The following is a 288,358-nucleotide window of genomic DNA, read 5'->3' as shown; positions in this document are numbered from 1 at the left end:
AGGGTGCCAACCTACCACAGTGCACTATCCCTTGTTTATTCACACATAAAGGCTATTAACAGAGCCAGTCTACTTTATTGGCATGTTCTTGCGAGCTGGGAGGAGACCAGAGAAACTGGAAGAAAGCAACATGAACATCTGGAGAACATGCAAAACTCCATACACTGGACATCTAGATTCATCTAGTCTATTTGAACACTGCATATATTTTCTGTTGTAATAAATTAATTCCATTTATATGGGTCTGTGTAACAAGGACTTCCTATCAAACTGATTTCTGAACAGCTTAATAATAATTAAAAAAAAATGTTCTTTCAGATTCAAAGAGCCTACAGGGTATTTATAGCTGTGGGACCTCAAGCAGATAGCTGATACCCCCCCCCCCCTCCATCATGTCACTCTAAAAGAGAGAGTGAGAGAGAAAGAGAGCATTTAACACAAATCGGTATCTCATGAGCAAGCTGAATGGACCTGACACTTCATTAGCATGCTGAATGAAGATCTCCCTGTTTGCAGTTTTCCACCCAAGGGTCACTTTGTGAAAGCTACGTCTCCTCCCCTAGAGCAAAGAAAATGTCAGCGCTGTTTAGTTTCATTCCTGCATATACATGTAGCATAGCTACTAAAATGATTGTAATAGCAAAACATAATCATAGGATCTGGAAATTTAATACCACGCACCCGGGAAATTGACGGGTGAACCACATGGCCCAATCTGCAGCACAATTGACGTCATGCATCCCAATCACTTGGCATTAATATTCCAGGCATTTCTTGATCCCAGAGCCGGTTCTTGAATCCATGGCTCACAGGCAATAAATGTAATGATCCCTTGGGTTTTCTGAGGTGGACGTGACAAATCGGACATAGTGTGCATTGACCAACGTCGATACGAGGCATAGATTTTAATTTCAGACCTCAGTACAGAGAATCCATTGACGAAGCAATACACACGTCTAGGAAGAAACCCCAATCTACTCCGCAGCTTAGATTGAGCCTTTTTTATTTTTTTGGAATTACTTTCCACTGTCTGTTTTACAAATGTTCTGTGTACTCTAGCGGCATCATTTCCACTCAGAGTCAATAGAACCTGGATCCATCTGTACAGGCTTCTGTGTACTCGAGGAGTTGACAGTCCCAGCTGGTGTCTTTTAGATGGAATTTGGATTTTTGTCTGCTTTAGTCTCAATTATACTGGTAATTGTTAGGTTCTGATAATTACAGAATTGAAAAAAAAAATAGTTTGGAAACACCTGCTCTGCATGGAACTGGTGTGATGGTTTTTAATGGAAAAATCTACCCTGATCCACTGGTGTAGCAAAATTTCTAAGTAACATGTGATGTTTAGTGACATGAAATGTTTCACACTTGCATGTTTTGCTGTTGGATGTTGGTCCATTTGGTAATGGTTTGAAAGCTCTTGAATTGGGCTCGTTTCCAAAAACCACGGTGCGATCCACATCACATGTGGAAGCTATCCACTATATCCCCAGCTATCAGCATGGCTTTCAGAGTAATGCTATTTTCAAACATACAGTAGGTCCCAGCGACAAAGCCACTGGAGATCAGTAATTACTAGCAACATGACTAACACTGACTCGATGTGGGCATGTCCAGGGACATGACAAAGTTGAGAAACATTCATTTTATGCAAATATGAAGTGACTTGGTGCAGCAACTACCAATGAGAGTGAAGACAATAGAGCACACACTGCTTCTGCTTCATCTCATATGATGATGTTGTAGTAGTTGTTCTTTCGGCTGCTCTCTCTTTGGGATCACCACAGGAGATCATTTGGTCCGCATGTTGCAATGTGGCACAGGTTTTTACACTGACACAACCCTCCCCTTTTATCCCGGCTTGGGGCCGACACTGAGAGTTAACTATTCAGTGGCTGGGTTAGCTCCCTGCCCAGGAATCAGACAATATGATGCAGATATACACTGGTGAATTTTCTACACAAACACCAAATCTCTCTATTTGCTAGAATGCTAGTTTAGAATAGTATAGAATGCTATTTGCTTAACCTACTGATAAACATCATTACTATGGCAACCAGTACAAGAAACTTCATAGTACAGAGATTGAAGAATTGTGTGAATGTAGCTTAAGGTGATTATCTGTCATGTTACTTCCTGTTTCAAGTTATGATGAAGGGAAAGGGTTGGTAAGACCAGTGGATGGGATTGAATGCTTAGTGATATGTAAAACCAGACTATCCTAGGACTGGAGCACTGTAATTATTTATTTATTTTATTTTTTAAAAAGTCATTTGAGGTACAAGTGCTTGTACTGAGAGGATTTACCTGCATGATTAAAAATCTTCTATGAAAATGGCTCCTTAGAAAATAAATCAAACTAAGCTCTTTTGTTGCTAAATTGGGTCTTTAAAGCAAAAAAGAAGAAGAAAAGAAAAAGCAATCAATTACTTTTTATGTTTGCATACTCAAATTGAAATTGGCCAGAATGTCCACCATTATTCTAGGTTATTAGCTAAGCTGTTTTGCCTTTTCCATCATGTCACATTGCATGATATGAAAGACAAGAGTTCCTTTATCCACGAACTAAAGCCATGGAATGTTCTGGTTTGTCATACACAACATGTGTAAAAATAACACAGTGAATTAAATCGAAGCCGAAATGAGATCTAACTAATTCACTGGATGGCTACTCAAGCTAGAAAAAAACAATTTAACTAGCAAAAATAATTTAAAATTCATTCTTTATTTAATACTGTATTAAATGTATTATAAAAAATACTGTATTATACTGTTTAAAAACGTTTCAAAATAATAATAAATGACCATGAAATACTTACAACAGTTGCATTTTTGATTCTAGAAATATACATTGTAAATGGTCTGTACATTATACATTGTAAATTGTGTATCCTCCTTTGTAGATATACAGCAACATACATCTCATGCTGTTCAGTACTCGGAATTGGGGGGAAAAAATAAAGCATCGTACAAACTTCCCAAAACTCCCAATGTTACCAATAAAAGAGAGATTCTGTTATGAAATCCTGCAACAGCCTTTTATCTAATCCGCTGCACCCATCCATTTCTATTGCGGTTGCGAGTGCACACATCATCTGTTCTTGCCCTGGCAAGCCATACATCACTGCTCTCAGCAAGCGAGGAGATCTTTAAGCTGCATAAACACTGTCGCTGAGGTGCCCGTGGCTCCAGGTGATGAATGACAGACCCCACAGTGCTCCTACACACCATGATGAAGTGCTTCATGTCAAATAAAGCCCAAAATCCTGAGGTGTGCATTGGGCAGAGTCACCATATGGTGGCTTGCAGGTTGCAGGTTGCGAGGCTTTAGTATTTTTGAGGCATTCCAGCAATCAGAAATGTTATACTTTGTGTCAAATATGGTACAAAACAGTCATTCTGGGGATGATCGTGTTTGTCCTTGTGAATTATGGCATGCACTTTGATCGTTCATGTGTGATTCGGGTTCAGTTGGCGTATGTGTATGAAAAAAAACATCCACATGTACAGCATATTTTGAAAGTATCTCAGAATTGTTTTTTTCTGAATAAAATTTGAGAGATTTGTTTTCACATCTGTGTTTATTTAAAAAAATAAATAAATAAATAAAAGGAAATTAGCTGTCCCATCCAGTTTTATACTCAAACGTTTTGGTGCTAAAATTCTCATCTCACTCTCCCTGCTAAGATTTTTGTCCGCCATGTTAGCGCATCTGTTTGCTGTTCCAGACAGACTATTAGCTAAGCTGTTTAATTAGCATGGCTGGAACGGCTACATAAAAGAGAACTGATTTGGCTATCTAACTGCCAGCATGTGCCTTTCTCTTCCATGTTGTTTACTCGTTTCAAAAATAGGTTTAGAGTTAAGTGTGTGAAGTGAATACCCAGTACAATTACAGCAGTTGTGTTAGAAGTAGACTATCTGCGTGTTGTTATAAATAATAGCAGGTTTAAATGAATGTTCCAAACACTTGTCTCTGGTTTTCTGGTGGAAAAGGATATTTAAAAAAAAAAAAATATGATGGTGACAAAATGGAAAAATTGGGCTTCATATTTGTGGGAGGGTATGAACAGATTGTGTCCAGTAATTCATTTTGTTTTTTGGCAGGTTTTAATGATGTTGGCGTTGGTCACATTTCCATTAGGAACTCATAAGGGCATCTATTGTCCTGCTGTCCTGTGCTTATGGGGTCAATATGTTTATACTGAACATCCTTTCAACACAATTAGAAGTGCCAAATATGTGGCATTGCTTATTCAACCTAACCCCCTAAAAGGTTCTTTCACAAAATACTTTACATGGCACTGTAAATTCAGTTATTTGGCATCGGCAAAACACTGGATTTGGTGGATGAAACGTGATTTTGATTGGCGCGTCCATCTTTGTTGGTCCATTGCGATTGGCAGATCCACATTGGATAAAAAAGATGGATAAAAAAGATGGATACATCACATGAGCACACATAACTGGTGCATGATGGGCATGTCCAGCTTTGTCCATTTATTTCAAATGGCATGTCCACCTTTTGGCTGTCCATCACAATTGGCGGTTCCACATTTGAAGCAAAAAGGATTGGAGGAGAAAGATTGAGAAAGATAGAAACATCAGGTCAGTACACACTACTGGTGCATTCCATTTTTGTCCATCCATTTTGATTGGCGCGGCCATATTTTGGTCATCTTTCGATTGGCATGTCAACATTGCAGTGAACAGAATCGGAAAGCAACCAGCCCATTGTTCTGCAGTATTATATTATTAATTTGTAGAGAAATTATTCCAGTAATACCAATTAAAATATTGTGGCCCTTATGTCTCTCTGTCTCTGTGAAGGTGGTATGGCCCCTGTGTCTGTCGATCCCCATGACAGAGGTGTGGCCACTGTGTCTGTCAGTCTCTGTGCTGAAGGTGTGGTCTATGTGTCTTTCGGTCATGTGCTGGAGATGTGGTCTCTGTGCTGGGGGTGTGGTCTCTGCATCTATCAGTCTCTGTGTAGGAGTTGTGGTCTCTGTGTCTATCAGTCTCTGTGCTGGAGGTGTAGACTCTGTGTCCATCAGTCTCTGTGGCAGAGGTGTGGCCTCTGCTTCTCTGTGGCAGAGGTGTGGCCTCTGTGTCTCTGTGGCAGAGGTGTGGCCTCTGCTTCTCTGTGCCAGAGGTGTGGCCTCTGCTTCTCTGTGCCAGAGGTGTGGCCTCTGTGTCTCTGTGCCAGAGGTGTGGCCTCTGTGTTTCTGTGCCAGAGGTGTGGCCTCTGTGTTTCTGTGCCAGAGGTGTGGCCTCTGTGTTTCTGTGCCAGAGGTGTGGCCTCTGTGTTTCTGTGCCAGAGGTGTGGCCTCTGTGTTTCTGTGCCAGAGGTGTGGCCTCTGTGTCTCTGTGGCAGAGGTGTGGCCTCTGTGTTTCTGTGCCAGAGGTATGGCCTCTGTGTTTCTGTGCCAGAGGTGTGGCCTCTGTGTTTCTGTGCCAGAGGTGTGGCCTCTGTGTTTCTGTGCGAGGTGTGGCCTCTGTGTCTCTGTGGCAGAGGTGTGGCCTCTGTGTTTCTGTGCCAGAGGTGTGGCCTCTGTGTTTCTGTGCCAGAGGTATGGCATCTGTGTTTCTGTGCCAGAGGTGTGGCCTCTGTGTTTCTGTGCGAGGTGTGGCCTCTGTGTTTCTGTGCGAGGTGTGGCCTCTGTGTTTCTGTGCGAGGTGTGGCCTCTGTGTTTCTGTGCGAGGTGTGGCCTCTGTGTTTCTGTGCGAGGTGTGGCCTCTGTGTTTCTGTGCGAGGTGTGGCCTCTGTGTTTCTGTGCCAGAGGTGTGGCCTCTGTGTTTCTGTGCGAGGTGTGGCCTCTGTGTTTCTGTGCGAGGTGTGGCCTCTGTGTTTCTGTGCGAGGTGTGGCCTCTGTGTTTCTGTGCCAGAGGTGTGGCCTCTGTGTTTCTGTGCGAGGTGTGGCCTCTGTGTTTCTGTGCGAGGTGTGGCCTCTGTGTTTCTGTGCGAGGTGTGGCCTCTGTGTTTCTGTGCGAGGTGTGGCCTCTGTGTTTCTGTGCGAGGTGTGGCCTCTGTGTTTCTGTGCGAGGTGTGGCCTCTGTGTTTCTGTGCGAGGTGTGGCCTCTGTGTTTCTGTGCCAGAGGTGTGGCCTCTGTGTTTCTGTGCGAGGTGTGGCCTCTGTGTTTCTGTGCGAGGTGTGGCCTCTGTGTTTCTGTGCGAGGTGTGGCCTCTGTGTTTCTGTGCAAGGTGTGGCCTCTGTGTTTCTGTGCCAGAGGTGTGGCCTCTGTGTTTCTGTGCCAGAGGTGTGGCCTCTGTGTTAATTAAGTTTTTGTGATAAAGGTTTGGCTACTGTGTCTCTCAGTCTCTGTGACAGAAGTGTGGCTCCTCTGTATATCTGTGATGAAGGTGTAGCCCCAGTGACAATATCTATCATTAAAAGCACTATACAAGTGCTTTAAAATTGCCTCCGGACTCAAGTATTTTCATACACTTTCTGAATACATCAAGCACAAGCACCTGCATCTAACCTGAACCTGCAGCTTTTCTCCTCTCAATTTGGTTGAACTGTAACAATAAAAGAAAGGAGATTGAACATGAATGAGAATATTTTCCAGTTCACTGCCCAACACAATTTCTATTGCATAAACGAAAACGCAGAAAGCCTATGTCAAAATCAAAACAGAAGTTTAGCATAAAAGGAATGGATGAATAAATGGAACTAAAGAACTTATTTCTCTCTCTCTTTCTTTGCTATGTTTCTGGGTTTGTCTGGGAATGCTGACTGATATGAGGGAAGCATGAATACCGGCATCACATAGGTAGCTTGAATTCATAAATACATAAAGGTCATAAATAGCAAAACTTTACTGTGTCTCTGCTTCCATTTACGGCATCCATTACAATCTCCTCTGAAAAAGCTGCAGTTTCCATGACAACTAAACCAGAGCCAGCATCTTTGAAAATCTTTTACTGAGAAGAAAAAAAAAGGCAAGATTTAGTATTTCTTTCGGATTTTCGACGTTCTTTCATTTGTTTTTAGGGGCAGATTTGGAATCTATTTCGCATTTCCATTCGTTTTCGGAAGATTTGTGTGAGTTAGTTGACATTTTTAAAGTCTCGTGTTCCTTCCTGGAAACCCGTTCTTCCGAGCCAAGATGCTGTAATGCCACATGCATACATTTTTGGTTTGCTTTATTAATCTGCTAAAGACCCTGTGCCTTTGCACATTTATGTAACAGATTGCAGTATAAGCTCATTATCCTGAATGTCAGTCTCTTTATAGAATTGTGATGTGGTTCTCTTCATCCTTTCACCAACTGTCACTTCTTATAAGATTTGCTCCTGCTCAAGATAATAAAGTGTGTTTCCGTATCCCACACTGCAAATAAGAACAGATTTCAATTATTAGGTCCTTATTTAGTTGTAATATATGCGGGCACTTTTTTTGCAACTGAATCCTACATAATCTTGTAAAAATAACAGATTTAAATGGTAAGTACTATTAAATATGCTTAACAGTGATTATTACATTTAAATTACATTTTTCAGAAATGGGCATTACCTAAAGACTCACCATACTCACCCCTTCCACCCCTTCCCCAGTAGTCTCCTAGTGTGGTCTCCTTTATCACACAGAAAGGGTGAAGGTTAACAGATGCTTTCTGTAAAACCAGTTGTTGTATCTTTTCCAGCTGCTGCTCAAGCTGAAAAGCGCTGTCTGCCCTCTTCTACATACACAGACTGCCTAATGTCAATTTGATTGACAAAGGGAGAGATTGATGCCACCCCTCTTACCAAGAGAGCAAGAGAACATTGCTCTTTTGAACTCCTGACTTCGGGCAGGCTGTGAGTTTGAGCTGCTCAGGAGCTCCTGCTTACACAAATCCAACTGTCTATATATGACTGTAGAAATCATATTATTTATAATCACACTCGCTGGTGTTTATGGTCATTCCTGGCTTCGCTTTTGAGTCTGGTTCCTCTCAAGGTTTCTTCCTCCTACTATCTAAGGGAGTTTTTCCGTGCCATAGTCACCGCAGGCCCACATAGCAGACGGGTCTGGGTCAGATCTGGCATGGCAAGTGGTATGTCAACCAGATGCGGACCAGGTCTGGCAGTGATGGCACTGTTTATATGATGGCATGCCAGATGTGGACCGGTTATGGTTTGGATTATGTGGTGTGGCCCAATGCCCAAAGGGCCGTCATTCTTTGTGGTATGTGGGCCAAGTGTAAGTGCATTGTGTGGGCGAGATCTGGGCCAGACCTATTTTGCTATCTGGGGGCTTGCTCACTAGGGATTAGGTATTAATACAAATAAATTTAAATAAAATCTGATATTAATTTTGAATTTCTGTTCAAGTTCTGTAAAGCTACTTTGAGACAATGTCCATTGATAGAAGCGCTATACAAATAAAATTGATCTGAATTGAATTGAAGTTGTCAATGTCTTTAAATACAATTTTTTTTAAACACTTTCATTTGTGAAGCTCTAAATTCGATAGCAGTGATACTACTGTTAGGGTGGTTGATGGTGTTGTGGAAAAAGGTTAAATGTTCTTTATTTATTTAAAGAAGAATATTCAGATGTCACTGTATATTCACTCATTTGGCAGAGACTTAATGAATAAAAGTGACTCACATTTAAGCTGAGCAGATGAGCACAGTGCATCTTGTTATGAGTTATGTGAAGGAAGTGTGACTGCTGTGTCTCTCAGGCTTCTTAAGGGATGTGTGACCCCTGTCTCTTTTTGTCTTTGTGACGGAGGTATGGCCCCTGTCTTTATTTCTCTCCGAGACAGCAGTGTAGATCTCGGTCTCTGTGAATGAGGTGTAGCCTCTCTCTCTCTTTTCCTCTCCAAGATGGCAATGCACCAGCACTGTATCTCGGTATCTGTGACTGAGTGGTCACCTGTGTGGCCCCTCTGTCCTTTTCTCTCCGAGACGAAAATGTAGCTCGGTCTCTATATGTGGCCACTGTGACTACATCAATCAGTAAAACCACTACACAAGTAATGTACAGGTTACTTTGCTACATTTTGCTATGAAACAAGTAAAATGGTTGAGATTTTAGAATTTAAAAAAAGACTAATAACATGAGAAAATTTGGGGAACGCAGTCAGACTTTCAAAATGACCTCAGCAGTCAATATTCAAATTTTACTGAAATGAAAGAAAAAGAATAAAAGAGACTACTTTTCCTCTTCCAGTGAGCTTCAGGAAATTCTGATGAAATTTCCCCGCTGCACCTGGAATACTCCTGTGGAATGCCCCACATATTACACAAGGGTGAATGTGTTCAGGTAAGAGGGTTATTATGGGACACTAAATGTTGTGGGTCACTAAATCTAAAATATAAAAAATTTTTCATCAGCAAACCAGAGCAGACACCATCTGAAACATGCACATAGGTTGCTGTAATAATTATAATTAAAAAATCCATATGTTTAAGTCCTTTGACAGTACATTTATGCAAAGTAAAAGGTGACAGTCAGGCCCTAGGGACATTCCTATCCTGTAATCAGACATTTTACTGCATTTATTACTTTAAAACAAACCAGATGCAGTAATTTTCCTATTAGGACCTCACTGTAGGAATTTTAACATTACTTGACGTGACCATTACAGTTGGCATCCATCTCCAACTCTATGTCCTCTCATCCTGTGATTGGCAATGGCACTTCAGCAGTTAAAGTTATACGGTACACACAATAAGGTTGTATGTTCAAATCACTGAATTGCCACTGAGCCACTATTGGGTACTTGAGCAAGGCCCTTAACCTTCAATTACGCATCTGAATGCTTGGATTTGATCCTAACCCACTTGTAAGGATCAAATCAGCTTCCAAATGAATTTTGATGAATGCAAATGCAGTAATTTGCCAATCAGAAACGCCACTCAAAACTTGTGAGCATTGTGCAAATTCCACTCTTAACCACGCTAGCTAGCCACGTTCACGGTCACATCAGCAATGCAGCATTTTGCCAGTAACTCCTGCAAGAAATGAAATGAAAGCACACTAAAAAAAAAAAATGGTAGATGTCAACGAAGCCTGACATGACAGAGAGCAACTTGGGGAAACTGATAGCAGATTCGTTTGGACAGGATTTAAATGACACTGAACTCTGGTGAATTGAGCAACAAATCAAAAGCTCTGATGCTTAGCTTTGGTCTCTGTCCCAGTCTACAGGGATATTTCAGCAGATACACACCTGTCAAGCCGGCGAATCTATATTACATCGGACGAGATATTGGACAAGTGGGGCGTCTGACAAAGCCTCAATCAAAGCAGCAACGCTACCATTAAAGTCATTGAAGCATATCATTACTTTTAGAAAAGGTAATGCACAAAAGGTCTCATTTTGAAAATGTGACTTCAGGTCTTGGATCCTAGCCCGTGTCGCAAATATTCATTTAGACAGATAGTTATTTGAATATTGTGGATATGAAACTAAAAGTGAATAGTCTTTTAAACCAATAGAGATCACAGTCAGTCTCTGCTAGTGGATTGCTGATGTTCTTACTAGTGGATTTTGCATTGGATTTTTTTTTTCTTTTCTTTCTTTGGATGACTTTAGAATTAAAATGTTCATTTCACTGTGATCACACTATTCAGGTAAGAAAAGTTGTTTGTCTCTAGTATCAGAAGCAGACGGCAAAGTATACAATTAGCTTTGTCTTTATGCACCTGGCTACACCAAACCTTTTTATATTGCTCGTCTTTCTGTTTTTTTACCCACTTCAGTTTAACGACTCATTTGCCTTGCTTCATTCAGTCTGTTTGCTCATCAACTGACTATTCCCTGTTTTTTGGCATCAGACCTGATAAACGTTTTGGATTACAACTGTTTTACCTGCATCTGAAGCATCTGCATCTGGATCTTCAGCTCCATTACTTACTAGCAATAAGCATGTTAACGCAACCTCCATACCCCAGCATGCATTATTATCTTATAACATCACAGTATGGAGTGTTATTCCGCGTATACGGTATCACAGCAATTTGTTGTTTATTACAATGTTATTACCGACAATTACAGTGTTTATTACATGTAATGTTTTGAAACATCACACATTTTTAATTGTTTAGTGTTAGATTTAATTTTGGGTGAGGTCAAATTAGTTCCTCTTCTCACTTACATTATGTTATTACATTGATAGAAAGTCTTCCCCTCAGCATCCTGATTCTTCTCTCTCTCTCTCTCTCTCTCTCTCTCTCTTAAACTTTGTCATTTTCCATAGAATCCAGAAAGTGTCACAGACACAGACAGTGTGACAAGAATCTGAAGCTATCATGGGCACAGATTCACTGAAAAACTGAACAGTTGCATATTAGAAAAAGATCACTTCGTCTTTTTCCAGCACTCAGCTGTCCCGTTTTGGTGAGTTTGTGCCCATGATAGCCCCAGTTTCTTATTCCTGCTGACAGCAGTGGAACCTGATCTGGTCTTCAGGTTGTTGTAGCACATGGTGTGAAACATTAGCTTCTTTTATTTATTTTTGTCAACAGAAATCCGGGATGTATCCAAGAAGTAAATCCTCAAACGAGTTGTTAGACATTATGGCACATCCAGCTTCATGGCACTGTCATGGCCTCTGAGTCAGTGAAGCCTGCACTGTGAGAAGCAGATGTTGCAGGTGTGTGGGAAGTGTTAGATGTGCCTAAGCAACAGTTACCATGCTAAACATTAATTATCTCCTAACACTATGTAATAAATGCCACATCAGTTTATGTACCACCCACTGGAAAAGAGGCCTAGATAACATAAGTGGGCTATAATTTAACACACATTTTTGTCATAGCTTAAGGGCTAGTGAGGCAGTGAAGATTCTAAATCTGAATTTTTTATTAATTTTTATTTTATTTTTTTGTAATGATGCTATATCAATTCAATTCTATTGTCAAAGCAATTTCACAAAAGAAGAGAAACACAGATAAAATATTAGAAAGTTTAAAATTAAGTATCTATTTATCTCTGTTATTTATCCCTAATGAGCAAGATGGTGCCAAGGAAAATCTCCCTGAGATGATATGATATGTAAATGTAAATACAGTGGAACCTCAGCATGCGAATGCCCCCTATTGCGAATTTAAGAATTGTAATTTTGCAAGAAATTTGCATCGTCATAGGAAGCATTTTCAGCATATGAATGAAGTGAACCAAATGGCGGCTAAGTTGAGCATACGTCTGGGAGCTGTTAAAAAATTTTTGCATCAGTGGAAATCTGAAGAATTCGAAGCTTCCGAATTTTATGATTTTTTTTCAGTCAGTGAAAGCTGTTTCGAAAGAGTCAACCCACAATACCAGTGTTGCCTTCGGCATGCATTCAAAAGCTATGTGATTTTTCGGGCATTTTTTTGCCAGATTAGTGGCATGGGTGGCATGGGTGGTCTGTTCTATTTTTAGCCCAAGGACCCTTGACATGGAATGCTTGGCTTGGGTCAGTTCTTTGTAAGCAGCTATGCAGTTTACAGTAGGCTTTGTATTGGGGGGATGAAACTGATTATCTATTTACATTATTTCTTATGAGAAAATTCGTTTTGCAATACAAATGTATGCCTTAAGAACTCGCCTTCAGAGTGAATTAAATTTATAAGCCGAGGTTCCACTGTAATGTCCTTTCTACAACAGTTTGTGCAACCAAGAGCTCCTGAGCTCCTGAACAGGTCAGTGTAATTTAATTATAGACTTAAAAATAATTCCTTCTTGCCAAAGTCTTCAAATGTTCACTGATGAAGACCTGAGCAGAAAGCTGACCGACTCAACAACGGTTCAAGTACGGCACGATAGTCTCCAAGTAGTTCTATCCAGGGCAGTCCCCTGGGTCACAGGCTGTCCACACTGATTTATCCTCAGCAGAATGCACCACCAAGTGACGAGAGTCCAACCAGAGGTGTCAGGATGGATCAGGGAGGTCTGAAAAGAAGAAGTGGTCACACTGGGAACTCAGAACACTGGGAGCTTGGGAGTGGCACATATAGTTAGAGCGAGAGAGAGAGAGAGAGATCCTGATATCCTGATTATTGATTACCAACAAGTGTCGTTCTTCTTATTAATTTGTATGCCTGATATCCCTTTAACCCTATAATCCTTTAAGGGTTAATATACTTCAAATCTAAAGGAAGCTATTGAAGAAAAACTATACATTTGATCTTGCCACAATTTTCACCTTGTTTGGATCAATCCAATCTAATCAGTTCATGTGCAGGTTATATGATTATTCCATAAAAATCCTACAAACATTCAAACACTCGACTGATGCACGAACAAGCCATAAACATCTAGGGGCTGAGGCATAAAAACATTAATAAAGCATTTGTTAATAATATTTCTATTATTCTCCCTATTATAAATAATGCGAAAGCATGTGTGACAGCACAATGACAACATAATTGTATGAACAATTGAACAAAGAACATAATTGTATAAGCAATACAAAAGGGTATTGTACAACTAAGATTAATGCACCCTATTATTATTATTAATTTTTTTTTTAATCAAGAGCCCTTCATTCTACTCCCATATTCACTGACCTTATAAATAATCATGCTAAGAAAAAACCGTAAGTGAATCTGAGAGGCACTTTTCCAAAATATAGGAATATGATGATGGACCCTAAGCTAACTATATTTCTCCTGACCGTGTAATACAATCATTAATATTGTAAACAACTAGAACTCATTTGGTCTAGCAACAAATTAGTACAGTAAATTCATTGGTGGGTCAGTATTTGGTGTTTTTAATAGCTAAATGTGTCGATAAGCCAAGCAGAATGAGATGATGGTGTTGTCAACCCGGATTTGGACTTTTCTGGACTTTTCTGTGCAACACTCAGTACCTCAGAGTTTTTATGTAATATATTACATGTATTGCCAACAGTCCACTTATATATACTTTACTTATATATTATTTATTATAATTTAATATTTCTTTTTTTTTCATATATTATATTATATTATATTATATTATATTATATTATATTATATTATATTATATTATATTATATTATATTATATTATATTATCACTGCATTTTCGAAAGTTTTTGTTGTCTTAATTATGTTAGAAACATGGTAGTAGAACATTGGTAGACCTACAGCTAATACTCCTTCAAATCAGAGTTTGAGTGATACGAAAATAAATACAGAAATAAAAATTTAAAATAAAAAATAAAATAAATACAGAAATAAAAAATGTAGTGATTTATTGTATTATATTATTTAATTTATTCTATATATTCAATATATATTAATTAAATATATTATGTTTCTATTTTTTATTGTAACTCTATTTTTAATCTACTTTTACGGCACAGACAGACTAAAAAATCATTTCACTGGAGGATCATACAATTGAAAAATGTTTGAAAAAATCAAATAAACTCAGCTATAGATCCTGGATGGAAGGAAGGCATGGCTTTTTATACAATGCCATGGATTGGAGGTTGAAGCCAAGGAGTAAAATCATTTGAATGTTTGTGTAGTTCACAATGCAAAGATTTTACCTTTAATTAGATATTCCAATCATTCTAATGATTTATTGTTGCCTGGGAATTTCATTCATCAGTGATATTGAATGGAAGGACTAAACAATATTGCACTACCTTTCAGCAATCCACTAAACTATTAAGCCAAAATAATCTTTATTAAGCCATTTGGTAGCAGTGAACAATGTGAAGAATGGCAAAAAATTGGCCCCTTTTTTTTCTTGACAAAGTAAGAAAGCACATTTTTGCCAGCCGGCTCTGGGATCCATCATAATGATTACATTGCCACGGTGTAGTAGTACAGAAATTAGGGTTTCATTTTTCTTAAAAGGCAGGGGATATTAAGAGCTAGAGTAGGTCACGTTTGTTATAAAGACTCTCAGGGTGCTTTGACCCAAAACACACACGAGTTTGAGTTATGAATATGTTTAATGCAGTTTAACTTCTAGCTGATGATCCTCGTCATTCAAGAGCCCCTGAAAGTACCTGAACTGCCTTGGTAATTTAATCAAAGACGCAACTCCTGCGTTCTGTCTGCGGAAGACTAACTGCAGATGTCTTCCATGTGATCGAGGCCAAGTCAGGAATTTAAGTCTATTACAGTAATCCACAGCTATTTGTTCCACTTCACTGTGTGCTGTTTGTCTCTTGTGATATTTGCTTATAATTATAGATGACTTGTACATGGCTGCACTGAGGAACCGCTTACCAAATGACTTTTCAGCTGGAGCAACTAGCTAGTAACTCCTATTGTACTGTATTTCATTCCATTATGTGACATTTGAATACCATGGAAAAGGCATATGTCTAGACGTAATAATAATAACTGTGGATGTGTTTATTATATTATTCAGAGTCTACGCAATGCCATTAGATCAAATCCCCCCTCCCTACAATAAGCCTACAGTTTAATAGCTCACAAAAGACATTGCATTATATATATACTTACTGTCCACTTTATTAGGAACACCCATGCACCTGAACATTCATAACATGCAGTTATCTCTAATCAGCTGATCATGTAGCAGCTGCAATGCTAAATAAATAAATAAATAAATAAATAAATAAATAAATAAAATCATGCAGTAGCTGGTCAAGAGCTTCAGTTAATATTCACATCAAACATCAGAATGAGGGGAAAACTGTGATCTCCATGACTTTAACTGTGTTGCTGTTGTATGAGCCAGATGGGCAGGTTTGAGTATTTCAGAAACTGATAATCTCCTGGGATTCCCACAGAACAAAGACGCAGTGAGTGAGTGACAGTTTGGTGGGTGGAAATGCATTGTTGATTAGAGAAGTCAGAGGAAAATGGCTAGATTGGTTTGAGCTGCCAGAAAGAATACCTCAAATAATTCCACTTGACTATAACATGTTGTAGAAAGGACATTATTTACTGTCCTCTGTCACCCAAATGAGCATGAGGTCCCCTTCTGAGCCTGGTTCCTCTCATATCATCTCAGGGAGTTTTCTCTTGCCACCATCGCCTCAGGCTTGCTTGTAAGGGATAAATGTTAGGGATAAATTGTAACTTAACTCTAAACTTCATCTTTTTTTTATATAATAATTCATTATAATGATTTATATATAAATCATCTCAGCAAAACATTGAACATTAAAGTGGACGAGCTAAGGTTAAGGAACAAAAGATCTGAAGCTATCATAGGCACAGACTCATCCAAACTAATCAGTTAAAAGGTTAGCTAAATAAATAAATAAATAAATAAATCATTGGACCATCTTCAGCTGTCCAGTTTGGTCTGTGCTTATGATAGTCCTGTGTTTATCTGACAGGAGTGGAACCTGATGTGGTCTTCTGCTGTTGTAGCTCATCCACCTCAAGGTTTAATGTGTTTCAGGTTCACTTGGAGAAGTCGCACTGCTGCCGCTGCCTCTGGGCTGGATTCAAGGGAAGAGATGCTAAAGAACCTGACGGAGACAGTGATTGAATATCAGAACTAAGATGAACAAGGAGTATTTATACAGAAGGAAGATGTAATATTGAGTGTTATCTGTAGGTAAACTAAAGACGGTAGCAGAATCATATGTGGTGGTTGATGTGTTAACTGGCAGTTTATTATGAAAGGGATTATCTAGATTGTCTGGACTGTCACGGAGTGTCTATGTTCGGCACAAGTTCTCAAAAGAGAATTTCTAGGACAAAACAGATATGTAGCGAATCTAGCTGAACATTTAAATATTTAAGTGTAATTATAACTGGTTATAATTAATTATAAATATTCAAATTGGGGTTTTAGAACTAACTGTCAGAGAATCAATAACACAATTATTTGATTTGTTCGTCCACCGAACAGATAGCATAATTATGCATTAATTCCAGGGAAAGTTATCTTCCTGGCCAAGAAAGAATAACTACTTTATAAAGTACTAGCTGTAATTTAGCACGTAGCAAGAGCAATGTTCAGGGACCCCGAAATTGTGAGCAAAGCACAGAGACAATCACTCGTGAATAAAATGCATTTAATAAAACAGAAACACACAACACATACTAACTATGACACACATAAATAAAAGACAGGATAAGGATTATAGAGAGGGGATAAGTAGGCAAAGAGAGCTTGAGATTAAGGAAGGGAATATGGAGGAAATCAGAATGAGAGAGAGAGAAAGAGATAAGGAAACAGAGAAGAGATCAAATATGGCAAGTTTCAGATCGAGTTTTGGTTACCACGTGTGAGAATCGTCAAGGTAATTAGGATTCGCCTTAATAAAGGGGCTTCAGCTTAAAATTGCGGATCTAAAATAATTAGTAGCTTTTACTTGCATTGGTTCGTTGACAAAGCATCTTGATGTAGTGGATCAAGGAGGTTCGGAGAGTCGAAGTCCTCGGAGTGAGCAAGAGATTCTGCTGGAACGAAAAAGGTTTCGGTGGTGCAAAGTTCTTCGATTGAAGCTGCCGGCAAAGTCTCAAGAGAAAGTGGAAGTCTTGTCCCGAAGAAAGATCGGAGTCGAGTCGGGCGACGATAGAAGAGATCATGCCGGGAAGAAAAAGGCGCACGAGCCCCCCAATCCACAGAGCGGAGAGGGGGTTGGCCCCCGTGGGGCCAAGCCGAGCAGAGCAAAAAGCTGAGCAAAAAGCCAAAGCTAAAAAAAAGCCTCGATAGATGGGTGCTTAGGGTTTTTATTGATCCCTTGGTCGCGCCCAGTTTTTCAGAGTGACCAATCCAATACCTGAAACTTTTGGAGGGAAAAGTTTCTTTGTCTCCGCTCGGTCACTCATTTGCATACTTTATGGTGAAGTCAGGAATGGATAAAGTTTCAATTAAAGTATCGTAGGCTCACATTATGTACTTGGATGACCACATGGCATACACTATTGCTTATAAAAGTAAAAGAGGATCATTTTGATAGTAGACACGAAAGAGACAGTATGAGAGGAAAGGAAACCGGGTATAAGCAATTAAAACATACGGGGAATACATATACAGGTGTGTTAGACATGGGTCAGGTAGGGTTTTACTATTGTTTTATTGAAACTTGATTCAAGGAACTCTCCTTATGTGTGTGCGTGTGGGGGTCAGGATGAGCGTTTCCAGACGCTTTGGGTGTATGTGTGTGTGTGTGTGTGTCTTCAGTCAGAACTTTGGTCATCCCCCAGTCAAGGCATTGATTTGGTTTAGATTAGGGAATTCTTGTTGACTTTTAACGGCAGTAAAACTGCTAGGCGCAGGGTGATTTGCATGTTAAGGTCACAAGCTGATGGGAAGTTCCAGAGGTGTGAGGCTGGGCTATCAGTACTGATGGTCTGCAGAACTCCAACATTCATGGAGGCAGGATTCCTCCTTTGTCTCCAGTCTCGTTGGGGGGGTCATTGGTTATCCAGAGCCATCAGACATCCCGGAGCCTGGCTCCCATGAGTTACAGCATGTCGGTTGAGGTATAATGAAACGACTATAAATAGTGATAGCTCACTTGTGAGCTGTGTAATAGTTAATTGAGTTTTTGAGAAGGATGCAACGGACCCCATGAACAAGTGAGCCGACCTGGAGACGCTACAGATATAATAAGTTTATAAACAAATGGTGTCACAGTCTGTCCTGGCTAGAGATATATTCAGAATATATCACGTGGTGTGCATTCTGAGATGCCTTTCTGCTCACCACAGTTGTAAAGAGTGATTATTTGAGTTCCTCTATCCTTCCTGTCAGCTCAGATCAGTCTGTTCATTCTCCTCTGATCTCTTTCATCAGCAAGGTGTTTCAGTCTACAGACTCTCCACTCACAGGATATTTTTTCTTTATTGCATTATTCTGTGTAAACTCTAGACTGTTTTGGGTGAAAATCCCAGGAGATCAGTAGTTTCTGAAATCCTCAAACCAGCCCATCTGGTAGCAGTAACCATGCCACAGTTAAAGTGACAGGTTCTTTTTCTTTATTCGGATGTTTGATGTGAACTAGTCACATTTTTTGTGTGTTGTGCAGGATTTCCTAACACATTAGATGATGAGTGTATATAAGGCATTGTTAAAAAAAAGTCTATTATTTAAAGAAGCGATTAACGCTTAGCTAATGCAGCAAGAAGGCTAAACCATTATACAGTGTAATGAGCAATAACTGAGTTGATTTATGATATGCTAAGTTAAGGACAGAAGTGTTCTTTTGCAAGTATGTCCCTAAATATCAGTTTCTTTCTTTCTGTTTGCACATCATCTTTTAGCATACTAGATACTATACTCAAGAAACTTGTGTATTATTTATATTTCTTTCCCTCTCAAACAATATGTAGCTATTTATATGATGACTAACACAACGGTACTATTGTTTGCTAGCTAACTAATGGCATATTAGCAAGTTGGCTAGCTGCACAAACTAGCTGAAATTGCACTGTTATTATTTTTAAAAGATTGGATTTTTTGACAAAAACAAACATTTCTTTTAGCTATTAGTAAGTGTAGTAACTGTCAGAAATATTGTCTGACCTTTCAGGACCAAAGTAGCCCAGAGTGACAGATTTTATTTCAGGAGCATGGTACATACAATAAATGCCTCCCAGAAATCCTGTTCTGACTAAATCACTGTGTTTTTTTTTTCATTTTGTTCAATGGCAAGTAAGGAACTGGTATTAACAGGTATTATATCACGGTCTGTTCATTTAACAGCTAACCAGTAGGATTGGGTTTCACCCCTACTTTAGGATAAAAGCATCTGGCAGAAGAACAAATGTGATGTAATGTAATGTAATACATGAATTTGTATTTAAGAACATTTTGTAATAGTGTTTTCTTTTCTCAATGACTATTTATTGTATTAACACAACAAACTCAGCTGATTTAAAGTTGTCGAAATCGTCTGGTGTATGTTAGGGAAAAACATATGACAGGATTATTTTGTTACGAATCAGGGCTGCGAAACTATTTGATCCGAAATGCAGAAAATATCATCTTGATAAAAACACAAATCAAACATTCACTAGATTACAGGAACATGCAAGAACTATGTCAAAACAAGTCACAGCAAACACACGGATAACAGACAATAGCTAGGTAAAGACGATGTGAAAAACAGAAACTTACACCGATCAGGCATAACATTCTGAAGTGAAGTGAATAACACTGATGATCTCCTCATCATGGCACCTGTTAGTGGGGGGGATATATTAGGTAGCAAGTGAACATTTTGTCCTCAAAGTTGATGTGTTAGAAGTAGGAAAAATGGGCAAGCGTAAGGATTTGAGCGAGATTGATGAAGGGCCAAATTGTGATGGCTAGACCACTGGATCAGAGCATCTCCAAAACTGCAGCCCTTCTGGGGTGTTCCCGGTCTGCAGTGGTCAGTATCTATCAAAAGTGGTCCAAGGAAAGAACAGTGGTGAACCGGGGACAGGCATCATGGGTGGCCAAGGCTCGTTGATGCACGTGGGAAGTGAAGGCTGGTCTTAACTTAATAGGCTTAAATGTTGTGTTTCACCATACAAACGCCTGTGAGCTATAATTAGCTATAAAGTCAATAATGTATTAGAACATGTGCATTAATATAAACCTGTGATTTGAATAAAAGCTAGGTCAGAGCTGCTTCTGTAAAATGTGAATCATCTTCCAGTTCAAGAATTCAACAATCCTCGGGTATAATGTGCATCATTAAATAGACAGGTTTTGCATGTCGAGTCCCATTCAAATTCTCGCTTTGTATTTAAAGAAAAAAAACACATTAAAATTAAAGCCACATTTTACACTTTAACCTCATTGTTTCATTTAAAAATGCAGCACAGAGCCGAAACTACAAAATTACCACCTAATTACCCCAGCCCTTTTTTTTTTTTTTTTTTTTTTTTGTAACACACGGTGTTAAAAGCTCTTCTCACAGGCAGGTTTGAAAAGGCTTCTACACAGCAGACACATTTCTACCCTGTTGAATCTAACACGATGCATTCTCATCCATATGCTCTGACCTGTAACATCCTGCACCTCCTGCCCTTTCGTTCAGCATAGAGAAGATTAGCTAGCATCTCGTCGGTGTCTGCTGTTGTCTGGCTAATTGAAGTGGGCAGCGCTAATGTGTGAGTAAGTGAGGGGGGTGGAGACATAGTCCTTTCTCCGGCTTTATCCTGGAACTTTCCTTTCTATCGGCTGGCTCAAAGCTCAAAGCAAAATGCAGGCTTTATTCCTTATTCATGTTACCTGTGCTGTCTCAGACAGGGATAATGGGATCAACAGCACTATGCAACTGTGGAGAATAGCATGCTTTCATTATCTGTAAAAAAAAAAAATATATAACACTTTACAATAACAGTACATGAATATTCCTGAACTAATACCTGAATTAATAGTCTAAATGTGAATTAATGTTGAATTAATGTGTGAATAAATAACTCCCTTAAGTGTTAGTTAATGTGATTATTTAACAAAAATTTATATTCTTTTTCATAGACAATGTTAGATTTAAACATACATCGTTTCATTCATTCATTCATCCATTGTCTATACCCTCTTTATTCCTAATTAGGGTCACGGGGATCTGCTGGAGTCTATCCCAGCACACATAGGGTGAAAAGAAGGGGTACACCCTGGACAGGTCACCAGTCCATCACAAGGTCACATATAAACAGAAAACCACACACACACACACACTCCTATGGGCAATTTAGAATTACCAACCAACCTAATGTACATGTTTTTGGACTGTGGGAGGAAACCGGAGTACCCTCAAGCAGGGACGGGGAGAACATGCAAACTCCACACAGAAAGGCCCCTGCCTGTTCAAACCTGGGATTCAAACCCAGGACCTTCTTGCTATGAGGCAACAGTGCTAACCACTAAGCCACCATGCTGCCCTACATCATTTCACATTATTTATATTATATTATTTTTTTTATATTATTTATATTTCATATGCAGATACACACAAATATTATCAGATGGAGCTGGATTACTTACATATTCTGAATTTACATTGATCTGTCTTATCGAACGTAGGAGGACAAACTAATAATTAACATAAATCACTCGTCTCAACCCATTCGCCATCCATTTTACATTAAAATGGATTTGATCCTTAACCCACAAGGGTGAACAATTTGCAATTATACATGTTTATACCTGACCATAGTTTACTTTTTAACTTATAAGTAAACATTAACTACTGTAGCACAAACGTGTACTTAAGGTGGTTATGGTGGTCATCACACATGAATATGCCATTATGAAGCCATTATGAAGTCTAATGAGCAATAACTGAGTTGGTCTATGGAGTAATTTAGAGACAGAAGTGGTCTTTAGTAAGTAAAGTATCTCTCTCTCTCTCTCTCTCTGTGTGTGTTTGTGTGTGTGTGTGTATCTAAGTTTGTTGTACATACTAGTATAGACCCAAGAAATGTGTGTATTCTCTATCAATCTATATTTCTTTCCTATTTGAAGTGTATCTCAAGCTATATTTAGCTCTTTATCTGATGGCTATATATCTAATTTATTGTTTAACTACAGAAACTAGCTGAAGGTGCACTATTATTTAAAAAGAAAATGACCGAAGATATTTTGACAAAATATTTTATAATCATTATGCTCAAAATTTGGCCAAAGTAGCTCAGAAGTAGCAGCTGCTACCTGATTGAGACAGATTTTAGTTCCGGAACGTGGTATATACAGTAAATGGTGTATAGAAATCCTGTCCTGACTAAATCACCGCTTTGACACTGTTACTGTATATCACAGTCTGATCAGTTGTACCACCTGAAGACTTTCCTGTGTCAGAGCTACTGCTTTACCGCTGGAGACTCCTTCCATAAAATATTCCATACGATACATTTCTTCTCATGGAAAATGTTCATGTTGAATCAAGTCATTGTGAGCAGAGCAATAAGAACAACTTACCAATTTATAATGCATCAGAAGAGCTTTCTTCATTTTTATATATTTAGAAGAAGAAGAAGAAGAAGAAAAAGACTTATTTCACATACACTACCAGTCAAAAGTTTGGACACATCTTCTAATTCCATGGTCTTTCCTGATGTTTATTTCTTTCTACATTGTAAAACGATGCTGACGGCGGCTGAAATACACAATAATGTCCTTTGAACAGTTGATATTGAGATATGTCTGCTACTGATGCTCTGTAAAGCCTTCATAACGGCTCTAATCTGAGGTGCTGTTAATTGGTGATTTCTGAGGCTGGTCACTCTAAATGAACTTCTCCTCTGCAGCAGAGGTAAGTTTTGGTCTTGCTTTACTGGGATGGTCTTCATGTGAGCCAGTTTCATCATGGTGCTTGATGAGTTTTGCAAATGCACTTGACAATACTGTTCTTGCAAGAACTATTCCAGAACACCTGACCTTCGTGTCTTAAAATAACAACTGACTGTTTTTTTGTTGTCATTACATATGGATTACTTAAGTCCATGTGTGTTATTTCATAGTTATGAAATCTCCAGTATTGTTCTAGAATGTAGAAAATAAATCCCTGAACAAAAAACATTGACTTAAAAATTGTGTCCAAACCTTTGACTGGTAGTGTATACATTACAATACAATGAAAATCTTTCTTCATAGCCCAACTTTGGGGTCTGAGTGTAGGGTCAACCATGATACAGCACCCCTGGAGCAGAGAGGGTTGAGGGCCCTGCTTGAGGGTCCTCAGTGGCGGCGTGGCAGTGCTGTGGCTTGAACCCTGACCTTCCAATCAAACCCAGAGCCTTAACCACTTAAGTTACCACTGCCTTAAAACTTAGTTTCATCACTTTCAAAAGAATAACACAAAGACAAAACTCTCTCTCTCTCTTTCTCTCTCTCTCTGTCTCTCTCTGTGTGTGTGTGTGTATGGCTATCAATCTATATTTCTTTCCTACTTGGAGTATATCTCAGACTATATTTAGCTGTTTATCTGATTACTATGTTTCTGTTTTATAGTTTAACTACATAAACTAGCCGAAGATTGAGTTTCATTGAACAGTTCATGAACAGAACTTTCCTCTTGCATTCCACTGACTTTTTATAGTAGCACTTATTGCATTACACTTGACGACGTTACCTGTGACAAAACGTTCCTATTTGTGAGTTGAAAACGATCCTCTTGCGACACCTGCATATTTTACATGGCATCAACAAGAAAAGTGCACCTGATAATGATATCCACTATTCTTAGCCATCCAGGGAGTGCCTGTGGTGCTTTCAATGATTTACAGATGCCGAATCCCTACTGTATTATCTAACTTTTATGGCTTTGGCTATCCCTTCAGGGCTATTGTACAGTAAAGTGTTCAATTATGAGTGACTCTTCAGTCTTATCTCGAGTCCACCATTCGGTCTGTGATAGATACATGTCTCCAGGATACAGCTTCTGCACGTGCCATCGGGAATAAAAAAGAGAGATTAGGAAGGAGAGATGTCCTGAGGTTAAGGACAAGTATTTCCCTGCTGTACTTAAAGTTGGGGAAATACTGAGAAGAAACATGAGAAGATGGGAGAGAGGAAGAAAGGAAGAAAGCGAATGACCAGAGAAAGCCTTTATGGATATTTTTCAAAATTTTTTGTTTATTTTTTGACTTCGTGACATTATCTGTGAAGGATCAGAGTTATACACCACCGTTCAAAAGACTTGAACATTTCCTTGTTTTCCAAACATTTCAAAAACATAAAACGAATCAGATTATTTTTCAAGGAAGATATTCATTGTCACACAGAGGCCCGTTATCAGCAACCATCAGCCCTCTGTTTCAATCTCGTGTTATGTTTGCTAATCCAAGCTAATCATTTTATAAGGTTAACTGATTATTACAAAGCCTTTTGGAGTTATTCTAGCACAGCTGGAAACTGCTGTATTGTTTAAAGGAGCATTAAAAGGCCTTCTTTAGGTTAGTTTAGTAGCTGGAGCATCAGGAGTTTGGGGTCTGTTTACAGGCTCAAAATGGTCAGAAAGAAAGAACTTTTTTTCTTTTCATGGTAAGAACTTATCCTACCATGTGCTATTCCCTTCATAGAACAGTGCAAACTGGGTTTAACCAGAACAAAAAAAAAAGGAGTAGGAGGCACTGGTGCCCAACTGGAAACCAAGGAAATGTCCATGTCATCCCAAACTTTTGAACAGTAGTACTGTATGATTGTACACTTGACAGGATGCAAAAGTCAAACTCCTTCACATTTACATTACTAATTAACTGGAGGCATGATATTAGATTTCTTGACTTCGTTATTAGCTATCATTAGCATAAGTTAAGAATAGGAATTCACGATGATAGTGTATTACAGCAGCAGCCTAATATTACGTTGTCAGTAACCACAGAGTTGGATACAAATTCCAACTTTTATTATCATCCACAGAGCGAACAAGGCAGAAAGGTGAATCCAAAATGAAATGAAAAAAGGCAACAAACTCTATACTCAACAACGCAATGTAGGAAAGACAGGAATCAAAAGTAACAGACTATCAGAGATTGTAATCCAGAAAAGCAATCAAACAAACAACAGGCTTAGCAGCATCACTACACAAACTGGGAGTTATGTTCTAATAAAACTAAGGGTGCGTCTTAATCAACTCCCTAGCTTCCTAGGTGGTGAATCAGTGTAAAGTGCACACTTGGGAGGATTTCTTAATTTTCCGGTGACATTCTAATTTCCTTATCAGTCACTGTAAAAGCCAAACATATTAAATATTTACGTTTTATAGGTCGTATAGATTTGTTAGCTTAATCACACTTGATTGTAGGCTAGCTGTTGATGTTGTTGTTTTTTTTTTTAATTCTTTAGATATTTAAAAGTGGTTTGATTCAATATATATTCATATTCAGAACATGAAATAAAGTTTACGCTTAACTTATGCTAATCTAAGTAATAATTAAAGAGCTACAACAACAATAACATTATACTTACATTTGCAGGCAAAGTTGTCTGAGAGTTCAGTTCATCTACTTTTTCCAGCTGAAAGGCTTTAGAAAACTATGACGTCATTTCCAGTAAGGGAACATAGTGGGCACTGAGGCTTCCTGGTTGTTCCAGTGCAATAGAAGGATTTTGTGATTGAAAGAGAGAGAGAGAGAGAGAGAGAGAGAGGGAGAGCCCATAAAATGGCTGACTTCCTGATCAGTGCTCTGAGTACTGGCCACTGAACTAAAGATCTGATTGAAATGCATCCTAGATCATTCTAATGAAACTAGAATAATTAGAAGAAACAAGGTGAAGTGATGATTGTTGAAGGTTCGAATTGTGACAGTTCATGTGATGGTGTTTGTCGTAGTGTGTTGAAGGAAGTGGAGTGTATAACGGGAGAGATGTAGCTCTTATCTTGTATTTCTTTTGTGTTCGATGGTGAGCTCATAGACAAACAAGGAAAGTCATCTCATGTCATTTTCTCCAGATGCAGATTATTGTTTTGTCCCAATAACTAGCTTAGCCGCGAGTTAACTATACTCGTGCAAATCTATTCTATTACACCAGCGGAATTATCAGACATTTTTAATCAGTGTAAACAAATAAATAATTTTACTGCCGCAAGTCTGGTATAAAATGGGTCAGGACTCTGTTTGCTTCGAGTTCCAGACCTGCGTTTTTCACTTAGTTTGGATAACCATCAAAAAGTTTTTGGGAACTTTTCTATGAATATATGGCAGGCTAAGGAAAAACAAAAATACTAAATAAAACCCTTCAAATTCTTAAATTCTTCCCTGAGTGTGTATGTTCATATGAGCCATTAGCCACCACTGTGAAACAAAAGAGTTAAAATATCTAGAAATCGTTAATGAAGGTAGATTCATGCTACAACCTTGAAATCTTCATTACTTTCTAAATTTATGCAGAAATAAGAACCTTACTGTTAAACCCACTCAATTTTTAACTTTTTCTGAGTTTCTAACAGAAGTTCATTCCCCTGAGTTTAATACTCCTAGATATGCATAAGACCTTTTTTCAAGGTGTTAACTGTGCTTCTACTAAGAGCACAAAGCCTTTTCTCCTGAGCCTTCACTAGATAAGCGCATGCCTGGCTAACGATACTTAAAATTCATTTGCATAACCTTATTTATTGTCTAGCTCACTGTTTTCCCTTCTTTCCTGACCCTTGATAAGGAAATCCTGTCCTGTTGAAATATAGAGCCTGTGACAGGTGGGTAAGACTCCTTAGAGCTCTTATCTCCTCTGCAGACTTCTTGCTTTGCCGTAATGGCTGCTGTCCTCCTAGACACTGACAGCATGTCCACGGTTCTCCTCGGTTCTCCTGTCGAGCATCAAACCGTGCCTTCCAATTACAGCAGGATCTGCCTCGTGTTATTTCAGGGCTGTGTATTTTGTTGCACAGAGTCATTAAGGCTTTCAAGAGCGGCTGACAGTGCAATTAGCCCGCCCACACATTTGATAAGTTGTCTGTTGATTGGTGGGTGGGATGTCAGGCTCGCACACACCCCACAATCTGCCAACTCACACACGCATGCACACACACACACGTGGGCTTGTATTTCGCCTGGCAGAATTTCCAGCAGACAGCATAGAATATCTCTAATGATCAGGTGAACGAGAAAATGTAGGTGGTGATGGGAAACTGCATGACTTGGTGACATTTTGTGCTATTTAACGAAAGGAAGCAATGTAGAGCATGTGCAGAACTGTTAGAACAAACTAGATTTATTTTGATGATTACCAGCATTTGGAGCTTCCAAAGAACGTTTGTGTGTGTGTGTGTGCATCATAACTGTATTTATTTTTTTCCATTTTTAATCACTAGTATTTTACACTTGACATATTTTCCCTATTTTGTACACATTTATGTATATGTTATTTTCTTGCTTTTTCCCAGTTCAGATAGTCAGTTACTTAGTTATTTTCCAAGAAAGGCTCACCTGGCATCTGGATGAGACTAGAGTGTGCATCTGGAGTAGGATATTTTGGAGAAAAAGAAAAAAAAGTCACCCAAGCTGAAGGTTGTTAGTTTCTTGCGGGTCTGCAGTCAGATGCAGTCTCCTGAGCACAAGCTAGCAGTCATCTATTTTTGGAAATAGAATGAAGTACAGTTAAGAAGCTCTCTGACAGGTACAAACAAATAATAACTGTACAAGTGAGATAAATAAACAGCTATCTATCTATCTAGATAGATAGATAGATAGATAGATAGATAGATAGATAGATAGATAGATAGATAGATAGATAGATAGATAGATAGATAGATAGATAGACAGACATTAAATCCAAATACAGCTGCAAATATTTAGTAACCCTTTATAAATAAATAAAATAAACAAATAAAAAAAAAAATGACCACATAGATGGATGGATGGATGGATGGATAGATAGACAGACAGACAGACAGACAGACAGATAGATAGATAGATAGATAGATAGATAGATAGATAGATAGACAGACATTAAATCCAAATACAGCTGCAAATATTTAGTAACCCTTTATAAATAAATAAAATAAACAAATAAAAAAAAAAATGACCACATAGATGGACGGATGGACGGACGGACGGACGGACGGACAGATAGATAGATAGATAGATAGATAGATAGATAGATAGATAGATAGATAGATAGATAGATAGATAGATAGATTTTAAATCCAAATATTTGGCAGATAACAATAATGGCAGCAGCAAAACATATTACAGTAAAAAAAAATTTAAGTGAATTAAGTGAGTGAGGAAAAAAAATTCCACAAATTCCCAAATGTACACCTACAGCAGATTCATTATATCATCTTCATTAAGCAGTTTATCCTGGATATCTCAGGAAGACTGGATGCATACTGGAAATATATCCTGGAAGGGATGTCACTGCACCTACATATGACTTATATCATAAGTCATATATCTTTTTATTTTATTTTCTTTCTAGGAGAACACGTGTACCTCCATCCATATAGTAAGACAAGGGTAGGATAGAATCAGTTATGCTGAAGCTGTGAGGTAGCAAACCCTCTCCTCAAAGATCCGGTAACTGTAACTTCAAAGACTAATAGTTTAATCCAAAGAAAGTTTGTGGAGTTGGATTGAAGTTGGAGATGTTTCACACTGCAGCAGAACATCTATCTCACAAAAAAGACAAAAAAAAGACAGAGAACAGCTCTATTGGCATTGCGGCTATCTAAACTTGGTGATTCTATCCATCAAGAAAGAAATGGAAAACCTTAGGACAAATAGACTTAATTTGTATACAAAGCTGTTAATTAAAAGGAAAAAAAAAAAAGACTTTGTTAGTAGACCACTTTGTACATGAAGTCTTAGGAATAATGGGTAATTACATACCATAATTTTGCAAAGTGACCTAATAAAAAGCCTCCAGGCAACGCAATACATATTAAGCTCAATAGATCTAATAAACAAACAGTGCTTATGTGATCCTTTGATTTTTATTACATCATATTTCCACCTAAATTTGCCTATTAATCCAAACTCATGAAGACGCAAGCTTGAAACTTTTCTTGTTTATCGGCTGATTTCATTTGGTTATCAAAAGCCTGGCTGGAGGTCGACTCTTGATTTCAGAATCCCTGCCGCTTGCAACATAGCAATCTTCGTCGTTGGCAAAATAAAAAGCTGTGTGGCGTAGCTACCTGCTGAGAGAGATTGTACACCACTCCTCCATGCGTGCCTGAAATCAACACTTCAAAGGTCAGCCGTCTATTCGCACACTCCTGAGTGCATAAGCACACAATCATGCATTGCTTTTTACACTTCTGACAGAGTCGTACCTCTGTTTATTTTGTCCCTGAGCATTTCAGTTCCTCCTCCATCCTCGGTAGCCTCCTGTGGCATGGCTGAGCCAGGATTGTGTAGTCTGTGCCAAGTTTTGAGTCTCAAAACCTCAAAGGTCCAAGCATAAAGAAAAGAAGCATTTTATCATGTGTTTGGACTTCTGCAGGGAAGAATATTTTATGACTAGTGTGAGGAATATTGTAAAGTTTTGAGGTTCGAATTCAGAGCCAGTAGCTTATGTCCAAAAAGTATAGCAATATTTACACAGGAGAAAGTTTCTGGTATTCAGATGTGGGTTAAGCATGTGCATGTTGATGTTCTGTGCTCTCTGTTTAGATTATGGAAATGAACTTTGCCTGTATGGTTGCCTGGGTTTTCTAGAACAACAACTTTAAATATAAGGACTAGCTTAAAAATGGGACAGAAAATGTGGACTGGAGAAGGAAAGTGCATTCAATCAAAGCAAAGGACATTTTAAAAAGTGAAAATAAAACAACAGGAAGATAGGATAATAGGAAATTAAAATAGGAGATTGAAATACATGAGTATTAGGAGTCTACAACATTGCTTATGTATTGCTGAATAAACGAACACTTACGGAATAGCACTAAATTCATCCCCTCCGATTATTTTTCATTTTATTTATTAATTTGTTTAATATTGTGTTTGAATATTTTATTACTTGTCCCCAGAAGTTAATGAAGTTACTAGATTCTAAAGGAGATCAAAACATGCAATGTGTGAATGTTTTATTGCACTTTTGTCACTTCAACTAACCAACTGTCTATCAACCAACTCATTTTGCGCCCCCCTATAAAGAAAACTGCATTATTTGGCAGAAGCCCTTAACCAGAGCGACTTACATTTTAATTTCAGTTTATGCAACTGAGCAAATGAGGTTTAAGGGCCTTGCTCAGGGGGCCAGCAGTGACAGCTTGGTGGACCTGGGATTCATATTCACAGCCTTCTGAGCAGTCATCCAACACCTTAACGACTAAGCTACCACATCATTCATCGGCTTCACATCCAAAAAACATGTAGTTATTGAGATAAGCATTGTCATATAATGAGATCTGGTCTTCTTCTTCTTCTTCTTCTTCTTCTTCTTTGTCCATCCTTTTCATGCACATGCACAAAACATGTCCATGGACTGAAGAATAAGCTGTAAATATTTATCCATAAAACACTCTTATCAGGATGCACATTATCTCCTAATCCGGTCTCCTTTCTTCTTTAATTGTTTCATTATTTATGTATTTAATATTGGCATCAAAGGTCCATAGTCCATAGATTTTTATTTTTTATTTTTTAGTATTTATAGCCCAAAATATACATTTCAGCCTGACATATTACGGTTATCAAACTGTCAGCCAAAGGCACTGGATTTAATACTGCTCATATCTCAGAAGAAAGCAGGCTTTAAGTCAAAGGCCAGAATCAGGCGTTAACTGGGACATACCTCTGTTTTACTTAAACTCTACTCTTTGTTCATAACTCTTGCATAACTTTTTAAAAGCTATACTTGATTTATTTGCCATATTTTGCTTGCCATTTATGATCCTTTTGACTCTTTTGTGTCTGAAAGCATTCGTTTAATGCCCGAAACAAACACACTTTTTTTTTTTATCTGTAAAAACCCCCTAATATTTAATCGACATTAAGGCTTGAAATCTGCATGACCTCAAGTACCAAATCGATACGTGTGTACATTTTGATGTTAAGCTGATGTGAGGTTATAAACAGCTGCTATAAATCAACTGTGACAACGCATAAAGAAGAGGAAATGTCTAGAAGTGACGTTGGCGTGAAACATGATTAGAGCAGAAGGTTTCTGTGGTTTGATTTAAAGGCTCATGGAGGAAACCATTCATCTTCACAGCTCCCACACGCACTCAGCTACTTTCGTGGAAACACATGAAAAAAAAACAACAAAAAAACAACCAAAACCTGAACACCAGGAGAGAAAAAAGTGCCTTTTTCTGCACACTAAAGTGGAGAGTAAGCTACAGGCGGGAAGGAAGCAGAACTATAAGAGCTCTGCATGTGGGGAAAGGATTAATATTGAAAATAAATGTGAAAATAAAATCTGCAAGTGGGTGGTGTGTGGTGGAAACACAGCAGGGTAGATTTACTGAGGTTGGCGAGGATCACTACATACATCTATTTACAACAAAAATATTAGAATTCCCACAGGGCACTGGCAATGCCGATGGTTTAAAGAATATTTACTGCATTTACATGGGTGAACTTGACCATGTTTTCCTGTATTGAGAATGAACACTGGATCAACTTCCTTAGTTTGGGAATTTAAGGCTATTAATTATGTGAGTAAATGATTAAAATGCACAAATACATGACGCAATTTCAATATTCCAGAATTACACATTAACTAGTAAAAGCTTTTAGGATGAAGTTTAGAGAAAATCTTTAGCACAAACGAGCGAACAACGACGATCCATTTTCATCATTTTATTATTGTTACCATATAATTTAATGCATTAAATATTGCGTGAAAGTACAAGTACAGGGAAAAAAAATGTATTGTAATAGATTAACATCTTTAAACATCAGCATTAGCCTAAAAAAACCACTGAAAATCAGGGATAGAAAATGTGGATTGCAGAAGAATATTGCATTGAAGACATTTTAAAAAGGAAAATATTCTCAGTATATTGCTGAATAACTGAACAACATGGCTTTCATTCAATGTTATTATTTAGAAACTTACAGAATAGCACTTGATCCAGCACCTTCTATTATTTTGCATTTTATTATTTAAGACACAGTATCGCCAAATTCTGTTCTGTTTCCGAATAAATAATGAGCCATTCGGACCCAAAAGAGTCGACTCTTATTGGTGAGTCGAGTCAAATAATTTGACTCACTGAAATCAGGAAGAATCATAATGGAGCTTCCTCTAAAACAAAGATACAGTATGTGATTATAATAATAAATAATAAAATGTTGCCGTATTACTGTATTGCAAGGCATGCATCAAGACTCTTCTGTGTTCTGGCATCTAAGTGGTGGAATAAACTACTCCTAGATGTCCAAACACTGGCTGTATTCAAAAGACCTCTAAAGACCCAACTCTTCCTGAAGTACTTAAAAAGTAAAAACTAGCACTTAAAAACAAAACAAAACAAAAAACAACCTTGACTTTTCTATGTGTTTTTTTAGCTTAGTCTGTTATATATTCTATTATTATATGTCACAGAATATTATACAAAAGGGCCCAAAAAATGTATACACACTTCAACAGTTGTTATCTATGACCTTTTTAAAACTTGAATTGAATTATGGCAGCAATGTTTAGTATTATGTTTCCTCTAAAGATGTCAGTAGCCACACCATCGTTGATGCTATCATGTGATCAGAAGAGAGCCAAAGAAAATGGCGGAGGCACGCTTGTCTTTCCAGCAACAACAGTTGTATTGTAAATACGAAAGTGTGTGTGAAGTTCAGCGACAATGGTGTTTAGAACTGAATGCTAATGGTGACAACTTTGAGCACCTAATATAATTTGATAGTAATTCCATGTTTGTATAAATTTAATAATAACATTTTTATGCAAACATTTTTCATATTGAAGTGTGTATACATTTTTTCAGGCCCCTCTGTATGCACTTAGTCTATGATTAATATCATAATGTATTCGCTGATTGACTTTAAGGCACTTTTGTGAGTCGCTCTGGATAAAAGTGTCTGCCAAAGCCGCTAAATGTAAACATAAATATATGTCTAAGGGTCATTTTGGCTTGTTGTATCCAGTGAATGCTTGCATCAAACCAAATCAACTGCAGAACAGCTTGAGCTCCAGGGTACACCATTTGGACAGTGCTTATCCTAGACTGTGTGGGATTGTCCACCACTGGGATCGTATTCTCCACTCTGTTTTCGGACAGCTAGGGATTTTGTTGGGGAAAAAAAAAAAAAGAACACTTTCAGCTTGTTAGTAAGTGGCAGGTTGTGAGCTTTTTCTCAAGCTGCCTAGGGGCCAATGATCCGTCAACAGGACTCTCAACCTCTCGGATATTTCCTCAGATTGGATTTTGCCTCACTTGTAAGTCATAAAGCTTCATCCAAATAAACGTAAATGTAAAATATTGGAATATACTTGCAGATTATGCTACATGCTCAATGTGATATTCCTGCAGGACATTTTTTCTAAATTGAAAATCTGATATTTTTTCTGCATCTGGAACAAAAGTATAAATCTCCCAAACAATCGTTTATGTTTGTTGACTCATCTATACAGATGTACAAAGCATCTGGCACACCAACAGAGCAGTTTTTCCATTTTATTCCTGAAAAAAAAGTCTTTGATGCTGTCAAATCACACATCTGTTTTTATTTCCTCTAGGCTTATGTTTCTTCAGCAAGACAGAACGAGCAACAGGGATGGCTTAGCTTTAAGCCACAATATCAAGCAACATATTTATCAAGTCTTGTTCCACCCACTTAGTCACACACATACACTTTGGAGGAATTCAGTACTATAATGCAGCAGATTTTAAGACAGTGTCAAGCGTGAAGATGGTCGAGGTCGATTTAACGGAGGGTGGCTGTCAAGTCTGGGATTGAAAAGGGGCTTCGGTGTTACAGAAACACGTAGACAGTTCTTCATTCTGTGTCACAACATGTCCAAACTCTGGCAGGCTGAGCATAATGGGATGGCTTGGACACCTTGAAATCTCTTATCTTGATGCTGGGAGATGTTAAATGCAAGCCTGACACACGGCAGCAGTGTTCTCTGCCTGCAAACATCAATGAGTGCATCTACTGGATAAATAGATGTTGTTTATTGGATATTGGATAAAGCATAAAGAAGAGAAGCATTTTATCATGTGTTTGGACTGCTGCAGGGAAGAATATTTTATGACTAGCGTAAGGAATATTGGATGGCTTGTTGGTTTGAATTCAAAACCAGTGGCTTATGTCCAAAAACATTATAGCAATATTTACAGAGGGGAAAGTTTCTAGTATTCAGCACTGGGTTAAACATGCTCATGTTGATTTATATTATGGAAATAAATTTCAGGTACTTTATACCTTTATGGTTGCCTGTGATTCTAGGCACTAGCATAGAAAATGTGGACTGGAGAAGGAAAGTGCATTCAATCAAAGTAAAAGACTGTTTAAAACAATAGGGGTATAGGATAATAGGAATTAAGACTGAAATACATGACTGTTAGGAGTCATTGCCAATGTAATGCTGAATAACTGAACAACACTGCTTCCATTGTTAACATTTTTAGCACTTAATTTAGCAGCTCAGATTATTTTGCATTTTATTTATTAATTTGTTTAGTATTGAGTTTTTATATATTATTACTTCTGCACACAAGTTAATGAAGTTACGAGACACTAAATGGAGGGCCGTGAAATCGAATAATTGGATAAAATGGAAATTGAATAAACTGGATAAACAAGAACATACAGAGGTTTGTTTTAATGATGTTACAATTTATCATGGAAGATATGATGTGCATGGCAGCTCGTTTCCATTGTGTAGGAGAAAATATGATGCACGTTTAACTCACAAAGTCCAGAACTTTTAAAATGATGACTTGCAATTGTGAGTGTGTAATAATTTAGCAACTGCATGTCTCGTAATTGTGTAAAATTATCGTTGCAACCACATATCTTATAATTGTGTAATACTGTTAGTTAAAAAGTCTACACCATAAAATCTGCATAATATCAAGCTTCCATAGACACAAAATACATTTGACAGCATTTCTGCCAATTATTTATTTCTTCCTATGTGCCTGTTTTGTCGTGTCCATATTCAGCATTGAATTGTATTTCTATTGTATATTGAATTGAATTGAATTTCACTGTCATGTTACACTCCACAGTCGAGATTAAAGGCTCTTATGAAAGTAGACACTCGGGATTTTCAAAATTTCAAAGCTATTTATAAGTATTTCTGTTTTTACCAAGCTTACTAGGGTCAAAATACTCATAGGAAAGTTCTACAAAAAAACCCAAAACCAAATCTTCAACGTAAATGGTGATATCAAACCCATTTCTACTCTCTCAGATGCCCCTAAAATTCAAAGGTGTTATGTTCAATTACTGAAATTCAGTAATGAAAGCTAACAGAGTCCTGAGCAATTTTATATCAGACTTGCGGCGATAAAGTAATTCATTTGTTTATGCTGATGTCTGAAATGTCAATTTCCATTTCACCGGTAGTATGGAACACCAGTGTACTGGTCTAAAGGGTTCTATCGGGAACTTCATATGTGAATCTGAACATAACCGTGAACGATGGATTTAGAACACTAAAAAACACGAAGAACCCATTCCTGCTAAATGCATTCACCTGCCTATTCTTTTAAAAGGAATTTTTTTGTTGTTTTTATTTGTTTAGGTTAGAGCCGGTTGAGAGCTTGCTCTCTGTTCAATCTTTTCTAGGCCACTGTAACCCGAGGACAGAGAAAAAGGAACAGTGTTCCCTAGATCATCTAGGGGTTAAATGCATTGCCCACGGCCACTACAGCAGCACTTAAAATCAGAGCAAAGCCCTCAGAACTTCCAGTCCTCCAGCACAAGGTCATTTACACCAAATTCCCAGATGAAGCCAACCAACCTGCTCCAGATTCCGGGGTTTGTTCTAAGTGTATTGTATCTTCTATATTATTAATCATGTGAATCTTTGTCTAAAAAAAGCAATGGACGTTTATGGTGAAATAAATCTAAATTTGAAATGCAGCTAAGGATTTTGAGTTTGTAACATAGCCTCACAGGAGCAAGGTAAAGAAGAACTCAGCCCAACTAAGAGCATGCTGAGGGAGTTCAGCCTGTCATCATGAAAGTAATTCCCTGAAACAAGCCCCATCTATCATCAGCTCCCCTGGGCATCGTACTATCCCCAAGGCATGACATCTCTCCTCCTCCCTGTCACGTCCGGGGCTCAACTCCAGTGAACCTGGTCTCATCTTTCCCGACGAATTCCACAGGCCACCCACTTAAATGCCAGTGCAGTTCACTACTCGCTTCCGCATGCAGCTGTAGTGACAGGTTACTTACTGTGTACAGATAAAGTGATAAATATAGTGATGTGCTAATTATTATGGAGTGGACGAAATTCTATTGAAGAATGCTCACATCTTGGCAATATCATTTGTGAAGCACAGTTAATATTTCAAACTTACAGAGATTGAATTTTGTTTTTTCATCTAAATTGACGTAACAGTTATAGATACGAAATAAAAGTTCTGTTACATGAAAATATGACAATAACTTGGAATAGGTTACTTTCATGTGTTGGTTGGATACTTCTACTTTTGATCAAGATTTTGGATAAACACACAGATATAAGTGACCATCATCATCAGCATTATCATCATCATTACCAAAACAGAACACATATTTACTGTACACACTTTTTGAAGAAAAGGTTCTTAATATGGCCAAAGAATAGAATTTGTGCCTGTTTTGTCGTGTCCATATTCAGCATTGAATTGTATTTCTATTGTACTGTATATTGAATTGAATTGAATTTCTTTGTCATGTTACACTCCACAGTGGAGGTTAATGGCTCTTATGAAAGTAGACACTCAGGACTTTAAAAATTTCAAAGCTATTTGAAATAATTTTTAATAATGTATATTAAAAAAGTAATTTAAAATTTAAGGTTATTCATAAATTTTTTTTTTTTTTACATACTCATAGTAGTCAAAAAAAACAACAACCCAAAAACCAAATGTTTATATCGTCAAAGTAAATGGAGATATCAAACTCATTTCTGCTCTCTGACATGTGTGTAAAATTCAAAGGTGCTATGTTCAATTACTAAAATTCAGTGTAAGGTTATCCCAGAAGTAAAAACGTCTCACACTGAAAGCTAACAGAGTCCTGAGTAATTTTATATCAGATTTGCAGCATAAAAAAATTTGTTTTTTTAATAATGATTGAACATGTCTGATAAGCTGATTACGATTCCGACTGTATAATGGACAAAAGGTCAAAAGGGTTCTATGGGGCACTTTATATGTGACTCTCTACAAATAACAGTAAACAACTCTTCCGGGGGAATTCCAAGGCGTTCCCAGGTCAGCCGAGAGACATAGTCCCTCCAGCTTGTCCTGGGTCTTCCCCGGGGTCTCTTCTCAGTGGGGCATGCCCAGAACACCTCCCCTGGGAGACGTCCAGGAGGCATCTGAAACATGTGTCCGAGCCACCTCGACTGGCCCCTTTCGATGTGGAGTAGCAGCGGCTCTACTCCGAGCTCCTCCCGGGTGACCGAGCTTCGTTCCCTATCTCTAAGGGAACGCCCTACCGCCCTACAAAGGAAACTCATTTCAGCCGCTTGTATCTGGGATCTCATCCTCTCGGTCATGACCCAAAGCTCATGACCATAAGTGAGAGTAGGAACGTAGATTGACTGGTAAATCGAGAGGTTTGCCTTTCGGCTGAGCTCCTTCTTTTCTTGTTGTCTAGTAAAAAGTAAAAGTCACGCAACCCAATAGGCAATAGGTATTTATAAAAAATCCTAAATAAAGAAGAATGAAATGTTTTTTACAGTACATTAATTTCAGGATGCGATAAAATATCTTCATGACTGTTCCATTTTTACAATTAACCGCACTTGACACTTATGTTTTACTGAAGCTGTTTACCGAAATATCAATCGAAAGACATCTGTCCCCCTTGCCTTGACATTTACTTTGCTCTTTCAATAGAAACTTTAAAAGAAAAAAATAAATCTGTACATCACAGTGATAACCTATGAGTGATCTGAGTTAAAGTGGCGCTTTTTTTTTTCTTTATTTTAGTGTGTGTGTGTGTTTACTTTATTTGTGTGTGTGTGTGTGAGTGTGTGTGTGTGTGTGTGTGAGTGTGTGGAAGGGATTGAGTGGCAGAGGAAAATCTAAAGCTTCTGTACTCAAGAATTCCATTAGAAGAATATGTCAGTAAATGTTAATGTTTAAAGAGATGGCTCAGTTCACATGTTTTCTGAAGTTTGAAAGACTCAGGGGATTTAGAAGACTTATCACTGACCTGGGAATCTTCTCTCTTTCTCTCTCTCTCTCTCTCTCTCTCTCTCTCTCTTTCTCTCTCTCTCTCTTTCTCTCTCTCTCTTTCTCTCTCTCTCTCTCTCTCTCTCTCTCTCTTTAATTTATCTTGTTTTTATTTATTTTTCTCAGAGCACCATCAGATTTCAGAACGTTTTGGATTGTAGGTCTAGCTTCATTGTGTGGTTTGTTATTACCGAAAGTGCCTCACTTCACACACAATTTTATTCAAGTGCGATTTCATCAAATCTATTTCGCATTTCTTTATGCATGGTTGGATCTTGGATTTAATATGCACAGCTAATGAATTTCGAGAAGGTGAACGCTGATAATAAACAACATTCGCAGGGCTGTTATTGGTTGTTCTTAGTGACAGATACGTAAGCGTTGGGGTCGTTATGCTTCATCAGACCTTCTTGACAGCTGACATTAGCTTTCAAGACCTTACATGACATAACAAACATTAAATTCAGTAAAAGAAGACGACTTTATTATTGCCACAGGTTACAGCACAGTGGAATACTTTCCTTCAGCTTAGGAAGTTGTGGTCAGAGCACAAGGGCAGCACCCCTGGACCAGGAAGGGTTAAGGGCCTTGCTCAAGGGCTGGGGAGTGGCAGTTTGCTGGTGCTGGGGCTTAAATCCTGAACTTTCAGTTTAGAACCCAGAGCCTTACATTGCTAACTTGTATCATACTCTGTGGTCTTATTTTTATTTATTTATTTCTTATTTTTCTGTATAGCATTGTCTGTAAATTAAATCTATATTGTTGTTATTTTATGTCTGTACCAAATTCCTTCAAATACTTGGCCAATAAACCTGATTCTGATTCTTAACCACTTTAACTCCCCCTCCTTTTTTATTATTATTTCTTATTATATTTAATTATATTTAAATAAAAGAAATGTATATAGTTTTATGTTTACCAGCTTTTATTTAACATCTGTCCCTCTCTTTATTTCTAGTCGACATCCCCACACTAGCGACTAGTTACCATATTAGTTAGCTAGTCTATACAACCCCTGATGGCAGTGCATTGGCACCATTATTCCAGTTATGTCATTTTTTTTTTTCTTTTTTTCGGAGAGTATTATTTTTGATGTCTCGCTGTTTGACATTGCATCATCAGCATCATATGACACACCAGAAGTGCAGTGAGCTACAAGATCAGCTGTCACAACATGAGCTAGGTCAAAACAACATTGAAAACAAAAGATCTGTCACTCAACACAGGCGTTGCATCAAAATTCATTGACAGGCGGTGCATGTTGAAATAAGCCTTTACAACTATATAGGATTATGTCAGTTTGAGATGATAAAGATGTGTTTCCAGATAAAGATCTGGGGAAAAAAAAATCTGAAATGATCCCAGTTGGTTATTGTGAATTTATCCTCAGTGGTTTTTTCTTCTGCATTTGCATCGGGTGACATTTTCTAGTCTTCCTTGTGACCTTCCTGAGGCTTGTTTTGTGATGTCTTATGCTATTAGCTTTCCTTTCCCCATTGATGATCAATAATCAATTAGGGTCGTGTTTGGATGTTCCTTAAATTGTTTTCTTTTCCCTGTCGAAAACCATTCAGTATGTTGTTGATTCTGCAAAATGTTTAGACTGGTTTTGTTCAGGCTAATTATCTTTACTGCTGTGCTTATGACAGAAAACAGCTTCCTGGAGAATCCGAATGTAACATACTCAAAGCTCCTTCACTCTTTCCCCAGCACAGCCATGATTATTCTTTGTCTTGACTGGCCTTCCATAGCAAATCGATATACTTTATCTTCGTTATAAATAAACACCAGAACAGTGAAGGTATGCTTGACCACTTTAATCAGTAGGAACCAATTTTGTGTGTTTATAGTATTATAGTATTATAACTTGAAAGCTTTAAAGGTCATTACAAAGAAACAGCACTCTTAACCATTCTCACAAACCATTATGAGCAGCATTTTGTGTGTTTATAGTTTTATAACTTAATTTTCCGGCAGTTAAAGGAAGGACATTGCTTGTTGTCGTGGCAGGACTTGCTAATGCTAACTCTAGCTGAAGCGTCTTATGTTCTTGGGTGGAGATTTGTTCGCATGGGTGAGAATGAAGTGCAAAGAATAACAATGCATTCAAATCCTATTTTCCGGCAACTGTTTAACAGATTGAGACGTAATCTTATCTAATACTTTGCCTAACACTCCTTTAAAGACATTTTACACAAATAAAATTATGTTTCACACTGTACACAGAAGAAAATAGCTTTTACTAATCCATCAGATATTAATATTTGCTGGTCAACACAGAGCAAATGCAGAGAGCCAAAATAATCACCACAAACTTGATGAATTTGGATAAATATATAGTCTAGGTCTAGGATTTCTCATCACCTCCCAAGAAAATTCAGCACTGTGGCCTGCATTGTAGCCAAAAAGATGTTTGGTGATAACTTTCTCTAGGGATCTCATATAGAAAACTATATAGAATATAGAAATGTATGACAATCTATATGACTATACACCGATCAGGCATAACATTATGAGCAATGAGAGGTGAAGTGAATAAGACTGATGATCTCCTTATCATGGCACCTGTTAGTGGGTGGGATATATTAGGCAGCAAGTTTTGTCCTCATAGTTGATGTGTTGGAAGCAGGAAAAATGGGCAAGTGTAAGGATTTGAGCGAGTTTGATGAAGGGCCAAATTGTAATGGCTAGACGACTGGATCAGAGCATCTCCAAAACTGCAGCTCATGTGGGGTGTTCCCGGTCTGCAGTGGTCAGTATCTATCAAAAGTGGTCCAAAGAAGGAACAGTGGTGAACCGGCGACAGGGTCATGGGCGACCAAGGCTCAGTGATGCACATGAGGAGCAAAGGCTGACCTGTGTGATCCGATTAAACACACGAGCTACTGTTGCTCAAATTGCTGGATCTGATAGAAAGGTCAGAATACACAGTGCATGATGGGTCAGGGCTGTTTTGGCAGCAAAAGGGGACCAACACAATGTTAGGCAGGTGGTCATAATATTATGCCTGGTCGGTGCATATGACAAGTGAAAGATATAAAAAAAAATGGAACAAAATCAATAAGAATGAGCTAATTATTCATAATTGCTTAACTGCTTTTCCTTTATCTTTTAAGTGTATTGGTTCTTTGTGTGTGTTAATTCTGTGTTATAATCCTGTCTTTCTTTGTCTGACAGTACGATTCAAAAGTTTTAGACACAACATTTCTAAATGTATAAATTTAATTCTGCATGAAAGCCAGATGAATCCCAAGCCAATTAGTCTCACAGAGAGAGATTATGAATTTATCTACATGTAGGGAAGGAGACAAAAACTGAGAGAGAGAGAGAGAGAGAGAGAGAGAGAGAGAGAGAGAGGGAGCGTGGGCGCTGTTTCCTCATAATGACTCGTGACTGCCTCCACTTTTATACCCCCTACCTGACACAGAATCCTTGCCACCAAAGATGCGGCATCTGTACTAATGTTTGTTCAGAATTCCACTCATTCTATAGGTTCTTGATTAGAAAGCACTAAACCTTTAAGGTCTTTTCTGCTGGTGGAGAACCTTGAACATGTGGAACCGAGACAGTATCAAAACAGCTGGAGATTGCTTTGGATTGTTAGATAATCACCACACTGCCACAAACAGAGCAAGCAGGGAAATAAAACACTCTTTTGTCATGCAAGGTCAGTTTCTTTCAGATGCAGTGTTAAATCCTCAAATGTTATATGATAATGATAGTCTGACTGAATAGGGCTGACACAAAATTACAGTGTCCTTCAAAAATAAATAAATAAATAAATAAATAAATAAATAAACAAACAAACAAACAAACAAACAAAAAGAACAAAAAACACTTAACGGACTCTTGTGTGTTGTTGACAGATAAGGGTAAAAACTTTGGGGAAAAAAGTTTGACACAGTTAGATTGAATGCAAAAAATGAAAGAAACAAAAAACTGAGGAAAAAAAATAATAATATAATATAAAAAAATAAAATAATATTAATATAAAAGACATATTTATTATTATTTATATAGCTTTATTGCTGCCTGTTCACAAATATATGCATTTGTATGGCTCGTTTTTCCTACTACTACTACTACTACTACTACTATTTAAAAAAAAAAATATCTGACTACTCCAATTATCCAATCAAAGGACAGGAAATTGCTGATGTAATCATATGCCTGCTAGATGACCCCAGTGACGCCAACTCGAAATCTGATTGGTTAAGGTAACAATTTCATTGCCACTTATTTTAAGTTACGGTGCCTGCTCTATTGATTCTGAAGGCCTTAAGGCAGATTTCTTTCACTCTGGTGATGCATGATGTCAGCCACTGGCTGAAATATGATTGGATAAATACTCTTATCATAAATATACACTATGTATATTGTAGAGAATGTAGAGAATAGACTATTGGGAATAATTTAATACACATTCATGGAGAAATATATTAAATATATATATATATATATATACACTATATTGCCAAAAGTATTCGCTCACCCATCCAAATAATCAGAATCAGGTGTTCCAATCACTTCCATGGCCACAGGTGTATAAAATCAAGCACCTAGGCATGCAGACTGTTTTTACAAACATTTGTGAAAGAATGGGTCGCTCTCAGGAGCTCAGTGAATTCCAGCGTGGAACTGTGATAGGATGCCACCTGTGCAACAAATCCAGTCGTGAAATTTCCTCGCTCCTAAATATTCCACAGTCAACTGTCAGCTGTATTATAAGAACGTGGAAGTGTTTGGGAACGACAGCAACTCAGCCACGAAGTGGTAGGCCACGTAAACTGACGGAGCGGGGTCAGCGGATGCTGAGGCGCATAGTGCGAAGAGGTCGCCAACTTTCTGCAGAGTCAATCGCTACAGACCTCCAAACTTCATGTGGCCTTCAGATTAGCTCAAGAACAGTGTGCAGAGAGCTTCATGGAATGGGTTTCCATGGCCGAGCAGCTGCATCCAAGCCATACATCACCAAGTGCAATGCAAAGCGTCGGATGCAGTGGTGTAAAGCACGCCGCCACTGGACTCTAGAGCAGTGGAGACGCGTTCTCTGGAGTGACGAATCACGCTTCTCCATCTGGCAATCTGATGGATGAGTCTGGGTTTGGCGGTTGCCAGGAGAACGGTACTTATCTGACTGCATTGTGCCAAGTGTAAAGTTTGGTGGAGGGGGGATTATGGTGTGGGGTTGTTTTTCAGGAGCTGGGCTTGGCCCCTGAGTTCCAGTGAAAGGAACTCTGAATGCTTCAGCATACCAAGACATTTTGGACAATTCCATGCTCCCAACTTTGTGGGAACAGTTTGGAGCTGGCCCCTTCCTCTTTCAACATGACTGTGCACCAGTGCACAAAGCAAGGTCCATAAAGACATGGATGACAGAGCCTGGTGTGGATGAACTTGACTGGCCTGCACAGAGTCCTGACCTCAACCCGATAGAACACCTTTGGGATGAATTAGAGCGGAGACTGAGAGCCAGGCCTTCTCGTCCAACATCAGTGTGTGACCTCACAAATGCGCTTCTGTAAGAATGGTCAAAAATTCCCATAAACACACTCCTAAACCTTGTGAACAGCCTTCCCAGAAGAGTTGAAGCTGTTATAGCTGCAGAGGGTGGACCGATGTCATATTGAACCCTATGGATTAGGAATGGGATGTCACTTAAGTTTATATGTGAGTCAAGGCAGGTGAGCGAATACTTTTGGCAATATAGTATATATATATATATATATATATATATATATATATAAATTCAGACTGAGCTACAGCTCACATCCACAGCCACATACTACACATACTACAGCCTATGTAGTATAACTTCTACATATATTCTGTACAAGTTTTTTTCTGATACACACACTTGAATGACAAGTTGTTGCTAGAGCAATGTATATGTACATGTCTGTAACAGTAGTGACTGCTAAATAGCTCTGAGTATATACTCTTTGTTGCATGAAAAATAACACCTTTTATTGGAACAATATGCACAACTTCTGAAGGTTAGTTAAATCAGGTTGCTGTCACTGTTGCTAAGCAACTGTAAACAGACTACTGAGGTTAATGATAATGGTATGAGGAAATGAGTCAATTGACACGAGTTTTGTAGATATCCACAAAGTACTGGTAATGCACTGGCTTCAGTACATTTCTAATCAAGCATGTAGTTCAAACCTCTGAGGTTGCCAGATTTTTACTGAGTGGAGCGAAATTTTCCAAGTAGCATCAAAACAACAACTTTTAAACACAAGCACTTGCCTTTAAGCCCAAAAGGAAATTATGGGATAGAAAATGCTGACTTTTTCCCTTGCAGTTAAATGTAATATGATGGAATATGAAAGCAATGACTGAAAATTAAAACTACTTTAATGTGATACATGGATACATTAAAACCAAGGTTTCTTTTTGACCTGGTCATCTAGCCTTCACAATCTGACTCTTATCAAAATCTCCTTAAAGTCTTTATACTTAGTTTTCTTAATAAACTAAGTTGTCATTATTTAGACATACACTACTCACAAAAAGCTTTTCGGCTTTTGGGTGAAATTTCAGGATGCACCTAAAATGCACTATAACCTTTACAGGTGAACTTAATTTGACCTTCTCTACACTTTTGAATGTCCAACTGTTCAGTGTTTCAGTACTTTTTGCATAGCTTTCTGTTCTCTAACAAGGTGCTTAATGGCAAGATACACAACTGGTGTTTGATCCATTAATCGACCAATAAATTTTCTGGTTCAATTAGAATTGGTATTTAAACAGTCCTCTTCATCATGCTGTTCACATTTTGACATCATGAGACCAAGACCACACCTAACAATTGATCAACAGTACCTCGCCATTGCGAGGCTTTAAACAGGATGTTCTCAGAGGGAAGTGGCCACTGACCTTACAGTGTCATCAGCAGGTTGCGACAGAGATACAGAGAGACTGGAAGAGTCACAGAAGTGGACGCCCTTTGGCCACATCCCACGTTGATGACCGCTTCATTGTGAACAGTGCCCTGCGGAACCGGATGATGAATGCCACTTAACTCCAGGCACATTTAAGAGAGGTGAGAGGCACCCAAGTGTCACGTGAGACCATTCGAAACCATTTACATCAATGTGGTCTGCGTGCTAGACGACCTGAAAGGGTACTTGACCACACCACCAGGCACAGGCGTCATCGTCTTGCATGGGCCAGGGAGCATTTACGCTGGACGAGGGACCAGTGGGCCTCAGTGCTGTTCTCTGATGAAAGTCGATTCACGTTGAGCAGAAATTATGGCCGCCAATGATGTTGGAGACGTCATGGAGCCGCCCTTCAAGAAGAGTGGAATGCCATGCCTCAGCAGACAATAAGTCGACTCGTGAACAGCATGAGACGTCGTGGTCAAGCTGTAATTGATGGTCAAGGGCACATGACAAATTATTGAGACGAGGAAATCACCATTGCATGCTTCTACTTAAATGCCCTACTTTCATGATATAATATCACTGTAGCATGAACTTTTTACATTTTCCATAAATTTCACCCAAAAGCCAAATATCCTTAACTTTTGGTGAGTAGGGTATGCCATTGCAAATTTGGTTAATTTAACAATTTAATTACTTCTATCATTATTTTTTAATCTATTTATAAATAGTATTTAATTAATTGCATATTTGATCCTATTCAAATAGTGTATATGTGTTGCTAGTGTATATGTTCATACACTATATTCCAGTCGAATTTGACTTATCAGACATTTTCATCTAGTATATCAGTATAAACCAATGAATTATTTTAACACTGCAAGTCTGACAGAAAATTAATTAGGACACTGTAAGTTTTCAGTGTGAGATGTTTTTTTAGTGGTTGAAGATAATACTTAATAAGTTAAAGTCTTATGAACAAGCACTTGGGGCAGAACTGGGTTTGATATTACCATTTATTTTGAAGAATGTTTTGGGTTTTTTCTATTTAGAAATTTTCTATCAATATATTGAAGGCTTTCTTCTTAAGTTTCTTAAAGACCTGAGTATATACTTTCATATTTGCCATTAACCATCTCTGCAGAGTGTGACATGCCAAAGAACTTTAATGCTGAACACGGACAACTCCTAACAAAATTCCACTTTTGAAAAAAAAAAAAAGAAGTTAAATTACTACGTCGCAGAACATAAACTACACAAACAGTGACTATTTGTCTATGTGATTGGGTTGATTACTCAGCATTTGTCATTTGGTAATGGATTAAAAGTACACATTCAGGGCTACTAGAGGTATTATAGCATGTTTTATGACATTGCCTTCAGTCCCACCCTTTTCGCATTGCTCCCACTGGTCCTATATAATAACGGATTTATAATGTACAGACACTTTTCACCACCAAGGACGAGTGTGTTTTGCGACTATTCTCTGAAATTAGTGACCTGATTCTCCTCCATAAATATCAAGTGATCAATAACACACTTTCATGAATATCCCCCATCCTTGACATTTCATTTTAGTGATTGAGGATGAACAGAGACGAGGCAATCATCCCATTTTCATCTGTATGATTTTCTGAAACGAGACTTTCACCGTTGACTGTTCACCTACGAGCGTGGGTACCTACTTATATCCAGACACGATGGAGTTAATTTTGTTGTAGTGCTGCCAGAAAGACCTGAGAAGAAATGTCAAATACTTACTTAGCATGCAGCTGAAAGAGATCAATGCACCTTTCATAGGCTTCCCTCTATAACCTGAGTCTCCTTCGCAAGTAAATGGAAAGGCCAAAACATGAACAAAAAAGTCCTGGCCAGGGTTAATAACTTGCTTCCTGTGGATAGAACAAATTGAGGTTTATTGACACCTGCTATTTCTTTTTTGATAGAGGCAGGAGACCTCATCAAATCAGGGACACGGCTATTTCTGACCAACTGTGCAATTTTTCTTATTCATAGACTTTCATAATAGTGTTGTTTCCACTGGGGTGAAATATTAGTTCCTTTTTTTTTTTTTTTTTTGCATATGGAGTCATTTTATTGGTCATCTTATATTTTCTTCAGTCAGTCTCAAACTCAGCCATGTAGAATGTTTGGGTCTATGAAGGAATTTGCATTTTTAACCAACACTTTTTAAAAAGGCTTATTTTGCCAATGGAACACTCTGAAACCCAAACTAGTAGATGTTGTCTCATGACAATGGGCTCCATCGAGCTAGCCACTATGAACAATAGTGACTTAATACACAATATATAGGTATATTATATCAGTCAAATATATTAAGTTCTTTGACCTAGGAGTCAACACATTTACCAGGTCTGGTGATTAAAGTGTTCAAATGATGTATTGACTATAGAAAGGACATTGTTCATAATCATACTGTCTGGTGTTTATAATAATTTATAATCACACTCTCCGGTGTTACCCAAATGAAGATGGGTTCCCTTTTGAGTCTGGTTCCTCACAAGGTTTCTTCCTCTTACCATCTAAGGGAGTTTTTTCTTGCCATAGTCGCTTCAGGCTTGCTCACTAGGGATGATTTTGTCTAACATCTAGGACTTTTGTACTTTTGTTTCTTATGTTCTATAAAGCTGCTTAGAGACAATGTCCATTGTTAAAAGCGCTATACAAATAAAATTGAATTGAATGTTGGTACACTAAGATGATACACCAAAAATTTTGCATCTTGGATATTTTAAAAACCATACCAAAACACTGTTGGTATGATTTTTCATTTTATGGTGTTTGATTTTCCGTAACAGCACGGCTCAGGCATTAGTTCTGGCTGTAAGTCCAAACATAAATTTATTAGAATTTGCTCATTTTATTACAATTTCCTTGTCTCATTATGTTATAGCTTTTATAGTTAACTTAAACAAGCACTAATATGGTGGATGCTCCACAACATTACGTTTAACTATAAATTGACAATATATTCAATAATAAAGCTGAGCTTTTTACCAAATTGCTGTGCTATAAAAATTAATCAAATGTTTCAGGATGCGTTCTTAAAGGAAAAATATGCTATTTAGCTAACAGGAGCTCAACAAATGCTTCTAATGCCAGGCACTATGAGGAGATATATGCACATTACAACTGCATAGCTATAATCAATCATGAATACATATTATACTCATTTGCTGGAGTGACATTTGTACTCTTTTTTAGCCAAAGAACAAACTCATGGGATGGGGGTGGCATCTGGTGCCGAGTCAGCAGTTTCTAAGCTTCTTTTGCAAACTGTGCAATTTTCTATGTATACTATGAAACCTCTGAGATACTTTGTTCCTTCAAACAACATCCCATTGGCCTTGACAGAAAGACAGCCTTGTCGTTGTGTGATGAGCAGAGACTAAGAAACCGAGAGAGAGGAGCTTTCTGCTGAGTGTGCATGCTGTCATTTAGGCAGAGGGTCATGCCTGCTAATACCTTGCCAATCAATGACAACTTTGATGGCCTTTATTGTAATGCTGCACATGGCTCCTGTGAAACTTGGTGGAAAAGATGTTTTCTGTTCTGTCTTGGAATAAATGTATAAATAGAGCTTTTGGAGGCATTTGGGGCTGAATGAAAAGTTCTAACTTTTTTAAGAGACACCTTTGTGAATTCATTTGATATATATTAAAAAAAATCTATGAAACTTTACTCCTGGTACATTTTCTCCCTTGGTCTGGCAGGTGTGAACACACCAATAACAATCATGTGAGGACCAAAATGACCAGTCTGAGAGAGTCTCAGTGTGGTGGCCACTCTCCAATTCCAAGCAAACTCGATAGCAATTCAATTTCTGTCTGAAAGCAATTTGAATCTGAATCAACCTGACTCCAGGAAGTGAACCAAATATGCCACGTACTTTGGGTTCCAGCATCTTCATCTTTTCCCTGTCGCTGTATTTTAAAGTTTTCAGTCCTGAGAGCCAACTTGATTATGATTTTTTTTGTAGGTTTAATTAATGTACAATATGAAATCAAACCAATCTAAAAACGTAAAATAAACCCAAAGTATCATTTAGTCTTCGATTTAGACTACTACTGTGAAACCCAGCCATGTAAGTGAACTTGTCGAATCACCTCAAAACACAAAACAAAAAAAGTAAATAAATAACCAGATTGTTTTGTGAATTAAAAAATAAAAATAACCCAACAGTTTTATTTCATGTCGTTACATTCTTGGACAACACCACAGTAAAGTTGCATGAGTGGCCAAACGAAAATGTCTCCCACAATATTAGCACATAAGCAGCAAGGGCAACATGAATATACTTAGTACAAACAGTATAAAACATACATGCTTTTTATTTCATTTTCATTATTTTTTTTTTTTTTTCATTTTTTTAAATATATATTCATATTCATCTTTTTTTTTTTTTCCCCACAATTTCTCCATATGTTGCTGGGCAGTTAGAAATTCCCAAACAAATTAAAGCCATATTCTGCCTTGAGTGGGTGGAAGTCTGATAAAAAAATAATAATAAATAAATAATAATAATTAAATGAAATTGGAAAAAAAAAAAAATGGAAGCAAAAGTAACAGTTTTCTTGAGAGCAGGCCAACATGAATCGCCTTCTTGTGGTGAAATATTTATTTTACTTCAACATCAAACATATCAGGCATGCATTGACATGACAACTGCTACGTGAACACCTTTTAAAACCTGGAACACTGCCAGTCTGTTGAATTTTTCGATATCGTAAGATCCAATGCGACATTTATCCTCTCAAAGTCACTGGAAAAACACAGTTGATGGTCTACAAACCCTCACAACATACCATATATCGAATGTGAAGCAAACAAGGAGAGATAAACAAAGGGTTCAAGGACCTCACACACAATAAATGGGGAAAAATCTCAAAGAGAAGAATATGGCTTTAATATAATGTGCATCCAAGAGGCAAGGAAAAACAAGAAGAAAAATAAAAGGTTGCAAAACAAAAAAAAGTCCAACATCAAAGGGAAGAGGAACGCTAAAGGACTACACAACCTCGCACGGTGGAAGTTTGCAAAAGCTGCAGATTGGAAGTCCATTTTAAAAGCCCTAGGCCATCCTTCACCGTGCTCTCACAGAGACATCCTCAAGTGTGCTTATTACAGAAATTATAACAACAGGAAGGTTGTTCAGGTTGTTTAGGGCCAGAGCTCAGAGCTGCCTTGTGCAGTACAGATCAGCTGAGAGCTGAAATTTGTGCCATTATTTCTTACATCATTCTCTGTCCATTCAATAGGACACCTCTGGCAGGGAAAAAAAAAAAACAACATCCAAAATAAATAAATATCAATATTTTGTTGGGGGAGAAATCAGCATCCTGATTGTGGTTGTGGTTCTCCATCCTTATCTTTTGCTCACATCCCACAAAATGTAAAAATCGTCCATTTTCCTGTGGTATGAGTGCAGTACGGTGGAGCTCGGACGTGAGCACGTAGTACGCCAAAGAAACACAAAAATCCTTCCTCCCGCCAACCAGGGGACTATCTTTTTTTTTTTGCCAAACAATGGCAAAAGACCATGTCTTCTCGCTGATTGCTTCCCTCTGCTGATGGAGGTCCTTAGATCACAAGGTCGTTGTAGCTCACATATTTTTTCTTCGCAGCCGGACCTGGCAAGGTAGACAGATTAAAAAAAAACAGAAGTGAGTTTTCTCCTAAGACTTCTTGCACTTATTTATTTATTTATTTCCCTGCAGAATTTTTACAACTCGAACCATGTTGAGATTTCTAGTATGACAGTCTCATAGCAATTAATAAGAAGAACCTGTATGTTGGGTCATGGTTACAACAGGGTTTGCTCATATGAAAAAAAAAACAAAATTAACATCACTTGAACCATTATTATTTATTATTATTATTATTATTATTATTATTATTATTATTATTATGACCAAGAGTTTCACTGTTACTACCTTCATAACAAATGAATTAGCACTGAGTACCAGATTGATAAGACAAGAATGCACGAGAAATATATTATTTTATGTTGTTATTAGCAAGACAACATGCGAGCACAACGTTAGTAAGACTTTACTTGTCATATCCCTGATATAACAATGCCACAAACATGTCCACATTAATACAGCAGTGTCACATAGCAATAACGTGTATGATGAAGAAGTGGCCTGCCCTCAAAAAGATGAAACAAAGTGATACCCTATTATAAGAAATTATGTACATTTCGCAAGGGTTCAAATCATCTCATGTTATCGCACTTGTCATAATAACTGTCATTAAAGCATATCCTAACTAGAATACACTAGACAGAGTGACATAAGCTGTCATGCCGTCATGCCATCAACCATTAAACCAGCTCTTGTGACACGGTTGCACTACGGAACATAACCTGTCAGGGCAAGTTAATGTAGCATGCTATGACAGACACTCACCAGGGACCTTATTAGGAACACCTGTACACCTGCCTATTCATGCAATTATCCATCAACCTCTTTTATGGCAGCAGAAAATCTTGCAGATGAAACTCAAGAGCTTCAAGATCTCAAAGACCTTGACCGTAGCATGCGTATTGGTGCAGATACAGTTTTGAATATTTCAGTATATGGTATAACTGGGATGTTCATACACAGTAGTCTACACAGAATGGTGCAAAAAACAAACACCTAGATGAATGGCATGGGGGCAGAAGAGGATGGCCAGATCTTTTCAAGCTGACAGGAACTAATAACCAATAAGCACTGTTTATAACCGTGCTGAAGAGAAAAGCATCTCAAAATGCACAACAGATCAAACCTTGAGCTAGAACAGCAGCAGACAACATTGAGTGTCACTCCTTTTAACCAGGACTCTGTGCTCTATAATGGGCACAAGCTCACCAAAAAAACATCATCTGGTCTAGTGGAGCCGAGTCCAAATTTGTGCCTATCCTCTTTCATCAATAACAGGGCATATAAGTTGTAAAAGATCTTGTAATATGTTATAAAGATGGACATACACTGTTCATATATAGTCATATGTTAATCTAAGCAGTCATTTAGACTTTTATCTCCTTTGTCTTCTTTGTTTTTGGCTTTTACAAGCAGTCAGAATTGCATTTGTACATGAAATGTGCTATATAAACAAACTAATAAACTGACCTTCACTTTTATACTGTTTTACATGAAGCTGAAAAAAAGCACTTCCGTAATGCGAAACCGAATCTCAATAACTTTTTAGAAAATAAAGGTGACTCAATTATATCTGCATTTATATTACGCATTAAGTAATGAAAGTTTTTTTTATTTATTTTTTTATTTCAAAAGGTCCTTTAACAATCAGACCATATTTAGACTTCAAGGTTAATGCGTATTTTTTTTAAAGTCGTCCAATAATAACAGACTTAATCCCAATATTATCAAGGTTATTTTAACACTTCCTTTTTTTTAACTCGTTTGAAAGTCAAAGTGACTCCAAGAACCTTTCAAATTAAAGGTCAAGCCCTGACGAGATCGTAGTGACCTTTAAGTTTGGGTTACTCATGGAATATTCGAAATTAATGTCACATTCCTAAAAACAGGCGTCTGAAAGATGTGTCCTTGATGAAGGCTACGTTTAATAAGGCATTGTCGCTAGGAAATACATAAAACATGACAATTCATTAAAGATTCGGATGAGGTAAGGGCAGCTTAACCTAGTCCTTTTTTTTTCCTGTGTGTGGGAGAGATAAAAAAAATATATTAAGTGTGTGTGCATAATAATATTTTCAAAATTTTCAGGAGCGTCTTCAGAATGAAAATAATGTGTTGCTACTTTACTTCTTACGGCACTCCAGTCCTGGTTAAGCCCTTAAACTTGCCAATTTTCAGTCACAATGTCTATCACACGGTAGTCAGTGGCAGTATCTGGTTAAAAAGGTAGAGTGGAAAAGAGAGAGTGACCCCTGTTTAAGATCTCATTTTGCCGGACAGCAGTGGTGCCTGACTCACACCACAGCAGCAATCACAGCATTACTGAACCTAATGAATGTTCAGGAGGGGAGAAGAAAGCCATTATCTCTTGCTTGACCTAAAGCAGGACATCCGTAAAGCAAGATGCACTATAAATTTCTTAATGCCTCCTATCTCTTTCCTTCCATCCCCATAAGGGAGATCAGAAAGTAGTGGGTAACTACAGGCAGCTGTGGCAAGATGAGAAAGGCTCCACTGGTGAAAGTCTTAATCAGACCTTGAGAATGACAGGAAATTCCACTTAGAGAGAAAAAAATATATATCCTGAATGACTTGAATATTATCATTATAATTAATATGTGATTTTTAAAACAAATGAAATTCTTAACAGCTTCAGCTGCTTGTTTGCCTGCTGAAATTTAACCCTTCTGCTGTCTGCTTTAGTCCTGTTTCTCTCTTTCACAACACCAAGGCAGAATTACAAGATTTTTATTTTTATTCTCTTTTTTTCCCTGTAAAGCTGCTTTGAGACAATGTCCATTGTTAAACATACTACACATATACACCGATCAGCCACAACATTCTGAGCACTGACAGGTGAAGTGAATAAGACTGATCATCTCCTCATCATGGCACCTGTTAGTGGGGGGGATATATTAGGCACCAAGTGAACATTTTGTCCTCAAAGTCGATGTGTTAGAAGCAGGAAAAATGGGCAAGCGTAAGGATTTGAGCGAGATTGACAAGGGCCAAATTGTGATGGCTAGAAACTGGATCAGAGCATCTCCAAAACTGCAGCTCTTGTGGGGTGTTCCCGGTCTGCAGTGGTCAGTATCTATAAAAAGTGTTCCAAGGAAGGAACAGTGGTGAACTGGCGACAGGGTGGCGAAGGCTCACTGATGCACGTGGGGAGTGAAGGCTGGCCCGTGTGATCCGATCCAACAGACGAGCTACTGTTGCTCAAACTGCTGAAGAAGTTAATGCTGGTTCTGATAGAAAGGTGTCCGAATACACAGTGCATGACGGGTCAGGGCTGTTTTGGCAGCAAAAGGGGGAGCAACACAATGTTAGGCAGGTGGTCATAATGTTATGCCTGGTCGGTGCATATGACAAGTGAAAGATATAAAAAATTAATCTGCCCATGAAGGTCCCACCTCACAACAGGACTTAAAGGATCTGCTGCTAACATCTTGGTGCCAGATACCACAGCACACCTTCAGGGATCTAGTGGAGTCTGTACCTCAACTGGTCAGGACTGTATTGGCAGCAGAAGGGGGACCAACACAATATCAGGCAGGTGGTCATAATGTTATGCCTGATCGGTGTATATTTCCCTTGAATATTCCCCTAATTATGTATTTATTGTAACTATTTTATATATATATATTTTAATTCTGCTTCTAATGTATTGTTTGTATGACAAGGGTTGTCAAAAAGCATGTATGTTACTTTAGCACGTATGAGAATTTATACTTTTATCATTTTGAGCTTGATGGTTTAAATTCTAATGATATAAAATGAAACCATGCTTCACAAGTTGAAACCAATTACTTCTGTAAAAAGAAAAGTTCATTCAAACTAAATCCAAATATAAAAATGTCCTGTATACAGAGAAGTATTAAGAACAATGACCGTTTCTTAGAAACTCGGTTCTTTTTAAGAAAGCGCTTAAACTTGTTTCTCGCATTAGGCCCGTCAACCCTGTCAGCGTCTGTAATGAAACTCGCATAGTAAATGGCCTTAAATTTGCATGTGCCAGCAGGATTGATGAGAATGATCGGAATAATTATACTATGTTCTGACGGCACCATTACTTGTGCTTTTTATCATTACAGCCCATTCACTTAAGTGTCAAAGCATTCCAGGTTTCAGCATATTTGCATACATGCATATCCATATAAATATAATTTAGACATTGAAGGCTAAGTTGACGTGAGAAACTAGAGGGAGGGGAACAAATGGGTGACATCTTGTACAGGTGATTTATGGTTCTAATGGTTTTGTGAGAGCTGAGCTTTGGGGATACAGAGTTATTAAGAAATGCTACATTATATGGTCAAATACCTAGATTTGTGTTGCGAGATATTCAGATTGACAGCAGAAGGTCACAGTCTGTTCAACCAATCACAGTTTGTTTTGTTCAGCGTCACGTTATATTACAGGAATGTAAAATCGATGTCCCTACAAATATAGACCGGTGTGCAACCATAGATTGTTCATTTAAGAAAGTCTCGCAAATTAACGAGTCTATACTGTGAAATTCACATCATTTGGAAAATCCAGCGTTTAACTGATTCCCGTAATCTTTCACTGTCACAGATTTAAACACGATGGCTTCCTTCTTCCACGAGGGAAGTAGAGCATCACGACAGCTTTGTTTCCAGGGGGACTGTTAAAATAATGACACAGAAAATCCTGTAAGATCCAACCAATCAGATGACGACTTTGAAACACTTTCCAAATTTGTGTGCCATATATATCAGTTGTTCAGCCACCAGTTTGTGGGCGTGATGTCTGAAGCTGAGACTAGTGGACACCTGACCATAGTATCAATATGTGGTTCCTCTGGTTCCTCAACAAACTATCACCAGAATGTCAGAAGCATATATTCATCATACAATGTTGTCAACATCAAACTAAGCTAGAAGAGGATATTAAAAAAGCACATATAGACATGATGGTCTGGTTTTTGCAAATATTTAGCCGTATATTGTTTAACGAGGGATGCATCAATATCATGTATGAATGAATGTTTTTTTTTGTTTGTTTGTTTTTTGGTACTCAGTAATACTTCAATCAAGGATGTCATGGAACATTTTTAGGTCTCATTAGTGCTTAGGTTCCTCCCCATGGATATAGAAGGGTTCAGAAAGATGATAACCCAGGGTTAAGAGTAATTTCAGAAAATAATAATGAGAAAAAAACCTTTTTATATTCCCTCTAGTACTTGTTCAAGTTTATATTTATTTATTTATTTAATTAATTTTTAAATTAAATTTTATATTTAAAGTTTGTTATATTTTAGGTAGTTAACTAAAGGAAGTGCATTTGATAGCTACATCATTTACATCCCTTGTACTGTGTAGTTTTGCAATAGAAAGTTTTTTGTTGCTGTTGAAGTTGTTTTGTTTCATTTCATTGTCATTTCATTGCTTTCCGAGTTCCAGAATTTTTCATTTATTGATATTACACGATCATCAAGAACAACACCCTGGCTAAAAACTGTTATTATAACTCGCCTAGCACTGACATTGCAGCATTTACTGCACCGTTGCTTGTTGCCATGTCTGAGTTTAAGATGTGATATCAGGCTACGTGGATTGTATTAAAATGCTCTTGCACAATTTACCACCTGCTTTGATTTCATAGATATAGGTTATATGCATAGATAGGCTATAGGCATCATCTGTTCATTTACCATGGCTACTGACGAGTTTGAGGTGATGAGTTGTACCAGTTATCAGTATCAATACATCCCTAGTTAAATATAACACAAACACTGTGTCCATTTCGCAGCAGATTTTGTATAAAGTATGTGTACATTATTAGAATTTCCATGTTAGTAATTGCAGAAACAGCCTTTCACAATACACAATCCAATTCCCAAAACGGTCCAGCAGGTAAAAAAGCAGCTGTCTGATCTAAAGCCAGGAACCACGCTTGGTACTCAGATTTGCCTTGACCTGCCTGTGGCCAAAGGTCCCCGAGGATGTAATTGTCCTGGAAAAATAGACTCTAAGGTGCATTTTCCCTTCACAACAAGATTTCATGCACATGGATATCTTCACTGTTGAATGGAAAACAAAGCTTTCATCATCCAAATCCAATTTGATTTCTTTTATTATCCTAAAGATATATTTTAATACTTCGACAGAAAACCAACAATAAACTCCCAGTCCTCTGCACAGAATGTAAAATTTGATTATAATTTCATTTTTTTTTCTCTACTGCTCAAAGGCATTACAAAGATTGTCATCGGGCCTTAGGGTGAAACTTCTTGAAGGCATGATGAATGACTGGGAAAGTCCTATTAGCACTTCCTTCACGTCCTTTCCTCCAGCTTTTAAAAATGGAGCAAGGTCATAATGAAAAAAAAACAGAGAAGAAGATTAATTTGGTCTTACCTTATAAATTATGTGAATTAGCCTGTTGGGGGGGAAAAATGGATTTGGTGAGCTATGTTACTGAAGCCAGAGGAAATCAGGACAAGTGATTCTAAATGACCTAACTAGTTATGCCATTTTAAAATTGCATTTTAATTTCAGGCAAGGCTTGTAATGGAGGCTTCATTACCTCCAATCTACTGCTGTATATGGGTATAATATAACAGAGGAAACAAAGGCAGTGGGTTAAACAAGCCATTTTTCTTGATATGGTCAAATCCGACAGATAAAATGACAGATACTCACATGGTCTCTAAAATCTATCATGCCTAAGGTGTCTAGAATTCAAATAGCAGAATCATTTTTCTTCATAATATTAGATTGGGAAAATCACAGGGCCTTGTCTTCAAAAGTATTTATGCTTACAATGTCTAGCTTTCATTATTAGCAGCATAAATATGCAAATGTGCCTAATAAAGAATAAAAGCTTGCCAGAAACTGGTTAGCAATCTTTAATGCTAACTAGCACCTATCAACTGTCATTCATTATGAGCAGTGCTGGCATGCTTTGGTGCAGATAAAAACTCATGCTTAGCGTGTCTGTAGGTAGGCATTCTGCTTTTGTGAGTGCAGCCATGTTTAAAATTGTTCTGGATGATTAGTACACTACACACACACACACACACACACACAGTCTCACTGTTCCCCGATGTCAGAAATCTTTGGTTTCTATTCCATTAACACATTATATTCACATACATTATAATGCATTCATAAAGCTTTATACACAATTCTCTATGAAAAGTAATTTCTTTATAATAATGCCGCTTATTACACATTATAACATGTTAATGTATTATAAGTAGTGTCTCAAACATATTTAAAAAATTATAGCGAAGTTTCAACATTGCTTTTGCTCTGTAGTGTCACTATTAATAAACTGCATTGTATTCAACCTTATTAGTCAGCGTTTTATGTAGTTTTGTGCTCAGTTCAAAAGTATGAAGTGTGACATTAATAAACCTACAGTCCTTTTAAAAACGTCTCACAACTTATTATAAATAATATAAAAAGCCTCTCAATAATTCACACTCACTGACACGCATATCCTGCTTTCCTACTTTCTGTTCCTTGATGCTTGTAAATATTCTGAAGCCCATGAAAAAATGATAATGTATACATAATGCAAAGTACAATTCATAATGCATACGAGACATTTCTGTATTTAGTTTCATAAATAATACTCTAAAATGTACAATACCAGATACATGCATTATGATGGATATGTTATGTATTTATAGATTTAGACCTTCACAGAAAGTGTTTATGTAAATAATATTAGAGGAGTCCAGAGTCAACAAAAGCTTAGAAATTATTCGGGTTAGATTATTTGGCTAATTTTAAATGGCAATTAGAATAATCAGAAAAAAATAGTGACAGAAATTGTAGGATAGTTTGATTGGGCCATGTCCCAGTCTGTATATTTCTACACTTCTATACTAACTAGCATGTCAAAATAGAGCATCATGATAACTAATGATTCTTCTACTTTTTTTGTATTAATTGGTACAGAAGTATATAATAAATAGAATATCAAAAATTAGACTAAGAGGGCTTTCACGCTGGGAGTTTAGTCTAAAATAGAACACAGTTTGTATGAAAAATCAGTAATGTTAATGAGCAGGAAATGCACTGAGATACCTAAGACAAGACTACATGTAGGAGATGGTGTGAGTTCAGTTACACTGGACCAATGCAACAATTCCTGTGAATGTGAACACAACTTGTCCTTGATTTCTCAGGAAGTAAAGTAACCTGTCATGTTTTATCCGATTATATCATCATTAGATTCCACAACACACGTGTACCATGAGTGGCAGGGGAATGTTGTGAGACACAGTAGAGGTGAGATGCCTTATTCAGCTAGGTGAGAACATACAGGAGTGGTTTAAAAAAAAAAGTACAAGAATGCAGACAAATAATATATGGTGAAAATATGGTGAGTTGAGATGCTTGTGTTCTCAGTGTGCAGCTGAGATGATGTAAGATGAACACAAATGCACCGGGGTTTGATAGAATCAAGTGAGTCTGAAACCAGAGCAGCGCTTGAGGATTCAGTATCACACTACCACAGCGAACAAGCCCAGTGTGAAAGCCACCTAAAACGTCTCTCAGCATGTAGAGGTCCTTAGGCATGAAATAGGCTAATCTGAATATATCTGCATTTCAGCAGGTAGTTGTAGACAGTGTATTTCAGTATTCAGTTAAAGATCCAATCGACAGACGTTTTGCTTGCATCATTACATCATTGCCTTTATTCGGACTTACATTTATTTCATTTACACAATTGAGCACTTAAAGGTTAAGGGCCTAGCTGAAGCGCCCAGCATTAGCAGCTTGGTCGTCCCGGGATTTGAACTGCCATTGCATCGGTCTTCATCAGCGAACATTTAAAGACCGTGGCAGGAAGGAATTAGTGTTCTAATGAATACGCTGACCTATTAGTTCCTCAGGAGCTTTTGGTTGCACAAGACTGTAAATTCTTGTAGAAAGGACTTTATTTACATTTACATTATTTACTGTCTAGTGTCACTCAAATGAGGATGCCGTCCCTTCTGAGTCTGGTTCCTTTCAAGGTTTCCTCCTCATATAATCTCAGGGAGTTTTTCCTTGCCACCATCACCTCAGGCTTGCTCATCAGGGATAAATGTTAGAGATAAATAATAACTTGATTTTAAACTTTATCATTTTTATTCTGGGTTTCTCAAGTTCTGTTAAACTGCTTTGAGACACTGTTTATTTTTAAAAGCCCTATACAAATACAATGGAACCTCAGCATACGAATGCCCTCCCTTACGAATTTTCACCTTAAGGATTAAAATTTTGAAAGACATTTGCATCGGCAAAGTATTTTCAACATACGAATGAACCGAATCGAACCGAATGCCAGCTAAGTTGCACATACATCCAGGAGACATTCAAAACTTGTGTGTATGTCAGTGGAGAGCCAAGCGAAGCCAACCGAAGTGAATTTACGAATTTTTTTCACGATACCAATGTTGCCTTCGGCATGGGTTTAAAAGCTTTTCGTGCATTTTTTTAGTTGACAGATTGGATGGTCGGTTCTATTTTTAGCCCAAGCTTGGTGGTACGACTACCTGTGAGTAACCTTAACATGGAATGCTTGGCTTGGGTCAGTTCTTTGTAAGCAGCCATACAGTTTACATACGCTTCATATTGGTAATACTGGGCATATTTATGGGTGGTTGGAACGGATTATCTGCATTTACATGGTTTCTTATGGGAAAATTCATAACACAATACAACTTTTCCCCCTAAGAACTCATCTTCAGAACTAATTTGTATGCCGGGGTTCCACTGTAAATTGAATTGAGTTTATTTGAGTCAGCAGTCCAATCACTAAGCTACCATTCTCCCATCATCGATCAGCTTGATTTGTGAATGTCCAGGAAATAGGTTCAAATAAATAAAAACTATACAAATAAATATATATTTTTTTGTCCATTTTTTGTTGTTTGTATTTCCACTGCCACTATGTTATTTTTTGTAATCCTATACTTTTATCTTATTGGTGGCTTTTGGATGATTTGGTCTTAGCAGCTGTGAGATTTAAAAAACTGCCAGAACTTTGTTGTCAAATGTCTTTGGTTGCAGTGGCAGTGTGTACGAATTATTACATGGTATAAAACTAGCAGAAGAAGAATTCTGTATGAACAAAAATCAGACAAATAATCAAAACGTAAACCCATATTTAATCCTTGCACATTCCTTGCTTTCAAGATAAGAAACAATGAGAAGTGTTCTATAGTCAGCTGAATTTGTGTCCAATACAATAAATAAGTGCAACACAATTGCACTCGATTATATACATACAGTTATAGAAAAGAAAATGATTTATAATCACACTATCCGGTGTCATCCAGATGAGGTTCCCTTTTGAATTTGGTTCCTCTCAAGGTTTCTTTCTCGTATTGTCTCAGAGTTTTTATGTATATTTTTGAGACTCCTGTAAAGCTGCTTTGTGGACAATGTTCACTGTTAAAAGCTTTTCACAAATACAGTTGAATTGTATTAAACTGAATAATTGGTGCTTGTTCTTCACTTTTTTCTTAATATGATCATGCAAATACAATAACAGACTCTCATTCCATCTCCGAAATGACTTGCACTGAATACCATATCAAATTGCAGTGCCTGATAATGTACTGAGAAAATGACGGTGTCCTATCTTCAGAAAATTTTGTTTTTCCAAGAGGCTTGCTAACCTTGGGATAATTACTACAACCAAACATGCACAAATGCTAAATAAAGAGTAAAAGAAAGAGAGATAAATGGCAAAGAGATGAATGGCAATCACTGGTTTTACTGATTCCTAAAAATGAACACCTGTGCTTATTATGTGAAAAAAAATCAATGGAAAATTGGTTTAAGCCTAGTCTACTTTCTTTAATGGGGGCACGTGTTTGGAGGCATTGCTGATATTTCGCGGACAAAATGGTTCCTCTGCTGGAGAGCAACAGAAAGGGATCAATTTAGTAACCTTGAAGTATAGCTGATATACTTATGAGTCAAGCCTGTAGACATAATGCACTTATTTACTGCTGATAAACGAAAAATGGATAAGATTTCTTTTCTTTTCTCTTTTTTATATAAGTAAGCAGTTGATTTCAAATAAAAGCCAAGAACAGGGGGTCTAGCAGAAGGATTTGATTTGCTTTTATTTTATTTCGTGCTTAATTAAACAGCTGGAGAACAATGGCATGCACCGATAATAGCGAGCACGACTGCATATGGAACAGGGTTTTTATCATTTCATTCAAGCCTAAATAGCTATAGAGTATTTTACCAACACCTACACAACTCTCAGTAGATCATCTGCTCACAACCACACCAAATATCGTGACTTACACTCGACTGACTGTGATTACTCATACCTTTCCTCCCACTGTGAATTGGTAAAAATAACAAAGGCTTAACTTTCCGTCATTAGCAAACGTGCGTCATCGGAGGTGAATAAACGGGAGAGCTGCGGCGGAGGTGTGGACGTTTGAAACGACGTGTTACTTACTGTTGGGGTCGACGTTTTCGCACAGCTCTGTCTTGGCCTCGCCGTTTGGCCGGTCGCTGGGTTTGTGCGAGAGACGTGATGACATGGTGGCCGCCGTCACTACCGCTTTGAAGCTGCGTTTGCGTTTCTGGACGTTTAGCTCCGGGTGGAAGATGATCACGTAGACCTTGGGCATGTAGAGCATACCCAGAGCCACCGAGGCGCTCAGGTTCATGGAGATGGTCAGCGTGGTGGTCTGGATGTACAGCTGAGGAGAAAGAAAATCAGAATATTAAGGATTTGTGTATAGTATAGTAGAATTTGCTCATTTGGTTTGGAATGTGGCTTTGTTGGGAAATTAAAAACAGAAAAATGTAACCAAGATTTTTTCTTCTATAGTGATATCTACAGAGATGTCTAATTTGGGACTTTTAATGCTTCTAATAAGCGGAAAATCAACAAAAACGTATTAAATGCTATGGTTTGATTGGCATTGGGTGAGACAATTTTGTCAGAAAAGCATCTGATTACAATCTTTACTTTCAGGAAAACGGGACAAAAATACATTAGTCATTTTTAAAGACAAACCAGATGCACATGAATCACTATTTTCAACAATTTCAGTAATGAAGGGATTTTCCTAAAAATAAAAACTTCTTTATTTTTACATTTGCATGTACTATTTAAATATTTACACTACCAGTCAAAAGTTTGGACACACCTTCTAATTCCATGGTCTTTCCTGATGTTTATTTCTTTCTACATTGTAAAACAATGCTGAAGGCGGCCGAAATACACAATAATGTCCTTTGAACAGTTGATATTGAGATATGTCTGCTACTGATGCTCTGTAAAGCCTTCATAACGGCTCTAATCTGAGGTGCTGTTAATTGGTGATTTCTGAGGCTGGTAACTCTAAATGAACTTCTCCTCTGCTGCAGAGGTAAGTTTTGGTCTTGCTTTACTGGGATGGTCTTCATGTGAGCCAGTTTCATCATGGTGCTTGATGAGTTTTGCAAATGCACTTGACAATACTGTTCTTGCAAGAACTATTCCAGAACACCTGACCTTCGTGTCTTAAAATAACAACTGACTGTTTTTTGTTGTCGTTACATATGGATTACTTAAGTCCATGTGTGTTATTTCATAGTTATGAAATCTCCAGTATTGTTCTAGAATGTAGAAAATAAATCCCTAAACAAAAAACACTGAATTAAAAGGTGTGTCCAAACTTTTGACTGGTAGTGCATATGATTACCCATTTTATCATGCCATGAAAAAAAATAAAATAAACATATTTACTTCTATCCTCAAGATGTTCTGTTATCCAGCTATGAAGGATAGTTCTCTCTGAGGTTTATTATTTATTTATTTATTTATTTATTTAAATGTGTCTTAGCCTTTCCTTAATTAGGCTTAAGCAGATGTTCTGAATCACTCGATAAAGCCATGGTAATCAAGTCTATTCTCCTGAGCTACATGTACAACATGCTGAATGATCAAGGTCAACTTAAGAAAGAGCAATTCTGTTGCTCTAAGCAAGGCAGTGACTAGATCTAAAGGTATACCACACCCAAATACCGAAATCTTTGCTGTTTTTTTGATTCATGTGTTTGATTTCATATGTTTAATCACAGCTTCTCAGTTAGGTTGAAGATGCTAAATAGTCAGGAATCTGTGGAGCTTTGTGTCGCACCCCATTAGCATGTCAATCGCACTACAATTACAGGTTGCACTTAGTGAGTAACTTATCACATAGTTCAACCCTGTCTAATTAAAGGAAAATACTGTGAATACATGCGAGTACATGGGCTTGGTTTCATTTATCAACGTGCAAATTATAGTAATGTGTTAATATGGGCCTTTTAAGGATTTCTGCAGTTATATTGTAGTATAAGAGTCTGTAAGAATCACAGTTGAGTTTTAGCATGCTGGTTGATTGTATATATTTTGAGGTGAATGTTTGTGCACAGTAGCCTGGGATGACCCCATCCCGGGAGTATTTACACCTTGGCATAATGTTCCCATAATAGACTAGGATTCACCATGACCCTGGTCTCATGCAGCCAGACATTCAGACTGATAGCAGAAGGTCTAGACTCCACAGCAGCTTTGATTGCCCAAGGAACACCCAACAAGGTACCTAACTGACATGTAAACCAACCAATCACACTCTGTGTTGTTCAGAGTCATGTTTATGGGTGTGAAAATGACAAGTGCTGTCCCTACAAAAATAGACCATTGTGTAACCTTGTAAGCAAGTTGTGCAAATTAATGAGTCTATACCAGGAACATAAGATCATTTGGAAAATCCAGCATTTAACTGATCCTCATAAGCACTCACTGTCACAATTGTAAATATAACAGCTTCCCAGTAAACCAATAAATGTGACACACACACATCTCCTGGAAATCCTGTAGAATCCAAAACAATTAGATGACAACTTTGTGGCTCCTAAAGTGTCACCAATTTGGTGTGTCATAAGCATCAGACTAACAGGCAACGGTTCATGGGTGTGACTTCTGAGGCTGAGACTACCATGACCCTGATCAATACAAAGTGTTTACTCAACTCATGCACGGATGCATGAAGTGGATTTTATTCATTACGAAAAATATCCAAAGTTATTGTCAGTCGCTACTAAAATGACAGCTCCAACACAAAAAGGCATGCTTTGACAAGTGCGAGTCTGATAAGCTTGCTTGTTCAAGAATCCTTTAATTGAGTGTTGTCAATGTCAAAAAGCAATTTGTCTGCTAGAACTGAAGATAAAGCCTGGTCTTGTGATCCAAGTGGAACAAAATCCTACCTTTTTAAGAGCTCATGGTTCCATTTTTAAAAACAGAAAGATGAGGATGCAGTTATTCAGAACATACAGCTTAGGTTTAAGGGTGAGGAATCTTGCTCAAAAGCCTAACAATTGGTCTCTGAAAGTCTTGTGAGTGAACAACTGTGAACCAATTTGCTATGTGTGTTTAAGTTCATGCAATTTGGTCAGTGGTCTGCTGAATAAAGTAAAAAGTAATCAAAAAATTGACAGTCTGCCAGTGTATAGCAACATTTAAAACACAATCAATCTAAGATTTTGGCCAGTGGTCATTTACAATTCGCCAATGTGCCCTTGTCCCTTTAATAACTATTGAGTTAAGTTGTAGAAGTTTTTGCCCCCTTGAAATTGTTAGAGTGGTACAATCCGCTGATTTATTTAAGGATTATCATTTGATTTTCATACTGTGTCTAATATTTGAGTTAAAGTAATGCTAAATTTTATTCATTTTTTAAATAATGGATTTTCTGGTGTTGTTTGAGATCAAAGTTTGGAATATTTTTTATATGACATTGATTTTATATAAATCAGTGATTGATACAGATTGATACAAGCATACAGGGGTGTCCAATGTTATCCGCAAAGGGCCGGTGTGGTGCAGGTTTTCATTCCAATCAAGCAGGAGCTGCACCTGATTCCACCTGTTTAATCAACTGATCTTGGCTTTCAATAGACTCAGGTGTGGTTTCTGCTCCATTGGAATGAAAACCCACACCCACACTGTCCCTTTGTGGATAAGATTGGACACCACTGGCTTAGACTTAAGGGTTAGGAATCTTGCTCAAATCCTAACAGTGGTTCTCTGATTGTCTTTGTGAGTTGAAGCAACAATCTTCTACCAATTTGGCACCGTATGTGAAGTTGGCTAGAAAAACTAAAGAGAAGCTTGGTTAACTATAGAGTATGTGATTAACGTTGACAAATAATACAAATCAATGTATGCTACTCAGCAGTCTGAAGCATCAATCTACAATTTCTTTTACCTCATGAAGCTCTGAAGACTAGATTGCTTGACTATAAATAACTAGCCCCAGTTGGGATCCTCAGAGTTCTTGGTCTTGTCCATCTGGTGGAACTTAAAGGTTAAATTTAGAACCTTCAATTAGAGGTGTTCCACTTAGAACTATTCTAGGATTCTGGTGTTGAGATTGAGGCTGAAAGTTTATTCCACCACTAAGGAACATTTAGTTTAAAAGTTCTGGATGCTTCGCTGGTTAGACATGATCAGACGTTGGCTGTCAACTGATCACAGGTTGGAGAAGAAAACAAAAACCTCAAGGAGAGCATTGAGGTAGGAGGATGCTGTTCCAGCCTTGATATACACAGTGAAACATCCCAGTGTAGTTATAGGAAATATAAGCACACTTGGAATTCTGCTCAACCAATCAAATTAGTGGAGCGGAACTAACTGTGTTATAAAGGTTATGAAGTTCTACAATGTACATTTTATTGCCGCTCTTCCTCCTGTGCTGAGGTTCTATTTCTGTTTGGGGTTTTGTTTTTAGAGCTTATATTGTTAATTAATGCAAACATGCAATCACACCTTCCTGTTATGCTAGTTTGAAGCACTTGAATAAGACGTGTGGGTTGGTGGAAAGACACACTAATAATTAATCAGACAAGTGCAGGCATTCATGAGTGTGAGCATACTCATAATTCGACTGGCACAAAGTAGCACACAGAGAAAGGAAACATGAGAAGACTGAAGTTGTACATGGTTTAATACCAATATTAGATGTCAGAACTGCCACCATTACACTTAGATGGGAACTTTTGGTGAAGTCCAGATATATATTTGTTAAAATATTCCACACCAGGTTTAAGCATAGGGTCAGGTTTCTGGTCAGTGATTTGGTGAATAAAGTTAAAAGTAATTAAAAATATACAGTCTGCCAGTGTATAGCAAAATACAAACACAGTCTAAGATTTTGTCATTTACGCCGAGCCGATTTTCCTTTACCCCTAATAACCCTTCATATATAATGCCTTGCATAAGTATTTGCCACCTTGACCTTTTCCACATTTTTTTGTGTTACAACATTCTTTTCATTCTTTTAATAATACATTTTCTGTAAGATACACAAAGTAATTAACACTTATGGAGAATTTTGTTTTGCTTCTCTGCTCTCTAACACGTTCTGTGGCCTTCTTGAAACAATATGTATGGGATGTTAAAAAAAGTACATATTTAAACGTTAGTTAATTTATTAAAGTTACAAATTATGTGACTTCTCATGGAACCTCGTTCATGGGAATGTGGGAGTGGATATTTATGCAGTTACATCAATTAAAGTGTTGGATTTGTAAACAATTTTACGTACTACAATGATTTTCACCTGACTTCAATATTACTATTCTGTTTCTAAATATTTGTAGTCATTTCAGGGTTGAAATTGTCTTAATTGGCTTAATGCATTAGCACTTCATCTGGCTTTTCTTTATTTTTTTTAAGATGCAAAATTATGCTTAATACTGTTTACCATATATTTAGCAATAAACTCATAATGAAAAGACGTTCCTGCTTCTAACACTTTGTTCAAGGTTAAAGTACAAGGGACTGAATATTGTAAACCTTTAGGAAATTTTTGAAGAGCCTGTTTTGACCAAAGTCCGGATAAGTTTATCTAACAATATCTGTCAGACTAGCCTTGCAAAATTGATCAGTTTTGACGGTTTGACATAGCTAGATTTCTTTTGCGATAAACCTAACCTTAAACTAGGTTTCTCTTCATTGATTTCTGCCATATGTCATGCTGTTCAATAGTTAAAAAACAAAAACAACAACAACAAAAAAACACAGATGTACAACTCTCAAAGACTTATTTCTCATCCGAGTTCTGTCAGTTGGACAGGTGAGTTAGACTGATTCGTGGGCTGAACTTTTTGGAGCGATAACTCTCTTTTCCTCTAAACCACTTTGACTTTGAAACACAATATCTGCCTCAAAATTTTTTTTGACAAGCAACACGTACGGAAAGCAAACCGAATCTGTACACAGCTGTACCCGCACACACACACACACACACACCGAGTCGAGTGCCTTTAGAAAGAAAGTAGACTAAAAACACTTGGTGAATAAGAGATAGAGAGTGGAATATGGAGGTTTAAAGCCATGTGGTACCTTCAGTTGCTCTGGATAAAAGTGACAGCGTGTCACTGCTTAGAGAGTGTTACTTAAACAGAGGAACTAAGTGAGATATATGCAAGAAACTAACAACAAAAAAAGCTTGCTTGCAATAGTTCTCGGTATCATGTCAGGCTTTTTCGATTTTCTTTTCTTTTCTGTCAGATATTTTCACCCCAATGAGCTGACTCTGCATGGAAAAGAATCGATGAGTTGAGATGTAAATTGCTCAGTTGGAACAGTACTACAGTAACTCTAGACGTTTAAGCACTAATTAACGATAAGATACGTTGACATGTCTGGACTTTGCTCTGGTCTTTCCACTGTGAAACTATTTGAAGATTTATACAACTTCTTACAAACAAACTTCTGATATTTAAATTGGTAAGGTTAGGTAAGGTAAGGCACTTTATTGTGATTGTATAATGAAGTACAATGAAGTTTAGTTTCAGAAAGCAACAAGGGCATTTGAACATAACATTATGAAGAAATTTAAGTAAAGAAGTTAAAAAATGATTTGAGGACACTAAAAAAAAGAAATAAAAAGAATAGAGGATATTGTAAAAAATAAATTGAGTAAAGGTATTAATAGCTATTCGAGTTATTTTTGAGAACATATTTTTGAGACATAAAATATTATCATTCAAAGCTTCAGATATTGTAATAAGTTGATTGGTCAGATGGCGTTGATTCATTTTCTGTCACAGCGTCTCAGATAGTAATGCCAGCTGTAATTCAACTCAGGACTCCACTTCCATTTCCCATTACACACAGTGGTCTATAAACATGGCCGTAACATGCTCCCCTTTACAGCTCACCTGCACAGTAAATAATTTTCGCTTTTATTTATCCCTAATGAGAAAGTGAAAGGCAACAGTGGCAAGGAAAAACATATTTCATATGCTATACTATTCCATATCCTGATTTATTTTCCCTGTTAAGTAGGCTCATTACCACTTTACTGCAAATGTCACTTTATTCTATTTAATTTTATTTCAATTTTTATTTTAATTTGATCTTATGGTTAATTCCATTTTCAACAGTGTTCTTCTGACCTTATTGATTTTAACATTCTGACTGTTATACTTTTATAGAACAAGTAAAAATCATAAAAAGCATTTCACTACATGTTGTACTGTGTATGATTGGGTATGTGATCAATAAAATTTGAAATCTGAATGTGAACTTGTCTGAAATGATATAAGGCCTTGAGAGGAACCAGATTCATCGGGATGACACCGGATAGTGCGCTTCTAAATAATGTCCCTGCTATAACTGTATACTACAGTATATGGTCAAGAAGTGCAATGGTGTAACCAGGAGCTGTTAAGCAAGGACTATGGACCATTTTACGCTAAGCTTACCCTTTCCTACTACATATTTTTGCAGTGTGTTTATTTACTGTCAATTCTCCTTTTTTAGCTTCATTTAAATTCCTTTCAGAATTTTATGTTTAAATGCCCTTGTTGCCAAACTAAACTTTGTTGTATTTGTGGCTTTTAGTTCTGCCTGCTCTCTGATTGGAGTCTGTTTGTTGATTGCTTGACCTGTGCATGTTTACTGATCTGAGATCTGCCTAACGGTTTGGGATTTGTCCGCTATTTTGAATAAATGTCACGTAACCTGCAACTGCATCCTCCTCAGCATTTCTTTTCTGACAGGTTTATATTTATGTGCTTGTAACAATATGATATTATTTCTACAGCAGCAGCTCATAAGATGGGATGTGGAAGGCAACTGTTCACACCATATAAGCCCAAAAAATGCCACAAATAATAGCATGTTGGTTAACAAAGAAAGAAATGTTATTAATATGGAGAAGATTTCTGTAAGGAGACAGTTATTAAATATTTATGTGAATGGAAGGAGTCTCCAGTGTCAGCATTTTGTAAGCAAGATAGAGAGACAGAGAAAGAGAGAGAGAGAGAGAGAGAGAGAGAGAGAGTCTCAAAGCTAGTAATAGCATTGGATTCATTGAAAAACAAATGAAGACAAGCTAAAATAAATAAATGAATAAAAATAATAAATTAAAAAAAAAAGTTGAGGCCACGCCCACTTTTGTTTTATCTCAAAATACTTAAAACAGATATTTTAAAAACAATACAATATAATAAGTCATTACATCACATATAAAAATATTTATTATACTATTATTAATTGTTAATTAATGAATTATATTGTTTACAGAGAAAAAAAATATTTATTGCTCTTGTATAAAGTGCTGTCATTTGCAGAAAAGTTTTGTAGCATGATTTTCTGATAGAGAGAGAGAGAGAGAGAGAGAAAGAGGGAGAGAGAGAGAGAGAGAGAGAGAAAGGCTGTTAAAGGCTGATATTCCAACATTAAATACACATGCTACAAAACATGAGAGTCCCGTTAAATTATATGAACGTATTTCTTCTAACTCCAAATCCCATGACAAGTTTTGGAAATTGAACTCAAGTTTATTAAGTTTTGAAAAAAAAAAAAAAAAAAAAAACATTCTTAAAGCAGCAGGTGAACTTTCATTATGAAGTTTAACCAACTTGAAATATCTTACAGTGCAGTAATTATAAACAAATCCATATAAAAGTATGATATTTTAAAAAATAAACAAATAAACAAATACTCTAATTAACGGCAAACTGCCGTGGTATAATTATATAAAACATAATTGGCATATGCTGTTATTGGAAAGTTAACTTTGTGCTAGTAATAATAGCACTGCGTCCTGTCAGCTTGCATCACATCGAACCATCATTGCTTACTTTCCTTTAACTGAACCACCACTAGGTTTTATTCTTTAGAACCTTTTTTTATTTACATGACTACATTAGTATAAATGAGTTGAGTTATGTGTTATTATTTGATTTGTTACATGATTATAAAGGACTTATAATGAATTTATTGCTTTTATAAGGTAATTTCCCCTCATGATCTTTTACATTTCCAATTCGTAATGCATTTTCTCCAGTAGTTACAAATTAATTACGCTAATACAAGACTGAAGAGTGGAAGCTGTGAGTTTATGCCTACTGGTTATGGTTATGCCTACTGAAAAAAATGTAAGCTTTATTAAAACAGGGTTCAGGGTCATGGTGGTTTGCTTCGCATCTCCAGGATTGGGGTTTTGATACCTTTTACCACCCTGTGTGTGTGGAGTTCGCAAGTAATCCCTATGTTTTGCAGGTTTCCTTCAGGTACTCAGGCTTCCTCCTTCCTTTCTTCCTTCCTTCCTTCTGTATAGCCTGATAAACATCTCTACATACTCTGCTTCTGTAGTGTGTGAACAGGTGTGAGAGTGTGAGTGGTGGTGCCCTAAGAAGGGCTGGCACCTGGTCAAGATATTTGATATTGTACATGGGCAAAACCAAGACAGGGGCAAATTCCATTGTTGGTTAAAGATGAGTTAAAGATGAGTTAAAGATGTCTCTAGTCCCATTCAAACTTTTCTGTGTATTTTAAAAAATAAATGCCATATTCTGCACATTGTGTCAATTCAAAATGCAGCAAAGAGCTGCAAGTACAAAATTACCACCTAATTACTGCCTAAAAATGATAGATGAGTGGACTGATGCATGGACGGGTGGATGGATCAAAACAGGATTTATAGAAAGGTCCACTTCGGCATTGGTTTTTAATCCAAAACGGTATTCAAATATTTAAATCCTGCACAGTAAATGAATCCGCTCTCACTGAGGCACGGTGAAGGCCTGAATCCCTCATGGTTTTGATATAACCCGCAAATGACGCAAATGCAATTAGCAGTAATGCCGTTCCTATCGCTTTGGCTGGACGGATAAAACCCTTATCATGAAAGTGCTCATACAATGAGCCAGAACAAATTAAACTCGTGCACTTCAGGACTGGGAGGCCGCGTGCTTACGAGGCATCCGTTTAAGAGTAGCTATGCATTATCCGGCATTCACACCAATAAATGTATTCAGTGAAAATTACTCTGCAGAATGAGTTACATAGGTCAGCAAATTGACTGAGGCGCCAATGCAACGATGGCTTTCGCTTTTTATTGCAATATCACACATGGGTTATTTTCATTTATTTGGCCTGGTAGGAAGTCACCATGGCTGTATGACAATATTAGTGCAGAAGGACTGATCCTGTGTTTCTAAACAACATCATCAAACGCTAAACTATTCGTAATGCTTGTCGCCCCATTTCGGAGATGGCAGGCGCATTTATAAGCTGTTTTCCACAGTGAAAAAAAGCTTTGTTATCTATAATAATTGTGGTGTAAGAAATTCATCAAAAGAACCCTTTAGCTGTGTCTGTTCTTCCTAAAACATCCTATATCTTGCATTGGTCAATTTACTGAAATTACATTTCACAGCACTTGGAGAGCGATAATTTGGGAATTAAACCACTTTTGAGTATGCTTTTATAGGAAATATTCAACATCCTGTTTTTGGTAGGACTATTTTTTCCAAGAACAGTTCGTCCTGGACTATTATTTTTCTCTCTTAAAATAAAGCAATTTGCTAATGATTCATTTTCTTTATTGACATATTAATGACACATCATGCTTTATACTCAATTATAGTTATGGTCAATGTTGTGGAACATCTGGAAAACAAGATCATTCCTGATATCATTTATATTATAGAAGCTATAAACAGTTTTCCACCTCATCAAACTCTCTTTTTTTATCTCTCTTGTAGGTAATAATACTTAGAAGCACCGTATGATGGTCCAGAGAAATGTCAAAACACAGAGTTGTTTATGTCAAACATCTTCCTGTGTTGGAAAATGTGTAGATTTAAAGCATATCTAACTGAATCTGGAGACTCCTTTCAAAAATCCAATCACTAACCAGAAAACTCAAGGCAATGAATCAATCCAGTTCGATTTGGGAAATTCAATATTTCTGTGTTGCAAGCATAGATTATTTTCTACTTGAAAATAATAGATGGAAATGGACATGCTTCAAGTCCAAATAAATATCAAAACACAGATTTGCCTTTGTTGGAAATTTTATACAGTGTAACCTTGGCATACAAATGCACCCCCTTGCGAATTTTCGCCTTAAGAATGCGTCAGTGGAAAGCCAAGCAAAGCCAAGCGAAGAGAGTTTACGAATTTTACAAATTTTATTTCAGTCAGCGAAAGTTGTTTGGAAAAAGTCAACCCACGATACCAACATTACCTTCAGCATGCGTTTAAAAGCTAGGTGATTTTCCGGAAGTTTTTTAGTTGACAGATAGATGGTGTGGGTGGTCGGTTCTATTTTTAGCCCAAGCTTGGTGGCACGACATCCTGTGAGGACCCTTTACATGGAATGCTTGGCTTGGGTCAGTTCTTCGTAAGCACCCATACAGTTTACATACGCTTCATATTGGTAATATTTTTGGGTGGCTGGAATGGATTATCTGCATTTACATTATTTCTTATGGGAAAATTCGCTTCGCAATACAAAGTTTCACCTTAAGAACTCGTCTCCAAGGTGAATTAAATTCATATGACCAGGTTCCACTGTAGTTTTAAAGCACCTTGACGTCTCCAGGACCTGGAGACGTGCAGCCAAGATCACAGCCAACCCCTCTCATCCCGGAAATGGACTCTTTCAGTCCCTTCCCTCTGGCAAGAGGCTCCGGTCCATCAGGATCACAACCTCATGCCACGAGAACAGTTTTTTCCCCCACTGCAGTCAGCCTGCTGAACAGTGCCCCACTTACCCCCAGATGACCAAAAACTTACAGACAGCCACTTTCACATTCTAAATTGCACTACTTTTCACGCAAATTCACTTTCTGTATACAGTATTTATTTAATTTATTCTAGTTTATTCCAAAATTGTGTACACACATCTGTGTATGTCTGCACCTGACACCAAGACAAATTCCTAGTACTGTAAAGTGCTCTTTGCTAACCCTTTGCTGTGCCTGGCAACTTTTTCTGATTCTGATTCTGACCTCTAACTGAAGGTGGCTACTCCTTCCAAAAATCCTAAGTACACATCTCCAAACAGAAAACTTTGCCATATCAACAACTGAGCCAGTTAAAGCCAATTAAAGCCAACAATACTCTCAGAGGCGGTGCTATACAAAATTTTCAATCCAGTCAGATTTGAGAATTCAGCGTTGCTGTGCTAAAAGAATAGATTACAGTCACAGTCTCTGTTTCAACCAGTTCACTGTGCCCTACAAACACAGCCTCACCGGACTCACCTTCCCATCAACCACCTGTATTTCCTCATTCCCAGTCACCATCCTTAATTAGTATGTCCTGTTTAGCATGTTCATAAGTACTTATGTTTCAGTTTGTATTTACGGTTGTACATTGTTCAGTTCTTTTGTATCTGTGACTTTACCAAGCCTTCCTGTTCGATTTATTTTATTTTATTTTATTTTATGACTTTTTCCCCTTTATATTTTTGCCTAGCCTGTTAGTGAATCTTGACTAACTAAGACTTGTGCCTGTTCTGACCCAGTATTGGCTTGACATCATTTTAGATTTTCCATTGTAACTTTTCCTAATATTTTGACCTGTTCCTAATAAACTGACCTGTACTTGCATCCACTTTTAGGGATATGTTTTCCTGGCAATTATCTACTTGACAAAAAAAAAATAGATGGAAATGGAACTGTTTCATGGTCATAATCATAGTAATTTTTTTTTCCTTCTTCCTTATTATTGGTCGGTGTATTCAAACCCTGTCTGCATCCTCTGACCTCTGATGATCCTTGGATAAGCTGAAATAAATTGACTCGACACATATGTCTAGCTGCCTTGGGCTCTCACATGCTACAGCCATCTTGTTTAATGAAAAGCTTGTGTAGGGGAAAAAAAACACATGAGTACACCACAGCACTATAGCATGGCACCCCAGGAGGGAATACAGCATGGTGACAGACATGCATTATTACTCCATTCTGACTGTTTTATTATGTTCCTTATGGCCATATGGCATGTGTATCATGTAGATGATGATGATTCGCTCTGTCTGTGCATGAGAGTGTGTGTTGGAGGCAGTCAGATAAAAATGCAAGAGCTGCAGAAATCACAGCACCTGTGGTCAGTGACCTAAATAAACACCGGGGACTACAGATTATGATAAAGCCGTTGCTGAAACGGCCAGCAGACATGCACAGCTGCATGTGCAAATGTGCTGGAATGAGTTTTGATAATGAATACTGTATACGTCTCAATTTGCAAATGGCAGCTGTTCTCTGGTTTACAGTGATTTACTGTGTGCAAACATAATGGAGCACTCCATTACGCCAACATGGAACCAGACAAATATTCAAAATGGAATGGAGTGGTTAGCATGTCTGCCTCGTAGCTCAGGGGTTGGAGGTTTTGATTCCCACTTGATTCCAACTCTGTGTACGCATGTTCTCCCTGGGTAGTCCAGTTTCCTCCCCCAATACACAGACATTCATTTTAGCTGGACTGGCATCTCTAAATTGTTCCTAGTGTGTGAATAAAGGTGTGCAAGAGTGAACTTGATCTTACCAGAAACAATATCCTGAACTCTAAAGAGGAAGTATCCATAGTTTCTGAATGTATAGTGTGAGAGTGGATTTAGTGGCTGTAAAATTAATACATTTTCAATACAGTCTTACCACAAATCGCTAGGATACAGTAGAAACTGTAGTGTGTGTATATGCAGGGTTTTACGGTAGCCATCTGATTATGAATCCGTACCTGTCCTGTAATGGTCCAAAGTTCAGAGTCAACTACTAAAATGTCACTAATTTTCTCGGCATTTAGAATAAAAATTAACAAATGAAAAGGGGAAAAAAAAGAGAAAAAGCAACCCCGGGGAATTTGTATTCATAGACGAACCATTCAGAAGCAAAATGTGGGCTGGGATTATGCAAATGAACGCATTAAAGGAAACATAATGAGATTTATGGATACTGCCTGCACCTGCCTGGGGTATGATTGTGCGATTATATCCAAATCGTTCGAAAAGAGGTGGCGGGGATAAATCTAACATCAAGCACTCACACTGTTTTGAAAGCATATCTGGGAAAAGGCAATGAGCTGATGGAACAGAAGTGAAAACATTTATTCGAGTTTCAAATGACACCGTGCTGGAGTCCATTAGCAGACCTTAGTAGCGCTGAAATGATAACTGTGGAAGCTAAAACCTTTCCTGTGTAAGAAGAGGAAAAGATCGCCTTAGCTTCTGATATTAGCTTTTTATTATGATATAATTTACATTCACCACAACCCAAAGAGTTGGCCTATGGCTTCTTTGGCATTTCCTCATAAATATGCAACTAGCAATATAATTGTAACGATGGGTAAGGAACACTCTTCTGAGAATAAATTATTCTGAGAAAACTTACCAAGCATACCTTAGAGTGTTTAGCAAATAAGTTTTGAACTCAGTTTTAGCATCAAATGCTGACTATTAGCATTAGCACAGATGATTAGCAACTTGTTAGCTTGCTACAAATAGCGTAACTATTTATTAGGCTTAACTACCAGAACTTTCTCCAACACTTTAGAGACTTGACAGAGACTTGAAACAACAGTGTATACAATACATGCATCAGATCATAAGAGATGAAGGAGAAGCAGTGTGTCTTTGTAACAGATCACGTGCACTCTATTGTTACACTCCTATTGATATTCATGGCACCAAGTAGCTTTATATTTGAATAAACTTTTCGCAATTTTGTCTCATCGCAAGACACTCCCACATCTAGTCATCATCGATTGCTGTTACTCTTTTTCGTTGGATGAACATAATAAAGCACTCCATTACGCCAACATGGAACAAGACAAATATTCAAAATGGAATATTATTCAGCCATGGTGGGTTAGTGCTTAGCATATCTGTCTTGCATCTCAGGGGTTGGAGGTTTTGATTTCTACTTGATTCCCACTCTGTGTACGCATGATCTCCCTAGGTACTCCGGTTTCCTCCCTTAGTCCAAAGACATTCATTTTAGGTGGACTGGCATCTATAAATTGTCCTTAGTGTGTAAATGGACATGTGCGAGAGTATGCAATAGGTTGGCAATACTCTGCAATAGGTTGGCACACCAGCCAGCGTGATTCCTACCTTGTGCCCTGAGTCCCCTGAGATAGGTTCCCAGATTCCATGTGACCTTGTGTACAGTATGAGAAGCAGGACAGAAAATGGATGGATGGATTAATGGATGGATGGATGGATGGAATATTATTTATTTGTAATCTTACCAGTTCAAAATATCCTTAACTCTAAAAATGAAGTATGCATGGTGTGAACATGGATTTAGTGAGTGTAAAAATAAAACTTTAATACATTTCCATTACAATCTCACCTCAAATCGCTAGCGTAGAGTAGAAACTGTGGTGTCCGTACATACAGGGACATCTGATTATGAATCTGTACCTGTTCAGAAATGTCGTTAGCTTTTAGTGAAAATGACTTGCTGCTGTGAGTCAGTGTGTGTGTGAATGTAACATAAGGTATAATATATAACACACCACCACGAGCAACTAGAACACCATCAGCCCTGCGGATGAAGGCGGGGTCATCGTCGAAGAGAGACACTCCCATCAGGATAGAAGTATTTCGTGATAAGATCAAGGTGAAGAGTTACTGTAAATTTAACCTGGTTATGGAATTTCCTGGACATGTTAAGAACATAATATATAATAGACTAGACTGTATATTAATGTATCAGAATATATATGATGTCAACTATTAAATATGACCATTTAATAAAATTCGAACATGGCTTTGACTCCATCAAAGCTGCCTAATTTGCTAATAAAGTTGAAGTACTTCACAGTAATGACTAGCACCTTAGACTCAATCAATGCAATTCCAACCTGATCCACATTACCACTGCATCTTGTTTCAGGGTTGAACCAAATCGAATTTAAGACTTTTAAGAGCTTTTTAATACCAGGTGTAATGCAGTTGAAGAACATTAATGTAGCAGTGATGAAGTTGGCCAGATGTTGTCTGGAGATTATGTCAATGATGGAGATAATCTTAATCTTAATAGTAGCAGTGGACCTGGTATAGGCAAAGCAACTCAGTTGTTTCAGGGCTATTTTTACAAGCATTTGTTGCTGAAAATACTGTGTTACACTGTGCTCATTTTAATGCAATATCATTTCTATAGTAACAACCTGCACAAAGACTTGTATAACTTGTCACCAACATGCTGAGGTTTCCTTTGACGAGATGTTTGTTTGCATATTTTTAGAAAGAGTCTCCAGTGTCAGCACTTTGCAACACTCTGATATAGAAATTTTCCTCCACAGCAAATTCGTCAGTCATCAAGCTGTGTAACATCACAAAGTCTGTTTCAGCACAGCCAACAAACATGGCCACCACAGTCTCCAACTCCCATCAACCACCTGTACTCCTACGCTCATAGTCACCAGCCTTTTGATTATGTTCACCCACATTTAATTATGTTCGGTTTACACATTTTGTAAGCAGCCTGGTTTTATTTCCTTTTTGCGTCATTTCCTTAGTGTCCAGAGGTATACACTCTATTCTTTTGGTACATGACTGTACCTTAATGACTGATTTTCTATTTTTTTTTCTATTTGTTTTTGTGCTCTGTTTTCTCTTTGACTTTGGCTACCCCATGCTCCATTCTGCTGACCTGTGTCTTTATATTTTATAGCATTTTTCCCTGTTCCAATATTTTTGAAGTGTTCCTAATTTTTTTTTTTTGCCTGCTCCTATTTTTCTGCACTGTTCTGAATATTTTGACCGTTTGACACCTGCCTCCTGCCCTCCATGTCTGCATCGTGACATCAGCACAGAGAAGTCTGTGCATTGTGATGTTTTCAGGTGCACTTTTTTGTCCTAACTTCAAGAGAGAAACAAAAAAGGGGCTGATAAGGTTAAGGACTCAGTAGGCGTTTTAACATCAGATAAACAAGCGTTAATTTGTTTCACAGATGTTCTAAAACAAGAATTGATCTTAACTACTATGGGTCTGTTTTTTTTTTTTTTTCATTAAAGCAAGCACAGGAAGAAATGTCATGGTATGAGAAGAATAAATCCCTTTATGATGTGATGTTACAGGCAAATCATTCACTTTTTGGTGGCATTACACCTCCCTGTTGTTGATTCTTTTTCTGTAACAGCATCACATTAATTTTTCTTTTTACTGCTGACATACACTAACTGAATTCTTTACTGGGAAAAGCTGAAGATCTTATCTCATCAGCCAATCGTGTGGCAGCAGTGCAACGTGTAAAATCATACAGATCCGGGCCAGTAGCTTTGGATAATGTTCACATCAACCATCAGAATGAGGAAAAATGTGATTTCAGTGATGTTGAGCGTGACATCGTTTTTGGTGCCAGATGAGCTGGTTTGAGTATTTCTATAACTGCTGATCTCCTGGGGAATTTTCACACACAACAGTCTGTAGAGGTTACTCAGAATGGTGCAATAAAAAAAAAGATAAAAAAAATCCATTGAGCGGCAGTTCTGCAGCTTCAAGGCCTTGGTGATGAGAGAGGTCAATAGAGAATAAAGAGCAGACTGGTTCAAGCTGACAAAAGGCTACAACAATTCAGATAAGCACTCTGCACAGTTGAAGTAAGCAGAAGAGCATCTCGGAACACGCAACACGTCGAAACCTGAGGTTGATGAGCTACAGCAGAAAGTTGTACTCCATGAACAGAAAGTTGAGGCTGCAGTGACACCAAAACTGAAAAGTTGTAGACTGGAATAATGTAACCTGATGTCTGATGAATCTTGATTTCTGCTCAGGCACACAAATGATAGGGTCAGAATTTGGCATCTAAACTGCCGTGTGTCAAAAGTCCAGGCTGGTGGAGATGGTGTAAAGGTGTGGGGAATGTTTTCTTGGCACAATTTTGGGCCAGTTAATACTAATTAATCCTTGCTTGAATGCAACAGCTAATTGAGTACAGTTTAACATCTGATGTCTACTTCCAGCTCGTCACATGAACAGTGACTTCAGTGGGCTTCCAATAGAACACATTTGGGATGTTCAGGAGATTCGCAGGAACTGTGTGTCAACATGAACCAGAATCTCAAGGGTATGTCTCTAGCATCTCCAACCTATTCTATCAGACATCTAAACTAGACATGTTTCCATACTTGTAATTGTCTAAGTGATCAAGGCAGTTAATGAAAATCACCTTCAAGGTCTCAGAAACTTAGGGTCTGGATTGATCCTGTGCAGTTTTTCCTATGCAATTGGGCAACACACACATATACACACACACATACATACAGACTATTTCTCTTGGGCTTTATGAAAATTAGGACACTTCTAGCGAATAAACAAGAACAAAAAAAAAACCCAGAACAGAGAAACACAAAACAACCTGAAACTCAGCTGTTCTTCTATTTCCTGCAATCGAGCACATTGTCATCTCTCTTCCACTTCCTTTATGCTTCAAGTGACAGCATGAGCAACCCAAGCATAGGCACATCATTTGTTGTGTTCACTGTGTTAGACTTGTGAGAAATTCTCTGCAATTTTAAATGAAAATATGAAGCACTTTTGACTAAAGTCATGGCTTCATAAATAAAAAGACTGTTCTTTCTTGGGAGAAAATGCAGGCATGGAGTTTTTTTTCGAATGCTTTGATGTGCACGTGTCGAGCAGAAAGCACTAAAAGCCGCTTTAACAAAAAAAACAGGGAGCTGATGAATTTGGGTGGTACTTTCCAAGGCTTCCCCAGCTTTTTGGTAACACTAGTGACTTGATGCGGAGCAATAACACAAATACAGAAGCTATGAACCAAAAAAAAGGACACTAGAGAAATCGATAAATCAATAAAAAAAAAGAAAAAGAAAAAGTGTTCTGGAGTGAACGAGCACTGAGTGTAAGATCTCTAAGCTTAAATTCAAATCAGTTTCACTTCATCTTAAACCTTTTTACAACTGTTTAATGGCACAGAGGTCTGAGGCTATCAATTTTAAATAAACACTAAATTGGAAACGGGCCACATATACAGCCTTGTGGAACACCGCATTATTTCATCATTATTGGTGTGAATAATAGAGTCACTTTTTTGTATTGTGTTTTATATCATAGTGCTGTTGAGGTTCACAATTCTAATTGCTCAGAAGGTTTTGAATCATTTTCTATAAGAGCAGATCTAACAACTGACGACAACTAACCGGCTGCAAAGTTGATACTGTTGCATTCATTTGAATATATTATCATCAACACTTGCTAGACATTCCGTATAACAGATTAAAAGTGTCTCATTGAAAATATGAGATGTTTTCCTAACATTTATGGAAGGAGTCTCCAGCATCACTACTATTGTTTTATTAACTTCAAGAGGTAAAAAAGAAAGGCTGGTAAGGGAATAATTGAATAGTGAGGGCTAGCTATTATAGCATAAGTCGGAACTAACATGAGCAACATGTTCACCAATAAATATAAATTTACGAGGAATGATGTGATTAACTAACAAATAGCAATTAAAGCAACTACTGGCAATTTGCTGTTTTTGTATCAGAGGAATAAAATGCTTCAGGATGCACTGTAATTAGAAAATAATTAACTTCTGAAGGAAAAAAAAAAGCTGAGTGACCTTAACTGACCACATTAACCTGCTGCAGTCAGAGTTGAATTAAAAGGTTAGACAGAGGAATCGATCCAGCTTGACAAACCCCTGGGAGTCTTGCCAGCAACACTGTAACTGTAAGAAAGTCTGAGAAAATCCTGAGGAATGACTGTATTTATTTATTTTTATTTTTTCATCAGTTATGTAGAAGTTAATTGTTGCTTCTTTTTTTAATATTCTTATAAATAAGGTTTACACATGATATTTTTTCTATAATAACAGATCAATCACCGGGACTTGTACTGTGGATGTTCCAGGTACACGGATATAATTTTTATGATTTTTATTTTTTTGAGACATTTATATGTAATGTTTATAAAAGGAGTCTCCAGTGTCACCTTTAAAGTTCATCTTATTTTTAACAGAAAAATATTTTTTTTTATTAAAATCAGTGAATATAGTATTTTCCTCACACATGGTATATAACTATCTATCTATCTATCTATCTATCTATCTATCTATCTATCTATCTATCTATCTATCTATCTATCTATCTATCTATCTATCTATCCATCCATCCATCCATCCATCCATCCATCTTCTTTTCTGGGACCTTACAGGATTAAAGTTGATTGTCTAAACTAAATGGCACACATTTTAGTCTTGTACGAGTTCCAGAAAGTTCTTACTAGAAATACCAAAAAGCTATAATTAGCCCTCCAGATACAGTCTGCTATTCATCTCATCAGCATAAACTTACAACACTACCAGTGAAAGCAGGTCTTTTCTGCCTTTCTGCCTCTTAGTCAATTAAATCAACAGGATTTGTATTGCACTGAGTTAAGCTACAGAGCATCCCAGATTACTCTTGCTCATCTGTCAGTTACACACGTCAAGCGCGTGTCATTTATGACAACCTGAGATAGGTATTATGTCATATTAATGTCAGAGACAAGCATCCTTCGCCTTATGCAATGTTGTAATATTTGAATCTGCCATTTGGGAAATACGTATGTGAAAATGAGCGATCTTGCATTTGCATAGTTGAATAGGCTGTCAGAGGAGCTGTCAGTTACTTTAACCTAACACAAGGAGATCTCAGAGGTCTCCGAAATCGCAATCGCATTGGTGTTCCTAGTGACATATATCTGCTTAACTGTTATGCTGGATGATACTTGTTTCAGCTTTAGAAATGCAGATGGGGCTGAGTCATCACATAGCAGAAAGCCAATTTATTATAAGCTGTCAAGAAGGGAGGTTTCTCAACAATGGTGAATATTCTGGGTGACTCATTATTTCTAGTGGATTCCTCCCTTAAAGTCAGCCTAAATGAAATGGATGCAAATTTCTGCAAATGCATTTGATTAGACAAGGATGTTTTGTGTAACAAGTAGGTAGATTATACCTACCAGTTCCCTAAAATACATGGTCTGTTGGACAACTCATTAGCCCTGACGCCCAGGACAAGCATACAGTGTGTTTGGGTTAATTGTTTAATTTATAGTTGCTAGATGGATAAGTAGGTTTAGCAAACAGACAAAGAAAAATATATCCTAATTTCTTAGAGACTTTTCATTCCAGATCCCTAGGTGTGTGATCCCAAATTGCATATGTATGACCATATTCTATGCCATTGTGTAGTATCAGTACTGTGAATTGTATGTTTATACTGAAAAGAAGTGTACTTCAAGTTCTTAATAATGTAGTGAAAGGGGGCAGGGCTACCTCAAGATGACTAAACTGAATTCTGCTAAAGTTAGCATGTCATCACATTATGTTTGTTCGTTTCTGTTTGAGACAAAACTACCCTCTTCTAGCATTCATACACTAGATAATAAAGTGCATAATGTAAGTGTATAGTGTATAATACATCATTTTGTCACAGTCCTGGTGTCATTTGGTGCTTTTGCTTCCCCTGTCCTGTCATCTCACTGGCAGCTCAATCTGAAAGTTTTCTTGGACTTCATCCTTAGCTGGCATTTCTTAATCATATTTCCGACAGTGGAAATCCTAAGCTGGAAGTGCATTGCTATCTTTTTTATCGGCTTTCTCTGCACTGTAAGCATTAAGCAGCTTCATTTTCTGATCATTCAGACAAGCTATTATGTTCTGGAAAAGACTGATGATTCAAGACCTGGATAATGAGTCCTAATGCGTCAATTAAGGACTAATGTGTTGATTCATTTCTGAGACCTTACAAATGGGAAGGGTGTACAAACTTTTGCACATGTCACAATTGTTAGTTGTTGTTTTGTTTTTTTTATTAATAAAATATAAGGTAACATTTGCAGAAAAAAAAAATAGCTGTTTGCTGAGGAGGCCATGTTTGTTTTTCTTTTCACTGCAAAAATGAATAAAATATGTCATTTGGTTAGACGTGCCCGAACTTTTGTATGCAACTATATGTAAAGCTTTGTTGAGATTATATGCTCTTTCTACAATCATAGCAACTTAGCAACTTTGTAGGTAAAAAGGTGAAAATGAAAGCAAACACTGCTAGACGTTGCTAACTGATTAATTGAGTTGGTGGAATTGAGAATTTAAATATTTATGATTTCTTTAGTGTAAATAGAATTCCCATGATGGACAATATGTGTCACAGAATCTGAATGCTGTTGTATTCTATGTCTTCAAGAAGATGCTTCTAAGCATATGTAGTATAATATGCACCAACCTGTATTTTAGGCTACATATAAAATCAAGCCACATCAGAAATACCAATAAAGACACTATTGTCCTCTTACTCACAAACACCACTGACATATATCACGGCTCAGTATCTGTGTTGCTATTTGCACCGATGATATATGTACCAGACAGGTATGCAAGGCATATTGGCTTATTAGGTAATGTAAACCCTCTGAGCTGTCAAAAAGTACATCTATAAATACCCTTGCTGCTGGATTCCCTGCCGAGAGATAAGATAATTTACCATTTAAAGCCTGGGTCCCTACAACATCATCCCTGGCTGGTTCAGTGATTAATGGCATGGGCAAATATAGCCAGGCTATTAGTCTCATGTGGGGGGGGGGAATAGGCCCAGGCAAGAGATGTCCTTAGGAATAGAGATATAGAGGGTGAAAGGGAGAGAGGGTTAATAAATATCTGTACTCCGATCAGAGAGAGAGGAACACCAGCTGCGACCCGACCACCAGGTCATGTTCTATTCCTCGACTGCGATATTACCAAGCGGCAGGTGTTCCATATCGAAATGTCCTCAAGCTCACAGTAAATCCTGAGAAACCGCCCTGCCTCATCACAGGAAGGCATATATATTGCCTAATGGATATATTCGAACAATGTGTGGTGTAGGAACACTGACTGTGCATTAACCAAAAATGACAATGAGCAGGAAATGCCTCTACTGTATGAACTGAAAAAAATCTGAAATCTTTATTACTCTTTCAAAACAAATATACCACTTTACTTACAGTATCTGTAGTTGTCTGGGAAAAAAACATTGGATTTTGCTGCAGCAGAATTTCAAAAAATGATGAAAATACAGGGTTTTTTCGCAGCCTTTAACATTTAGTTTTAGTATAATAAAAAAAACATTTTTTAAATTAGTTAATAATGAAAAATTAACAATATATCAGGTCATGAATATTTGCAATTAACTGATGAACCTTTGAATGAATTTTTCTAAATATTAGCAGGAAATGAATAAAGGTTGGAATAATTATGTTGCACTTTCATTTTTTTCATAGCTTCACAAAGCAGGAACAGCTGTGAAAATCAGGCCTACATCTGTCTAACTTAAGCAGATATTTCAAACCCAGTGAAGGTCAGAGTGGATTTTGATCAAGTTTCTGGTTATGTTCCATAGTTGAAACTAAACCAACTCCAGCTTATAACTGGTATAAACATCAACTGTGCCTTTTTTCTCCCTCAATGAGCCTACCAGAGTTGCTTTTACTATAGAGATTGCAGTGATAGAAATATGCTGAATGCTAGAAACTAAAACCAAAAAAAAAAGAAAGAACTAGAACTCACTGAAATAATAAGCAGTTATTTCAGCACAAAATAGTAAGAGAGAACGGTGATCATTCAAGTCAAGAGCGATGACTGTTCATCAGATACTTCATACATTTTACATTGTTACATAATAAATGACCTGCAAATGAAATGAATAAAAAGTGCCTGCTTTTGTGGCCACCAGTGTGCTAGTGTCTTTCAGTGGAATTGGAACAGAAATGTATTTTTTCATTTATGAGGATAAGCAGACTTTCAAACTTTACTTCTGTAGTTTTCAGACTTGCTGTATATTTTGTAGATGCCCAAATGTTACCATTTAAAGGGATTTCGTAGGCTTTTACGCATAAAGTCTGAAGAAAAACAACAAGTTGGACATCTTGTTATAAACGCCCCTTCTTCCTTTGAGGAGCTTCACCCCATTAAAGCTCATCTTGACTTTACCGTCATGTCACTAATTCTAGTTTAGTGAATGCAGCTACATTGAGAAGCACTCATACAAAAAAAATAGTTGATGATCCCATGATCCCACTGCACTACAGGCCACGCCGTGCTGTTTCTGAACCGAACAGGTGTACACAGGCTGAACAACTACAACAGACTGCAAAGAAAAAAGAAAAACACTAACATGCTTTTTCACATTCATAACAGCAGGCCAGGTGGCAGAGCCTTAGGTACTGGTGTAATTTTTCAAGCAGGAAAGAATGCACATGCTGCAAATTTCCACAGGCATATACTTGCAAACCAACTGGATCCACAGGGCTTTAATTTGAGTATGCAGTAACAACAATAACAACAACAACAACAAAAAACTACGAGTTTTATTACCAGGGTTCTTGTACAGTCACAGAAAAATGTGCTTCAGAAAGAACTATTATGTTGTGTTATGAATTACATTCAATCAGACCAATTACAGACTGTGTATTCTATATGTAGCCACATTCATGCTAACAACAACAACAACAAAACCTACATTAGATAGATAGATAGATAGATAGATAGATAGATAGATAGATAGATAGATAGATAGATAGATAGATAGATAGATAGATAGATAGATAGATAGATTAGTCTCATTACCAGTGTTCATGTGAAATATATAGAAATATATCTGAAATATATCATAATAACATCTGACAAAAAAATCTAAAAACATTGAAGTAGCAGACTTTGTGAAAATGAATATTTGTCATTCTCAAAACCTTTGGCCACGGCTTAATATTTCTTCATTAGTATTGAATACCAAGATATTGTAGTTATTTTAGTATTGTAAATATTTCACATCGTCAAGATAGCAAGTTAAACTAGTTGTAAGTCTTAAAGATAGTAAGATAAATGTATTAGTAACAATTAATTAGGAACGTATTAATAACTAATGTATTATCTCATTCTTCCAACTTACCTAATTACATCAAGATAATATCTAAATCTCATTATCTTGATTTAATAATACGATCTTATTATTTCAAGATTCTTATTAAGAATCGCATTAATTCTCATTACATTGGTGTCATTATTTAAACTTGGTATCTCATTATTCTGACTGAACCCATTATTTAAAAAAAAAAAAAAAAGTGTTTATGTACAACACCCATGAAATGTGGTCCAGATTATAGTAGGAATTCGATAAATCAGACCAGTCCCAGACATACATGCTCATTATTATTTGTATTATTATTATCACCGCAATTATATATGCTATAATCTTTTATTTCTGGAACAGCTCCTACCCAGGCCTGTACAATAATTACAGATTTTCATAGGTAGATGAATTCTGATTTGAAACCACCATTAAAAGCCTCTACAACTGCCCTTAACTTAACATTCCCCTGTATGGTGTCCAAGGCTGCACATATGTTATTACTTTTTTCCATTACATGTTAAGACTGGCAGGGGATAAATTTCTTGTTTATCTTCGCTGACATGTGCTGGGCCTGTGGTTCTCAGATATATTGGAGTAAAGTCAATATTTTGCTGCTGGAAAACTGGTGGGACATGTTGGTGGGCCATGGCGAGACTCGCAGCCTCGGAAACCCCTTGCGCTTTTATGATGACTCACCCTGTCTCTCTCTTTCTCTCTCTCTCCATTGCTGTCTCTTTCTTACACATACACACATATGCATACACACTCATTACAGCCCCTGCAACCAGTGTGAAACAGTTTAGAATCATTTGTATTCAGGTCTAGATTAGCCAGGTAAAAAGTGACACACAGCGCTAGGCTGGCTCTAACGATTCCGCTCGGCTCGGCTGCTTTGCTGACGTCAGGCTTTCACACACTGCTGCTCTCAGCTACAGATGAGCCTGCCTTCCTCTAATGAGCTTGGCTCCTGTCTCCCAGGAGTCTGTGTCATCCATCCTTCATCACGCTCTGTGTTAGCTATAGATAACGGTGCTGGAAGTACTAACTAGTACAAGTAAAATGACGAGAAACATTTTACTTATATGGTTTGGTTATAGTCACTACAATTCAATCTGAAGTTCTTCTGACAGATCATCTTTATTCTACAATGAAACCTGTCTATCCTGGTGGAAGTGGCCTCTTCAAGGATAACCCCACCCTCCTATTCGCAAGACAACAGGAATTACTAAATGGTAAAATGTGAAGAAATTGAAAATTATGTAAAACAGAAGATCTCCAAGCTCTTACAGGATTTTGCCGCAGTGCGTTAGTTGTTGTTCTGATGTTCACCACCATCTTAATAACTGAGGGCATAATTTTTTGGAACAAAAAACAGTGTATATACTCTAGTATATTTTCAGAGACATATATATATAGTCTTTGTAAAGCCGAACTGAAATTGTTTCTGTGGCCTGTACTGTCCCAGCACCTCATTAAACCATGTTTAATTTATTTATAATTTTCTATTCTTAAACATCTACCACCATTTTTTAGGAAAGCAAATGTAACAAATGGGCAAAATTTCCAAAATGACTAAGTAGAGATATAATACAGAGAGTAGTGACGAAAAACAAAGCCAGTATTAACAGTAATCAACAGTAAACAAATCTCCTGAGCTGTGTTTAGCATCATCTCTGTGCTTTCATTACATTAAAGCTCATCTGGCCTTTACTGCCATTTCCATAATTCTACCTTAGAGAATGCAGCTACAGTAAACATCGCCTTGAAACAGTGCATTAACTCATTTTAGCCAAACGTAGCAGTGCAGTAACTCACTGTAGACCGAAAAAAAGAACATTGACCCCTCAGTTGTATTTTGCTATGTACAGTCAGTTGACCATATTACCAATGTTCACGCCCTGCTGTGCCTGAGCTGAACATGTGTTGGGAGAAAATAACAACAGACTGCAAAGAAACGCTAGCATGCTTTTCACATTCAGAATATTAGAGCAGGTGGCGGAGCTTCCGCTTTTCTTCTCATTCTCATCCACTTGCTTCTAATTTCCATTATGGCCATAAACTCAGGATCAACTCCAATTCCATCCAAATCCAATACACCATAAATCCTGTGTTATAGTAGTTCTCTTTTATATAAATCTCAACTACAACTTTACCAGTTAATTCATGTTTATGTGTTGGAGATACAATCCAAAACTGAACATTCCAGTGGCATTTCAATTCCCAGACAGCCAAACTAGCCACTGAGGGATTAACTCTTAGTGCTGGTCCAAAAGCCGGATATAATGGGAGGGTTGTGTTGAGAAGGGTATCCGGCGTCAAATCTGTGCCGTATCAAAATGTGCAGATCTGCTGTAGCAACCCCGAACTGTGAGCAGATGAAGGACAGCAACAAGTTATATGTCATTGTTTGGATATAATTTTTCAAGAGTAAGTCATTAAGTTACTTTACTTATTAACTTAGTAACTCAATATTTTAAGATATTTTGTCGTTATTTCAATGTAACATACATACGTAAAGATAACATCTTGTTAGTTTAACTAAATACAGTGGGACCTTGGCATATGAATGCCCTCCCTTATGCATTTTCACCTTAAGAATTGAAATTTTGCAAGAATATAATAGAAAGCATTTTCATCACAGGAATGAATCGTACCGTACACTGGCTAAGTTGCGCATACGTCCAGGAGCTGTTTGCATCAGTGGAAAGCCAAGCCAAAAGAAGCGAGTTTATGAATGTCCTGAATTTTTTTCAGTCAGTGAAAGCTGTTGCGAAAAAGTCAACCCACGATACCAACGTTGCCTTCGGCATGTGTTCAAAAGCTGCATGATTTTTCGGGCGTTTTTTTGTTGACAGATTGGTGGTGTTCTATTTTTAGCACAAGCTTGGTGGGACGACTTCCTGTGAGGACCCTTGACATGGAATGCTTGGCTTGGGTCAGTTCTTTGTAAGCAGCCATACAGTTTACATACGCTTCATATTGGGAATATTGGTCATATTTTTGGATGGCTGGAACGGATTATCTACGCATACATTACTTCTTATGGGAAAATTCGTTTCGCTATTCAGATTTTCACCTTAAGAACTCACCTTCAGAATGAATTAAATTAGTTTCCACTGTATCTCATTTTTTTTCGTTAGTATAACTCAATATTATCAAGATATTTTGTCATTTCGACTTAACCTCTTATTACGTTAAGATAATATCTTGAAGTAGAACTTAATATCTCATTAATCTGTGGAAATATCACAGGATACTGCTTTCATTTAACGTAATATTTCATCTTAATATTTCGTCATAATTTCAAGATATTACTCCAACTTATCTTGAAACAATAAGAGGCTAATAGTTCTCTAGTCCTATTTTTTAATTTGTTTTGTTTTATTATTTTTTTTCCAGCCTAAGGTGTGCACAAAACAGTAAGCAGTCCAGTTGTGTTGCATTTCCCTCAGTAAAGTATGATTTGTTGTTTTCTGTTTTCTGAGAATATGTTGTGTTATTTTTTTTGTCCCTATTTGTAACACAATTAAAACGATTTTTTTCCCCTCCCCATTAATTTGCCTACTAGCCCTGTGAATAATGTTAATAGAGAAGTAATTATTGTAATGCTTATTGTAGATCATTATATGATATGCTTTAATGAAGGCGTCCATGTTTTCCTGAGTGAAAACACTAATATGTCTTGGGTTTGGAAATAGTCCAGTGGAATACAACGGAATGCAAAATCACTCATATAAATTATAGACAGTACAACATTGTAGAAGTATATCAAAACGCTAAAATATTAAAAATCCTCAATGTTAGTTGACAGTTTATTCAGTCCATTATTATACTCTGGATCACTGCTGCATTCAATGTGCCACATGCACTGAAATCATTTCCTTTTCAGCCCTGTACTTTAAGTAATTGCTTTTCATTCCAGCTATTCGCATGATGAAAAACAAAACAAAAAACAAAAAAAGGAGCAAATGTCCTCATGATTATGAAACAGAAAAGGCTGTGTGTGTGTGTGTGTGTGTGTGTTTGTGTGTGATCCTTTAAACCGAGTCATCATTACCATTCTGTCCTTCCAGCCTCCGAGCCTACAAGCCTACAGGAACGCTACCCTTTCCCATATCCAACAACAATTTATCCTTTCCTATGAAAGGGATGAAAGATGGATAGTAGTTTAGAGGTGGAAAAGCCAGACTCTGGATTGCCCACAGCTAGCAAACAGGTATTACAAAACAGCACCATTACAACAACATTCTGCAAATGGATTTGAAATGGAGCTGAACGTGTGATACATATGGAAGGTTACTTGCCGTAGAGAAAATGACAACAAGGAGATTTTTCAGACAGAAATACTTCCATAAGGATGGCATAAAGATATGTTTTTTTTTTCCCCCTTTTATTTAATAAATAAATAATGTACTTGGCTGTCTCGGTGAAAACTGTACATATATCAGGTGGGAGAAGAAGCTTCTTTTTTCTGTCATCAGATAATAAGCTTCAGTCGACACAAATATCTTATCCATTGTATGGACAAAGACTCTTTCTAAACCGTTTTTCCAGAACCTTCTAGCTACAGCTTGACTAGCTTGGAACATCTGCCGTAAATGGAAATGTAGCTATATGCAAAGCTAGTGGATAGCTTACAGGATCTCAGTTGGTGAACACTATCTCAGTTTTGGTTCTCCAGAACCAACTGAAGATCAATGTCTTAAAAGATTTTTGACTTACTTTTATCTCATTTATACAACTAAGCAGTTGAAGGTTAAGAGCCTTGCTCAAGGGCCCAGCAGTGGCAGTTTAGTGGTGCTGGAATTTGAACTAACAACCTTCTGATCATTAGCCCAACACAACCACTTCCCCAGATATAGGGTCTCATTTTTGTTATTATATGGTTGTAATTCATTCATTCATTCATTCATTCATTCAATCATTCATTCATTCATTCATTCAATAATTCATTCATTCATTCATTCATTCACTCACTCATCTTCAGTAACCACTTCATCATAGTCAGCGTTCTGGTGGCTCTGGATCTTAGAAACACAAGGTACAAGGTAGTACAAGATACGAATCCACCCTGGATAAGACTCTAGTCCATCACAAACTGTCAAACAAACACAGATTTGCATTCACACTACTGTAAGTGGTATAGCATAATATAGCACAGCTAAGCTATGCTCTACCAGCATGTTTGTGGGAGGAACTAAGAGAAGATCCACATGGATGAAGAGAGAATATGTACACTCCACACTGACAGTAACTCAAGGTCAGAACTGAGCCCTGGCCTGGACTCTTGGTGCACCATGCCATGTTTGTTTTGTATTTTTACAATAAATTCTGACTTTACTGAATCCTGTTTGAGACTTTTAAGCAAATTTAGTGTATGCTGAACTACATTTGTCAAAGTAAAATAACAAAAAGGATGTATGCTTTACCTTTTCCGCAGACTGAGCTGTTCCAAAGAATATAGGAATGAAGGCCAGCCAAACGATACAGGTGGTGTACATGGTGAACCCAATGGGCTTGGCCTCATTGAAGTTCTCAGGAACTCCTCGTGTCTTGATGGCATAAACCGTACATGTGACCATGAGCAAAATACTGTATCCCAGTGAGCAAATTATTTGTAAATCTGTGATGTCACACTTCAGCACCCCTCTAGCTTTGTCCGGATTGATAGTTTTCTGTTCATCGTAATCGATTATCGTGTTCGGAGGATCCACCCCAAACCATATGAAGACTCCAAGAAGCTGCACTGAAATGAGGCTTGAGGTTATCGCCAGCTGCGATGTTGGACTGATCAGTCTAGGTGGTGTCACCGACTTCTTCCCCTCTTCAAAGATGCGGTAAATTCGATTCGTCTTCGTTAGCAGAGCAGCGTAGCTGATGCACATCCCCAAGCCGAGGAAGATGCGCCTGAAGGAGCAGACGGCCACATCCGGTTTGGCGATCATCACAAAGGTTATGATGTAGCAAAGGAAGATCCCTGTCAGGAGCACGTAGCTGAGTTCCCGTCCTGAAGCCCGCACGATGGGCGTGTCATTGTAGCGAATAAATGTGGCCATGACGAAGATGGTAGCCACAATGCCGAGCATTGCCAAGAAGACAGGGATGACTGCCCAGGGAGAGTGCCACTCTAGCTTTACGATGGGGATGGGCTGGCACCCAGTTCGGTTGCCATTAGGCCGCATGTTGTAGGCGCACAGCTTGCATGTTGTTTCATCATACTGGTACTGGTAACCATCACAGGGCTCACAGTGCCAGCAGCATGGCATCCCTTTTACCGTCTTCTTCCGCTGACCAGTCTTACACGGCAGGCTGCAGATGGAACTAGGAATTTCGACATCACCACTGGGCCACTGCATGTCCTCCATCTGGAAGAGGTCAACAAACAACATGTGCTTAATATGGTGTTTAATAAACCGAATAATGTTTATGAAAAGCTTGGTTGATTTTTTAAAGGTTCATTAAATAGTTTCCTAATAAGGAAATATTTGATGAAGAACTAAGAAACTTTCTGAAGAAACTTTGTATGGTTCTACTCTGGATCTTTGAGTTAGTAAAGATGTGAATACTAGCTAACAGGATCAAGTTAGTGAACTGGATATCAATTAGTGGACACTACGTGAACACTAGCTAACAAGGATCCCACTTAAAGAATAAATTCTCAGTTTGTGAATGCTAGCTAACAGGATCTCAGTTAAAGAACAAGATCTCAGGTAGTAAATGAACGCTAGCTAACAGGATCTTAGTTACTACAAATTAGCAGACAGGACCTTAGCGAACACTAGTTAACAGGATTTATAAGGATTCCAGATGCAACCCCAGAAAATCCTTTTCTAAGAGCGAGGCTCCTTCTTTTCCTTCCAGAGTGAATGTGGTCAGTGTGTAAATTTGGCAATCTGTCTTTTTATAAGCTTGGTCAGAGGTTAAAAAAAATGCTTTAGAAGTAACAGCAGGAGCTATGATGCAAAGTGTCAGCTGGGATTTCTTACTCAATGGCTGCACCACACTGTTTTTCCATTTAGGCTTACAATTACAAAGTTAATGAATATTAATATATGTCTTATTACATACAAATCATCATAGTAATATAAATAATGTTAGCTGAACAATGATAACTAACACTGCAGGTGTACAAGTGTTTTATAAGAGACACATTTTTCAGATTTGTTTATGTTTTCAGTCCACAGCTGCCATTTATTTTTACTCTTTTGTACCAGTCTTCTCTTTCTAATCTGATTGCAAAGCGATTTGGAAATATTTTCTTCAGTCCTTTCAAGCTCCATCTCCATGGAGACGGTGCTGATTTTAATTGAACAGTTTTAATTAAAACTTCCAACAATGAGGTGGTGAGAGAAATCAAATGTAGAGAAGTCATTAACTAAATAGTGCTTCTGATTGACTGATAATGCTCAAGGAAAAAAAAAAAAACATAACGAACGAGAACAGGCGCATGGAATGATGATGTGACATTTCAGAGGAAGTTAAAAAAAAAAAAAAAAGTAGCTAAATGTCTATTCAGATGATGGTTTTGGAAGGACTGCATTAACAAACTGAGCAATATTTTGTTCATAATAGCAAATTCTTCTTGGTCATATAAACAGGCGGTCGTTGCTGGAGGCTAAGCAGTAATGATTAAAACCCTAGAAACCTATTATTGGCCACTGCTATTGTCAGCCAGTGTTTGTTATGGCAAGTTTCTTAGCCCTTCCTCGGCAACAGCGTGAATGGAAGAGTGACACCTGGAGCGAGAGGAAAGAAAAGCCGAATCACATGGGCTGACACACACAGTCAGCTGCTTGATTGGATACGGCCAAGCATTCCAGTGTGTGAACAAAAGAAGACACTTCGTTGCACTCTTCTAATCTAGCACAGCCACCCATCTGGGATCAGAGGTAGACAGAAATACGGCAAGAGGCTGGACACGTCTTTTATGAGGCACCCAGATCCTACTTGTTGTGTGAAAGGTCTTTTTCTAGTGCTTCGGTTGCTTTTCTGTGTTTCTGGCTGTTTTCCTACATCAAATCACCTCCATTATTCATACAAACTGCAATGCTCATTATGCACCCAAGCAGACACTTGAAAACAAATGCTAAACTGCTACTAATGATGCATACACTCAACATCAATGGCATGAGCCCAGTTATATAAAAAGAAAATAAAAAAAATCAAGCTGGTGATTATAAGGATTATTGGCTCTGAAACCGTATTCACACCCTGAGCCTTGGACTTCACAAGCACTTAAGACTTAAACTCATTTCAACAGCCTTTTAATGTTATTTATGATTACTGGTTATACCAAATGAGATGATCCCAATAATAAATAAATAGAATCTTGGCTAAATTCCAAAACCGACTATGTGTTCTCAGTATCAGATTATACAATGCCTTCTAACAGAAGAATCCTTTATTTGTGGCATATACAGTACATTACAGAACAGTGAAATTCTTTTCTTTATATCCCAGCTTGTTAGGACGTTGGGGTCAGAGTGCAGGGTCAGCCATAATATGGGTTCTTTTGGAGCAGAGAAGGTTAGGGCCATTCTCAAGAGCCCAACAGTGGCAGCATGGTTGACCTACTGATCAATAGCCCAGAAACTTAACCATAGAGACACCAATGCCAGGAATTAATCAGCACACTTGCAAGCATCTAAAGAACACCTAAACTGACCCTTAACCTTAGTAACCAAGTGGAAACCTTTTGGCTCTTTTAGATTTTGACTAATGAGGACTTGGCACTTGTCCTGCAAAGTCAAAACTGTCAATAGTTTTATCCTTGTGGTCCCCAGCTAGATATAAAAACAATCTTTGGCTAAGAATAAATGAATGGATGATAAGAAGTAAAAAGGTAAACAAAATTCCATTCAATTCCTCCTGCTACAGTTCCACTTAGGGCGCAATCTCTTGCTCGAATGAAACTAAAGCAGCTTGGGCTAGTGCTGTCAAGTGCACAAATTCCACAGAGGCTGCAAATCCAGCCTGGCCTGACATACACTGAGTGGCATATAGGGTCAGAGGAAATGGCTAAGAGAAAAGACTGAAAAACTCTGACCAACTCCTGCACTGTAGACAACACTAGATCAGGAGTGGATTACATGTGCCTCAGTGGCAGATTGCTTCTGCTCCAGCCACAAAGTTCAATGATTTTACAGATTAGACTTTGGTGCACTATATTTATGAATACAAATGAGGCACAGCCTACATATTTTACACGTGATAGAAGTTCTTACACCATAACTTCTCCTTTTTGTTTCTGAAAACTATTCTAGTGGAATTGCAGTATATTTAACCTTTACGTTCATATTTTACATAAAATATGCTGCTTGACACACAAGAATTTTTATGACTAGAGGTCAAGTCAGGAAATTACTGAGAAAAGCACTTAGAGTAAATTATATAATATAGGACTGAAAGAAGAGTGTGAAGCCATTATTTGTCACACATACATTAAAGCCCAGTGAAATTCTTTCCTTTGCATATGCTAGCTTAAGACGTTGGGGTCAGAGCAAGTGTCAGTTATGATACAGCACCCCTGGTTCAAGGAAGTGTAAGGGGCTTGCTCATATGGGCCCAAGAGCAGCAGCTTGGAAGTGCTTGGGCTTGAACCTCTGACATTCTGATGAACAATCCAGAGTCTTAACCATTTTAATCACCACTGCACACCACTGTATGATTAAAGCATTCCATTTCTAGAATGTAAACTTTCTAGAATTCTTTGTAGAACTTTGTAAAGGAGATGTTCCTTTTCAGAAATTATTACAAAATAGAACAATGTCAAACATATGTATGAATAATCAACCTTTGTAGTTAATGAATGATAAAGCTAAAGTAGAAGCAGTGACAGAGACAAACTTCAGACTTAAAGATTGCAGAATGCAACACAGCTATCTTATAAAGTAACACTGAATGATGGTAAAGACTCAGTTTGGCTAGTATGGTGTGTGATGGAGTATGGAGTTTATTATGGAGTGTGATGGTACTGATGAAGGTACTGGAAGCTGATCTGTTTGAGAAGATTGTAGGTGAGATGAGGAGGTGAAAGAGCTAGACAGAATAAACTAAAGCTCTGTTGCACTGCTTTCTTTAGATAGAGAAGAATCAAAGGCTAAATCCCACCAGTACCAATTTCAACAGAGAAATGGATGGCACTGTGGGTAGTAATGTAAAGAAATAACGTAAAAACAACCATAAGAATACAACTTAACAAAAAGTAGTTTAAGGTACACAAAAGCAAAATTGGAAAATCATACACATATCTAAAGATCACGTTAATGATAAAGTCTTTTTTTCATATATAAATACACAAGAAGGGTTTTGAACAAGGTAAATTATCATGGCATAGACAGTGAGAACAAGTGGACACGTGGTTCGAAGTGCTGACAACTCTGTAGCCAAGACAGCCATGAGAATTAGCCCTCAAGGAGACCAAAGAAATGCTGGATGGACAAAATAACAGAGGACATGAAACGTGCCAACGTCACCCCCGAAGATGCCCTTGATCGCGTCAAATGGAGAAGACAATGCAAAAAGGCGGACCCCGCGACGCAGCGGGACTGAACGCCAGGAAGAAGAAGAGACAGTGAGAACAAGTTGAGGCCATCATGGTATAGACAGTGCTGTAAAATTAGCATTCATTATTAAAATCAAGATCCCTACCTGAAATTTCATGCTATAAAGTTCAGTATTATAGTTAAGTATTCAGTAAGGACAGGTCTGAACCAGTCAAGTACTGAGACCAGTTAAAGTAGTGGATACCAGGGAGAGTATAACTGAATTTAAGAGATGTGAATGAGAAGACTGTAAAGGTATTAAAGATTTAACATTACTGGTTAAGAATTTACGGTGAGAGAGTCAGGGGGTATCTAAGATCATGCTCAATGACGAAATGAAAAAAAATATGTGAAAGATTTATATAAAATAGTGTTTGAAAACTTTTAATCAATTAAAAAATATATATAATTGCCCCTGGATTCACTTTGGATGCATATGCTATTGTCATTGTATAATATTGGTTATGGGTGATTTTGCACAAAAAAAAAAAAACGTAAATGCCACATTTATCAAAATTAAAATGCTAGTGCCTAAAACAATTCTTCAAAATTCTATCCACCACTAATTTACACTCACTTATGAACAGTGAGGCAGATCTTCTCATAGGTTTACACCCTACTCTGCAGCTTAGAGACAGTTCAGCACCATGGTCAGCGACTAAATAGGGTAACTATGAACCCCTAGGTAGCTATGCAAACCTTGAGGTAGTTGAGCTACAAGAGTAGATAACAATATTGGATTTATGTCTGAGGTTCTCTGAAATGGGACAAAACTGGAAAATGTCTTTCCAGTCTTGTATACAGTATTATGATGATTAAAGGCCTTATAAAACAATGAGTTCACCCATGAACAAAAGACCAAACAGAGTCATTTTGCTGGCATCAGGATTCAAATTCACAACATTCCAACATTCATTTGTCCAGATCCTTAGCCCCTGAGCAGTCAGTACTCTGTCCCTACAGCAAATACACAATACAAAGCAGGTCTCAAGCACCCATAGTTGGCCAACAATTATTATCTCTAGCCGACAACCATAATGGAAGGAGGAATAAAAAGCACTGCACACTATTGGCAAAGGAGGAGAAGATGACTAATGCAAACTGCTTGCTTCATGCAGTGTGGTAATATTGCATAGTCACCAGCAGACTTGTCCAAGGAAGACCCAGTGGACATGGAGGGCACATTTACAGAATGTTACATGATGCCACCACATTTGCGGAAGCTATAAAGCTCTATTTTGCTATGTTTAAGCTGTGCAATATGGGGATCAGATTTCATCTACCTATTTCCATGAAAAATGCCAATCATGCGTCCAAAAATAAGAAATAAAACGTATTATAAAACACATGTTCTAGTTGTATTGCTGACATAGATTGTACATGACTTTTGTTTCCTACGTGTATTATTTCGTACAGTTGATGTCCAATCGTCATCAGGTCCAATTCTGCACCACTTAAAGTGCTCCCTCTGTTTGAATCACTTGAAAGAGGGCACAGTGCTCCAGCCTCAATCATTATGCCCACAGCTTCCCTCTCTTATCAGGACTGCCCAGGCTTTATGCTTTTACTGGCACCATTTACTGTCAAGCGCACTTGCCAATAAATCATCCCTCCTGTCTGGCTAGCATCACAGGTGAGGTAGAAATTTGAATGGCATTAATACTCAGGCTTACATGTGGTCCATGCCTACATGCTTACCATATGGATCATTTCCTACAGAACAATCAACAAGTCAGGTAGAGTTCTAATGGGCACAGGTGGGTATACCTACATATATCAAAAGTTTAATACTACATAAATATTCCATATACCATATGGTATTTCTTACTTCTTACTCTTTGCTCTTTTCAAATCTGGCTTAACACTTGATGTGCACAAACACCTGTCAATCATGGATGTGTGTCACAAGAATTTTTCTGAGTAATATGTGATCATATAAATAAATAAAAAAATTATTTACCTTCCATAAGAACCCTTAATCAAACCACAATTGTATAACAGTGATGAATTGTATTTATGTGTAAGTTAATTCAATTCAATTTGCAATTCAATTCAAATTATTTGTATAGCACTTTTAACAATGGACATTGTCTCAAATCAGCTTTACAGAAGTATAGAAACATAGAAAAAAATATATATATAAAGTTTTATCCCTAATGAGCACGCCTGAGGCGACGGCAGCAAGGAAACACTCCCTGAGATGATATATGGAAGAAACCTTGAGAGGAACCAGGCTCAGAAGGGAACCTCATCTTCATTTGTCTGACAGTTAAGTGTAGTTATGTAATGTAATTATGTAACTAGAAATTGGAAATTATGTAGCAGATATACAGTTGGGTAACTGTAATAACAAATTAGGTATTACAATCATCATTTAGAATTATATCTAATTGCATCATAGTTAGGCAATTATTTAAATGGATTTTGAAATGAAAGCTCTATAATTGTACAATAATAATAATAATAATAATAATAATAATAATATGTGATTATAATATAATAAATAATAATGAATATAATAATTTAATACACTATAATAATAATAATATCAATAATATAAGTAATACAAAATTATGTAATTGTAAAGCTAATTATATTATTGTTACTATAATGATAATTAAGTAATTGTAGCATAATTATGTTATATTTATGTGATTATGTGCTAGTTATGTAATTATGTAATCACATATTTTCTGAAATTGCACATGTGAATTTAAGTAAACACGTGACAATATGGAAATGACTTGTGAACAAATTACTACAGCTACAGTGTTAATGATGTGAACACTCTCAGTGTTATTGTATGAAGCACATAGTATTTCACTAAACCTGTTTGACATGTAAAAGGAACACCGGTACTTAGGAATTTATCCCCAGCCACTCTTGTATAGCGTTTACTGTTCAACAGCACAGAGCTTTTTTATCACTGGACCTTTTCCCAGTGTAATCAGGCCCTCAGATACATAGTGTTCTTGCTACTTTTTATAACTTCTAACAAATATTTGGCCTCCATCACATGGGTTTTTAAAAGTTATTGAGCACACTGGCAACACAGCACCACAGTGGCACAGGTGCCAGATGGTGTTCGTTTGAATTAGAGTGTGAATAAATCCTGGAAACTAAAGTGTGTAAAAATAGCGAGGCAAAGGTGGAAGAGATAAAACACTTTTAACAGACAGGTTCAGTAATAAACTCAATGTTTGCACTAATATACAATAATGTACAATAAACCACACACTACACATAATACACTCGGTTTATACAGAACTATCTAATCAATCCATCCATCCATCCATCCATCTATCTATCTAATAAACCCCGGTCTTTTTTTGTTTGTTTGTTTTTGCAAATTGCTAGTTTTAGCTGTAGCCCGCTGATAATGTTTACAGCAAGATCCATTCACTAGGGCCACACTCTTAAAAAAGAACGTTCTATATATAGGTTCTATATACCCTGACGTTCTGTATTTTGCTTGTGGAACCTTTACCAAAAAGAGGTTCAGTGCAGTACCATTTGGAAGCAATGAAGCTTATAGATATTTTTTGTAATTTTACCTATATGTAGATTACACTATAAGGTGTTTTGAAATGGCATTTTAATAATAATTACATTTGTGAAATAATTTATACTAAAATGCGAGAAACACTTTAAAAAGGTGGAGGAGTTTTGCTATTAAAAGTACTGCATATCCAACTATCTATCTATCTATCTATCTATCTATCTATCTATCTATCTATCTATCTATCTATCTATCTATCTATCTATCTATCTATATACAGAATAAATTTAAACTGTATTAATTTGCTTTATTTTCTCATCCAAATTGGTATATTATAAAAATTAATGATAAGAAGTAGGAGAACACGGCGGTGACGAAGAGAAGGAAAAAGAATAATAATACACCTCTAAATTAATCTATTTAAAGAAACATTATGGGATTTCCGATATGAAGCAAGTGAAAGAAACATTTGTTCTATATAGACTAAGTAGTAATAATTTTCATTACGTAATTATTATAAAATCGTATTACTCAGTTTCATCTCAGGCACTGTTCCATTTTTACATTTACAACTACATTTAATTATTTTTTTTTAGCAATTTGGGTAATAATTTTCCTTATTTTCAAGCATTTTTTTCCAAAATAAGTGGAATTATCCACCACTGCCCACACCCTAGGACAAAAAAATTGGCATCTTATTCGTGCTTTAAACAGAGTTTCCCTTCACCATGACAGTTTCCGGTCTTTAAGATATCTTTTACAGTATAATACAATTACCATATAATTCAATCAATTCAATTAAATTCATTAAAATTTAATATTAGGCAAATTAGGCAAATATATACCACCAAATTTACTTTTTAGAGCCATTTGGACTTTTTTGTGCCACATGTATGTGTCCTTGTATAAAAATTGCAAATAGACCACATGCAAGCAGTCAACTAAGTTTTAACTATAACATTACACAATGATAAACAATTAAGTCAGGCTTAACATTATTTATAGTGAAAATAAAACCACAGATCTTCAGGATATACATCATGCAGCCCCAGTGGTATGCACGGGTACGGGTAGAAGCTATTGCTTCTTTTAGCGTTATTAACTCCACACTACCAAGGATTTCACAGCTCTGTGCTGTCTGCCGAGTCTTGTTGCTTGGAAACTAAGATTAACCCCCCTCCTTCCCTCCTGACTCATCCATCTCTTATACCACACACATAAATGTTTTTTTGCTGCTGAACATGCTGTGGTCAGAGTGGTTTTGGATCAGTGGATAGTAATTCGTTGGGTTCCACTGTGGAGTCTTGGTGAACATGAACTGTAGTCCTGATATCAAATGTGACGAGAATGTACATGATGTACATGCCTGATGCTTCGTAGTGGGAACTGCTGGGAAAAGAGCCATGCAGCTCTGCACATCTGAGCTTGATATATGCTCCCTAAAGCAATTTCCTACCAGCTGTTATGGTGTGGTTCATTATTTGGACTTTGGGGGCCTCCTTACGGTTGTCCTTAATACTCATCATGAAGCGCAGTGCGGAAATCTGAAAAAGATTAACGCTAGTGTTGCTATGGATACTGGAGCAAGATCCATCTCTTTGGCCTTGATGGTATTCCTTTACTTTTTTAAACCTCCTCCACATTTCATGTGGTACAGACTGTGGCAAAATTCCATCTGCTTAGCTCCCTCGCGACACTGTACTAGCTTTCCTCAGAAAGAGATGCTGCATTGCTGGCTGTCTTAGGGCCTTCGTGCTAATAAGAGGCGTAGTGACGTTGTTGATGTTGCTTCTTGTTTTTCTCTTCCCTCCTCCCATCAACATGAAGAGTAAACATGGTTATTATAGATCGGCGGAGTGATGGGGATGTTCGCAATTGTCAAACACTGTAACTGTCAGGGGTTTGTCACACAGCGAGCGTTCTGTCCTCAGTCATGTCACAAATTCAATCTGACACACCGGGCATGCTTGGCTGCTTTCTTATATGAGTGTTTGCGACAGTAATTAAGTATTCAGGGGGAAAAAATGGCTCTTTAAGAAGATCCCATGGAGACTAGTGCAACGGGATGTACACAGCAAGCAAATTACTGTCAAACAGGAAGTGACTGACGAGGCAAAATTATGTGGTAAGGAAATGAACCAGGGATGTTAATGAATGCTTACATGTACATGTCTGAACAGCAACAGCACAGGTTTTGTGTGTCAATTTTTCCGATTTGTCAGAAAACAAGATTCAAGGAAGTCATTTTCCCATGTACATAACTTGAAATTAGCTTGTCGTCATCTTGGATCCATGAATATAAAATATATGCCCTGAAACCTTCTATCAGAAACGCGGCTTGTCTGCAAACAACTTCTCATAGCTGCAAGCCCAAACAAATAACAGGGAACTAAACTGAAACCAAATTTATTCACTGTTAATGCGACTTCTTTTAGTCACTTCTTTTACTAAAAGTACTTCAATGACAACAACTACAAAAAAAATCCGACTATAATATGACTCCTGATTGCTTATGAAGCACAGCACACACATCTTTAAAAAGGTCTTAAATACACCCTGATACACAAATTGATCCCCGGAAGCTTAAGAATTTACTCTCACACTCCAGTTAAACTTGTGTTCAGACTCCAAGGAAGTGAGTAATTGCCCCCAACTGGATTTAGGGAAATTTTCCAAAGATATGCTAATTAAAATGAGCAATGGGTGCATGTTTTTGTGTATTATGCTTGATGTGTAATCAGTATTAAGTTTGCACATTACAGTTGCACATATATATGCCTTCTGTATTCCATGAAAGTCTACTTTTTTAATAGAACTATTTATATATTTTTATAATAGTTTTTATAATTTTTATATATATTTTGTCTGTCTCAGTGAAATATTCTTTGTACACATTTTATTAAAAATAAATAAATAAATAAATAAATAAAGAAAGAAAGAAAGAAAGAAATAATCCTTGTATGTATGGATGAGCATACTGTTTGAGGCCTTTCGTACATATTTTCGTACATATTTTTCTCATCACGTACTCGTAGACAAGGTATTTATCAGATGTGTGTATACATTTATGGTATATTGTTGTATAGTGTGTCTAAAGTAGCTAATTAGTTAATTTAAAACGTTAGACTCAACTCATTACATCCATTTAATTTTCATCTTATACCAAAGTGTGCTAATACCACAACAACTGGCAACAGTTACACATTTTAACTCATTAAAGAATAAAAAGAATAAATATAATTGGAGTAATGCTGGTAATGAAGAAGGTCCATGTAACAAAGTCATTTTTATTAATTAGTTTTATTATTATTGTTATTATTATTATTATTATTATTATTATTCATAATAATAATAATAATAATAATAATAATAATAATAATAATAATAATAATAATACAATTATTATTATCATCATCTTCTTCTAACCATCCTTCCATTTTCTGTACTGGTTATCCTACTCAGGGTCCAGCATTCTTTTTTAATACTAGAAAACTAAAAAAAAACAAAAAAAAACCCACTTTAATAATTCAGAGAAAGAAATAGTCAATTCTGTGAATTCTGACAATTCTGACAGTTCGTCAACCTCAGCAACATCACTCCAGGTTATAATTGGTCTCAACTTGATGTTTTTTTTACCCCACCTGTTCAGTTATTTTTGTTTGGACCTGTCTGTGAAATTTTCTAGGTTCCAATTTCCAAAATATAAACAAACCAGTAACCCGAATTTTAACCTGCATGGCCCTGATCAGGCAGTTACAAACGATGGATGCTGTACATTCCTATTAATAAACCCCACAATAATCCATCTCCTGTTTGTATCTGTGTCTGTATTTGTTTAGAAGATTTATCTATTTATTCCAATTCTGAAGCGTACTCAGTTACATCCCTGGTGTGCGTTCATGATCAATCATCACTTGCTGATGATAAAGACGTGATCATCTTAAAGGTCACGTCTCAATAGGTTTCCATTTGACTTCTCACGAGTCTGACATTTGACTGAAAAGGAGTAAGTTGACGGTAAATACGTTCCTGTCTGATACATCTGCCTCATTTCATGGATAACTTGCCTGATGTAAAACCAATTAAAAAATAACAACAATCAATACAAAAAGCTGCTTTTCTTTAGTGTGACTTGATCAATGGGACAAGCTGTACATATTAAAGAAATTCATAAAAACCTGCAATGTAATGCAGTTCTATTTGAAATGGTTTTTTTCTTTTTATAAGATGCAACTTATTTCATAAGATGCAACCTGTTTAATTATTAAAGTCTCTGCAGCACAGCAGAAAACACATCAGAACATCTCGTATATCCACGGCCGCTATTAAGCAACCCGATGAATTCTGTAATGACCCACCTCACCATTAGTCACTGTATTTTTCTCCTGGGGATGAATTCAGTGCTGGCTCTCATCATAAACCCAATAAGCAAGCAATATCAACCTGGCAATCATGCTGTAGTTACCATAGTTATCTGCCTAGAGGAGCCAGTATGGGGTTCGTTCGTTCATTCATTCATTCATTCATTCATTCATTCATTCATTCATTCATTCATTCATTCATTCATTCATTCATTCATTCATTCATTCATTCATTCATTCATTTGTTTTTACTCTTCTGTCCCTTATACTCCAAGCACAGTTCATTACAATGTGACCTTCCACTGCTATCTGGAGTCCAGGGACAACATTCTGCAGTGAAGGAGAAGAGCTTTGTGCTTTCATAAAAATGCCAACAAAGTCCGCACACGTTTCCAACGTCGCCCCAGTGTTAGCTGAACCTTCTTGCCATTTTGCAGATTTACTCAGCAGGGGGGAAAGGAATGCGTGATGCGCAAATGACATTTGCTATCGGAGCCGGGGGCGATCCTTGAACATGCCTCCTCATCTGTGACTCAATAGCATCTCGGAGACGAGAATCCTCTCTCTCTCTCTCTCTCTCTCTCTCTCTCTCTCTTTAGCTACTTACAGTGCCACACAGTCCCTGATTCCCACAAAGCAAGCAAAATCCATTTATGATGTTGCTGAGACCTATGGAAGAACTGGCTTCTGAGAAATGATACTCTTGCATGACTAGAAGCTAATATTATAATCAATAATAAAAAGAGGCTGAGACATGCTAAGATGGCTGAATGTACAAAATACAGTACCGGTCATCAACTGAAATAACGGAAAGCTAGACTGAAATCATTCACATTCAGTCATTCCCTATTCACTCTATAGACTGTTATATATATCAGACACAAGACCGAATTCCAACAACACAAATCTTCAAAGTAAACAGTGACATCAAACCCATTTCTGCTCTCTGAGATGCCCCAAGTGCTTGCTCATAAGCATCTCAAATCTGAAAGCATTATCTTCAATCACTAAAATACAGAGGTAAACAGAGGTAAAAACAAACCTCTCACACTGACTGCCAATCGTGTCCTGACTCATTTCATATCAAATTTAATGCGTCCAATTGTTTACTCTGATTGAAAATGTCCGATAAGTCAGTGTCACGCCAGTGGACTGGTAAAAGGGGTTAAGGTAATAGTAGCAGCATTTATAGAGCAAATGTTAAAAATTGTTGTCAACAAAGACACATGACCATGACTGTCACCTTCTATATGACTTTTGCCCTCTAGAACAGTACTGGCTTCTATTAAATTAAAAAGGCACAGACAACAAAATAAGGTCAAGGTGCCATGAATTGCACCTTGATTCAAAACTCAGAGCATGTGTGAGACTGGGGAGTCTGTATATATCAATTCTCAGTGCTTTGTGTTTCGTCTTTCTCTGTACCACACTGGCTTTTGTGTGTGCACAACCCATGGCACCTTGCAGTTATTTTAATTGACCACACAGGCTAATACTGCTGTGCATGCTCAGGTTGGCTGTCGTCGCTTTCTCTTTGAGACCCCCCCCCCCCTCTCCATGCTTCTCTTTCTTTCTTTTTCCCTCTCCATACGTATATCCATTTTCTTAATGTCAGCCTGAGGTCTATCGCAGGGGACTGGAGTGACACTATAGGTTGCCAGTCCATCACAGGGCACAATCACACCCACACTCATTCACACACTACGGACAATATAGAGTTGCTAATCAAGCATCATCTGGCTACAACAAATGTTTTTGGACTGGGGAGGAAACCAGAGTACCCAGAGGACATGAAAACTCGACAGGAATCAAACGGCTAGTAAAAATCTTAATACAATTCAAATGTTAAGCCAATTTGTAGTGCATAATTATATTTTGATGTGTTTATATGTATTATCACAACACTACAAATTGGCTTTAGATCTTTTAAGCAAGATGGTATTATACTAGAGTGATGGCTAAAAGCTTTTCTTAGTTGTTAGCTATGATACTCTTTAATTAGCTGCAGTACAAAAGACTTCAGATAGAAAATGTTTCTTGTTTGAAGAAGTGAACTAAAAAGCAAATTTTAACTGTAATTTCACTTTAATTTTAGCAGCCGGGTTTGCTACTCGTTTTAGCAAATTCATTCTCGTTTCAACCTTAGCAAAGCAGCAAATTAGCCTCTAGCGCTTATGAGACTACCGTACTAGGTAAAGTCAGTACGAATAAGATTTGTTATATTCCAACATTACAGCAATATTGATGGATAAAAAGTGGCACGATTCATTTCTCCTGTTTGTAAATTACCCCAGCTTTCCTGAAAGCTCCTATTTGACTGATCAGAGGGAGGAATCCATTGCAGCGCGTGTCGATTTGATGAACCTGATAATGGTAGAAATGATTTTAGCCATGTTGAAATCCATTAAAGTGTCCTTTGCTGCACAGGAGATTTACACTCTATTTGTATTTGACAGCAAAGCAAACATCAACCTCTTTTCTGCATCTGGTCTTTGTCAACTGAATGACAGCGTTGCCAGGCATTAATCCCAAAGTGTGTATGATCAATAACAGGAGGCAGAGCAGAACTGGGACATGCCTGCTCTCTTAGTAATTAGCGATCGATGCGTCTGCTGGTGATTAAAACGAACTCCCAAGGCGTGATGTTCTACATAAAGATTTCAAGATATGGAGTTAGCACTAATTGTAAAAAACAAACTAAAGATAATGAAGAGAGATGTGTTTTTTTGGGGTGGGGTTTTTTAACAAAAAGGTTGATTGAATTCTTGATTCTAATCAGTCAGAAGGTGTTCATTCATTTCCTGTTTAGCAAATTTATAATACTGTGCTAGTCCTAATACATTAGCATTTCTATAACAACAACAACACAATCAGGAAGAATTGGGTCATAATCGGAACCTTACAATAAATAATGAATGTTTTAATAAATAATGTTGTAGGGTTAGGGTTAGTGTATGTTGTAATAAATGTTTTTAAAAACATCCTGTTATTTAGATAGGAATTCTTAAACATGATCTTAGGGCACAGTGACATTCTAATATGACTGTATATTTATGTTTTATGGGTTTATGGGTTTTAATTTCCTAACTGAATAACACACGTTGCTGACACGTTACTTTAAGGAGAATCATAGGCATTCTAGTGGATTTTTAAAATAATGAAACACTCAAACAACCAGAATATAGAATGTTAAATAAGGCTAAAAATCGATAATGTGAACAATCATTTAAGAGCTACAACAACAATAACAAGCTGCTTAGGTTTGTAGATGAAGTTGGATGAGAGTTTGGTTCATCTGTCTATGCACTGATGCTCCCTGGTTTTTAAGGCTCACTGTGGGATGTTCAGGGATCAAACATTCCAGTGCACTAGAAGGAGTTTGAGACAAAATGGCTGACTTTCTGATCAGTGCCCTGACTACTGAACTAGGAAGCTGATTGAGATGCAGCCATAGCCTTTTTTTCCCTGGTAGAGGCTTTTTTATTCATCAAAACAAGACAAGAAGCAATCAAGAACTAGTTCACAAAATAAAGACATGGCATTTAGCTTTAGATGTTTAACAGCAACAACAGACTACTAATACCAACAGATGCTAAGCAACCAAGATGAGAAAACACAGAATTTATCTACAAAAAGTAATCCAGGGTGAAATGAGGGGGATAAAAATGAAGAAGGAGTTCAAAGTAAGTAGGAAGATCTTCTCTGGTGGCTTGACACTGAATTGTCTGAGGTGGATGTGATTTGTGTTATTATTAATTTTTCTTACATAATTAAAAGCATACTGTTATGTAAGACCAAAAAAAATCTTAAATGCATCAACCTACTTCTAGAAAATTTTGGTTTTCATACAAACAATTTCCACCACAAACCCTACCTCTAAAACAGAGCTTATCACAATTAGGAAATTTCATCAAATGATAAATTCTTACACAACAGTTGTGATAGATAAATAATATATATTTCTGTTCATTTGCCCCTTTTATATGCCAACTACTACAACTACTAGTGTAATAACAGGCATGCAAAATAAATATCTATCTATCTATCTATCTATCTATCTATCTATCTATCTATCTATCTATCTATCTATCTATCTATCTATCTATATATATATATATATATATATATATATATATATATGAAGATACTGTTTTACTACACAGTAATCCTTGTGCTCTAGAAAAAGCAAAACGCGTCAATGAATAATGTATTAAGGCAAAGACCAGCTATTTTTGTGTTATCTCACATAAGTTTTAGCAAGAGTAGCCAAAATAGTGCTGAGTTACATGACAACTCGTAGCTGCAGTCCATAAATCAAAGCCTAAGACTAATAATAAGTGTGTCGCTGAAACGCGGTTTTCTCCATTAAATTATTGCAAATGAATCTTCTTTAATAACACATACTTTATGATGGCTAATTGCAGCGAATCTAAATGAAGCAAATCCACATCCACTGTTCTACACTTCGGATTTCAATCAGTATGGAAAAGATTTGAAAGAAAAGGTTTGCCAGTGCTTTCAGAGGATTTCACAGACTGTCTTGAAATGCTTGATGAATTTTAATAACCAGAGGCAAACGAAACACTCATCACTGTATCAACTAAAGACCACAAAGCTCCCACATATGGTGCATATTATGGGTAATTAAAGTGAATTATTTAGTGTTTGGCCCCATCAGGAGAGAGAAATGTCATTGTGTAATTTATGGCTCTTATTGATTTTGCTTTAAGGCAAATCTGTTCACACTAACACTGACTTAAGAACTCTGAGTTGTCACTGGTCAGAAGGTCGGTTTCTTCTGTACAACATCAGAAGGATTCGGCCATTTTTATCCACACAGGCCGCTCGGGTGCTTGTTCAGCATCTTGTGATTTCGAGACTGGACTACTGCAACTCTCTACTGCCAGGTCTACCTGTGAATGCAATTTGTTCTCTGCAAATGATCCACTGTGTGACTTGTTTTCAAGTTCCCACACAACACCCCACTGCTGCGTTCCCTCCATTGGATTCTGGTAGCTGCACACATCAGATTCAAAACACTGATGCTTGCCTACAAAGCCAAGAATTTACCAGCACCCTCTTACCTCAAAGCTCTTATTACTCCTCGCACTGCACCTCATGATCTACTAGCACTGCCCCACTGATCCCACCATCTCTCAGGGTAAGAGGTAGGTATAGATCTTCTCTGTTCTGGCACTGAGGTGGTAGAAAGACCTCCCTCTCCCTGAACTTTTCCTAAAACTAGCTCTTATTTCCCCTGCTTTTTATGTTAAAAAAAAAAAAAACAGATTTTAGGCTGATGGTGTCCTAAGTCTGTGACCTAGTGAACCAGTGTTGATGCATTCACTGATAGAGATGTTTAAATAAAAAATAAATTATTATATATATATATTTTTTAATTATATATAATAACAATTATATGTCATATAATGCAATCATATAGATTTTTTTCATTAATTTACTAATTATATTTAATCATTGGCAAGTCAATATTAAAAAAAAAAGAAAAGAAATAAAACAATGTTATTCGTTGTTGTTTATTTTTCCATAACAGTTCTGTTTGAATTCTTACTTTTCAGTCTATTCACTAAGCTAAAACAAACCGGAAATCAAATAGCATATCATCCTTATCACTTTATTCTCCCTGTTCACTGGTACTGACAGGAGAGCTGTAATGTATGTCACTTATCGACACATTTATCTCTTTGTTACAGAAGTTGCATTTCCTGTTTAATCCCGAGTTTCTCGACAGCTCTGCGGTTGACCGTTCCCACTATGTCACGGCGGCTTTTGAAGTGCAATTTGCTTCTCGCAGAGTACATTTAGCAGGCACAGTTTGAACAGTAATTTGAACATTCAAATAGTAAGATGCATTGCAAGGTTTTCTTGCGACTGCTGCACCTCCTCTGGCTATCACTTCCTTTTAAAATAGAATGGAATAAAGAATAGTTTTATCGTCTTTGCTTAAGCAGATAAAAAGGAAACTGACTTTCTTATCTTGGCCTATGGCTGTTCCTAATAAAATGCCCAGTGACTGTACTGTATATACACTGACCAAGCATAACATTATGACCACCTGCCTAATATTGTGTTGGTCTCCCTTCTGCTGCCGAAACAGCCCTGACCGGGCATGCACTGTGTATTCTGACACCTTTCTATCAGAACCAGCATTAACTTCTTCAGCAATTTGACCAACAGTAGCCTGTCTGTTGGATCGGATCACACGGGCCAGCCTTCACTTCCCACATGCATCAATGAGCCTTGACCGTCCATGACCCTGTCACCGGTTCACCACTGTTCCTTCCTTGGACCACTTTTGATAGATACTGACCACTGCAGACCGGGAACACCCCACAGGAGCTGCAGTTTTGGAGATGCTCTGGTCGTCTAGCCATCACAATTTGGCCCTTCATCAAACTCGCTCAAATCCTTAAGCCTGCCCATTTTTCCTGCTTCTAACACATCAACTTTGAGGACAGAATGTTCACTTGCTGCCTAATATATCCCACTCACTAACAGGTGTCATGATGATCAGTGTTATTCACTTCAGCTGTCAGTGCTCATAATGTTATGCCTGATCGATGCCTATAAACTGTTTTAGAAAGTACATTAATTATATTTACATTATTTATCGTCCAGTGTCACTCATATTAGGATGGCTTCCCTTCTGAACCTCGTTCCTTGCTTATTAGGGATAAATGTTAGAGATAAGTTAATTTTAAACTTTTTAATTTTTATTCTACGTTTATATACGTCCTTAAAGCTGTCGTGAGACAATGTCCATTGTTAAAAACGCTATACATATAAATTGAACTTAGCATTATATTAACACCTGTACTCATTCATGCAGCCAGTCATGTTGCTGTAGTGCAAGACAGAAAATCACGTAGATATAGACCAGCAGCTTTGGTTAATATTCACATCAACCATCCAAATGGGGGAAAATGTGATCTTATTGATTTTAACCGTGGCAGGATTGTAAATTCCAGACAGACTGGTTTGAGTATTTCTATAACTGCTGATATCCAACAGTGTTTATTTTAAGAAACATCCTCCAGTGACTTCAGGCACATGAAGCCTACTGTATTTGAGTATTGTTGCTGAGCATGGGCTACAGTATCTTAAAAAACCTAACCTCTAATGGTTACTTCCAGGATGAAGTGGATAAATGTACTATATCACAAAGCAAGAGACAACTTAAACGAGTGTCATGAACATAACAATAAGTTCAGTGTTCTTCAGTCTGATTCCCAGTCACCAGATCTAGATCCAGTAGAACATCTTGGACATGTGGCAGTATGGGAGATTCGCGTGTAAAAAAAAATGCATGGATTGCGTAATGTGATCGTGTCAACATGGACGAGAATCTCAAAGGAATGTTTCCAACATCTTGTGAAATCCATGCTATGAAGAGTTTGTTTAAGAGCAAAGGGAGGTTCTACGTATAGTAGAGTGCTTCTAATAAAGTGCTCAGGAAGTAACGTAAATAAATCAAGCGTGTTACTGTATGGTGATGCCAGCAGTGTAGAAAATGAAGAAGCAAAGGTTGAGTTTCTTTTTAGAATGCAAACTACCTCAGTAGAGTGTACTTACGTTTAGCTGGAGTGATTCCGTCCACTGTCCGATCACCCTATAACCCGGAGAGCTGTTATTGTTGATCTGGTACTGGAAGAGATCGTACCGCCCTGGAGCATCTCCATTCTGGTTAAACGTCACCGAAGTTCCAGCACTTCCTAAAAGACAAAAAAAAATCAAAAAGCAACATAGATTCGTTTTGGTGATAATGATCATCACGGTGTGAATTCAGCACGGAAGATTAGACTTAGATGAGAAAGTATGGAGACCCAATTGAGCAGGGAAATTTATATGTGGCCCACGCTGTTCTGTTTTCACATTCCATCACATGCTTTTACAGACAACCGCAAACACTTTTCTCAGCCGAGAAAAGGGATAGAGTCGAAATCTGCACTCTCTGATCTTCCCTTGTTCTGTTATTGCCAAGCTATTATACAGGCTATTGCTAGCTCAGAAGACATCCATTCACTAGTCTCAATAGGAAAAGTGTTCTTTTGTTGTGGTTAGGAATAAAAAAGAGCGAGCAGCCCTTGGGTGAGGAGTTTGGGCTTGACACTCTTTCAGGTCCCTTGTCTGCTTCTTTGGAAAAGCTGTTGGTTTGGAACAAAAACCAATGACAATGATAAGGTCAGTCTTCTTCACTTCAGCTGAATACAGATGAAGGTTTCTCATTTGTACCCGGTTTTAGTTGCGCTTGGAGAAGTGTGAATAGAGCTTTCAGCTTCCTTGGAGGTTAAGTTCACACCACTAGAGCATTAAAGGCATCTTATACAGCTAATTAATTGATCAATGCGTTATTGTTAAATGGACAGATGTGGAAAAAAATTTTACACAAGTTTTTACTTACCCTACATTTAATCAAACAACCAAGACATGGTTGGTCCCTGATGTTTGTTCTTCTGTGTCTCTGTTGCCAATGTACAATACAAGGCAGTTATTTTTACATAACAATCTCAAAAATTAAACTTTTCTGGCATTTAGTATAAACATGTTTAGGTTTTTAGGTTATCTCCAAGCTGGTTTGCACCAAAATGCAGTAAATGACAAAATTCACATTTACAAGACAGATGCATTTAAAATATACAGTCTTTTGATTACATCATTCTCTGTTTCTTTTTCCATCCAATCAAATGCTTTCCAGAATCTGATGACTCCTGCTCCTAAAACGATTCAAATCCTTTTGCTGAAGTTGGACAAAAGTAATCATATCAGTAAGCTTGTGTCTATATGATGGTTAAGAATGAAATGGCTTGAATTTGTTCACTTTGAAGAATTTTTGCCAGCTCATGGCTTTATGACAGATATTTTTCTGATGAGTCGATGTTTCTGAGCTACCTTTATTTGGCAGATTTGGCTCATCCTGCTCTTCACACTGTAAAGGCATCACATTTACCATGATTAACTATTTTATGTGGCAATTATTAAATAAAATTGAATGAAATGAAAGAATATTCTAACATGGCATTCATTTTCTAAACTTTATCTGATAGCCAGGACTAGAGATGTTGGATGTCAGTGTGACTCGGCCCAGGCTGTAAGTTAAGCTAAATGCTACTGGTGATTTACAAAAGGGGGAGGAGCCACTCGATATGTCCCGCCCTGACTTTCTTTTTCAGTGGAAATTCCATCAACACATTGAAATGTCTTAAAATGAGCAGCATTTTTCAAAGCACTCAGACTATTGATCATCTGCTTCCTTACTTGATGTCAGATATCTGCCTCCTTGAAACTTAAATTCAGATATATGCTCCCTTGCCCCGTAATGTCGGACATCTGCCCCCTTGCCCCTTGTTGTCAGATATCTGTCTATCTCTTACAACTTGATGTCAGATATCATTTCAAATGATATTCAAATATTGAATTCAAATATCTGCCCCCTTGCCTCTTGAATTCAGATATCTGCCCCCTTGCCTCTTGAATTCAGATATCTGCCCCCTTGCCCCTTAAATTTGGATATCTGCCTTCTTGCCACTTAAATTTGGATATCTGCCTTATTGCCCCTTTATGTCAGACATCTGCCTTCTTGCACCTTGATGTCGGATATCTACCTCCTTGCCACTTGATATCAGATATCTATCTTCTTGCCACTTGAATTCGGATATCTGCCCCCTTGCCCCTTGATGTCAGATATCTTCCTTATTGCCCCTTGAATTTGAATATCTGTTCCTTTGTCCCTTGATGTCAGATATCTACCCCTGGCCCCTTGATGTCAGATTTCTGCCTCCTTGCCCCTTGAATTTGGATATCTGCCCACTTGCACCTTGAATGCAGATATTTGCCCCTTTGTCCCTTCATGTCGGATATCTTCCTTCTTGCCCCTGGAATTCGAATATCTGCCCCTTTGTCCCTTGATGTCGGATATCTGCCCCTTGCCCCTTGATGTTAGATATCTGCCTCCTTGCCCCTTGAATTCGGATATCTGCCCACTTGCCCCATGAATTCGAATATTTGCCCCCTTACAAATTGATGGCAGATATCTGCCTCCTTGTCCCTTGAATTCAGATACCTGTCCCCTTGCCCCTTAATGTCAGATATCTGCCCGGTTCCCCCTTGATGATGGTCAGGTTTTTTTCCTCACACTTGTGAACTAAATGCTCAGTGTGCATTACCTTTTTAACATTTTGTTTCTGGTCTCTGCTTAGGGTTGGTGATAGAAGGACATCTGGGGTAAAAACCTGTGCCAGAATACACAGATCGCCTGATCCACTGTGGCGACCCCAAAACATGGAGCAGCTGAAAGACAACATCAACTAATCAAGTCTATAAAGATTTGGCCTACTAGAAAGGGTTCTCTTGGCTGTCCATTGAAAGTCTGTCTAAATTTCTGCCCATGATTTTGTAGCGAGAAACCTTTTCTAGCACCCTTCCTTTTCAAGAATATATTTACAGATACAGTTCTGAGTAAGACAGTATCTGTACACCAGAGCCTGTTCTGCACATAAGCCCAGAAGCTGCGTAAGCCTTGTGCAAATTACAAAAGCAAATGTTGGACGTCAAACATGTCTTGGCTATTTGACTACATTTGGGATAAGTGAGAATTGTGTAAATGAGGCTTTTTTTTTTCTTCTTCTTCCTTTAATGAGCTGTACAAGCTGACAAATCTCTCACTGTTCACACTTCTCCACCTGCTCTGTTCGCCAAAAATGTGACAGCGTATCCCTGGCTTATCACAGCCGCCATTGTTGTATGTGTCGCCCGTTTCCCGAAAAAGCAGAGCAAACGAAGAATGTGCAGCAACAATTTTTTAGTTGCTCAGGAAAAAAAACAAAAAAAAAACCATAAGGGCCAAGAAGCGATTAAGGCGTGATTCTGAATCGCTACACAAGAATGAAATGGCTGGGCCACACTGAGCCACAAGGGCTGGGCAATCTGCTGCTGAGCTTTTTGCACTTCATTATCCCCGCGCTGTAGTGCCACCTGCTGCAGTTTCAGCTTTTAGTCGGAGAACCTGCGGCAAGAGAAAATGGATGCACAGAGTGTCTCGCTCCTCTCAAATGCTCACAAGAGTCAGAGTGACACGCAGCCAGCAAAACGGTAACTATTCTTCTCGAGAACTCTTTGTCAGCAATCGTGGCTAAATTGCAGCTTCAAAGTCGTTCATGACGTCCCTGTTAACTAGTCTGGTTACGTGGAACATCGCGAGCGGTTTGAAGGTGCAATTTAGCTGTATTATTGGCGTGAGGGAGAGATATTCACATTACATGAGAACAGGCTGAGTGTGAGAGAGAGAGAGATCATGAACCACTGGAAGAGAAATAGTGAAGGCTGTGAGGATTTTTGTCATATAAATTGTAGAGCTGAAAGTGAGCAAAATTCATGCAACTGTATAATAATTTGAGTAAATAAATAAATAAATAAGGGAGGTAAATGATATAGGTAAAATGCAATGAAACATTATTATTATTATTATTATTATTATTATTATCATTATTATATTAATATTTAATCAAATTCCTGTACATATTTACATGCCTACTTTAAAGTCTTTTGAATTTATATTTATAAACACAAAATTACATATTCATATATATATATATATATACATATGAACAAAAACATGTCCAAATATTTGGACACTACTGTATACTGTCTATGTCAGTGTAACTTGGAAGTGGAATATAAATCCTGCAAAAATTCTTATTCAAATTGCCCCTTGTTGTCATAATAAACAAAATAAACACCATCAGATGAGAAGATTTCGTGCAAACAAGTAGCAAAGAAAAGATGGAAAAGGTGACGGAGCTTCTCAGAGACAATGAGATTATATATGCAAAAGAGAAAAGCTACAGGGCTAGAGTAAAAACTTTACACACGAAATAGCTGTCACTACAACTGGCTTGATAAAATGCATGTGGAAATTTCAAAGAACTTGGATGTTTAAAGATTTCATAATGCGCTCTCAGTTTGAGAGTAGTGAACAATGCACCACAATCCATACCTAGAGCCCATGCATAAGCATTTCCACACAAAAATAAAATTTATCTATCTATCTATCTATCTATCTATCTATCTATCTATCTATCTATCTATCTATCTATCTATCTATCTATCTATTTAAATAAATATAAAAATAAAAATAGAACTCTCTGGCAATTATTCAGCTTGTCTTTTGGGTGGAAAAATAAGGGTTGCGCATATGAGCACATAAACACCATAAACTGGGAATTTATCATTTATAAAACACCATAAACTGGAAATTAGTAGCATCATGACATGATGCTTTTTAAAATTCTCTGCAAACGCAACTGAGCCACCATATTAGAGGAACATCTCAGAGGCCATGAAACTGAATCTGGTGAAAAGAATAGACATTTTAAAATGACAACAACCTCAAATGAACTTTGGGGTCACTTTCTAAACTACTAAAGAAGTTTGAAGGTGTTTCCATGGCCTCGCCAATCTACTGAATTTATTTATAGAGGATTTTGTTCATGTGAATCCATTTGAGACCTTCATAACCTTGGGAAATTGATGAAATGAGTCAAAATTAAAGCGCAATGCTGTAAAAACCTTATTACTGACTTCTTGAAGGTGTAATTGACAACAATGACTAATAATATTCCTCATTTTAAGAGCTATTCTTATCATTTTGAGACACTGAAGCATAATTTTTATACAAATGTTCCGTTATTACCTAATAAATGGTGCACCTTTATGTTCAGCTACTAGAAATAGACATTCACACATATATTTTTCAATTGTACTCATTTATGACTGCCTGAAAATCGCTTTTCACACCGGTTTCACACTGCAGTTGATGAATTTATTGGAACAAACATCACCATAATAAAATGTCATGTGTTTTCAGGTTTTGTAATGGTTTAGGTTTGTGTTTTTATCCATACAAAACCTTCAGTGAATAAGTTAAGACAAGAGAATTTGTGGGACTGTCAGAGTGTTACACTGATGTAGAGGAAAGGAGGAGGAAGGTAAAAAAAAAAAAAATGTTTAAATAGTGAAGCTACAAATGTTAAAGGAAGCGATAAGATAGAAAAGAAAGATCTCGCAGCGTGAAGGGGATGGAGGGAAAGGAAAGGTCAGAAATATATAGCGGAACAAGATTATTGAACGCTTTGTATATAATAAGAAGAAAGATATTGAACTGAATAAATTCTTTATGGGGAGTCTGTGAAGATTTTGGTCTCAGACGTTGTTTTGACGTATGGATTTTTCTTCTAAAAATGCTGAAGAAAATGTAAAGAAATGTAACGTCTCAGTGGTAAAAAGCTACGGTAGAATCAGACCAACAAAAATCATTTTAGTTGCGTGATCAATGTACATTTCATTCATTGTTTCCCTGACCACATATTAAAATTTGAAGATGTTAATCGTACAGAAAATATTCATTTTAGTGTCAGGCCTTCTACATATATTGAGGTTTATTAGTATGCACTGAGGTTTCCCAGTTGTTTCATGATCTCGCTCAAGGCTACAGTTTTAAAGAACTCTTTGAACACTGAGGAGCAAAAAAACAACAACTGTAAGCCAGCTTCAAGAGAACGATTTTTTTCCACGTGTATGTGCTGGATCTTTTCATCATTTACGAGTAAATAACCCATGGATATAAATAGAACTGGAGGATTTTAGAAATGAAAGCTGTTGCTAGTCAATTTGTCATCGAGAGTAATGAAGACCTGGATGCACTTTAAAGCCAAAAAAAAAAAAAAACACCAAACAAAAAATTAATTAATTCAAAACAATAAAATAAAAAGTGGGAATATGATTTATCAATGGTGATATTTTAATGAAAATGTGTCAAGTGAATCATTAAATCTAGCAAACATGAATAAATGATCTAGACAGAGTTAGCAAAGACAGTTTATATCAGGAGTCAAGCAATCCTTGTAATTTGACACTCTTTAACATGTCAGTATCTCTTTTACAATATCCGAAAGTTTCAGTTTATTTTTATCCACTCAGGCTGCTCAGATGCTTGTTCAGTCTTTTGCCATTTCGAGACTGGACTACTGCAATTGACTCGTGGCAGGTCTACGTCTGAGCACATTTTGACTTCTAGCAAATGACCAAAATGCATCTCTACAACTTATTTCAACCTTCTGAAGTTCTCCCATCCAATCTCATTGCTCTGCTCCCTACACTGGCTTCTGGTAAATCATATTTAAAACACTGATGCTTGCCTACAAAGCCTAAAACCTTCCATTGCCCTCTTACCTCAAAGCTCTTATCACACCTTATGCTGCACTACATTCCTCCAGATCTTCTAGCACTGCTCTACTGGTAGAAAAAGAAATAGCCTTTATTTGTCACATATACATTACAGCACAGTGAAATTCTTTCTTTGCATAACCCAGCCTTGGAGGGTGGGGTCCAAGCACAGGGTCAGCCATGATACAGTGCCCCTGAAGTAACTTGGCGGTGCTGGGGCTTGAACCCCCGATCAACGACCCAGAGCCTTAACCACTTGAGCCACCACTGCCTGCCATCTTTTAGGGTGCAAGGTAGACTATTCTCTGTTCTGGTACTGAGGTGGTGGAATGAACGTTTCCTAGACGTCTGAATGAGGGGACTTCTTCCTGAAGACTTAAACTAGCACTTGAAAAAAAAGTTTGTCTTGCTATATTTTCTCCCAATAGTTAGTTTTAGACTGATGGTATTCTGTGGCCTAGTGAACCTATATCGATGCATTCATTGATAGGGACTTCAAAAGCATGCTTGTAAGTGAATAAGAACTGCCATAAATGTAAATATAAATATGTATGAAATGTATAGGGTAAGAATATAGTGGATATTCATTTATCAGTTCTGAGTTGTATTGTCCTGTTATGATTGTACTCAATTGTTAAACCTGAAAACCAATGTTAAACCATGGTTAGTAGTTTTTCCCACAACTTTATTCACAATTTCCTGCTCATTAGAAGCCCAATTTAGTTGTTAGACGAGTTTGTTCATGTGTGTTATTGTGCTTCATGCTGTGTATCTGTCCTCATTATATTCAATATTGAATACTGATGATGTAGAACAGATAATACTGCCTTTTAAATTCTCTACTAAACCATATTTATTGCTTGTTTATTTCGTCTACTGGTAGGCATATTGCTTTCAAATGTTGTTATACATCTAAGGGTTAAGATATCCAACCTAATCCTTTGCATGTGTTGTTTACGCAGGTCTAAAGCCGGCATTGTTTTTGTGTTCCCTCTAGCCCTGGACGAATCATCAGTCATAAAGATCGTATGTGTGTTACAGGAAATTAGACTGGGGCTGTCGAGACACATTTAATACATTCGGATTTATTTGTTGGTACAACTAATAGGAGATGTCTGTGCTTACCGGGAGAGCAACTTCACAGGCAGTTGAACAACAAATGAACACCATTGAGAGTCTGGTCAATTATATTAAAAGAGCAGAGAAAGATCAGTTCCAAGTAACGTGACATAGCATGGTAAAAGAAAATTTTACACTTACACTTGGTATATCAGAGTTGCACTTCAATCTGAGCTCAAATACTAAAGTGTTATTTTCTAGCAGACAATTTCATTCTTTATTGGTGACATGGACTGTAAGTTGACTTCAATGCATGTAAACAGGAATTATTATCAAAATCACTCTTATATTCAGAGTTTGGGTTTTGGCCCATTTATCATTTCATCACAGACGTTGCACTGCAACTCCCAAGATTCACTAAAGCCTACAAACATGATCAATTCCAACATAGTCAACTTTAAAGTTTCACACACACTCACTGAAATTGCAAAAAATACAGTCAGTGTGCTTTAACTACTGCCCCCAAGCCTATATTCACAGATGAACGACTTTCTCTGGTTTTTGAAATCGCTTCTTGTTTTCTCAACTTGCTCTTTTCTGCCCTACTTCTAGCTGTTTGTTGCCCTGACCTGTGCCTGTTGCGTTTGACCTTGATCATAGTCCATCGATTTGGATCATGTGCCATTGTGTTAAGAAAAATCTTTACAGTTGCTTTGTCTGCAACTCCATCTGTCTGACAGAAACAGAAATTTTGGGCTGAAATACACTCAAAAATAAAGTTGAGGCCAATACATTAAATACATAAATTCAACACAATTAACAAATTAATTAATTAATAATGTCATCCCTTTAAAATCCAAAAGATGACATAATTTTAACTATAATTTTAATTGTTTCATCTTAGGGACCACGGATAAAGTTATGAATAAACTTAAACCGAGGAGAAAAATTTTGACTTTATTCAGCTAGTGAAAAGTTTGATAAAATTAGCACTTATTATGATTGAATACGGTCACATTTCCAAAAGATTTTGGCCATTCAGTATTTTTTTTTTTTACAGAATCTCATACATTTATGTAACACCATCAAATCCACACAAATCTAGTTTTTTTTTTTTGGGGGTGGGGGGGGTGGGGGGGTTGGTCTTTTTGTTTAAAGCTGGCGATCCTGATGCTACTGAAAAACCCTGCCTTAAGCTTTCTGGGAAATTCTAGGATATTTCTGGAAAATTCTGTCAAGTTTGGTGGAATGAACTTTTGGACTGGTGGTGATAATGCTTTGGCATTTGCCTTTTGACAAAGGCAATGTTTTTTAAAGTAAGTTTTTGAATATCTCCATATTGTCATTAAGTAAGTGTTCATTGGGCTACATGACAATTACATAAGCATGTTCTAAAAACTGATACAAACCTTCATAAACTTTTAGAAATTCTAATTCCAATTTTATTTAGTCTTCCCTAAAGGTTTGTGTACTTTAGCTGATTAATAGACAAAATAGAGTTTTCTATAATCTAAATATTTTGTCTGTCTCGATCGTCTGCCCAATTGTAGCACATCTATGCAACAAAAAACTGTTGCAATAGCAATGAGAATGCTTCAGTGGACAAAAAAAAAAAACATTCTATATTACGAGGCTGACGCCTGAGCTTTTGTTCACGTCTCGCCACATGATGTTTCTTGTGCCATGGAGATGTTTTTTATTCACTCACCGTTGAAGTTGATGTTGCGGATGTATTTAAGCAGCTTCTTGCCCCCGGCAGCTTCCATCTCAGTGCAGATGCCTGACTGATCAGGACACAGATCTTTGTGCATGTTGTGTAGGGCATGTGCCATGGCGTATACTGCATCGATTACAAACTGCACCTTCCCCTCCTGCTCGTATTTGGAGTCGATGCCTATCCGTTCCTGACCTAAAGAGTAAAAAGCGACAAAAAAACATAATTATTTTCGGTTTATTTAACTACATTTAACTCAATCACAAACACCACATTATATGAAACTCTGAAAAAGACACTGGACACTTAATATCCTGTCATGTTGTGCTATAAATCCTTGAAAACCTTTTTTCCTAATATACAAATTACCTAATTACCTTTGTTGTTTTTTTTCTCTTAAAATTATATTTTTTTCTCTCAAAAGCAGATATTTTTTTCTTTATTCATAAACCTTTATTTATATTCAAGGTTTTCTTTTTCTTTTAATAACGTTATTAAAATTTCTCGAGTCCTCTCTCTCTGTAAAATGGTATTACAAAGGAATTTCTGTTCATAATTGTTGGATTGATGTTAGACTTTACACTGAAGATAAAATATTTTATAACTAATATATATGGTATTTACTTGACTACTCAATCCTGATGATTTGCCAACAAAGTATTATGTAAAAGTCTCTCATTTGAAAGTGTCTTCACAGTGAAATGAATAATAAAGCATAATAATTCAAACAACATCAAAAGACTAGATTTTTGGTTTTTGGTAAGTATGCAAATATATCCATATTTAATTAGACTGTGCCCCATTTACATAAGTACATTGTATAAATGTCAGCAATCAAGTGGCAAAGATTATGATTATGATTATGTGCAATGCTGTTTCGAAAAAGTTCCATAAGCCGTTTGTCCATAAGGCAAAATAAAAATCTATAAAAGCCATTCAATACAACTGACAGAAATGTACAAGCATGGTTATAATCAAGAGTATGTATGGGTAAGGGATTGTTTCTTTGCCCTGTACCAACTGCAATGTCATCATCTGACCTCGTGCTATAAAAGGCTCCAGCTACATCACGCTCGTCCTCTGCCCAATCTCATCAACCCAAGGTAACCCAGGTGATCTGTGAAACTGCACTAAGAAAATAGCTAAACAAAAATCAATAACATGTCAGCTTTATCGAAGATCGTTTGGGCCAAATAATCAGACATTATAAATTAGGCATCAGACACCACAACTAACATCAATTCTGAAGGTTGATTGGGACACTGGATTAAAATTAGTCACTGGGTTAAAACTGTACAGTGCCACATAAGCCCCACAATAGATATGTTAACACTTTATTTTAAAAGTACACCAAAAATGTGCTTATGGCCAAATGCAAAATGGTTTAAACCCAAAAGCATTATAATTTCCCTTCCATGGAACTAATGGTTGCCCAAACAATGCGCATCTTCACCCAGCATTAGTGCCTGACCTTACTATTGTTGTGACAGAATGGTTAAATTCCCATAGCCACACTGTAAAATCTAGTGGAAAACGATTCAAAAGGACAGAATTTGCATTGGGATGTTAATGAAGCCCATATGGGTATAACAGTGAGATGCATTAAATATATATATATATATATATATATATATATATTTAATGCATCTCAATGTTATACCCATATATATATATATATATATATATATATATATATATATTTATATACACTATATTGCCAAAAGTATTCGCTCACCCATCCAAATAATCAGAATCAGGTGTTCCAATCACTTCCATGGCCACAGGTGTATAAAATCAAGCACCTAGGCATGCAGACTGTTTTTACAAACATTTGTGAAAGAATGGGTCGCTCTCAGGAGCTCAGTGAATTCCAGCGTGGAACTGTGATAGGATGCCACCTGTGCAACAAATCCAGTCGTGAAATTTCCTCGCTCCTAAATATTCCACAGTCAACTGTCAGCTGTATTATAAGAACGTGGAAGTGTTTGGGAACGACAGCAACTCGGCCACAGAGTGGTAGGCCACGTAAACTGACGGAGCGGGGTCAGCGGATGCTGAGGGGCATAGTGCGAAGAGGTCGCCAACTTTCTGCAGAGTCAATCGCTACAGACCTCCAAACTTCATGTGGCCTTCAGATTAGCTCAAGAACAGTGCGCAGAGAGCTTCATGGAATGGGTTTCCATGGCCGAGCAGCTGCATCCAAGCCATACATCACCAAGTGCAATGCAAAGCGTCGGATGCAGTGGTGTAAAGCACGCCGCCACTGGACTCTAGAGCAGTGGAGACGCGTTCTCTGGAGTGACGAATCGCGCTTCTTCATCTGGCAATCTGATGGACGAGTCTGGGTTTGGCGGTTGCCAGGAGAACGGTACTTGTCTGACTGCATTGTGCCAAGTGTAAAGTTTGGTGGAGGGGGGATTATGGTGTGTGGTTGTTTTTCAGGAGCTGGGCTTGGCCCCTTAGTTCCAGTGAAAGGAACTCTGAATGCTTCAGCATACCAAGACATTTTGGACAATTCCATGCTCCCAACTTTGTGGGAAGAGTTTGGAGCTGGTCCCTTCCTCTTCCAACAAAGCAAGGTCCATAAAGACATGGATGACAGAGTCTGGTGTGGATGAACTTGACTGGCCTGCACAGAGTCCTGACCTCAACCCGATAGAACACCTTTGGGATGAATTAGAGCGGAGACTGAGAGCCAGGGCTTCTCGTCCAACATCCAACAGGGCTTCTCGTCCAACAACATTTGTGAGGTGTGTGACCTCACAAATGCGCTTCTGGAAGAATGGTCAAAAATTCCCATAAACACACTCCTAAACCTTGTGAACAGCCTTCCCAGAAGAGTTGAAGCTGTTATAGCTGCAAAGGGTGGACTGACGTCATATTGAACCCTATGGATTAGGAATGGGATGTCACTTAAGTTCATATGCGAGTCAAGGCAGGTGAGCGAATACTTTTGGCAATATAGTGTGTATATATATATATATATATATATATATATATATATATATATATATATATATATATATATATACATATATATACATATGAAGAAAAAGATAAAAAATATTTATCGAATATATATATATATATATATATATATATATATATATATATATATATATATATATATATAAAAATTTATAATAATAATTATATATAGATAATAATTATATATTATTATTATTATTTATTATTTATTAATTTTGTCATTACTATGTATCATTGTCATTACTATGTATCAGTATTTGTAGAACTAATTTTTGCACACCACTAAATGCACCCTGAACTGCCTCCGGCTGCTATTTCAACCTCCAGTGTCCAGTGTAATGCAAATTATACATAAGCCTACTGTTTTTTGCCTAAGGTTTAATATTCGAATATTAGGTGCACGATCTGTATATGGTAGTTGTGTGGTGTGTTGTTGAACGTATCATGCTCGGACCAAACAGCAATATAAAGCTTATGTAGAATGTGTGAATATCATTAAAAACATTCAGTGAGTGGCAGTCATGTGGGTTGAAATGTCTTGTTGATAAGATTACAGCTGGGTTGAGCTGACACGGAGGCTGTGGTAACTCAAATAACCACCCTGCACATCTGCGGTGAGCAGAAAAGCATCTCAAAATGCACCAAATCCTGAGGTTGATAAGCTGCCAGAACAGTAGACCACATCAGGCTCCAGTTCTGTCAGTTAAATGGACTCTCAGTTTCACTGAAATTACACAGCTGAAAACTAAAAGAGACCAGGTGATGTTTCACCTGCTGAGTTTCAGTGGTTAGTGATTGTGTAATTGTATTTAATGGCACGTACGCAAAATACCAAAACATGGCGAAAAAGGGTCCCTGTTCAGCACTTATCAAGAAGTTTTAAATATTCACTAAGATCCAGTTGGTGTATCAGACAAGATCTAAAGTGTTGAGAAGTCTCAGTAGGTTTGGGCTAATATCTATGACATGATCAAAAAGAACCACCAGAAGAACAGAGGCTTATCGGGACTTAATTAAAATGCTTTTAATCTTCCCCAGTTGCACACTTCTCTTCCCCCAGTGTTGCACTGATACCGAGACAGTTATTGTGTTATTCACAAAGGGCTTTTTCAAACAGCGCAATTTCTTATCACGATCTATTTATTATTATGATTTTTTGATTTTCTTTTACGTCCGCCTGCACCACAGGGTGCCAATAACTGAAGAAACTCACACACTAATGCTTGTTAGATTCTATTAACTGATTTTTCCTTTAATCTCCAAAAAATTCTGTCAGTCAGTTTTATGTGGCATATAAATGAAACAGGAGTCTAATAAGAGAAAGTATTTCTATATTTTTAGGAAAAGTATAACACATATATATATATATATATATATGTGTGTGTGTGTGTATTTACTTTTTTAAACACTTGCAATGTATTGACGGAGGAAAAAGAATAGGGATCACTGCAAATTGCGTCCTTAGGGAGAATATAGCACGATTGCCCAAGGTACAGCTGAGGTATATCTTTGCTTCCCAGCAGCAAATTGTATTTTATTTATTTATTTATTTTTTATTTTTTTGCAATTTTCTTTCCCATCTTCTGCAAATTAGTGGCAGAGCACTCCCGCTTTGACACTGCTTGCCCTCCGAAGTCTCCCTAGCATCCTCGGGGAGTCTCACCAGCTGGCCTACAGTAAAGAGACTTCCCTTAAGCATATGCCAGGCAACTTAATCACTGCATCTGAACTCAGAATACTGCTGCAGAGATGCTATCACAGGGCAAGGTTAAGTCCTGTGGTGAATCATGTGCTGGATCCTGACAGCACCATCTAGCTGAGGACATGCACTTTGAAATGGGATTCTTGTCAGGGAAGTTCTGTGGCCTAGACATGAAAGATGCCTGAGGAAAACGGATCCAGCAGGTGAGTCACAGGTTACTAGGAATCGAAGGAGAGACTGGAAAAATGCCTGTGTTTCTTAAAGACCCTTTGAGAAATACAGACAAAAAAAGAAGAAGGAAAAAAAAAGAAATACTGGAGAATTAGATAATGGATTCTAAACAAAAAGAAATTCAGATAGATTTAAAAAAGAAAAAAAAGAAAAACCTTGACAGTACGAATTATAGAGCATCTGGCTGAGATTAGAAGTGTGCATCATTGCTCAGTTTATTTTTTACAGAATTTTTTCTTTTATCCTTAGTAACTACATGGCCAGGGTTGTAGTGCTTTAGATTTGGCAAATGAGATAAAAACTGATGCACATTTTGCTAGAGACCAAATCTGAACTGGAGTGATGTAGCTGAGGCTAAGGAATTGTCAGAGCCTAAATTTGGGCTTTTCCGTTGGTGAAACCTCTCTGGTTTAAGCCACATCCATTCAATTTGAATGTTTGGAGCTTTGCAGATAGAGATATCTTGGCATGGTGTTACATCCCAATACACTGTCTATTTTAGATCAACTTTGTGTTTGAACTCCAATTCCCATACCAAACATGACCATCTCCAGCTCTACACACCAACGTTCACGGTCTCTGGAATACACACATAGTGACCTATGATTTTATCGAGCCTTTGTTTGTTCTATGTTAAGCTTTTCTAGGTTTTTGTTTTTTTTCTTGTATTCTGTTTGCTGATTAAAATGAAATACAATGCTTTGGGCTGTGTTGTTACTGGAAAATAATTCCAATCACCTCAGGCTGAAAACAGCATCACACCAGCCCATTACTGATTGATTATTAATGATCACTTGTTAGTTTTGCGAATCTGTCTCTTTAACAAGATGAGCTACTATTGAGTCAGAAATAATTTATGGATGGTGATTTACCCCTGAACGCCTGAAGCAAATGTGCCTCCGAACCCCGCCTTTGTTTTGAAACTAACCAACGTGGCCGTTTGCCACCACCATGCCGCACCGTCCACAAAACGATTCTCCATTCACCAGAGTTCTATTGATCTCAAAAAAATACCCACAAGGCCTTTCATAGTTAATTAGCGACTACTGTTGTGCTAAGTGGGAAAACTATAAAAGTGAAGAAACGCTCCCCTAGAAGAGTCAAACGTGACTAATTATCTTTCGTTCATGATATTACATACATGCTGTCAAACATGTAACGATCAAGCTTTCTTTAGTTAAGAAAAAAATAATTGCTGAGGAAAAAAATAACGCAGGGGGTGTTTTCTTCCCAGAAATATATGGAGAAATGTTTGTCATGCTCATTATACTAATGAGATAAAGCAGTACAAGGCGTCATCGAAAATGGAAATGATCTTCGAGGCTGGGTTACAAAGATAAACCCACCATGTAATTATGATGAATAGATGGATTTGAAGAGACTGACAAGTAATTCAATGAGGCCCAAAATGGCAGGAAAAAAAGCTGTTTGCTTCTTTTTTTCTTACACAGAATTCCAGTCTAACAGTTGATGTGATGTTAAGCTTTTTTATCCATACCAACATGACCATTCCAACAACCCATCAATAAAACCCCAAATCCCATAAACTCCATGATTTTTAATAGAAATGTGCAGAAGCTGATTTGTTTTTCCCTTTGGCTGATGTATAACAGTGAACCCAGAAAACAAATGTATGCTCCAAAACAAAATCTAAATGTCAATAGACATATGAGTGTTTATGAATGTTGTTATATCGAATGGCAGACATTACAAATATCAATAATTTCGTGTCAGGCCGCCTTGCAGAATTGGCTCTCGTAAATCTTAACCCAGAAGTATTTTTCATAACAGTGACATAAAATATTGGATGGAATGCAGGACACTGATATGCACAAAGAATAGAAGGCCATTTATAAGACAACATACGATTCCACGCAAATAATTATAGTTCTATGTATACTCAAAGAATAAATACGCAATATAACCAATAATTTGTAGACACCTGACCATCATACCCTTCCGCAAACTGTTGCCATAAAATTCGAAGCATATAATTGTATAGAATGTCTTTGTATGCTGTGGAATTACAATTTCCCTTCACTAGAACTAAGACTTACATTCTAGACGATTTTATGTCTGATTTTGGGCCCAGTTTGCCCCCTCCACTGATTGTGGGGGCGTGGTCCGATTTGTTGCAACTAATTACTTGTCTAAATAATGCTCAAGTGTGTGGTGTCAATAGGATTATTTCACTGCTCCTGATCGAGTCTGAATACCCACGATAGCTAATGAGAGCAAGCAGCCCAGGAAGCATCTTTGCGTACTTATACAGCTCACAAACATGGCAGTGCATCACAACAAAACCTGAGCCAAATAGAGCTTTGAAAAAGAAGACAAGCTTGTTGAATTATGGCAACAACGCGAGTGTCTTTTTAACATACTGTGCAAGACATACCACAATAGGGCTGACAAGGTAAAGACGTGGAATCGTCAACATGAAATCGCTACTAGTGTGGTCTCTGGGTCTGTTTGAATCATCTAGTGTGTGCGTAAGGAGGATTATAATGTTAAAAATCTGTCCTTATGTTCTGTGGTCTCCCATGTTTTTAAAATTGGTGAAGATTTGAAATTGTGTAGCCAGCCTAAGAGGCCAAATCTGTCCCAGCATGACAATGCTCCTGTGGAGAAAGTGAGCTTCATGAAGATAAGATTTGCCAAAGAGACCTGACCTCAACCTCAGTGAACACCCTCAATCACTCTTATGGCTGAATGGGCAATTCTCCAAAGCCATTTTCCAAGATCTGATGGAAAGCCTTCCCAAAGGAGTGAATATTAGTATAACAGCAAAGGGGAGGTACTAAATCTGGTTGAAAATTGGCCAGGCTGGTTTGAGATGACTGGAAGGAAGCTGATCGAAATAACCACTCAGCATCTCAGAATGAACAGAACCTAGAAACTTTGAGGTGGATGAGCTACAACAGCAGAAGATCCCATCAGGTTCCATTCTTCTCAGCCAAGATTATAACAGGTACCGGATCAACAAAACTGTAAAAAAACTTTACTGGATAAGACCAGAGGATGTTTTTCCAGTCTTGAATTGTCTAGTGTCAGTGAATCTGTGCCCAATACACTTAACTCTTAGCACTCAGACGTCACATAAGACTATCTTCTGCAAATGAACAAGATAATGAATATCCAAAGAAGCATCTTTTCAATGTTTGTGTTGACTTTTACTGATGTGATTAGCAATAATAGAGTCTATGATTAAAACATAATAATAATAATAATAATAATAATAATAATAATAATAATAATGTAAATTATAAATAAATATTAATGTTAAAATAATAATGAAAAATAAATAGAACATGTATAATTAATAAATAAATAAATAAATAAATAAATAAATAAAAAGGAGAAAACTCATTGTCAGTGCCTGATTAGTGTCTCTTTAATCTTAACATACATGAGCCATGCATGTGGAATATTTAAGCTGTTTAAGCTGCGATTTATGAGACGTTTAATTACTGATATAAAATCTGTACTGAGGGAGAGATTATGATTATTGACGGTGTTAGCTCATAAAGATGCCCGCTGTCAGGAGAGTAAGGTAGATCAATAAAGAAATGTAATCCAGTGCTGAATGCAAATGACATACTAAACATTCAATCAGGGATGTGATGTTTTTTTGTTTTGCTATATGAGTCTGAAACAGTGTAAAGACTTTTTATATCTGTTGTAGCTCTCTAATCACCACCTGTAAATATCATTCACTCTTCTGTAGCCTGTGTAATATTTTGCCTAAGAAGGAACAAATTAGGAACTAATTTAATTAGGAATTAATTAGGAACAAATAAAAATGCTAAAATGAATATATCTCATTATATTATAAACAAAATATCTTTTAATCACCCCCCCCCACACACACAATGTAATGTTTCTATATAAGACACAAGTTGTAAACAAAATATTTTAAGCTAAGAACTCTTAGAGCTGCTTTTTCTAAGAATGTACAGTATGAGTTTGCATCAGACATCTCACATCATAGGACCTGAGCAGACTTTCATAAACGTCAAATCCAAACATTGCAATATTGGCAGATAAAATCCTATATGACCAGAAAACAACCGTCTGCTGCTGTCAATTTGATTCCTGAAGAAAAACAATATTGAATATTGTCCATCAAAAAGGTTTGCTCTAAACCATGGCCCTTTAACTCCTACTAATGCTGACTGTATTAATGCAAATTTGAATCAACTTCATTAATATAATAAAACTGAGATAAATAAAAAAATAAAATGCCCCCACCTCTTACAAAACGTTTCTTAATTATAAAATGGAATGATGTAGAGTGAGCGTGATCAATTCATGTAGTATTAATATAAACCACTTACACTGTGAAATCTCATATATATGTTGGGTATAGTATTAAATTTAGGCCATATATATATAACATGAATTAAGGAATAGCATAGTGGTAATGTGTCTGTCGCACCACACCAAACATTGTGGGTTTGATTCTTGAGCTTGGTGTTAGATTTTATTCAAGGCTTTAAAAATACACACTGGTAGATGTATGGAAATGGACTGTGCTGACATAGAACTGACGTATGAGCTTTTTTCCAGCTTATATGAGCTTTGAACCTTGTTTAAAGTAAAATGTTTCATACTGAAACTGGTCAATTATATGCAATTATCATTGATGATTGTTATTTCTAATTTCCTCATTGCCTTTCCTTCATCAATAAAATATGTTTCAGCATAAAAGTCAGGTAAAAGTCAATCCAAAGTATTTTTTTTTACAAATACCCCAAACTTGGTACACTTTCAGAAACCAATTGCAAAACCTGGGCTGATTTGAAGGGGTCTGTATTCTGATTTCTTTTAATTAGGGTCATAATTACCGCGAAGGCAAACCGGGACAGCAAGTTGCCAGCATTCAAGCTGGTGGAAGACACCAGAAGTCTGGAGAGATCAGTCCGTGCAAATTCTCCCTAACAATCTCGTTACCGCTTATTAGTGGGGAGGAGCAGCAAACAAGCCAAGCGTGCAATCATCCGTGCACTGGAATGAATCCAACGAGAACAAAACGACAAGGATCACAAATTCAACACACTTTCCAGCCTGGGTTCAGTTCCGACATTTTCTAGAGCACTAGATATTTAAATGAGGCTGGAATAAAATGCTTAAAAATTTGGTTGGAGAAGCTGGTGAATTGATACGCTTCCATTGGTCAGTAAGGGTTTAATAAGTGAGCGCATACAGACTTGGATACTATTAAAAATAAATCTGAAGCCCTGATTTAGTAAGATCAGAAATGACAAATGCTAACCTACAAGAATTTCTTTCTTTTTTGTAATCCTGCAAAACTTCAGTCCTGATGCATACCTTTACTGGGATCCTTGTAAGAAGGTGGAATTTAAATTAAGTTTCTACTCCAAATACTTTGTAAATAATTAAGTAACACATAAGACATGATCTTTCATAATTGATATTTTGACATAAATTATTAATTTTGTCAATTTTTCCAGCATAGGAAAGACCTAGATAGAGTTGATGGAGAAGTTCATTGCCCAATGCCAGTTACTAAGTTAACAAATTCTAACTACATTGTTCATTTTTGATTAACAATGTTAGGATTTTTGTATTCTATTAACAATTCCCCTTTCTATACCCTTTTGATCTACTAGGGCAGCCTCTGCCCCTCAGAACACTGTGTTATTCTTGCGACAGCAGCATGTGCCATCCCTCTTGTCGCACATTTCGATCCCTTGATGTGTGGAAATTGGCCCTCGCACTGACAGGGTCTCTGGGCAGATCTACAAAGCAGAGGTGCTGATGGCATCGCCAGCTGTTGCGCAGCATGTCACTTCCTCTTCCAATCCTGAAATCAATCTCGCTGACCTCGAGAGGCCCTGCTAGTAATCACAGCGCGGGGCTAAATGCATTGTAATGTGGTGTTATCAATGCAATAAAGCACATGGTTCTGCAGTCTTTGTAGGTTTAAGTTACATTGAAGATGTGAATCTTAAGTAGCTACTTAAGAAGCTACTGGTTATCAATATTGCAAAGGCTACCATCAACACCACCATCACCAATTGCAGGGGACAGTATGGACATTTTGCCCCAAAAATTTAAGGTAAACAAATTCTTTATACAAATTACCATTTTTGGACAATGTCAGTTTCTTGGCTTGGTATCTGTCCATCCATCTACTGGGTTCTTATTCTACTGAGCTATGGTGAGCCTGGAGTCTATCCCAAGAGACTCAGTGAACAAGGCAGGTTACACCCTGGACAGATGCCAGTCTATCATAGGGCACAATCACACACACACACACACACACACACTATGGACAGTTTAGAGATGCCAATCAGCCTACACTGTCTGGACTGGGAGAGGAAACAGGAGTACCTGGAGGAAACCCTCGAGGCATGGGGAGAACCCATGTGGCTTGGTATCTGTAAATAATATAATTTATAATGTAATTTCACTTGCATGCTGAGATTCCAGATTTTATGAATTGTAAATTTTGTGGCCAACATGGCATCCTGATAGAATCACTGAACTTATATAACAGTACAATCTTGATACTGTGGCATATGTGAGTATATATGTCATTAAACAGTTCTTCCAGGAGTTGCCAAAAATGCTCGATTATGCAACTTGAGGTTTTTGTGCTTTTTCTTGCAAAAAAACTACTTGAATTGGCAAAACTGCAAGCACACGATTCTTCTGTTAAATTCCTACCAGTGAACCCCAGACAGACACTGAGAGAACACTGGAAACTCCACACACAGTCTAACCCGAAATCAGCACCCAACCGTAGACCCCGGAGCTGTCAGCTGGCACCATCATCCTGTCCTAAAAGTGTAATATTATTCCAAAATATTTTCAGAAAGCAATTTGTTAGCACTGAACCAAGACTTTCAACCCAGGTGCACATTACACTGAGCTTGTATTTTTTTGCATGTTTAGCTCTTTTTGAGGCCTCTACTGAATAATCTTGAGGTTCACTTGAGATTCTCAGTGCGCACCGTGCTGTCAGACTCGTCCTACGCCGGGTTTCGTAGAAGTCAGTCAGCCTGAAATAGCAGCAATGGGTTGAGCAGAACTCATTATGTAATTGAGGGCTTTATTTCAAAGATGGAGCTGCTTTGTATTCAAATATGCATCTCTAGCAGGATAAAAGCAATGGGCCTTGCACAGTTCTGATGCTTTTTTGATGGGCAGACAAAAAGCAGGAAACATTCAAGGGCCCGGCATTCTCGTGCTGCAATTATCAGGTTTGACAGGCAGGCAGGCATGGAATGATGGTGTGGATCTTTTTGTTGTGTACCAGATTGCTAGTTTCAGTTCTATCTCTCTCTTTCTCTCTCTCTCTCTCTCTCTCTCTCTCTGTCTGTCTGTCTGTCTGTCTGTCTATCTATCTATACATTTATTTTTATCTATATATATATATATATATATATATATATATATATATATATATATATATATATATATATATATATATATATATATATATATATATATATGCATGTATACCGATCAGGCATAACATGATCACTGACAGGTGAAGTGAGTAACACTGATTATCTCCTCATCATGGCACCTGTTAGTGGGGGGGATATATTAGGCAGCAAGTGAACATTTTGTCCTCAAAGTTGATGTGTTAGAAGCAGAAAAAATGGACAAGCGTAAGGATTTGAGCGAGTTTGACGAAAGGCCAAATTGTGATGGCTGGACGACTGGATCAGAGTATCTTCAAAACTGCAGCTCTTGTGGGGTGTTTCCGGTCTGCAGTGGTCAGTATCTATCAAAAGTGGTCCAAGGAAGAAACAGTGGTGAACCAGCGACAGGGTCATTGCCGACCAAGGCTTACTGATGGATGTGGGGAGTGAAGGCTGGCCCGTGTGATCCGATCTAACAGAGGAGCTACTGTTGCTCAAATTGCTGAAGAAGTTAATGCTGGTTCTGATAGAAAGGTATCAGAATACACAGTGCATGATGGGTCAGCAAAAGGGGGACCAACACAATATATATATATATATATATATATATATATATATATATAATAATTATTGTAGTGGATCAACTGTATGAGAAACCCCCCATAAAGTTGGTCTCTGTGATCTGACTCTTATACAGCTTCAGGACTTAATTGAAGGTTGGTTATGAAATATTATGACCATCAATGATTTTAGAAAGTCAACTGTATTCACTTCAGACACAATCAATCATCACTTCACACTACTTATAGATTGAGTAATAAGTAGCATACCTGTACACTTTCTACTGGTGTCTTCCTTCTTGGAGGAGCTCATGAGCTTGCAGTTGAAGTTCTCCTCCCAGTATTCAGCAAACCACACATTCCTTCTGTTGTTCTCAAGCGTACGAGATGTAAAATAGGCATCAAACCCTGAAACACAACACAGCACAGACTCCATGTTGGTGATTCCTTCATTGCATATATATATATATATATATATATATATATATATATATATATACGTAAAAAGATAAAGCTAAAATACAATTTAAAATTATTGTCCTTAAAAAAAAAGTGTACAGGTTGCAGATAAATAACTTAAAATATCAAAAGAAAAAGTGTAGCATTTGTGAATGGATCAGTTCACTAGAACTACAGATCCTTGAAATATAAATACTTTAAAAATTGGATTTTTGGCTTAATGTGTGAATCCATTTTACATTTTTTTTATAGATGGATCATCCTTTTCTGAGTCATTCATTATAAGTTATGAAAAAAATGTGTCTAGCAACATTCAGACTTCCCTTTGAAATATTTGAACTATTCCACAGAGTCAAAAGGGAGTCGGCCGAGTCGAATTTAATGATCACGAGAAAGAAGAAATCTTTTTCTCCCCTGTATTTTCAGTGATAATGCAATGTTGACTGATGACATCAACCATGTTCCAGAAATACAGATTAAAAATAAATTACTATACAGCTCTGGAAAAAAAATAAAAGACCACTGCCCAATCTCCAGATTTGAACCATGTTGAAAACCTCTGGAATGCCATCAAGAGGAAGATGGATGATCACAAACCATCAAGCAAAGCTGAGCTGTTTGCTTTTTTGCAAAAAGAGTGGTATAAAGTTCCCCAACAGCAACGTGAGAAACTGCAAACAAAACACACGCAGATTCCACCAAATACTGATTTCTTAATGTTATTTAGCCAAAGCATTAACACAATTTGTTCACAAATGATTTGCATTTTGTTTTATTAAAGCTCTGCAAATACTGCATGATCTTGGGTTATTTTGATGTGTTGGCAGTTCCTTTAAATATACGCTCTAAATAACAATAGTTATATTTAGAATTTAGGAGAAATATTGTCAGCAGTTCACAAAAAACGAAACAAAACTGTTCATCTCACCAATACATGAACCTGGAAGAAAAAAAACGTAAGAAACTCATTATTTTCCAGTGGTCTCTTTTTTTTTTCCCAGAGCTGTATATTCATATGTTGTAAATTTTCGAATTTTGAGGACAAACAAACAAACAAACAAACAAACAATAGAGATTTAGTTTAAAAAAAATAAAATAAAAACAATACAAGGCTAGATATCACCACAGGTCTAACTTCCACCAATTAAGAAAGAAAGAAAGAAAGAAAGAAAGAAAGAAAGAAAGAAAGAAAGAAAGAAAGAAAGAAAGAAAGAAAGAAAGAAAGAAAGAAAGAAAGAAAGAAAGAAAGAAAAAAATTAAATAACAAGTAAATTGCTAATCCTCATTATGCTTCTGCTCAGGTTTGCTTAAACATCCAACTGATTGCTTACTCTGCTTTGCATACTTTTAAAGTTTACACGATTGCTTACTCATCTGCATGTCAAATAAACCCATTACCAAAAGTTTGTGACTGCACTTGTAGGACAGATCGCACTGCAGTTCTATTACATCATGAAGAAGCTGAATCACATCATTGTTGTCACATGAACTACAGTTTCTGCACCCGGCACATAAATTGCAAAGGCAGCAACCTTGGGTCTAGGTTGCTTCAGGTATGGAAAATAAAATAATGGGGGAATATCAAAGCTAATACGAATTATCAGCAACATTGCTGCAACTGCAGTGCCCAGAGCTCGTCTCCAGCTTTAGTGAAGGGAAAAAAGTGTGAGCCTGACCCTGTGCTACACACTCAGAGCTGCACAATAGCAGCGCTTGGCGTATCTAGCACACCCACACAACGCGCCCCTAGCTGCTTCGGTTGAGGACATCAAACATCCCTTCCCTAGCAACAGCAAGGCTTGTATCACTGAGATGCCTAGGCTTCACCCACGCGGGGCAAATATTCAGTTACGAAAACAATCGAATCATTAAGATCCACTGTAAATGGCGATGTTTCGTCAGGTATTTCTAGGGCAGTCAACCCCTGACTCATTAAAATGACATTTTCTCTTTTACTCCTCAGTGTGTTCTTTGGTCAAGGATCGAGCAGATGTCTTTACTATATTTGATAAAAAATGGAGCATGACAAGTGATGCTTTAAATTATATCGTTTACTTTTGTTTGTCTGGCTTCTTAAACGTCTCATGGCCAGCTATTGCTGTAACTGTAAAGTACATCTTCATAATCCAGCTAGTCTAATCTCAGGCTCATGATTCAAATGTGTGCAAAAAAAATAAACAAATAAACAAGAGAAGTTATTATATAAATTTATGAAATGATTGACAGATAGATAGATAGATAGATAGATAGATAGATAGATAGATAGATAGATAGATAGATAGATAGATAGATAGACAGACATTCAGGCAGGCAGACAGACAGACAGACAGACAGATAGATAGATAGATAGATAGATAGATAGATAGATAGATAGATAGATAGATAGATAGACAGACAGACAGACATTCAGGCAGGCAGACAGACAGACAGACAGACAGACAGACAGACAGACAGACAGACAGACAGACAGATAGATAGATAGATAGATAGATAGATAGATAGATAGATAGATAGATAGATAGATAGATAGATAGAAACAACCCATGTCTATGCTTCTGATGTGATTCAAAAGGAAGAAAAACAGATAGATAAATAAATAAATAAATAAATAAATAAATAAATAAATAAATAAATAAATAAATATCATGTTAATAAAAACAAAAAACTAACTAACAATACAAACAAATAAATAAAAAGCTATTTTCCACGATGCTTTTAGAAGATTGTGTCTTTCACATGACCAAACTTGAACGTCTTTTTTGCATGTTTAAAAAAATGTTTTATATTCATGCATTTAATGAATATATAATTTGGGACCTAAAATACAGGTCAGTGCAAATAGATGAATTTTAAAATCTGCAATTTGATTTACCAGACCTGCAAGTCACTTTGGGAAAGCTGATTTTGTGTGTTTGCAAATGAATATGACCCAAGGGCACTATTATGTAGAAAAATTTTTTTTAAATAGTCAGATTTTTTTTTTTTTTTTTTTTTTTTAAATACCGATAAACATATAAACAAAGTATGGCAGCTATATTCAGGGTTTGATGCTTACTGGGGTTGTTTTTTTGTTTTTGTTTTTCATTTTGTAATTACAATCCTTACAGTATCCCAGTTAAAAAAAATGAATAAAAATAAAACAAAAAAAATAAACAAAATAGAGCTGCTTTACTTTACAGGTAAAGTCATAAGTTTAGAGTTTTCAGAAATGCCTGCTTATCTATTTGACCATGTGACACTGAGCTCCTCTTCCACCTATATTTGATTAGCATGACGATAAGCTGGATAAAATTCTCACTCAGCTGTCTTTGTCATGAGAAATGCAACTTGATGAAATGAGCCATGTTTAAAAGGAATGATTTTCTCAGCATTTGTCTATTTACAGGCAGAAACATGGTCTCAGGTCCTGTGGATTCATTTAGATTCATTTATTCACTTTAATTATAGGATAAAACATTTAGCTTATAGCTCAGATAGATATTTAGAGGAGCTCCCATGCTTACTTCTGAGCAGGGGGGAAACAGAGCTTTTTTTTTCTTTTCTTTTTTTTAGCATAATTAAATCATATTAATTTTACTTGACTTTTTTTGAAAAATTATTCCTTTTTTTGTGTAATAAAAGGTTTTTAAAAGTTCACATAATTAGGGATATTTGAAATAATAAAAATAATTTATTATTAAATAATAATAATAATAATAATAATAATATTATTTAATACATTTAATCAATAGATTTCTCACTATCCAATCAACAACCATGATTGAACGAATACAGCGTGGAGCTGCTTTAAATAGCGTCTTCTCTCATGCTTTCACATCAGTGAGGGAAAAAAAAAATGTCGCCATGTCAATCATCCTCGGCTGTTTTAAGCCTCCTGAGACTCCGGAGACAGTTTACACGACACACACGATTCTCTGATTGTACAAAACACATGATATGAGGCTGTTTTAATTTCTGACTGTTGCTAAGCACCGAGCCGGAACATTCTAAAACCACATCGTTTCACAGTGTACACAATGCTGCTAGCTTTGCTACAGAGCAGGGTTTCATAACCCCGGGTAAAAAAAAAATGAGATGCTAACCCTGCTTCTAAATTACAAGTGTGAAACCTTCCTCAGAGATAAAAGCAGGGTTTAAAAAGACCATAAGCACGGTGTGAGAGCTCTGTTGTGTTAAATACAGTAAAGTGCTGCTACAGTTTATAGGTAACACATAATGTATAATATCCAGGTAATGGATAATGCATAATAAAACACACAAATTGTCATGAGCTAAAAAGCTAACAACTGAAGCTACCGAAACCCTGACAGCATCTGACTGAGTTAGCAAGCCTGCTAACATTTCTTTTTTAATATATACTGAGGCAGTGTTCACTGCAAACAAACTCGTAAAAGTAACTACGCAAGTGGATTTTCACCAGCTCTGATTTACACTTTTATTCAAATGAATTATTAAGTCCTTGAGTCCTAGACTGTTCTGACCACTAGTTCTAAATGCCATTTTCTGTCCAAAGTCACTTTTTGGTGTTTTTTTGGATGTTTCCAGTCACTGCTGCAGCTGTTCCACGGTTTGTGAAGCTCAGCAATTAACATCCGAGTCTATATTTGCTCCGCTATAGCAGCCAAAAGTTGTCCTTGCCACTCAGCAATGTCACTCACTTATAAATATTAACATTGTATCTAAAATAGGATCCTGACCCCATTTTATATTAGTGGAAATGCACGAGAGAGCAGGATTTAGCCACACCACGTAGGCCTGGTTTAGAAAAAAAAAAAAAAAAAAGTGATAGAAACGCCATTTGGAATCCAGATCTATCAGTGCACACTTTCTCATTTATAATTTAGCATCTTAATGTAGTTCCACAGCTTTGAGTTGTAGTTGATGGCCTTTCTTTCTCCTCTATATATACATATATATGATGGCCCTTGAGTGAAGTGGCTCCTCACTAATGACAGCCTCTATCATGAAATGTCTTCGACGGGAAATTGTTAGCTGTCAAAAATAACAGCTCCAAGCACATAAAAGCTCCTAGCAGAGTCCCTTTAAAAGTTTCAAGCCAACAACCTGACTCACAATTTACATCCATGTGAGTCAGTAAACACCTCCGTACTGCCGTCACAGTACGGCTTCTTGCTCCGGGAGATTCTCCAACATCACGTCGTACCGTTCCGGAAAAGCCTCGGTGACACCGGTCCCGTCACTCCAGTTCACTCCGTTAATTCAACAAATCCTTTCAGGTTTACTGCACTTATGAGGCCCAGGGAAGCGCTTGTCATAAAATAAAACCCCAAGAGAAGTATAACAGTCAGTTAAATCGTAGGTCAAACATCGTCGATCTACCATATAATGTAACCCACTTCCTTCATCCAGGCTGTCTCCAGGTATCCTTAAATTACATTTACTGCATTTTAAGACTCTTTTTCAAGGCCGCTGGCAACCGCGGCAACTTGGTTACATCCGAATACGTAATAAAGTCTCTAAATTAAAGCTAAAGTGTGTATCGTTATTGAGTTGGAGGAGAAAGCAGTACTTTATAAGATGCTGTGAATCATCCTGACAATCAAAAAGCACAAAAGAATTCTACTGGATGGTGACTGGCAGCCAATCAGAAGAGAGTTGTTGATTTTTTGTTTCCTAAAGGTATAAGGCTTTTTTGTTTGCTTGTTTGTTTTTTGAATTTCTTCTGTTCACATTTGGTGTGTGTTCAAAGGACTAGAAGATAAAAGATGTGTGTGTGTGTGTGTGTGTGTGTTTCTGTACTTTGTATGCAAGAAAAAGCTTTCCTTGCTTTGTTGTGTTCATTTTATCTATTGATCTTTATATTATGTCTTCCATCTTGTTCAGCTAGTGAACTAACATAGGCCTGCCGGTTGTTTTTTGTGTGCTTTGGTGTGTTTTTCACACAAATTCAGCTTGACAAAGGTGTGTAGTCATTCTATTTAGTGTATACTTGCTGCATTCACAGACTAAAGTCAAACTAAAACACAGTCGTTTGTAAGTAACAGAAAACGTCAAATCAATGCCATTTTATACTAATTAAAGTTGCGACCCAAATACTTATGCGCTATTCACTATTTGCATTCACTATAGTAGCTTGAAAATTCCAACTTAAATAAGGACACACATGACGAATTCAACCATAAAATCATAGTGTGGAATGTTGGAAACTTCATGCACTCAACACTCATAGATTTGCTTACATAGCAGAAAAGGGGCGGGGCTACCACACACTGATGCTGGATAAGAGTAAAATTTAAGATGGCCGATGACACTGTAGTGGACCAGATGTCTTGATGAACTCATGGTCTGGGTTTAAGTTTTCAACATTCACTATATTCTGCTAAAGCTAGCGGCATCATGTTAAGTGTATTTGATATCATTGACTGGGAAAATACTTCTGGATAGTTTTCTAACTGAGTTTTTAAATTCATACAAGCTGGTATATAGTGCATAGTGTAAGCACATAGTGTGTAGTATGTCATTTGGGTCACAAAGAGACTCATTTCTATTGAAAACCCATATAGCAGACTGAGGTTTAGGCAAAAAAAATGTTGAGTTATACCTATGGCAAGTATATTGTGAGCCAAAAGGGGTTCAGCTGTAATCGGCCACATTTTTCAATTCTGAATTTTTCAAGCTTTTGGAATCTGGGCCAATAAAATAAATAGTCCAAATCTACCCAACCATATCCATATTTAATTTTGGCTTGGCAGTAGATGGACTCTAAGTTCTAGTCCATATCGTGCCTGAGGTATTGTATCATAAAGGATGTTCTGGCAACCGGAACTGGATGTGTTCATCGAAAAGCATTCCATCGTGTTTTGTGCGCCAGAATAAAGTCTGGTTATGGTCCAGTGCTGGACTATTAATATGGTTCTTTAAAGGTGCGGGAAATTCTTTAGTAGATGCACCTGCATGGTAGCACTGAAATGGGGGGTCAGTGGTTAATATGCTATTCTAATGACCAAAAGGTTATGAGTTCAAATTGCAGGGTTGCCAGAAGCCAGTGGGTGTTCTTCTGTTACACTCTGTATTTTGCCTTAGATGTAATTTGAGATGGGTTTCCCAGAAGCATCACATGAAATTTCATCATTAAACAGTAGAACAAGCACTACATCTCTCTCTCTCTCTCTCTCTCTCTCTCTCTCACTCTCTCTCTCCCCATCAAAAATATTCTGGTTATGAGATCTTCCTTGGCTGTTTTAGGGGACTGGGGAAAACCCAAAGCAGTCTCACACAAAATTTGTGCAACTTTTTCATTGTATTTCATATGAAAGGTGTTTTTTTTCTTTAGTCGAGTCACAACAGAACAAAACAGAAATGTATGGCCATCTACTGCAGTTGTAGGAGAGGGATTCATTATGATCACGCTATCCGGCATCACCAGATGAGTCTCAATGAGTGGTTTCTTCTTCCTAATATCATCTCAGGGAGTTTTTCCTCACCACCGTTGCCTCTGGCTTACTCATTAGGGATAAATTTAAGGTTTAATTTAAAATCCAGTGAATCACATCATTCACTATGCAGCTACTATGTAATGAAACCGGTCCATGTATGAAACCTTATGTGACAAATTGTGGGCTTAGATAAAGTGAGTAAGCCTGCAGTGACGCACCAGATTTTTGTAATGCCATGACGTGATATCCTACACTAGATGGAATGAGGCTCCCGACTTTAGGGAGGGGGAAGAAAAGCAAAAAATGACCAGCACTCATGTGCGTAGACATCACCGTAGAGCTCCGTCTCCTTCGACGCACCTCATGGTTCATTCTCGCTTCAGCAAGCTCGTACCAGATGGAAATGGGAACATCACACCTTTAGATTGATCATGCTGAAGCAGTCATCAGAGCAGCGCTGATTAGGAAACACGCCATGATTAATAACAGCAGGCAAACTGCTTGTGCAATTTCTCTGAGGAATCCTTTAAAAAACAAATAAGACATTTCTTTTGAGAAACTTAAAACTACTTGAGATGGTCATTTCGGATGTGTGGAGAACAGTGAAATGTGTTGATTAATACTCTGTTTCTGGCAGAGAAGGATTTCAAGGTGAAAGGACTCCTGGGGTAATTTAATGATGTCATCAAAACATTTCCCTCAACTTAGTCTTCTGACTAGAATGTTACACAAGGTGTTTTCTATTCATACACCCAGACTTAGAACTCATCTGAAAGAAGTTTCACTAGCTTTTTTTTTTTTTTTTGCTGACCTGGATGGATTTTTTCTTTAAGATGTGATTTTTTTTTAGATGTATAATTAAGCAATTAATTATAGCAGTAATGTAGCTAGAGGTGAGCTTATGGCACTAAGTGAGGAAGTATGAAAGATAAATGAATAACACCTCGGAAATTTAGCACAAAGGAAAATGTTTTAGGTGATGAAATATTAAAGCTTTGGACAATTAATTATTTATTTTCAGCAAAAAATATATCTCAGTGAACTTTTGTAAGAGCTTGGGGGAGTCGCAATGCGGTAGTTTCGGATTAAAGGTATGATACGTAGCACTGCATCGGTCTACGTTGTACTGTGGCATTTATGGATACAATGGCATCCAACGTTTACTGGCATGAACACTCCTTCAGTGTTAATTCTAATACTGTGAACATCAAATCTTATTCATTGCTAGCTTGATGTATGGTGTACAATTGGTGCACTGCATTTTTGTTCAAAATGTCATATCTCTACTACTTTTACTTTAAATTCCTCATTATTAGGATCTTGAAATTTTGTTAGAAAATGGTGCATGGAAAATTGTGTTTCTATCATTTGTTGTTCATAATACGCAAATCGTGCAATTATCAATTGTACAATCCACGGCTCTCGCTGTCAAAAAGTCATCTATGACAACAGAGTAAGTGGCAAAACAAACAGACCCAGCTGGAGGTCACTGAGGAATACCGAGTTCCTGCTGCTATTTAATGTCCAGATTAAAGCTGATGACTGAAAGGCTACATTATAAGAGAATACAGTGAATGCTTTGTGCTCAATAGGAGCCAGATATCAGCCTAAATCAAAACCCCAATGGTGCCAATAAATGATTAAGCAACAGTAGGTGCAAAGTTGTTCTTGTCTCATGAACAAAGGGTGGTGAAATGGAGCTCTGCCTTCTAGGTTTTACACGACTTTCACTTCTCATGCCTCTTTGAAATGTAGAATAAAACATTTCCATTCCTCTTGAGTTTCTGTAGCTGCACCTGAGCCTTGTAGGCTGAAGCAGAGAGGATGGGAGTCAAAAAAAAGTTTTAGCTCACAAAACTGGAGTGAAAATGGATCCCGAACATTTACCGAGTAAAGGATTTCAAATCATGAACATCAGTCCCTCAAGGCTGGCCAGAAGCAGATTAGGAATTGGCATGAAATATGTTTCAGTTCTCTTTGATTTAGTTATACAGTTAAACAATGCTGTGTAAGGGAGATTTTTTTTGTTTTGTTTTGGTTTTTTTTTAGAATTTCCCCAACTGTATTTTGCACCTTAAGTCTTGGTATACTTTTTTAACTTTTCTTTATTTGTGCTACTGTTTCGCTGTTCCTTACCTGTGACTTTCCTCATTAAAACAATACCCTGTAATTGTGTCTAACCCCGTCGAGTCTGTTTCATGACATCTACAATGACCTTTAATATAGAAAATTAAATGGAACACTCTCTAGAGAGATCTTGGAGAGATCAAAAAGAGAAAGTCATTGGACATTGATGTTGCTCTTTCATAGAGCTGTACAAAGAGATAAAAAAAAAAAAAGTGATACAGACACAAAGACACCACCATAAAAAAGTGGAATAAAATAATAATTAAAAAAGTATAAAATAAAAAAAAAAACGAAACAACCCAAATTTTTGGGTAAAAAATAAAGTTGTTAAGCAAAATAACTTCTAGGAATTTTCAACAATACAGCCCCGATGATGTAACATGGTGGGCTGTGAAGATAGATGAGCATCATGATTAGTTCTCATGCTCCAGAATCCCTTCCCGATTCCCTGACTGTTTGTCAGCTCGGCTCAGTCGGCTCTTCCAGAGAAAGCTATGCGTTCTGACAAGCTGCCAGCCAGACTTCAGCATGAGTTAGCTAACTGGGGAATGAGCAGCCATTGTAGTGCTACACCACCTCACTTAACACCATGCCTCTTAGCTCTGTAATGGAGCAGGGCATCAAAAGAGTCGCTAAAAATAGGAGCTGGGAGTGTTAACAATTTATAGCTACCATGTAAAGCCTGGATTTTTCTTCTTGAGTGTAATATGTTGTTGTGGTAATGAAGTTATGTTAATGTTTTACAATGTGAGAAAATGTTGTAAGCATCAGAAGAACCGAATTTTCGTCTGCTTTCATGCAAAAAGTAGGGCAAACCCATTATCATCACACACAGAGCCTGGGTAAGGAGAAGGCAGATGCTTTCAGTGAGATGACGTCATTTTCCTACTTTGTTTGTTCGCTCTGTCGGGATGCACAGACGATGCGTCAGCGCACAAGCTGTTGCATATTCTCTTCAGCATCAGATCAAAGGATAATGTACTTCTCACTGGTTTGAAGAAGCCCTTCAGATGCGGAAGGGTGTTACACAGAGGAGGAAGCAAGTAAATGAGCTTACCAAATGGGGCGTGAGTTGACACAAGGCCTTGTGCTCTGCTCAGACATTTTCATTAGCAAGTAATCTGGTTTGGAGAGGGGATGCCCAAGTAAACATTCATTTTGATAAACCCCGGTACTTCATTAATGGCTTTATCTTTTTCTATCCCAGGAACTCTGTGCAGGAATGGGACGCTAGTGGATCACAGAAGGACAGTCATGAACAGACATTCGCATGCTTGTTCACAATTCGGGGCAATTTTGCATAGCCATCCACATCCTGCATGGCATTAGAAGAAAACTGGAGGGCCCAGAAGAACCCCAGGTGGACATGAGGAGGACATGCCAATGCCAATGAGGATGTGAGCTCTGGATCAAACCAGGGACCCTGAAGCTGGGAACAGGTATTGCTGGAGAAGTGGTAGCTTAGTGGTTAAGGTGTTGGGCTACTGATTGGAAGGTTGTAAGTTTAAATCCCAGGACTACTAAGCTGCCCCTGCTGGGTCCTTGAGCAAGGCCCATAATCCCCAGTTGTATAAAATGAGATAAAAATGTAAGTCGCTCTGGATAATGGTGTCTGCCAAATGCCAGAAATGTAAATGCTGTAGTAAGCACCAGATTGAAGACGATTTGTCACATATACATTACAGCACATTGAAATCCTTTTCTTTGTATATACCAGATTAGGAAGTTGGGGTCAGAGCATATGGTCAGCCATGATACAGCGGCCATGGAGGCAGTAAGGTTAAGGGCCTTGCTCAGTTCTTTAATGCTAAGGCTTATACACTAGCCTATTCCAAATATTAGATTTGTCCATCCTGTCATTGTTATACCACCAGAAAAAAAATATCTTTACCACTCTGTGTTATCATGGTGTTGCTCCAGGCGACACATTTCTTGATACTACAGTATTTGACCAAATCTTGTGTGAATAATGTTATTGTTTGTTCTCAAACATCATTCAATGGGCAAAATGTAAACATTTTCTATGTTCACTCTCTCTTTCAGAATAGTCTGTCAGTAAAAAAAGTGGAAAAAAAGTCCACGTTAGTGCATTTATCAGCACATGGCCACAAGCAGAGAGATGTTATCACTACAAAAAGTGCCGAGATATATCACATGACATAAAAAAAGGGTCAGTCACAGCAAGGAGTCTTTTATCCATGGCTGCCTTGCTGGATAGGAATACCTGTACATCTCATTAAGACTGTAATGTCTGGCTGAATGTGAAATAATTGATAGGGATTTTGGCGTAAAGTTGAAACACCTACAAATTCAAAGTCATTTTCAAAGCTCTTTGTGTATAACAGGCATTTGACAATGAATCATCCAGGTATTTTGTTCTGTACAAGAATATGTTTGACTTCTATTCATCGATTACAATGGCAGGTGGCTTTTCTCATTTCTCTTTCACCCTCTTTTTTCTACTGCATCATTTCCATAATCCATTAATCAGTATCTGCCCCTGCACAAGAGGATCACAACAAAACATCAGTAAAGTCAGTTTATTTATTAACCCACCGCTCTTGAGTCTACTAAGAATCTTTAGGCCAGGCATGTTAAGTTAAAGATCAGGTCTCATTCATGCTTGAGAGAGTGCCGCAAACCAGTTTTGAGCGTTCCAGTGTTCCCTTTGGATTCAATGCTGCACCAGGGACTGGAATGTTCCTATTTTGCTCGGAAGTGTGACACAGTTTTGTGACCACAAGGGAAATCATATGCCATTTCTAACCCAGATGTCTGTCCACTATGGCAGACTGTACTGAGGCAGGAGAGCCAGATCACATGCCAATCCACTTCCCGAATGGTTTTATAGCATTGAAGGAAACTGGCGGACCCAGACGAAAGCCATGAGGGGGACATACCAAACTCATGACTGCCAATAACATGAGTTCTAGATCAAACCAGGGACCCTGGAGCTGGGGTACTTCACCACCATGCTGCAATAAGCACCAGCTTGTATATGCATTTAGAAGAAGAAGAAGAAGAAGAAGAAGAAGAAGAAGAAGAAGACGTCTTCATTTGTCACATTACAGCACCGAGAAATGATGGAGCCAGTAGAGCCAGATCACATGGCCTGTGCTATATAACAATTGAATTATCTCTACACAATATGACACTGCCAAAATATCCAAGCAGGTTTATGCTAATTATGTTATATTACCTGACCTTTCTATCCTCTGCAATTTAAATCCAAGTATTCACCATCCAGCTCTTTTCCTGTCTCTGCCTCTGCCAGCAAGCAGTTCCTGACTACACAGCTACTTACACTATTACTATTACACCCTGAAATGGTAGAAATGCATGCTTTTCTGTGTTTTTAAGGCTACCAGTTCTAGTAGAGGAAATCTAGATAATTAAATCCAGACTTTTGTAACAAGAAAATAAAGCCGTATTTAAACCCAGATATCCTCCATGATTCCTATTTGAATTGTGAATTCAGATTGTTAATCACATCAGTGCTTCTGTGTTATGATATTCAGCCTCTGTGCAGTGTGTATTTGTCGACACTGATGAAGACTTTCAAAACCTCTGCGTGGAAGCTGTGAAGACAGCAAAATGATCTTATTAACCTTTGACTCAAATAACTCTGCATTACAAGCCTATTTCAGACAGTGCAATGCTTTTCAGGAAAAAAAAATGTTTTTGTTTTTTTTTCCTTCACAGTTCAGATTTGCTATAACTTGGTTTCTATATTTCCCAGCAGAAGTAATGCATCAAATTTCATAGTTCTTATGGGATTTGGAAGCATCTATGACAGTAGAACATAACATGATAATCATACCGGCTATAGTGGCTCGTTTCGGGAGGATGGTGACGGCTCCCACTGCTGCATCCTCCAGGCCGTGAATAGGGCTGTTCTTTGCACCCCAGCTGTCAGACCCAATCCACAGGAAGTGGCCCACTTGGTCAGCTCTTTTACTGGCATTAAGAATCTCCCTGCAAGAATATCCAAACATCATCAGTCCATATGGTGAAGAAGCACATTATGGGTATTTCTGTAATAATGTGTTAGATTTGGAGCATAAATAATATCTCTCTCCGCAAAACCATGACACACGTTCCAGTTGTGATACTGACAAGCATAATTCCAAACTTTTGTATTTTCCAAACTAGTTTGGCATATTGTCTGTTTACAAGATTTTGAGTTTGTTGTGAGACTACAAAATAAGTCAGACTATTCCATTTCTCTGTAAGGAGATTGTAGTGAGGTTGCTAGTAAACAAAGGCTTACCGGATGTCTTCATCATAAGCAAACATAATCACTGCTCGCGCCTGACGGGTATCAAGAAGCATCCGGATAATCTTGTCGAAATCAGCTTGTTTGCGGTCGTGTGGTATTTTCAGGGACTGGGCAATGCAGATTCCACCTAGACAGAAAAGAAAGGAATATTATTTTTAGTATATTTTGTGTCATAAGTCTCAGAGGAAGGTAAGATTAAGAGGACATGACAGCTGCTTCGTTTTGAAGGCAAAGCCGACAAATCGAGGTCTCAGGCTATAAAACGTGTAAGTGTATAAGGATCATATGTTTGATCCCATCTTTGTCTTTAGTACCACTGGGTATAGGATAGGGGCTCAGTGGCTTAGTAGTTAGCACCTCTAGGGTTAGAGATTAGATTCCTGCCTCTGCCCTGTGTACAATGGTGCTGCATGTTGTAGGCTGATTGGCATTTTAAATTGTCCATGGTATGTGTGTGTGTGTGTGTGTGTGGTATGTGTGTGTGTGCCCTTTAATGGGTTGGCACCCTGTACTTGTACCCTTCGGATTGTCATGGATGGCTTGGTTAATTCCCTGCTGGAACACCAGGGGGCGTTTGTTTCCAGCAAGGGTTTGTTTATACCCTGTGCCATGTGTCTTTGTTTAGTTTTAGTGTTCTCACATTTTTGCCCCGCCCGATCCTTAGCTCATTCCCGCCTCTGCTTACCTGTCCCTTTTGTTTCACTAATTACCTCCCCAATTTATACCATTGTCTTATTTATACCATTGTCTTATTTATTTATACCATTTACCCGGTGTTCCCTGTTTATGTCCTGGGTATCTTCCTAGTTCTGCCCTAATGTCCTCCAATGTCTGTTCATTTTGTTATTTTACAATAAACCCCTGTCTGACGTCTATCCCTGCACTTGGGTCTGATTTTTTCCCGTGCCTGGAACCCCGTGCCATGATATGGATAGTCTCCAGGCTCCCCATGACCTTGTGTAGGATAAGCGCTACAAAACCTGGATGGGGATAAATGGAGTATAGTGTGTAAAAAGTGACAACTATCAGGTTTGCTACTGGTTGAAAAGACTTTAATTTAATTTAATTTAATTGTGGACTCGTAATTTCTGTGCAGTTGTGAATATCAATGTAACAGAATAAGACCAATTTTTGGTCAAGAACCATCTGGAAACAGGGAGTCAGTATAAATAAAATGATCATTCATTAGCATGTATATAGAAAACCTCAAAGATGAACATGCTAACATTTGTGGTGTTAGCATATGAGTTATATAATAATAATAATAATAATAATAATAATAATAATAATAAAAAAAATGGCTTAATTGTATTTCCTGCTGTGGAATCAGTGGGATCACCAGTCACCTCAAGTCTCCTTCTATCATCAGATAATAAATTAGAAATGTGTTTGAATCTCAGCCTTTGAGCTGGACAGTTAATGTTAAATACTATTTTGCTTAATCACTGCTGCACTATGATTGTCATCGATTCTAAATTGTCCAGCTGTTTTATATGACTCCAAGCACTGCTATCTGGCACAGGAAGACTTTAGTTCCGGTCGCAGTAGTAGTAGCACTTTTTATTTTTTTTACAAGCATGGACTTAGAAAATTGGAAATGCAATAAAGCAAAATGCATAAAATAAGTCAAGCCATAAAAGTTTGGCCTGGCTTCTGCAGCATCTTGGCTGTTTGGAGGAGTCTGGCAGAACTCACACACACACACACACACACACACACACAAACACTTCCCAGGCTTCATTGTACACTCTCAAGTTCCCATCCCTCCAAATATTCATGCAGAAAGTTCATTCTGCTCCAGTAATTATATAAAATGGATGGAAAAAAGCTTCTCGGTCATCTTTTTCTCTCTCTTTTTTTTTGAAAGCAGGTGGTTGCCATTGTATTCCAAACGCAACTAAGCTGTTGCATCAGAAATGGAGGGAAAATTATGTTAAGTCAGATTGAAGAAGCATTAAACGACTGCTAGAACTAGCTGAAATGATTTAATATCTGTTCTCTAAAAAGCTTGAGATGTTACTGAAAAGGAAGCACAGACTTGCGTGGAAGCAGAGATCTGATAATCCGATGTTAGACTCTGGTAGCCAGTAAGTGCAAGAAGCAATTCCAAAGATGCAGACATATATATATATATATATATATATATATATATATATATATATATATGTATATATATATATATATATATATATATATATATATATATATATATATATATATATATATGTGTGTGTGTGTGTGTGTGTGTGTGTATACACTACCAGTCAAAAGTTTGGACACACCTTTTAATTCAATGTTTTTTGTTTATGGATTTATTTTCTACATTCTAGAACAATACTGGAGATTTAAAAATCATGAAATAACACACATGGACTTAAGTAATCCATATGTAACGACAACAAAAAACAGTCAGTTGTTATTTTAAGACACGAAGGTCAGGTGTTCTGGAATAGTTCTTGCAAGAACAGTATTGTCAAGTGCATTTGCAAAACCCATCAAGCACCATGATGAAACTGGCTCACATGAAGACCATCCCAGTAAAGCAAGACCAAAACTTACCTCTGCTGCAGAGGAGAAGTTCATTTAGAGTTACCAGCCTCAGAAATCACCAATTAACAGTACCTCAGATTAGAGGCGTTAGGAAGACTTTACAGAGCATCAGTAGCAGACATATCTCAATATCAACTGTTCAAAGGACATTATTGTGTATTTCAGCCGCCTTCAGCGTTGTTTTACAATGTAGAAAGAAATAAACATCCGGAAAGACCATGGAATTAGAAGATGTGTCCAAACTTTTGACTGCATTTTGTTTTGCTTGTATTATGTTTCTACAAATACATAGATAGATAGATAGATAGATAGATAGATAGATAGATAGATAGATAGACAGATAGATAGATAGATAGATAGATAGATAGATAGATAGATAGATAGATAGATAGATAGATAGATAGATAGATAGATAGATATATTAATGTAGTACAAATTATGGTCAATGACATGGCAGGTCTTAGGGTCACTGCATGACATCACATTAGCCTTGCTGCTCTGAATAAAGGCAAAAATGGGAGGAATTCAATCCCTTTCAACCCCACTATGATTAAATTGACCTGTCAACTAATGTTAACCGGCCAATTATATTCTTCCTGAAGCATGTCAGACAGTACTACGCTTGACTAAATTGACGTCGACAGACCCTGCAGATAACAATTATAATTAATCCTGCAACACTGCTGAATTCTTTCCATGACTCCCATTCACAAAGCATTGTGCCTTGACAACATAGGAAAAGGTGAGTCATCAAGGCCAATTGAGCGTCATTAACTACACAGGTGTGTGGAAAATGGACCAAACTGATTTTTTCTTTCCTCAGGTTTTATGCTTGCGATGCATAAGGTAAAACTTTGAATCCAGTGTTCATGGAGATATACTGTATAAACACTGAAACTGACATAAGCACTGACACCGACATAAGCACTGAAAACTGACATAAACATACGTAAGCAACTTGTCAGCTGTAAAGCAGCACAAACAACACCTTCTGTCCTGAAAACTTTCCTGTGTTGGAAAACTTAAAGTTAAAACTTTTAAGTTGTCTTTATTTGTCACATATACATTACTGCACAGTGAAATTCTTTCTTCACATATCGCATCCTCGGGTTGGGGTCAGAGCGCAGGGTCAGCCATGATGCAGTGCCCCTGGAGCAGGGTGGGTTACAGGCCTTGCTCAAGGGACCAACGGTGGCAGCTTGGCAGTGCTGGGGCATGACCCAGAGCCTTAACCACTTTAGCTACCACCGCCCCGTTCTGAAAAATCAGAACTTTTCTTCTGATTGTTACAAAGCTCTGACACTGGAGACTCCTTCTAAAAATGACATATAAACATCCAACATTTCAAGGATTGATTTTTTTCTATGCAGGGATCACCATTCTAGTTTCTATCTAACTAACTAACTAACTAACTAACTAACTAACTAACTAACTAACTAACCATGCTAGTAACTTCTTTTAACTAAAAACTTTTGCTTAACTCTGAACTTGGTGTTCATTAGGCTAACGTAAGCACTGAAAACTGACATATGCATACATAAATACTTATTCCAGCATATCAGCTGTCTTAAAGACCTTTTATCTACCTGAAACATGAGCCGTTAATATACGCCGCTAGCATTAGCAGACTGTAGGGAATTTAAAAAAAAAATCTTCTCACAACTTAGGCTAATTTAGTAAGACGTCTTATCCACTGCCATGTCATCTGCCATCTTGATTTTTTTTCCCTCATCCAGCACCAGCGCCTGGTAGCCCTGCCCCTCTGTTACGATCTAAGCCAAGTTGTGAGATTTGAGTGTCGAAAATTCCCACACTTCATGTTTTTTCAGTTGCAAAAAAGTACTTTAAGTGCACTTCTTCTTGTTGGAGTTTTCAGTGTAAACACTACTCACACTCTTTTTTACTAGAAAATAACATAGAATAGTGCAGAAGCTTATAATTTGGGATACACCTCGAGTTTTTCCAGTTTTACTATCAAGCTTTTTTTTGTAGTTTTGTTGCTGAGTGTGATGCTTCATTTCCATGGTTCCTGTTATTATTATTATTATTATTATTATTATTATTATTATTATTATTATTTTGGACTTTTTTTTTATTATTTTGAACTCATTTTGTTTTGCTTGTATTATGTTTCTACAAATCCAGGTTGAATCCAGGTCTTTCTAGAAAACAATACATCAGCCAGGGAAGATGTCAACATATAACCTATGTCGCTTGACGCAGAGGTTATGTCTACCTGACACCGAATTCAAAGCAAGCAGTCTTTATGTCAGCTCTTATCATCTTACTAGAAGTCTTTAAAAATGTTTAAGTAGCTTTATCTCAACTGTCGTGAAGGATTTAATGTAGGTGTCACGTAGCCCTATGAAAACTACCCTCCTGTGTCCTCAGTACTAAACCCCATACAGACTCTTCCATGAGATCATATTTTATGGAAAGACGTTAAAAAAGATTCCCGGGGTTTTCTCCTTTCATGAACTGTGGTGTATTGCTATCTCGATAACAATTCAGCCAGCAGGGCCTCAGATTCAAAACCCAAGCATAATTTGCAATACAAGCACATGCACTGAATTAATCTGAAGCTCCTTTGATACGAGAATGAAAGCCATATCCAGTCTTTAGACACTTTCACGGCTATCAATTTCCACTACGTAAGAACGTGACCCGAACAAAGTTAAAAGCTTTGGAAACAGCCGTCCGATATTTTACAGGGCCATTACCCCCTATTTATCTCTTTAATGCAGGGTGTCACCTAAGGGTTCTGGCTATTCATAGCAAGTGCACTGACTTTTCCTGGATTTTAATTCCCAGTCTTACACAGTCTGAGGTGACCAGAATGAACCTGAGTTTTTAATCCTGGAATAAGAATAATGACTTGCTTTCCTTCCACAAATCTCAAGCCTAATATAACAAACTGCAGAATTCACTGTTTTGCAAAAGTATTCACCCTCAATTGGATTTTCCATATTCAGTAAGGGAACTGAAATGGATTCATATGGGATTTTAAATCATGAATCTGTAGAAAACAGTACATAATTTTGTAGTGGAGAAAAAAAAAACATTTATATAGCTAGTAAAATCATTTAGATAAATGAAATAGCTATCATAAAAAGTCATATGTTCCTGGAAGGTTAAAAATCTGAACAATGATCATGAAAACAAAAGCGACAAAACAGAACAAATCCAGGAAAATGTTCTGGAAAAAGTGGAAAATGATCAGGATTTAGTTATAATAATAATAATAATAACAATAATACTAATAATAATAATAATAATAATAATAATAATTAATAACAACAACAATAATAATAATAATAATAATAATAATAATAATAATAATAATAATACATTTTTTTTTACACAGCTCCATTAAATCTATTATTAAAAAATGTGAAATAATATATCTAGAAGAAGCCGTCCACTAAAAGTGACCAGTGAACTAAAGGTGGGATTAGTCAGAGATACAATACAATACCCTGTGTGCAGATTCATCACATACAATCCCAATAAATTCCATTCAAGTTTCTGAAACACTGCGTAATGTTCAAGGGGGTAAATACTTATGCAAGCTTATGATCTGCACTTCTCAAAACTGCATAGTTTTTGAAGCCTTGTTGTCTTTTGGTGTGAAAAATGTAGCTGAATATGGAGATAGAGTGGTATTCATCAGCGGTATGCCAGTTCTTGAATAAAAAACTGACAAATGTCGGTGTCAAAACTGTTAAAGAATATGTTTTCATAGGAACGTAAAAAAAACATAGAGGTTGGAAGAAGAGGGAAGAAGAAAAAAATGAAGCACTATAGCGATGTCTGATTAATGGGAAGGTTGAAGTGTTTGTCACTTGCACACCTTTGTGTGTTTGTCATATCAGGGTCAGCCATGTGTAAACAGCTTTAGTCTACAGAAGTTTGCTCCCTTCGGGGGAAAAATAACCGATGGCCCTAATTTAATACAGTACTTAGAACAAGCAAAACCATTTTGCTGGAACACAGCGAGACGGGACTGATCAAGAGACTCGAAATAATTTATGACGATCATTAGATCTTCGAACTTAACTTAAGTGCTTTGTGTCATTGCTATTTCCTGATTTATTACTATTCGTCATCCAGTGATATGAAACACGGCGCAGTCTAATGTACTTCCTTCAAGGTTTACGGAGATTGACGCACACATAAAGAGCATGGCTGATAACTCACCATTTGACTGTTTATCTAAATGAGACAGACATGCCTGCTTCGTAAATGCTATCTCTTCCGTGCAAAGCAATTCACAGATTGCCAGGATTATCCTACCAAAAGAAATGAGTAGTCAAAGGAATGGAAATGGAATATACTGTAATTCCGTCTTATGAAATTGCAATATTTGCATTTTCCCATTTAATAAAAGCAGCCCATTTCGCATAACCACAGATCTGAGGGCAGTAATGTCACCACCCGACTTGCTCTGTTTCTTTTTCCGCGTTCAGATGTGATCGCAGAAATCTCAGAAACGAGTCATTCAGGTTTTAATATATAATTATGAAGTGCAGCCTAATTGGCCCTGTAGAGGCTGTTGATGTATCGACTTCCCATCACCGGGCTTCGAGAGTGATCAGAGGCACTCAGTGAAATAAATGTTTGAAATCCGAAGCGCTTTCGGTTATTATGGAGGTAATTTAGGCTTTGGGATTGCAGAGAGCGCACCACACTCTAATGAAAACATAGGAATGAAGAGAAGGCAGATGCATCTCCGTGTGTTAAGTGACACTCAGCCTTGCTATTATAATATGTGAAGAAATTACATTATTCTGACAAATCTGGAAAAAAAGAATTAAGTATCTACATCAAATAGGCTTATTAATTCTAAATGAGTTTCACTGACAAGGACATTTCCATAAAAGACAAAGTTTCACATTATTCTTTTCTAACGACAAATCATTTAGTATTGTTGGGCAGGATATATACAGACAAGTGACAAATGAATTGAAAACCCAACAGAAGAAGCCACATGTACATTAGAGCACACTGAAGTCTTTTTCTTCGCATATCCCAGATTATGAATTTGGGGTCAGATCACAGGGACAGCCATGATACAGCAGCTTTGGAGCAGATAAGGTTAATTGCCTTGCTCAGGGGCCCAACACTGGCAGCTTAGCTGTGGCTTGGCTTTAATGCACAGTTGTTAATTAATGGCCCGAGTTCTGTTTTGATTAAAGGAATAAATGGATTATCTACCAGAGAAAATACACTAGCCTATTTCAAATATTGGATTTGTCCACTCTGTTATTGTTATACCACCAGAAAAATCTTCACCACTTGGGTGAATAATGTGATTGTTTGCTATTAAACATCCTTCTGGAGTAGAGAGGGTTAAAAGGAATTGCTTTAGAGCCCAAAAGTGGCAACTTCTAAGTGCGAATGCTTAAACCTCTAACCTTCTCAACAACAACAGAGAGTCCTAACCATTTGGGCCACCACAACGTATAGTACGTATACTAAATTGGTGGGCTATAAGAGCATCTTTAATGTACATGGGTATTGATGCTATAATGTTTTGGATCAATACTAAAAGATATTCTATCAGATGGTGTTTTAATAATACCAGTGAAGACCAATGCCTTACTAAAATCGCCAATGTGGTTGGGATCTATTGACTGTGAAAGCCTTAGCATACAGCATACATGCCCTTTGCTGAAAACTTTCAGCCATTCAGTGAGAGCTAGTACCCTGTCAACAGGGCAGTGGAAGTGGGTCCTGGAAGTGACCCCTCCTGTCAAGTTTGAAATGTTTTATCATAGGATAAAGTTGATGAGTCAGAGGAACTTTGTATTGATTTGCAGTTCTCTCTAAGTGGACTTGTCCCATTCAGAAGACAGGTGCTCTCTAAGGTCGGGTCTTTTGACCTTTCTTCTTTCAGAGGTTGTTGGCCGAGCTTGAGCTAAGGCTTTCCAAGAAAGGAGGTATCGATGTGAAACAGAGGATCAGTATCTAGGGTAATGCTAATCTGAATTACTGACTAGATCGGATGTGGCATATTTTTCAAAGCAGACTGACATATTTTACTCTGTTATTGAGTGTGATTTTGACTGACATGACACAGATTTTGCATTTAGACACAAGACCCAAATTGTCTTCAAGAATACCACCATGATGCTTCTGATGTTTTTTCATAAATATGGAATAGGTGTTTTTTAATAGAGAGAGAGAGAGAGAGAGAGAGAGAGAGAGAGAGTTTAGCACACCATTTGATATGTGGTATAACATCTGCTTACACAAGATGTGGCTTTTGGGTTTTTTTCTTCAAATCTGCCTAGTCTGTTGTCCATTCTATATCATTTTCTGGGGAAAAAAAGAGAGAAAAAAGCTCCAGGAGCTTCTTTGGGGTGCCACTGTTATACAGGAGGACCTGGACAGGCATCATATAAAGAGCCAGAGTTATTACCTCGCTCGGCACCTCGCCCACTGACAGCTGCCCAAGGGTGAACCAGCCAAATTTATCTGCATTATCCGTGACAAAACATTGATCTAGGCAATCATTTTTAGGTTAATCTATGGCCATTCCAGAGCCTGGCGCAATGGCCTGAAATACAGTTCAGTTCCTGTGTCTCTAAATCTAAAATTTACACATGCCGTGTCAAAACTTACAAGGTCAGCCCTGAGATACGAGCCCTGACTTGTCAGGCTTGAATGATCTCAGTGGCTGTAGAAACTAAGTCACTGTTCCAAGGATGTAATTAAAATGGCAGGCCTGATGTGCATGCAGATCAGATAGTGTCACTCAGGTTGGACTTCCAGCACCTTCAAGCAAAATCCAGCATCTTGAAAGCCATTAAGTTAGCTTGCAGAGAACATGCAATATGTAGTATGTAGTACAAGGTAAAGTACTTAAGCTTGGGCATCTGCTTAGAGGAATACATTATAATCAGAAGAGTTTAAGACCAAGGTAAGGGAAAAGAAGAAGGCAACTGAATGTCTTTTATATGATGTGCTGGATCAAGTGCTGGATTTTAACTCGCCAAATAATGAGACTGGAAGCCGTATTATTAAATATAACCATTGTGTCTGATGGTAGCAACAAGGTTCAAATACTTATTGAATCACAACTAATTCAATAATTAAATTATGAATATGTAAATTATTTTACTAGCTATATAAATGTTTTTTTTTCCACAACAATATTATGTGCTGTTTTCTGCAGATTCATGATTTAAAATCCCAAATAAACCCATTTCAGTTCCCTTACTGAATAAGTACAATTCAAATGGGGGTGAATACTTATGTAAGTTATGCAACCTTTTATTTTTATATTTTAGCTATCTTGTGTAAGTCTTGCTTTAATATTGCATCATATTATGAAAATAAAGAGAATTGCCAAAAAGCAGGTGCTTTACAAATCTCTGAATACACATAACATGAATACATCCCAGAGACCATGATAAATTAATTCATTTGTGAGGAATATGAACCTCGTATAAGCAGCACACAGTATATAAACAGCTGGTGACATTTGTGACCTGCTGAACATGTTCAGACCTTTTAGTATTTAGTGTTGTTATACTAAAAGACTGTTGTTAGTTATTCTCCACATATAGCACGATGTGAACCCTAAACACATTTTGTCAAAAAAAGCCGGTGTTGTCCACTTTCAAGGCATCACGAGTTCACGTTTTACTGCAGAAGCCGACAGTGAGTTTCATCGAACTGGACTAAGTGATCACGTATGGATAATTTTGACAGACTTGATGAACCTGTGATATCTTCTTCATGGATTAAAAGGAAAATAAAAGCTGAAACTTTTTCACGGAACATTGCTAAAGTAGCAGGTTACAGTGGTGAGGGAAAAAGCTCCCCGAGGAGATTACAAACATCATTATTATTATTTTTAATATTATATATATATATATATATATATATATATATATATATATATATATATATATATATATATATATATATTATATATTGTTTTTGCTTTTTACCTAGACTACTTGTTTTAAGTTAAACAGTGTTAAATATTGCACTTAAATGCAATTACAAAGCAATTACTTGGTTTTGTTTAACTGATGAAATGTGTGCTTTTGCCAAAAAATGACTGTTGGAGTTATCGGCTTTTGCTCAAAAGCAGACTCAGTCAAAAACAAGCTTTCAATGAACTTTACTTCTGTAAGTTACCTGTATTTATTTGAGTTATTATTACTTATTATTTATTTATTTATTAGTTATTATTACCCAACTCCAGTTTGATTGATATTACTTAGAATGCACAGCAAAAATAAAAAACATGATTTCTGAATATTTATAAAAATTTGCAAATGTTTTTCAATTTTTTTTGCAAACTCTTCATATATAAAAAGCTGATTTTTTTTTCTTTAAATTGTAGGACTACAATGTAGTAAAGTAAACACTGCTAGAAAACCTCCAGGTTTCTGCCTATCCAGAAGTGTGTGGGTGAGTTGAGTCACATTATGGCATTGCTCTCTCTCTCCACATTACTGAGGACAGTAGTGGAAAAACTGACAGGAATGACAAGAGGCAACGTTTTCACAAAACCTTGGTTCAAAACGAGTAAAAGCTGTACTGTTGCTAACCTAATGCTTAGAGGGCTGCTTTATAACAATGCCGGAGGGTTATGAAGAGATAATAAAATATATATTAAGATAAATAAAGATAAATGTTCATATTGCCGATTCGGTGAAATATATTTGGTAGCAGAGGTTATATTAATGAAGGAAGGAAGGAAGGAAGGAATGAATGAATGAATGAATGAATGAATGAATAAATAAATAAATAAATAAATAAATAAATATTTTAGAAAGTTAAATATTGACCAAATATCAATGAGCAAAAATCTTAAACTTAAACATATTAAAAATCAGTTGTGAATTGAAAGTTATTTATTTATTTTATTTTATTTTATTTTATTTTATTTTATTTTATTTTATTTTTTTCACAACATCATCCCATCACACAGTGTTTTATTTCTTATACCACTGCAATTTCCCAATAACGGAATATTTTATTAGCGAAATAATTAAATGACATACTTTTTATCAATTTAGTACATGAAAAATTTCTTCCTGTTATCACAAACGTCATTCCCTCACCAGCCTTATGTAAAGAAAAAAAAATGCTTGCCATATTCCTGAGAAATCAGAAACATCAAACCTCCTTTGTCTTGAGAACTTTCCCAGGGTTTCAGTGCACTGACACTGGAGACTCCTTCCATATAAATGCTAACTAAACATCTCACTATTTCAGTGACACATTTACAGCTGATTATTATTATTTTTGCATTTATTATTAGTCCTAGATTGTATCTTCACCATGAAGGAGCTGTTACTATAGAAACAATAATGTGTAAGACTCATTTGAATTACTGTCAGAGCTGCTGTTATTGGAAATGAATCAAAAACCTTCTGACTGTAAATGTGTAATGAACTTCTAGTGCACTTCAGAAGAGCAGGTAGGCATGTCGCTATGGACGAGTCATTATGTGGAATTGCTTGGGCACAGTGCTACAGTCATACCATAGAAAAAGAAAATCAGTGCTATATGTTCTGGTCAGATGTGTGGCTTTGAGAATCTTGCTGCTGAGCTAATCCAATTTGTCAATCATGAGAGAAAATCTTAAAATTAATTACATAAAAAAAGTAATAAAAAAGAGCAAGATATGGATCAGAGTCAGTCAAATCAATAATATTGTATTCTGTACAGTATCCAGTCCAAGACTACACAAATACACAACACTTAACCAAACCAGAAAACTGCTTACTGCTAAATTTAGTGGATCCAATCTGGAAGGATATATTGGTGGGATTTCTACTATGAAGCATATAAATATGTTTTGAAGAAAGTGCATAAAACAAACAGGTGCATAATGTACAGTATATCTCAGTAATATACAGTATCTTCTTCTTCTTTCGGCTTTTCTCTTCAGAGGTTGCCACAGCGAATCATCTCCCTCCACCTATCCCTATCTTCTGCGTCCTCAACACTTACACCCACTAGCTTCATATCCTCATTTATCCTCTCAGCAATATACAGTTTAATATACAGTATATCTAATGTCATTTCATGTCTATCAGAAATATCCAGTGTCTATGATGTCATGCTAAAACCCTTTCGCTTCTAACATTAACTCAAACTTTATAGCCTTTGCATTAGAAATTGTTCAGATCACATTTCAAGGGTTCATAACAATGACATTTTATAGTTAATTAAAACTAAACAAACAATATATTAATACTGCAGATACCATATTTTCTACACTATAATTTCTAGAGTTTAAGATGCACCTTATTACGCTCTCAGACGACGATCCTGTTGCTAAGCAACCTCAGGGTTTAATGCTGCGATCGTGCAACTTTATAATCAGTCTCTTCAGGAGTCCACATTTTTGCAATAGCAGAAATTAACAAGCAAACTTCAGAATGTTCAGAGGATCTTGTCAGTTTACCGCAGATTTGGGTCAAGACACATAGTTTGATTCGTGTGCATCAAACATGAGCACAGATATCACAAAAAGTTTTAAAAGAAAAATCTAAAACAAGAAAAAAAGTCACAAATTCTTGAGGGACTTTATAATGAAGATTTTATAAAAACAATGCCACTGGTATTGTAATGTCAGTAATAGTTTTTCAGCAGTAATGTCTTTCTACTGACCTGCAGGTGATATTTGTTGCTCTGGTCTAAATTTATTTAAAAAAATGTAATTTATTATTGGTCTAAAATTATTATTATTATTATTAATAATAATAATAATATTATTATTATTATTATTATTATTATTATTAGGCTACAATTAGTTTACAATTTTTTACAATTCGGAGATTTCTTCCTGCCATTAAACACCGAATTTGCTTATTGGACTTTACTTGACATGTAAGTGGAATGTTACTGCAAATAGCTACTAAAAAGACAGGAAAACAAGCAAACGACTGCAAATGCTGACATCAGAGTACAGAGCCCTGAGGTAATGCAGACAGTATAATCCTACATAGGTAATGTAACTGTAAAACCACATAATAAAAGTAAATGTGTAAAACTAATAAAAAACAAGTAGTAAAAGTAATAAAGAAAACTGCAGATGTATGAAAACATTCCGAAAACTAAACAAACCGCAGTACACAAGCTGACTTGAGGCGAAAAAAAAAGAGCAAAGTCATGCAAGTCCACCAATTTACTACTAAAATCCCAAGGCACGTCTCAAACAGGGTGGGTTTTTTTTCTCCTGTGTTGTCTTTCTTAACACGAACATTTGCAAACAGCAGACATTTCAATTCGGCAGCCGCGAACGAGCGGAGAATTGCATCAGTCGAAAGTAAGAACAACTGTCTGTGATGTTAAAAATGAAACAGAGGTAAAGAGGGATGCCGTGCGTGGAGCAAATGAAGTCCGCTAGTGGAAGAGCTCCTGAGGGAAGGCATGCATGGCCGGCTTTAAAACGAGACTCCTACACAATTCGACCGCCTTGTTTGGGACTTTTGTCTTTTTCTAAGGAGGTGTCTGGAATGACGAGGACAAACACTGCCTGAAGATTCGACTCAATGGGAGGTTCTCCCGTAGGATTGTCTTAAGAATACAAATGTCCTGATTCTCTCAAAATTTTCTAAAAAACTGAGAAAAGTAAATGAAGATAAATATTAGATTACAGATGACAAAAAATAGAGTTCTCCAGGCAATAAAAAAATACTTTTGAAAACATAACAATCATACTAATGTGAATGATTTCATTTAGTTTTTATTTGGACTGCCTTCTGATCATGTCTTCATGAGGATCATCACTGAAGCCATGAAAGTGTGCTGTTAAAAATATTCTGCCTAGAGATATCTAACTCCTTGTGCAATGAATGAATGTCAGGCTTTGATCAAGTTGCTGAATGCCACAGCTAAATGGAGATCATTTGTTTAGAAATAATTCATTGGGTTTGTAATTTATCGGAACGTCTGCAATATTTCCGTGCCATCACATCGCCATCATCATCATCATCAAAACACAGAAGAGCACCAATTCAATCTGTACACATAACCGTGAATAAACTTTTTCAATAAGTCAAAAGAACTGAATTAAACAGTGATGATTTTCCCTCTGATGATTAACTGAGTAGAGAGAAGACCAAGAGGCTTGTGTTTAAATGCCGTGGATGACATTGACCTCAGGGGAGCCAGGGACAGACGCTGATGTGGACGATGCTGATTAGCAAAGTGAGATCTCGTTTTCCTATTATAGAAAATTCAAATAATTCGAATCGACTTAAATAAGTCGATTAGTTTAGAAATGTCGAGGTAGGAAGGACATCTTTTTGTCAAATTTAAAACTGAATCTTTAAATGTGACCACAAATGACTTCCATTTCTCTTCAAATATAAATAAAAAACTGAAATACACGCAAATAAGGACTTAAAACTAGCAGAAAATGTCAAAATATGACCAGTGGAATAGTTTTCCCAGGCTTTCACTGACATAAATGGCATGGCTGTCCATCACATATCATCCCCATTCTTTACTGTTTCAATCATAAAAAAAAGGTAGCAAAATAAAGAGACGTCAAATTCTTTGCCTTCTTTTGCTTTGCCCTGAATACACAACCTTCTGCTCGTTATCCCCGGTTTCCCCTTTATCACTGCTGATGTTTCATTCCACAAAGTCCATAATGCTACAAAGAACTGATGCCTTTGCTTTGGATGTTTGCTGCATTATACTAATGATACCTGCTATCTATTTTTCAGCGAAGCAAACGACACAGAGCAGCGAACATCAGCAGCGATGCTATGACTCACAGGTTCCTTCTCGCAAAATGTCACATGATAAATAATCCGTTTCACGTCCTGGGACCATTCATTTATTTGTGACAAATACTAGACTGTCTGTTTTCGGATTATAGAGCCACTCATTCCCCAGCCTGGCTGTGCCGTTAAATCCCTACGACTGATGTCAGTTTTTTTTTTTTTTTTTTTTAACGACAGCACCACACTGACCTTGGCACAGAGCATCTGAGTCACAGGTCCCAGAGAAAGGGAGAAAAATTAAAAGGATTGGGGGAGAGTGGGAGTGAGTGGGGTGGTGTTGGTCTGTTTCCAGCAGATGAACATCAGGGCCAAATGGCAAAAGCAGGGCAAATGACCGCCAGACACTAGTCAGTGCCAAGACTTTCCATGAATAGTGTCCTCGATTGCGGATGATGAAGGAGTTTCACATGCAGTGACGAGAGGAAGCCGATACACAATTACACCCAGTCCTTGAAAAAGGACTATTGGCCTCAACTCTGAATTGGTCCATAGCGTTGTTCAATATTGTGAGTTTTACTGAAATTGAGTAATTATTTTCCTGTCAAAAGTAATGAGAGCAAAGAATATACTGCTGAAATCATAATTTTTATCATTCACAAGTTGAGAGAATTATATTGAATATTGGAAAACCATAACTCAATAGATTTCATGTGTGGATGTGTGTGAATGGAGTGACCTGTTTGACTGCCAGTCTTGGTATAGAAGGTGTGGCCTGTCTTCCTGTCAGTCATAATATAGAAGGTGTGGTCTGTCTGACTGTCAGTCTTGATATAGAAGGCATGGCCTGTCTGTCTGTCAGTCTTCATCTATAAGGTGTGGCCTGTCTGCCTGTCAGTCATAATATAGAAGGTGTGGCCTGTCTGACTGTCAGTCTTGGATACAGAAGGTTTGGCCTATCTTCCTGTCAGTCATAATATAGAAGGTGTGGCCTGTTTGACTGCCAGTCTTGGTATGGAAGGTGTGGCCTGTCTGACTGTCAGTCTCAATGTAGGAGGTGTGGCCTGTCTGACTGTCAGTCTTAACGTAGAAGGTGTGGCCTGTCTGACTGTCAGTCTTAACACCGAAGGTGTGGCCTGTCTGCCTGTCAGTCTTGATATAGAAGGTGTGGCCTGTCTGACTGTCAGTCTCAATGTTGAAGGCATGGCCTGTCTGTCTGTAAGTCTTAATCTATAAGGCGTGGCCTGTCTGTCTGTAAGTCTTAATATAGAAGGTGTGGCCTGTTTGCCTGTCAGTTTTAAATCAGAAGGCATGAACTGTCTGTCTGTCAGTCTTAATATAGAAGGCATGGCCTGTCTGCTTGTCTTAATACATCAATCCCAGAAAGGAGGTGTGGCTTCAGTTCTTGTCAGTAAGAGGCGTGGCTTTTGTGCAAAGTGAAAAAGCTGTCTTCTCCTGCAATCTGTTCCCACAATAACAAATCATATTGTATCATACAGTCATACCAAAGCCCAGATGAAGTCTTGATTTATTTAGAAAGTGATAGCTTTTTTTGTTGTTGTTCTTTCGGCTGCTCCCTCTCCAGGTGTCCCTGTAGCAGATCATCCGGTCTGTTTATTTGATTTTGACACAGGTTTTATGCCAGATGCCCTACCTGATGCAATCCTCCTATTTTATCCAGCTTGAGTTATATTAATGTGCTTGTTGTAAACCATTATCCTTTCTTTTATCACAGATACTTCAGTCATTTTATTATTATTAAAATGAATATAAATAATTATTAATTAATTATTAAGTTTTTTGTATGGAGATGTGGATGAAGTTCCCAGTGTCAGTACGTTGTAACAGAGTTAAAGCTCTTGTAGTTTTTCCGCATGGTCAGGTCTTTAGAACAAAGAGCGATGCACTTTGTGGTTTCTCAGTAACAAGCTGCATTATTAACTTCAAGAGAAATTCGGAGCAATGTTTATAGCAGTCATAAAGTAAGTGTTAACAGGAACAAACTAACCAGCAATTCGAGGATGTATAAATGGATAAAAGTAAAATATTCCTTTTTAATAAATGTTAATGTTGACATATTGCTGTGCTGGAAGAGAAGTGAAACCCTTCAGGGTGGTTAGCAGTTGGGACATTTTATAACCTACATATTGCACGACCTCGCATCGGCTCACTGTAACAGCTCGACATCTGAATCTTGTATTGGATCGCAGACATTAGCAGTATTGTGTGTGTCACACTCTATCACAGAAGGACAGAAAACACTGCTCATCTCCCAGAACACACCATGGCCTGCAAATATGGCTAGAAGGACTACAAGAACCAACTGTCTCATTCAACATCACATTTATAGTCAGATTACTCATCTTACATGCACATACACCATCTCAAATACCACTCACCTATATATACTCCCTGCAAAATATCTGCCCAGCTTTGTGTTTTTTCATCAGATCTACCAAAGCATCAGTATTCTCAGCCATGGTTTTTGACCTGGTCTGTTTTCTCCCTTTCATGTCTTTGCCAATTACCTCTGATAGCCTATTTGTGAATCAGCTGACCTCCTGCATGTCCTTGACCAAGTTTAACTCTTTTTACCAGAGCCTAAAACATGGAATTTCCCCTGTTCTGTGGTGCCCATGTTCAGCAATGAATGTCTTTTCATTGTTATACACTCCATAGTTGTATTTCGTGGATCATATGAAAGTAGACACTAAGGGATTTAAGAATTTGTAGTAGTTTATAAGTATTTCTGTTTTTACCTAGCCTACTAGGAGCAATATATTCATAGAAAAGTTCCCAAATGTTTATATCTTCAAAGCAAATGGTGATATCAAACCCATTTCTGCTCTCTAAGATGTTCCCAGTGCTTGTTCAAAAGTACTAAAATTTGAAGGCGTTATCTTTAAACACAGGTTATCCCACCAGAGCGAAAAACAAACTTTCACACCAAAAGCCAACGGTGTCCCGACTAATTTTATATCAGACTTACGCTGATTAAATAATTCGGTTGTTTATACTTATTGAAAATGTCTGATAAGTCAAACACCAGTGCACTGGGGTTAAGCCAAGTGTTTCTTGGATTCGTTTCTTGTTTATTGGAAGTTAAATGAAAGCATTAACCTCAACCGCAGCCGTCTTTGCCAAGTTATGATATCGCACAGTACTGTTTCTGTAGAGAGTCATATGCATGAAAAAAAAAAAAGAAAGATAACTGCAGCAGCATGCAGAAATATCTCATTCTTTTGGCCAATTTTGATAATAATTGGTAATTTTACACATCAATCATCAAACTAATAGGGAGTGGCACAAAACTGGGTGTTTTGGGAGCTCTCATATTTGATGGTCACACTCAGCTGGCTTTTGCACATCCGCAAATCACCAGAGATGATTTACTCGATTTACATTTTTGACAAACCTGGTTGTTTTCTCAAAATCGCTCAAGCGTGCACACGGCTAACTTAAGTAAAAACTGTCTCCTCTTATTATGTCTTGCACCAGAGGGAGAAAATAATGCATTAAAACGACACCAACAATGAGCCTTCAAATGGCGCAGGTTAATTCTGCAATTACGCACTCTGTCGAGCACTCTGGGCATGTCCTGATGGAATGATTATCAGTTTCAGCCGTTCAGAGGCTTTGGGGAGCCAGAGGAGGCGTGGAGAGAAGTGCAGGCTGATCTCAGGAAGGCACTGCGGGGGGAGTGACACAAATCGCTACTTACGTCAGTTCCCTGAGCTTTAACATCGCAATCAGATCCGTGTTGCTTTCATCTGGAACAGCGTGTGTCAAGGGGGGAAAAAAAAGGGAAAGGATGAATGTAGCAAGTCTGCACGAGTGGCTAATGACTAGACGAGACTACAGATCTGCTTTCGTCTCCCGCTTGAAGAAACACACTCGCGAATACAATGACACAGCTAATTAGCAGACTGTATCTGTTCATTCAAAGCAGGTTCCGGCACGTTCAATGCAACACCTGGCCATTTCGGCTTTGCGTCTGCTAAATAAAATATGAAAAAGGCCAATACTCAGAGAGAATAAAATCGCCGGACTATTTAGAATGGATAAAGACACTGCAAGGGGATTTGGTGGCTTAGTGGTTAGCATGTCCGCTGTGTGTGCATGGAGTTTGCATGTTCTCTCCATGCTTTGGGAATTTTTCCTACATTATAGTGTTTCTGATTTCCTGTCCAGTCCACAAAAATGCTATAGTCTGGTGTGCATCTCTAATTTGTCTGTAGAGTAGGAATATGTGTGCGATTGTGCTGTGCAAAAGGATGGGACAATGTCCAGGGTGTCCCCCTGCCTTGTGCCTTGTGATAGACTCCAGGCTCTCTGTGAATAGAAAATGGATGGATGGAAACACACTGTGGATGGGTAGAAGAAGCAAAATGAGTATTTAAGCCTCAGGGGGAACAAAGATTGTTAAATATTTTATTCTCCATTTCATTTAAATGTTGTATTTTTTCTAGCAGTTTTCAGAAACTTCCGTTAGAAGACGAGACGAGAAACTGCAGCCATTATAACAACCATCATCATAACACATTTTCTAAAGACACATTATTATAACTCACTTAATCACTTAACCAATCTGGCATAACTTGTGCACAGAAAAATGTCCTCTACCTTTGCAAAGCCTGTTTAAATATTTAACACTGCATTCGCATTTCATTTTTAAATATTTATTTTCAACGTTATTTCATCCTTTAAGACTAGACTTTTGTCCATTTTGGGTATCAGATTATCATTTCTACAGCTAATCTAATTTAATATTGCAGACAGTAAATGATATACCTTATACTAAGCATACTGCAGACACCATTATGACGATCTTTTTCATCATCTTTCCATCTTCACTGCATTCATTTAAAGCACTGACTCACGGCTTTATTCACATTCAATGGGACTCATTTCTGACTGTATGCAGACTGCGTTCAATAAAGACTGATCTCAGCTCATTACGGATCCTCGGCTTGTTTAGAAAAGACCACATTTCCAGCTGAAGAATAAGCATATATTGGATTAACAGGCTAGCATATTGCTCTAGAATGATTATACCCATCATCAGTAGAGAACATGATGAAGATGCTGGCGTTCCTGCCTCTCTGACTGTGGATGCCATTCAGACAGATTACAATGCAAATGTGGTACAACAGTAGAAAAAAAACTGGTGGTAAATTTTTAGCGTGTTAGGAAACCTCTGAGACGAGTCACCATTTAGCGATGCGCAGCATTGAGTTCTGGAATCTGATTGGTCAGAAGGTGTTGATTCATTTTCTATAACAGTAGCTCTGGCAGTAGACTCGGCTGTAATTCAAATCAAGTTTATATCAATGGACATTTTTAGTAGTAACGTATTCACAGGGACTGGGATGGTCTTTTAACAAAGTAAAAAAATATGCACTAATGTTAGTCTGATGATAGAAGGAATCTCCTGTGTTAGCACTTTGTAAAAGTACTAACTAATGTAAAAGTAGAACAGACAGATTTGCGTTTTGTGGATTGTTGATGACAAAAAAACGACAAGCTGGGTTTTTTTTTAATTTGTCAGCAAAGAAGACAGAGAATCATCATTGAATGAATGAATGAATGAATGAATAAACCTTGTTCTGGCATTCTGTAACAAATAGAAATTCCAATTCTTGGCAAACAGCTATGTTATGAAAAGAATCTAACATTGCAAGGCATGCTGTGATAGGAAAATATTCAACTTTGGGATGGAAAGAGACACAACTTTGTGTCATTGGTTACATCATCATGACCCATTGTGATTTGTTTACTTCATCTGAAATGAATAAAATGAATCTGATATTGTCAGGCTTGCTGGTAAAATGACAGTGAAATGACAACAAAGGAAAAAAAAACCCTAAAGTCAATGAAGAAAATGTCTAGAAATCACTGGAATTGACTGGAATTCATATTGGCTAGTTGTGATTGAGACGAATTTCCTCATCAATTGATTGATAGTCTAAAACCTAAATATCATATTTAGGGTTAAAGAGAAGAAACTTCAAGAAGTCACCTCTGACTAGGACTTACGGTAAAAGTGAAATAAATTTTGAAAGCTGTGCTGCAAATCTCAAATGTTACAGATATGCCTTAGGTTTTAAGTGTTAAAGAAAGTTAGGGCTTGACCTGAACCTCATCCTGAACTTGACTGAATGAGCTGATCTCTTTCACAAACAAAGGTCAAATCAGTGTCTTCCTTCATGGGTTATTCTATCAGTCTGCTATAGCTCTGATGTGGAAAGATTGTTTTGGGATCTGATAGGAAAGCCAGTTCCACAAGGCTCACAGGCTTGACCCTGTCTAAATGTTTAAAAAAAATACTCTACCAGTCACCACAAATTCCCCAGTCAGTGCACACCGTGGTTCCCATAACTGCTTACACGGTATGTGTTTTGTTAACAATGCTGTTCTTGATTTGGTGCCCTCTGTGTTCACCGATCCTGTATTTATTCTGTCTATTTATACTTTGTTGTGTCTAAGTTTCTTTGTGAAGACTGACTGTGCTTTTTGGTTTCCATCTTATTGCACATTTCCCACATTTATGATATAAATTTCCCTCCAAAAAAAACCCCCAATGAGTTACAATGCCTCAATACCCAGAGTATATACCCATTTCCTACTGATTCATTCCTCCATGTGCTACAAGCGACCTTTTCTACAGGTCAACTTCAGACCACAATGCATCCTAAAGGCATGCTACATTGTCCCAGCCCCTTGGGAGGAACTGCAGGACGTTATCTCTTAATCAAGAAGCCATTAACCTCTCAATCCCTGAATTTCTTTTTAATTTTGCATAAGATTTGAGCCTAGTGAAACTTAAAATATCTGCTACAGAGTCTCAATGGCCCATTAGGTCCTGCCTGCTTCCATCTTCCATTTTCCAATTTCCATATTCCTATTTTCCTTTCTCTTGGACTAATAAGTGTTTTCTCACCCAATATTCAATGTTTGCTTCCATTCCTTCTCCTCGAGTCATTATATCTCATTACCCATCATGTACTGTATAAACTGCTATGTGACAGTGTAGACAGTGTAGTCTGCATGAGTGTGTCTTGTCTTGTTTTTCTAATTCTAGTGTCCTTGGGTTCCTTAACCTAGTCATGCTCATTTATATTTCTTTTGGCAGATGGTTTTATGCTTAGTGACTTTCAGTCCAAGCACAGAGCTGAGCAGCTGAGGGTTAAGGACATTATCCAGGGCTGAGTTTCTGGCAGATTTGAGTTTTGAACTCCGATGACCCTATAAGCTACTGTTTTTTTAGCGGTCTGTGCAATACATTGGAAATTCCTTCTGCTAAATCTTATTTTCAATTATTTGACCTCACTTATACATACACCTACAATGAATCCTCTACCATTAAAAGGCTTTCTGATGTGTGCTCTACTGCCTCAGGCTCACATTTCATACACTATCAGGCAGATTCAAAGAAAATGCAGATCAGGAGTGTCCTGTGATAAAAATACAATATTACCACGGGGTAAGGAGATGTATGGCTTTGACCCATCCATCGTGTCGGTCAGGAAATATTCAGGTGACCTCAGTTCCCGAGATTAGAAGAAATGTTAACTTCCCAGGACAATACTCCTCCCTGCCAGAAGGAAAAGGGAATATCTAGGTCTAGCTTGAATTCTTACTTCCTGTTCTGTTTTGCACTTCCTGTTCATGGATATGCAAGTCTTGCCTTACTTAGCTAATTTGTAAATTCTGGTTATTATGTGTCTTGTTATTTTGATGTTGAAGACATCTGATGAAGTTCTGGCTGTAACTGAATTTATTTATTTATTTATTTATGAAAATGTTACTGTGGTCTCTGGGGCAACACTCTATCAGTAGGAGAACAGCATAAGTTTGCAAAAATCTTGTGATACATTGCAGTGACAAAAGACATAAAAAAAAATTCCCTTTTAACCGAACTCATACTTTCAAAAATAAATGTTTGTTTGGCCACGATTTCACCATATGCTAATGACATCAAATTAACATTTTACCATATGACATTTACTATATAAAATTTGCTAGACCTGTGCTGTATAAAATAAGAGTTGGTAGCTATGTTAATTTATTCTGTAATTTAAAACCAGTAGCCAATTTCCCTTCCCAGATAGCTAACATTAGGCTATTATATTATGTCATTAAAACCAGTGGCCATATTTGCTAGCAAGGCTTCTAATACTTATGAAGGTAAATGAATTAAAGATGAGTGTGATGAAATCCAGCAACAGCTGTGCTATTATTTGAATAAATAATTCAGAAACTTTTGCTAGCCAAGTAGCTAAAGTAAGGAAAGGTGAGCTAATTGCTTGCAGTAAAAATCAGGTGCCAAACTTGGAGGTAAACTAGACAGTGTTCAAGAAAACTAGTACCTAAGTGAGCAATAATGGTAGGAAATAATTGCGCTATTATTTAAGCAAATAATTCAGAAGCCAGATTTTCTAGTCATCTAGCTAAAGTATGGAGAGCTAATTTTGTTATAGTCAGTTTTGGGGGAAAAAACTCCCACAATAAATTAACTAAACAAATTTATTGTGAATCAAACATTGGGTAGCAGCGTTCACTAGCAAGCTGGTTAGCATTAGTTAACACATTTAGCTGGGTTATTAACATAAGCCGTCAGCTGTTTTCAGGATAGATAAAGCTATTGTGGTAATGTCTCTTGGTAATTGCTGGTCATATTTAAAACCACACAGAAATCAACTTTCCAGCCAAGGAAAGAAATCAACTCTCCAGAAACTTTAAGGCCAAGTAGCTGCATCGATGCATCTAAATAACAGCCATGTTATCGGACATGTACATGCAAGAAGTATTATACATACATTGCATGTATTAATATCTGGAGTGGCCATTTTTATCAGATAAGGAAACCCTATGAAGTGCAATCTGGCTTTCAAGCAGTACTTTTTCCACAGACCTTTACTGCTGATGTTATTTTGCAATTACCGCCCAGCAGTAATAAATTTCCAGCCACAAACCCCTACGGCTCCTCGTCTCTCCACATGCAGCCTGGCATTAGTGCCATTAGAGCTTCATGGATCTGGCCATAAGAACGCCTGACAGGCTAATCAATTTTACAGGCTCCCATCTTTTATAGTCCTGTCTGCAAGAGAGCAACGTAATGAGTCCACGACGCTGAAGTGTAAGTTTACAGACAAGAGCATCGCAACGGAGGAGCCGTCCCTGCCATCCATTAGCAAATAATGGACTGGTGAGGAGAAAAGCAAGCAGAATCACTGGAATCGCCACTGCTGCATGCATTTCAGCATGCGTCGACAGTTTGGAGAAGGGTTGCGGTGAATCAGCTCTGATGGAACATGGGATGAAAGTGTGTCAAGTCATATTTCATAAGAAGTGTACATTATTTTTTCTCATTAGTAGCTGTCTGTGATACAGCCATTAAATTTTATGATTAATAATGGAGAAGTGCCTGGTGCTAACTGAATGATATGTATTCTAGCAAGCTACATCAGGAAAATGAATGTGTTGAATGTGTTGATAATTGATTATTACGGTCAAGCAATGATACTTTTTTTTTTTTACCTCACCTATAAAATTGAATAATAAATAATAAAAAATGAACTGTTGATGAAAGAGAAGTGCACACTATAAAAATCCATCAAAAGGCATTGTTAACTATCCTAACTATCATTTATATATAATGCAAGGATAGGGGCAACCTTCAAAGTTTTGGAGTTAATGGAGCTTCCATGTTCTCCCTGTACTTTAGGGGTTTCCTCAGGGTGCTCCAGGTTCCTCCCCCAGTCCAAAGACATGTGTTGTGTGTTACTTGCCATCACTAAATTGTGTGTGTATGTGTGTGTGTGTGTGTGTGTGTCATTGTGCCACCTTGTGCCCTGAGTTCCCTATGAGTTCCCTGTGACCCTGTGTAGGATAGGCATTAAAGAATATGGATGGATGAAAAAAAAACTTCAGCAATCTTGATCCTACTTCTGAAGAGCTTAAAAGCTGTTGGACTTCTAATCGGAAGTTTGTGAGTTTGAATCCCAGGTCCACCAAGCTGCCACTGCTGAGCCCTTAAGCAAGGCTCTTAACCCTCAATTGCTCAGTTGTATAAAGTGAAAAGTAAGTCACTCTGGATCTGGCATCTACCAAATGCCAGAAATGTAAACGTAAAAGGTATGCATGAATATAATCATGAATCATATAATCATATAATCATGATCCACAGTTCTGCTAAAGTTCCAACATTTCCTCACTTCAATTCAAAGTGGAAATCATTCTGATGGTATGAAGGTGTTTTACAACATGATCAGCAAGATCTTCTTGGTTGCATTCCATATATTCTAATTCACTTATTTGCCAAACTATATGTTAAACTCATGAATACATGGTTACTTAGTCCATCAGTGGATGAGCCATTAATTTTGCATGGGATTTTAATGGACATGAATATACAGTTTTCCATTTTCCATGGCTCATTTGACAAGATGCATCATTACTGTATTATTAATGTTACTGTTTGTCGGAAAACAGAAACGCCCCCCCCCTCCCCATTACACTTAAATTTATGGCATTTGGCAGATGCCCTTATCCAGAGCAGCTTGCATTTATCTTATTTTATACAACTAAGCAGCTGAGGTTAAGGGCCTTGCTCAAGAGTCCAGCAGTGGCAGCTTGGTGATCTCTTTCCCTTCATATCTAATATGAATTCAGGGAATAGTCTGACTACATACTGCACATTTCACAAATGAGTCAACACACGAGATGAGGCATAAGGAAAATCTGACCTTTTGTTTGAAGCAGTTAACATGGTCAATACCACAAGGTGGTCACATTTAAGTAGAGATTTTAAAATGATTTTTTTTCCATTTCATAACACTTTGACATCATAAGATTGGTACGATTCGTCTAAACAGAAACATAAAGCTGTTTACACTGTGATGTCAAAAATTGTCATTTTACTCTGGTGTTATTTCAGCTTGACATCCAAACTGAAAAAGGTGTCTTTGGTAAAGTTGGTGAAGCTTTTATGAAGCTTTATATCAGTAGGACAACAACTCCATGGTTCCAAGTAAAGTAATCCAAGTACAAAGCAAAATTTAGGCTATAAACAAACTACAACACGATCACATGACCTCAACATCACCAGCACTAAGCACATCCACTATTCATTTTTTTGTGGATGAACCTGAATGACTAAACACAACAAGGCTTGTGTTAGAGGAGTTTTCCTGGTCTGAGCGATGATTCTGCAGTCTTCGATGACTCTGCAGTCCCATTTAGTCAACGGTTAGTGAGCTTTTTCAACATGTAAAAGATTTTTAAAAAAATCAAAATATTAAAAACAATATTGTGTGATAGAATAAAGCACGAAGACATTTCAGGCATTTATTCATAAACGGAAACGGAAGTGTTCATTCTCACTCTCTCAAGTGTTTTAGGATTCTGTATATATTCTGTAGTAGTTATGTTATAAATATACCACACCTCTATTAACATATTATTAAATTATCTCAGTGTGGCTTTACTGGGTTGCAAGTGTGTGTTGAATCAAGAGCACGTTTTAGGCACTTTAGTACAGTGACGTATATGCTCTAAATAGCCCGAAAACTGGAACACACGAAGAGTGTGATATTACAAATTTCTCTTCAACATATTCTAAAATCAGCCACATAATAGAACAGTGGGGGGAAGGTGGCCCGGAATTGTCCCGTGGTATTATCGCACATCTTTTAGGAATTCAGTTTGTGAAGCCTGTGAAAAGCTTGTCTCAGGGCCTCAGCATGAGGTTGGATTTAAAGCGTTTCTCTCTCTCTCTCTCTCTCTCTCTCTCTTGCTCACTCTCTCTCTGTCAGTTGAATTGTGGAAGCATGGCAGCGAATGCAGTTTACAAAGGTGCCAGCATTGCTAACGAGAAAATCCTAGCAGGCAAAGAGACAAAAAACAGAATTTTACCTCCACATAAAACCACAGTGTATGTCAGTGGATGGGACAGCTCCAGCATTAATAAAAAAAACATGTATTGATCTGATCTTTAAGTGCAGTCTGAAGAAACATATAGATTTACAGTATAATTAAACACACAAACGGTGCATGTTTAATTTATACTATTATTACATAATGAATGTTTATAACATGCTTATCCACATTCTATTGCTCATTATAATAATGAACTTTAGATACAACTGTTGTAGAAGTGTGTATCCAAAGAGTGTCTAGCATGCACTGGGAATCAACAGAAAGTTTGCCGTAAATGGAATTTGAGCAATTTGATATTTTCATATCAATTTTTTTGATATAACTTGCCAGCCTAAAACATATTCTTGATGTAACACACACTTCCACCTGACTAAAGCTGATTGTTCAAATTTGATGCTCGAAGATCACAATTTATTAACTTGAGAAATGACTAAACGCTCTTATGGAATATTGTGCAGTAATGCCACTGCACTTTGCCAATGCTGTGGTTCGCAAATGTGTATTTATTTGTATTTACACATTGTAATTTGTTATATGTTTTAATGTAGTGGAAAATCTGTGAAACAAAGTAGTTCCTGTTTTCAGCAGGAACCGGTGACCGGTTCACTATTTTTCTTTAAAAACCAGAAAAAGCACAAGAAACCACAAAGTGCTCTGTGCTGAGGAAATCCCCATGTCTGGAAAGCAAACCTCTGTATTCTCTAAACTATTTTTCTTTTTTTTTAAATCCTCTCAGTGGCCAGATCACATTCTTCCTGACATGTCTTCTCTCACTTGGACAAAATCTATTTTTCTTCTTTTTCTATCTATCTATCTAAATCTATCTATCTATCTTCTTCTTCTTCTCTTTGCCTCTTGGTATGTTAACATCATCTAATCTCTTCAAAGTATTTTAGTAGATGTGGTGAATTTTTTTTATTCATTCCAAAGGCAAACTTGTTTTCACTTGTAAATGAATAAAAAGTCATGTGTTTCTGGTCATTAATTGTTGACTTATTCAGCATGAAGAGATACCTGCCTTCATATATGTATATATATATATATATACACTATATTGCCAAAAGTATTCGCTCACCCATCCAAATAATCAGAATCAGGTGTTCCAATCACTTCCATGGCCACAGGTGTATAAAATCAAGCACCTAGGCATGCAGACTGTTTTAACAAACATTTGTGAAAGAATGGGTCGCTCTCAGGAGCTCAGTGAATTCCAGCGTGGAACTGTGATAGGATGCCACCTGTGCAACAAATCCAGTCGTGAAATTTCCTCGCTCCTAAATATTCCACAGTCAACTGTCAGCTGTATTATAAGAACGTGGAAGTGTTTGGGAACGACAGCAACTCAGCCACGAAGTGGTAGGCCACGTAAACTGACGGAGCGGGGTCAGCGGATGCTGAGGCGCATAGTGCGAAGAGGTCGCCAACTTTCTGCAGAGTCAATCGCTACCGACCTCCAAACTTCATGTGGCCTTCAGATTAGCTCAATAACAGTGCGCAGAGAGCTTCATGGAATGGGTTTCCATGGCCGAGCAGCTGCATCCAAGCCATACATCACCAATTGCAATGCAAAGCGTCGGATGCAGTGGTGTAAAGCACGCCGCCACTGGACTCTAGAGCAGTGGAGACGCGTTCTCTGGAGTGACGAATCGCGCTTCTCCATCTGGCAATCTGATGGACGAGTCTGGGTTTGGCGGTTGCCAGGAGAACGGTACTTGTCTGACTGCATTGTGCCAAGTGTAAAGTTTGGTGCAGGGGGGATTATGGTGTGGGGTTGTTTTTCAGGAGCTGGGCTTGGCCCCTTAGTTCCAGTGAAAGGAACTCTGAATGCTTCAGCATAACAAGACATGTTGGACAATTCCATGCTCCCAACTTTGTGGGAACAGTTTGGAGCTGGCCCCTTCCTCTTCCAACATGACTGTGCACCAGTGCACAAAACAAGGTCCATAAAGACATGGATGACAGAGCCTGGTGTGGATGAACTTGACTGGCCTGCACAGAATCCTGACCTCAACCCGATAGAACACCTTTGGGATGAATTAGAGCGGAGACTGAGAGCCAGACCTTCTCGTCCAACATCAGTGTGTGACCTCACAAATGCGCTTCTGGAAGAATGGTCAAAAATTCCCATAAACACACTCCTAAACCTTGTGGACAGCCTTCCCAGAAGAGTTGAAGCTGTTATAGCTGCAAAGGGTGGACCGACGTCATATTGAACCCTATGGATTAGGAATGGGATGTCACTTAAGTTCATATGCGAGTCAAGGCAGGTGAGCGAATACTTTTGGCAATATAGTGTATATATATATATATATATATATATATATATATATATATTAAATTATATATATAAATTAATTAATTAAACAACAACAATAATAATAATAATAATAATAATAATAATAATAATAAAGAGATAATTTTTTTTTATTGCTTCATTTGTCACTAATCCAAATGTCACATGGCTTTTTTTTTTTTAAAGCAAACCAAAAGAAATCTCATTCTCAGTCCCTTAAAACCCTGAGGAGGAAGCACAAAAAACATCTACAAACCCACCTAATCAAGCGAACCAAGCGAGCAGCATTGCTAGCAAAGCATGGCTGAATGTTGTCAGAACTACTGCTTTTTTTGACAGCTACTCAACCAGGCTGCCACACACTGATTATGCCAGAAGTGATGAATTATTGAGGAAACAACAGAAGAAAGAAGGAGAAGTTTTCTCTCTCTCTCTCTCTCTCTCTCTCTCTTTGCAACAGGCCACACTGTGCCTGCAGGGTTTTTCATTGCAGAAAATCCTGGTCTATCTCTATTATCTCTCTTCGTCTGGATCCTAAGCATCTAGACCTGAAACCCACAAACCTAATGGGCAGAAGCCAAAAAAAGCAATAAATCTGCTGGCACTTCATCCGGAGAAGGATTGCTCTCCAAGGATGGATTGCGTCAAGCTTGTCTGATCACCTCTTTTGCTGTTGTTTTATTTCCTGAACTTTTTTTTTTTTTTTTTTAAGCTAGATCGTGTTTGTACTATGGAGCCCTGCAACTTGCAAAAAAAATACAGAAGCCAGACCTCTAAGAAACATACTGACTATTGATACAGCAAAATATTTTTCACCAGTTTCTACAAAGTTTCTTCGATAGAACTGACATAATAAACCAATGTTTATTACTTGTGTTTTGTTCCTCATTAGTTTCCCAAAGCAAATGAATGTTTTCACCACTTTATTAGTATAACGTAAATGTAAAGTTTTTGTACATTCAAATTATCTATAAAGGATATATAATCTAGATACATCTATAAATTGTCACTCCCTTACCAACCAGTCTTTTTTTTTCTACTATGGTTTGAAGTTAATAAGAAATAAAACCAGAGATTCCAGACAAACCACAAAGCACAAACAGTAAAAGAACAACTTTACCTCTGACTGTTACTGTCACATCGACAGCATTTGACTAGAGGGATGTCCAATCTTATCCACAAAGGTCCGGGGTGGTGCAGGTTTTCGTTCCAATCAACACCTGATTCCACCTGTTTAATCAACTGATCTTGGCTTTCAATAGGCTCCGGTGTGACATCTGCTTGGTTGGAATGAAAACCTGCTCCCACACCAGCCCTTTGCAGATAAGACTGGACATCCCTGGACTACAGAATCCAGAGCAGACTTCAAACATGGCCGCCGAGAACTATAGCATCCAGACTACTGATTACACACACCTGGACTCATTATCTTTTATAGCACACCTTAACAGGTCCAAAGCACTCATGCTTTTGCAAATTATATGACCTGCATCTTTTTGTGCCAAGCCTAATGAATTATATTGACATACATTTTTAGACTATTCACCTTAGTAATAAATCATCCTCAACAGATTTCTGCCAATTACAGTTTTGACATTGGAAACTCCTTCCAAAAAATGCTACAGTATATAAACATCTACACATGTAAGCAGTTCTTCATGATCTGTCTTGATCATAATTAGCTTTTGATTAGCTAATCGTAATACAATAAAAAGTCTTGCCTTATGATATACTGACAGAAAGAGAAAGCTTTAAAACGTTTTATTTTCAATCAGTATAAACAAATGGATTATTTTATTGCTGCAAGTCTGAGGCAGCTTTATTGATTTTTAGTTGTTTTGGGATAATTTTAGTGGTTGAAAATAACACCTTCAAATTTTAGATCCTTGTGAAGAAGCACTTGGGGCATCACAGAGAGCAGAAATGGGTTTGATATCAACATTTAATTTGAAGATACAAACATTTGTGTGAAACAAAAATGAACAATTGCTGTTTTATGGAGCTTTTCTACGAAAATATTGCCCCTTCTAGGCTAGTTAAAAAAACAGAACTACTTATGAAAAACTACAAATATTTAAAGCACTTAAGTGTCTACTTTCATACGAACCATTAACCAACACTGTGAAGTGTGACAGGACAAAGAAATAAAATGCTGAACCTTAAATCAGGTGCAAATTTTGCCTCTTGTTAAAAAAATAGAGTTAAAACCAGCAGCTTTCATAGGAGAAGTTTGTATATTTTCTCCATCAAACACACAAAATCCAATCCAGTGCATGATCTGGGATTTGCCTTGCACCAGGCATAAACACTCTTATTGGTGGAAATTTTATCTCGTGCTCCACTGAGCTTATTGGGCTCCCTAACAATGTTGTGTAGCTGTAAAAACAATAAAAATAATGATAAAAACATTAAAGAAAATTGCCTATAAAATCATAAACCGTTCAATTAAATTTACCAGATTGGATTTTTGCAGTCGTGTAAATCATCCAGTGGGTAGGTTTTTTTCTAGCTGACAGCAACAGGGTCCCTGGTTTTCCAGGCTTGGCTTACTGTATGTGTGTTTGCCCTGGAATCTCATTTACCCCCAGTTCCTAAAAACAAACCAGTAGGTGAACTGACTAGTTTAAATTTCCCATCTATGTTAATGTCCTGTAAATGGAGTGACATTCCATCTAGGGCGTATTCCCACCATGTCACACCCAATGCTCCCAGTATAGACTGAGGCTCAAATCATAGTCATAAGTCATAAATCATATGAATCATATAAGTCATAAATTTCAAAGTCATAAGTTTTTGGGTTTGTTTATCTATGTCTATGTGTTTCATGGGCTTATTACCACAATATATAGACATGGTGCAGCACCAACATAAATTATATGGGGCTGTATAGAGATGTGACATAATCTCTGAAAAATTGCATACACGTGTATTATTCAAGGCAAAAGTTATTCAAATGTCCATGGAATTGCAGTTGAATTCAGGAACTTTGGTTGTTGTCCTTCAGCTGGTCCCTGTTCGGGGTCGAACTGGCACAGGTTTTACTCTGGATGCCCTTCCTGACACAACCCACCCATTTTATTCAGGCTTGGGACCAGCACTGAGATAGTTAAACCCTGAGTTGCGGGGTTGATTCCCTGCCAAAAAATCAAACCCAGGCCACGGTTGGACCACCAGAGAAAACCTGCTGGAACTTGTCAATTGAATTGAAAATCAATCGAATTGAATGTTTGAGAAATGCACAGGTTTCTCCAGAGAGAAATTTGCAAAAAATATATGGAAAGTTATGGGCTTAGGGGCTAAAAAGTTTGAATACAAACTGTTCTAGACCTTATAGTGTTAAATATTAACACTTACCAATATTCCTAGTGCAGTTAGTGTCTAAATAAATAAAAAAAAAATGCATAGCAAAATTCTGAATTTATTGATTAGTAATAACTTTAATTAATGGAATTTTTAATTTAATATGTAGTTCATGACAACAATCACGATGACAGCAAACTAATGGTGCTTATCTATGTATTTAGCATTTAGTAATAATTCTGTCACAGAGAATATTTGGTATTAAATCCTTAAACATTTTCAAAATAAAAACCCAACGATCAGGGAGGTTTCGGTCTCTTTTTATCCTCCAGATGTACTAAAGAGACACAGACACAGTTGAGCCTGCATCCACACATTTGGTCGCGCATCACGTCTAAACCAGGTCTACAATGTGCTGATCTTCAGTGTGTGACTATGCATCGTCACACCATGACCCCTTTTGTTAATTTATTACTGATTCCAGTGCAGATGTTAGGACTCCAAACCTGAGCACCTATCGATTAGGGTGGAGCATTAAGATAAAAATTTTGGCCTAAGGTAGCTCACATCTCATTAACCTGTCATTATCTAGTGCCACTGGAGAGATTAGGGCCACCATCTCTGCAGGAAATGAAATGTGCATACAAAACCTCCTCCGGCTTGCTCATGTTCACCAGCAGGAAAGTCACAGATGGCAACATATTAGCTCTCTTAATAGGGCACAGTGGCAGTGAATTCCCCCTGTGTGTACAACGTCCCTGACACTGGCACTGACAACTGGGGGAAAAGGTTATAAAGGCAGATGAATAATGTATCGAGCTAGGCTTTGCCCTCGACTGATCTGTCGATGCCCTGCTTCCTTGGGAGGATCTTGGAAAAACATGGCACAATTCATCACTGGACTGTACAAGATGTAAAACTGTTCCTGAGAACATGGCCACATGAATGACTCGCTAACAACTAGCAACCATCTGCAGCCATTTTACTTTGATCCGCTATGAAATACCTGTCATTCACAAGAATACTTTATTTGGCATTTAATTGGCACTTAGAAGCCTTGGATGCTGCTCGATTTGAAGCTTGAGACTTCAGGTTGACTACAGATCATAAAGCACCCCTTTTTTTCCTGAGCATTATCGGAGGAAATTTGAAGCAAAAGAGCTGTGAAATTAAAAACGGCGACCTTCCATTCAGAGAAATTGTCTCAAGCAGGAGGGGTGGGTGACACTAATTGTAGAAATGATTCATATGAAGCAATGAACTTCCTCAAATGTAACCCACTTAATCTGTCTTCAAAAGCAGAGGCATTAATCCAGCACTGGTGGAGTACCACTCTTAATTATTTATACGAATAGTAAAAAAAAAAAAAAAACTGGAGGTTATTTCAAGGCACTGAATAAAGCATTTCATTTATTTGCGCAACATTAGTGAGAGCTGAATGAAATACAAGTATGTTACGATAAGTCCTGACCTCATGGAAATGAGGGAGCGGCTGACTCATTTAAACACCTGAGGACAAAAAGCTGTCTGACTGCAACCACCCCCAATGTTAAAAGAAATTTCAAACAGCTGAGCTTTTGTTCTGTAGTGATAAAAAAATATAAGCAGCCGGAGGTGTTGCAGACTCAGATGGAGACATTAAAAAGATACCAAATGCAAGTTCATGCACTCCTCTAAGTAGTATTTCCTTTATCAGCAGTTCCTGGCTGGATGGTAAACAACATAACCAAAGGCATTATCATTCCAAATAACCTTATTTAAAAGCCACGATAATTGCTGATTCCTGCGGCTTATGTAATAACGATGTTGAGTGCATAATGATGATAGAAGACCACCAAACCATTATATCTATATGTTGGCCTTCCCCAAACTTCAATGTAGGTTGTAGCTTTAGGATTTCACTTCATGGGTAGCTATGGGGCCCAAACATGGGGTCCAGTATGACAATGCTAAATGTGCAAGAGCATGTAACAACTGAACAGAACCCTGGCCTCAACACCACTGCTTCACTGTTTCACTATTGGGTTGAATTTCACACCAAACCTCCCCCCTCAACATCAGTTCCTGGCCTCACTAATGTCCTTGTGGCAGAATGAGAAAAATGCACATGATTTTGGAATGGGATGTTAACTCTCAGTGCTGGTCCCATGGGAGAGTTGCGTAAGGAAGAGCATCTGGCGTACAACCTGTGACAAATCTAAACGTGTGGACCAAATGAACCACTGTGGTGATCCTGAACATGGAGTCGGTGAAGAACAAGAAGAACATTCAAGTACATTCAAGATTCAATTCAAGATTCAAAGAACTTTTATTAATCCTAGGGGGAAATTGCTTACATAGGGGTGCGATGGTCAAGTGTCCACACACTTTTGGCTATACAGTGTAGATATTACTGATGACGGCCGTGTTCTACAAGCTATCACTAACACCACAGACTGCAAAATGCTACTGTAGCGTGAAAGGAACACAGAGTACTTTGGAAAAATCTACTTCCTTCCAAGCATCCAGTTCCACAATGAGGTCAAAATTTAGACACAGTCTACACACGTGCTTGCTGCACTTTATGGTCATCTATCATCAAACAAGACAACCTGCACACACCTTAGACAAATGTGTGCATTATTGTATATTGCAAGCTTGGTTGCACTTTTGAATGTCACCCCTTATGTCTTACTATATTAAGCAAATTACTCACTATGGACTCTTGCGCTCTCGCACTCCAATTTGCACTTATTATTCATACTGTAACGATGCATGTATAGCCTTTTGTATATTGTATTATATTGTCTATTCATATTGCTCCATACATAGATAGTGTTTAGCCCTGACTTGCTTGAATTCATGTTATTGTCTGTAAACACAGCACTGGAACTTGCCGCAAGGGATTTCTCTAAGATGAATATGGAACAAATAATAGTGAAATCCAACACATTGAACACTTTGTCATGTTCTTTGTCAATTTCTGAACCATCACAGTGTAGAAGGACTCCTTCTTTTTGCTGATAAAAATATAATAATTGCCATGAAGGGGTAATGTTTAGGTAGGTGGTACGTGCCAAAGTAACACCCCCATGAATGGCAGGACCCAGGATTTCTCGGTTAAATGTTGCCCAGAGCATCACACTGCCATCACATCTGTCCATCCCAGGAAAGTGACGGACACACAGCAGGCCATACATACAATGTAAAAGAACACATGATTTATCAAACTAGACCATTTCCTTTCATTACTTAGTGGTCTAGTTTTGATGTTTGTGTGCCGATTGTAGGCACTTTTGGCAGTGGACAGGGCTTAGCATGGGCACTCTGACCGGTTTGCGGCTACACACCCCCATACTGTTATATACCGTCTGACCTGTCACCTTTCTATCATACCTAGCATGACCTTTTTCAGCAATTTGTGTCCTTGCTGATAGGTTTGCTGCTTGTCCTTCTTGGGACCACTTTTCGGGAGGTGCTAATGACCGTGGAAAAACCCCACAAGATTTGCTGTTTTGGAGATGTTCTTACCCATCTAGCCATTAGAATTTGGACCCTGTCAAAGTCACTGACACTTGCCCATTTTTCCTAATACCAACATATCAACTTTGAGAACTGACTTGTCAGGTCAGCTAATCAGTGTTACTCACCTCACCGCAGAGGTTTTAGTATTATCGCAGATCAGTGCATGATGTTACAGCATGATGATATATAAACTACTACACAGTGATAATTATGAAATGTTTTGTTACTGCCAAATATGTACTCATACACTATTACATGATAAATGACCCAATCCACATCAGGCGACGCTAACTACTTTGTTTTGTCTGGTCTCTGTAAATGACTCAGTCTACACGATTATTAAAATATCACTGGTGGCATTTATAGGAAGGCAATCCAGGTTTTTGGTTCCACAGAGCTGCAAAGGCTCTTACAAATAATTATGGTGGTTGAAAAAAAATTTCAAAGTTCTTTAGTAATTCAGAGAAAGCGGACGTGTTCAAATAGTCTGACAGTGCTAGAAACCTTTGTTCTCCCATCTGATATAAAATGAAAAGAAAGGTAAAAGCTGTTATTTCAGACAATGAGGACAGAGTCAGAGAAGAGGTGTGATTACTTCCTGCATGGCCCTTATTTAAAACTTCAGCCATCAAATTTCCCTTAGAAAATCAATAAAGAAATAAGGTTCGAATTTTGTGATGAATTGATATCATATCACTATCGAATTCAAGACTAATAAACAGACAAAAAAAGGTTATTTAACATTTATTAACAGCCTGTGTTGTGAGCTCTGTAGTAACAGTCCAAGTGCTTTGTGTAGTTTATCAGTTATGGTTAAATGGCAAACTGGGATTCACATATAAAATAAATAAGGAAAGGACCTAACGTGTTTGTCAGATGTTCCACAACATTAATTCTAGCAAAAAAAAAATAAAATGAAAATTTTAAAAATGTAAAATGATTGACAAATTGTTGTGGTTTTAGCAGCATAGCACACAGACTGTACTAATATATGAAAATAGTAAACTTGGTGCTTGAATGCCGTATAAACAACACCCAATAACCATTAATTTAGTATAACAGTCATTATTTCTTAGAAGAAATTGTTTGAAACTTGATTATTCAATTCAGGATTTTTGAAGGATTTCAAAATGCTGACGAAAAAAATTTCTGTTTTCTGACTAAAAATCTGACAGAGAATTCCATGAATTAGAGTCCATTTCTCTTCATTCTTTACAGTTTGAAGGTCAAACTAAAGCTCGAAAGCTTTTGTAATGCACTGATGCATATTTCAGAATGTATAATCAAGTCTTAATTCTTCGGAAAAAAAGGTACTTCTGCCATGTCAGCAATGAGAAGTTGCATTCGATACTTTATGGGGAGAAAAAAAAAAAGTATGGACAGATTTGCTGAGGCTTCCTGATATCCTGATGTTGAACACTATAATAGAGGAACATTAATCTAGAAAGTAAATAAAGGGTGTCAACAGCTATGTTTTCTATTAGGAAAAAAAATATATTAGTATGTGCCAAAGCCTTGTATAGGTAACCTAAGAATATAATAAATTATGTTTGTTATTGCAAGATCAGTTGAAAGAAAACTCAAATTTCGTGCCTCAGTAGACATAAGAAACTGGTCCAGGTCACAGATTTAAACCAACAGCGGGCTAAATGGAGTGGGTATACGTGAGTCGTAATTAAGCAAAGAGACAGGAACATCAGATAGCGAGGTCTTGCTGATGCTTCCATCACTGTGGGAAATAAGCCAGCACATAATGTGATAAACTTTAAGAACGGTAGGAACTATATGACCTTAGAGAGCTTATTTAATTTTATCAGTACAAGGCTAATTACCAAAAATAAGCTTCTGCAAGATATGTGAACCCCCGCCACCACCACCGCCTTCTACCGCCTTGCTCCTTTTCCTTTCTACAGAGTTTTCAATATACTTGAAATACTTCATATAAACAAAAAAAAGCTATCTATCAGGCACAATCACCTCTCTTATAAAGACAAAGCCCTGCAACATTAAGACTAAAATAGTTAGCCCTTGGGAAGTCATTAACTTTGACAGGTTCATTCGTGTTGCACAATATGAAAACCTTTTCACATTTTAGTCACAGTCAGTGTTAAAGGTATGAAAAACCCCTAAACTCCCATGCTTTGCTGATTGCAGCAGTGCATTTGCAGAAGATTGCTAAGTGCTTGACTGCCACCCATTTATATACAGTAGATAACCAACTGACTGACAAATCGCTGTGCATTAGTGGCCATTCAAATGTCAGCCTTCCCTTGCAAAAAGAGACGTGGCATTTGAATCACCTTTGAACGGGTTTACCCAAGGTCACAGTCGAAGTTTCTTGTCTGTAACCAACCGACGGTTTGAAGAAAACACACTTCTCTGGATGATTTGGTGGATTTAAACAAATTTTGCTGGAGTAACTTAGAATTTCATTTATAACATGTTTAAAATTCAGTTGAAGAGAAATGTAAGACATTATAGACCTGGCTCATAGGTTTAGCTAGACAAGCAAAAATGCAAGCAATGTTATGTAGTATTTTGAGGACAAGATCTCAAAACGTCTTTGGATCATCAAGGAAGTCTTTATACCAGCAAGATGTATCCCCAAACCATAATATATAAAGCTGGATAAGATGAGGATGATTCCTTAAGAAACCCTAGGGAACCATAAGAAGCCCAAAATAACAAGAGGTGTGGGACACTGGTACCAGAGCATCGGGTTGTGTGTGTGGGTGGAGCGGTGTATCGACTTTGTACTGAATGCACCTGTCCTACAAAAAACATAATAGTCCTTGCCATTTTTAGGCAAGTATCCCCCAGATAGTACTTCATGCATCACCGAACCTGTTGCTGTGATGAGGATGATTCCTTTAGGGACTCATATCAACTCTGAGGACAAAAAAAGTCCAAGAAAGCAAGAAGCCTGGCACATACAACCATGTGCATTAAATCTGTCTATAGGCACAAATTATTGTGCGTTGGTGCAAGAACTAGATCTCAAGAACTCATGGTTGAATAGTCAAATATGCTACCAAACCGTGAGTTGTCATTAGAGAAGATGATTCCAAGAGGCCCAAGAGATCTTACCGGATCTAAAGAGTCTGGATTTGTCTGGAAATTTGTACTGGTGTACCTGCTGCAACCATAGTGACTACCTTGTTACCAATCTAAACCTATTAAACAGAAGAACCTTTGCACTTTGCTATTTATGATTACAAGCGATGAAGGGGATAATTGAATATCAAGAGGTGTAGAGGGGTTCAAGAGTCCTTAAAGTCATAGTGATATTCTACTGAACCAAAAATGTGAAACATTTCTACTTTTCCCAAGGCTTATACAGTACTTATCCAAAAAGTGCAGTGCTTTGTCACTAACCTGAGCGTGTAAAATCAATGAATGCAATAAACAGTTGAGGATTTGGCATTCACATGCAGGATAATGCAATAAGCAAATGAAGGTCCTTAATATCAGGCACATCTGTTTTAATCCGGATGAGGCTGTAATGACTCACTAAACAAATAAACTAATATTGGTTCCACAGTATGAGCCAATCCCATCTCTGGCAGGCAAAGTTTAGATGACAAATACTGGCTGACAAATACCTGGATGCAAAGCTAGGTGTGGATAATATGACGGGGAAGACAGCCTTGGCATGCCACAACAGATAACATACTTGTCAAATTTATCACTGAAAATGACATTGTGGATAACGCTGGAGTAAACACAAATTCATTTGCAACTTACAAGTTTGAAGCTATAATACAATATTCATAGGTTAGGTTCCAAACCGAGATATACTGTATATTTGGTTTTATTCTGAGGATTCAAATTTGGTCCATTTCTGTCTACATTGCTAAATGAACTCCCATTTGATTTACTGTGCTAACTCAGTCCAACTTGGATTAAGCCCAGGGTTCTAGTACAGATGCATCACATCTATGAGTTATGCTTAAGGTGTCAAAATGATATTGCATGTCTTCACTTCACTAGGTATCCTCTTATGTTGTTGAACGACTGCAAAATGTCTTCTGGCAGTCCTTCTCAGAGTTTTTCCACCCACAATGTCTGCTCTGTCAGCCCATTTGAAAGTGCACAATGTCTGCTTCATACTGTCCCTCAGAGCTAACTGCCACCTCTGACTCTTTGGATGGTACATTCAGAGTTAGCCTAAACCTTAAACCATAAAAATATAAAAAGGACCAGCAGGCTTCCAGACCAGAACAATCTGAAGTGGCAAAAAAGGCTTGTATCAAGACTTGGAAAAAAGGTAGGACAAGAAATTAACCTAATGTAAGCCCTACTGTAATGGTAATATAGATAGTATAGATATATTTTTCCCTCCTCAGTAAGTTAAACTGAGCGGATCTAATTAAGGAAATGTGCTGAGCATTGAAGAATGTAAAACTAGAAAGAACACAGTAGATGATCAATAGCCCCCCCCCCAAGAATTCATTAAAATTGGTCATACTGCTATATTTCCAGCAGAAAAAATGCACTACCAGTGTGTTGACTTTAAAAATTTTGGATAGAGAATTAATTGAAGGCCATTTTGTCTATGCAGCTTTCTCATCCATTCATTAAACACAGAGCTAAGACTTCCCAAATTATGCTTCTTAGCATTTTATTAAAAGTCCCACCACATATAGTTTCTTTATTAATGCAGAGTTTTTAAAGAACAGGTTGCAGTAAGCTCGAATTTGGAAAGGCATCATTGCTTTATAACAGTCTTATTTGTTATAGTAATTTGTGAAGGAAATTAGTTTTTTCAGCCTACATATTTTTTACTGTTTTCTTCTGTTTGTAGGACATGATGGTTGTGTAAAATAAAATAAAATAAAATAAAATAAAACAAAATAAAATAAAATAAAATAAAATAAAATAAAATAAAATAAAATAAAATAAAATAAAAATGCATTATGAATGAATAAATAAATAAATAAATAAATAAATAAATAAATAAATAAATAAATAAATAACTTCCTCTGTGGACCACACCCACTTCTGTTTTAAATCCAAAGATAAAAACAAATATGAATATATTGAGATTTAAACTGAAACAGATCATGGCTGCATTAGACCCTTATCTATCTATCTATCTATCTATCTATCTATCTATCTATCTATCTATCTATCTATCTATCTATCTATCTATCTATCTATCTGTCTGTCTGTCTGTCTGTCTGTCTGTCTGTCTGTCTGTCTGTCTATCATGCACTTTAATTAGTCTTAAGTGTCTTGTGTTTAATGTTTTGATTCACTTATTTATTCATTTATTCATTCATCCATTCATTCATATTACAAACATTTGAATTTAAAACCATTATACACTGGTTAAAACTGATCCTAAACTAAAGTCTATCTTGTTTGGGTGCACACTTGTCGATAAATCTCGCTGTGCACAACATAGCCCCATGTTTGCCTAATTTGAGGTAGACTATTTGGGAATAATTGATTCAGCCTCTATAAAGAAATATGAATGAGTCATTAAGTTGTCTTTTTATTGACTTTTGGTTGATTTTTTCCCCCCTTTATTCATTATAGGCTGAGGGTTGAGAGGCAATTTAACATCTTTTTAAAATCTGAACCAAATAAACATATGACGAGAAAATGAATTTGTTCTTATATTGGCCGTGATCATGGGCTGTGAAATCCTCCTGAATTACACCAGATGCAACATGCTGTACTCTGTTTAATGCTCTGGCTCTGTTTCCGGTGGTCACTGTTGCTGTAGCCAAGACAACGAGATGCTTACGAATAACAGCCTTAATAATACACTCAATATGGCTGCAAGCACAATGAGGAACAATCTAACCATAGAAAGATGGGGAGCGAAAGAACAAAATGCTATGAGGTTATAATGATCGGCCTCGTGGATGACGAAGATTGCATGTAGTGTGAAACAAATATTAAAAAAAAAAACACTTCTTGGAGTAAGCATATTATTAACAATAACAACTATTATTATTTCTATTCATGAGTATTAAGGATTAACTCAAAGGACAGCTTGCTTGCTGTCAAATCTAAAACTGATTTATTTCACTGGCAAAGAGTCCCGCAGACTCTGTCCTCCAAACATAATAGGGATAATCAGGAGGTAATTTCATCTTATTCTTTTCTCTGCACACGTTGTTGACGTTTTTGTTGCCCACGGCTGTTGCGATGAACATAATTCAAAAGAAATGTTTGCCTGCACTAATGATTAATGCTCCGGGTTTTGATTACAAGGCAGAAAATAAAGTGTGGTAGCATACAGCGAACAAAAAACAAAAAAAGAATGCACCTTGAGCTTGTCGGCTGGAGCATCACTCATTTAAGACCAATAAAATGTGCCAGAAGAGCTCAGTCTTACATACAAGGAAGCTGATGTGGCACTGATGCCAAAAGATTGCTAGCTCAGATCCAACAAACGAATCTCTATGGATGTATCACAAATTATTCTGCAAGTAAAACAATTAAAATGAACTTAGCCTGGTCTATGTAATGTCTCTGCTAATTCTGTATAAATCTGGAGTGGACTAATCGGTGTCTAAGGGAAACACAACAGCCCAGGACATAACCCCGCCCAAATAGCACACTCTCTCGAATTCTAATCAGACGATTATTTCCTATTAGTTCCTGGTTTGCTTTCTATTTTAAAGATATATATTTCAGCTATTCATTGCAAAGTCTTGCCATTCGCTTGTTTTCCTGATTCCCTTTTCTTTCTTTGGATTAACATTTTGATTTGATGACTGATTTTTGGATGTGATTTTGCTGAGCCACTCTTCTAACAAGTTTGAGTAAAAATTACAACTCAAAGTAGATTCAACAATCAGAAAAAAACAAAAATTTTAGCTTTATTGCCATTCTCAAACTCTATTATATGTATAGTTCAAATTTGTTTATGTGTCCTATCACCTTCTGCAATACATCTAGCTGATGATTAGAATGTTTTCTGGTATTTATTAGCAGGAAGACTAGTGATTAGAACATATACAAGCCCTGTGCAGGCAGAGTTTGTTCTCCCCATGCTTCAGAGGGTTTCCTCGGTTCTCCGGTTTCCTTTCTCAGTCCCTCAGAGTTGTAGGCTATACAGTAAGTGTGTGTGTGTGTGTGTGATTGTGCTCGCCTGACCAGGGTGTCCCCCCAGAGTCCCCTGCGATAGGCTCCAGGTTCCTCAGTGACCTTGTGTTAAGCAGTATAGAAAATGGATGGATGGAAGAATGTATGGATTTATGTATGTATGGATGGATGGATGGATGGATGATCTTCTCTAAATAAGAAAAAAAACTCTAGTGTGTAAGTACGCCATCATATACCTCTTCTGCTCAAAGGAAATGTAGTCACCTCACAGTTAGACATATCATGGATCAAAGATCTTACATTCAAAGTCAAGGTCTCATATGTCATTTAGATCACTGCCAAGAAAAAACACCACATTCTTACCTTACAGGCAAAATGTTAACCAACAACTTGCTTACTTTCCGTTAAGGATGTAAGGAGGGTAATACAGTGACCTTAACCTTAATAACTTATTTGTTTGTTTCCCTTTACACACTTTAAGCTAACTAGCTCACTATAGGTGAGGTAGAAGATGTCAGTCTCGTCAGCTTCTAGCATGAGACTGGGAGTAATAGAGTTTTCATAGTGAGGTGCGCTAATGAATTAATTTTATTAAATCGTTAGAGAAAGATTTGTAACAGGAACATCCTATTAACAATAACCTTTTGTCTGGGATAATTATAATCAAAATTCTTCTCAAAAACATTCTATTCTTTTGCTGGCTTATCTATCTAAAAGCTTTTTTGTTGTTGTTGTTATGCAACAAGATTAAGTGACTACAATTACAAATGATTATTATTAGATAGTGGTTAGTATTCTATAATGATATTTTCCTTCATGTGCCTACCACTTAACAACCTAAGTAATGTATGAAAAATTATACCATAGTATAATATGCTATCTATGGGAAACTAAAAACTAAAAAATAAAATAAAATAAAATAAAATAAAATAAAAAAAAATAAAATAAATAAATAAATAATAAAATAAAATAAAAAAAAATAAAAACACTAAATTATCTCTAAGAAATATAAATTAATCAATTTATTTCAAAGCATTGTGACTACTATTAGAGAAATAATAAAAGTTTCAGTACAATATCTTCATGGCATTTCGAAGCTTGGGATGTAATTTATGCTTTAAAAGCAGCATGTTAAGTCTCCACCATTAGCTTTATTCACTAATGATGGTGCAGGGTGAAATTATCCCTGGGGTGTGGAGCACTTTGTTTGCTATGACATTTGAGTGACTGAACACATTACATTCAAGACCTTTTAAACAAAGATTTATCTCTATTACTGACATTAGTGACACTTAAATCCACTCCCATATTTTTGTGGCTGACAGAGCAAATATCATATCTATTTTATATGTTGTATGTTAACACTACTTGAAGTAAGATTAGATATGAAGGGAATGTTCAGTATGTTTTCAGTATGCTCTCTTACACCCGAGCTGCTGTTCACTGTAATTTCATTTGGAGTCATATTTTTCTTGATGTGCTGTTTATTTGTGTTTAATGTGTTTGTTTTCTCCTTTTTTGCTATTTAATGATCTCTAAATGACAAAATGGGGAATCTGTTAGATTCAGTAGAGTTTGCTATATATTTATTAGTGAATGTTATTGTTTATGTGCAGTAGAAACTCTTATTTTTATAGTAATTTATTAGTTAATATTAAGGATTCCAGCAAACACAGGACACTTATAATATTATCTGGATTAACTGGTGCTACTGGAACAGAACAGTATTGTATTTTTGTTTTTTTTAACCTTCATTGGCAGTAATTTACTCTAATGTCTATACGAATCTTTTCACTATTAAAATGATCTGAACCCATATTCCCAGTGTTGTAATATACTTTATTTCTTTGCTTTAAGGCTTTAGTTTTGTTTGGATTGAAATTACCCACCTTTCTTTTTCTTTTTTTTTCTCTCTCTATGCAGTATGATAGAATATGGTTTAGGCTCTGGAGAGATATTTTGTTCTATATTCACTTCATTTTTAATTTACTTTACCATTAAATCGTCATAATTCCGTCATAAGTTTGTTACTGAGTTACAAATTGGGTGATTTTCCAGAAGAAGAAAAAAACTAGTTTTAGTCAACAGAGTATCATTTCCAACTAAATATTAAAAAAAGGCCAGTGGTAGATGTAATAAAAATAAAGAAAGAAAAGGTTAGATGGCTCACCAGCTTCTCGTGAGATCTGCATGAAGGCTTCCACTCCCTTCTCTCCATAGCTGCCTTCTGATGCTACAGTCGAGACATAATTCCAACCCATAGCCTTCACAATGTCCACCATGGCCTGGGCCTGGAACGAATCCGGTGGAACCACACGTGAGAAGAAGTCATAGCGGCGATCGTCACTCAACTCCGGAGCTGTAGAGGCATAGCTGATCTGAGGAATCTAAAAAAAAGTAAAGCACACATGGAGAGAAAAATGAATTAGAAAAAAAGTAGAGCTAAACTAGAACTAGTTCAAGTCTACAAATAAGATACATATCTTATATTTTAACCAGCAGAAGGCGATTTCACCCCAATAGCCATGTCACATTTACTCTACTGTGATAGATAGATAGATAGATAGATAGATAGATAGATAGATAGATAGATAGATAGATAGATAGATAGGTATTGATAAATATAAACATTTGTGTTAAAAAAATGAACACTTCTTGTTTCTTTGGAACTTCTCTATGAAAATTTTGCCCCTTCTAGGCTAGGAAAAAAACAAAATACGTATAAAACAAAAGAAATTCCAGAAGTCCAGAGTGTCTACTTTCATATGAGCCATGAACCTCCACTGTGGAGTGTGACATGACAAAGAAATTTAATGCTGTATAGGGACACCACCAAAACAGATGGTAATTAAATTTCTTGGCCTTTGTTCAAATGAGTTCATAAATAAATAAATATATGGATAAATAGATAGATAGAAACCTGGGCCACAACGTGGTAAAAATGCAGCAGAAGCATATTTTGTTCGAGCAATAACCATGCAATCACATCTCATGTCATCACAGGAACTGATTTATCATGTGCTGCTTAGTGCACCCATTGTTTTGTGAGTTATATAATGAAACTATGAGTGATGTATTTATTCGTCTCCTCTCAGCAGGAGCCATGCTGCCATGTGAACACACAGCCTCCAAATGCTCACAAAATATTGCATAACTTTCCTTTATTCATATTCTGCACACAGAATTTGAAGCATAACAGCACGGACTGTTCGGTGTGACTCTGGCTTTGAGACAAAGCGAGACAGAAGGCCACAGAAACCTGAACTTCATCACAAAAGCTTTCAAATGAAGTTATAAGAACGTGCTTGGTAGAGATGTTGGATGTATAATCAATGCTGAAGTATCCCCTGGCTATTTTTTCCTAATGTGTTCAATAATCGCTCGCCTTCAGCTAAATATTCAATATAGGGGTGACACTGGGCTGCATTCTGTCAGACGTAATAATACTGAGTCGAGAAAGGAAATGAAAGAGGTTGGGAGTCAGAGCACTCCAGAAGAGAAGGAAGCAAATAACACACACACAGCATATATATATATATATATATATATATATATATATATATATATATATATATATATATATATATATATATATATATACAGCCTGTGTTTCAGGTTTGCTATGATATAGCTGCCATTATTTCATTCTCAGAATCCCCCTATTCACTTGCAACTGCTGTAAGATACATTAACAGCTGTGACAACATCTTGAGCCAGAAATATAAGATTTCAGAGATTGTCAAACTTCTAATGCTTGGTATGGATTTAAGGCCATCTGCCTCAATGCAAGTTCTGTTCTTAACCAGTATCATGGAAAAAAAACCTTCAAGTCCCAAAGAGTCTCTTTGAGAATAAGAAAAGAGAATTCATCTCCAAGACACAATATCAGTTTATTGAGAGAACACAAAAAGCTTATCCCAGTTTAATTATAAGGGTTTTTTTTTTCAAAGCTTTCTTAAAAAAAAAAAAAAAATATATATATATATATATATATATATATATATATATATATATATATATATATATATATATATATATATATATACACACTATATTGCCAAAAGTATTCGCTCACCTGCCTTGACTCGCATATGAACTTAAGTGACATCCCATTCCTAATCCATAGGGTTCAATATGACGTCGGTCCACCCTTTGCAGCTATAACAGCTTCAACTCTTCTGGGAAGGCTGTCCACAAGGTTTAGGAGTGTGTTTATGGGAATTTTTGACCATTCTTCCAGAAGCGCATTTGTGAGGTCACACACTGATGTTGGACAAGAAGGCCTGGCATACAGTCTCCGCTCTAATTCATCCCAAAGGTGTTCTATTGGGTTGAGGTCAGGACTCTGTGCAGGCCAGTCAAGTTCATCCACACCAGACTCTGTCATCCATGTCTTTATGGACCTTGCTTTGGTCACTGGTGCACAGTCATGTTGGAAGAGGAAGGGGCCAGCTCCAAACTGTTCCCACAAAGTTGGGAGCATGGAATTGTCCAAAATGTCTTGGTATGCTGAAGCATTCAGAGTTCCTTTCACTGGAACTAAGGGGCCAAGCCCAGCTCCTGAAAAACAACCCCACACCATAATCCCTCCTCCACCAAACTTTACACTTGGCACAATGCAGTCAGACAAGTACCGTTCTCCTGGCAACCGCCAAACCCAGACTCATCCATCAGATTGCCAGATGGAGAAGCGCGATTCGTCACTCCAGAGAACGCGTCTCCACTGCTCTAGAGTCCAGTGGCAGCGTGCTTTACACCACTGCATCCGACGCTTTGCATTGCACTTGGTGATGTATGGCTTGGATGCAGCTGCTCGGCCATGGAAACCCATTCCATGAAGCTCTCTGCGCACTGTTCTTGAGCTAATCTGAAGGCCACATGAAGTTTGGAGGTCTGTAGCGATTGACTCTGCAGAAAGTTGGCGACCTCTTCGCACTATGCGCCTCAGCATCCGCTGACCCCGCTCCGTCAGTTTACGTGGCCTACCACTTCGTGGCTGAGTTGCTGTCGTTCCCAAACACTTCCACGTTCTTATAATACAGCTGACAGTTGACTGTGGAATATTTAGGAGCGAGGAAATTTCACGACTGGATTTGTTGCACAGGTGGCATCCTATCACAGTTCCACGCTGGAATTCACTGAGCTCCTGAGAGTGATCCATTCTTTCACAAATGTTTGTAAAAACAGTCTGCATGCCTAGGTGCTTGATTTTATACACCTGTGGCCATGGAAGTGATTGGAACACCTGATTCTGATTATTTGGATGGGTGAGCGAATACTTTTGGCAATATAGTGTATATATATATATCTCTGGGAATCCTGGTCAGGATTCCCAGAGATTATCCAGGGTTAAACTGGACACAAGGTGTGGACACAACCTGGTGTGTCTAGTCTAGTCTCTAGTCTCAACAAGTGGTAGAAATTTAGTGCTAATTCTGAGTAAAAAAGAGACTTTGAACTTCTTTAGAACAAAGACACTCCAGGGAGGACTGTTTTCTATTGTCTCCTGCCAAAATCAAAATGAAACCAAGTTTTGGCAGAGTTTAAAACGGAGCACAATAAAATATTCAAATAATTATAAGCAGTGTATCAAATGGTGGCATTTGGGGGATGTTTGGAACTGATCGGAATCATTATAGACTTACAGATAGCTTTTCTTCCCTACAGGCATCTATCATGGGTCTACAAGGGGTATGTAAGAATATATAAGGCTGTAAACAGATCTATAAGTGTATGCAAATGTCTACAAGGCTCTGTGAGTTTATAATGGTCTATAAGGGTGTATAATGATCAATACATATGCCTATAAGGGTCTGCAAGTGTCTAGAAGGGTCTATAAGAGTATATAAATGTATAAGGGTCTTTAAAAATGGATTAGGATCTAAGGGTTAGAGATATACCCTATGTCTGGAAATTCTGTGTTGCAGCACAGTGGCTTAGTGGTTAACAACTGCCTCACACCTACAGCATCTACATTACATCTGATTTAGTGGTGAAATAAACATTTCTGGTGTGACCTTTAACATGTGTCTTGTTCACAGTACTGTTCAGAGTTTGCACTCCTGTCTGTGAACTGAAAGATTTAATCATTTTTCAACTATCGAGTCTCTAATGGTGGTCATGGTCACAGTGTTTTAGCAACAAATGTCACTAAAAATGATCTCTGTTCCAAAGTACTGTTGTATTCTCAAACCTGATTGGTCAGAAGGTGCTGATTAGCCCTCATATACAGGGCTGGGGGCGTGATTCCTGCCTCCAAACTTTGTATACATGTCCAGTCCATGTCCATTGCCCAGTCCAAAGACATGCCTTGTAGGCTGGCTGATTGAGATCTCTTAATTGACCATAGTGTGTGAGAGTGTAACTGTGCTCTGAGATGGCTCCAGGCTCCCTGTGACCTTGTTTAGGTTAACCAGTATACAGTAGTAGATGGATTTATGGGTGGATGGACAGATGGATGGATGGAAGGATGGAAATTCTGTCCCATCAGAAATTGCACTTTTGGCTTTGCAGAACCTGATCACATCAAATAATCTGGACAACCAGGGAAAATCTGGCAAATCAAGTAGTCTGGGTGACCACATTACTTGCCTTTGACAATATCCATATAATGTTTTTGGGCTCATTTTGGGCTCATCAGCATTTTAGGACTTACAAACTTCTTCATCCAAGGCTTTCTTATCAATTATTACCCAGACTGTATCTTCCATATGACACAAAACAGCGATGTGCTTGATCTTTGACTGCAACAAGCTGATCTTCCAACTTCTGTTCACTCTGTTCCCTCAGGAGGCATCCAAGGCCAGTGAATTTCAATGAGGTGCTATTATTTTTAATTAGCCTTCGGATCTGTCATGCCTTAAAGGCGAGACATGCACCTTTCCTAAATTCTGTAACTTCGCGACTCAAGTGCAGCAGTGGGTGTGGAAACAACGTGCAGTGCTCGACGGAGCAAACATCGCCATATAAGGCCACATGCTTGGAGAGTAAACAACAATAATGAGTGTGTCACACTGAGAGCTGCGCCTCTAAATTACTATGATGGAAGACCTCCATGGTGTGTTGAGCACCGCATTTTTCTCCAAACTCTTCAACTTGCTGTCACTCTCTATGCTAATTCGTCGCCTTGTCATACAATTTCATCGTCTTCCAGAGCACATGTTTGATTTCACAAAAATGATCCATCAAAGAGATTTGAAAGCCTAGAAAAGGGCTTGATGTCAGTTGAGAATATGTGTTAAAGGGGTTGACTGCTAAACTAACAGGCTATTTGTGAAATACTGTGATGTATTGGGTTCTGTAAGAGCAATACAACACTGCAAGCATTCATTTCAACCTCTACATGAAGCTGAAGTGTAGTTACACAAATATCGCTGGGTAGACCATGTCATGCCTTGATGTCTTTATGTTGTTGGACAAGTGATGACTGGTATATTAACAGCTTATTAAATGAGAAACGAATACATGATACAGTATGTACATATACCACAGCTGTGCTGATTTATATTATATGATTGTTCAAATTATGTTGATTTATTTCCAACATCAACTTGAGTAGTGCCAGCTGTGATTCAAGTCACAGGTTTATGGTAATGTGAATAAAGAAAAAATGTGTAAGGATTGATATGGCCAAACTTTCTGTACGGAAGGAATAAGCCTACATGAAGTCTTAAGGACAGAGCTTTCTAGCTTTTCAGTAACATGATTGATATATTTATGACATGGTAATATGTGTATACTGTATATGGAAGAAAGGAATAAAACACTACACAGAGTGCTGTTATAGCTAAAATGAAGAACCTGAGACAAAGCAAAGGTGATTATTTTCTTATTACAGTACACCCTGAAATGTTTTATTCTTCTTATAGCACAGCAATTTACCAAAGTAATTAGAACTGCAGATTTATTATAGAAGAACGCCATCCGTATTCCCATTTATAGCTACATTTACAAGTAATAAAACAAGTTTCTTGTTTCAAACTTTTTAAAAGACTCCTCTTTTCTTTTTCAAAAAGGACAATAAATAAACAAACAACCAAGCTAATCATGTTACTGAGAAGCTAGAAAGCATAAAGTCCTTTGTCCTTAAGACTTCATGGAGGCTTACTCCTTCCTTATTCCTTCCTTACAGAAAGTTTGACCATATCAAACTGAAAGAAAGAAACAAAGCTGTGGTATATGTACATATTGTATTATGTATTGGTTTTTCATTTAATATGCTGTTAAAATATACATACAGTCATACATATAATATACCACCACAAAGGTTTGTACAGTAAGGTATATGTCTCTGAGGTATGAAGCACCTCAATGCTGTATTGTGCACAATTCCTCCTGCCACCTGCTCGACTATACATATATATATATATATATAGGGACACGTAGCTGTAGGAAGGAACTACTTTATCTAGGCGTATTATTTAACCAGATTACTAGACAATCTTTTTAGAATCAGGGTGTGGAAACAGTGAGCAAAATACACTGAGAGAAACACTGTTTGTATTTATAGAACACTTCTATATTGCAACTGTTCTGTGATGCTAACCAGACTGAAATAACATTTCCATGTAAAAGGACAAAAATCATAGCGAAAGACTTTTTGTCCAGCACAGACTTCAAGTACTCACTTATTTTCTGTAGTCTGTACAAATGCACATTATTAGGTTGCCGTACATTTGAGCTAAATCACATTAATCATTGCTACTTAGCCTAGTTAATTTGGCTAATCAATGCTCATGGGAATTTTTTGTCTATGGCAGGAAACCGTCCATTTGTTCTGAAAGCTTTTCTAAGACAGAACTGCAATATACTACATACTGTGACTGAGACAGATCACTGACTACAGGAAATCTTAATTGCATTAAGCTCTCCACATGTTAAATCCTGTGCCTTGAAATGGACTTTATCTTTGCTTTTTCTTAACCTCATGTATGAAAGGAGATAACTGTCTACCTCTCTGGTGTCACTGCAGATGGAGAACAAAGCTTCTTTATCAACTGGAAAGAAATATCAATTCAGCATTGTCGTCTTTTATTAAGTATTTATCAATTCCACGTCATTTTGGCGAACTGATCTCCCATCCCACTACAGATACAGATATGAATGAGAGGAGGTGGATTATTTTTTCCTTGTTTATTCTGTCATTATCTACTGTACTTCTGACCTAAACACTGGTTTACCGAGTTCCAAAATAAAACTGTACCACATTGTTTTACTAACTGCTCCAATTCACAAAAGAAATCAGCTTTTATTTATAGAGCCACCTCTCTATCTAGCCCACACAGAGCATGTTGTGTACAGGGAAGCCTCCAAAATGTATTTAAGTATTTTTAAAAATATTAACTTATACATTCGTTGCACATATCCCAGCTTCATAGTAGATAGCATCTGATTTCTGATCTTTCCAGAATGTACCAAAGCCATAAAAAGTGAATCTTATCAAATATTATTAAGTTGATATTGATCATCTACAAACATTTGGAAAGATATCATTTTTAAAGGATATATAGCACTATATATGTCACTTTAGATAATAAAGGTTGCCATTGATCTTTCCACAATTTGAAGCTCGGGAATGGAATAAAGTTCGGGAAATTGTTTTGTATATTTGTGAATGAAATTTCTTGCAGTATTTCTCAGGGCATAGTCATAGTGTTCAAGATTTGAAAACGGACACAAGCACTAAAAAGACACACTAAAAGCACTAAAAAGATACACCTACAGATAGTGGCAGTGCGTTTACTACCCTACTTCAAAGAATCATGCTCTGGCTGTGACAGCCATCTTGGGGAACATACACTTAATTTATCCGCACCACTACAAAGTGTTAAGTGTCATCCATATCTCCTCTCTCGTCTTCGCTTCAAACCTCTCGAAACCCTCTTTGTCACTCTGTGATACTGAAATCACTCAACTGACTTCCTCCAGTAGGAAAGATCAAACATAATAACACGTGTGCATCCTTTTCATACCTTGAAAGGCTCAATCATGCACTATTTTCCAAACAGTACCTCAGAAATTCAGATTCCAGACGATGTAGAATGTTTCACGTGAGTTTCTCTTCGACATAAACATATTTCTGAGACAAAATGCCGATGCTTTAGTGGTGAAATAAACATTTTTGCTGTGACCTTTGATACGGGTCTTGTTCATAGTACTGTTAAAGAAATATCGCCTGTGAAATGAAACATTTAGACATTTTTATGACTATTGAATCTCTAAATACAGTCATGGTCAGAGTGATTGAGCAGCAAATGTAAAATAATCTTTACACATTGCTGATGAATTCCCAAACCTGATTGGTCAGAGCTGCTGATTAGTTGTTTTTAGCCAAACTTTTGTAACATAAGACAAAGCAATGACATTTTTCTGTGACAAATACATAATACATTTCTTTCAGACAAAACATGTCTATTTTTTAATGAATGAATTTATTTATTTATTTATTTATTTATTTATTTATTTATTTATTTATTTATTTATTTATTTTACTTCAAGAGAGACAGCAGATAGGCGAAAGAGGCAGGTGAGGGAATAACTAATACTTTTACACATATATAGTATAATAAAACATAACTATAAATAGATCAAATGTGTGCTATTCTTCAATAAGCTGAAATTTATCCTTGGAACATTTTGCTACAACAGCAAGTCCCATTGTTTTCTTCTTAATTAGCAATACAGCTACTATATTAACACAAGAGCTATTATTCACATTCTAGTGAGCTCTTGAGATGGCTTTGTGACTTGTTATAGTTTGCACCTTTTCACTGAAATTAAATAGGCTACCTGTTTACCGTATAATCCTCTCGTCTTTATCCTGGGTATCACATGGCACATTTTATAAGTGTAATTATGAATAATCCTATTTGTGAGGCAGCAGAACATGAAATATTTAAGCATCCAGATTCTTTCCTCTTTGCAATAGAAGCCTGGAGTCAGATTTGCCTGCAGAACCCCTCAATTGAATCCTGAGACACCCTAAAGTGATCTCTAAACCTGTACAAACAACAATGTCATGATCTATATGTCTGTCCCTCCCTCCGTCTGTCTGTCTAACATACAGGGGTGGCAGAAATAATATCAGGGTCTGGTATCACAGCCTTGGCCCCTCTCCACCCGTCACCTGTGTATTTATGTGTCTGTGCCGATGACAGGGAGGCCAGTGATGAACATTGGGCGTCTGGAGGCCTCTGGACTGAGCACCATTATTGCACTCCATTATCTTGTCCATCAGGGTGAGTGGGCAGTGGGCATCTGCTCATTGTGTCCCTGCTGTCAGGTGAGGCGCTGTAGGATAGGGTTTCACATCCACTCGTTTGTCAGGTGAGTGTTTCACCCCTCTTTTTTGTTCGATTCTTTGGTTCCTTTAAAGTCCGGGAGGTTTTTAGGTCTCAGACTGAAACAGTCTTCTTAGATTTCTCATTACAATCATTGTGAATAAGTGTTGTATATGACTGGTATATAGCTAAACAATTTTAAATGGATGACGCTGACAAAGCGAAAACACAACATCCAATTCTGAACCACAGCGAGAAAAAAAAGAACCCTCAAAAATAAAGGAAAAGGGAAAAAATCAAATCAGAAAACACAAGCTCAAAACTAAAAAGATCAGAATGAATACAGAAACACAATATAAATACCAAAAGCACGACAGCAACCTCAAAAACACTTTAACGCTAATCCACAAAGAAAAGTGTTGGTTGTTATCTCATGCTTGTTCCTGATTGTCTCCAGCATATGTCAGTCTGAGAGGCTGGTTAGTAAATGGAGAGCATGTTTATAGTAAGAGGAAATATGAGCTCTTGTGCTTTTATTTGTGGTTCTTTTCTTTTTTTTTTATATCAAGGCTGTTAATATGATTTTTAGAACATTTTTAGACTTTTAGAACTGATATCAACTTTTAATGTCATTAATATGAGAAGTTGAAAGCTGAAAAGCCAATCAGCACACGAAAATGCAGTCTTCAATCAGGACCCTTACTGTTTTCAGTTAATGTTATTGTCTTTCTGAATTTGCTGTTGTGTTTTTGTTTTTTGGTTATGTTTCTAATTCTTGTGTTTTATCATATTTTGCACTTACGGGCCACCTTTCTTTTGTGAAAGTAAAGGACACTAGTTTTTGTCCTAAATGTCTATTCATTCTAGTGGTGCTCATGTAAATAAAACCCACAACCCGCAACAAGTGTCCGATTTGAATGAGTTGCCAATAAAGACCCAGAGCTACTATCCACCTGCATTTATGTCAAACATAATGCGTTTATATGTTAAGGGATTAGTAAGCAGTGATTAATAGTCTACTCAGTGGTTAGGACATGGGTCCGAATCGTGTGTAGTGTGTTCAGATCCCATCACTGCCAAGCCGTTTCCCATGGGCCCTTGAGCAAGACTCTTAACCCTCAATACTCAGTTGTACAAAATAAGATGTATATATAAGACGGTCTGGATAAGGGCATCTGCCAAACTTAAATGTGAACATCCAGCCAAATGTGCCAATACTGATGGTATGGGCTAAGTTCAAAATTTCACAAAAAATATTTAACAGAAATTTGATTTTGAAACATACATTATATATTCTGCTCTTTCTTTTTCTTATTCTTCTTTAAAAGCATTATTTATTTATTTAGCTTATATTTCAGTGCTTCTCTACTGTCCCATTTTAACCTTATTAAAGAGATTTCTTTACAGCTATTGTACTGTTTATGGTCTAAAACCACAACTTGCCTGAAGGTTCATAGGAACCTTCAATGAAAAAAAAAAAAATCTGGATCAAGCCATAACAATCTTCGCCACTTTCTCTCCTGTCTACAGGACACAATTACCAGGACCAATCTTGCCTCTCCACAGATACTATAAAGCTTCCAAAATGGATGGCACACAGTGACTAGGTTCCTGTGAAAGATAATAAACACCACCCCAGGGCTTTGAGTGCTCTTGAGCCACCTGCTTGTGTAACATAAAATCTGGCAAATAGAAACACCTTTCCATCCCTCCACCACCCATCCACTCTCCACCCCTTGGTGTTTAATGCTGACCTGACCTCTACATTGACCTCAATGGCCAAAAGGGATGAGCACTTAGACAATAGATCAGGCTTATGACCCACCCGGGGTCATTTTCAGCATCGGACAGAAAGGTCGGCCAGGTTGACAGCAGCAATAATAAGTAACAGACGAGGTTCAGACCGCCATTGATTTGAAGGAGAACGGCACTGTCTGAGCTGAATAGAGTCCAATGACTGATATTGGACGTGGGCTGTGATCACTGACATTTACAGAGACATTTTCTTCACCTGCATTTCCGGTGAAAGTGAAGATATTCATTTTTACCGCTGGGGAGAACAGTGAATAATGGCATTAAAATCTGTATTTATAATAATAATAATAATAATAATAATAAAAATAATAGTAATAAACTAATAATAATAACAACAACAATAATAATAATAATAATAATTATTATTATTATTATTATTATTATTATTTAATTATTGTTATTATTATTATTATTATTGTTATTGCTATTATTATTTAATTATTATTATTGCTATTATTATTTAATTATTATTATTTTATTATTATTATTATTTTTATTATTATTATTATTATTAAATGGGACAAGCCACAGAGGTTATAATTTGTTACAGGAAAATAATTGACAAAGCAATGGTGTGATGCAGCCAGAAGTTGATTATTTTCAAACTGAACTCAAAATACATTCAGAAATATAATTCCTCTTCTAATATAGAAATTTGTCAATTCAAACAATTCCTATTACGCAAAAATTAGCTGTTTATAAGAAAATTCCTGTTATCATTTACACTACAGCAGCTATAAAATCTTCTCTTTAATTTCTCTCTCTCTCTCTCTCAGTTACCAGACAACAAAATGCAACTTGTCGTGTTTCTCAAGAAACTTGAATTCTGAAGACGCACGTCACATCTTGTAAATCCTAAAGTTTACATGAATCTTAAAGTTTTAGATTCATCATTTAGAAAATCGATGAATTAAAATAAATGAATTAAAATCAATTAATTAATTATCTACTAAACAGTTTTGAGAATTCAACAGCAAACTAAACTTAATCCTGGTCAAGATGTCTTTACAAACAGCTTTTGAAATTTTAATTTGTTTTTATCCTAAAAAAAAGGTCTCTAAAAACTGTTAATTCATAAGGGCAAGAATATATTTATTATATTAGAAATGACTTGCAATTACTACTTTAGCCACAACAAAATTTAGTTTTCTAAAAGAAAAAAGAAAAAACATTTAACACTATCCGGATATATTTCAAATCACGATAAGTGCTAGCTGTCACTGTCACCAACTAAGTATTGTAAAAAAAGAAAAAAAAGAACAAAAAAGATAGCACAATGCACTCTAAATCATGCTAATAGTGTGCAATGTTGTTTATTAGCTTAACATTTTACTTACCGTAATGTACATGTTGCTGAAGATGAATAAAAGATTGTACAGTTTGTTAGCTCTATATATACTGTATATAAAATATCTAATTTATCTGTGTATTTTGAAATGAATGAATTTAAAAAATGAAGTGATTTGAGCTAGAAAATGTAGTCTGTATATAAAAATGCAGTATGAAGTTAGAAGATTTACTGGAAGCAAATCATTTACATTAGTTTGTCATATTATGCATAAATTTACACACATTCAGGAGCAAGAGTAGGAGTTTTACAAAATATACAGGATTTTCATAAATACCAATATTTTCATACAAACGATTTACACATAAATCCTTTCCAGGAACCAGCCTGATAAAGGATGCCTGGTGTTGGTCCTAAAAGACTTACTACCAAAATCCCAAATACTGCCAAAAAGAAAATCAGCCTTCCAGATGAATATATCTCTGCTAAAATGTGATTAGGAATAAAAAAAAGGTATGATGGACAGGTCCATCTAAAGTTGGGGATTATCTGCATGCAGCCCAACATTAATTGGCACTCTTCTCTTCCCCAGACTCTCCTCCCCTTGACCCTTAATTAGGAGAACCAGCCGAACAAAAGGAACGTGATTCTTATGCGAGGGCCTCGTACTCCATGTGCATGGGGGCCATGAATCCAAAGCAGGTATATCTAATTACACAGATCTTTGGTGACCTTTCTGCATACTTTTTTCCCCATTAATTAAAGGGCAGACTGAAAAAAATGAATAAAGAACAGAAGAAAGGGGCTATGGGAGCTGAGGATTACTGGACAGAAAGTGAACTATGGTTTGAGTGATTTGTACAACAGGTAGCGCCTGTTTTTTTTTCTCAAGGAGTGATGAGGGTGTGTTAAAGTTGTACTCGACCTCTGTTAAACTTTCCATGCCATTAGTGCCAGTTTTGGAAGGTAACTGTATAGTATCTGTTTATTGTCTGTTTCTATTTTTCCAGAAAATGTAAAGAAATTAGAGACCAGCAGTCAGTTATAACAGGGGTCCCCAAACCACCGGGCTGCGGACCAGCACCGGGTTTAACTTAAAATTATATGTATTTTATTTCGAAAAATTGCCACTTCCAACCGTGCCACAATTCCGCATTTGATGCAGACGGGGGTTTTTCCAGTCATCAGCCAGTCCGCAAGCTAACCCACGCTAAAATGACCCAAAAACAAATGTCACCCCCAGACTGTGGTAAAATGGTCTGGTATCAAACCGGTCCAAGGTAAAAAAAAGGGGTTGGGGACCCCTGAGTTATACAACACAGACTTTCGTTGAGGCATCCCAATCCAAAGACATACTCAGGCTCAGGCTTCCAGACATGGGCGTCGCTAGGCCATTGGCTTTAGCCCCCCTAAAATTTCTACTCAGCCCCACTAAAAATTCTGAGATTCTCCATAAACTGTACACAAATTGGTGATCGCCTCAGTCCCCTTTAAATTTCATATGAAAACGGCAGCAGACTTCGGCTCCCCGTCTTTCAGCGCATTCTGCGATCCGCAGACCGCGGCATCACAGAGCGAGTATCAGAGGACAGTATCAGTGTGTGTGTGTGTGTGTGTGTGAGAGAGAGAGAGAGAGAGAGAGAGAGAGACTTGTATTTGGCTTGTTCAGTAATCAAATGTTATACACATCTATGCAATACAGTGGAATGCTGCAATAAGTTTACCATCCTACCCTGTTGGTCAAACATTTATGTTTTATTTATTTATTTATTTATTTATTTATTTATTTTTTACTATTATACCCTCATTGGGGGCTGAGCCCCCTTAAATGAAAATCCTAGATTCGTCCCTGCTTCCACAAAATGCATTTTCAAATAACTTTTTACATGAGGCCAAAAAATAGACTTTGCCCCTGTGGTGGTTAATGGCTCATATAAAAGTAGACACTCAGGGCTTTAAGAATCTGTAGTTTTTCATAAGTACTTCTATTTTTACCTAGCCTATTAAGTGCCATGTATTTATAGAAAAGTTCCAAAAAAAGAAAAATGGTTTGTTTTTATCACACAAATGTTTCTATCCTCAAAGCAAATGGTGATATCAAATGCATTTCTGCTCTCTCTGATGCCCCAAGTGCTTGTTCTAAAATTTGAAGATGTTATTTTCAACCACTAAAATTCTATGTAAGGTTATCCAACAGAGGGAAAAACACTGAAAGCCAACAGAATTCTGATGAATTTTAAATCAGACTTTACACTGATTGAAAATTTCCAATCGGTCGATTTCTATTCAAAATCAACAACTTGATACTCATTTCAATATGCTGTGATTTGGGACACAGTCATTTTAATCTCTGGTACTATTTAGGATGGATAGTATGTGGATTGGGATGCAGCATAAGGCTCAGAAATCAAAGTCAAAGTTCACCTAAATAAGCTGATACAACATTTTGTGTCCTTTTCCCCTCAGTGGATTAACTTTTTATGCTAGGTGTATTTTATTCATGTTTCATTTGCCCTTTGCTTTTTCATGGGATCAAAACTCAAACCGGGGATTGTAACCTTTATTTATAAGACAAAGCTGGTACGAAGTTCACGAGACCTTCTTCAGCAGCACTGGATTTTCATTCTCCTGACCGATTGTCAGGCAGTGCTGCAAATCACTGATTTCATTACAACTGCCTATTCTGTCCCCATCAAGCGTCTGCCATTTTCCAGGCAAAGAATAGCGTCATGTTTTCAATTTATCCCTCCGTTTTCCTCTGAGATGAAAGGGGAGGGAAAATATATTATCGCTAAAATGACAATACTTTAGCTAAATAATTAAATTAGCGCTGATGTTGTACTGATGCACAGAGCTCATTTAATTCAGTTGTCCAGCACACCCACTATGTGAAACTGAGAAACCAAGCAACGACAGGGTGTGTGAGTCAATTCCAACAGGCCTGTCATTGTTTTTAGCAACTCCTAGAGGGGCGGTGTGTTGGCACTGCTCAGGAGTAGATGTTTCCTAAAAAACAGAATGAGTCAGACAATGGAGGAGTCCCGAGTCTTGTATTATTCTGGGAAACTGAAATGTGTCAGCATGTGGTGATGAATTGTAGCAAAGGATAGACAAGCATGTCGGTCAGTGAGTTTATCTATATTTTCAGCTAGTTTCAAATAAGAAATTGCACTGAAATTATGTAAAAAAAATAAATAAAATAAAATGACAAAGTAATTATCTGAAGGGCTGAAGGTTTTTAGGGAAGGGTTTCTGAGGTAAATCCCTAGATTCCTATTACTTATATAGCTCAAAACTATACAAAATATATATTTTCTCTTTTAGCAGACATGCTTAAAATTGTACTGTACCCACAAAGTGTTGATACCGCTAATATAAATATTCTGATACTCTTCAAACCTTCAAAGCACTAGCCTTCAAGATGTACTTATTAGCATAACATTTCTACTCGCAAAAAAAAAGAAAAAAAAAGAAAGACAGATAGATAGATAGATAGCACTCTAAAGCATGCCACTAGCTTTCGATGTTCTGTTCACTATAACTTGCAGAACGTAATGTGAATGAGGCTGAAGATAAATAAAAGATAGCATGGTCTCGCTTGTTAGCCTGACACATTCGAAATCATGCTAACTAGCATGCTACGTGTTCTTTGTGAAACACAAACATTTCAAAACATTATTTAAAAGGGGGAAAAAAAGACACTACCATATTCATGAATGCTTTCTTAGAAACAATGCCTTCTTTACTAATTTTCTCAACACAAGTAGTGCAAGTACCACAATATTCAGAATGCCTTTACAAATCAGTGTGCAATTTCCTTCATCAATGAAAGCTCATTAGAAAGCACAATCAGCCATGGCTCACTGGCACAATGCCAATGTGAGACAAAGACTTTGTGTAAAAGGTGATTGATTTTCAGATCTCTAGTCAGGCTGTGATCTTGTCTGCATACTGATAATTATATTTTTGGATGATATTATTGGCTAAGCCCGAATCTATCCAAGGGCAGCTGGTATAAATGGCAGGAACTCTCAGGCTGAAGATCTGTATATTGCTTCATTTTTTTTATCCACATCATTATTTGCTGTTGTCTTGTCTTGTGGAACCAACATAACATAATGTAACATTACCACCAGTGGTGCTAAAGAAATACTGTATAGACAGAATGATATGAAGAACTGAGTGTCATGTGGATGGAGGCACAGAGGCAGACTGTGAGGACACAAGTGCAGGAGAGCTTTGTTTTTTATTAAATTCCATAACAAATCCAACAGGGCAGTGGCAAAAGGCAGGTCAAGACGAGCCAAAACGAATATCACGGGTTAGGCTAGGACAAGGTCAGGAAGGGGCAGTGGACAAAAAAAATGAGGTTAGCATAGACAAAGACAGGCTTGGTAAACAAGAAGCAAAGGCTTAGTAATGTTGTGAACTTGAGAGCAATGAGGGTATACTTCATAAAGAATATATCACTCAAGACGGTTTAAATACAGACAAGAAACTAAAATGAAACTAATGGTAAACTTAATTCTGACACATGTGGCAAACAAGAGAGACAAAAGAGAGGTGGAAACAAGACATGAGTCAAAACAAAACACATGTAGAAACATAAACAAAGCAATGAATAATGCTGCTGGCTGCTCCACTCACTGTGTATCTCGGCTCACAGCGCTTGGCATGACACAGAGGTTAGGGCTAATTTCTTTCTAGCTGAGACTGTAGAGTCATTGAGACTAAGCTTGAATCAAAACAGAACACATTTAAAAACATAAACGAAGGTCTGAAAACAGAACAAATGTGAAAGTGGACATGAACGCTGTATCGCTGTGGCCTGCAATGCCCGCTTGGCTCTCCAGCTTCAGATACCTTCACATCAACACTGTGGTGAAAAAGGCCCGACAGCATCTCTACCACCTCAGACACTCGAGAGACTTTAGACTGCCCTCTAAGGTGCTTAGGAACTTTTACTCCTGCACCATAGAGAGCATCCTGACGGGAAACATCGCAACCTGGTTCAGGAACAGCACCATGCAGGACAGACAAGCTCTTCAGAGGGTGGTGCGGTCAGCTGAGTGCATCATCCGTACCAAGCTCCCTGACCTGCACTCAATCTACAACAAGCGGTGCTGGACCAAGGCCAGGAAGATCGTGAAGGACCTCAGCCACCCCAACAATGGACTGTTCTCTCTGTTGAGGTCAGGAAAGCATTTCTGCTCCCTGAAGGCCAACACAGAGAGTCTGAGGAGAAGCTTCTTCCTGCAGGCTATACAGTCTCTCAACCAGAACTCAACATAGAACTGATTGGACTTGCTATGTTTCCTCCACACAAGTGTTGGAACACACCACAACCAAACACTCTGTACATTAGCACATTTGCACATTGCAGGACCGAGGTACAAAAACATAAAACATATATTTTGCACATTTCTGCTCCTGTTCACATAAAAAAGAAGACTACTGTGCACAACTACACATTAAAGATGGACAATAACACTGCTGCTCATCATTTCATTTCACTCCATGACCACCCTGTACTGCTGCTGACTGCACATTGCCTATTTAACACACTTTATACAGTTTATTTATTACAGTTGTATTTTTTACATTTTTATACAGATTTCTACGGATTTATACTTATGCCTTATTATATTTATATTTTTATTTTATTTTATAATCTAAACTAGATTTTATATTTTAGATTTTAACCTTTCCTTTGGCATTTTTCGTCCTTATTCCTTTTTCCTTTCAAGGGTCAAAAAAACAGTTGTGTAAGCATTTCACTGCATATCATACTATGTAGGATTTAATTACAAAAAAGGGGCAGAGACAAGACATGAGTCAAATCAAAGCATGTGAAAACAAACAAAGCATTGCAAACGATTGCTGTGCATCCCAGCTCACAGCAGTTGGCATGACACAGAGGCTGGGGCTGACTTCTTTCTAGCTGAGACTGTAGATTCATGAAGATTGTCAAAGAGTGAAATGTTCATGAGATTTGGTCGCATTTTATTGACATATTGACAACACAGCAGTGATTGAGAAGGTGCAAGTGAAAAGCAATCGCTGGTGTAATGAAGGTGAGCAACCATTATGATCAACCTTCAAAGAATGCATTCATGGCTTCATAACAAGTTCTGAGAAAGCCTTGCTTGCATTAATGTACATAGCTTCTTCATAGAAAGTATTCACACAACTCAATTGTGTTGATTCAAACCAATCAAATTCAATTCAATCAAATCTATTATGTTAATTAATATTATTATATGTTTTTGTGGTAAATATTTCACTAGTAAATGACTCCAACATTAAAACTATGACTTTTTTCTATTTATTTCTTGGATCTGATTGGTATTGGATATGGTATTGTCTATCCTATTACATCAGCCTAAGGCATCAGGTTAATACACCCCTTCTGATAACTTCAAATCCAGGCTCATGAATCTGTAATGTGAACATTAAATGATCTAACTAATTTATGGTGAGAACTGAGGCTGGGATGAAGGAGATACTTCACCTGGTGCCCCAAGGCCATGCAAATCTCCACCATCACCGACCAAGATAAAATAAAATCGATAAAAGCAAATCATTTTTTACTCTTTTCTTAACTTTCCTAACTATCTTTTCTAAATATCTTTGCTTTTTAATACTTCCACAGCACTAACAAAACCCAAACAGTAACATGAAACCATACAATCATGCTAACATCTAACTTTCATTCTTTGCTAAGTACTATTTTTTCCTCAACATAATACTTGAAGAACTATTTATTCGACATGTCTGCCATTTAGGTTATCATATAAAAATTAAACTTCCCCAATGTACAAAATGCAAATGTTCCTGCAAATGAATGTAAGCCTAATATAACACTTAAAACCACCCTTACAGCTAGCTTTCAATGTTTCAATGTTCAATTGTTTGCCAAAGTTATGTGTCTCCAGCAACTTAAGATTTTCCACAATCACAGAACGACTAGCACTTATTCTTTGCTAACTAGCTATTTAAATAAAAGAATATATTCCCTTAAATAAGCTAATCACAAGCTTTGCTTAAAATAAATTAAAAGCTTAATGAGTTGCTTAAAATTGCATTACATCCACTTTAACAAAATAAAGTTGTTTCAAAAAAGATTGCAAGTCTGTATGACACACACACACACACACACAGTAATTACTAAATGCTAGTGTCCCCTCTTTGCTAACCAGCTTCACATTTTTGCTTATTATTTCCTTACAATTTGTCACTGTTGCTAAAAACATACAAAGCTACCCTGACACTCTTTAAATCATACTAGCATAACCTTATTAACTAGCTGAATGGATTGATTAAACTTACACCTACATTAACAAAATGCAGTCTAATGATAGAAGGTTGCTAGTGCTGCTATTGTGTTATCATTGCTAACAAGCATGAAAGATTTTTATAAATATTGATCAAATTCAGGCATGGCACACTTGGTAACTAGCTTTTCCTTCATCTTAGTACTTCCTGTGAAATGCTGCTAATCTACTACATAGCTTGCATGACACAAACTTAGCCATGGTAACTAGACAGCTCTCATTTAAACCGTTAAGCTTTACTGGGGTGTTCCTTTAAACCATAAATGTAGGGTTTTAAAACTATGCATGCTTTCTTTGAGCTGGGAACGTCTCTCCACTTAGCTTTCGACATCTTTTCAGAAACATGAAAACAAACAAAAGGTGTTTCACACTTAGAAGGAGTGTAAATATTGCTCAGGCTAAACGCTACATTCCCTAAATGCTGCTGTTTACCTTGCTGGATGTTCCAGGCTTATTCAAATGTACAATTATGTTGTTAAGTACATCCTCTGCCACACTCAGACACTGTACACAAAACCCAAATAAAACCCTTGACTTATTCAGCTCCTTTTCCTCCACTGTGCCGTGATGTGTCTCAAAGCAAGCAGCCAGCAGCCATGTTCAACAGTGATAACACCCCACACAATATCCACAATAGTACATTTTCCAGTGATTAATTCTAGAGAGGCAAATCACGCCATAAAGCCAGGCTAAAATGGAGCGCTGCCTCTCGGGGAGAGCCACGCAGAGGGTGAGAGAATAGGTTTCACTCGTCTTCTCCATTCCTCGGTGAGAGTGAAATGTCTAGCAGCTTCCCAAGGATGTGTATCGAAAAACAGCAAAAGCAGAGCGAACTGAGCCAAATCTTTTAGCGCACAGGACTACCACCGTTAGAGTCCCGCAGGACTGTAGGGTTATTTCAACGAAGTCGAATTGTTTGTTTGCCTGCTCTAAAGGTTGTCAGGACAGATGCAGGTTACGAAACGAGTATAGAATATATTGCCGATGACAAGTCAGTAACATGTGCTATGAATAAATCTGACTAGGTTTGCTTCATTACTAATGCAGAAGAAGAGCCTTATTTTCACTGCAGCCTCTCAGGAATGATTGTCTGCTTCGTGTAATTCCATAAAGGCCTGTTATATTAACATACCACAATAGCAAAAGTGAAAAAAATAAATAAATCTTGCATTAATGTGACTATCTACCCACTCTAATGCACAGGCTATGAGAAAAGGGGGGAAAAAAACACTTTATTGTCACCACTTTTTTTTTTTTTTTTCCACCTGTTTGATTAATATAGCTGCTGTATTTTCCTGTAAAATAATAAGGAACTAAATAAAGGCCGCATTTAGATATGAGGACAGTTTGGTGCCAGCCTTGCACTCTCTTCTCTGTGTGCATGGAACACTTGCTTGCCAATAAAAGGGAGTGACAGCTGGTCCTGTCCCCATGCATTGTAGTAAGCATTAAAATCCATAGAAGTCCTGCAGTTCTGCAGTAAATAAGGCTCTTATTTGTCTCATCATGGTCCTTATATCACTGAGAAATTTAAACTTTGTGAATTCCAAGCATTCATTTAGTTCACATGATACTATTAGTCAAGTCAAGTCAGATCGCTGTCACTGTCTATATGACAAGTTTTTACTTTTAAGTTTTAATATCACATGAGCAACAGTGCAGTTATACTGAATATCGGCACAGCTGCAATTCACAGGTTATATCGAATATTCGGTAGAATTTAATTTCTGGAATTTGGCAGATGGTCTTATCTAGCACAACTTATAGTTTATTGCATTTTATACAACTGAGCAATTAAGAGTTGAGAGGCTTGCTCAGGGGTCCAGCAGTGGCAGCTTGGTGGTCCTGGATTCAAAGTCACAACCTTCTGCTCAGTAAGTCCAACACCTTAACCACTAAGCTACCACATCCCCACTTGCATGACTTGCACACTTGCTCATGCGATACTGCTTTTATACAAAATCTAATATGCTAGTAATTCATTAAATATAGAGAAAGTAGCATTTCAGACACAATATAGCCAAGCGTTATGTTTATTTTTGCTCCACTAGTGAAAACACATCCCGCTATTTCACTATTTCATTCAATGAGCTTGCTGGCTAGCTACCTAACATTGATTTCTACATTAACGTTAAAGCTGCTTACGGTAAAATCGGGTTCCCTTCTTCCTTTTCAGCTGCAGTGGACGAGCTTTCATTTCTTAAGGCAAAATTTCTATTCCTGGAAAGTATCGTTTGCCATGTCTCTGATGTTGTTGCTAATACTTGATGTATTTTTTGAAGTAGGAAGTGGAATCATGTTGCAAACACAAACGAGTGGAGTGAGAGACACTGTGAAATGTCCTAGTGCACTAAATATAAGCATTAGTAGACCATAACTAACTGTTATTTATAGATAGATAGATAGATAGATAGATAGATAGATAGATAGATAGATAGATAGATAGATTTTGAAGAGGATTTTTTTTATACCTGACCCATTATTTAACACTTGAAATCTTGAACTTCAGCATTAATTAATACACTAATTGCCTCAGTGGTAATAAAGTACTGACCCTTGTGTTTATTAGGGTTTTTTTCCTTTTAACTGTTAATTAAACACTGTTTATCATCATCTTTATAAAAATAAAGACCCTTAATAAGTTGGATCTGAGCCACAGCAACATGACTTACATGTGTTATTCTGTTCTTAATCATTTGGGATAAAATGCTTTCCTGATCCCCAATTTCGGCTCAAACTGTTACCACAAATCTGAAAGCAGAGAACTGACTACAATGCAATTTCCCGGAAGTCAAAAGCCCAAACATTTTCCAGCATAACAATGCTGCTGAGCAAAAAGCAAGGACATTTGTTAAGTCATACTTTGCCAAGGTTGGAGTGGAAGAACTCGAATCTTGACCTCAACCCCATTGAACACCTTTGGAACAAATTGGAATGCCAACTGCCTCTAGAACTTCTCACCAGATATCAGTACCTGACCCCACTAATGATCTTGTGGCTGAATGGAGAAAAGTGGAGGTTATTATAACAACAGCAAACAGGACGTAAATATAATGCCATGCTCAACAAGCATATTTAATGGACTGGCTGAGAAATCCATTAAATATGGTGGATTTATGCCCTATCTGAATTGGATTAGTTTTACATGGGTGGGGTAATGCAATTATTATTATTGAACTCCTAATCTGGTCCTAATCCATTATATCAAATAAAGTCTGTAGAAATAACCCCAGGTTATTATTTTCCAAATTTCCTCTCAGGAATTAAAGAGTCAGAGAAGTGATTTTTAGGAGGGGGTTGCAGGTTGGCGGTTGGAGGGTGAGGGGTGGAGATAAGGTTAGACCTACTAATGAACAAGCATTACATGCACCATACAACAAAGTGTAAACTTATAATAAAGATTCCTTGTGGCACAGCCATGCATATATTGTAAAGTCAGTCCTATCTCTACAGGGATTGCTTATCATGTGCAAAATCAATGACAGGTTCTATACCAGACATATGTCCAGAAATTTTTTATCAATTTACATTTATATTTATGGCATTTGGCAGATGTCCTTATCTAGCATGACTTACATTAGTTTCTTTTATACAGCTGATGGTTAAAGGCCTTGCTCAGCTCAGCAGTGACAGCTTGGTGGTGCTGGGATTTCAACCCACAGTTTCCAATCAATTTCTTAACCCCTGAGATACCACCACCCCAACTAAAACTAAAAATACACTTGTCTTAACTGGCACTCTAAAAAGGAACAGTTCTATATATAACCTAAAATGATTTTATGACTTGTTTGATATAGGGAACCTCAAAATGGTTCTTTACGTATATAGAGGGGTCATTGAAAAGAACCCAGTGGGGCTTTTGAATCCTGGTTAATTGGTTATTTTTAGAATAATTTATGGATTTTTAACTATTATTCTATCTATATATTCTTTATTATTATTATTATTATTATTATTATTATTATTATTATTATTATTATTATTGTTAAAAAATAATAATTCAATTCATAAAATTTCAGCAAATTTAAAGTATAAATTTATTTAAACAAAAACTACATGTTTGTATTAAAAAAAAAAATCCTAAACTCTTATTTCTAATTTAGGTTTATCTCTCTTTCAATTTTAATTATTTCACAAATTTAATAAACTGTTTGATTTTTTCTAAAAATGTAATATTTCAAAAAAAAAAAATCCAAAACGTTCATTGCTCTTTTTTTTTTTTTAATGGGTTTCTATTGGCCAAGTAGCCCCAGTGTTCTGCATAGAACTCCTTTTTTTTTTTTTTTTTTGAAAGTGTGGAACCTCCCACCAGTGACGTCAGCCAGGACTGAGCTGGATTACCATGGAGAGGCCCTACAATCTGTTCTCTGTGCCTACAGAATGAGTTTGCTCTACATAAATACATTTTGCATTCGGTGCGATTCTCAATGGCATCCATAGTGTAGGAGTGCCAAGCAGACCAAAGACTTCAAGGGTGCTCGACTTCTGGGATTCACACTAAGGGCTGGAGTGAAAAGCGAGCAGATTGGTGAGAAAAGAGGGAAGAGACAGAACCTGGGCATCCTTCCCATCAGCTTCTTCTGCCTGAGTGGGCTGGCTGCAATGAACAAACTGTGCAAGCAGAAGCAACACAAGCTCAGTTTGCAATTTTTAAGAATTGAAATTAGCCAACTCATGAATCATATTAGAAGCCAACTCAGGAATCATTAAGGGACTTAAGGGTCAGAAATAAAAGCTTCTTTTATTCCTTCATAAGGAATTCATTTATTTTATTTTATTTTTTTTGTCAAACCACCAAAAATGTTTGAAATCTTAGAATCAAATTCCTATGGTTTTTGTGTGGGATCGATTTGGCAGAGTCAGAGGCTGAAAATATGTTGTAGTACCATGGGGGGGGATATAAGAAGCAGTGCATATGGTGGTTTCCCTCTTCTGCTTAGACAACCTTTGGCATTATGCAGCATACACAGCGGGCATGAACACCGGTGTTGAAAAATACATGGCCCTTCCTGTTGGAGATTTTTTTTTTTTTTCTTTAAAAGCATGAACTTTTACCTCAGTGTCTTTCATCCCATCTCTAAAACTCCTGTTCCCCTTATTGCCATTAAACATTGCTATGATTAATATTTTAATTCCGGGCATATTAGGATTTTATACACTATGCTTCCATGCATAAGTTATGATTTCTTAATGTCAAGCCAATAAATTTAGGATCCTTGTAAAATAAAGGTGTAATGAGATATGAATTATTCACAATGGACTGATAATGTGCTCCAAACAGATGCAAATACAAACACGAATAAGAATTCAGACACGGAAAGTTTAGACACGGGACTGGGATCCTGAAACAAGGGATAAGAAGCTCAAGGGATAGAAACTGACCATGTTCAGGTAGTTTAAAATATACAACTAGTTTGTTTACATTTGTGAAATAATAATAAAACCTAATGATTATTTATCAGCTGTCTGGGATTAGGTATTCTTTTTCCAAGTTGTAAGGTATGATCTGTAGTTTATGGTATAGTGGCAGAGCATCAGAAAAACAATAGGAATAAAAAGCTAGAATATTTATGTACTGTCTTAAAAAGTGCAATGGTATTTTTTATAGTGAAAATTGCTCATCTTTTTTTTTTTTTTTTAATGCCTATTTGTAGCACAGCACACAGTGTTCAAAGTACGACGTCTAAAAAATATATTCACTTTTTCTGGTCCCTGGATGATAAATGACAATAATTCCAAGCCTTATTTTTTAATGTACATCTGTTATGTTTATATATTGCTATGCCTGTACCTAGATCTAATGCTAAACCTAACCTCAGAAGCTTTAGTTGAAGCTGTGTTCCTGTTCACAGCAAGGCGACTCTTAATTAATGTATTAATTAATTTGACTTTATGATGTCTTTAGTTATTTGCTATGCTGATTAGCCCAAGGACAACCACTATCAAGGGCATCCTAACAAGTTAAAATCTTTTGACAATCAAATATTAATGTGTGTGGTGTGCTTTTATTATTTATTTATTTATTTATTTATTTAGCTGTTCAGTTGTTATTGATCTCAGTGTTCTACGTCTCAAGGCATTTTTAGTTTCATCAGTTATACTTACTTATCATTTTTATACCTCTCTTATTACATAATTCTCCCTGAAAACTTACAAGACGTGAATTTATTACTCTTATTTTTGTTAATTATTTTTCATTTATTTCAGGCTGGAAACGTGGCACACACCAATATGTACAAATAAAGCTTTAATTAAATGTGCATTCAATGCAATCTGCTCTGACCTATTCAAGTGTTTAAATGTTAAAAACAAATTACAACTTATATGAATGCACAATATGCCTATATGAGGCAATTAATTTCAATAAAAACAAAGAGTTTTAAAAGTCAGATGTACTAGGCCATCTTAATATGCTTCAGCTGTGTTCACTGAACGTTTGCAGAATATTTTTATTTGCGGTACTTCACTGAGATTTATTTTATCCTGCACAATTTACTCCATTCTAACCCTAGAATCTTGGACAAATAATAACACGCTAAATGCTTTCCTTTTACTGGCTCACCGCCACAGCACCTGCATAAATAAGGCAGCATTTCATGTAAATTAGATGTGAATGAGGGGGAAATTGGGGCATATGATATGTAATTAAGGGACTAGTGGGAAGGAGATTTTGTGCACACAGGACCCTTTTTACTAAAATGCACACAAATGGACTCAACTAATTATATGATGTTTGATGGCAACTGGTGGCATCATATGTAGTTTAAGGGTTTTATAGCAATGGGGGGTGAATATTTATGCAATCACATTTTTCTCGTGTGTGTGTGTGTTTTTGCTTGGCAATATTTTCTGCAATCTATACCGATTTCCCCCATATTTTCATATTATGGGGTTTTTGTTTTTACAGATTCATGACATTTAATCCAAACAGGAACAGGAAATGTTGAATACTTTTGGCAAAAGCTTGTAATTAAATGCCTGTAATGAAAGGATAATGTGATGTGACTAAAAATGGTGTCAAGGCAGTCGTGTCATGGCAATCATGTTACAATGTGTAGAACTGGCATTTGTTAACAGACCTCTTTGTTGTGCCTTGACCGCTGAAGTTTATTCATTTTCTGAAAGCCTGAAAAGCCGTCGTCAAATCCTCTGCTTTTCAGACGCTATCTCCGCTCTCCTACTGTGCACTGACAACTCAAAAGACTTCACATCATTTCTTCATGGTGCGTGTGTAAGTCTCAAAGTGTCTGCTAAATGGAATCGTTTTAAGGATTTTTTTTTTTTTTGCCCAAGTAGGCCAGGAGAATAAAAAAAGGCCATGTAATCTTATTATGTGTGTAATACATCATTGTACACTCTAGGGGTTGTGTGACTACTACTTCTTCTTCTTCTTTTTTTCTTGACCAGTCTAATCCTTATTTATTTCAATACTTTAAATGCAGTAAAGTAGGTGACTCCGGAGAATCACTATTGTAGGGGTATTTTAGTAGTAAATCCTGAAAAACAACAGCTGCACTTGAATGAACAGGTTAAAAATAAAGACAATGTGGAAATGTACTCATGTGGTTAGGCTGGTGAAAAGAATGAAATAAGATCTTAAAGTCCTTACTACTGGAACTGAGGGGAAGCTCATAACCATCTAAAGGGTCCTACTTGGATGGACTCAGCCAGGGTCTTGGACACCCCAGAGACCATGATGCTACCACCCCCATGCTTCACACTTAAAATAGTGTTCTTTGTATTAAAAGCCTCAGCCTGTGCTCTCCATATCTAGCACTAATCAGTATGGTAAAACAATTTCATTTTGGCTTTTATCTGACCAGAGAATTGCTGATCTGTCTGGTGGCCTGGTGACACCAAAGTCTAGTGACCACCCACAGAGTTATGAATAACAAAGAGAGCATGTATTTATCCTAGATGTATGTAAACTTTGTACCATTTACGGAATTTGGTAGATGTCCTTATCCACAGCCACCTTTTGAAGTCTCTTTCAGTAAATACATCTTCATACTGAAGAAGAAGCCTTTATTATTGTCACATATACATTACAGCACAGTAATGCATGTCATAACTTTAAAAGTTGGGGTCATAACACAGGGTTAGCAATAATACAGCCCCCTTGGACCAGAGAGGGTTATGGGACTTGCTCAGGAGCCCAACAGTGGCAGCTTGGTGGTGGCGGTGTTTGAAAACCAGCTGATCGTCTCATTAACAACCCAAACCCTTAACCACACATGTTTTGGAGTTCTAATTTAAGTACTTCAGGAAGAAGTAAGTCTATAGATGCCATGAAGGCTGAAGGCAGACGTGACTCAGCTGTTCAAATGTCTAGGGAAAGTTCATTCCAGCACCCGGGTGGAACCTTACCTCTGCACTTCATACAAATTGATACCAATGTGATATTGTTCCATTAAAGCAAAAAAAATAAAAAAATCCCCAGTATAGTCTTATACAGCATGAGTACAGTATGACATATTATCAGATTAAAATACTTTTTGCCTGCTTTCTTATCCGTCTGCTTTACAGTCTAGTGAACATATTAGCTGACTCCTCTAAGCAAACTCTAGTGCACCTTCTTCCTGCTTAATGCTATTCCAAATATCCAATTATTACTAATATGCCACTTCTATAACCACAGGTATGTCCAAAGTGTAATATTGTCAGACAATAAAACAAGCCTGTAATAGCTTCAGTACGTGATCTAAAATATGCTGTCTGCTTTTACAGCATTTAACACAAAAGTGCTTCCAAAACTGTCAATACAACCAGTCCTGGTTATACAATTTTACAAATGAATCCTTAGATTAAAATGATGAGCACTACAATATATTCTATATGATAGATCATATGCATTGAATTGGACGTTTCTGTATGTTTCATTTAGCATAATAGCACTTCTCTGTCAGCAAAGCTAGAACGTTGGCTGACATATGAAGACGATGCGAACCCCAGGGTGAAGTTGCCATCTGTATTGCGCTCATAAAACCAAGAAACCATGTTGTTTAGATGAACCGTGGGTTGTAATAATCCAGCAAATGGGTGATGCTAATACATTTTATACAGCTTCTCGAAACAGTCTATTTACATTCAGGTCAATGAGTGTAGTATATTTATGTATTTCGCACTCACGCTAGCAGTGTTGATCCGCTAATGTGCTGGGAGTTGACCGAGCCGTATGAGCATTCCAACCAAACTTACCAAAAAGGATAGAGCCTGCTAGCCCCTGCAGAGGCCAACTCAGCCCCCATTGATATGGCTGGCAAACAATAAAGAGGGAGCACTCCATGCATCTACACACGCATTTGATCTACTGAGAGGACGAGCAATAAATTTTACATCAGGTTGAATACTAAAGCGTTGATGCCGCGAATCAGTGGCACCTCATCTGAATGTAAATGTGGAGTGGCCAGCTTCTATTTTATTGGTGCTTGAGACCTGTGGGGAATTAAATTTGTCAGAGCACACTCAATCTAAGCTCAGCCTTGAAAGGCAATGCGAGAAAATCATATAAAAAAAAGGAAATAAAGAGAGAGTGAGAATGAAGTGTGCTATGAACTAAATTTCACTCACTTGCCAATTAAAGCCAATTGGGAAATGAACAAAAATAAAGCCGAGTGTGTCACCTTGCTGCTTCCTGCTTATCAATTCTTGCTATTTTAAGTCCCATTTGTATTCAAGACTGTTTCCCGGTGTGTAGTACGGCTGAAAACCGCAACTCCTTTCGTAAAGCTCCGATTTCGCTTTTGTTTTCATTTTCGTCACCTTGAGACTAAGATCCGAAGACTCGTAACTTTCTGAGATCTTGAAATCTTACAAACATTTGATAGCATATTTAGTTTAGCGCCTAACATAAATCTTTTAATGAAACCCACAATCATAATAATTATGCTTATCAAATAATACCTTATAAATCTCTAATAATGTGTTATAAATGATTCCTTGGTGTATCTTTCAAATCGCTTTTGGAAAAAACTATAAACACCACTCATTTGTTTCCCATCGTAATGTGGCTTTACAATCTTTTTCTTCCATTCCTCCTCCAATTTTATCGCATGTCAATCCCTCACCAGTCAGTTATCATATGATAGCTACCAGCTGGAACACATGGTTCCTCTCAGACACTTCAAACCCCTCCACTGTCTTTTCAAACTGTTACATCACATCATAATTCACTCAGAGGAAAGCACAATCAGCCCTCTTCTTCATACATGAACTCACATACACATAGTCCATGAGTGTTGGGGGTGGGACAATATGGTTATGGCACAGTCAGGGTTCAGTCTCCTGATAACAGGGCGAATGTATTTCTGTTGCATTTCTTGCCAGTTCTATTACACCTCACTTTACCTAAATAAACAATAAACATTATCAACATTATTATATATATAAAATTGCTCTATAAAATACATTGCTAAATCTAAAGGTTGTGCAGTACACTACATGGGATTGTGACTAGTCAACATGATCATAACAGAGACTTATTTATTCCAAGCTTTAGGAGGAATGTTTACAGATTATTATAAAAAAAAATGATAACAAAGAATTATAACTAAGAAGCTAGCATGGTGGCACCTCACAACTTACCTTCTTAGCTCTTACTTTTTATAAAAATGTATGTCTCATGTCTGTGCTTATTTCATTTCATTTTTAGATCGGGGATATGGACCGCCCCATTGTGTAACTGCATCAAAAATGGCATTTAAAGTAGAATTCGAAATGCTAACTAAAATCCCACAAACCATGTTTGGCAGGCTTAATCACATGTATCCTTCCCTCTGCATCTTCCTCTTGCCAACAACGCTTTTGTTTCCTTTTGCTTCCTGTGCCACAGAAAAGAGGTTTATTTCTCCCAGCTTAGTTCTCAGCTCCCCAAGGCACCATTTCAATGGCCTCCTACGAACACGAAAAGCCCCACACTTAGGGATAAAAGCTCAACACGGTTCGACTTCCATGTGCAGTGCTTCCTGGTTAATCTAAACCTACACGTGCCTCGGATCGAGCTAAATCTATAGAGATAAAATGCAAATGGATTCTATTCTAATAAACAAACCTGCTATTATGTCATTGTCAATGAAGAATGTTTGTTACTGAGTCACCATCATGAATCTAATCTTTCTCTTGAGAGTAGAACACAATGTTGGTCTTTAGCTGACAAAGGAGGGAAGTCATAGCCTAGACCTTTGAGAAGCTCAAGGAATCTGGGTTAATTGTGTCTTCATAACTGAAGTTTCTCCTGCAGAGTGGAACGGCGAGCTTAAGTCAAGTCGATGTAAAGTAGCTGCACCTAATTTTATCCTGTTGTCACAGATCAATATAACCTTGCAAGGGGTAACTGCAAATATTGACCCTTTATTTAGTAACACTTTACTTAAAATACATATAAAAACAGCTACATGAACCCTACATATTCGCTTAATCACAATTTACATAATACAATATGAATATAATACAATATGATCATAAAAACGACATTCATCAGTGACATAGACTAATTTGGACAAAGGTTTTAAAGTGATAAATAATTTCAAATTTACATTATGACACCATAATAACCGACTGGGTTGTGTATTTTAATTATTTATTTTTTAACAAGATTAAGCCCTTCCTGACAACTCACATAAAGCTATATATAAACATTTACAAAGGCAAGACATCCGATTTGTGGCTAGACCACAAATTCTTATATTCTCAATTCTGATTGGTCAGAAGATGTAGCTCAGACAACAGTAACTGTCAATTCAAATCATGTGTTCATATTAATATTAATGTGCTTATTATATATTTATTGTTTCAACTTATTGACAGGGATTTGTAAGTACAAGACAGTGGTGAGACCGGCCATGGTACAAAACAGTGGTGAGACCGGCCATGCTGTATGGTTTAGAGACAGTGTCAGTGAGGAAGGGACAGGAGGCAGCGCTGAAGATGTTAAGGTTCTCTTTGGGCGTGACAAGGTTGGACAGGATTAGGAATGAGTACATCAGGTCATGTTGGACATTTGGGGGACAAAGTTAGGGAGGCCAGATTTTGGACATGTTCAGAGGAGGGAGAGTGAGTATATTGGTAGGAGAATGGAGGAAAAGAGGAAGGCCAAAGAGGAGGTATATGGATGTAATAAATGAGGATATGAAGCTAGTGGGTGTAAGTGTTGAGGATGCAGAAGATAGGGATAGGTGGAGAGAGATGATTCGCTGTGGAGACCCCTGAAGGGAAAAGCCGAAAAAAGAAGACAGCGATTTGTAAGGCAGACGGTTCATTTAATAATACAGTAATAAACAGTGTATTTTTTTTTAACGTATAACTGTTGATATGGTAACGTTTATGGACGGAGTCTCAAGTATCAGTAACAATATTTTTCTTGTTATTGTCTTATTAACTTCAGGAAAAAGAAGAAGATAAACAAGAACAATTCACCTTGTTACCGCCAAATAAATGCAAGAATTGTGAACAGCATTTTGCCCATATTTTATTTACATAGCCCTACAGCATGCAGCACTACATTAGATACACCAGTTATTACCTCAGAGCCTCAAGGACAAAAATATGTTAAAATCTTCTGAAAGAAATGAGATGGTTTTGCAGTCAAGAACAGCTCAGAAAGACTTTTTTTTCCCCCGTTGAAATGCTCACCTCTGGGTATTATCAAGAGCGACAAATTAACGGTAATGAGTGAGAAACAGTGAATTATATTAACTGAGACATTGCATGTAGATTAAGACGTGACAAAGGTGGAATCTGAATACCTACAATGTTAAATAAATTGTGTGTATTGGTGAACAACCATTTTTTTAAGCATTGCTTCTGTGCTATAAAATTATTAGCCATCAGTCGTTTATGCTTAGGAACACATTTAAATATCCCCACACTTTCAGCTGTTGGGTTTTTGCTCTCCTGCAGATGCTATTAATTGTATTATAAAGGGAAATGAGTGGGGTCAACCCCTGTATTATGTTGCCAATTAGATTGATTAAAATGAATGTAGTACCATATGGAAGTATAAATGAACTACTCAAGTAATGTATGTATAATTGCTCTGCAGTTAAGCAATATTTCTACACCCATGTTACTTATAATTGTGTTAAAAAGCTCACGTCGTGTCATCGATCAGTGGTGAAGGTTATAATTAGTGTTAAAACTCGTGAATCATTGAGACTGCATGAATCAGACGAGAGGATATTTCAGATAATAATATGCTCTATAATACGTACCATTACACATGATGTGAGAAAAACGGATTTGTGTTTACCACACTGAGAATTTCTTGTTACTAAAGCAACCGTGACGGATTAATAAAAAGCCGTGGTTTACTACCGTTATAGTAAATGAATCAAATCATCACCTTCTAACCAATTAGATTCACGCAAAGAACTTAGAATAAAATGGCCAAGTAGTAATTATGCTTCTTAATGGCTTCCTGAGCACCAAAATGTTGTGATTTTTTTTAAAGAGAGATCTCTTTTGTATAGTCTGCTTGTCGAAACTTGGATGTTGTAGCGATTTCCAGATGGAAGCAGGCAGGTGAGACTGTGGTTGAGGTCGGTAGGATCTTTGACTATTCTGCATGCTCCTCTTTTACAACTCTGGAGGTAGATCGCTGATAATAGAGGTCAGCAGTGCTTCAGTGATACTCTGAGCATGTTTGATGATTCAGGGGATGTAGTTGTAGAGTTGTTTGTGTATCCCTAGTGATGGTTTAGACATTTTCAACCTCCTGAGATAGTGTAGGTGTTGCTGGACTTTCTTGACCAGGATGGATGTACGTATATGTGATCCACATATATGAGGTCTTCAGAGATTTGAATGCCCAGGGGCATATAGCCGAAGAGACGGTAAGTGGAACAGCTTCTATTTTCTGTTTTCTGAAGTCAACAGTAAGTTCCTTCGAATTGCTGTTGGCAGGTTGCTTTCCAAGCACCTTAATAAAACAAGGTCCACCTCCTCTTTGTAAACTATTTCATCTCCACCAGAGCACCAGTACATGACTTGTTTTCAACCTCCCAGAGTTCCAACCACAGGCTATCGGTAGCTGCCCACACCAGATTTAAAATGCTGATGCTTCCCTACAAAGCCAACTTACCTGAACCTATCTGAAACCCCACACCTACCTGAAGGCAGTTCTGAAACCCATAGCACTACTTCTTTGCACTTTAAGCCTCTAGAATGGACTGACTCATCCTACCATGCTGCAAGGAACAACCTCGATCCTGTAGAAACCCCTGTTCTACACATTTTAGTGTTTTCCATGTTCTACAACACTTACGTACAACTCAGGAAAGGATGTTAATTAGCTGAGAAAGTCAGTCAAGTGTGTTGGGGGCAGAGAAATCAGTAAGTGTTCAGGACAGAAGGTAGAACAGGACAGGTTTGAGAACCTATGCATCAAGGTACAAGGAAGACGAACATCAGGATTTCTGGGACTCAGTTAGTGGAATGAACTTCCCCTGGGTGTCCTGGGTATGAGGCTCTAGTGCTGGAGATGGTGGGTTCAGACATGATCTCAATTAGCTTGAAGATTGACTTTGGTTTGTGAGAAAGTCCAGCGTCCTTTTTAAAACTGGAGTGCTCCGACTTCTGCTTTTTAGCCTGCTGTACAGTTTAATCCCACATTTTGTCATAAACTTACAAGCCCTAGTTTGTCAATATGGACTAGTCACTTGCACCGTCTAATTATTTTGCTGTCGTGGGAGAGCACTGATTCAGAGGTTACGACTCAGGGCTATTGAATCCTGGTTCTGCCAAGCTATTACTGTTGTATCCCTCTTAACCTTCATCTGATCTGCTCAGTTGCTTCTGCCAAAAGAGTAAATGCGGTTATGAAAATGAATAGCTCTCACTCTTAGATCATTGCTCACATTTTTGTTTTGTATATTGATCAGGTTTGAACAATGTATGGAGTAACTAGACATTTTAGGAGATTTCTGCGAGCCAGTCTGAGAATCTTTTCTTGGCTCTGATCAATACATTGCAATAAGACGTGGTTGTTCTCTGATACTATGGCCTTAAAAGAATAGTCTAGTTTTATTCAAGTTAATCTCTATCCATCCATCGGTGCATCTGTAACATGGTCTATGCACTTACTAAAGAGAAGTACTTTGACACAATTACATCATATTAGTTCACTAGAACAGCATTTACACTTCTGCACTCATTTTCCCGGATTGATAAACGGCAAGTAGGGTACTCACTTTGGTGCTTGTTTTTGTGAGAGACAAAACCATGTTCTCATGCTTGGTCTGAAGAAATGGTAATAATCCATCTATATTTATTTGAGTAAATTAACATGTTAATTTGTGTCTCTGGTATCTATGCTATAGATTTGATAATTAGACATTAGGTTTTTCTTACAATTGAAGATCAATATTTACTCGATTGCTCTTTTTATAAATTCACCCTTGTGAGATGAGTCAACTACAGATATGCATTAATCCATTTCCTTCTTCAATAGATCATTCAGCTTTTACAGCACTTCATCGTTCACAAATGATCTTTTTTTTAATTAGTATTAAATGCCACAGTGGAGTTAATCTATTCAGTTCTTGCAAATGTGTGCATATAAGTCAAGGAGATGGCCAAGCGTGTGTGCTTGAAACAAGCTGTTTTGTAGTCCAACAGCAACCTGTCGGCTTAGTATTTGATGTACAGGAGATGAAAGTGTGAGCGTAGTAGAGGTGTGCACTCAGACACCAGCCCCTCATCCTCTCATTCTCACACAGTCCAAATTGAGGATGTGTCATGGTTTGGGAGAAAAAAAAAAAAGCTCACACAAAGCTACACTATATGGTCAATGATTTATGGACACCTGCCCGATATATCTATATGTGGATCTCCACATCACAGTTTGAAGTATATAAAACGTATTTGTATGCTACAGCGTTATGATTTCCCTTCAGTGAAGCAGAGGTTTCTGCAAGATAATGCATAAAGCGAGCTTCATGAAGACTTCAACCCAGACCTCCTCATCCAACATGACTTCACTAATGCTGAATGATCACAAATCCCCACATCCACAATCTAAAATCTAGTGGAAAACTTTCTCGGACGTTTAAAGGTTATTATAACAGCAAGTTATAGCGGGACTAAATCTTGAAATCTTTAACAAACACATATGGGTGGGATGGTCAGATGTCCACATACTTTTTCTCATATAGTGTAGTTCTGGCCTTGCTGCTTTTCAAAACTCCTGCACCATTGGACCAAAGCTTTATCCGCAGATTCTCTGAAGTCACTGCAGTGCTTTTAGTAAGAAAATGTGATCAGGGGCTGAAGTTTTTATAAGAGTTTTTTTTTTTTTTTTTTATATATAAGATAAACTTATGGAACTCTGTGGAGATATTCACAGTACTGCTACTGTACTTTATAAAATTATACTACAAAAAAAAAAAAAAGGCAGAGAGTGCGAGAGAAATTTGTTCAATCTACTTTGAGAGATTATTGTTTGCAAAACCATTTTTCATCGCAGAAACTTTAGCCGTGGAGGAAACAAAACTTAACTGTGCATATATTTAATATAATGGTGGAGTGAACACTTGCCAGATTGGTTTCCTAGAGTTTGGATAAATTACAAGTCACCGTCATATATTCCTTAAAGAAGCAGATGTTTTATAGTTGGAAAATTGTATGAACTCCAGCTCCAACTTCATACATGTATACAGGAAGTCTTACATATGGTGCAGATTACTATTTTGACATAGTATTTAATGCATCTGTGAAAGCTGATAACTTGACATTTTGGGGGTGTAAATATTAAAATTAGCTTAAGCGTTACTATTAAATTTTGCCAAATAAGAGCTACAAACATTCAGCAGGATTTTTGGTTATTGTGAATTAAAGTTTGTTGATAAGGCACTGCATGTGTTGATTATTTATTTATTTTAAGTCCGTTTATTAGTAAGGTAATGTTACTGATTGTGTATTAACACTGAAGTACCTGTTTTATTAAATACTAAATAAAATGACATGATTAAATGACACAATTAGGTAGAATAATACCGTGTTAAATAAAATCATTCAAGCGGACCTTACCCTTAACATAAACCGCATGAATAAGAAATCTGCAATTTGACTTTGATTACCAGGTTCCATTTTCTCTGAACTATAACTACAGCCGCCATGTCTGTAGCTAAAAGCTTTCCAATAGTCAGTAATTACAATAAATCTTCATAAATCAGAATAGGTGCTTCATTATATTAATCTCCACCCAGTAATTTGCGCTTTGAGAAGGAAACTCCTTCACACACATGCAATGAGATGAATATCCAAAACAATCCATTTGACCTAAAAGCCTTGTGGTGATTTTTTTCAGAACTTTGAATCTTAATGGCACGTTAATAATACCTATTAATCTATAAAAGCAGCAACATTTCAGATTTCTGCATAGTGTTGTCCAATTTCCATACAAATCAACCCCGCTTTCGTGTCACGACTACAAGAGTTGAATGTTATAAGAATAATAGTAATGTTATCTCTTTGTGTGTAATTAGTCAGAACGATTGATAATTATCGCCCGATAAGAATCTTGTCATTTATAAGACTTTAATATACAGCTTATTACACAGAGATAACAAAAGCAGCATGAAAGCGAGATGGGAACGCACTGTGCAGCCGATGTTATGTATCAAGACGGAGCATGACAAAGTAAATATGTGCTTGATGTTTGTAACCCGAGAAAGTGAAATAGGCCTGAATGGCCCTGTGGTACAAAATCTATACAACGCATGACAGCACAAAGGAAAGTCCACATGGAATAAAAAATGGCCTAACCACCGATTCCCTTTGAACACGAGCATGGACGAACGAATCTTTCATATTCCACCAGCGAGTCTACCGAGTATTTCATCCACTGATCCGGGCAATGTCAAAATCCAGACAAAAAAAAATCTTTTCTGTTGTCTTTTCTACTATGGTAACATTCTAACCTTACGTTCACACTAGCAAGTGAAATGTCACTTGTGTGGCATGTATTTTGTCTCTTTAGGGTGGGTACTCTACTACTCTCACTTGTGGCCTTCCAGCGTTTTTATTTTTTCTCTCTCTGATGAGAAAGGCAGGTACATGTTAGACTTTACTGGCAGGTTAGCAAAGCAAAACCCACTGCACTATGTACACCAACCAGAGGCAACAGCAGTCTCAGCTACCTCACTTTGCTATGGGCTTCCCCCAGGTGTACAACAGAAGATACATCATTAAGAGTCTATGCTTGTTAATGATCAGCAAATCAGTTCTATGGTACAATTTACCACTTTAACTGGATTCTCTATTGTACCATCATACAAGAGATGACTCAGTGTTTCATTTCTTACTTCTGTCCCAGTGACCGAAAGTTCAGATTGCTGGATTGTCAGACAGACACTCATGGGTCTTTGAGCAAGACTTTTAAACCTGTTTTAGGATTCGATTCTGCTTCACTTGTCAGCTGCATACAGGCTTTTGAGTCAAACTTGTCATCTACACACCAGGCAGCGGTCAGGAAGTGGTGAGAGGGTAGGATGAGGGCAAAATCGGGAGTGGGGGAATGGAGGTAAGAAGGGGGTTGAGGGGTGGCCAGATCAGACTTGCAGACCTCACTGATGCAGGAGAGATTTTAATCAAGTTTTTTTTTATTAACTTTCTATTTATCAGCAAAATAATTTATGAAATAGTACATTCGCCATTTCACTGTAGGCCTATAAATTTTTTTTTTTTTTCCACTGATAAATCTTAAAAGCATAAAAGCAAACATACAGTGGAACCTTGGCATGCGAATGCCCTCCCTTACAAATTTTCACCTTAAGAATTGAAATTTTGCAAGAAATATGCATCGATATATGAAACATTTTTGGCATACAAACGAACCGAATCGCAGGCTACATTGAGTATATGTCAAGCGAAGCCAACTGAAGCGAATTTATGAATTTTACGAATTTTTCGAAAAGAGTCACCCCACGATACCAACGTTGTCTTCAGCATGCATTCGAAAGCTATATGATTTTTTGGGTGTTTTTTGTTGACAGATTGGATGGTCTGTTCTATTTTTAGCCCAAGCTTGGTGGCACGAGTTCCTTTGAGGACTCTTGACATGGAATGCTTGGCTTGGGTCAGGTACTTTGTAAGCAGCCATACAGTTTATATACGCTTCGTATTGGTAATACTGGTAATATGTCTGGGTGGCTGGAACAGATTATCTACATTTACATTATTTCTAATGGGAAAATTCCTTTCGCAATACAAACTTTTACCTTAAGAACTCGCCTCCAGAATGAATGAAATTTGCATGCCGAGGTTCCACTGTACTGTACATTTCAAATGGTTTGACCTTCTACAGCTTTAGACGAAAGACCCTTCACTTTGTTTGCACAGATTCCTTTCAACATAATAATAATAATAATTGCACTGCACCTTAATTGCTCGGGTGTATAAAATAAGATAAAAATGTAAGTCACTCTGGATAATGGCATCTGCCAAATGCCATAAATGTACAATACACATTGCAAAAAAGAAAACAAGCAAAAAAAAAAAAACTTCTGCAAATTCTGCTGGAAATTAAAGCTGAATGAAACTATGCTGAAGTTTAGTATAAATGTAGAAATGATATGCTTAAGTATAAAAATCCTAATTAAAAAAAAAAAAAAAACATTAGATGGATTGCTTTTTGCTATTGGCTTAAATAAATAAATAAATTGTGACCAGGCGTAATTGAAACTCAAAATTCATGGCACAGTAATAAAGTGCGAGCGCTGGGCTGACTGAAAGGCTAATTATACTTTGTCAGGAGAAGAAGAAGCAGGCCAAGAAGTGCCAAGCCCACAGGGTCATGACACACATTAGGATGAAATGTGCTGTCTTCATTACGGCGTGATAAGGAAAGCTAAAATTATTGAAATAGTGTTGCTACATTCTGCTATAGTTACTGATCCTAGAGTAGTATATTATAAAGAATTCTGTAATTAAAAAATTATTTTAATATTATAGAAATCTCCTGAAGCAAAATAATTAAGAAGTTTGTTTGGCTGATGCAATTACATGTGTTTATAGAAAGACTAATACGAAAAACATTGTGTAATTTCAGTCACATGAACAGCATGGAAAATACAATAACCTATATGTGATTAAAGGCGATAGTCATTTGCAATTAACTAAATAAACTGTCAATAAATCTGAATTTTAGTCAAGTTATTCATTGTATGGCTCAATGCTGAAACTCAGCATTTGAAATCAGAAAGTCAGAGTTGAACTGATTTTAATATTAATATTAAATATTACTGAATATTTAGAAAGAAATTACTGATTGGCTCATGCAGATTTCATTTTTTCCTTTCGTCAGATTGAGGTCATGTATTATTTTTCGGATTATCAGATGAACAGATTATATTCAAGCATAAACAGATTATTTCATAGATTATTTCAATATATTTCAGAACAAGAAGTGTGACATTACAGAATATGCAGAATCAACATCAGCCCACAAGATAGAAGAAGAAATAAACCATTTACAAGCATGTAGCATTTCATTTCCCTGACATTGGATGTGCTCTGGACCACTAGGGGCAGTGGAGAGTGAAATTGGGGTTTTGGGTTTATGACACTCTTCTAAGCCCATGAGAAGGGAAATAAAAGTTTTTGAAAAAGTTCAATAAAATGTACAGTGGGTTGATTTCACATATTCAACATTTCATTTGTTTGCACAGAAACCTGGTGGGGTTTTATCTTCATTTTGATTAGTTTCTTTGCAAACAAGGTAAGAACATAGCAGGCATGCTCATCCTGAGAGAGGTGGTCTCAGCTTCTGACTTAACTCTAGATTTATTGGATGGCAGTGAAGTGATTTAACCCTGAATTCATTTGAATGCAGGAATCGAACCAAATACTGTGCGTTTGTTTGTTTTTAAATGTATATTTAGTTGTTTAGCTGAGCCAAAGGACAGAGCTGAAGTACTGCAGAATTTTGGATATATAAAAAAAAATAATAATTTAAAAAATTTAAATAAAAAAAAAGAAAAGAAAAAAAACTTAAATAAATCAATAAAAATAAAAATATAATATAAATAAATATAAATAAGTAAATATGCATTGTGTGATTTGAGATTTCAGCCCTACATGAGTTGTAAACAAACCTGAATTTTTAAAGTGACATTTAGTTGCTTCTCCCTAATCAAACTGCACTTTACCGAGATCAATATTACAGTTAGCGAGTCTCATCGTCTTAATGTCAAGCTCTCGTTGATGTCGAGTGTGCTTCTTGCTGTGTTTGCCAGAAGTCTAGTCATAGCCTGTATATTTTTACTGTTTTGTTTTTGACTCCGAGTTGGAGCAGTCTTCTGCACCTTGCACAATTAAGGTTGCACCTGCATCCATCTTCACCTCCTAACATGACACAGCACAATATCAGGTATACGGAACAGTCGCCTACCTGCTCCATCCAACAGTTTGACACGTCCTTCTGTTCTGATCACAAAAAGCAATAAAATCGATTCTTAAAAGCCGTAAAAACCAAATGCGGGTACTAAAAATGAATTACCTGCATTCGACATTGAAGTGTCATGAAAGATAAGCGTTTCAACTCCTACCACAAGCGTGCATGCTGAGCCATTCACTCTCATTTCCATTTACGAAAGCATCCATTTTACGACCCAGTGCCCCAAAATCGAATCATGCGAGCACTCGACATGTTAAAACACAGTGTGTCATCCTTTCTCTGTTTTTAAAAAGCGTGGAGGCTTTTTTTTGTGTGTTTCTCTCAATGAGAAAACTTCCAAAGTTAAATCACATTAATATCACAGTTTTAACTGAAAATGGGCTTCACATAATGACTGGTGTCACAAACAGGTGGGAGAGTAATGGAGCAATCATGACTGTATTGCAAATGAAAAGCTGTGTGTGTGTGTGTGTGTGTGTGTGTGTGTGTGGCTGTTCAGCGTAGCTACTCTGTGACTGACAGAAACCAATCTACATGAACAATATTCAGCATCCATGAAGTAAAATCACTGGTTCATCAGTAAACTGAATAACTACGCCTTTAAGTATGGCTTAAAGCACCGCTGTCACAGCTAGCAGAAATCACAAATGTGTATTTATGTTATGTTTTAAATACCATAACCGAAAATGCAGTGTCATTAAGACAATTAATACAAAAGCAGCACTTTAAGCTTCTTTCCCCACTCGCTATTTTTATCTAAGGCTCAAGTACAAATTTTACATGCAATCCTATGGGAAGTGACGCAAGACCGGCAAAACAAGGACGCTTAAAAAACAAAACGCTGCTGTCTGCAATTTGTGCATTTTGTTCGTCACAGAAGAGCGCTTTCAAAAGTTTCAAAAACTTTTCTTTCTTTTTTTTAAAGCACAGGATGTCCTCCAGAACACACACAGAGTTCCAGTAAAGTAATGTATAGTCACTGGGAGACTGAGATGCCACAGCCTGATGATGCCTTTTGCTCTCTAGCCAGCCTGACAGGATTGGTGGGAGGGATGGTAATGCTCTCTCTCCTGTGTCTATCACAGCTACATGTGAGCTCATGTAGTGTATGTGGAATAGGGCAGATAGCGAGTTTTTTACCTAAACATCCATTGTCTATGCCCACTTATTCCTAATTAGGGTCACGGGGGTCTGCTGGAGCCTATCCCAGCACACATAGGGCAAAAGGCAGGGGTACACCCTGGACAGGTTGCCAGTCCATCGCAGGGCCACACATATAGACACACACTCACACTCACTCCTATGGGCAATTTAGAATTACCAATCAACCTGATGTATGTGTTTTTGGACTGTGGGAGGAAACCGGAGTACCCAGAGTAAACCCACACAGGCACAGGGAGAACATGCAAACTCCACACAGAATGGCCCCTGCCTGTTCGAACCCGGGACTCAAACCCAGGACCTTCTTCTGAGGCAACAGTGCTAACCACTAAGCCACTGTGCTGCCCCTTTACTTAAACAATACAAGGTAAATACAATTTTAATGTACATTAAATATAATAATAACACTGTGTCAGATAATAATATAAGATAAAAGATTTAGGATGCCATTGAAGAATCCTAAACAGATGGACTAGGATGTGTTTCATTAAGAATGTTATGATATCATTTGAAGCCTTGTGTTAAGTCCCAGATTATAGTTTTAATGGTTATTACAGGATATACAAGGACAGGAAGTGCAAAGTGTCCTGTGAGACTGAGATTAATTGACACTGCAGCACCTGAAGGCTTGCGTAATCATAATGTACTGTTGGAACTGCTGAACTTTGTGGTGATGTTCAGTTCAACACAACTCCAGGACTTTCAGGAAACATGAGCTGGAGTATATATAGCTGCTTGTGATCAGTTTTACTAAACTTAATGGCATTGTGGTGTTTTATCCCTTTCCACTAGCAATAATATTGGTAACCATGGGCCCCAGTTACCATGGTTAATTTAGGGTTACTGAGGGTGCCAGATCTACTTGAAATCAGGCACTTGCCTTTAAAAAGAAAGGAAGAAAACACGTGCACGGTTATTTCGAAATAAAGCACACCTTCTGACTGTGTGTTATTCCACTTATACCACAGCAATTTACCAGCGGTTATCCATCCATCCATCCATCCATCCATCTATTAATATATCTATTTTCTGTGCCGCTTATCCTACAAAGAGTAATGTGGAGCCTGGAGGGGACTTGGGGCACAAGGTGGAGGACACTCTGAATGGGGTGAAAACCCATCACACGCACACTCATGTACTCACTACAGACAATTTAGAGATGCCAGTCAGCCTACAGAATGTCTTTAAACTAGGGCATGGAACCAGAGTACCCGGAGGAAACGTCCAAAACACGGGGAGAACATGGAAGCTCAGGAAAGAGACCAGAATCGAATCCACAACCATGGAGGTACGAGGCGAAATGCCTGTGTCAGTGATTGTACAGAATATAATAAATTCTTTACCAATGTTAATTCAGGCAGGATATACCAAATATTACCCTGGGGGCATTTTTACTGCTCTTGTTATAGCAGGTACAATATGGCATAATTATTCCAGACACAGTCTGTACATATAATCATAAAGTATAATAATTACATTAGTTAATTCAGACAGGAATTACATTAATTAATTCAGACAGGAATTCATGTATGTATAGATGTATGTATTTACTTCACTTGAAATTAATTCTATCCAAATATAGATTTATTAATGGTTAATCCAGATTTGGAACATTATACCTGTGTTAAAATCATTTTGTAAAAGTATTAGGGTTTATTTAGATAAATTTGGTCACTTGGCATCTTTATTTTCTAACACTTTCTTTTTTTTAATTTGTTATTGGTCCATTAAGTACTGTAATTTCATTTTATTCTTTATTTTGGTTGTGGTTCCTGTTATATATCGTGTGATCGTGAGGCCCACTAGGCCCTATAATTATGTTGAAGTGGTGGGTTGGTTGTGCTCCACTGGCTGTTCCAGTTTATTGTACTTGCCTGTGACTGGGGTAATTGTATTTTATGGTTGTTGATGATTATGTGATTTGTATAGTAAAGTTTTTTTTTTCTTTCTTTCAGAATTTCTGTTCTAATTAGATTCTGCAGGATCGGATGGAGGCAGATTTGCGCAATGGGTGTAGGTTAGTAGTTTCTTTTATTGTTCTGCATGTGAATTGGTGAATGGACATTTTCACACTTTCTTATGAGCATGCATAAATATACATGCTGTGTGTGTTGAACTGGTTTCCTGTGAGTCTATTTTTACTAACAGGTAAAAGCATTGCAAATTAAAACACATTTATATTATAAAAGGGATCTGCTTGGTAGTCAATTTTACTAAATATGACTGTGGTGTCATATCCCTTAACCACCCGGGCAAATTTTTCCACTAACATTAATAACTGTAACAGCAGTTACCATGGTTGCTTGAGGGCTTTTGCATTTGCCGGAATTTTCCTTTATTTTTCTTGCTCTCAAGCAAAGAGCTTATAGCAGAGGCGAATAAGAATACCTGCTCATTTGTGGAGTTATTCTATATGTTCTCCAGTCATGTGACAGTGATGCAATGCAAAATCATACAGATACAGCTCAGTAAGGGTGATAAGTTACAAAACATCCTTGAAGCTGATGGGCAACAATAGCAGAAGACCATATCAGGGTTCAACTCCTGTCAGATAAGATGCTCAAGAAAATGAGAGCTAAATATAGATTTTTAGAGTAATTGGGGTGTTGTGGAACAGGCAGAACTGCAGCTCACTGGATGTACAGGTGTATTTATTAAAGTGGCCAGCAAGTGTATATAGCATGTCAAATCTAACCAATCAAATCTGAACATTCAACTGTGCAGTTGGAATAAGTGGGAGTAAAGAATAGCAAACGTGTTATTCTACTTATACCACAGCAATTTGCCAATGATTATCCATCTTTTCATTCATCCATCCATCTATCCATCCAGTTTCTATGCCACGTATCCTACAAAGGGTAATAGGGAGCGTAAGGGACATCCTGGACGGCGTGACAACCCATCACACAGACACTCACACACTTATGTACGCACTTATGGACAATTTAGAGATGCAGATTGATGCAGTCAGCCTTCAACATGTCTTTGATCTGGGGAAGGAAACCAGAGTACCCAGAGGAAAACGGCAGAACTGCAGCTCAGTGGATGTACAGGTATATTTATATTTTTATATTTAAGTGGCCAGCAAGTGTATATAACATATCATATCCAACGCAACAGTAACAAAAACAATTAGTGGAGCTTTCTATAAATCATGAATGAGTCACTTTGGATGGCAGAAAATACATGTTGTGCATAAATACATCTCAAACCAAGCAAAGTGCAGGGGGAAAAAAAATAGTCTGAACCCCTTGAATGTATATTTGCATTCCTATACACACATAAATGCATATTGACTGGCACATGATAAGGCCACTGGTGAACAACTCCCTCAGATGAGCGTGCACGCTTCAGTAAAAAGGGGTCAAGGCAACAGGACACGGACCAAACAGACGAGAGGTGCAGTGCATTTTCTATTGGCTGATCAAGCATGAAGGGCCTCTCGAAAACACAGAAAGGTCAACACGAGCTTGTCAATCCAGAGGCTATTCCTTAGCAAAAAAAAAAAGGACAAGTTAGCCTGACACAATATCAACATGGCCACTTCAGACACCGAAACAGAGCCATGAATAAGGAACACTATGTTTATTACCTCCAAGCTCTGATAATACATTCCTGCTATACAGGCATGTTATCTGAATAAATATTCGGAAAGCAAAAAAGGGAAGGGAGATAAACGCCTGGAGGTTTCGCATGAATAGACAGCAGATGTTTGAATACACCAACCTTCTCATTTTAACAAACAAACAGGTGTAGGATTGCATTGCTGGATTGTTGCTACAAGACTCTGGTGTTGCTGCGAGCTTTAGAAATTAATTACTTTGCAAATTAATTACTTTTCTGAAGAAAGAAAATTGAGAGGTGGCTTTTATTTATTTTTTATTATTTATTTATTTATTTATTTTTTAATAAATACAGAGCTGGCAACATTGAAAATTCTGGGGGGATTTTTTTGCCAAAACCCTATCAAGTGTTTGAACAAGACAGCTAATTTTGTCTTTCCTTCTCCTTTTCTTTTAGCTCGTAAGACGGAGGTTCATGAATCCGCAGGACAAAGTTCAGCTAGATAAACTCCGAACAAAGTGAATGTAACCGCTACCCTACACGTCTTTCACATCCCGTGTCCTTTCCCCTTCAGTCAAGTACCTTTTTTTTTTTTGCCCAGTGAAATTTATTCACGTTCGGTCTGACAGATTTTTTTTTTTTTATCTCGAAAAGCATAAAAGCTCAGCTTTCGGTCTCTCATATCAGCGTAGGAATGAGTCAATAAATGTAAATGCTACAGCCAAACTGGAAATGTTGGCACCTCTTCAGATAACAGAATGGTGTGTGAGTGTGTGTGTGTGTGTATAAGTGAGAAACTGTGATTGACAGTGGGTTGAAGCTTCTAAAAGACTGACTGCAAGTCTTTGAATTCAGTTAAAAAAACACAAAGATGCATTTCAGAGCCTTTACATGAAAACACCATTAAAAGAAAGAAACAACCAAAAAAAATTAGGACCAACAAAAACAATCCAGCAACTCAGTCAAAAAGATCCAACAGTCAGTCATTACTAAATCGGGTTATTTAGGGATACTGGTTTTGAGAACCAACTACTAAGAAAATTATATGTAATATTTGGTTAAAATGCGAGAATAAATGCAAAAAAAAAAAAAAAAAAGACAATAAAATGGCAGTGCTAAAAGTGGTTCTAATATGTAAATAATAATAATAATAATAATAATAAGAAGAAGAAGAAGAAGACAATTATTGAAAAAATATAAATTATGAAGTTAGAAAATATAAATTATGTAATAAAAAATGCCAGGACAAAATAAAAGATGAAGGGAATAAGCTTGGTGTGAAAAATAGACATATAACTATTGAGCAGCTTACACTTTACTATAAATCTGCTCCTAATAAACTGAGTATTTGAATAGAATAAAGTACAAATAATAAGAAAATAATTCACATATTTCTTTTAAAGAAAAAAAATTGTTTGACCAAACCCACCTGAACTTTCTTTACCATTTCAGCACTGTCATTAATTGTTTGGTAACATAAATAAACTGACATTTTCTCTGAATATAAACACATCGATCGACTTTATGTTAAATGCCTCGTTGTGTAAATTACAGCAAGCTTGTAATTAGGCTGCACTCTTGCTCACTCAGTGATGTTCAGTATCTTAACCTTCCACAAATGCTGAAGTGACATTTTTTAAACAAACAGAAATCAGTGCTCTGTTCTGCTCAGTTCCTGATAATGTCAATGGTTAATTAAACAGAGATGTATAGCCGTCTGCCACGGAAACCCTGGGTGAGCTAGCTTAAACGAAATAAAATGGGGAGAGAAAAAAAATCAAACAAAATAAAAGTGATATAAAATGATATAAAACTAAACTAAATTAAATGACAATAAAGATGAAATAATACAGTACAATAAAAAATAAAATTAGCTAAATTAAATTAAGTACACATGATTAGATAATTATACTTATTGGAGACATTTCATTGCTAGAAAAAAAAACATAAATTTGAACAATGAACTAAGATTGAAGAGCAAATTTTTTTGTATCTTAAGCCTAAACATTATCTCAAAGATTCCAGTCCAGAATCTACCACTTCCTTAAAAATAAAAGTTAGAAAGGCAATTCTTTAAGCAACAAATCAAATAAGAGACAAATCATGTATGTGGCCCAGTAACTGTGTCTTCATGACACCTATATAATAACTGTATAAATGTCTCTTCAATCCAGCTATAATTTGGAGATTATGATGGTTAGTGTACTGCATGTAATAACTGCTCAGATCGAGTGGATTGTCTGGTGTGAAGCTCAAAGAGAACTGTGAGCATTTTAAGCTCCTCATACATCTCATTCAGCTCATTCTAGTTTTCAGGAAAAATGAAAATCTCTCACTCTCCTCATCTACGTCGCACATTGCCATGGAAACACACCTTCATGTCCAATGTTAATCGCAGCGTGTGGTCGCACTGCAGGTGTACGGCTATAACATGACTGTACTGCCGTTAAATGTGTCACATGGGGATAGCTGCGATCCCGTGTCCTGCCAAGCTTACATGTGAAGTGATTAATTTTGTCAAAATATTACGCAATATAGCTGTCATGTGACATAGGTTCTTAAATATAGGTTTCTATATTGGAAAATTTTGACTCTTACAACATGTTAACACTGGTCTCCATGTTAATACAGGTTAACACTCCTTAAAGTCTTTAAAAATGCAGTGGAACCTCAGCATTACAAATTTCCGCCTTCAGAATTGAAATTTTACAAGAAATCTTCATCTGCATATGAAGCATTTACAGCTTTTGAATGAATCGAACTGAACAGAACGTTGGCTCAGTTTTGTGTACGTCCAGGAATTTACTATAAATAAAAGTAATAATAATAATAATAATAATTTGCTATGTGAACATCAAAGCGAGAATAATCAGGGGAAGGTGCTGTAAAGCTTATTCGGATTAAAACCCTTTAGACCTGTGAAGCACCAAGCTAAGTCTTCATAGAGCCCACTTTCCACACGATATTTGCGACATTTCCACACTGCTAGTTTGCTGAGGTAGATCTAGATCTAAATGTGTTTTATTGGAAACCTGTTAGCAGGTCTATGTGCAACCAGGCTTCTTGCTGTTAGTATTGAAAACCAAGCTCCAAGTGAAAAACAAACTGGAAACAAGAAGTGTCAAGATTGTTTGGTGAAGAGGCATGACAAGGATTATTTGTTAGTTGATGCGACTAGAAGGGAGGGAATGGCGTTAGTCACTGCCCTGTCTATCACAGTGACAGGTAACAATCATGGGTCTCTATGAAGTTATGCTTGTGAAAGAGGGGGTACAGTGTTTGCATTAAAGTGTGTAACTTCACCCCGTGACCAGTAGTTTCAGAAAGATGCATCTGCACATATCTCAGAGGAAGCACGTGGAAGGTGCCTTCCTGGTTGGTTGCTAGCGTATGATGAGGAGAGCTGGCTTGTAGGTGGAAATTGGCTGGTGGGCAAATTGAGAAGAAAATGGGGAAAACGTAGAGCAGGAATCTCTTTAGTGGAGCATTGAAGACTAACAACTCATGGCAGCTAGGTCAGCTGTTGAACTCACTGAAGCCAGCAGTGTTCGGGGAAATCTGTAGCAACCTCTCAACTGCCTCAAGTGACTCCATGTATTAAAGTTGCATTCGAATGGCATTTCATATACCGGTTCCACAGGATCCACAAAGCAGCATTAACACCAAGTATGAGTGTGTGAAGTCACACATTATTGAGGAAATATTTCATTTAAAACACTCATGCCTGACTTTTGTTACCCACAGGCTCAGGTTAATACAGTAAGGTATTCCTTGCTATTATCATGTGCTTGCTGTATTATTATATCAACCTCTGGTATATAGTTATATGCTTTAATAAAGTATTCCACAGAGCACACATTGTTAAAGAAATAAAGAATTCAAATTCCATCATTGCATGGCTGAGGCATGATATAACTGCCCATGCAAAGTGCTCATCTAGATTAGATGTCTCTTCTTGATGTTGCAGACCTAGAACTCCTAGGGATGTAACAATCTGCTCGCCTCGGCCTTGGCTTGTCACACCACGCTTTCCGCTCGACTTCCTCACCCTCAGATATCAAATTCTCATGAAAGGAGCGTCCTCCTATCCACCTGAGGCGACTCCACTGCTTCAGCTACAAGATGTAGAGTTTAAAAAACGACTGTGATTTCTACATCTCCACCTCGAACACCTTGAGCTGTAGATTAGGAGGACAAAAAATTCTTTGTCTATTCGGAAAAGATAGACGTTGCACCTGCAACATAATCTTTAGCAAACAGATAAATCTGATATAGCATTATAGAGCAATTATAGAGCTAGCAAACTGGTAGCATTAATTAGCTAAGATTAGTTGACTAAGTGATTATGAAGTTAATCAAGTTAAACATTTTTCCAGTACACAGCGGTGCTTAACCTTGCCTAATTGATAAAGCCGTACTTACTAGCTGAATCTAGATTTTCGTTCCTGATTTTTGAAAACTTAATGCAAATGCTACATGGTTGTTGTCTTTTCAGAGTTCATGCTAGATAATTTTAACTAGGATGAAGAACCAGTTACTTAAACACACTGCTAACAGTGGCATAAAGCGTTGTTGAATTCTCAATTCTGATTGGTCAGAATGTGATATTATTATTATTATTATTATTATTATTATTATTATTATTATTATTTATTAATGGTAGTAGTAAGGTAAGGTACTTTATTGTCATGTATATAATACAACAAAATTTAGCTTGCAATTCTCAGGCAGCAACAAGGGCAACTAAAATAAAAAAAAATTAAGGAATTTAAATTAAGTTAGTAGAATAAATAAATAAATAAATAAATAAATAAAGGATTAAGAATAAATAGAGTACATGGCAAAAAATAGTAGTAGCTGTGACAGTAGCATATTTATTTATGTATTTATTTATTTGTTTGTTTGTTTATTCATATATTTGTTTTATTTTTCACAACCCACAACATCAAAGCTGCTATTAATAAAAAAAATAAATAAATAAATAGTAGTATTACTACTACTACTACTATTAATAATAATAATAATAATAATAATAATAATAATAATAATAACTACAAGGTTATTATAAGGTTAATATAAACAAGCAACACGTTTTTTTTTTTTTAATGCAGACATTAATATGCAATCTTTTCTGTAGTAAAAGCTTAGACAATTACTTCTAAGGCAGTAACTGCAAATATTCGAAAAACAGACTACAAACCATGTATAATTATTAATATGGTGCGGTATTTTTTGTTGTTGTTTTTTGGAGGGTTTTTTTCTTTTTCATAAAGCTGTAGCTGTAACTTTTCTGGCAACGTCTTCACAATGCTTCACTATCTTCCTATAATAGCAAGTCTTCCATTCCTCCCACAGTACACATTACCAATTTTGCACAGGTACAAACAGCATCTTCAGTAATGGAATCTCTAAGTCTTAGTAATGAGTGTATGCTTAATGCAAATGCTAACTGATACAACATATTCAAGCGTCTGACCTCAGCAGTGCTCACCATATTAACACAGAAGGGAACCTAATTAGCCAAATCTGCTCCTCGTTTTTTTTTTTTTTTTCCAAACACTGGATGTAAATAGAAAAGAAATAAAAGACGAGAAACAAAAAGCTAGGATGCTTCACTTAGCAGAAAGAAATCTCCATCTGCCTGGGCTTAAGACTTGGCTTAGGAACATCTATGTAGAGCGAACTGTCTGAAACAGAGACAAGTACAAATTGGCTGAGGTTTTTGTTTAATAGACAAAAGGACGTTATGATAATAGGACACCTTTGGATGTAGCAGTTAAAGTTGCCATAGTAATAACACATATTTGCACAAGGTTTGACTTTTCTCAACTTTGTCATGTCACTGATATGGACATGCCCACATTTAGTGGACAACACTTCTTGTTCATGTCACCAGCTCTAACTGAAAGCGAATGATTTCTGGTTGCTTTGTTGATGTGAGTCGCTGTATATGTGTGAACGTGAAATGAGGCAAAAAGCTTTAAAACATAACCGCTGTCACCATTCAGCCATGTTAGCTGCTTATCCAGACCTTTCTTACATTAAAAGGAATTTTACATAAAATCCAAAATGTATGGAAAAAAATCTGCGAAGACTTTGGCACCGTCTTCGCATTTCCATTTACTGATAGACTTTTAGCAAATGACTTCTTAAAGGTGCAATCAGTAGCATTTGGTCGCTTTCTGAGCTGCGTCTTACTGGAGAATCTCTGGCACCATGTCGTGTGATGGCAGTAGAAAGTACCATCTGCTACCAAACCAGACAGGACTGGAGAAAAAATAAATAAATAAAAGAAAGATTCGCCTAATTGCTCCAGTGCTGTAACACTATTAAAGGAACAATGAACTATTAAAGTGACATCACATCATAACATATTTTATAAAATTCAACATTCCCAGCTACACAGAACATGCAGCATATCAGTACAGCGACTGAAGTCTGTCTGTTGCTTCGGGATGTCATGTGTCTCAGCCCCGTCTACCACTTTAATCAGAGGAAAGGTTCCACCAAATGACCAAATTAGAGTCTACTAGCTCCCTATACACTTCTGTTTTAATGTTACTTCTGAACTGAAAATGAAACAAAACCCACAAATAATATCCGTTCCTATAGTTTGTTACCAGGTTGCCAGATCTATTGGTCACTTCCTGAACCTATACGGCAAGTTTACCTTGTAAATTGTCCAATGATTAAAGGAACAGTACCTGAGAATATATATTTCTCTAAATAATATTAATTTAAGCTGCTTTCACAGCTCCACATGGCAAGAGGGCACTTAGATCATGAAAACACGTTGAGTAGGAGCAAATGTAATATTAACAGTACTCTCATAGTGTAGTGACAAGCAATTTGGGATTACTGCCTCTGTACAGTACCTAACGAAAGTAATGGGTTTGTTTGTACATTTCGAAGTAGGCTATTGCCCTATAAATTTTTCCCTCCCTAAATCTGATCAGGTTTCCTGGGAAATTGTTGTTATTGCCCCTTTAAAACCAGCTGCGATCTAATTGGTACTACAAAGCGCTTGCTTTATCCCCTACAAATAAATTAGGTACCTAGCAGTGAGGAGAAAGATTGCGGTATCTTAAGGGAAAGAAGAAAACGCTGTTTTGCCACCCCAAAGAAATCAAGATAATAGACATGAAAATGAAAGAGATAAATATATAAAATCTCCCCACTCTCTCGTTTCCTCTGCTTATTACTGTGAAGAAAGCAGATAGATGACACATGGGCAGTTTTGTGCAGTCATAGTTGTTGGTTTCTATTCTGCATGTATCTGGAAATGCCGATGTAAAGAAGGAAAAAAAACATATCAACTAGTGGCTCTGTAAACTACTGCAGATTATTTATTATAAGCATCTATTTTGGAATAGACCTGTAAATGATTTTTGCTCAATTTATTTCACTGCATGCAGCAGTGACTAGAATATATAATGTATGACTGGAATATCTTGTGACTTTTTACCATAACAAATCGTCAATTTATACCATAACCACACATGCAAATGTGACTGCAACATATTGTACAGTGACAGCTTGCACAAATAACATACTGTTAATATAGCTTTGAACATTTTTCTGCACATATTTTGCATGCAGAATGCATCACATGTAAGGAATTATCCTCTTACTGGCAACCAGGGATATTAGATGGGAGATCTATCAATAGCTCAACAACAAAACTATTAGGGTCAGCTAATGCAGTGTATTATACATTAAGTAGATGATATGATAGTAATGATGGGAGGGGAGGGAAAACTCTTAGACTTAAAGACACATACGATAGGCAGCAGCAGTCATGTGAGAGATGTTACAGCTCTGTCAGGCAAATAATCCGCCTGCTTTCTAGCAATTAAACTGTAGCAAATGCCAAAAAAACAAACAGTATATTGATGTATTTTATGGATGAAAAATTATGAACCTATTCATATCAGCGGCTTTCAAATAGCAAACACACGTTGGCTAACTGCCATCAAATGTAGTACGTTCGATTAAGTGACTTTTGGTATATTGCCAAAAGTTTACGGACACCTGGCCAATCATATGACTCAATGAGCATCCAGTCCTCTATTTACTTAATACGCTCCACTCTTCTAGGAAGGTTTTCCACCTAGGTTTTAGAGTGATGCTGTGGGGATTTGTGATCATTCAGAAACAAGAGCATTAGTGAGATCAGATGCTGATGCTGAGTGAGGAGGTCTGGGGTGCAGTCAGTGTTCCAGTTCATCCCAAAGGTGTTACATTTACATTTCTGGCATTTAGCGGACACCCTTATCCAGAGCAACTTACATGTTTATGGGTCCAGCAGAAGATGATGGAGGGTGATGGACCTGGGATTTGTGACTATGCTATTTAGGTGTGCACATACTTTTGAGCATACAGTATATCTATAATATAAGAAAAAACCCAAACCATGTTCTCTCGTTCTCCGCTATGCGAAAACTACTTTGGGCTTCAACCCAGACCCAATTTGTGTTCTTTCTTTCTCAATCAATGAACATCCTCAGTCTAATTACACTCTTCAGTCTAATTTAGCCACTTGCTATTACAAACCCCACTCCTGGCAATCCCATCTTAGTCTTTTATTGAATCCCAGTTTGTCATGTTACACCACTGGATCGCTCCACTGGAAAGCCATTTTAGCTTTGCTACCTACAAACACTTGGCCTGTCACTTCATCCTCATTATAAATGCTTAAACCAAGCTGAGCATGACCTGAGCACTACTCACGACTGCCTTCATGAATGAATTACTCATGTGTTTATAAGCAGAGCTTAAGCTTTGACAGGGCTAAACTAATTAGCTTCTGGTTGAAATGTGCAACTTAATTACAGTCTATCTAATATTCCAGTTAAACCCGTGTCTGAAAACAGACGAATCTGCACCATAATTAAAAACAAACTGGATGGAATGTGGTATGTATGAAATTAAGTGTGAAATGTGCAGCAGTCAAGTAATGAGGAAGTAGAATTTCAAACAAGTCAAAGATGATAATCTGTGAATATTTTAGAATGCATCTATAAGCATTTTTGCACCATGGGGAAGTTACTTATTAAAAAGTATTACACTTTTATATAAACAACTATAATGGTCAACATTGTAAGTAGTGTTTGTTACACGTGTTTTGAGAATTCTTCCATCTCCAGACACACTGCCATGATTTTATTTTATTTTTTATTTGAACGAGCATATGATGTGAATAAATGCCATATATAAGTATACATTACTGAAGGACACACACCATTAGACTAACTTTAAAGTATCTCTTAACTGTAATTAAAGTGATACTGTTCTATGTTGCTAAAAAGTATAATGCATTTTCATCAATAGCTAATACCTGTGTTATATGCTTCTTTGACTTTGACTATACACTAGCATGTCATGAATGTGTTCATTGTTTCTTCTACTATGCTAGCAAGCAATAATTTGATGCTGGTCTGCATATTCAGACTTGGCAACCAGAAGGGTAATGTCTATGATGTAACCATAACAAGTACAAGTTCATTGTTGTACTAGCATTGAGGATAAAAAAGAAAAAGAAAACAAAACTAAAATAAAATACCAGGTTTTGAGAGTGGACTCACCTAGATATCAAGCTAGCTATATAATGCTAACTAGCAAGTTTGCCAGGATTTTTTTTACGTAACCATTTGCGATTAAAGGAAATTACTTTCTTTTACTTTTGTGTTATCAGTTATCAGTGTTATTTGTGAGGAAAAATTAACTAGTATAAATTCTTCCCATTCTTCAAAATAAACTGTTTTCTATCCATGAGCATTATGCAAGATCCAGCATGAAAGACATTTATACTTTTCGATATTTATATTTATATATTTTTATAATTTTCTCTGCTGACCACACTGACCTACCAGCAACAAATGTAGTGCTTTTAATAAGAAATGTGACTTTATAGCGTACACTATAAACACTACAGCCGTAAGTTTATTAACACCTGACCATCAGTCTCATATAAGCTTGTTTTGCTGTTGTAATAAGCTCTACTCTTCTGGGAAGGCTTTCCACTAGATGTTAGAGAGAGTCTGTGGGGATTTGTGGTCATCCAGCTACAGTACAAGAGCATTAGTGAGATCAGGTGTTGATGTCAGGCAAGAACTTCTGGCACGTAGTCAGTGTTCCAGTTCATCCCAAAGTGTTTTTGTGGTGTTTAGATCAAGTTTTACATTTGCTGCTGCTGTATTTCTAACTGTATTTCCTGTGGTAGCTTTTGATAGCTTTATGAGTGTTAGGAGCATCATAACAACAGTTACAAATTTTAATGAAAAATGTCTGAGACTGCCAGACCTTTTTTTTGGTTGCTAAAATCAGTGACCCGTGGTCATGCTTTAAGGTCAACAATCTCAACTTACAGAGAATTATTTTGTGATTTTGAAAATTGTAAAGTGTAGCACCAACTTAATTAGCAAAGACAAATGCTAGCTGAGGAACATTGCACACTTTGCCTTATATTGAATAAGCCACAAATTGCCTCAGGTAGCAGCCAAAATAGACTATTAGAGCAAGTAATATGCTTTTACTCATCCACTACTTAATCACAAATCAGGGGAAAATAATGAACCAGCCCTTTAAAGTATGGGATTTTTTTTTTAATAGCTGCTCTCTGAAATTGTGGATAATAGCACCTTTGACTCAAGGACTTCAAGGTACATGAGTCTACTGATGGATTAAAATTGCATAATTGCTATTAGTACAGCTATAATAACATATAAATTACAAGATTACTGTTATTATTATTCCACCACCGCATACTACATTATAATATTACACTTAGTTATGTGAACCTTGGAACATCTGAGAAGAATGATCTAATTTATACTCTAAAAATATACTCTATACTAATAAATGGAGGAAATGTACAAGAGTGTTATCAAAAAAAAAAAATGTTAGACTAGATTTCTTTCTTAGGTCATTGATGGACATGTGCTGGTGAACACTGAAAGATCTCGGGCTCGGCTTAAATGCCCTCTGGCAAACCCAATAAAGCATACATTACTGGGCTAATGAACAGTAAGTGCGAGTGAGAGCGTGGATAGAGTGAGCGAATGAGAAAGGGAGGAGGGGAGGAAAGGAATGGGTGAATATATGAGTGAGGAGGAGAGAAAGGGAGGGAGGAAGTAGATGAATTAGAAAAGAAAGGACATTAGATCATAAATATAAGAAGGAGGGCAGGAAAAAGCTAGTGAGGGAGTGATGAAATGAATGAAAAATAGGAAAAAAAATGGTTAGCGTGTAAGGCATTGGATGAATATGGGAGTGATGAGATTAGGGGGCGTGTACCATCACAGAAACGTGATTGGCCCTTCAAACTCATCTCAACTGAAACCTGTTGTGTATGTCTTTATCCTACTATCCAGTTTAATGGATAGACAAGGGAATAATTTGTCCTCATGTCATCTCAAGGAGTCTTTTCTTGCCACTGGCTTGACCATCCCATCTAACATGCTACAGACACTTATGTCCAGTGAATGAATTTTAGAAGTTAAATTTTCGTACATTTTTCTGTTTTAAATAGCAAATCAGAACTGAAGAAATGGACCATACAACTGCTTCTAGAGAAGCGTTAAAGCCAATAGTTTTATCACATCATACCTAATTTGCATACCATAAAAAAGAGAATATGTAATCAGTCAGATTTAAGAGAACATACCGCAAAACAACTTTTAGTTTACAGTTCCATTCAAAGTATAATTTCCAAGCTTATCCTAAATTTATCTTAAATACATATCCAAGATGTGTAAATTATGTAGAGTGATAAATTCATTTAGTGTTAATGTGACCCAATTATGTCTTAAAAGGATGTTGGTACTGACAGGAAAAAAATGACTATAGCATTAAATTAAAGTGATTAAATCATGTGTGGTGTAAACTGTGCAGTTGGGTAACATCACTGTCTCACAGTGACAGGGTCCTGGGATTGATCGTGGGCCTGGGTGACGGTGCAGGGTTTGATTTTATTCCAGGGATTTGAATGGACATGTTTAAATCATGTTAGATGTACAAAAATTGTACTGTTCTAATGTTAGTGGCTTCATTCTCATGGAGCTAATGTGCACATAAATTTAATCTTAAGTTAAGGCTAATTTTAATGTACATTTGAACTGAGAAAATCTGTTTCAGTTTTTTTTTATTATTATTATTATTATTTATTTTTTATTTCTTTATGTTTATTTTTTTCTTCAAAGCTCCTTGTTTCAAATATACATATAAAATGAACGGTCAAATCTTGCTTGGTCACTGGTAAAAAAAAAAAAAATAGAACTAAACTGGGTTAAAAGAAAGAAAGAAAGAAAGAAAGAAAGAAAGAAAGAAAGAAAGAGATTTCAATGATTAATAATATTCAACTAGTTTAACATGGGCATATGGTAATGGCAATATTTGGCATAATTTTGCCTAATAATTTGTAAAATATAAGAAAGAAAGAAAGAAAGAAAGAAAGAAAGAAAGAAAGAAAGAAAGAAAGAAAGAAAGAAAGAAAGAAAGAAAGAAAGAAAGAAAGAAAGAAAGAAAGAAAGAAAGAAAGAAAGAAAGAAAGAAAGAAAGAAATTTTAATGATTAATAATATTCAACTAGTTTAACATGGGCATATGGTAATGGCAATATTTGGCATAATTTTGCTTCATAATTTGTAAAATATAACAGTGAGAGAGCGAGAGAGAGAGAGAGAGAGAGAGAGAGAGAGAGAGAGAGAAAGAAAGAAAGAAAGAAAGAAAGAAAGAAAGAAAGAAAGAAAGAAAGAAAGAAAGAAAGAAAGAAAGAAAGAGAGAAAGAAACTCTTTTGCTGTAGAGTTGTACAGTTAGTCAGTAAATAAGTAAGTGAGTAAACGAAAAAAAGGGGAAAAATATTAAATGAGTGGTCAGGAATTAAATCCTCACAACAAACAACAACGACACATTTACATAAAATGTCCAGTAAAATCTACTGAAGTGTTTTTTTTAACCAAAATACTGCAATTAAAATCAGTTTCTTGAATGCATTCCAAAAAAAAGGAAAACAGTAAAAATAACAGAAATTAAATGACTTATTTAGTCTTTTTTTATTTGAGGAATCGGCCAACAGAGTTCTCATCATTGAAAACAAAAAGATAATGCCATAAATAAATATAAACAGCATGTACAAAGCTCGACATCATTGTACCGTATAAAGCTCAAATCCCTTAACACCAACAAAGATCAAATCACAAAGCATCTAACAAGCTATCTCTCTCTCTCTCTCTCTCTCTCTCAACCTTTCTCATATCTTTTGTGGTTTAGTCTTTGCTGACTTTCCTGACTTGGTAGCTCCTCACCTTACTCCAACCACCTCCTTAACATCTTGATCAAAAGACTGAGAGCTCTTATGACAGAGCTGATCTGACTCGCTTCACTCCAGCAGTTAGCTCAGAACCTTTATCTCTGACATGCTACATGCTGGGATCAGCTGGAAATAGACAAAGAAAAAGGAGTTATTTTAAAGGATAACGTGAAAAACAGACCTTAAGAAAGTCTATCCTCAATGGATCGCCGTGTTCACCAATTTAAAATGCATTCAACGTGTCTGATGCGCTTTTCAGCCTTATAAGCCTCCAAAGATAGAAACCGAAATGAAGTATCTTTCTGCTTAGTATTCAAGCTGGAGGTAATAAAAAAAAAACCTGCACCATACTATACAATGAAGTTTTACAGCGGAATTATCAGAATTATGTAATGTTCAGGCTAAAAAAAAAAAAGTAATAATAATAAAGATGAAGGACCCTATGACCTTAATCTTTTCTCTCATTTATTTCGAGAGGACAGCAAAATTGTTTCAGCCTCGGGCGTTTCTCAGTGTGCAGCTCTTTTAGCAGACTTAGGAACACTGGCTTCACACCTGGGCTGATGTAAGCGATGTTACTCTGGTCGGTGAGCAGCATGTGTCCTACTTTTTGTTTCCTTTTTTACCAACCGTGACGAAAGGAGTGCAATGAAAACAAACAATATTAATAGCACTGTTCCTGGGAGTGGAGGTGTGGCTGCAAGTGTATCAACAATACCTCCATCTTCCACCAAGCTGTGGATTTTATTAGGCACAGGAAAGGGAGACGGAGTTGTATTTAAAATATAAAATCTCAGAAGAAAGCAAGCAAGAAAGAAAGTTTATGATTAATAACATGAAATATAGTAATGGCATTACTGAGAGCATGATTTTGCTTAATATGCAAGCAAGCAAGCAAGCAAGCAAGCAAGAAAGAAAGAAAGAAAGAAAGGATGAAAGAAAGAAAGAAAGAAAGAAAGAAAGAAAGAAAGAAAGAAAGAAAGAAAGAAAGAAAGAAAGAAAGAAAGAAAGAAAGAAAGAAAGAAAGAAAGAAAGAAAGAAAGAAAGAAAGAAAGACATTTCTATGATTAATAACATTCCATTAAATATAGCAATGGAAACATAGTAATAGCAATACTGAGGGCATAATTTTGCTTAATATGTTATATATAAATATAAGAAATAAAAATAATTAATTATTTCTCAATAGGATATATATGAAATGTATTAATGTGTTTGTTTAAATAAATAAATAAATAAATAAATAAATAAATAAATAAATAAATAAATAAATAAATCTAAACTATAGTGCCATGATAAAATATAAAATATAGAAATTTAATTCAGAAACTATATAAAACACAAGAAAGAAAGAAAGAAAACATTATTTGTTTGTTTGATGGATAAATAAATAAATAAATAAATAAATAAATAAATAAATAAATAAATAAATAAAAGATTGTGCATGGATAAAATATAAAATATAGAAATTTAATTCATAAACTAAATAAAATAATAATGCACCTAATAATATGACATTTCACCATTGTACTTTATTGTCGCAAGCTTGTGATAAGCTATAATGCACATGCTAGATATTAGAATAAAACTGTCGGGGCTGAAATATAGCAGGTTTCACACTACATAATAAACAGCGCTCAAGTGTGTGAAGCATAATCTGTTATACTCTGCACAATTTTGTGTCTGATGGATCATTCCGGCAAATTAGACCTTCTTGTGTTGAAATTAATGGCAGTGCAAATTAATTGGTTGCACTTAACATGATAAATGTCAGCGGGCCGAAAAAAAAGGGCTCAGGCGGAAGCTGAAGCACATATTGATTGGAATTATTTCATTAATTACTGGTATCTACAGTGTATTCGTAATGCAACACCAAATGAGGCTTTTCTAAAGCATGAAATAAAGGAAGAATTCACGTTGGTTTAAGATATGTGTAAATAACTAGGGCACAAGTAGACATCTGTGCTAATTCTGAAGTTTAAATATAGCAATTCGCAAAACACTGGCTTGGATTAAACATTAATTAAGTATATGTCAGCTTTGGATTTGTTGGAATCACCCCAGACTCTGGGTAAAGAAACGTTTAGACTGTATAAGGAGGGAAAATAAGCATTAGCATAATTATTTGGGACATAAAATGAGAAGTTTTCAAGAATCCTCGGGTTTCGCACTTTTTTAATGAACTACTAGTTTGGATGATGGAAAAGATCTTCCTGGAGAAAAAAATATGAAGCCTGTCAGCATCTTAACTAGTATGGCAATGTAATCAGCAACTAAGCCAAACGTCCTAACTCAAAATATCCTAATGTCCTCATAACATCACGGCTGGGAGGATGAGCGTGAATCTGCATCTCCATTACAGGATGAGGTAGATACTGTCACGTCTAGAGGCTTTACTGTATTTTCATCAAATTTTAGAAATGCAACATAAACTCCATGTCAGTTCTATGGAGGTTTTTAGATTTGAGGTGTTACATCTAATGTAGATTTCTGTAGAATATCTTTATATACCAGAAATTGGTCACAAAGTTCTGAATACAAGGGTAAATAAAGTGCATACATCATGCAAGCCATGCAACAGGCTCCATCTATCTATCTATCTATCTATCTATCTATCTATCTATCTATCTATCTATCTATCTATCTATCCATCCATCTATCCATCCTGTGCAAGTTCGCAGTGAGCCAACCTATTCCATGGCCCAATCTCACACACACGTCCATCCATCCATCCATCCATCAGATCCATCAATCCATCTACCCATCCTCTTCAAGTTCACAGTGAGCCAACCCATTCCATGACCCAATCTCACACACACAAACATCCATCCATCCAACCATCCCCTGTAGCACTTTAAGAGCAAACTCACAATGAGCCAACCCATCTCAGAGACCAATCCCACACACACACAACCATTCACACACTACAGACAATCTAGAGATGACTAATCAGCCCACACTGCATGTATTTGGACCGGTACAGAAACCAGAGGAAACCCCCGAAGCATGTGGAGAACATGTAAACTCTGTGTAGGCATGGCGAAGGTAGGAATCAAGCCTCCATCCCTGAAGGTATGAGGAAAACCAGCTAATACCTAAGCCACCACACCCTATTCCAGCAGAGCCCCTTCTACCAGACTCATCCTCTACATTTCATTTTGCCTTCACTTTGCTTGTAACAATTTAATATTAAAAAAAAAAAAAACATATCGTTAAATTTCATTGTTGTGTTATTTATAAATCCATATAAACAGAGCTGCCAACATTTACATCTACAGTTTAAACATAGCATTTTATGATTTTTGGCCCTTTGTTACAGCGGTAAGGATGATATGCGGAAAGCTTTTCTGCTTTTTCAGCTAAAGCAGCCATCAGACCGTGAATAAAAACGTGAATAAAATCCAGCTGGTGGAAAAGTCAACTCACTGAAGGAGAAAGGACATTGAATTTGTGGTTACTTTTACTTTACCTTGACTTTATCTAGGTGAACTTTGACCTGTCAATTTGCAATCCTTACAACTAGAGCTAACAGAAAGCAAAAAAAGTGTGGACTTTGCATTTTTGTGCATTTCTTGCATTTCTATCTATCTATCTATCTATCTATCTATCTATCTATCTATCTATCTATCTATCTATCTATCTATCTATCTAATGTTTTAAATGAAATGTTTTGTAAATATTTACAAATGGATAAACCAGATGAAGACAAAAATGTCTATCCTAAAAGGGTTTTTATCCTTTACACATCTGTCACATTCTTCAGTGAATAAATTCCATCAACACACTTCATTCCACATAATATGACACACCCTCCCACTTTGGCAATGTGGCAATTTTTTTTTTTTTTTTTTGGCATGCTAGCGCTACACATGCAGCCAGCATTGATAAATGAGGGTGGGATTCCTAGGAGCGAAAACATCTCAGAGCTGCAGCTGAGATAAAGACGAGGTTATCAGGACAGGACTGACCTGAGGGAGAGCCAGACTCTTCATCAGCAGCAGGCTAATATAGAAAACCCTAGGTGGACACTCATCACAAGGAGATACCAAGAGGTATTCTTAAAAAACAACGTGTTTGGCCACTTTGTCCCATCCATCCATTCTCTATACCCGCATTATTCCTAATTAGGGTCACAGGGATCTGCTGGAGCCAATCCCAGCACACATTAGGCGAAAGGCAGAGGTACATCCTGGACAGGTCACCAGTCCATCACAGGGCCACATATAGACAGACAACCACACACACACACTCCTATGGGCAATTTAGAATTACCAATCAACCTAATGTACATGTTTTTGGACTGTGAGAGGAAACCAGAGTACATGCTTTTTGGACTGTGGGAGGAAACCGGAGTAAACCCATGCAAGCATGGGGAGAACATGCAAACTCCACACAGAAAGGCCCCTGCCTGTTCGAACCCGGGATCCAAACCCAGGACCTTCTTGCTGTGAGGGAACAGTGCTAACCACTAAGCCACTGTGCTGCCCCTTGTGAGTCCCATGATGTGTATGACAAACACACCCCTCACAAAAAAGGTTAACGCAAGCATCTCTAAAGGTTAAAATAAATTGATTTCTTTGTCTTTTTTTTTGTATCTCAATTTCCTATTGTGTATCCTGAGATGCTTTTCTGCTTACCACGATTGCAAACAGTGGTTATTTGTATTACCACAGATTTCCTGTCAACATGGGTTTTCTGCCCACAGACCACCTGCTTACTGGTTTTGTTTTTTGCAACACTCTGTATGAACTGAATAAAATATTACACATGAAAATCCCAGCAGATCAGAAGGCGCTGAAAAGCTAGTATGTATGAATGTATGGAAACTGTGTTATATTTCACAGCAAGGTTCTCATGGCACAAAGTCTCACTCATGAGGACACATGTAGTCCTCACATGTAAAACAAACACCATTATACCTGTAGGATTTAACTATAGCATGTTAGAAGTAATGCTGGTCCCTTAATTAATCCCAAATAATCTGAGTTGGATCCCAAAAATACTGAAACACGTTATAAATAGACAACTAATTAGCTACACAGATCAATCCCAGATGGATCTAGACAATAATTGCCTAGCTTTGTTTTCATTTAAATACATATGAAAATGGCAAAGATGCAAGTTTCACTCTAAATAACATCAAATTAAAGCTGACACTGAATCACATTCTTACTTGCTGATTTAGACATTATGTCTGTACAGTATGTTCACACAGCAGAAATACCGTTCCAGAGTTGGGATTCATGTGCCACTTCCAGTATTTTAGATCCCTAGACCTTCTAGGAAACAACAAATCTACTGTTTTGCATGTGTGATTCATAGTGTATGAGCATGTAATCGAACCTGAGAACTTGCCAGCAGGCCAAATCCTAAAAACAACAGCATCACGCTTGTCATTACAACTTATATGACAGGTGTTGAATTAACAGAGTGACGTAACATGCTGGTATTTATAGAGTTTGTACGTAGTGTCTGCTGTCTGCTCTTCTTCGTTGGTCTGAGAGCGAATAGTAGCTAGCATATAGTGTACTGACCTGGGCTTTAGCCAGTGGCTTGTTGAGGCCTGCACAAATATGTGAAGTGCATCAGAAATCGATAGTCGCTGACAGACTATGAGGGAATCATGAGAACACAGGGTTTTGTTCATTTTAGGTCTGTCTGACCTGGACGCTGGTGGCAAAGTATTGATGCTTTTTTTTTGTATGGAATCAATAAAAAAGAGAGTCTGTTTGGACAGGACATGGCCTGAGATTTGACCAGCTGGCGCTTATCTGAAATGTCACTGTGAAGCTTTTTTGGATGAATTACAGGAAGCTATTAAAGCTTATTTAATCCTGCTCTCCAAATATAAAAAATCAAACCCATCACACAAACCAGTGGCATTGCCATGACAAATTTAATTGACCCCAGTGTTCCCGTGGCCCAGTGATTACAAAAATCTATCTATAGTGATAGTAATGTGCCTCTACAGATATTCTGCTGACTTATAATACACTCAATACACATTTACTGGATATACTGTACATATGCACCAACTACCATTTTTTTTGAAAGGTGAGAGGAAATCTAAGAACATGGACAAGCGCTACATCAGAAGAACATGCAAAACCTTATCCAGAGATTAATTCAAGCTCAGGATTGATCCAGGATTAATCCCTGCTGCTCCACCTCTCTGTATATTAGCATAGGACTTTGTTGGGTCCTTTGGTTTCGTAGCAGTAACTACAACGCTGTCTACAAAGCAGCATAACTAAAGATGATTATCTGGGTGTTCATAACTATTTACACCCATCAAATAATCATATTCACAATTTAATACGCTTGTGTTCTATTGTTAACTCCATTTAGACTGACATTGTACAGTTAATTGAATCTTTATTTGTGAATACATTTTTTTAGCATTCCTTGAACCTGACAGAACGGGTGGACGAATTGCTAGCAAGCTGATTACATATCCAGGGTTATTTTTTTTAACTCACAGTTTCCACAGTAAGCAAATAGGTTTTGTTGGATGTTGATACCTTCAATCATTCAAGAACCAAAGAAAGAAAACCTTTAAAATGACTAAAAAAAGAAATAGAAATAAGAAAAAAAGAAAGAAAGAAAAAAGAAAAGACTAAAAAAAAAGTGAACTTTAATATGACTATAATATAAAGAAAATTTTATTTGTTTTTGGACTATAAACACATTACTGTTGTTAGGAACTATTTTTACTACAACTTTAATTTTAATTAATTAATTAATTAATTAATTAATTATTTTTTTATTTTTTTATTTTTTTATTTTTTTATTTTTTTATTTTTATTGAGGTCAAAAATAATTTAAATAATATTAATTTTAAAATTAAAATTAAAATTAATAATTTAATTTTGCTGCAGCTGAGGCATTTATTTATTTATTTATCTATCTATCTATCTATCTATCTATCTATCTATCTATCTATCTATCTATCTATCTATCTATCTTTAAAACTACTAGAATTTCTGAAAACGACTAGAGATCTGATGATGTCGCACAACGTGTCTTGTGGAAAATTTGCAGCAATTCTGAAAAATTTTCATCATGGCGTTTGCATGATTTTGCTTTCATTTCTACAATCACAAAATCGCAAAAATTCGACTTGAGAGACTGAAAATAGCTTAAATGAATGCTTGACAATCCAGAACGAGGAATACAAAGGGAAACAATGGCGAACTTGAGTAAAATTCAATACAGCACTGTTCAATAACACTCACACTATCACAACATGCAGTCACCTCACACTGAAACACTTTATCAAGGGAAAATAGAGGCACTAATTTGATTTCAGTAACGTCTTTATTTATTATGAAGAGAACCGAAGCTAAAACTTGGGCTACATGAGGTCTTCCCTCAGAGATCCAAGCAGACACTTATTTTTCACAGTGTGTATTAATGCACATAGTTAGCTCTTTGAGTTCAATTACATTAGCTTCCGCTTTTTTTGCCCTTAGTTAATTGGATTTATAGACAAGCACAACAAGGGATTTGGCTGAACATCGGACATTTCACTTGTCCTATGGAGTAGCTAATGAATATATAATTTGTCCTCCTCTATGATTGCCAAAAAACGCTAATCAGTCACATTCAATCTACCAACTCACCAACAATGTCATAATTCCCAGGAAGAAAGCAAAACCAACCCTAGATTAGTACTCCTACTCTGAGTTTAATGCATACAACCTTCGAGTCCCAAAGCTCCAAATCCATTTATCATGCCTGAACAAAGTTCTAGAGGTGAAACCGAAATATGGGTTATGTTCTCAGAAATGGAGGCAAAATGATTTTTGCTCTCTCTTTAAAACCACTAAAACAGCCACACACCACACAGGAAGCTGGCCAAGCAAAGACACCAAGCTAAAAATATCAACTCAGATGCGCATAAACAACCTATTTCTTGACGGTTTAATGGATGATGGGTTGTAGCTTTCCTGAATGACAGAAAGAACGGAGCTCCGGTTTATCATTTTGAGTAATTGGCGTCTGAAGCACTAGAACTAATCAACAATGCTTATAACGAGCAGCAGTCAGACCTGTGATTGACAGATTGTATTGGATCAATGGCTTTGGTCATCATTGTGTCTGTTTCTTATGAGGTATTTTATTGGCTGGGCCATTAATATCCACATTCATTCTGATCCCTCACATGCTTCATAAAGCACATATCCAGTGGTAATGGTAAATCAATATTTCACCACATCTCCTGAAGAATATGTGTTGTCAATATCCTCATCATTGTTGTGCAATTCATTCATGTTAAGCCCTAAAAGCAGCGCTGTTCAATGTAGCTACACGCAAAAAGCAGCGGCGTTAAAATGTAGCTACACGCAAAAACAAATGCTTGTTATTCAAACAACTGATGACACTAAAGAGAAACACAGCGCTCTGGATCGGGAAAAAGAAGAAGCCCTTTTGGATTTTGAGAATCTCTTTCCAGCTTATCACAGAAATGGCAGAAACGTACAAGCCGCCAAGGGATGACCTTTTTACTCGTGAAATAAATCTTCAGCAGCAAAGAATTAACCCTTCTCCTCCTGCTCTTTCTGCTTCTAAAAATTGAAAAGTTTTTAACCATTTCCCAGATTAATTCATTTATAAAAACTGTTCTGAATCATGAGCTATTGCTGATCAAAAATGATGGGATAATGCTTTCTTGAATTTGAGACATTATTTACATGCGATATCTAAAAATAATGAGATTTTAAGTCAAAATATGAACATAGCACTAGCAAACAACTTTCAGTTCAGGGCTTTTATAACAGGTGGGCAATGTGACGTATAAAGAATAAAGCTGTTAAGTGCCTCTTTACTATGATTCATTCACGTTTCTAGACACATTCTAGCACAATATTTATCCCTGATGCTATGTCAACTGGTGCAATTTAGTCTGTCACTGTCTTTCCCTGTTGGAAAAGTGTTATTGTCTACTTTATCCAGAAGAGTAAAAAGCGTTTGCCTGGATTTTATCCCCTAGCCTTTAAACTTCCTGTACAAGTGAGTGGGCTATATTATAAGCAGCTAGTGTAATTAGCTAACAGCTTCAGGTGACGGAAAAAAGTGAGAATTGATACCTTAATTGGAATTCAGTTGATCAGTTGTCATGTCTTTTCAGAAATCTTGTCAAGTCAGACAGAGTTTGCAAAGTATGCTAAGCCAAAATGAGAGTTTGCTATGCTACAATTTCAGTCTACTCTTTGAACTTGATTAGCATGTTGCTGTAGTGTTTAGTATGGCTGCCTCACTGCTTCATGGCCCATGGTTCCATCCTGAGCTTGGGTTACTATTTTGATGGATTTTGCATAGGTTTTCATGTTGGTTACCTCCAACCTCCCAAAAACAGGACTGATTAAATCCCTTACAGCCAGTGTTCTTGATATACTCCATGGCACTCAATAGGATAAAGCAACTACTTAATCTTTAATTACTGTCACTTGTAGGATTGTCTGAATTAGATTGAACTAATGATTATCTTGGAACCTGTTTGATTACAAATCAGAAAAAGAACTCAATACAGTTTCACTGGTTAAACAGTAAATCTCCTGCATTATTCGTGGACTTCAGCAGGCACCTTCTCAACAACAGAGATATCTCTAACTAATACTTGCAAAATGCCTCAAATGCTTGTGTTTAGCCTGTCAGACTTTAACCTGTAAAATATCTGGACAGCAATCTATGCTTGGCCAAGTAGAAAATCTGCCAAAGTGCATTTAGGCCACCGATTCTGAGGAGACCTGCAGCCCGGAATGAATAAAATATTCAGGCGCCAAAAACCACAAACATATCTAAGAACCTCAGCCAGGAGTTCAAAGAAAGTTACAGACCTAGGACAGTCACAAAGATCATGTGATGTAGGAAAAACATCATGGAAACATTAACATCAGTAAGCAGTAACACGCTATGTGGAGCAATGACATCCTTCCTGAAGCGAAGAATCTTGTGCAGATCTCCAAAATAAGAAGGTGTCCTTTTAGTATATCCATCCAAATGGAATAAGAAGAAACTCTGGAAAGGAACAATTAGTGCAAATAAGAAAGCTTAAAAGTATTCCAAAACATGGAAGCATCTGAACATTGCATCATCAGACTGGACCAGTGGGACATCATTAGCTTTATTTATTCCCACTGTAGGGCAGGGATAAAGCTGGATAATCCACTCACATCATTATGGGAAACTACATAGGGGAGTTGCCATTTTATTTGTGCCATGTGACTGAGCAAAGAGTGGAGAAAAAGCAACAGGCTACAATTATTGCTGATGCTAAATGTCAGCATGCATATTAGCATACACTGACTCGCACATAATCTTTAGCTGCCTCTACGTCTTAGGACGCAAAAAAAAGAAGCTGAAAATAAGCAAATAAGATACAGTGCTCCGTAAAATCACCAGTGTGGATTATGTATTATGTATCTTGTGTATCTTATACATTTTAGCAAAGCATTGGAATATATTGTAAGAAGCTACAAAAATGGAAAATCCCCTGGAAAAAAAAAAATGTACTGTCTGGTGAATGAGCTGTGATTTAGGACATAGGAAGGAAACTGATGCTAGATATAGAACAGCAGTAGGAAGCAGGTCTGTGTGACAATAAGTCATTTCCTCATCTCTTTTTTAAACAGTATTCTCTTAGATGATAAGCACCATTAAATGAACTTTGCTAATTTATTTAACATTCATAATAAAACTTTGTGAGACCAACACAATCCCTCCGAATCTGTTGTAATTTATGCCATCATCCCAAACCACGTGACCTCACACTGTAAAATTATTATTATTTTTTTAATAATTCAAGCTTTCTAAAGGCTGTATAAAGAGAAACCTCTACATAGAACCTCTAAGGGAATAGCTGTCAAATGAACTCCCATGAGTCAATGAAGCAAAGCGAGGTTTTTATGTGAGTAGTGGGGGAAAATCATCCTCAGCCCTCTCTGCTATCAACATATTATTGTAGAATATAGTTCATAAGATAAATCTTGGGGAAAGGGTCATAGAAGGAGTTTCCATGGTTAATAGTAGGAGGAAAGACTCCTAGCTGCAACAAGTTTGAGAACTCCTACACTTGGGGATGCTATATTTTTTTCCCTCTTAAGAGTGAACATGAAATACAGTATGAAAAAAAAGTACTATTTACTAGCACCTTAAGTTTATTGTCAGAGGAACTCATAGACGTTCTAGAACTGTCTAGGAACTAGAACTGTTATAAATTCTATGAGCATTTGAGAAACTTTTTTCTTTTTCTTTTGAATGATTGTAATGCCAAATAGTAAGCCAGATGGTACCAAACTACACTTTATCTTTTCTTATTTTATTTTTTTTTTACTTTGGTGTGCATCTTTGGCCTGGGAGTACCTTAAATCACTTGTAAGAATACAGCTTTACAGTTAAGGATGCGTTTGTGTTTTAAATGACTTTAAAGCTACAACGTATTCGAATAAAGTAGGCACTTTAAAGGTGCCCAACATGTACCCAAGTCAAACACCATTTGGTGCCTTTATTTCTGCATGCTATTTCTATGACAATCAGATGGGGTGTTAATGGAGCCTTAGTGTTCTTTCAGCACCACACGGCGCGCGTGGGAAATCAAAAGAAATAAAAATAAATCCCTCTGCAGGCGCGAGCGCTTCGTATGTGATCGATCAGCACGGTGCACCTCGGTCACGTCACATTAGGGACGCGACTGGAAATGAATGCCACGTGTCACTTCCCAAACGTTGAGTGCCATGGGTAGTGCAATTACGCAATGAATATATAATCGTGGTACTGATGAGATTTAGCGTGTGTGTGTGTGTGTGTGTGTGTCTGAGAGATTAGCAGTGTTGCTGTACTTAATACACCCATAATACAGGACCACAGGTGTTGAGCACAACTTAAACAATGCACAATTAATACGTGTAGCAGGTTGCAGATGTGACTACACTTTGCTCATATATTTATTTTATTGCACTTAACATCTGAAGTCACGTGCAAAACAACCTCATACACCAAGGAGGCGCGCGCTTTACCTGGAAAAGGCGCAGTATGTTGGCCACCATGATAGACACGGAGCTCGCTGAAGCTCCGATGACCCCGACCACTTTCTCGGGCTTGACGAATACTGGCGGCTCGCCGTTCGTGCACCGGACGTCCGACGTGTCCTTCTGAACGAGGGCCTGCACAAACGTCAGAGATTGCTCGAGCGCGTAGGTGTCGCGCGAGCACGTGTCCAAAACGCGCGCGCCCAGCGTGATGTTGGGCAGCAGCTCGTCGTCGCTGTTGATCTGGTCCAGCGCGTAGAGCATGGCCTCGAGCCGGTGGATACCGTTCTCCTTCTTGATGTCTCCGCACGGCTCGCCGGCGACGCCGCGTGCGTGCACTGGGAAGAGGCCGCCCAGGGTCAGGTCTCCCTCGAGTCTGATCGAGTGCGGCGCGTAGGTTTCCTGGGACAGCGCCAGGTCCGTCAGGGCGCTCATCATCCACAAAATTTTCCAGGGAAAGTAACGGTTCGACTCGCGCCCGCTCATGATCTCCTTCCTCAACTTTGATTTTAGGGGTAAAAACAAGCACAAGCGAACTTATGAAACGACTTTCGTGCCAGAGAAGTTAAAACGCGTCGAAGTTATAGGCATTTCCATTTCTAAAGAGAGTGCTGTTTTTTCTTTCTTTCTTTTTTTAAAAAGAATTTCGGCGCGCAAACGAACGGAGGCGTCGCTCACGCGGAATGTGCGCGCCAGCAGCCTCTCAGCATCTCACCGCGTCGCTTGTTGCTTGTTCACATCACCATTCTCTCACCAGACCTCCACTCTTCTCGAATACAAAGAAGCTTTCGGTACCTTTATATTTTCTGCTGTTAAACCACGGTGTGCTCGGGAAACCCAACGCACAAGCGCGCATCCCAATAAATGCTCAGAAGCGCGCGGCTGTTCCACACGGCGCTGAATCCTCAACCGCGCTGCTGTCACGCTGACGCATAGAAACGGGTTGCAGAATTAATGATGCACCTGCGTAATCCCAGTAAATGCAATCATAATAAAAAAAATCATTCAGGGAAAAAAAAATGTTTAAATATTAATGAAAACAAAATACTAATATAAGAGAGACGCGTGACGGATCGCGGTTTAAACCTCAGCGGGACACGGAACCCTTGCATCCGCGCGGACCGCACTTCTTCACTGTGGCAGGTTGCATCAAGTGCTACATCCCACTGAACAGAACGGCGCCGGTCTTATTCGTGCCTCCCGATCTCGCAACAGAAAATAAATAAATAAAATAAATCCCGAGAAGAAGGAGGAGTAGCGAAGACTGCGAGAGAGAGAGAGAGAGAGAGAGAGAGTCAGAGAAAGAGAGGGAGAGATAGAGAGAGTGTCTCTCCGGCAGCTCGGATTGTCGGAATGACGCCTCCTCTCTCTCCACCCAGCATCAAATATGCATCATGCACACAACCGGAGGCGTGATCGATCCGCTCGTGAGGAATCCTAACGATATTGGTTGGTGTTTGTGCGATTTCATCGTTTGGCCTCAAATAGCGCGAGGCGTCACGAATTAGAAAGTCGTTCCATAAGTTATCTTATTTTCTGCCAAAAATCCTTGCCTCTCTCTCTCTCCCTCTCTCTCTCTCTCTCTCTCTCTCTCTCTCATCAAAACGTCTAAACAACAACAAAAACAACTAATTTCACTAATTTCAACTAATTTCATAACTAAAAATCACAGAGATCACACTTCTTCTTTTTCTTCTTCACTTTGTGTTTTGTGTCGTTTTAAATGTATAAAAAACACACAGACATGCTGAATATACAAATTATGGGGAAAAAGTTATTTTTTTTCTTGAGTGAAGTGTAAAAAAGGTATAGACAGACACCTTACATACACAAATAAACTGAACAATATAGTCTACTGCATGCAATATTTATACTTTCATTCATCCTCAGTAAGAGCTTTATCCAGGTCAGGGTCACAGTGGATCTGAGAAACAATGGGCACAAGGCAGAAACACCTCCCAGGAAGAGGGTCTCATACACACACACACACACACACACACACACACACACACACACACACACACTTGTTTGGCGGCAAGTTTTTTGGGATTTGGGATATGGAGAGACATTCAAAGTTAATTCAGTCGCATTCTTGTTCCAGAAATGGTTAAATCATTTATGAATATAAAGATTAAGCGGCTCAATAAAATGTTACATCATACATCTTATCATATATTTACATATGTATGGGTTGAGCTTTCTCAATTCATTCTTTTATATTCTACCCTGTAGTCCTGATCTGTGTAGGCTATACAGCATGGGGATGTTTTTTTTAAATTTTTTTTACAGCTAAATTACATGCAAATTAACACGCAGTCTTACATAACTTCCAATATATATATATACAGATACATATAGGCAGTACACTCTGCCTTCTTTTATGTTTGATTGTGGGTATTTTTGTGTGTTTATATTTCTAGATATTTTTATGTGTTTAGGGATGTTCTTAGAGACTAGGATCCCATGAGACAGAGCAAAAAAAAAATGTTATGCGAGTGGGAGGTTTGCACTTTCATGGAAGCAGGTGTGAGCTAGCAGTAAGTTGTAGACAAACCAAGGCAATGTTTGCCTTTCTGTCTGTCTGTATTCTGTACTGTTTATCCTACACAGGGTCATGGGGAGCCTAGAGTCTGTACCAGGGAACTCTGGAGGCAATGCAGAGGACACCCTGGATGGGGTGCGAACCCATCACAGGGTATAATCTCACATACACACACTGACAATTTAGAGATGACAATCAGCATACATGCATGTTTTTGGACTGGAGCAGGAAACTGGATTATGCAGAGGGAATTAAAAAAAAAAATCAGAGAGAAAATGCAATCTCTGTGCATACAGTTGGGAATCAAACCTCTAAGCCTAGAGTTGCGAGGCAAATGTGTCTTCATGACCCACACTGTAGCTATACACAATGAAAAATCCTCCCAATGCAGCACACAATAACACACATTGTCCATAACTGCTGAAACGGCAAAATCTCACATTATGGTGTGGCAACGTTTTCCATCAAACAACTGGAAAGTCAAGTCAAGTGCAATGAGCTAATTTGCATACTACTTGTGATTTCAATTTGTCTGATCAGAGACACGAATAGATATAAATATGTTTAGTTTGTCTAGTGCTCTCTCTCTCTCACTCTCTCTCTACCTATCTATATATAAAACAGAAACTTTCAGTGATGCTGCATTATAGCCCTAATGTAGCAAACAATATCTTTCAGATCTTCCTTATCCCACAAATATGTTTCCCCCCTATAAGCTACACGCTGTCCTATACTGCAGAGCTGTTTAAGAATTTAGCAAAGAGCTAACCGCCCACGGACGCTTCCCTGACATGTTTATATACCTAATACTTAATCCTGAAAGGTGCCGTAAGTTCTGGGGCTCCTTTTTGAATGCTAACGTGATTAACATTACACATTCCCTTCGTGCACCTTATCCATGACTATAGTCTATAATTAATTGTAAGATGATATACTAATTATTCACAACAGATTTTACGCAAAGTGTTGATCTTTGACAGCTTGCTTTTACTTTATCACTTGCAGAATCACAGACTAATTGCCGGATGTTTACCACCTTTGCACTGGAACTAGATATTTCAGTGTAGACATTATAGTGCAATAGAGTGCCAAGAGGGGAAAAAAAAGGAATGGATGCAGAGCAATGATTCAGTGCACCTGTGTCCTTTGTGCATCCAAAGTTCATGGTTATGGTATTCATAGCACATACAGTACAAGGGCAATAAAGTGAAGGCTAAGCAATAAGAGTTTTCATCCTAGTGGTCTTCTACATGATACAAAGCAATCATGATTCATATAAGCAATGATTCATTATTTGACCAGCTTTCTTCAGAATCTGAGATATCGGAGATACCTAGCGTCACTATCTCAATGATGATGAAAAATGATTTACATGTCAGTTATTAATATGAAGCATTTTTACACACCAGTCTTCTCTCCTTTTGATTAGAATTGAATTATCATTGTTGCCTCAAATTATTACTATCGCTGTATTAATGCAAAAATCGTCTGATCATTAAACCCTTACTATCTACAAAATCAGTGGGTAATGCAATGTCACTCCGCTCCAGTTCATCCCAAAGGTGTTCTATCAGGTTGAGGTCAGGACTCTGTGAAGGCCAGTCAAGTTCCTCCACACCAAACTCGCTCATCCATGTCTTTACGGACCTTGCTTTGTGCACTGGTGTGTGGTCACATTGGAACAGGAAGGGGTCATCCCCAAACTGTTCCCACAAAGTTGTGAGCATGCTGAAGCATTAAATGTTCCTTTCACTGGAACTAAGGGGCTGAGCCCAACCCCTGAAAAACAACACATGAATTCAGGGCTGTCCCAAAATTTTTGCCAATATAGTGTATCTGTCTTAAGTATTTGGATTCAAACCTAAAGTGGGCGTGGCCTGACCTAAAAGGGTGTTTTTTTCCCCTCTTCCATATTAAATATGAGCTGTGTCATTGGAAACACTGGACAGATACTCACAGGTACAATTGCCAGTGCTACCAGCATGATAAGCTCTCACCTCACTACATCACTCCAGTTCATAATTGGTCTTAATGGGTATAATTTATACACTTTTTATTTGCAAGGAGCCCTTGCTTGTTTTCTAATGAACATTGCCTCTATTTCCCAAAAGCAAACTAGTAGCATCATTTTAACCCTGACCAGACAGAAACTAAGGCTGATATAAATGCATTCTTGTGTTGATCACAACCGAAAACAACATTTCCTGCGTCTCCCATTCATATCCGTTTAGAACACATTATCTGTGCAATTCCAAATAATGTATTCATATCCGGTTACATCCCTAGTAGCGTATGTGCATTCCATTTACATTCCACAGCATTTAGCAGACATCTTCCTTATTTAGAGAGACTTATAGAAGTGCTTTGTAGTTTCCATTGAAAGCATTTCCTCATGAAATAGTTCAAGGTCTATGCATATGATAAATCTAAAATCCTATTAGTATGTGTTAGTACAGCAACAACATCAATTTTTTTTTATTTTTCTCTAAACAAGTGCTTGGTAAAAAGGCAGGTCTTTTCAGTCCTCTCCCCATTAAATCCCGGACTAAAGTCCTTTCAGTTTCTTTTCATAATTCAAGCAGTGAAATAAATAAACTTGTTTATAGCAAACACACATTTCATATCCAAGTCCGAAAATTACTCATTACACCTGAAGCAAGTTTGCAGCAATAAGGCCATGGTTTTTTTGTTTTTTTCTTTTTTCTTTCAGCCATAAATGAGTTGCAAGTCCTTAATAAAGCTTTAACAAGCAAATAAATTCTACCTAACAGGAATGCACATTTAATTTGGCTAAAGCGATATAATCAGGTGCATCAGTATAAGGTGCAGTAACTTGCAGTTGAAGTCAAATGCGGCTCTATTGGATCTATTGTTGAGATTATTGTAAAGGTTAGGAAAGGGAAAGGGAATTATGACATGTATAATCTTGTTGTATTTCCCACACAAACACTGGGGAAATGAAGAAAAAATATCTTTCCTTATCCAGTGCCCACATTTTTTGGTGGCTAGTCGTGTATTTTTTTGACATCTAGCTGTGCTTTTGCTGAAATCTGTCATCCCTAGTTAATCATATTACCTCAAACCCCGAACAAAAGGTGCATCTAAAACCATTCACAATGAGTTGCTAGATTGTCTGCTAGACTCTATGCCTGTATGCCATCAGCTACAGGATTAATCTAGAAATTCCCTACAATTCAAAAGTCTACTGAGATATCCCGTGGAGTTAATTTAGTTTGGGACTGTGTCATTGTTAATGTCTTGCCTCTCACCAAAATCTATCGGCAGGAAGGATTTCTGCCACTTCCAAAAGCTTAGGAACCACTGCAAAGAAATCATACCACTACGCTTGACAACAACAACAACAAAACCAGCGACTCAGTGAGCGCCATTATCCTTAGACGTAATTTTCCCCATGAGCCACACGTGAAGGTCACTCCCTATAATATACAGCAACATGTGGTACCACTCATCACGTATGCAGCAGGCACCCAATTTATATCCTACTGATGAAAGTTGGGTGGAGGTGTTTCTGCTTTTTCTCCCATTTTAATTCAAATACTAAAAAGAAGGACATCATTTTGGATGGCAGAGAAGAGAATGGATCATGCTGTAGTAAATGAAAAAGGGTTATGAAAGTGAAATTATGAGATGTTGGCTACTCCATGGCAGGACGCCCTGAAATCCTAGTTCGACTTTAATAAGGTTGCTGCTGTTGAAGGACACACTGTTGAGGAGATTCTGGGGAGAGTAGAATAAGTGATAGTGCATACTGTATGGCGCATAGGAACAAGGTCAAAGACGTACGGTGGATGTTGTGCTTTTGATTCGCCAGCTTGGTGTGATTTGTGCAATATTGCACAATTAGTTTTGATTTAGAAAAAGAAAGAGAAGATATATACTACAATAACTAAATATATACTAAAAATCACACCATTTTGTGAGGAACTAATAAATAAAATAAAAGTAAATTTGCTTATTGTGAAAAATCATTAAGAAATCATTAAAGAATAATAAACTGATGTTAAATACTTGATTCTGGTGGGTTAGATGTCATGGTTTATATTTTAATACGCTTTAATTTCTTTCGTAACAATTACCCCAAGCACTTCTACATTACAAGTGATGCTCCGCCTTAACATCATTAATTTGTCGAATTTTTCTGTAATGAAACATTTATGTCAAATTTTAAGAAGCAGTCTCCAGTGTCAAAAAAGTTCTTCCTTTGCCTCTGATTCATTTTAAACAAGTTAAAAATATGTCTCTTACAGAAAATTCAACAAGACTTCAGGGAATTTTGTTGTACAATGGATGTGGATGATGTGTAGTTTCTCTATAAAATGATAAGCTTGTTTTTCCTCTTTTCCTAAATTCAAAAGAGACAAAAAAAAAATGTAGCTGCTAGTATAGCTGTGAAAATATAATAATATAAGTGATAACAGGAATTTGATTCATGGATGTTCCACATCCTTGAACATAGCTACGAATTGATAAAAATGTGCGACATCAAAAGAGAAATAAAACGTTTCAGGATTGTGGGAAAACAATCAATTCTGCTGCAACTAACTTCACACACCCAGTGACCATTCAAACGATGACCTGCTTATTATAAAAAAAAATATTTTTAAAGGTTCTGCAGTGTTTATATTCTTGTTTTAGGTCTGTTTCCATATTCCACTTCCAAGTCGACGTTTCACACCTTCAGAGCCCACCCCCCATGTGGATTACTATTTAGCAATAAATACCCTTCTAATATCCACTTTTTATGACCTCACTTCTGTCATATACACACAGGATATTAAGGAAGCCCCAACCTTTGCGATTATCGATTCAGGCACACAACATTATCCATATTGATCTTTCATCTCAGCATAGCCCAAATAGCACATTATTTTTAATTAATGGTTGTTAGCTACAAGCAAGGCTTGGCCCTCATTCACTGATGATTCATAATTGCTTATTAAACCATTTATGGAGTCCCAAATGTTGGATTAGCATAAAGTGTTACCAACGTGTTAATGGAAGTAGAGTCTCCAGTGACGACTTGGGAGGGAACGCAGCAAGCTCCAAAACAAGATCCATATATGGGAGAATAAATGCAAATACAGCATCAAAGCCTTGCTGAATGGCATCACGTAGCCTGGATTGTACCTTCTAGACCTAAGTTATCATTTTCATTCTTCCTTTACTGTATGTTGATATTTACTAGAATCAAGATGAATAATTTAGAGCCATGTCACCACTTGAAACATAGACAAGTGCTTGAATAGCTAAATTATTCAATGCACCGCTTCAAGAGCTCTGAATACTGTAATGAATAAACAGACCTCAGGAAATGTCAGTTTAGGTTGCAGATGATGTCACCCATGAAACTTTAAACGAATGAGTATTTTATGAGGACAATGAAAAAGGCTTTTGAGGGACTTTGGCCTTATTAAGTTTGCAATGTTCCATATAAACATAGCGATATTTAAACAAGTGTCAAGTGTTATCAAGTGCAACTAGCTACAAGTTCAAGAAGTGACACTACTAGCTTAACTGGCATCATTCCCAAAACGTACCTTTTCCACTAACTAGCTACACTGTCCTTTGCCTCTTTTCACATAACCACTTCATTATTTTTTTATTAAACAATATTCAAACTACTGTATGTGTCATTGTTAAATATACATAATTCAAGACCTGATAAATCTAAGACTACTGAATATCAATATATATATATATATTGATATTGTCTATCCATATTGATTATAGTTTATGAGCGTGAAAGATCTAAATGACAACAGGTTTGTATCTAACCTAGGAATAAAACATCCAAAACTATTTAATGACACAAATAAAGGTGTCTTTGTTGTTGTTGTTGTCGTCGTTAGCCAAATATCTAGCATCAGCCATTATGAAATAACAAGCGATGATGATCAAAATGATTCCTCATACCACAGAAAATGGCAAACATAGACAAGGGATTTAGTTTTGTAACAGTTACTATATGTCCATTGAAATTAATGCTAGCTAGATTGTTCCACAATTTATCTAAATAAAGTGGAGTGGATTTCTGAAGTAAAGTTGTTCATAAACAAAGCAAAATATCTTTTCTAAGGAATACCAGTGCAAAGCAGGTTAAATATTAAATTTTGTACAGCTGAAAATGTCATGGCTGATGCTTTGACAAAGTAGCTTCAGTGTAGTTAGCTACTTTGCCTTAATGGCTTGGCAAGCAGGAAGCTACTTTAGCAAAAGTGTAGTTGGACTGTATCATAGTTAGCCTCTGAAAATCAAGAGTAGCTTAGAGTTAGCTATTTTATTTAAAAGAGTACTTTGACTGTAACTTTTATAGTATTTTATAATGGGTGTAGTTTAAAGTGTAGCTATCTGCATTAGCAAAAGTGTTTACAATCCTGACTAGCTTGGAGTGTAGTTAGCTGCTTTCTCCAAAATAGTAATTTGATACTCATCAAATCAGTGTAGCTAGTTACTTGGTACAAAATAAGACTGTAGCTTAGCCTATTTATATTGTGAGTAGCTAAAAATCTAGTTTGTTGCTTTATCAAAAGATTAATTTGACTGTTAGCTTAGCAACATTAAATCAGGAGTAACTTGGAGTGTAGCTAGCTACTCTGTGAAAAGAATATTTGTCTGTAGTTTATATTGTGAGTATAACTACCCAAGCAATGTCCCAGATTTTAATGTCAGCCTAGCAAACTACTGATCATCTTCCACAGGAATACAATCAGCAAATTAACACAAGTATCACTAATCACCTCACAAATATTTCAATATAAACATGTTTAATGTTTATAGAATTAACCTCAGCAAGCATCTCTGGATAGGCTTTCCCTTCACATGATTTAATCCAAGCTATCATACAGCTGGTACTACAGTGCAGGAGTTGTTACTATAGTCCTTCCTGTTCTGTTCTCCTAGAGACAGCTTCATTTCATACATTTCATATAATTAGGCACTAACCGCCCACACAAGTGAAAGAAACCGCAATGATGTGAATGCCTTCTGGTGTCTAAAAACCCAGGCTTTCTTTCACGCTACAAAAATAGCACTATCACATTCATTGTCCCATACTTGTCAGTGTAAAGAATGAGCCAAGTCTAGAGGCTCAGTGACAAATTTCCAGCAAATACAGCCTACTGGGAGCAAAACAGTGGTTGAGCATGTCAGTCATCATCAGACGTCATCTCTTAATTATTGTTTATATAGGGTCATAACTAACCTCCATTGTCAATGCCGAGTGGTTTCTTCAGCTAAACCCACACTGCCATCTTTTCTTTGCTGTTTCCCAGAGAGACACACCATTTGGACCTACTTGATGAACCACTTCATTTTCAGTCTTGCAGCCACAATTACACCTCAGAATACAACACAGCAGCAGCAAAAAAAAAAAAGTGAATAGGTGCCAATTATCACCTGTCTCTGTTTTTTGTCGTAATTATACTATGATTGCTCAACCGTACCTTCCTGAATGGAAAATCCTTTTATTCACTGCTGGAATCTTTCCTAAAGGAGGAGGAGGTTGCTGATGTTGTGTAGGAGGTTTTGGCAAGAGCTATTAATTTGATTAAAACAAAGAAAAATGCCAGCCCTGTGTACCTCACTGAGTGATAGTGGGTATTGAAGCTCTTTTTTGAAGAGTTCTTTTTTGCTTATTCTTCAATCATTTTCCTTGAAACCTTCACCCAGATTATTGTATTTACTGTAATTACAGGAATAGTCGTTAATGTGAGAAAAATTGCATAGCTACAGATTCATTCATTTATTTATAAAGAAGCAAGTTTGTGTCATACAAGAGCTCCTGAATTTGTTTAAAAATTATATTAAACTAATGCGAACTTTTATTATAATTGACACAAATTGATTCAATTTTTTTTTTAACACAGGTCACTCTGTCAGGTTAAAATAACTCATTATGTTCAATTAAACTAATGAATATATTGTAAGGCTTCCAATTTAAGACAAACAAAAGAAATGGCACCCCATAAAAGGAAGACTTTAATTTGGTAGTTAAGCCCCAATTCCTATGGATGTGAAGTTGTCATATTCAGCTTGGGGATTTACAGGTTCTCAATTTATTTGCCAGAATTTTTACAGAGACTTTTTTTTATTATTAGATATACTGACTGGTAAGTACTCTTTATTTATTTATTTATTTATTTGTTTCTTTGTTTGTTTGTTTGTTTGTTTGTTTGTTTATTCGTTTATTCATTTATTTAATCTGGAATGTTTTTAGACTTAAGTCTACAAAAGAGCTCATCCTACAACTTTGTAAAATGCAATTCGCTGCACTTAATCACTTATTCAGAGGTGAGTTCCTCAAAATGAGATACTAACATAGTGGGCAGACATCTTGACTTTACATTAGGCAGCGTTCCAAGACAAGACTACATCTTGGCTGGCAGTAAATACCGGGTGGCTTTGTCAACTTTTGTTGTTTCGGCTGTTTATATTTGCATTTGTCAAAGACAGCATTAGAGGAAGAGATTCATAACTCTCTGTTTTTATTTAGTACAAAGCAGTTACATGCTTTTAAGATTCTGCTCACTGGCACCAGCTGTTCACCAATATGTTCCTGTTTCCAGCAAAGCCGCCCTTGCGTTTATTTATTTATCTGCTAACAAAATTGAGGACTACATGGTCTGTTTAGAAACCCAGCCTTTGGTAGTATCGGGTAATCCCATTTGAGTCTGGGTTTGAAAGTGATTGATCACCGCCGATTGGATTAACGTTGACATGATTCCATAATTGGATGGAAACTGTAGATTTAAATTAGATTCGTGTCGTAAGACTTGACAATGAATGAACTGTGAGCCCAGCTATGAGCTTAATGATACAATTACACTTTGCTAGAAATAAAGAGAAGAGAAGAGAAGAGAAGAGAAGAGAAGAGAAGAGAAGAGAAGAGAAGAGAAGAGAAGAGAAGTAAAATACAATTCTCTGATCCTATTACAAACTGAAAATATTGTCATTATGTAACACAATCCTATAATGTCAAACATTCTAAAAAAAAAAACACTATATTGCCAAAAGTTTTGCGACACCCCTCCAAATCATTGCATTCAGGTGCACAAAGCAACATCCATAAAGACATGGATGAGCGAGTTGGGTGTGGGGGAACTTCACAGAGTCCTGACCTCAACCCGACAGAATGCCTTTGGGATTTAGAGCAGAGGCTGCGAGCCAGTTTTTCTCGTCCAACATCAGTGTTTGACCTCACAAATGCACCTCTGAAAACTTCTAGCACTACTTTTGGCCTGGCTCAGAGTCTCTGCTCTAATTCATCCTGAAGGTGTTTTATCAGGTTGAGGTCAGGACTCTTTGCAGGCCAGTCAAGTTCCTTCACACCAAACTCACTCATCCATGTCTTTATGGACCTTGCTTTGTGCACTGGTGTGCAGTCATGTTGGAACAGGAAGGGGTCATCCCCAAACTGTTCCCACAAAGTTGGGAGCATGAAATTGTCCAAAATGTCTTTAAGCTGAAGCATTAAGAGTTCCTTTGACTGGAGCTAAGGGGCCGAGCCCAACCCCTGAAAAACAACTCCTGAATCCAATGATTTGGAGGGGTGTCACAAAACTTTTGGCAATATAGTGTATTTTGAGGGATTTTGGTTTTCAGTAACTATTCAGGCTTATAGCATTTTTTTTTTTTGCTGCGTTAAACATCGCCAAACTTGTGATGAATTGTTCTTTTTAAAGCGTCTACATTTACTTGTTGAGAATAATTTGCAGTGTGTGCTGTGTAGACCTCAATAGAAGTCTCCGATTCATTATGGGTACAGTGTACTACTCCACAGGGGCTTGACGATATGCACTTTGTAAAATTAGGCCACTCATTTTGCATGCACAAAAATTGCTGTTGCGGCACGGCAAATGTGTCAGAATCATACGTTGGTCGTATTAAGAAATCTCGTTGTCAGAATAAGGACATCATGTCCTCCGGAACGATAACTTTGTAAAATAAATAATTAAATACTATCTGCAAAGCTCTTTTAAATAAAGTGAATTTTCATAGTCTGTCTTCAGACATACACAGAAATGCGCTGTTATTGTTCTTCCTAAACATCCTCCACACACACACACACAAAATATTAATAAATATATTCAAAATCATTATAATGCAGAACTACATACGGTTTCATAAGTTATATGACACCTACATACCGTGTTTTGCATAAATATTCACCCCCCTTGAATTTTCCTACATTTTGTACTATTATGTCTAATATTTTTTATTGTGACACAAAGGTTATTGTATCAAAATCATAAATATTTACTGTTTGCATAAGGGTTTTCTCTTTAATACAACTACCTTCAGCTGCAATTACAGCTGAAATTCTTCTGAGCTATGTCTCTCTCAGCCATTTTTTAAGCTCTTTCACATTTTGAATCACTCTGGTGTAGCTTTAGAAGAGTGCCTAAGGTCATTTTCTTGTTAGAATATGAACCTCTGCCTGAGTCTCTTAAGACCTTTAAAGGCTAACACAAGGTTTCTTCTCCAGTGTCCAGTATTTGGCTCAATCCAGCTTGCCTTCAACTGCTTCTTTTTGGAAGAAAAGCACTGCTACAGCATGATGCTTCCACCACCATGCTTCACTGTGAGGATGGTTATCTCATCATGAAGAGTAGTGTTGATTTTGTGCAAAACAAAATGACTTTCCATATGTTTGCTGAGTTTGCTAGCATGTTTTGGCTAACTCCAAACAGGACTTCGTATACCTTAATTTGGTTCTCTGACTAATGCCCTTTACCTGGTTACTGAGGATTGGTGGATGGAGTAATTAATGTACAATATTCTGTCCATTTTCTAAACAATGTGTGTGGTGTTGAACATTTAGGCTAAAACCTGATTGATACATTTCTAGAACTTTCTCTCTGACTTATTTTAATTGCTCCTTGGTCTTCATAATTGTATTGGTTTAGGTTTGCGCTTGAATAAACATGCCACTGTGTACAAAGCAAGCTCCATAAAGACATTGTTTGCCAAGGTTGGACTGGAAGAACACGAGTGACCTGTGCAAAGCTCAGACCTCAACCCCACTGAATACCTTTGGGATGAACTGGAACACAGAATACACCGCGGACCTCCTCACTCTTACATCAGTGTCTGACCTCACTAATACTTTTGTTGCTGAATGAGCACAAATCTCTACAGCCACAATCCAACATCTAGCAGAAAGCCTTATAGAAGAATATAGGTTATGTATAACAGAAAAGACCAACACCTTTGATCATATAGTGAATTTTGTATAGATGTATGAGTATAGATGTGTAAACTCATGTACTTCCCATATAAGCAATGCTAAAAGGTCATAATGACTGGAGACGAAATGGGTGTATATAGGATTAGGTCCTACATGTACAGAAACTAGCACATGATACTGCATATAAGAATCTGTATGAAGGGAGTATGTACATGTAGGTGCTCTTGTGTCACATCATGATTCCCTCTTTAAAGCCCTGTTTATTATCCAGCTAATCCACTAAAAGCATATTATCCAGGAACAAATGATAAATTATTCAGTAACTACTAAATCACTGAAACTAACAGCAAACGCTATGCAGTTACAAATGTGAGGAATGTTCATCCAATCCTTCATAGACCCATAGTCACGTTCAGTTCAGTATTTGTTTGCACAGACTAATTAGACGTTTTATCACTTCAGCACTGCTCATTTATTCCCTGTGTTGCCAGATTACACACAAGTTACACTTCGGCGCTGGTTTACTGTGAACTGGGGTGATTTTCAAACAGTGATTTAGACTGGAAAAAGTGAATCCAATATTGCAGCTCTTCTTACACCACCACCGCATACAATATCCCACGCAATAAGTTGCACTGATTTCTGCTAAGGTCAGACATCAGCAGAAATGATTTTCAGCCACAGAGAAGCAGATAAAACTTTTAATGCAACCTTGATAAAACTTAAGTGCTTTACTTTTGTCTGTTCCTCTATCAGTCTGCTTTTTGGAGACGGTTGCCATATTATTCCTGTCAAGGCTATCGACCTCTAATAGGAGGAACACACACCATTCATCAAACAATAAACCATTTGATTTTATATACTATAGAGACCCATAGGAAAAGTTCTAAAAGCTGGGATGAAGCGTGGGTTATATTGGTTTTAGGTTCATCCGTGCTTTGTTTGTATGTAGTCTGAGAACACTGATCTTGGGCAAATAATATAGGAAAGATATGCCTTGGCATAGCTTTTAAAAGAAGTGGACTGGAGTGATGAACAAAATCGTCAACAAAAATCTTCCTAAAGAAGTTTGCGAGGGTCGAGACGCTGTCTAAGGACTGATTTATACGTCGGCATGTGTATCTCTGGGTGGACAGGGCTGTCCAATCTTATCCAGAAAGGGTCGGGGTGGGAGCAGGTTTTCATTTCAACCAGCCAGAAGCCATATCTGAGTCTACTGAAAGCCAAGATCAACTGATTAATCAGGTGTGGCTCCTGCTTGATTAATATGAAAACTTGCACCACACCGGCCCTTTGCGGATAACACCGGACACCTCTGGTCAAGACACTGTGTGTATTTATACTTGCACCTAACATGAGCATGTCCTCTAGAATGCGCTTGTATATGAACCACACCAGATTTAATTGAATTATACAGTGAAGAAATCTCAAAAAACATAATGTTGTTTTGTAAAGTGCTGAGGAGCAAAGAAACATCATGTCACTCATTAAAACCAAGTGAGTTCTCTCTGAAAGCGTTTCTGAAAATTTTTAAGCCATATTCAGCAGTATGAGTGTCTCTTGTATTGGATCACTCCAAACTTCAATTTAGCTAGTGTTTCAATCCACAGTGTGCATCAATTATGGAATAACAACGCTTTTATTGAGTTGCCGTGGTTCACACAGCAACACCGGGAGTATTTACTGTACTTTTACACTATATAATACCACTGTGTGTGAAGCAAACGTGAAACACAGGAGGAAAACTCACTTGTGTTCGGTTCTTGACTTTTATCATTGAGAATTTTTTATTAGACACCGGTCTGAGAAACTAACAAAGTGAATACGTTTAAACTGAGATATTTGCAGAGGGTTTTTCATCCGTTTCTGTCAAATATAGGATTTTTTAATTTTTTTCAGAAACACTGAATATTCTGAATGCAATGGGGGGGGGGATTGTACTGTGTTACACTTCAAGATCAGCAGTATTATTCTGAATTAGACGTAGTAGACAATACTTACCTGAATTTGATCAAATCAGAGGAAAAGAGAGGTCACACTGTCTCTTTAAACTGTTTCCATGTACATACACATCCAGTCAGCGTCGCACTGAAGAGATGCATAACATGTAGGCTGCTTGTTGGGGGACTGCATGTCTAGCATGCCAAATGTACCCATGATCCCTTGCTTTTTATCATTTCTTTTAAGATGCAAATACACGTTAACACAAGTATAAATCAGCCTTAATACATCATCCTGAAATCTCCCATAAGTGTCTAAGCGGTGACTGTGAAGGTCGTAGCATATGATTTACATCATTTTTATTCGCTTAAAACTATTCAGTGAGCCTTCATGGTCGGGGGGGGGGGGGGGGGTGGTAGCTTAGTGGTTAAGATGTTGGACTAGCCAGTGAGTTTGAACGCCTGGTCCACCAAGCTGGGTCCCTGAGCAAGACCTTTAACCCTCAGTTGTATAAAAAAATAAATAAAACTAAACTGTTAATGTAAATGGGAGTCATCCTAGAAGAAACAATGATCAATTTTTACTACATGCTTTTATTTTTTGCCATGTGCATTTGTTTTGGTGTTAATTCTCTCTCCACCCCTTTTGTTGGTTACCTGCTCTGTGTTTCATTTTAATTGTTTCATTACAGTTCTTTATGCTCTGGTATTTTTCTTGTGAAGTCTTGCCAATCATATTGTTCATTTCAAAATGCTGTTTGTCTTTTGTTTTCAAGTTTTCTGACTAGTGCTTGTGGTACCATTTTTGGAGCATGATCTATCATTCTTTGATGTTCCCTGCATGTGTATTGACCTCCGGATAAAACTACGATGACTACGATTCTTGGATTGAACACAACAAAGCCCACTCTGAAAACTCACTCCTTGCCTCAAGTTGCTCATTACAATGTCAGCCACTGGTTATATTTACTTTGAAGATTTTACTCTGTAGTTGTTAAAGACGTCAGAAAAATGGAAAGAATATCCATGAAGTATGAGTTAGTTACAATGAAGGAAAAAACAAAAGACTCAGAAATACACATCTGGCTGGAGCTTTGACAGGATAATTCAGGTGTAGGTGTGTAGTGGTGCTGCATGTATGAGGGCATCAGAGTGAACATTGGCACAGCACTGCCCCCTGTAGCGCAGCAGGTATGCAGATCACAGCGTGCATGTCATAATCCTGAGTGATGAGAAAGATAATGGAATATTCTTTTGTGTAATGCAAAGCTATCTAGTGCTTAAAGGAGACATTCGCATCTGGAATAAACCACTCCAACCATTATAAACCCAAACCTCACATCCTCTGTATCTTCTGTATCCTTCTGTACGATTATATAGATCAAGTTCCGATGATGCACAGACTTGCAGGTTGTGGCAAAATCGATCAGTTTGAGTGCAAATGTTTCTCAACAAAATGAAGAACTCATGTTCCTTCATAACCACAAGTACCATAAAATTCACAGGTGGAAAAATGTTAGGAGAACAAAAATGGAATTAAAATCAGTTTAAAGGTTTATACTTTTCATAGCATATGCCTTTATAACTGAACTTTTTACTCTATTTTGGACAAATTGCATTTGCAATAACATTATTTTGAATATATTATATGATCAACTACATCATTTTTTTTTTCCTTCTGCAATTTTTAAGCAAAGTAGGTTATTTATTTTTGCTGTTATTGCTGATTGTCTGTCTTAACCTATTAACTGCATCATATTTTAAATAATTGTGTTATATTTTTAATAATAATAATAATAATAATAATAATAATATTAAACAATTGACTATTATTAAATTTATTTATAAAAATAAATAATTTTTATTTTATTTTTTATTTTTATTTTATTTATTTATTTATTTATTTTTAGAGCTAATTCGGATACTTTACTGGAGTAAAAAACTGAAATGTAGTCAGCTGGAATAAAACACTCCAGGTCATTAGTCACTGTTAAGTAGACTTCGGTAATAAGATTGTTTCAGCAGGTTTAAAATGGCATCAGCATAAACGCAGACATCCCTGTAGGCCACACTAACTATTGTATTACTTACACACTAATCTGGTGTGGCACAGTTGTGAAAACAGCTGTAGGCAATTTTAGGCCTCATTTTACTGTAAATGTAAGAATCGCAAGTACAAGTGAAGCAGCGTTTAAATAACTACACCATATGCTTACAAATAATAATTAAATGTCGAATGCGCATACTTTGCCGCACAGCTCCTACAATACCGTGCACTCTCGGGCTCGTCACAAGCAAATGTGTGTAGACACGTAAGCTTAGCCTCTCACCTCAGTCTTCAATTACATCCCAATTAAACCTGCTGCTTTTTCAAGAGCGCTGTGATTCTTTCCTCTGCGTTCCAACAAATAAGGAAAAAATGACACAGCCAACAAAAGCATCCGCTGAGCGCCTGAATGCATCCTGTTGTGTCAGGTTGATTAGAAATGCCACTGAAGAACTGTTTCCACCTTATTCACTTGTGCTATTGTTGAATGCAGGAATACAGAAAAACATATTCTGGGATAAACATGACTGAAAAATAATGAAACAGAATAGAAGCATTATTTCCACATTCAAATGACTTGATTGTAGACTGAGGAGACTTGAAATAGCTGGAGAGTAGAATACTTACACTGTTTGTGTTTTAAGCTACGGTATATTGTAGTATCTTCAGGTGCAATATGACATCTCTTCCAAATTCTATTGAAATCTATGAGTTTGATTTTTGCTTTATTACAATAATGCTCTGTTTTTTTTATACAGTAAGTGTTGTAATTATAATTCTACTTTGAATCCTTTCTGAAAAGGAAACTCTGTTGTAGTGATCAGTCTGGGATAGAAAGAAATCAGCCCCAGTATCACTCGTTCATACTATTTTGTATATTTTGTGTTGCAGTTCAAATCCAGAAATATTCTTCAAATTATATAGCAAAATAATCTAAAGTGGAGGCCAAAAATAAACATTTATTTAAATATTTGTTATTTTATTTTACCTTAGCCCTGCTAGTCTGTTCATTATGATCATTGTTTTTCTAAAATTGACTTTTTTTTTTCTCTCCAAAGTTCATTGTATGAATGAAAGTATTATTAATATTATGGAGAAATATAATTATGAAATTATTCTATATGTAAAAATTATACAAAAAGTCCTAAATCAAACCATTGTATCATTGTATATGGATGGATGGATGAAGGAATGGATGGAAGGATGGAAGGATGGATGGATGGATGAATGAAGGGATAGGTGGATGAATGGATTGATGGATTGATGTATGGATGGATAAAGATGTGGATGGATGGATGGATGGATGGGTGAATGAATGAATGGATGGATCAATGTATGGATGGATAAAGGGGTGGATGGATGGATGGCTGTAGGGATGGGTGGATGAATGGATGGATGGATCAATGTATGGATGGATAAAGATGTGGATGGATGGATGGATGGATGGATGGGTGGATGGATGGATGAATGGATGGATGGATGGAAGGAAGGATAAAAAAGACACACTATTTACAAACAATAGTTCATAATGTTAGATCAGATACAGTATGACCCACTATCCCGAATTCTGACCCCTACCCCAGCTGTCTCTGGGGAACCCTGCAGATAAAGATATCATTTATTCTTCACCACACCACATAGACCTCTCTCTTAATGCTCAGCCCACTCGATATCAGTCAAAGTGACGTTTTTCCTTTTTCTGTGTAGGATTAGCGATTCTGGTCTAGTGATTTCTACATCACTGTAGATCGATGGCACAGGATATCTCTTAGGCCTTCACACCACATTCCGTCTCATGGGATTTACAGCTCAGGTCACTCCAAATGACCAGACAGCCACCTGAGCCAAAAAAGTTGCTGAATGTTGCATAAGAGTGAAACTGATGTTGATTCCATGGACTTTTATGTAAGGTCAGCATATCATGCTGAAAGATTCAGCCGTGAAGATGTTACTGAGAGTGGCCCAAGGTTACAGTTATGCATCATTATTAAGCATTTATTGATTAGGAGATAAATGAGTATCTGAGGCGTTTTCTAGTTAATCTTTTTACACTTTTTTTTTATCAACAATGGTGGGGCCTAAACGGGAAAATGATATGAAGAAGAAACAAACTGAAAAATGTTTTGCGATAAGAGAAACATTTATATTTTCATATAATAAAGAAAGCTGACTTGCAAAGGATTCTTTCATTCATTTGAGCCATTGATTGGCTCAATTAATTGAATTGTCTGAATCAATTCTAATGCAGGAATAAATTAGATGTTCATTCTGCACTCCACAACACATGCTTGTAACATTTTACTCATTTCTCTCAGTTCTATCGGACAAATTAGATTCATTTCAATCCAGTTCTATTTGTATAGCACTATTCTCTTATTGGTAGAAATCTACAGGATCCTGTTGTGAAAAATGCAAATCATATGTGGTTTAAAATTCAATTTTCAATTTTCACAGCACTGATCGTCATCCTGTCATAGACAATAGCAAAGATTTTCACCAGTCCGAATTCCAAATAAACCATTTCTATGAATCCTAAATCTATATGCTGTAAAAGTTGAATAATTCCAATAAAAAAACTTGTGCTTATGTGTAAAGTAAGTGTCTGCTTTGCCATAACAATGAGAAGTGCATGAGACTGTTCATCACGTTCAGCTATTTTCTTGCGCCGATTGTGTTGTTCATGGGTTTTTCAATTATTTCCATCGCAGCAAAACCTCATCTACGTGTGATTTTTAAACAGACAGTGAGAAGAAGAGTTTGTGACCAAAGAAAAGTTTCATATTTGCATGACATCCAGCAGCACAGACACTCTGGTTTTTGAAAACATTGGCACATTATCCATCAGTATACAATGACTTGGCTGACCTTGTAATGTTACCAAGGTCATAGCACTGGAATATTTACACAATAAATAAAAGCTTTAATGAATAAATATCAATCTATTATTGATTGATAATTAAGCTGCATGTAAACGTAGCTGTTGATGGGTTTCTCCACACTCAAACCAGCAGAGCCACCAATTCAGCACCAAGGACAGCAACAGAAGCTACACTATACAAATGCACATGCACCCGCAATGAAGCAAGCTTGAATAGTTTTAAATCCATCACAAACTCAGAAATTACACTGATTCATAAGTTGCTCAGAACCTCCACCTGAATATACACAGTTGTAGGAAGGACATTCTTTATAAACACACTCTCCAGTGTCACCCTTTTGAAGTCTGGTTCTTCTCAAGGTGTCTTCCTCATGGAGTTTTTTCTTGCCACTGTTGCCTCAGGCTTGCTCATTAGGGATAAATATAAATTTAACTGTAAACTTTATTTGAAATGTTTCTGTTTCTGGAAAGCTGCTTTGAGACAATGCCTACTGTTAAAAACACTATACAAAATCATCTGGAGGAAATCAGCTTTCTCCAGATCCCCAGCATGAAGTGCTGCAACCTGTGGCTTTCTGGAAAAATTCAGATGCCTGTACTACCAAAGAAACCATTGTCTATTCTTTGAACAAAACCCATAAAAATCCCTCAACTATTTCGCTTGCTTGTTTCATTTACAAGGGGATAAAAGCATCCACTTAATGGATAAATTTAAACCATGAATGTCAGTTACTACAGAGACTGATGTTACAAATGCAAACAATCCACCATTCCATAGACCATTACCATGATGTTGGATTAAAGCAAGATCACATGTCAGTTTGAACATTTATGGCACATCTCTTTAACAAATAAAACAACTGAATACAGGGACCAGTGATTTTCTGCGGCATTTATTCTAATAAATGTTGCTCCCATTTGATCTTTAACATGTAAAATGGAGGATTTTATTTCCTAAATCGTTATTTCTTCTGCACGCTGCCCATCTTCTCTCTCTCAAGAGTGAAACTGACCTTTTGATTGAACTATGATTGGCTCTTTTTGAAAAACAAACACAACCATTAAAGTCTGAGTGAAAAAAAAGAAAAGAAAAGAGATAGACAGCTTCTGTAATGGGAATCTACTGATGAAGACAATGCAAGAGATTCTTGAAGCAAGAACAGTGTTTCTGCTTGTTTCGTTTAGTTGAAGATATTTCTTTCCCCCAAATGTGGTGCAAACATTTTTTGTTGTTGTTGTTTTCTCTAAGACATTTTATGTGCACCTGACAGGTCTGAACGGTTAGGTTATAAAGCCAGTCTATTTATTTTTTAATGCTTTGTGGTAC

At 37.2% G+C, this 288,358-nt stretch overlaps 1 protein-coding gene across 2 annotated transcripts; it reads right to left on the bottom strand.

The window, feature by feature from the left end:
* Window positions 1-49,852: 49,852 nt before the first annotated feature.
* On the bottom strand, window positions 49,853-267,766 carry LOC131342929 (metabotropic glutamate receptor 7). 2 transcript variants are annotated; one of them, XM_058374251.1, is made up of 11 exons: window positions 266,407-267,766; window positions 195,419-195,635; window positions 149,887-150,022; window positions 149,437-149,591; window positions 135,904-136,041; window positions 122,753-122,953; window positions 113,338-113,477; window positions 92,770-93,705; window positions 62,611-62,857; window positions 57,543-57,564; window positions 49,853-51,144 (listed from the first exon to the last, which is right to left on the bottom strand). In XM_058374251.1, the coding sequence occupies exons 1-10, from the start codon at window positions 266,902-266,904 to the stop codon at window positions 57,560-57,562; spliced, it is 2,673 nt and encodes an 890-aa protein (XP_058230234.1). In that variant the 5' UTR covers window positions 266,905-267,766; the 3' UTR covers window positions 49,853-51,144; window positions 57,543-57,559. The 2 variants fall into 2 exon arrangements, with proteins under 2 accessions (XP_058230234.1, XP_058230233.1); XM_058374250.1 differs by lacking the exon at window positions 57,543-57,564 and having other exon boundaries at window positions 266,407-267,765.
* Window positions 267,767-288,358: the final 20,592 nt, after the last annotated feature.

This window comes from Hemibagrus wyckioides, linkage group LG21, assembly GCF_019097595.1.
Source record: "Hemibagrus wyckioides isolate EC202008001 linkage group LG21, SWU_Hwy_1.0, whole genome shotgun sequence".
NCBI classification, from domain to species: Eukaryota; Metazoa; Chordata; class Actinopteri; order Siluriformes; family Bagridae; genus Hemibagrus; species Hemibagrus wyckioides.
Note: the sequence above shows the minus strand (reverse complement) of the source record. Positions and strands in the feature narration are given on the sequence as shown.

Coding starts and splice junctions, on each gene's coding strand:
- LOC131342929 (XM_058374250.1), bottom strand. CDS start 266,904: ATGAGCGGGCGCGAGTCGAACCGTTACTTTCCCTGGAAAATTTTGTGG. Junction 149,592..149,886: donor GCTTATGATGAAGACATCCG/GTAAGCCTTTGT, acceptor ATATTCTTGCAG/GGAGATTCTTAATGCCAGTA. Junction 93,706..113,337: donor CGGAATCACTCCAGCTAAAC/GTAAGTACACTC, acceptor GACCTCTTCCAG/ATGGAGGACATGCAGTGGCC.